Raw genomic sequence first — 288,358 nt, forward strand, 5'->3', positions numbered from 1 at the left:
GAAGGGAGGGAGGAGGAGGCAGCCTTCCCACTCTCTTCCTTCCCGGGGATGATGCCCATCATCCCCGGGAAGGGAGGAAACCAGAGGAGGCAGCCCCCCAGTCCCTTCCTTCCCAGGGATGATGCCCATCATCCCTGGGAAGGGAGGGAGGAGGAGGCAGCCTTCCCACTCTCTTCCTTCCCGGGGATGATGCCCATCATCCCCGGGAAGGGAGGAAACCAGAGGAGGCAGCCCCCCAGTCCCTTCCTTCCCGGGGATGATGCCCATCATCCCCAGGAAAGAAGGAAGGGAGGAGGAGGAGGCAGCCCTCCCAGTCCTTTCTTTCCAGGGGTCCCTGTCACCTGTGGGAAAGGAGGGAGGAGGAGGGAGCCCCGTCCCCAACCCCTTCTCCTCATGGGGGCGATTCGAATCGTTGAACCCTCCGGTGTGGTAATACAATGTGCTCTCACTCCGCTTTGCTTGAGTCCGCATCACGTGACTTGCTTGGAATAGAACTGACTTCACTTGCCCCTCACTTCAGAAGGACAACAGAAAGGCAGCCAGGTATGGTAAAACACCACATTTTAACCTTAATTCACATTGCTAGACAGGAGTGACTCTGTATCTGGTGTGAAAAAACATCACACTTTGCATTACTAGAACAGGAGTGACTGTGGATCTCAGCTGCAAACCCCACCACGTGTGATAAGGAAACTCCAATGACCGTTTTGTCTTAGGGTCACCATAAGTCACAAATGACTTGAAGGCACACACCACCAATGTCCAACACCATCTACAAAGCCACACTTGACCCACCTCTAGTATAAACCGAGGTACAAAAGTGTGCATGGTAGGTTGGTATGTATACTGTTTTTAGCATCCGGATAGCCTTAACATCTCTCTCTTTTTGTTTTTCTGCACCTGAAAAGCTTGTGTAGATGCAGAAGCACCAAGATACGCCAAAGAACGTATTCTAAATTCAGCAAGGGAAGAAGGAGGCTTCACCTGTTGAGCTTTTACTTGTCCCCATCATTTCCCAGAAAGAAAAGACAAGGCTTGCCTAGCACTTTCTCTCCCTCTCTAGTTCTTCTCTGAGGAGTAGGGCCTTCACTAAAAGCTCCAGTCTTTATCCTGATAGATAGATATGCACCTAAGTGTTGAGGAAAGGCTTGTGCCTTAAAGAGGAAGGAGATTGTGGGCAAGATCATTTATATTGATTAGATTTTGTGTTCCATATTGGGAGAGGCAGGATGAAGACCTCATATGGTGGGCCCTTGGTATTCGCTAGGGCTTGGTCCCAGGACCCTGGATGCTCATGTCCCATTAAATACAGTAGCTCCGCTCTGGGCCCACGACAAACTCCAACTCCCAGGATCCCATAAGCCTTGAGCCGGGGCAGTTAAAGCGGTGCCAAACCGAGTTGTTATTTCTCCAGTGCGGATGCAGCCTGCAAATAAGCTTGTTCCTGGTGCCTTGAGAGGGATTCATTCAGGTCCCTCCAGAGAGCTTTAGGGCCTAACTGCCAAGGAGGACAAAGCACCCCAAAATGTAGGCCAAGCAAGAAAAAAATGTAGGGCACAAAAGCCGAAAAATGCTCCTATAAATGTGAACCCACGCTTCTCAGTCATGCTCCCAACATGGAGGACATTCTGGAATTCCTCCTGAATGGAAATGTAGGACAAATCCGGGGAAAGGAGGATGTCTGTCAACTTGTCCCAAACTAAAACAAACAAAAAACCCTTAAAAACAGGGCGCCCAGCCATCCTCCTTTTCCAGGACAAGTCCTCCATTCCAACTTTCTGCAGCCCAGGAGGAATTCCAAAGGTCCTCCATTCTGAGTATGACTAAGCAGCATTGATTTATCTTTATGGAAGTGTTTTCATCTTTTTATTTCGGAATGTCCTCCATTTTTGAAGGTCCTACATTTTTCACGGTGCCTTGTCCTCCTTTGCATTGTGACGTCTGGCCGCCCATCCCGAGGGAGGGCGACCAGAGGTCCTCCTTTTCCCGGACACGCCCTCCATTCCAGTTTTTTGTCCAGAGGAAGTTCCCAAATGTCCTCCATTTTTTTGAGCAGGAATGACTGAGAGGCATGGACTTATCTTTTTAATGGGAGCGTTTTCTGCTTTTATTTTGGAGCGAACTACATTGTTTCCCCCTTAATTGTCTTCCATTTTGCGGTTATGCTGCTTAGAGAGGGAATCATAGCGCGGTAACTTTGTGGTGCGGACGGGCTCCTAAGAGGTGGCACCCTCAGCGTTGCCTAGCAACCGCTCCCCTCCCCTTCCCGCCCAACAGAGGCGCCAAACCCCGTCTGAGAGAAAGGGAGCGACGAGCGAGCAGCGATTGGTTGGGGCAGAGAGCCTTCTGACACCTGATTGGCTGGGGGCTCTCTCCCCTTTCCCCCTCCCCTCTCCTCAGCCACTCCGCCCTCCACATTCAAATCGCTGAGGCGGGGAAGGCCGAGGACGGTACGTGTCTCTCTTGAAGGGCTCTCATTATGAGGGCGGGACCAACCACCTGGTGAGGGCGGAGAAAGAGAGAGGGCGAGGCCACTCTGAGGAGAAAAAGGGAGCAATGCTTCAACCGAACGTTCTAAACCTGGTCTGGGGAAAGACTCCGCCCCTTTTCCTCCCTCAAGGGCCAATCAGGAACGAGGAGCGTGGCCACGCCCACTCCTCAAGCTAAGGCGCGCGGGGAGTAAACTTTAGAGGTGGCGCGAGCCAGGTGAGTGAGTCAGGTCTCCCAGGCGATCATTATCATTATTATTATTGATGTTGTTGGTTTATATCCCGCCTTTCTCCCAATACAGGGGCTCCGCAGCGGGAAGGACGTGGCCCTACCCCGCCCCTCAAAGGTTTGTTGTTGGGTTGCTGCTGCTGCTGCCTCCATTTTGTGACACTCCCCTTCCCTTCCCTTCCCTTCCCTCCTCCAGCAGCAGAGCCCTCCTTTGACTCTCTCTCTCTCTCTCTCTCTCTGTCAAAGCTTGGATTTGAGGTATTGCTTGTCAGCGTTTGAAATGTCTGTGTCCTTTGCAGCCTCTCAGGCGCTGTGAGACGCAGGGGTCAGTTTGGCCCAAGCAGACTTAATGCCTGTACAAACACAGGGGTAGTTCATTGTAAGGCAAGTTCCAAAGTCCCTATTGTAGTAACGCCTTCATTAGATTAACCCAACAGGCAAAGAATGCTCACTTGTTGTAGTAAGAAGTACCCCTAAAGTGGATGGACTTCGCAAACTACGTTGGCCATGATGATCAGATACACTGTTCTCTGCTTGGAGCACATAGTTTCTCTACTGCTGAGGAGTGGTTTCCTTCTACGCACACAAACACAGTCATTCAGGGAACGTGAAGTAATGCTGTGTTCCCCTCCAATGAGACCAATCCGGCAGTTACAGTGGCCTCTTGGTACCCGCTGGGTTTGGTGTCCTGGGCCCTCCGTGGATACCACCGTCGGTGGATGCTTAACTCCCATTATATCCAGTGGCATAGTTCAATGGTGTTCCTTATATAAAACGGCAAAATCAAGGTTTCTTTTTGGAACCTATATGTTTTAAAAACATTTTCAAGCCATGCATGCTGACTGTACTTTTTCTTTGTTATTGACAGCTTAGCTGAAGGTATCACAGCCCAACTAGTTAAGTAAAACTGGACTTCATTTCCTAAGGCAGAAAGTACACAGAGCCTGTGCCTTTGCTCCACAATGCTTCTTCCCCTGCTCCTTGCTCTTAAGAGTTCTTCTTGCCAGCTGCACCAACAAACATAAAGCTACTCAGTGGCTTCCTTTAGTGTGTCTTCCAAGGACAGAATTATCACCTTTGCGCTCGATTGCTGGGAGGGTGATATCCAGGATGACGTGGTCCTCCCATCCTCAAAACTCTGAGGTTGTCTGCGCTTTTTGTTTCAACCTGCCCCTGCTGCTCCTTGCAAGCAGGTAATACTAGTTTGGCCACACACTCTCAGCCTCAGAGGAAGGCAAGTGCAAGTCCTCTCTGAAGAAATGACAAGAAAATCCAGTGATAGGGTCACCATTAATCAGAAACTACTTGAAGTTACACGACAACAACATTTAAGCCACACCAATTTGTCACTCTTCACTGTGACACTACATCAGAATAAGGGGCAGGCAAATGTTTAACAGAAACCTTCCTGCTACTAGCTTGGACCAAAGTCTCATGATGTCTTTTCTAGACATTGTCTTGCTTGTCCCTTTGATTACTGTTGGTAATGCTGCTCTTGCAATTTTGCTATCACAGTTTGATTGGGAATGAAATGAAACAGGCTTAAATGAGACTAATACTCAGCTAGATTCACTCTTTACAAGGTCAGCCCTTGCAGATTGCATTAGTGTCCTTGAATGAAGAGTACATGATTTCTGCAGTAGAAATTCAATAGTACTTAAGAATGGGAAAACCAGAGCCAGCAACTAAGCAATGATATGCCTGAGGAAAAACTTGGGAAGCAAACATAATTGTAATTTGAAAGAATTAAATGAAACAGAGTGCCATGTATGGGGAAATCATTCCATAGACTGGTTGAACCTAACCCTACTTACTGAGAAATCTTTGTAAACTTGATGGGATGCACCTCTGAGAAAACATGCTTGCCATTGTGCGGCACATTTGTCCACTAATAAATAAATACATAATTGGTTCCAGGGACTCGTCTAACCTTTGTCCCTCAGACAGATTCATTTCAGTACCTGTAGTAAAATTATGTCCTGATATTTATTTTGTTTTATTCTAATTTGTTCCCTTTGTTAAAGGCATTGATGGCAACTAAATTTACTTTGTATGTCTTTTTTTTTCTCAGAGTGCTAAAAGTATTTCCTGAACAACATATCCCTTGTATTATTTTGAAGCAAATATAAATAAAAGAAAAGCTATTTGGAACAAAATGAGTGCTGAAAACAAGGTAACTTGTTTGAGACTGTTGTTTTCCTTTTCAGTTTTTTTTACTGAAAGCATAGACCACAAATGTTTACATAGAAAGTCATAAACTTGGAAAGATACCCAAGGGCTGTATAATCCAATGTTGTGCCAGTGCAGAGATCCACAGTTAAAGCACTCCTGGGAGATGGCCATCCAATGTGGTGGAAGCTGATGCAGGCTTGGCAGTAGCCCTGTGTTTAAGATGTAGTTCTACTCTAAAGCAAAATGCTTGTGGCTTCCTTAAGTACTTATAAAATCTGATAGGAATTAAATGCATGCTTCTTCTGGCAACAGGTGCTGTGTTGCCAGAAGCATTATACTGATGTTTTATTCATTAAGAACAACAGCTTTGTTTCTATGCCTAACTGCTCTGGTTTTGAGTCACACTGTTTCGTTTTATTTGAACATAGGAAAATCAGTCTTTTGAAGCACATGAGCCCACAGTGAAAACGCCTCTGAAAGAGACGACTGCCTCCAATTCATTTTTGGCAGAGATCCAGCCCACCACTTCTGGCCATCTGACAACACCACCAAAGCCTAATGAAGTCTCTCCTAGAGATCCATGGACACCAACAGCTAACCTCAAAATGCTGATCAGCGCAGCCAGCCCTGAGATTCGAAATCGAGAGCAAGAAAAAAAATTGTCAGACAACAGAAGTGAAAGCTTTGAGGCAATTTGTTTGTTTATCTCATAAACGTTCTTGAGAAATTATACTTGAGCTTGAAAAGTAGCTAGGCAAGCAATGTCTTGGTTTATTTCATTCTTCTGTGTTAGACCTCAGATGTGGAGTGCTGCTTATTTTTAAAGCTTGTAGCTTACACACAGCAGATACAGCATGGCAGCTGTATTACTGGGGTGGAGGCTCAGCTGTCACAGACACAGTCATTTGGTGTTACTCATTCATTACAAATGCTGATGCTAAATCTGTCAAACAGTGATTTTTTTTCACATAAGAGCATTTTCTCTTGTCTTTCTGCAGGAACATTTATCAGGAGATGAATATGAAAAATCCCAACCAAGCCGTAAAGACAAAAGTCTAGGATTGCTGTGTCACAAATTTTTAGCTCGGTATCCTTGTTATCCTAACCTTTCTGAAAAGAATGAAATTTGCCTTGATGAAATAGCAGAAGAGCTTAGTAAGTTTGAGGCTGACGTCTTAAAAATATTTAATATTGGTACTCCTCAGTTCACACTATAGGTATTCATCAGTTAACAAAGTAGATGTGTCCCTTGGTGTTACTTCTTCAACAGAATAGTTGGTACCAGAAGCAGAAATAGTATGGAAAGAATGTAGTATGCAAAGGGATCTTGTAGTACCTTTGAGACTAACTGAAAGATAGAAGTTGGTAGTATGAACTTTTGTAGACTTGAGCCTTCTTCCTCAGAGACATGTGGTAGAATGGAAAGGCCAGGGACAGACCTATATAGCATTCTTTGTGTGGAAATGTCCATAGGAATACAAAACTTTGTGGATGTGGAGATGAGGTGACAAGTTCAGTTTTAACAATGGTCGTTGGGGACAAGGCATGAGGAAAGATGTTGCCCAAAGCCAAGGTGAATGGATAAACATGACTAACTATTGGGATGTAGAGTGGGAATGAAAAATAAGACATGAACCAAGAGAGCACCCATGAGGGAGGTGTGTGTGTGTGTGTGGGGGGGGTTTAGCTAGTGTTATAATGTGTGTACTGTGCTAAGAAACCATTGTCGCTGTTCAATCTACTGTTGTACTGCAGTTTGTTGATATATTCCAATTCAACTGCTTCTCTCTGGAAAGAATAGGATATGTTCTTATACCACAAAAAAAGAACAGGTCAAGATGTTTCAGCAAACATTTTATTGAGAACTAAATAATATGTGCAAGTAAAATGAAACTACTAGGTCAGGAAAGTTTTGCACAGGTAAAAGAAACATTTTGAATCTTCTAGGGACCACCTGGAGACTTCTAATGCATCCAGAGATGACTTTTTCTTTCACCAACTCCCGCTATTGTGATTTCCATTTTAGTGCCCAAACTTAAGAGACCTGTGCATTTTTTAACATGCTAGGAGTAGCTGGCAAGGCAAGTTTATCTACTTCCCTCTTTTCTCTCTGTTTTGCTGTTAATGCATGTTAATTAAGGGACTCAGGAGGCAGCCACCATTTATCTTGCCTCTTGTAAGGAGGCTAACACAGCTACAGTAGGATTAACTAGGCTGGAGTATGTTCCTACTCTTTTCCCGATCAAGCATTATTTGGCTCCCCTTTACCATCTTCCTATTGTTGGTGCTGTTAAAAACAAGCAAACAGTAAACTTCCACATACATAGAGGACAAGGAGGAAAGGGGGGGGGGCAGGATGGGCAGGAAAACACTGTGCGTTGTTAACTGCTGTATACCTGTATTAGAAATTTTGTTGTAAGAGAGATTGCTGTACCAATAGATACTGTTCAGGCCAAAATGGTGAAATGCAAATACAGAAATTGAGCAGCATACCCAATGGTTACATGATAAAGTTGTGCATTCAAAGTGGTTAGCATGCATAATTGATTCTCAGCCTTTGGACTTCCTGATATGGTGGACTTCACCATCCACAGTCCCCAGTCAGGTTGGCCAGTAGGATGTTGATGTACAAAACATCTGGAATACTAAGGCTGAGAACCACCTGTGTGTATCATCTCAGAAATTCTTAGGATTAGTTTCATAAAATGAGACAGTATAAGACAATGCTGTCTTTGCAAATGAGGTGCTGTGGTTGCTGAGTGGTAGCTTGTGTGAAACTAGAATTCAAGGTAGAGGGGAGCTTAAAAACTGGTTTATATTCTAGTTTTTTAGAAGTGAATAAGTTTCAATTTGCTCTGCTTTTTTCCAAAAGATAAACCAAATGGTATTCCAATTGCCCATTTGTGGCCTATATTAACACAGAGATTGTCATAAATTGTACAAGTGCCCTCTGTTTCACATTCGTGTCCCACAATATTGTCATTGGATTAACCTCTGAACAAAGGCTTGATCATCTTACATAGGATAGAAGAGTAAAAGGAAACAAGGTTCCACATTTTATTGATGGTCCAAAAACTTTATTATCTTAAAAAGCCCAATGCATTTCAGCCTTGTCATCAATTGGCCTTCTTTAGGGGCTATTAGCAGAAATTTCTGGAGTTGTAGTCTGCACTGTCAACAGTAGACACTCTGAGTATTAGAAGGAAGGCCTTCCTTCTAATACTCAGTGTCCACCAGAAATTTCTGGTTATAGCCCCTGAAGAAGCCCAATTGGTGACAAGGCCGAAGCGCATTGGGCTTTTTAAGATACTGGTAATAAAGTTTTTGGACCATAAAGAGTACATAGGATCTCATTTCCTTTTACTCTTCTACTGTGAATACATACTATCCAGTTTTTTGTTCTGTTCTATCTGATACAGGATGGCAAAAGATTGGGCCATCAGATATTGTAGGTTTCCAATTCCCATCAGACCCAGCAAGCATGGTCAGTGGTGAGCAACAAGGTGTAGAGAAGGCTGCAGATTCCTCACTCCCACTTAGAGTTTTGCAAATAAAACAGGCATGTCACATTACACATGTTTGCATCCACCAGGAATTTGGTTATAGACAACCTAGTAAACATTTAGTAAATGTTTCTGAAGGTTGCAAGCAGATAAATGATATTGTCATCACAAGTTCTCATTTGTAGCATCCCCATATTCTGATATAGAAGCTTAACCAATGGTGCATTAGCAGCATATTTGATATTTTAGGATTAAAAAGGTATTAACTGGATTTGAATAGTTTACTTGTATTGCTGAAATATTTTGATTAGAATCAGATGAAGAATTGGAAGGGAGTGCAAGGGCCATCAAGTTCAACACCCACCCCTGCCATGCATAAATACACAACTAAAGCACTCCTAAAATATTCCGATCCAACCTCTGTTTAAAGTCCTCCAAAAAGGAGATTCTTGAAAAGTAGGTTTAAAATTATGTTGATAGATACACTTTATTCCTTTCTTACAGACGTTGAACGTAGACGTATTTATGACATAATGAACGTCCTGGAAAGTCTGCACATGGTGAGTCGACTTGCCAAAAACAAGTATTCTTGGCACGGTTATCATAATCTTAAAAAAACATTGCAGATTTTGAAAAAAGTGGCTGAGGAGAACAAATATACACAACAAATTGAGTTGATTAAGAAAAGAGAATTTGAACAAGAGTCTGAGGAAGATGGCCAGAAGATTGAGTTGGTGGCAAAGCAAGTTAGGCCAAATGATCATACAGACATATGCTTTGTGGAACTTCCTGGGATGGAATTTCGAGCAGGTAAATACTTTGCTCTCTATCTAGAACTGACATACTAGTATATGTATACCTCCTGTAGTTTCAGTTTGTTTTCTTCCAGTTGTTCAAAATGTGGGCTACAAAATTTAGCCTAGGGCCTGAACAGACAGACCAAAATAAAGCTGCTTCAGGTCACTTTGGAGGTTTGCTGTTTAAATAACACACATATCTTAAGAGTCCAAAAGCTGCGCCAAAGCTGTGTTTCAGTCCTTGGGACTGGAATGTGGCTTTGACATGGCTTCCAGCCTCTTAGGACTCATACATCATTTAAACAGCATACCTCCAAAGTGACCTGAAGCAGCTTTATTTTGGCCTCTCTGTTCGGGCCCCTAGTTACTTTTTAAATAATCCATCAGTTTCAGTACCTGTATTGATAAAATCTGCAGATAGTGGGTACCATTACTCCAAGGAGTTTCCTCTTTTCCTTATAGTGCTAGTAAAATCCTTTTTAAAGATCATATGTGATGTGATTTATGTACCTCATTCTAAAAACAAAAGTACACACATTTATGTTTACTTAATGTAAATGTAATTAATGGATTGATCCTGGGATTGCCATAGGTTGACAGGTGACGTAAAGGAGTGTGTGCATGCATTCAAAGAGTATATGCTGTTAATCAGTTCAAATCAAACCACACTGAAGTGATTCAGGCTTGCATAGCAGTAGTCTTTAGTGGTCTGCACCTAAGGTGAAAAAAAGAACAATGCCTTAATTCAGAATTGCTAGCTAGCTTCTACATTTGCTCATCATTATCTCTCTTTGCACAGCTTCAGTAAACAGTCGTAAAGACAAGTCTTTAAGAGTGATGAGTCAGAAATTTGTGATGCTGTTTCTGGTATCATCTCCCCAAGTTGTGAGCCTTGACATTGCTGCTAAAATGTTGATTGGTGAAGATCAAATGGAATATTTAGATAAAAGCAAATTTAAAAGTAAGTGACCAAAATAGCTATTTGTGTGTCTGCTGAAAAGAAAGAAGGCTCCTGTTCAGTGTAATGGAGCTGGTTCTGTACATTAGGTCTTTATTTGGGTAAGGAGAGCTGTATTTTATCTATGAAGGCATGTTCAGCAAGTATCATTGTTACAGCAGAAAGAGTGGCACTCTAATCAAAATAATGACAGCGGATAATGTTTGTAGAGCCCTGTACAATTTGAATCCAGACTATCTGAAATGTCCTATCTCCCACTATGAGCCTACCCAAGTTTTATTTATTTATTTATTTAGAGTATTTTATACCCTACTCTTCAGCCACAAAGGCTCAGAGCATCTTACAAATTGTTACTTTGACAGTCCCTGCTGTCCAGCAGATACAGTTCTTCTCTCCCTCTAAGGCCAGGACAGTTACAAATGGGATGGGGGGGAACTTTCATCAGCTGTTGGGCCTAAGCATGATAGAGCTGTGCCTAGCCCTTCTCTCCCACCAAGATCACAATAGAGGAGGGCATTTCATCTGACTCTGGACCTATTTTTAAGATCTACAAGTGTAAGCTTTCTCAGTCCCACCACTAACACAGGTATGCCTGGTGAGGACTCAGAAGCTGCTTCTGTTTGCTCCAAGACTATGAACTCTCTTCCCATAGGAAGTTCATTTGATCTACTCATTTTTCGTTGACAAGCAAAACCATTTCATTTAGATAACCTTTTGTTGTTTGTATGAAAAAGTTCTTTTCAATGGAGTGTGCTCTCTTTTATCTTAAGTTTTAAACATTTTTAAAATAGGTTTTAAAAGGAGTGTTTATTTTTAAAAAAATTGTATCATGCATTGTTTTAATGTTGTTTTAACCTGCATTTTATTCCACTTTGGAACACATATCAGGAGACAGGCAGGATATAAATTAAATAACAGCTCAATATTTCCATCCCCTGGCTTAACTGTGTGCAGCCGCTTCTTCCCCTCTGTTTTCTGTTCCCTACCATGCTGTCTTCTCAAACAGAAGAAATGATACCAAACTATTTCATCTTCCTCCATGCTACAGTGCTAGAATGGCTGGCCAGACTTCTGTAGCCTAGAGAGGAGAACTGTGGATTTTTTGGTAGATTCGCTTTAACTGCTCTGTTAGTCACAAAGAGCAGCTTCCAGTTATTGGAAGTCCTCCTTCACTTTCAGTACAGAAAGTGAACATGCCAATATTCTTCCCTTAGGAGTAGCAGTTCCAGTGTACTACAGGCAAATACTGAATACATTCTGTCCTCGTTTAATAAAACAAGAAAATGCATCTCATATGACTTTAAAACTACCTTTTGAAAGAAATTGGATCTAAATGACTAGCACCTGAATTGAGAATGATCTTCCAAAGTGGTATTCTTGAGAAGCATGTTCTACAGGCTAAAATGTACTGGTTGCCATGACCTCAGGAGGAAAATGAGACTCACATTCCTGAAAACTGGACAGAGGGTGTTATTCAGGGAAGTGTTGTTGTTGTCACCCAATCACAATTTCAGTCTCAGCAGTTCTCTGTATAATCCCTCCCTCCACGTAGTTTTAAGTGTCTTCTTCAAAACCCTGAAAACCAGGGTGGGGGATCACTTTAAATACTGAACATTTGATTTGGCTGAGGGACCAACAGTTATTAACATGCACACTAGATTTTTCATGTACTCTGAAGGATCCAGGAAACAAAATGTCTGCTGCCTTTGTGTTGTATGTCTGAAACAGCTTTTGGGAAGGAAAGACTGATTAAGGCAGTATGAGATTTCACAATATTTAACCTTGGTTTAATGATACTGCAGTACCAATTCACTTTCATAAGTCTCTTGATTTATTTCAGCTAAAATCCGAAGACTATATGATATTGCTAATGTCCTCAGTAGCCTTGAACTTATCCAGAAAGTTCATGTTACAGAAGAAAAGGGCCGCAAACCAGCATTCATATGGACAGGGCCAGATATTTTTTCAGATATTCAGGGTAAGTGAATTATTGTTTCTGCACTGTTAATCTTTCACAGAAAGTTGATGTTAGTTTTTATAGTGATGTGATAATTTTCTAATTTATTTATTAACAGTATTTCTGTGTTGCCCCATAATCAATGTTAAACAGTATAGTGATACAATTGCAGTATAAAACATGTCACAGCAAAGATTAAGCACTAAAATTAAATCTCTTAAAATTAAATGGACAGTTTTTGTTCCTGTTGTTGAGAAGAATTTAAAATGAGGATTAGGTGAATTTTGAGGAGGAATATTCCACAATACGTGCTATTCAAGCGAAGATCTTCTCTGTAGTATTCATCTATTGAATTTTGCCTCTGACACTGACCTCCAGATCTAGATAAAAACATACAGGTGAGAAAGACACTGGCTGCAAGATTTTATTGTTTTAAATGCTAATAGCAGTGCTTTGAATCGGGTCCAGAAATTGATTGTTCTGTAGCTATGTATTGGACTAACTGAGGATTCTAAATCATTTTCAAAGGCATGCCTGCATATAATGCATTACATAAATGGGAGGTTATCCAAACAAGGACAATTGCAACTAGGCTGTCTCTGTACAGATAGACTGATATACAAGAAAAGCTGATGAAGAGATCCCATAGAGCTGAAGGTCCCTGGCAACAGGTTGCTCAAGCACCTAGCCAAGGTATTATTTATTGGCCTATTTCTCTGGGGCTGTTTTAGGTTTGTTTAACAGTAGCTGAGTCACTGTCACCTTCATAGAATCATAGAATTGGAAGAGACCACAAAGGCCATCCAGTCCAACCCCCTGCCATGCAGGAAATCTTAAATCAAAGCATCCACGACAGATGGCCAACCAGCCTCTGTTTAAAGACTTCCAGGGAAGGAGACTTCACTACACTTCGAGGAAGTGTGTTCCAGTGTCGAACAGCCCTTTCTGTCAGGAAGAACCTCTTTTCCTGCAGTTTGTATCCATTGTTCTGGGTCCTGTTCTCTGGAGCAGCAGAAAACAAGCTTGTTCCGTCCTCAATATGACATCCCTTCAAGTATTTAAACAGGGCTATCAAATCACCTCTTAACCTTCTCTTCTCCAGACTAAACATCCCCAGCTCCCTAAGGCGTTCCTCATAGGGCATGGTTTCAAGACCCTTCACCATTTAGTTGCCCTCCTTTTCTCAATGTCCTTTTTGAATTGTGGTGCCCAGAACAGGACACAGTATTCCAACTGCTGTTATTCCCATCCTCAGAGAAGCATTAACAATCTTGAGCCAACTAGACATTGCCTCAATAAACATTATCAACCATGACAGGCAAGAGTTAAGCATGCAGGTAGTCAGCCAGACTTGTCCAAGTATTGTGTCTGCAGCCTCAGTTTCAGCAGTTGAAAGTCATCCATACAAATTAGACCAGAAGTGCTTTGGAAAAATCAGTTGATTTTGCTGTATTAATTGGGATCCAGATCATTGGAGGGTTGACCATTTGTGTCCATGAAAGTGCTGTAGATAAATCACAGCATGCCATGAAATGTGTTGTTAAATTTCTTCCCAGGTAAAATTAGAAAAAGCCACACATAGCTTACAACCTTTCATGTGGATCATAGTGAATTAGTATATTGGTAGTGGAAAAGAAATCCTCATTTGTATGCTTAGTAATGAGCTTAATTCATGTTCAGTCAGATGTATTATCATTCTTCCTCTGCTTGTGTTCTACCTGTATTCTGGCTTGTTTCATTGTTCTCACCTGTTCAGTGAAATACAGCATTTAGGCATGATTGTGTAAATTACCCAAGTCATCTCTGTGTCCCATAGAGCAGCTTGCCTCCATCAAGATTTCCCAGTATATCAGCTAGAGCCTTCCCTGGAGGCCTTCAACACAACAGAGGATAGGTGTGAGATGACTTTCTCCTTAAGTGGTTTACCAATCCTGCCTAACACCATCCCTCAGTCTGTCATAACCAAGAAAGGGATTAATAGCCTACTTAAAGTGTACACATTAAAATATGTTACAACTTCAATATGATTAATTTATAGATGCAGAGCCTGTACTCACACCTGCTATGATTGCTTCATCTCATCCTGTGAAAGATGAATCTTCCAGAGATAATTGTTCCAAGGAGCTCTTCCCTACTAGAAATAAGCAAGGCTTCACAAGGCATCCATCTTTAATAAAAACGACAAAGACAACACAAAGTGATTGGAGGAAGATTCGTTCTGCTCCAAGCAGCCCCATTAAGAAAAATACAAGTATGAAGATATTAAAATATAAACTCGACTTGGTAGTGTTCTGGAGATGATAGGGGAATGTTTCATGAGCTATGAGTCATGCAGCTAAGCTATATAAACAGTGTATTTTCAATAAAACCTTTAATGTTTATATTTTCTCCCAAAGGTCAAATTGTGCCAACTTTTCCAAGCAAGATGGCGCAACTTGCAGCAATATGCAAACAACAGTTAGATGAACAGTCACGGTATGTTTGTAAACAAAATTTATATTGCAACATCTGTTGAAACTGAAAATTCACAAATAGCTGTTTATGCCAGGAGTAAAGATCAGGTTATCAATTCCTTGTTATATTGTCATAGTTACAAAAGGCAGCATGTGGACTTGTATGAAAGTGTTAGGTACAAGAGCATTTTGTAATGTTCTGCCTTATTTCTGTCTAAATTAGCAAAGCCAGGTCCATTATGTTTTGATTTGTTTGAAACAGATGAATTTCAGATTGAAGTATTCTAACACAATGAATTTCTTTCCTTAGAGATTTCAGAAAGATGAAGATGAAAGTGGAACACTCTACTTTACAAGGCCCTCTGGGTGCTCCTGACAATCCCAAACCATTCCTATTGCCTTCTCAGGCTGGGATATTTCCACTGATCCCCAGTTCAGTATCACCAACTGTACTAACTCCTGTCAGTTCCACTGTGTCATATGCAGTATATTTGCAGCCTTCCCAAACACAGATAGTGACTGCATACAATCCAGGTTTATCAGTACAGCCTGTTCCCTGTACTAATGTGATAGGAATGAAATCTTCTGTGGAAGCCAGTTCACAATTAATCCCTGGTAAAAAGTTTATTGAAGACAGTGACAGTAACTTAGCAGCAGGTGATGCCAGTGCTGAAGACCAAAACACTGGGTTGGCCAAGGAGCAAGAATGCAGAAAAAATGACTTGATGTCTGGAAAATGTTCCAAGAGAGGTAAATCAGTGCCAAAGGACAGCTCAATTAAAAAATGTAAGAATGAAGAGCTAGAGCTTCAGGATGGGCTTAAGGTAAGGTGTATTAAAGTGTCCACACTTTTCACATATGTTGTACACTCCTGATATGTTTATCTTTCTCCTAAATGGATACAAATAACTCAGAATTGGTGGGTATCATTAGACTAGCAATTCTTAAATGATCTACTGTGGCAAACAAGGAGGCCAGTGAACTAGATTTACCAGTGCCAGCAGCACTCTTAACCCTTTTTCTACTGCAGTAACAGTGTTAGCAATAACAGTAGACTCTTTACCACTTTATTTTTCACAAATGAAATTCCTGGGATCGCCATAAATGAGCAGGTGATTTAAATGCACACACACTAACCACAAGGATAAAAAGCCTCCCCTAAGGCTTCGTTACTATTAATAAGAGTTTTAATCTGAAATGTGCTCCATTTTTGTTCCCCTATTTTTCCCCCATCACCACTGCTGGAATGTATTCCATAGCAACATCTTTGAAATTGAATTTGGCCCTTGGGCTGAAAGAGCTTCCCCACTCTTTTTATTTTGCAAGGGTAAGTGAGGTATGACCTACCAGTTGTTGGATTGTAGCCAGCATAGCCAATGGTGAGCCATGCTAGAAAGTGTAGTCTAATATCAGAAGGGGTGTAGTTTGTGTATTTTTCTTTGTAGCATTGTGGGAACTGAAAATAGTGGACCAAAGTGGTATAAAAAATAAAGTTTGAACAAAAAATGTTGCGCACTCCAAAAGTTCCCCTTATTAACATGGCGACAAATTGCTTAATAGCCTATTGTCTTCCTGTTTGCTGGGATGGCAGTCCACACCTTCCCCTGGAAAATAACCCAGATTCTGATTTTGACAGTGTTCATCTCATCATTTCTCAATGTCTCCCAAGTCCAGCCATTGATGAGGCAGCCTGATGTGGCTGAAGATGAATTACTCTACTAGCCTTAATTCTTTCCCATCAGCCTTTGGTGGAAGCGGTAGTTCTGCTTTTTGTCTGCAGCAGGGGTATTCGGTCACTTCTCAGATAGAAGCTGTCTATCCTCAGAAGAAGCTAGGTGTTACATTATAAAGTTGTGCTTGCTCTTGTCTTGCCGCCTTCTGGTCTTCAGGCACAGCAACAGCATTGATACCCTGGCCTAAATATAATCATAGAATTGGAAGACACCACAAAGGCCATCCAACTCAACACCCTACCATGCAGGAATACACAAAGAACTCCCATCCAGCCTCTGTTTAAAAATCTCCAAAGGAGGAGACTCCACTCTTTTCCAAGGGAGTATGTTCCACTGTTAAACAGCTTTTACTTTCAGGAAGTTTGCCCTATTGTTGAGGTGGAATCTCTTTTAATGTAGTTTGAATCTATTGCTCCATGCCCTAGTCTGGAACAGCAGAAACCAAACTTGTTCCATCTTCAGTATGACTTCCCTACAAATATTTAAACATGGCTATCATGTCACCTTCAACCTTGAGTTCTCCTGGATAAACATACCCAGCTCCTGTAAGCTACTTCTTGTAGGGCAGGTCTTTTCGCCATTTTGGTCACCTTCCTCTGGACATGCTCCAGCTTGTCAACATTCTTTTTGAATTGTGGTACCCAGAAATGTGCACAGTATTCCAGGTGAGGCCTGACCAAAGTAATAGTGTGGCAATATTATTTCCCTTGATCTAGACACTATAAATGCAGCCTACACACTTATAGATGCAGCCTAGGATCATACTGGCTTTTTTAGCTGCTGCATTACTCTGCTGACTCACTCTTGTGGTCTACTAAGACTCCTAGAACCCTTTTGCATGTTCTGTTGTCAAGCTAGGTGCCACCCATCCTATATCTGTGCATCTCATTTTTTCTGTCTAAGTATACTTTGTTGCATATCTCCCTGATAAAATTCATTTTGTTAGTTCTGGCACGGCTGTCAAATTTGTTAGTCGTTTTGAATTCTGATCCTGTCTCAGAGGTATTACCTTCCTCTCCTAATTTGGTGTTGTCTGAAGATTTGATAAGCATGCCCTCTACTCTATCAAGTCATTGGCCTGAAATAAATGGGCCAAAAGAAGCGGCTTCTGGCCATCTTGGGGGTATGGCATTTAGATGACGCATGCCCCCCAAAGCAGCTGGAAGCTGCTCTGACACCGCCAAAAGGAGTTGGATTAAACCAGCTCCTGGCCAATGTGGCTTGGGACCTGTGCCGGCATCCCGCTTTGGGAGTGGACTGTGTTTTCGCTGCAATCCCTGTCCAATTGCGGCCAGAGGCTGCTCCTTCCTGGCCATTTGTTTTACCCCATAGATAAAGATGCTGAATAGCACTGGGCTCAGGGCAGGATCCTGTGACGTCCTGCTAGTCACTTCTTTCCAGGATGAAGAGAAGCCCTTTGAGTTTGGGCAGAAAACCAATTACAAATCCACATGACAATTACATTGTCTAGCCCACATTTTACTACCCTTTTTTCCTGCAAGGATATCATGTGGGGCCTTATCACAGGTCTTACTGAAAGGTCACCCATAATATATTTGCAAAAAATAGGGTTGCCTCTTTTGTGTGGGTTGGTCTTCCATGCTCTTTCGTCCTTGAAAAGTGAATCCTTGTGGATGTAGAAATTATATAGCTCAGAGGATTTCAAACTGCCCTAGATGCCACAGGACAATTGAGTCCCTCTTTTAGCACAGTGGGCAAGTCCTTTTGGTTTCTGGTTAATCAGTCAATTGCAGATTTGCCCATTTTAGGGCTGGGCTTGCTAGCTGAAGCAGCTGTGCCTTGATTCTATGATACTGATAGTTGCATTTTTAAAAAAATGTTGTTGGGTTTGGAAAAACTATTCACCGTTGATGGTGAGGACTGTATCCATCAGCCCCAGTAATTTAGATGGAAGATGTTCATCAGGGACCAGAAAAGAATAACAATGGAGCATGGTCCTCAACTGAAAGGACTGCAAAGACCTAAGAGAGAAGAGTTCCTATATAAATTGAGAATCTATACCCTGAACAAGATGCTGCACTATACATATGTTACTAGTCCCAAGAAAAATTTCTGAAAAGTATAAAATACTATAGCAGAGAATGAGGATACTGAGTGGAAGAAAGGAAACAGTTAAAATGGAGAAAGTGGTGGGATCAGGGCAGGGAAATTATTCAAAATATTGTCTATCCATGAAGCTTTACATTTAGGATTATTTCTGATATTTGGTGTTGAAAAGGTGCATAAATAAAGTATTAAACCTCCGTCTTTGACATATCCGGTTGAAGATACTGGTTGACAAGATGTGGGGCAGAAGGAAAGCCCTGGTTGTTTCTGTGTATAAAAAGTTCCTGGCTGCTGATTTTTGCTCATAGTGTACTGTGTTCTGCATATTCACAGAATAGATTAGAATCACTTGGGGAATTACAGGTCATAGGTTGACTATTAAAGAGAAAGACAGCCAGTCATCTCCCCTCACTCCACTCTGACCCCTGGAAAAATGAAATTATCAGGATTGATAAAGGGATAAAGATTTTGTCTCTATCCTTAGAGTTTCTTTCAGTGCTTCTTTTGTGGTAGTTTTACAAGTCATTCTGGCAGAACTTTGCTAATACAAAATAAAAGTGAGAAATCTAAAAGTCCAAAATGAATGTTAGGATGAAAAGTCCAGGAATTTTATTCTTTTAAATTGCTTTGAACTTTAAGTTTTCAAGAGTTTTGCAGAATTAAAGCAAAAGTATGCAATAGGACAATGTTACTCAAAGTGGCGCTCTCTGGACTCGAGCCCATACGCAAGCAGGTGACTGCTGGTCTGCAGCATGTTTCCAGGAAAGAAACAGTTGTTGCATCCAGTGGGCACAAATAGAATGCCAGTCCTTGGTGCACTGGGTGGGAAAAAACCCTGCCAGTCTACCACATCAGATAGCTTGATAAGCACTGCAATATAGGATAATTCAGGTACTTATTAATTTGCTTATTGATGGCATCCTAATTCTTCTTTGATAGCACTGGACACTTCATTTGGATTCTTTGTTATGGAGCATATTCAACTTTGGTTGTTTGCAATAAAAGTATTAAGGATGGTGGCTTGAGCTGTGTTCGGAGACATTCTCATCAGTGTAAGGAGAAATTTTAGATAATAGTTCAATATTTAGGAAAGAGCATGGGGATATACATGCAGAGGACTGTATGTTTGAAATGCCCCTTGGATTAACATGTCCTTGCATAATGAGGATCAAGCATGTTAAGGGGAGAAGGCACTTACATATCTTCCTTCATACCCCTAGAATAAAAGTACAGAGTTTTTCTACATAGAGGCTGAATCCATGTTGCTGAAATAATCAAGTTAGACACAGTTTTAACTGCCATAGCTCAAGGCTATGGAATTCTGGGAATTGTAGGTATTGATTGTACAGTAGTTAATTTAGCCAGGAGCGCTTAAGGGTAGCAGGTACATAAGATACATCTGCACTGTTGAAATAATCTGATTTGACACAACTTTAACTGCCATGGGTCAAGGCTATGAAATTCTGGGAATTGTAGGTATCTGTGTCTTTAAATAAGTAGCAAACTACAGTTCCCACAATTCTATAGCATTCAGCCATGGCAGTTAAAGTGGTGTCAAATCAGATTATTTCAGCATTGCAGATGTATCTTATGTACCTGCTATCCTATTGTGTAAGAGCTCCTGGCTGAATTTTCTGTATTGGTATAGCAACATCGAGAGCCAGCATGGTGTAGTGGCTTGAGCATTGGACTAGGACTCTGGAGATCAGGGTTTGATTCCCTGTTTGGCCTTGGAAACCCACTGGGTGATCTTGGGCAAGACACACAGCCCCACAAACCCTGTGATAGGTTCACCTTAGGATTGCCATAAGTTGTAAACAACTTCAAGGCATACAACAGCTGTGGCAACCTTGTTCCTTGTTGGGTAGTAGTTCTGTGCTGTGGTCAAGAGTATAGAACATGGTGTTAGGTATATTATCGTGAGGTTTCCCATTTTAACATTATCTTCAACCTCAAAAAATTAACTGGCATAACTGTCTATGTGATTGGAAAGCATAAAAGCACAGATGCATCACTCATTACCCTTAATAACTGAATATTCACCCTCCAAAAAGTTGTTTTAAATTTTCGTGGTCTACCATCTTTTATTATTTAATGTGGCTATATAAAATAAATAATAAAATACAGAAACAGGTCATATTTTGAGTATGGGGAATATTTACATCAACAGCAATTCAGAGTTTATTTAATGCAACACATCAGTAAGTATACCAAAGCCAGGCATTGGTTATAAACTGTGCACTGTATTAGCTTTCTGTAAATACCTGGCATGACATTCTCATTTGAGTCTTGCTCTCTTCCTAGCATTGATGATGTAAAACACGTGATTAGTTAATGAAGCATGGAAAGGCGGAAATTTTATATAAGAATAAACCACCTATGAAAAAGATGGCCCTTTTGATGAAAATACTTGTAGCATGGGAGGTCTGTTACTGATATTCCAGTGGAATGAGTGGATGTTGACCTTTTCGCCCTTCCCTAAAGCTTTAAAGTAAGGAGAAGAGTGGTATAATGTTTATTTCTCCCATACACACCTACCCAGAAGATAGTTACAGCTTGAAAATTTGGGAAATAGCACAGGAAGAGTCAAATTCAGCTTCCCATAGTGCTTAGTATGTTACCTTACCTTGTTGATTGCTGTTCATTTATATATATATATAAAGAGAGAGAGTGAATGAGTTAAAGAGAGCCCCGTCAAGAATCTCTCATAACACATGTGGCCTTGTTCAGTGGGAAGAGTGATAAGCAGAAACGATGCCTGGGCTACATCTGTTATTTTGTCAGCACTCATTATTACTGTGGACTTAAATGGCATGTTCTTCCTTTGTTTTAGACTCAGCTTCCTTCAGGTTATCGTATACCTCTTCCCCAGTTTACAAAGCTTCTCAGTGAAACTACTTTTTCTAACAACGAGAAGACTGAGCCATGTGTAGGACAGAAAATCTACAGTTCTCCCATTGCTGGTGCGTATTTATTGATCATATCACTAGAGTGTTCTGGGGTTAGTAGATGTCTACCATTTTCTGCCATGATAGGACTTCAGGCAGGAAAGCTAGGTTTGCCCATAATATATTGTGCCAGTGTTCAAGGCTTTCATGTGTCAGAGCATTACTTCTTGCTATATGTGCCTTCACCCAGCTTTTGCAGTGGTGCCTTGCCCAGCATCAGTCATTAACTGATCCTGCAGGTTTGGAAGAGCTGTCTAGTAATTTCAGTTACTCACTTAATTAAAAGCATTCACCACATTTCTGTTCCCTCAGTACAGTCGCCCCTCCTAACTCACGGATCTCAGATCCGTGTCCTTGAATACCCGCGGAGGGGCAACCTCTGCTATTTCCTGGGCCACGCACACGGGGGCATGGTTCATTCAAGCCTATGAGGCATAAATATGAGCAAGTCTCCATTTTTGGGGTGGGGGGGCAGAATGAATCTCTGTGAATACGGAGGAACAACAGTACTATTTTCAGATTTATTACTACAACTTTCGTTCTCTCTCAGGAAGTCTACTTTGAATGCTGGGTATTCACTGTGATTCACAACAACAGTAAGCCATTTTGCTGGTAGAGGAGAACATATGTTGGGCAGCTCTGGTCAGTACTGACTTTCTTGAAGTCAGTTGCTCATTGATACTTAACCACCACTATGTTCTATGTAAACATCTGATGTTTGGTGGGACTCATATGAGCATCCTCTTGCTCATGTCTACAAGATGCTGTGATCTGCCCCATGACATAGAAGTACTGCCATTTTTTATAGTTGGTTCTTCCTCTTCTTTGTCTTAGATGGTATTCCAGTGACATCTGACTCTAGAACAGGTCATTTTCCTACTCTTCATTTAACACCTCTAAACCTGATGACACCATCTTCGGTAGTCGCTGTACCCGTGGTGAATGATCCTGCTATTGCTTCAAGCCATGCTAGTCCTGTCCAAACCCCTAGCTCTTCATGTCTGAACTTTATGCTGCAACATGTAGGACTAATACCAGCCAGTGTCCAGGTTTCTGGAAATCATGTCTTTGGATCTGCCCTGGTTAGTCAGCAAGCTGAATGTGTTACTCCTGTTCCCGAAAGTGTCAGCATGAAACAAGTGAAAGCATTACATAATGTCTTACCAAAGTATAGCAGTGGATTAAATGGAAAATCAATTCCAACAACGCCTTTAAAGCCGGTAAGAGAGAAAAAAAATGTGAAGCATTAATGTATATAATTGCCAGATGAGTGCTCATTGGTATTTGAGCTGCTATGCACAATCAGCAACTGGAGACAAATTTGTTGATGGATTGCACTACTTAACACTGTAGGTTGAGGAAATAAATGTAGAAATGTTCTCTGTATAAACTCATATTGCACAGGCAAGAATGGTTTCTTTACTGGTGGGGAATGTTCAAGTGAATATAAGCCATTTATAAGCAGTTTTGAATGCCTTGCCAGGAGAAAGGTGAGATATTAAAAATTCAGCAATCATTCATGATTATACCTGATAAAAGCCATACGAAACATGAAACTATAAGCATGAGAGAGTCAGCAAGAGGCCCATAGGATATATTGAAGATTTGTATTGTCAAATATCACTTTTGTACTCTGCAGTAGAAACTTAGGGAAGATGGATATATCACATGGTCCTTGCATTGACTATATCTTGATTAAAAGGGAGCAGAAAATTCTTGTTGACTCTATATCTTTTATAACATCAAGTTTGACAGGAGTTCTAGGAGTCATCAGAAAAATAAAAATAAATGAAATAAGGCTACAAATGTAGATAACGAAGTAAGTACTGGAAACAACAATAAAACAATTCAGCATGCGACATTTCTGTCATATCCAGTTGCCTAGAATAGTACAGGTTTAAAGCAAATATCTAATTATATTTGAAGAAATAGCCCATCTGTTAAAAGGTCAGTATTCATGATGTAGGAGGGTGTTTGAAAAATCACTGATAATCCTGTACAGAACAGATCAGGAACCTTGGATTTATAGGTATAATCTGGCCCACAGAGGCTCTCTGCAGGCTTGACTCACTGGAACCAAGTAAGGAGAGGAGCTCCGATTTATCATCGGACTGTATACGTTCATTTGGAATAAACTGGTGTCAAAGCTTGCTTAAAGCCTGGATTGAAGGGACTATCTTTGACATAGAATTTTACAGATATAAAGAAGTGCCCACCAATCCCATAGGTATGTGGAGTGGCTTTAAGTATTAAACTTCAGTTTGTCCACCTTCACCCCTAATAAAACTACTTTCAGAGACTTGTTCAAGCTTTCCATCTTCTCCCTGTGATTTGTAGATGAAAAAGAGATAGATCAATCTTTCAGTATATTCATGTGTGGATCAACACGGGCTTGACAGATGGGCAGAAAGGGGTGGCAAGATGCCGCCCCTTTCTGCCGCGGCCTGCACATGGCAGAAAAAGAAGCCCTAAAAAGAGGCTTCTTTGCACCGCAGAAGGGGCACCATTGGCACGCTTGCACACTATGATGATGCCCCTCATGCGCCACGCTTTTTGGGCGCTGCGTATGGCAATTGTCATCATGGCATGCCCTGTGTAAATGATGTCGCGCCAAGATGACGCTTGCGGTGCACGATAGGGTTTGGGAACATGTGAACACTCTGCCCTACCACAGCCCTAGTTCAGGCCCAGGTTGGTACAAAGTGCCAGTCTGTTTAGCCCCATAGATTAATAGTACAACTATAGGTGCATCCTTCTTACTGATACTAAAACATTTTAGTTATTTAGTCTGATCATTTGAAACAAATTTGGCTTTCCCTTCCATCCAGACCACTGTTTCTCCAGCACCAAGGGATTCTCAGAAAGTCAGCGGAAGTGTCTCACCATGTGAATCAACCTTAATTCCTGGCCTTTGTTCAACCTCTTGTGAATCAATTGAAATTTCCCAAGAAGAATTAGTAATTCCACAAAGTAAACTTGATATATCAACAGAAGATGATAATGTTTGATTTGGAGGAGAAAATATTGTTGGAACTTTCTCTCAGCAGATGAATTGTAACTTTTTATTTATACTTTATAGGTGTATTTCAGAAATGGTCTTTGATCATAGGTGTGCCTTCTCCATGCTGGAGTCCTTTTGACTTAAAATTATCCTGCTTTCCTCTTACAAACAAATCAAGGATGTACATTTGTCTCCTTGAGAGGAAACAAAACCACTTACAGAAAAAAAGCCGTTCAGAACATTGCTGACATTGGTTGTGTGGGATATGAAAGCTGTTGTATGCTAAATACACAAACTTAAAAACACCATGTAACATGCTATATTTTTAAAAAAACAACTTGAAGGACTAATTCAGTTCAAATAATATTTTAATTCTCTGTTTTAATTACTGTTATGAAGTTGGAAATCTTAATCATGTCTATTTAAATGTAAAGTTTATTTTTAAAATTTTGTCAAATTAAAATTTGAATTTAACTTTCCTAACTTTCATATTTGTGGTTATTTCTTTACATTGAAGTGCATTGCTTACAAGAACATCTGCAGGGAAAGCATGTTAAAGAACATGCCACATGCTACACTGCATCATAGAAGTTATGGATAAGAATGAATTTGCCACATAGTGTATTTGCTGGAGGGGAAAACATTAGAATCATAGAAATAAAAGAGATCCCAAGAGCCATCCACTCCAGCCCTCTACTGCACAACAATACACAAAGTACTCCATACAGATGACCATGCAGCCTCTGTTTAAAAATTTCCAAAGAAGGAGAGTCCACCACACTCCAAGGCAGTGTGTTGCATTGTCAAGTAGCTCTTACTGTCAGGAAGTTCTTCCTAATGTTGAGGTGGAATCTCTTATCCTGTAACTTGAATACGTTGCTCCTCGTCCTGGTCTCTGGAGCAGGGAAAACAAACTTACTCCATCATCAGTATAACATTCCTTCAAATATTTAAACATGGCTATCCTGTCATCACTTAGCCTTCTCCTCTCCAAGCTAAACAATACCCAGCTTACTAAGGGACAAAATAGACAGCCAATTTGGGGTGGGTTGGAGCCACCCCTTTTAGGATGGATTAGGGCTGTGGCAAACAGATCCCATGACTCCAATCCAGCTAGGTTCCACCCCAAATAGCAGAAAAGATCCGCTCCTATTTAGGGCAGAAAAAAGCCACCTCTTTGCTTCTGGAGCTGGCTTTTCACCAGCTGCAGGGTGAGTGGTGTCTAAACGCCACACCTCCAAACTGGATAGACGTGTAATTGCTTTTGTCTGGTTTGGGGTGTGTGGCACGTCCAAATATTACGCCCCCAGGGGCGTAATACACAACCATTTTTTCCCCCTAAGTCACTCCTCATAGGGCATGATTTCCAACATTCTTTTTGAATTGCGCCCAGAACTGGATACTTTATTTCAGCTGAGGTCTGGCCATAGCATAATAGAGTGGTACTGTTATTTCCCTCAGTCTAAACACTATATTTCTATTGATGCAACCTAGAATTGCATTGGCCTTTTAAGCTGCTGCATTATACTGTTGACTCATGTTCAACTTGTGGTCTAAGAGAACTAGATCCCTTTGATATGTCCTGTTAAGACAAGTATCTCCCATCCTTTATCTGTGTATTTCATTTTTACTGCCTAAGTGTAGTACCTTGCATTTCTCCCTGTTGAAATTCATTTTGTTAGTTTTGGCCCAGATTTCTAATCTATTGAGCTCATTTTGAAATTTGATTCTCCTTTTGGGTATTAACAAGCCCTCCTTATTTAGTGCCATCTGCAAATTTGCTAAGTGTGCCTTAATTTCTATCATCCAAGTCATTGATAAAGATGTTAAATAGCACTGGGCCCAGGGTAGAACCTTGTGTCCCCTCGCTAGTCATCATATTTTGCTAGCCTTTTGGCATTAGGGTATCATGGGAGAACTTGTCAAAAGTTTCATTGAAATCAAGATACACTATATCCACAGCATTTTTTCATTTACCAAGCTTGTGACTATCAAAAAAAAGTAAGATTAGTCTGACATGACTTGTTTTTGATAAATGCATGCTGATAACTAGTAACTGCTACATTCCTTTCTAAATGCTTTCAAATTGTTTGTTTAATTATTTGCTCTAATATCTTTCTTGGTATTGATGTCGGGCTGACTGGACAGTAATTATTTGGGAATTCTCCGCCCCCCCCCCCCCCCCAATCTGCTGGGACCTCTCCTTTTTTCCAGAAATTCTGAGAGATCATTAACAGTGGATCTGAGATTTCTTCTGCCAGTTCTTTCAATACCATTGAATGTACTGTAGTTCATCTGGCCCTGGAGACTTGAAGTTGTTTAGAATAGTCAGGTATCCCTGTACTACCTCTTTATCTATTCTGTGCTGCATTTCTCCATTTTCCCTAAGTTGAGCACTTTTCTCCTTTTCAGAGCCAACTGTGGCAAAGAAGGTGTTGAGTAGTTCTGCCTTTTCTCTGTTCCCTGTTAGCATTTTGCCATCCTCTCCACGCAGCAGCCCTACCATTTCCTTGTTCTTCCTTTTGCTATGGACATTTTAAAAAGTGGTCTTTTTATTGTTTTTAACCTCTAGCAAGCCTGAACTCCTTTTGTGTTTTAGCTTTCCTGACCTCCCTACACAAGCTGGCTATTTGTTTGAATTCTTTGGTGATTTCCCTTTTGACTTTTAGCTCAGTTGCAAGTTCTTCCATCCTGGTTTCTGGTGACATCTCCCATTTTTCCTCCTCATTGGAACTATTTGAAATTGTCACTTTTAAGAAAAAGCTCCCATCCTGCATGACCCTCCTTCTCTATTAGTATTCTTGAGCATGGACTTGCCACCAGTATTTCCCTAAATTTACTGAAATTAGAAAGGAATTACTAGAATAAAAACTGTTCTGCCAAGGTTCAAAAGCATCTTCATGTGCATGACAGTTTCCAGATGCCATTTGAATGGAGTTAAGTGGTAGCCCTTACGGGTCCCTATATTTTCTTGAAAATCATTTTCAAAGACTCACTTGTTGCGAGTCACAACAGAAAAATAATAAATGTGTGTAGGCGACTGGTTTACCAGTTCTTACATTATTGCCCAGACACATTTCATACCAGGATTTTTCATACTGTTAGAAAACACAACCAAATCTCAGTTTCTTGTCAAAATGTGTACATTTACAGCGCTATAGAAATAATAATAATAATAATAATAATAATAGAGTTTGATTTTATTCTTAAAGTGACTTCCATCTATCCTTATTTGTGGCCACTCTTTATGCAAAAGTAATCATCTACCCTTTGAGCCTTTGGGTACCCTATTAACAATTAGAGTGTCAAGCTTTAAGTATCCAGTTCCATTGTTTTGTTCTCTGAAAGTACTTAATTTTTTTTAACCCTCCAAGTCTACATACTTTGAATTCCTGGAAATTGTCTTTAAGACCTTTTTAAATGGAGAATGACCTTGTCCAACTACAAGAAAGTGTTTAGGAAAAAATATGGTACTTTCTGCTTGGTGCCCTTGTTTTGAAACAGAGCTTTTGGAAAGCTACTGCTGTGTTCCTCTAATTTCTTATAGCCTGTCTGATTCCTGTTCAGACATCTCTGTAATTTCTTACCTATTTATACTTCCAGTATGTTTAATAATGTGTGAGTTGGGCTTTCTGTTTTTCCCTGCCTGCCTTAAACACAATTATTACCTGATTCACTTGCCTGATTTGATCTCAAGTCTGACTTCATATTTTGATACTCTGCTTCCAGATATTTGAAAGGTGTTGGTAGTCTGCACATTCAGATAATTAAAATCAGGGGTCGGCAACCTGTGGCCCGCCAAGGCCTAGGGACCGGCCCCAGCCTGGCCCTGCCACAGATTGCCACCGGGGCCTCAGGCCTTCGGCGCAGGCACACGGGGCCTGAGGCCTTCGGCGCAGGCATGCGGGGCCTCCGGCACAGGCGCAGGCGCGTGGGGCCTTTGTGCGCGGGGCAAGCGGCAGGCAAGGGGGGCAAGGAGGAGCAAGTGGGGGCAAGGAGGAGCAAGCGGGAGCAAAGAGGGCAAGGAGGAGCAAGGGGGGGCAAGGGGAGCACTTGTCTATAGAAGCCTCAGAAACATGCATTTATATTAACATTTTTTTTAAAAATCAACAGATTTTTTGTGTGTCCTCCAGTTGTTTATTAAAAAAGTGTCCTCCAGTTTAAATTTTTGTCCTACATTTGTCCTGGTTTATTTATTTATTTAATTTTTTAAAAGAATTATTTAATTATTATTTTTTTTGGCTTCGGCCCCCCAATTTGTCTGACGGACAGCAACCCGGCCCCCGGGTCAAAAAGGTTGCCTACCCCTGATTAAAATCATGGCATCTTGTATTTCTAGCCACTCTCCCACGCAAATACTATGATTCACTCAATAGAAAGAAACCTATATTTCTGGTTAGTACTATATTACATATAACACTATTCATGTGTACAAACAGGTGTGTGTGCTTGCCCCCTTTTATTATGGACAGACATCCTGATCTGAAAGATGTTTCAGATCTTTCTATATTATGCCTTCATGCCAGTCTGCTCTAATTTATTTATTTATTTTATATCCCACCTTTCTCCCAATATAGTATCCAAAGCAGCTTGCAATATAAATTAAAACAGCTTAACAATATGTGGTACAAAAGTTTAAAAGCATGAAATAATCCAGTTGAACATTAATTTAAAACAAGACACATGTTACATAACTACAAATGGGTAAAAATATAAAAATGTCTCCATCTAGCTCTTTTGATGTTTATAACCACCATTCTCCCAGAAAAGTAGCCCCAATCCATACTGGGAGCATCTGGATAAGGTTCCTTTTACTCCCAAAATAAAAGCCCAGTTAAGTATGTGCATTTAAGTACATGACTAATGTCACACCTAGTTCAGCTTTTGGATTGGGATGAGTAGAGCCTGTGGAGTATGGTAATGAATGAATTAGTACAGTATGATTCTATTTTTTTTAAACAAATCACAATACTATTGCATTAAGGTGGCAGTATTCAATACTACTCGTCTAGTGAAACCCTAAATTAGCATTTCAATCCATAATCCTAGGAAACAGAATTGAAACTTAGCATGCATTTGCATTTTTTATAGTACCCAGCTATTATCTTGTTTTGAACAAAAAGGGTAGTATGGTTTGGAGACATGACATGTTTTTCTCAACCCAGAACCCTTCTCTAGAAATGCCTACCATATATTTTCCTGCATATAATTTTTATCCCCATAGTGTGTTCATCCATGTCCTGTGGAAAGTAAAAACTGGAAATATGATGAAGACAGGCTTCTCTCTCTTTAGGCAGCTAACATTGGGGAACATTTTCAGAAGGCATTCGTTTTTGTATATCCCAAGGGCAATGGATGTTTTTAAGTTAGAGGGCCAAATTCAATTTCAGAGAAGGTCAAAGCAGGAGGGGAGGCAATGGTTGGCTTTGAAGGAAAGGTGAAGAATTAATTACTAACACTGTACTGAGTGACTGAATGACTATAGAATTGATTCCTTGCATCAGTGAAGCCATCAGTCTTCCTGGCTGGTCAGAGGAAAAGTTAAGACAAGGCTCACTCCATCAGTCTGCATGGTTCAAGCTGCTATTTGTTTGTTTCTCTTCCCAAACTGCCTGGAGTTACTTGGTCACCATGTAACAAATACTGTTGTTAATAACAGAATTTTCCACTTCCTTCTTGGAAAAATTATTTTTAAAAAAACACATCTCCCCAAATGTCCAGCCAGTATCGCTATTAAGAGATTCTGTGAGTTACAAATCCCACAAAGTAACTTTTCTATGTTCTTCTTTCCAAATGCTTTCCTCCTCTTTTCTGTCTCCTAGGTTGTACATCATTTGTAGTTAAAGACTCTAGTTTGCAGCTTGCTTGGGATTTCCCCGTACATATTCATATTACTACACATCTCAGTTTTCTAACGTGTCCTTTGCATGGATGGCTACAAACAGAACTGAGTCACAAATATATGATTATATGAAGTTATGATAGGCATTAACACTATGTCAATAGCAATATGTTTGACAGCCTTTAGATGCCTTATTCCAGTCTCAAAGGAATGGTTTCCCAGTTTATGCAAAAGCAAACAAACACTGAACATCCACTGTCCTTTATGCAGCTCGCTAATCAATTAATTATAAACATGTTTCCTTACAAGTTCTTTAACTGAAACTCTTCTAATCTGGCAGCTGTGTTGGACTACATCTCCTATCTTCTGCAACTAGTATGTCAGTATGATGGAAGTTGTAGTTCACAACATCTGTAAGGCATTATTTGGGGATAGGTGCTTTATTTTGTCCTGCAACTACTGGCTTCCATTTTGTTTTGAGTCTCTCTCTCTCTCTCTCTCTCTCTCTCTCTCTATATATATATATATATATATATATATATATATATATATATATATATATCAATCATATTTCCCAACGTTGCTTCTTTTTTAACTTTTCAAGATTAAAAAAAAATCACATTCTTTTGTCTGAGCCAAGAACTGACCCAGCAGCAAGAAGATTGATGAATGCAAACTCTAAGGCTGACCAACGGACTGGATGGCTACTGTGCTTAATTTTTATCTTTGGAACTGCAGTTCTCAGCTCATATTCTTTCAGTGACATAATTTATATGGGCTCTGATGTTAATAGGTGGTAGTCTATCATGGCTAGAGACTCCCTGTGTTATGGTTTCTGATATACTTGCATTATGTGTCCATAACTGTCTTCAGGTCCACTTTTAAACAATCAATCATAATTGACCTCTAACCCAATATGTGCCCTGTGACATACTGATTTATTTAATTTCTTTACAGCTAAGCAACTGCATTTGGGAAGGGCATCTGGGTGTAATCTGAGGGCCCTGCATTGTTCTACAACTTGCTCATGTTCAATCCAAGGTTTTGTCACAGGTTATTTTAAGCCACCTGATAGCAATGGCATTGCTCACGTACTCTTTCCCCCCTGCCCCAGTACACACACACACATATTAATACATATACGCTCGCTCTCTGTTCTTCCCTCGACCTTTCTTAGTCAATGCTGGCAACTACTTGGAAGTATTTAAAGACTGCTGATGCTGGCTTCAGCTCTACAGGAAGATACAGGAGACAAGAGGCAAGGTCATACATACAAGTACTTCTGGTAGGTATTGATGTGTTTGCATGTTTGAGGATGAGCACACTAGAGTTCTTCACAAAGAGAAGATGTCTTTCTATAACTCACTGAATTTGCAGCTGTATGATGAGTAGGTCAAAAAGGTCATTCTGTATGTTAAGTTTCTGGAACCAGGTTACTTTACAAGAAGTTCCCTGAAAGGCTGGTTGTTAATTATGTTTTGTTAGTTAGAAACTTCCAAATGAGTGTGATTTCTTTATATTTCCCTTCTTTTTAACATAAAAATATTGGCAGCTGTTTTAGCATCACTTAAAGTGTAATGAGAGTGGAAACTCTGTTAAGAAGTGATGCTTGGTCTCCAAAACGTTGAATAATTTTTAAAACAATTCTGCAATTAAGTGTACTTGTTATATAGTGTTAACCCTTCATGCTAAATAAAATACTTACTGTTCCAGATACAGCTTCTAGGACTAAGATTACCACGCAGCTAGTAGCAGAATTTGGAAGCACTAATGGTTTATAGTTTTTTGTGGGGGGGGGGGGGGGGGTTGGGCTATGTGGCCGTGTTCTGGAAAAATTTATTCCTGACATTTCGCCTGCATCTATGGGTGGTATCTTCAGAGGTTGGTGACATGGACATGAGGGATATATATATTGTGTGACCCTTGTTTGGGAGAAAGTGACCAAGGATCACACAGTCTATATACCCCATTCACCTCCATGCCACCAACCTCTGAAGATGCCCGCCACAGATGCAGGCGAAATGTCAGGAATAAATTCTTCCAGAACACAGCCACATGGCCCAAAGCCCCCACAAAAGCCTATGGATGGCGGCCATGAAAGCCTTCAACTTCACACTGATGATTTACACAGGCAGATTTTTAGTTTTCAGCATCAAATGGTGTTAATTTTGAATTTAACAGAATTTGGTTACATGATAAAACAGACTTCTTAATGCATGAAACATTTCATTATTTTCTTACATTATCTGTAACAGTACAAGATGCTTAACCAAGTTTCATAAGAAACAACAATTACATGAAAAATAGCTTGGAAGTTCTTTGTTTTTTAAAATCACATTAAATGTGGAAATAGGGTTCTATTTGAATGAAATGGATTCATGTCATTTGAGCAAAATTGCTACTAGAATATTTGTTTTAGATTTAGACATACATAACTGCAATTTCGTAAACTGTGTTCAACATTTGTGTGATAGATCAAAGGCCTGTTCTATTGCAATTATTTTTATCACATCTAGAACACCTAATTTGTACAGTTTAGCCACAATTCAAGGAAGTTTTGCCTTCTTGGAGTGCACATGCAACACAATTTTAGCCATGTTTACTTGAAAGTAAATCTCGGCGTGTTCAATGGGCTTATCTTCTATGTCTAAGATCCTTTCACTTGTATATTACATAATTAGAAGTAGAAGTTCATGAAATACAGTTCAAGATCCAAAATGAGAGTGTGGAGGATGCTAACAAATAGAGCTACTTTGGAATCTGATTGAAGGAGCAATGGGATCATAATCATGGAAAGTACTGTTTTCAGAGGGGGTTGTCACTGTTTTTTATTTGCTTTGTAAGTCAGATGTCTTAAACACCCTGCTAAATTGTGAGATTTAAAAAAAAACATTTTTATGTTCATGATCAGAACTTTTGGGAAGTCATCAAATTCTCACTGGTATTCAGTTCTGTTGTTGTTGCTGTGTGCATTCAAATCATTTCTAACTTATGGCAACTATGTAGCAAACCTATCAGAAGCCTTTCTTGGCAAGATTTGTTCAGAAGGGTTTGCATTTGCCTTCATCTGAGGCTGGGAGAGTGTGACTTGCCCAAGGTCACCCAGTGGGTTTCCATGGTCAAGTGGGGAGTCTCCAGAGTCACAGTCCAAAACTCAATTACACTTAACAAAATTAAAACATTTATTCACTAGAATTATGTGCTTGAAGTCATCTATGTCAGTAAAAGTATTTCCCAAATGTATCTTTGCTTAATATCCTTATGCAGAAGGCAGTGGGCTGTACTTTACTGTGCATTTCAGTCAATATCACACAACTAACTAAGGCTTAGTAAAAACTGTGGAAGCTGATCCTGCATTGGCCCAAACTGAATTCATTTTTCTGTTAGAAAATTAGGAGCTTATGGTTAACTTATTAATGCTCTTTTGAAAGTACAGCATAATCAAAGTGAAAATATCCAATAAAAAGCATTAGATTGCCCACAGCTAATAGATATACCCTAACTATGTGCTTCAGACAGGTCAAGTAAGAAACGCAGTGCGGATAAAAATGGATAGTGTGAAGAAACATGTCAAAGATCTGAATTCCTTCCTGTGCTTTCACCCATTCACAGAGGTGGCTGAAATTTTTTGCCTTACTACAGCAGCCACCAACAGTTCTTCAGTGATGGTGACAGCATGGAAAGAGTGTGGAAATATCATTACAAATAATACCAGAAGCACAGCTTCCTTTCAGAGCTCTAACAGTAGGAGTGCCTATAATGGGAGGACTTATAATGGTAAGGGGGTTGATTAAATTAGACAATCTGCAGCTAGCATTATTTTGTTTCAGTGTCTGCCCTAGTCTTTTCAAAATGTCTGCAGTTATAAAAGTTTGTACTTGAAGCATCAAGGACTGATTAAAAAAGGTGTCCTGTGGCAAGTTAGAAGGGATCATAGCTATACATGCAGTCTGAAGGCGTAGTTCTCCATCTTTAATCCTTCACATAATCAGTTAATGGGATTACAAGATAACAAGAAAAGTGATCTGATTGAGACCTTGCAGAGGATTTGTAGTCAAGATTTTATTTATATAGAGTTAGCCTCAACAAACTGTAGTCCTCCAGATCTGCTTGAACAGCAGCTCTCACTCAGACCTAAGAAGCATTACTGTTTGGGCTACAAATCCTAGAATCCCCAGTCCAGTCCAAAAAAAAATTAACTCCCAAGCTTTGCTTCTATAATTCCTGCTGATAATAAAAAGGAGACAAAGCTCCACATGCTACTAAATGATCGACTGTTTGTTCTTTTTAAAAGCCCTATGCTTTTTGGCCTGTATAAAAACAGGACTTCTTTACGGGCATTTGACAGAAATCAGTGGAGTTGTCAACACCACTCTCCATTAAACTTTAGCTCCATGGAGATGACACTCTAAAATTCAACCAGGGAAAACAAAGCAAAATGGGAATGGGTATGAGATTAAAAGAGAAGAGCAATTGATGGTCTTGAGCTTCGTTACTAGTTTACTGTACAAAAAGAGCCACTTTTCTAATTCAATATATTGCAGGGCTGCAAACTTATCTTGTTCTGCATCAACCAGTATGTGTGGTTAGCAAGGAAAGTCTAACTAACTATACTCAAAAGAGAGAAATATCACAAGTGTCTTTTTTGTGTTATACCAAGCAGTTGTTACATCTAGCACTGATGACATAAATGTAACACAGAGCTATCTTTAGTGGACAAAAAATCTATAATGAGAAAGAGACTAGCTGGCCAAGGAAGAGAATGAAGTTCTGAGCCAAGAGTTCAGAACAACCAGATAGATCACAATGTGCTATGGTCAAGGTTGCAGTTGATCTTCCCAGAAAATATGACTCAGAGCTATCAAAGAAAGCATCATGACCAAAGCTGTTGCCTGAATTCTCTCTGTGTGTATCTACAACACACTCAGTTAAGAAAGCAGGGGCCTCAGAGCTGAGATCCCCTGAGGTGTGTGCCACCTGCCAACCCATGTCATATTGCCCGTCTGTATATTTCTCCCTGAACAGCCAGTAGAAATCACTGAACAGGAAACAAACATAGAATCAAAGAGTTGGAAGGGGCCTCATGAGCCATCGAATCCAACCCTTTTCTCAGTGCAGGCTCTCCAGCTAAAGCGTTTCCACTAGGCAGCTGTCTGGCCTTCTTGAAGACGTCCAGAAGAGGAGGCTCCACCACCTTTCTAGGCAATTAGTTCCATTCTTCCATTGGTTCCAATGTTTTATATTTGTCTTTAATATTGTTAATAGTTTGATCTTAACACTGATACTTTATATATTTTAACAATGTTCTATTTGTTTTAATTTGTAAGCCAATTTGAGTCCTGGTGTTGCAGAAAAGGTGGGGTACAAATAAAGTTAAAAACAATAACAATAATTGTAATAGAACAATCCTGCTTTTAGGCCTGTGGGAACATGTCAACATATGAAAATGCATACAACAATAATAATAATGTGAAGTCAAAGCCTTTCACAACCAGCATCCACAGTTTTTTGTGGGTTTGGGGGACTATGAGGCTGTGTTCTAGAAGAGTATATTCCTGATGTTTCGCCAGCAGCTGTGGCTGGCATCTTCAGAGAATGCAGGCATGGAAGATGCCAGCCACAGCTGCTGGTGAAACATCAGGAATAAACTCTTCTAGAACATGGCTTCATAGTCCAAAAAACCCACAAAACCAAAAGTTTTTTCGTAACCCGAAAAAACTTTCTTAACCCGAAACAGTTTTTTTAAATTAATTTTTTTCGTATCCTGAAAATTTCGTAACCTGGGTAATTCGTATCCCGAGGTACCACTGTATAATATTATTTCTTACCCACCTTTTCCTATGGATCGAGTTGGGGAACAGCAACAGATTAACAAATACAGTACACAATGTCAGTTAAAAACACATATCAGTCTAAAAGAATAAGTAAGACATATATAAATATATATATATACACACACACACACACAAAAAAAATCCACATTTAAAAACTTATTTAAATGTGAAGTCGAAGGCTTTCATGGTTGGCATCTGTAGTTTTTTGTGGGTTTTTCAGGCTATGTGGCCATGTTCTAGAAGAGTTTATTCCCGATTTTTTGTCAGCATCTCTGGCTGGCATCTTCAGAGAATGCTGACCTGGAAGAGAGTGGGTATATATATACTGTGTGATCCTGGACAAGGAGGAGTGATTCCCATGTTAATCTGTGTATTGTTCTGTTGATGGCTGGGCCATCAATGCAAAAGAGCATTCTCTGAAGGTTTTCAGCTCTCTTCCCCAGCAATGACAAGTAACAGAGAAGTGACAGAGAACTTCCATGCAGTTCTCATTCATCACCCAGCACCACTGCTGAGGTCAGAATGAGGAGTCCAGAATGAGGTGTCCAGCCATGTTATCCATGTTGCCTCATTCTGACCTCAGAGTGATTTGCGTCTGCAATGGTCTCACTGGGCAACAAAAGCTGCCATTGTTGCTGGAAACCCACCACATGGTGAGTTATTTAAATGCAGATTAGGAGGAAGAAGTCCTGAACTGGGTATGGGCATCATGAAAACAGTCCAGATGGATTCAAGGTTTTGGCCCTGTGTTGTGTTAGCGGGGGGAACTTGCCCATATAGACAAGGCCTAAGACTTAGGAGAAACATTTTAGTCTTTGGAATGGAAAGAAAACCTGCACTGAAACTGGTAAACCACCAAATGATGGTTTAATGCAGAAATGGAGTATTGCCACTTGGGGAACATCAGAGGGCCAGATTTAGCCCCCAGGGACAGATTCCTGACTGCTGAGTTTTAGGCCTCATTCCCACTGGGCATATAAAGCGATGAATATTGTTGTGATTCCAGTTTGAATCTTTTTTCTGAGTTGCATTTGAATCTGGTCCATCGTTCCCATTACGAAAGGGTGCAAACGGAGTTGGGTTTTTTTGACCCATGTTCTCGTTCCCATTGAAATTTTCTGTTATAATTTGAAGCTGACTTTTTTGCTCCCCGTTCCTATTGCCCTTCCGGAACCTCTTTTTTTTAAGCAGCTGTCAATATATTTTTTTAAGCAGCTGCCTAGGCAATTGAAAGCTTAATTTTAAAAAAAATAAATTTGTCTACATATGCGATCACCTTACCCTGCTTCCCACTCCACCGAGGGAAAGGCTATGCAAATTGGGGAAAATGGAGCTGGCAATGCAGGAAAGAGAACAAAGCTGGTGACTTCCCCCAAGCCACCCCTTGAGCACTGCTCCTCCCAGCCCCAAGTTACCAAATCGGACACCCTTGCTGTTCCCATTCATTTGCCCCAGATTGGACATGGGAGGTGCAAGAAAACCCTCCAGAAAAGTGCAGTCAAATTAACCCGGGTTTGACCCCCCCCCCCCGATTCAGATTTTCCCTGGAAAAATTGATTACATGGGGATCAGATCCAAATTCCAATGGGAACGAAATCAGTGAATGTGCACTCAAATGGGAACGATGCTCCCATAATCCGAGTCTTGATCCGCTTTATACGCCAGTGGGAATGGGGCATTAGAGTGACAGGTTAGAGTTTTTTCCCCCCAGAGAAATGTGAATGTACTTCTCAAGATCAAAGTAGGTATAACATGTGCAACAAATTTACACTAGTACTCTGAAAAATATACAGTGGATCCTTGTTATACGCTGGGGGTTGGTTCCAAGATCCCCCGTGGATAACAAAATCCATGGATGTTCAAGTCCCATTAAATATAATGATATAGCAAAATGGTCTCCCTTTAAAAAAATAGAAAATCATGGTTTGATATTTTAAATTTATACTTTTTTTGAACATTTTCAAACCTTGGATGCTTGAATCCATGTATAAAAAATCTGTGTATAAGAAGGACCAACTGTACTTTGGAGATCTAGTGCTGAGAACAGAAACAAGTAACAGTGATAGAGTGATTTTACCTTTTGGACCACTTTGAAACCATGTTTTACTATCTTTGTTTTATTTGCTTGCTAAGAAACTAGACAAAATCAAATGTTTTTTGTTGTTAACTACCTTCAGGTTGACTTCAACTCTTGGAGTCATAAAGTGTATAAAACAACTGTCTGTTTTTGAGCTTTTGAATGCCACAGAGAAATCCATCCTTTCACCTCACTGCAACAAAGTTGGGCGCTTTTCAAAGGAGGGAACTCATTTATCAATCTGTAGGTGACTGGAGGATGAGTCCTTGCAATGGATTTTCAGATACTATAAGCCAATCCTACTATGGCTTTTTTGGTGCGTGTTTTATGAAGGAATTCTGCAGCTTGTCTTGATAACCAACAACCAGCTCAGAGGTGTGTGGCCTGTGGTGAAGAGTTTTCTTTTTAATTTCCTTCCCTGAGCAACACTGCAAAGCTTTCTGTGATAAAATAGCATCTGCTCTAGGGAATCAAACAAGACTGAGTGGAGTTACGCTTTGAAAGATGAAGCAGCAAAGGATACAGCCAAATCCTGTCTGCTGGTTTTCCTTTCCTCTGAAAGAACTGAGAGCTTTCCCATGCAGTGTCAGTGGTGCATTGGTACTAACAATTTACCATATATTTTTATTTACTGCTAGGTGTACCCCATTCTGATCAGACTTGCTTTACCAGGGTCTTTTGCATCCCATGGGCTGGAATCACTGCCATGATTCCAGCCCATGGGATCCTGGGATTTGCAGTTTAGAATTTTTAGTCAGAGCTCCTGTAGTACCTCCCCAAACTAAAAACCCTAGGATTCCACAGGAGGGAACTGTGGCTGTTAAAGTGGAGTTATAACACTATAAAGATGTAGGAGCTTATTGCTTTGGCCAATAAGCTGGCTTACCTCTCCCAGCTTCAGTTCTGGATCCAGGATGCCACCAGATGTTATCATAACTAAATTGCCACTGATACATGTGGGATACCACTGCCTGGATGCATCCCAGATTGAAGCCTTGCTCAGCCCACACTTTTTCAAAGTCGGGGAGCTTCCAACATTAAAAATTGGCTGGCTGAGCAGGGTTTCAACCTGGGATGCATCCAGACCGTGGCAAAATAAATTACCTAGCCCCCAAAAGCCACCCAACAACCCTCTGGGGTGTGTGGGAACAATTCTGCCAAGTTTTTTTCACCCACCTGAGTCATTTTAGGCTCAGGAGATAATGGTTTTAAAAACAAGAGGACTTTGGTAATCAGGACCCCCAAAACAAGGCAAAATTGCACTCCCATACTGCTTAGAGAGCATTTGGGGATTTGTTTTTCAAAAATATTCAAAAATGCGCATTTCAGAACCCTATGGGCAACAAAACTAATAGTGGGAATGTAATTTCTCCACCCCCGTTATAAACAGAGGGAAGGGACTTTGAAAGGGGATGGTGATAATTTCTTTTATGCCAGCTGTTGCTGTAGATTGGGGGTAATGTATATTCCATCCAAACGCTGGATTGCAGCTCCCATTAGACTTAACTGGCAAAACCAATTATGATACATGCTGGAAGTTGTAGTCCAGCAACATTTGAAGGGCCATGAGTTGCTCACATCATCTGTAGACCATCCTAGTCAAAAACCACTACAGTAGGGTTGGGCAAACATCAGGCTAGTCTGATCTTTGGTTTTGTGTTCACTAAAATCTGATGAGTCAGATGCAATAAACACATGGACTCAGGGGAAGGGTGCCTCTGAGCTTTTTCAGAGCTAAGGAATTTGATGGTGTTGGAACCAGAATTGAACTGGGGTCATAGTCCTTTCACACAAAGGCCCATTTCCAGTTACCCCATTTCATTTTTCTTTTCATTTTGTTCTTGCTATTATTAAACAGCTGAGCAGGAGAAATCCTTGCTAATATAATGCACAGAGATGGACTAGTGGATCCCAATCTATTTCTCTGCTTTCTTCTGTTACAGCAGCACGACAGTGATGTAGATCCTGAGATCTCCAGATTCTCTGTCCATGTCTGTGCAACTGGCTACATTGGAAGTCCGCTATATTCAATGTTGCACAGAAAGAGGGCCAGCAAAACATCCCATTTAAAAAAATCTATTGTTAGAGCAAACCAAGTGACAAGCTTCTGATTCTGGCTTATTTGTTTTGCAATTTCAAGGTGGCAGCTTGAGACCAGAGAAACCATCAAGAATGCCAAACTGGGGAGGCGGTGCCAAATGTGGTGCCTGTGACAAGACTGTCTACCATGCTGAGGAAATCCAGTGTAATGGCAGGAGTTTTCATAAAACATGTTTCCACTGCAGTAAGTAGATCAAACTTTTTCTACATGCCAAACACTCTGTTTATTGTTGTTCTTATCTTGACCTGTACATGCACTAACAATGTGTATCGTTCCTCATTTCTACATTAAAACAACAGGAGAGGTAAACAGCAATCAATATATTCAAAAGCCAGGCTCATTCTCAAGTACTTACTAAACACAGGTAAATATCTGTTTTTTCATAATGTCCACAAGGCCCATTTTTATAGTGCTGTGTGGATTTTTTTTCAGAAAGAAAGCTTTTTTTTCTGTGAGGAAAGCTTTTGCAAAATCATAGATATTGCAGAGTTGGAGGAGACATCAGATGTCATCCAGTCCAACCCTTGCCCTTGTATGAAATCCACTGCTACAGTAATCCTGATAGGCAGTCATCCAATCTCTGCCTAAAGATATCTAACAAAGAGGACACACCTCTTCCCATTGACATTTGTTCCACTGGAGAGCTTATACTTATAATAAGAATCCAGTGAAAAGACCAGCTTTCTTTGAATTGAGAGACATAGCAATGTTAGTTAGTCTGGAATATCAGTATGCTAATGGATCTTGTACACCTTTGGGATTAACTGCTCAGCCTAGTCTCAATAAGATCCCTTGGTATATTTTCTTTGGATATATTTACCCAATATACCCAATATATTTACCAAATATATTTACCCAACACATGAAGTGGGGGAAGTGAACTAGGCCTACCCTTTGGACTCTAGTTTCTTTAACCTCCTACTCATGACTCCTCTCTGCATGAGTTCAGAAGCTGGATTTTCCCAGGGTTCCACTTCCCAGATAACAGAGGCTCTATGCTTCAAACTTATCACCTTCCACATAAGAGGTTCCCCTACTTCCTATGTTTTGTTTACACCTGGATAGAGCTACCAAAACAGAAATCAGGAGGAGAAAAAGAAGAGGGAGGAGAAACAAGAAAGAAGAAGGGGAAGAACCACCATCACTACCACCAAGAGCACCACTGAATATGAAATGCTCCTGTTTTAGGGTGATAACCAGTCAACCAACTAGCCACACTGTTTGGGGAATTCCTTTTGTAGGGGATCACAACTCCCTGTTGTAATGGCCATGTTGACTGGGGAATTGTGAGAGTTGCAGTAAAAAAACAAAAACCTTTCCTAAATTCTAAGACCATGCTGTCTTCCAAGCATTCTTTTTGTTGCTGTTGTTACTAATAGTGCAATAAGGAGACTGAATAATATGCAAGTACAGATTACTTCTCATGAGACCAAACAGTTTAAAGAATAAGAATAGATTTTTCTTTAACACAGTGTGGAACTGAGCAGAGCACAGCTGTTGCAAATCAAGCAAGCATGAGAATCAAATAACATGAAGAATGGGGCTGCATTTGGTAAAAGAATAGCTTAGCAAAACAGAGAAAGATTGACAGCTAGGAGACAACACCTTTGTTTTCTTACTGATCTTCCTGGATAGATAGGACACATTCTCTAATGTTTGCCCCTAGATCTACTTTCCAGTAATTTAAACTGACACCTGCTGTGGATAGGGCAAGGAATAATGGTTTTAAGGTACAGGAGAGCTGCTTTACAATTACAGTATACATTAGAAAAGATTTCCTGGACCCTGATCAGTAATTATTTTTCTTCCTTCCCTCACTTGGAATCGCAGCCTTGACAGTGAAGGGTGATGGGTTTCCCACACATTAAGTGGACTGCTGCAATTTAATTTCTCTCCACCCTCTTTTCTGCTTTGTTGAGAGCTCAGCTGGGGGGCCAGTCAGCTGCTTCCACCCCCTCACCCACAAGGTTAGACTTAGTTTAAGGGACTGCCATTACTACAAGACTGAAGAAATTGCTTCTGGAGGTAAAGATCTCTTTCTTCCTAAAAGTCTAAAAAAAAAGGAAAACGAAAGATGTTTTCAGTCAGCGTTGGACTACCAGGTAATGTAACAAGTTATTTTCCTTGGTAACAAGGACATATTAAAGCTAATTCAAAAGTAAAGTAACCAGCAAGAACAAAATCACTTTAACGTTTTCTAGTTACTTCAAAAAGTCCACTTTGAAGGACATTTTTAGAGCCCTTCTGACAATAATTTATCATGATGTATGTCATTCTCATAAAAATTCCTAGCCCCTCCACCTCTATTATTCTTTTACAGTAATGGATAAAACTATGGCTTAGCTTTTTAACACCGCTACTGGTTGTTGTTAACTGTCTTGGAGTCAGCTTTGACTCATGGCAACCCCATGAATGAGATGTCCCCATGACACCTTATCCTCAGTCTTGCAGGCTCAGGGCCATGGCTTCCTTGATTGAGTCTATCCATCTGGCATGCGATCTTCTCTTTCTACTGCATTTGACATTTCCTAACATAGTTGCCTCTTTCAGTGATTCATTTTTCTTCATGATGTGGCCAAAGCACAACCGCTTCAGTTTGACCGTCTTGTCTGGCTTGATCTGTTCTAGGACCCATTTGCTTGTCTTTTTCGTTGTCCACCAAAAAGAAGAGTCCACTACTCTTCTCCAGCACCACATTCCAAATGAGTTGATTTTTTTTCTAACAGTTTTCTTCACTGTCCAATGATTAATGGTTAAAATGATTTTACTATAATGAATAACTATAACAAATTACTTCTGTAGTTTCCCAAGCTCTGTAAACAGCACAAGGTACTTCTCTTTTTTGTATAAGAAAAGAATGTTAATAATAATGAAATAATCCAGCTAATATTTATTGGTTTAAAAGAACATTAAAGGCAACTGCTTCTATTGCACACAGCTGTGATTGAGTGTGAAGCAGAGGCATGTGGCTTACTGTCTGCCTCCTACCTCTTCCCTATTGACTTTAAATTAAAATTCATCTGCAATGAACATGTGGCATGGCTACAGTGCCATAAGTCGGAAAAGACTTGAAGGCACACAACAACAACAACAAACTGCTTGATGACAGCTGAGGCACTTCTGCCAGCAGACTGCCAGCTCGCTGCAACTATTTCCACAATAGCACTTCAAGGGCTTTTGCTCCATCTGTTGCAGTCATCAGATACTCTATCCCAAAGGGGCCAGAAATAGAATCATTTTATCTGGTGCTGCAGTTTCCATCATCCCTTAACACCCTCAGCAAACACAATTATCATTTCTTCACAAATGAGAATCCAGAAATAGGAAGACTGGCTTTACAAATTTACAGGAGTGTGCCTGAATTGTCCTAATTTTAGGAAAACAATTAAGCGTGTTGTCCTTTCTCCTAATCAAATATATTTGCCATAATTTTAAAGACATCTAGAATCTGCAGCTGATGAAAAACAAACAAACAAACAAATAAAAAAAGCTTCGTTTATATACTGCCTCATACTGAACTAACAGTGTCTAAGCGGTTTACAACTGAATGTAATATTTCCTATGGCATTTGTTAATATTACATGTGATATCTTCCTATTTCCCAATCCCATTCAAAAATGATGGAATGCAATGATGGAATGGTCTGACACCGAGAAAAGGTTTATATCCTTATAATGGTGTAATGAAGAGTTCTTTTAAGTTTTTTATGTATATAAAAATTTTAATAAAAAAAATAAAAAATAAGAATGGCAAAACATTTAAAATCAGATTGGCAGCAAAATGAGAAATATTTGCAATAGCACTTATGAATTTTATATCAGATATTTGTCTTCCCTTCCCCCATTCATCACAACTGCAGAAAAATAAAATTTGCTGTTCTACAGTTGTACAAAAAATGTTGTATTGTTCTAGTTGAGAGCCAGCGTGGTGTAGTGGTTTGAGTGTAGGATTACAACTCTGGAGATCAGGATTTGATTCCTGATGAGTTGTTGGGTGACTTTGAGTGAGTCACACAGTCTCAGCCCCCTAGAAAACCATGATAGGTCTGCCTAGGCAGCAGGAGTGATGCACTGGGGGTTGATGGTGTACCTGTAATATTTAATAGTGATAGAGTTCAAAGATATAGCCATGTAAAGTGGAGGTGTACATGTTGTAATACACACGGGCCTCGTGTCTCCTTCCTTTTCAGTGGCTTGCCGAAAAGCTCTGGACAGTACAACAGTAGCAGCTCATGAATCGGAAATCTATTGCAAAACCTGCTATGGGAGAAAATATGGTCCCAAAGGGGTTGGCTTTGGACAAGGTGCCGGCTGCCTCAGCACAGACACCGGAGAGCATCTGGGGCTGGATCTGCAACAGTGAGTTAAACTTTTGGTTACATATTCAGTGGTAGTCATGTTGCCTATGTAGCAAAATGCAAGAATATCCAAATCCCCCAAAGAATGATATCTTTATTGGCCAACCAAAATGCAGAAAATGCTTCATGCAAGTGTTCGAAGCTTAAAATCTTCTGTGGATTTTAAACCTTTGGTTGTTTGCTGATGCCAGCCTCCATTGCCTCAAGTCACTACATTCAGTTTCCATAACAACACGCCAAGGTGGTGCTAGCAGAGAATTTCCTGAGCACTTTTCTTCAATAGATCTAATCATTTTTTGAAAAAAAGAAAATCATCTTATTTTAATGACGCTCAGTCCCTGCAGAGCATTACTTTAAAATTATTTCATATTCCAGTGGGCAATTATGCTAGAGAAAGAAGCCTTGCTTTACATGCCATTGCAGACTTTAATATTCACAGCAGTTGTAACTCAGTAAGTGTAGTATAATCAAAGAGATGTGTTCTTAGTACCAATAATTGTACTGCATTGTACTGTGATTCTATTAATGCAGGAGCAGTCACAATGCAATCCACTCTTTGAGAGTTTCTACTCCTCCCTTTTCTCCAGTGGGAGAGGGAACATTTGCTTTGCAGCATGAAGGTTAGCAGTTACTACTTCATCTGTACAATTCTGGGTTCATATAAATGCCAAAATAGAGAATAAGAGAGAGTAAGAATTATAAGAGCCTTACAATACTAGTAGTGGTGGTATCTGGTTAACTTCAAAGACCTCCTCACCAATGCAGAATTAAAAAAATAATTCCAGAGTGATGGCTTATAGAAAACTTGCTTAGAAATCAGCAGGATTTAATTCTGAGAATATCATCTCATGTATACAGTATATGATGGATACAGGAGGTTCCCCTGAACACACAGAGCTGCCATATGGATTAGTTTTTTTTACAGAGAAATAGAAGTGCACGCCTGCATATTCTTTTGTGCACCTCCTTCCACTAAAAGAATAGGAATGTTAAACACATACGAGTTCAACAGGTTTGCGTCAAGGAGTTTGAGGATTCTTCCACTCATAAGGCTTCTGGAATTACCAACTAATCTTTTGAAAATGGCAAATAGCGCTACAGAGAAATGTCTTCAGTTAACATTATTTTAAAAAACTCTGGAGCATAGAACAACATCTAACCATAAACAAGCATAATTAAAAAAACAAGTGAAATGGGCTGTGGGCTGTCCAAATCTTCAAGATGACCGAGACCCCAAGTGTTCTTCCTCTTAGCTTCTCCCTGAAACTGAAAACATTACTGTCTTTTCCTCCCCTGAGATCTGAAATTAGGGAGGCCTTCTGGATGCAGTACAACACAATTCAAAGATATTGTGCAGCAGTCTTTTCCCTGCATTAATGGGTTTGTTGCAGCAAAAACAACCACAGAAGTAGTGGTGGAAAAAATATGGGATTACAAATGAATGAGAATATCTGGAGGGCACATACACAGTTATAGCAGTTTGATATCACTTTAACTTTCTTTCTTCTATTGTCAGGAATCCTGAGATTGATAAAGTATTTAAAAGCTCTGTTAGAGAGCTCTAGTGCAGTTCCCTTGAACTATGACACTAAAATTATCCAGCACAAAATTCTAAATACCGCCTCAAGTTCAAATCCCAAAGTTCTGTAGGACTGAGTCCTGGCTATTGAGATGGTATCAAATTGTAAATATCTTCCTGGACCCACATAAAATTCCACAGGGAAATGGTACCACAAAAGTCTACAATGAAAGCAACCTAAGTAGAAGGTCCTTAACAAGGCCAGTTGGCGCGATGAGTTCACTGTATTTGGTTCCAAAGCTAGCATATCAATTGGCAGAACTAGGGCCCTTGCTGTCTGTTGGTGGAACTTGAACAGGGGATTTGAGCTTGAGACAGATCTGTGTCTCTGGTCTAACATGTAGGTAGTAGCTAAACCTGTTCTGTCAACCACGACCACAAGAAGGGTTCATTCTTCCTGCCAGATGCCTTGCCTAGTGTTGTTTATTCCTTCCTCTTCCACTCTTTAATTCTAATCATGGACTGAAATTTTATCTGACATCCCTATGCATTGACTATTTTATATCACACAAAACTCTATTCATTCCAACCAAACTTCAAAACGAATTGTTTTCTGTGTCTGAAAAGGACTTTGAGATCTGAACCCACACAGTTTGTAGGTAGAGTCATAGGCTCATTTCTCCAGGTCTTAGCCAGTGTTTGTGTCTCCGAAGCAACCTTTTGAAGGGGAATAAAATTAAATTAGTTGGTTAAATTCAATTGTAGACAAATACAGTAGACACATTCAATGGGGACATGGTTAGTCAATGTATAAATAAATTCAATTGTTTTGATGGATAAAGGCTAGTAATTGCATTTAGCTCAGTGTCTCCAAGGTATTTTCATTTGTTTCTTTCTGCAGGTCATAGCTTTGTATTATATAAAACTGTTCAAATGTACCTAATCCTCAGTGAGTCTGAATTATCATTTATTAGTCCTACCAAGACATACCTTATAAACTAAATCCAGGTACAGGATGCATGTTTGCTTATGTAGCCAAAAATATCAATATGCACCCACACACTAAAGTTCTCAGCAGGCTTCAGGGAACCCCAAGGTTTGCATTGCATAGATACAAAACCATGCCAGGAAATTCTGATGAAAGAAAGCGGCAGTGGGTAGGTGCAGTGGTGGCCTGATGAGGATTACCCACCTGAGCATTCCCTAGCCACAGAGTGCTGGCTGACTGTTTGGAAAGCTAGGAAGAGCAAGCAAGAGATGAAATCGAACGGCTCAAACTCTAAACCAAGGCCTGTTACAAACGGGCATAAAAGTACGGACTGGGTCCGTACTAGGGTTAGGAAGGGGCGTCAAGAAGTGACACCCCTAACCCTAGTATGGACCGAGTGCGAGTCTGTACAAAATGGCGGCTCCCTATGCACACGGGCGCTGCCATGACGTCACGACCGCGCTGCCTTTAAATGGGGCGGCGCAGTTGTGATGTAGTGGGGCCGCGCGAGGGCGCCTAGGGCGCCCTTTCTGCGGCCCCGGAAGGAGCTCCGTTTCGGAGCTCCTTCCAGCTTTGCGTCGCTGGGCGCAGCCTTTACATGGCTGCGCCAGTGACGCAGAGGAGAAAGGGGCCAAGTGGCCCCTTTCTCCTCCTCCCCGCCGCCGCCGGGTGTCCTTGGGGTTTGAAGCCCCAAGGACACCCCTTTCCAGGCCGCGGGGAAGCAGTCTTTTGCAGCTTCCCCGCAGCCTGGAAAGTGGCAGATCAGGGCCTCGGAGGCTGCCATTGTGGCAGCTGAGGCCCCAATCCGGCGGGGAAAGGGCCAGTTACAGGCCGCCCCAAATGGGCGGTCTGTAACGCACCCAAGATTGCTTATGCTGCAACATTTTGTTGCCAATTCCAGTTGTATTTCACACAAAAGCTATGGGCCTAGAAAAGGTATTTATCTCTCGTCATGTGCTTCAGGGACAGTCGTGCCAGGAAATTCTGACTACTAGCTCATGTCTATGAGGTATGTCAGTTTTGGAATTCATGAGAGATTCCAAGCTGCCTCTGGAAAGCTTTAGAACATTATCTGAAAAAAGTGGATTTAAAATAAATTCAAAAAGATTTCCAGGTATAAGAACAGTGCATTGTTCCCAGTGGTGCTGCTGTCTGACCTTGACAAAGATTAGCCTTTATGAAGGGTACTGTGAATGACTGAGAAATCTTTTCAATGAATGGAGGAAGAATGATGAAACAAGATGCTGATTTTTTTTTTTATTGAATGCATATTACATTTACAGCTGCTACAAGAAGGAAGGAAAGGAGCCCTTTTTCATTGTGATAACCAGCAGCCTCAGGTCTTCACTGTTCAATGTATACAAATGTTATTCTCTATCTATTGCCAATTTGTTAATTACTTAATAGCCTGTCTTTCCTCCACAGAACTCAAGGCAGTCTATATTACTCTTCTTCTCTCACTTTTCTTTTACAACAATCTGTTTGATAGGCAATCTGAAGGGGATCAGTGGTCCTTATTGCTTATTCCAACATTCAGAGGAAATTGGCTAGAAGCAATCTGTTGAAAGAATACAACCAATGCCAGATATTTCAGTAACTCTATGAGCTAAACCTTGCTGAACACCTTTCAGGATTCTATCACATTATAGTGTTATTATTCCACTGTAACTGCCATAGCATCCTCATATGGAATCCTGAGGTTTGTAGTATAGGCAGGGTCATTTAGAAACCTCATCTAGACAGCTCTAGTGCCTCACCAGACTACAAACCCCAAAATCCCACAGGATGCAGCCATAGTAGTTAGTGGGTTAGTAGAACGTAACAGTGTAGTGTGATGAAGCCCTCAATAGAAAGTATTTGCATTCTTCTATCAAAACAGATGTTTATTTCATTTTGCATGCCTTGACAGACATGCACATTGCAACACTGATTAGGTTAGATACTGTTTAACTTACCTGATCTGGAATTGACATTTTCATATATGCCAAATCTTCTTGCCATCAGCTCGCCAAAACCAGCTCGTCCTTCCACCCCTACCAACCCTTCCAAGTTTGCCAAAAAGTTTGGTGATGTCGAGAAATGCCCTCGTTGTGGGAAGTCAGTGTATGCAGCAGAGAAGATAATGGGAGGAGGAAAGGTAAGAACCAGCCACGTACTGCATTATAGCAGAAAGCCAGCTGCTCGAACAAACAGCTTAGTCCTCCATCTTGTATCATAAAGGAACTGGTAGTGAGATACAAGAATGTTAGCTGCTTCATGTTCTGAAATTATGGAAACAGTCATGGCAGCATTAAAACTCCAGTTCTATTATACACTTACTTGGGAAGTGTGCCTTGATTAACTTAATGGGACACATTCTTGAATAGATGTTCTTAGGATTATGTGGTAAAGCAGGGCCAGCCAAAGCCACTATGCTGCCTGAGATGAAGAATGAGCTTGAGGCCTTTCCATGTACCCAGTCCAGCTGCATTAGCAGCTAAATCTTCAGCATTCAACACTGGTGATGGGGAAGTGTTCTCTGATATGATTGAGGCATCAGGCTAGTTGGAAAGATTTGGGACAAATTCATTGAGAAAGAGGAACAACTGTGGAGTCCTAGAGAAGCAAGGTAGTATGCCTGCCCCCTCACCAAGCACCTGCTGGCTAAAATAGTCTCACACGAGTGGGTTCCAGAGACAATAAAACTGAGCCCTAGACCCACTGAAACCACCTTCATAGTGGAAATGGAAAATGCAAATGTGCAGCTATACTGAAAATTTCCTTAACACCCTTTTGCTTTTCATTTCAGCCTTGGCACAAGACATGCTTCCGATGTGCTATCTGCGGAAAGAGTCTAGAATCTACAAATGTTACAGACAAAGATGGAGAGATCTATTGTAAAGGCAAGTGTAGTAAAGTACCTAAACTATATGCCAAACAATCATTACTAAGATGCAATCTATAAAGAGTTGTGCTAGATCTTTGTTTGGGGGAGGGAGGGTTTTATTTTTAAAAGCATGTGAATGTAATAGAACTCAATAGCATTAAACAGCTAGCAAGATTTGTTAGCCCTTGCAGAGGGATAGTACAATCCAGTGAAAATTAGCATGTAGATGTGAATTGGAACTATTATTTTCCTGCAGATACCTTGCTTTTCATGGGGACCTAAATAAGGACTACTTTGTTATATAATCTAAAAACAGACACAGGAAAGCAAGAAGAAAAAAAAGAATAGAAGATGGAGTTATATTAGTTATATGTACTTTGGCTTAGATATGATAGGGTACTGGTTATTCCGAAGTCTTCCTAATGAGATCTAAGGAATGACTTAAAGCAGGGCTGGAAAACCTTTGACCAATGTTTTGGGACTTCCACTCAGTAGTGGACTAGTGGTAAGAGGCTGTATGAATTCAAAGTATCTGGAGAGCCAAAAGTAGCCAACTCTGATTTGAAGTAGGGGAAATGTTTTGTGTTGAGTATCTTGTATCACTATAATACATTTCTTTCTTTTGCAGTGTGCTATGCAAAGAATTTTGGTCCTAAAGGAATTGGCTTTGGTGGCCTCACCCAAGTTGAAAGGGTGGAGTAAGAAACACTCCACTTAGACCTGTCCAAATAATAATTACATGGCTAATGATATGGTATTAAGAAAACTTTGTTATCTCACCAAAGAAGTTTGCTACTTTCTTACACTGTAGTATATTTTGTTGTAGGAAGACATTTTGACAAGTATTGTATTTATTACTGAACAAAAAGGCAGTATTCTTAGAACTGAACTTTGCACAAAATTATTTCAGAACTGCTACCTATTTCTGATAGTAGCTCTGCTTACTCTGTCACAGAGATACAAGTACTATTTTTACATCAATGTTAATTGAGCAGGACCTGATTCCTATTGTGCGTTCTGTACAACTATCAGCCAAATGGCATTTTGATGGTGTATTGCTACTACATCATGGAATAAAAGTATTTGACTTTATCATAGTACATTAAAAGAACAGAAATTTAAAATATTTCTCCTACCATTACCAAGCCTATGTTTCAAATATTGCCTTTACCTTTGTAATTTTTTTTACTCTGATCCACTCAAAACCCTGTCATCTTTGCTTGAAAGGGAGATTATTCCATCACCATTTGGTGATACAGGAGCAGATCTCAAAATGGCTACTTTTTTGGATTCAGCACAGCCAGTGTCTGAGGGAATTTTAGTCCAAAAACTAACTCTCCCAATTTTTGCACAGTAATACCAATGGACATAAATGCATGTGTACATTTGCAATCTGTTTTAAAATAAATTTTAAAAAATCTGTAAAGGTGGAGAAAATGTATTTACAACTGAACATTTCTTAAATTCTGACTTTAACAGAGGCAGATTAACATGTTTCTACATAAATAGTTCTGAAATCATTACTGTTTAAAGATCACATGGGAGCATAATTCTTCCCTATCCTTTTTTGTTCTCACATTATGAAATGAGACGAAGAGATGTTGACTCTCAACCCACATCAGGAGACACAGCTATGAGGTGTAGCTGCAATATTTAATCCAACTTTTTCTCTGCAGCAATCCTAGTGGAAAAAGCTGCAGACGAGCACCTTACTATTTCTCTATAGCTTGATCCACAATACAGATCTGCAGGGACTGCTGGGGCTCCACCAGATGATGTCTTTTCTTTGTGTCCAGCTGTAGGAAAATAGCTGGGCGCTTGTCTGCTATTTCCTCTGCTCTCCATCAATCAGGCAAATGGCCAGGTTCAAGAAGCTGTAACTGAGTGGGGTTAGGGGACATGTTGATTGTTGCATGGTCAGTAATTAATTCTGACCTCAACAACAACAACAAAAAACAGTTGTGATAGTGCCATTATGATTCACCAACAGGTTGCCAGATGGGTCAAGCACTGTAAAGTCAAAGACTTTCACTGCCAGCATCTATAGTTTTTGTGGGTTTTTCGGGCTATGTGGACGTGTTCTGCAAGAGTTTACTCCTGATGTTTTGCCAGCAGTACATATACCCCTCACTTCCATGCCAGCATTCTCTGAAGATGCCAGCCACAGATGCTGGTAAAATTTCAGGAATAAACTCTTCCAGAACACGGTTGCATAGCCTGAAAAACCCACAAAAAACTATAGGCCGAGCATTGTTTAGTGAGCTTTATTACAAAGTGACAACTTAAACACTACACAATGCTGGCTCATTTCTTTCCTTCTAAAAAGTGTGGTCCTTTCTACTACAGAATGTGAGCTTGTCTTGTAACTGAACGAGAACCTTTTGCACCAAAACAACAAAAAGCTAGACCAACAACCTTGAGCTAATTTTCCATTCAGTCCCCTTATTATTCGCAAGATATGCACTATTTACTAATTTAGTCCTGCTTTTCGTCAATGCTGACCAGAACCTCGCATCAAGGAAATATAGAGTAAATGTTTTGCATGTGGAACTGTGCAAATTTCTTTGATGCAATCCTCCAACCTACCTTTTTAGTCCCATAGTCCCTCCCCCAGCAGCCATTTGTCAGGGCAGCACAAGAGATCTGAAGTGATGTGTGAAGCTACCTCTTTGAGATGCTGATCCCTCGTACACCCAACACAAAAATGGCTGTGTCAGTGGGTTGGGGCCTACAATACTGATCTTGGAAGCTATGCAGGGTCAGCCCTGTGCAGTACTTGAATGGGACACTGCCAAGAAATACTGTAGGCTGTATTTCAGAGGAACACAATGGCAAACCACCTCTGATCAATCTTTGCCTAAGAAAACTGTTTAAAAGTCATAGGGGTGCCATGAAAAGGAGAGTTAGGGAGAAGTTTTTGATCACTGCAGTCAGTCAAGAATTCCAACCTGCACAATGACCAAAACAATTCTTACGATAATGTAAATTGGACTTATTTGTTGTTGTGTGCCTTCAAGTTGTTTCTGACTTATGATGACCCAGAAGAGTTAACATAACTGTGATTGCAGGCTGGAATGTATCTTGAAAATGTTACAAGCATTTTGGGAACTGTATTCAGTCTTCTATCAACTGTTTCTAAATACATTACCATAATTTAAGTATCACCATCACTGTATTTAAGATCATAACTACTTATTATTCGATATATAAATATGATAGTCCTTGAACATTTCAAAAGCCTGCAATACACTTATAAATACAAAACAGATCTAATTTAATAAATGTGATCATAAATATAATAAATCTGAGCAGCCTTTATACACAGATTTACAATACAGAGAGATAAATCACTAAAGCTTACAAACTTTCATATACTAAAATACTTTGACATTTCAAAACATATTTTATTTTCCTTAATCGTTAAGACTAAACTTCAATGGGCAGACATGTATGAATAATGCATAGGATTTCCAGGTTGCTTTATTTTTTTAAAAAAGATACCTTTCACTTTTAAAAATTGTATTTCACAGTTGTATTTCCTTCCAAATTAAACAATCTGAAAATGTCACATAAACCAGTTATCTTTGCATTATGTATTTTAATACAGTTTATACATGTAAACATTACATTCTTCCCAAAATAGAAACAAGAAAGATACAGCAAAGGAAATTACAAAATTTGTCATATATTGTACAGTATACAATTTTACAACTTTCTATAACTATCCAGTATATCCCCAAGATCTCATGCAAGTTTTCCTCACACTGAATGAGTGTTCTGATCTTTCAGTGAATGAAATCTTACAGAGTATTGCTTACTCCAGTCAGTAACATTAGGCTTGAACATTCCAAAGCATCTGCACTGAAAGAAGTCTGCTATGTTCTGGAGACATCCATGGCTAGAAAGAGGGGGGGGGGGGAGAGAGACACACAGTAAGAATGGGAGGGTCCTGTTTCATTTATTTAAAACAGAGGGGGATATGTTAGGTTTATTGCCCACCCCCGGGGAAATATATTAGGGGGCCTCTTATATAACTTACAGGTGCAATACACTTAAGTGAAGGACCTGTTTGTGAGAACAATTTTGGTCAGCCCTAGCCAGCATAGCCGATGATGAGGAATGCTGGGAGCCACATGCCAAATACATCTGGAAGGCCACAACTGCCCTCTCCTGATCTAGATAAATTGCAGGGTCTTTTCTCTAGGACACTGAAGACATTTATTGCAAATCAAAATGGTGAAAAGAAAGCAGTACAACATGGTTGTTCCTTTCATACTTTTTAAAGACATAATTTTGTTAGTCTGGAAAATCAGTATGCAATGGGATCTTGTAGCACCTTTGAGACTAACTGAAAGAAAGAAGCTGGTAGCACAAGCTTTCATAGACCTGAGCCTACTCCCCTGTGCATCTGAGGAAGTAGGCTCAAGTCTACTATCAGTGTCTTTCTTTCAGGCAGTATTAAAGATCCTACAAGATCCCTTTCATAGCTTGAGAGTGAGGCCTAGGTAGAACTGACAATCTCGTAACCATTCAGAAGAGGTATCTGACACCTTGCAAAAGCTTTTGTGATCAAAACAGCTCTCGTTCCCATCTCTTGAAACTTGAAAGTTCCAAAGATGCTGTACAACTATTTTACAAGCAAGGACAGCTAAGGAATTATAAGTAGATATTGTACTATATAACAAGTTGCTTAGATACATTGCTCACTAACAATTAAACATGAAAGTCATGCCTAGATTTTTGCATAAGAAGGCTGTGTGGATAATCAAGTAATCACCAGAAATTAAACCATTTACTTGTTTTTTTGTTATCTGCTGTTATGTTGGCTTTGACATATGGTGACCCCATGAATACATACAGTGACTAGGCTTTTAGTGGTATTCCTTACTACCAAGGATAATTTGGATAACAGTGTTCAACTGCAGCCAAATTACATCTGGGTCCTTCCCTCTCTGTTCTACCCATTAACCCCAACCCCACTCTAATACAGTGGACTCCCCAAACCTCCAGGGCAGAATTTGAGGGCATACAAGGGTGCTACTTTGCCGGTCAAAAACTTTTCACACATTACATCCTAACTTTTACAATAATGGCCCGAATCCAGTATTTCCAAGATCATGCAGTAGCAGCGAGAGATGGCTGCTGCTGCTGAGCAACCTGTTTCTCTAATGCCCGCCAACCTTCCTTTGTGGACAATGCACCAAAAGCCTCTCCCAGTCCTATCTACTTCAGTATAGCTACACTGATGGAGTGCATCAAAACTGTGGTCTATGTATCTTGAAAGAGGTGTGTGGTGCGTCCATCTTGCTAATGAACACTTATGTCTGTGGTGATCTCCTGTCATTAGTCCCAGCTTCTTCCAACCTAGCAGTTTGAAAGCATGCAAAGGCAAGTAGATAAATAGGTACCACTTATCAGTAGGAAGGTAACAGTGTTTGGTGCAGTCATGCTGGCCACATGACTGCCAGAGCAGTCCTAGGACAATGCTGGTTCTTCAGCTTAGAAACGGAGATGAGCACCACCCCCTACAGTCAGTTACAACTAGACATTCATGTCAAGGGACTACCTTTACCTTTTTTTTTTAAAAAAAGGTAGCCTCTCCCTTCCTCACAAGCACCGTAAGATGAACCTGTAGTCAGAATCCTGAACTCTTTACAATTTACATATAACCAGAAAACATCCAGTATAAGAATTTGTTAAAACAGATTTTAAATAGTATGGCAAATTTATCACCTTTATTATTCAATAAGAAAAGCTGAAACTACCACCACCACAAGGATTATACCATATTACATTATTGTTAACATTATATATTACCTGATCAGCAGTTCTGTAATTTTGCAAAAAGAATGGATGTCTCTAAATATTACTTACTTATATGGAGTTTTCCTGAGTGAAACAGGATGCTTTGAATGCTTATTCTGCCTCCAGAGAGTAATCCTCTCATGTGAAGTCAATCCAAGAAATGTAATCTTAAAAGAAAAGGATAAAAAAGGAAAACAGAAACTCAAAATCAATGCAATATCAAGAGAAATAAAGAATCACCTAATGTGTCAGGGGGTATCCACAATGCAATAAATATTTCCATGCATTTTAATCAAGCCATACAAACTGTTTTTCAGTTAAATGAGAATTGGAAGAGAGGCAATACTAATAATTAAAGTTGTTGCTGTTTGCCTTAAAATTGTTTCCATCTATAATGACTCTGAGGTGACCATATAACAGCGCTTTCTTAGTAAGATTTATTTAGAGGGGGTTTGTCTTTGCCTCTCCCTAACACTGAGGGAGTGTGACCTGCCCAATGTCATCCACTAGTTTTGCATGGCTGAATGGGGATCTGAACCCTGTTCTCCAGAGCCCTAATCCAACACGCAAACTACTACATCATGCTGGCTCCTAATTAAACTTTATAGAAGTTTAAACATTTATTCACTAGAATTATGTTCTTGAAGGCATCTGTGTCAGAAGAGGGCAATAACATTGTATTTATGTATTTATTTTATTTTTAGAGATATACATAAAATAAATAAATATTGCAGACATCTTGCTAAAAGTCATCATCAAATGTCTGGGTTTTCCAGCTTTTTCTTCACTATCTTCCCAATGTGAATGCTGGTTAAAAAAAATCTAGCTAGACAAAATGAGAAAACAGGTCTGGGCAGGCTTTAAAAGACTTTATAAGAAGGAGCTTTTTGTCAAAATTTTGTTAATGGAGGTACGGTATGTCTGTACTAAGTGCAGCATACCAAGTTAAGAATTTTATCAATCCTAATTCGATTCTTTGAGCAAATTTTTTTGTTTCATAAATACACACAAAGAAATGGATAAGCTGATTTTAAAAACGAAGCTCTTTGATACAGGGCAGGGTATAAGCATGTTAAAAATAAATTAACAATATAATAAATACATGGTTTTATGGTTATTTTATAACTTGAGCAAACAGTCTACCACAAGACCATATCAGCCATTTTGTTTCACTGCTTCTCATTGACTGGAACAAAAACCTACCTCAATGAAAAGCATCATTAGATTTCTTAGCTTTTTTTTGCCCCAGGCTATTTCTGGCTTCCCAAAAGATTAACAATGCACTTCCTGGATCAGTGTCTGTTGGAAAATGTTTACCCCAAAATGTTATACTGGCTTGGACAACTTTAGCTTTGGGGTGCTTGTAGTCCAGTTTCCCAACTCTTGCTTAAGCAGGATGGATATGAAAAAAGAGCTGAAATTATATTAAATCCACATAAAAAACACTGCTAAAACACTGTACAATGGACTGAATCCAGCACTGAGTAAACAAACTCAGTTTCCACAATGGCACTTAACTTTGATCTCCGTCCTGCTATTATCTTCACCCAAATCTCCTCTGGATGGTCCCCCAACCCTGAAGAGGAGGGGGAACACAGAGAGCTGCAATGGGAAGGGAAAATCCATTTCCCACCAGAATTTTCCATTCCACTGGGGGGCAGCCAGCAACATATACAACCTAGCATTTACTTCTTGGCTAAAAGCAAACAAGCAAATACCTATTTTGTGAAGCCAAACTACTATCTTCTTTAACACAAACATAAAGAAGATAGTTTAACTGCAGAGGTCTCAGAGGATTAGTTTAACACAGAGTATTGATGTATAGCTTAGCTATGAAAAAAAAATCAGTTCCATATTAATTACTCCACTGGGCTGCAGATATTATTATTAATAACATATTTTTAGAAACTGACACCAGGACCATTTCTTCTCTTCTGTTCCACTGTTAGAACATAATGTTGTCAATACTAAACATTTACTACACATGAAAATTAAACAAGTAACTCAGTGTGCCAATTCATTTGCAGTAGGTTGTGGCAATATAAAGTTACACATCTCCTAAGGAAGTAATTTTATTCATTGTATTCAAGGTAAGAAAATACCAGTGCTGGGAATTTCTGGCAGGCCTTCCTCTTTGTCCTTACATAAGAGGCAGAAGAGTGGATCCATGGGACAACTACAGTGCTACCTCGGGTTACGAATTTAATTCTTTCCGCGGCGCCGTTCGTAACCCGATACATTTCGCAACCCGAAAAGGCGCTGGAAAGCCGCTAGCCGCGGCTTCCGATTTGAATTTCGCGCCGAAATTAATTTCGTAACCCGAAAAATCCTTCGTAACCCGGAACAGTTTTTTCCAATGTAACTTTTTCGTATCCCGGAAATTTCGTAACGCGGTGAATTCGTATCCCGGGGTACCACTGTACTTTGCACAGACACATTATGGCAAGGGTCAACATAGCCACTAAAGAATGGAATGGAGTATTATCCATCGCTGTCTGACTGAGGCACTCAAGCGGGGGAAATCCAAATGGCAACATTATGGTGTAGGGTGACTGGTCTGCAGTTTACTGAATATTCTTCTTTTGCCTTTTTTTTTTTTTTTGAAGAGGGAGAAAATGTTTGCCCTTCTTCAGTTCTCTGGTGATTCAGAAAGTACATCAAGAAGTTCCTTCAGTACTCTGGGATGCAGTTTGTCTTGTCCTGGAGATTTGAACTCATTTAGGTTAGCTAGGTGATTCCTGACTAACTACTTATTGATCTTGATTTGCAATCTAGATCCTGTGCCAACATCTCTGTTGTCACATTTCTCTTTTTGGAGAAACAGCACAATAGGCACTGAGCAGTTCTGCCTTTTCTTTGCAATCTGTTAGCATTTTGCCATATTATTGAACAGTGACCCCACTGTCTCTTTGATCATGTTGCTGCCTTTAAAAAAAAAAAACACTTTTTGTTGTTCCTTGTTTTCCTAGTTAGTCTCAGCTCACTCTTAAGCTTCAGCTTTCTTTATACTATTCTTGAAAGCTTGGGCTACACATCTGTACTCTTCATTGGTGATTCATCCTTCCTTCAGTTCTTTCTTTTCACTTCCTCCTTTGGTTTGCTGTGAAGCCACATTTGCTTTTTCAGATGTTTTCCATGTTTCTTCTTCCACAGGATTGTATGTGATTGTTCTTTTTTGCAGCTCCTTCTTCAAGAACTCCCATCCTCACTGGGAGTATTTTTTTCTTTTAGCCTGTCTAGCCATGGGATTCCACAAAGTATTTCCCTGAATTTGTTAACGTCTGCTTTTCTCAAATTCAAGGTCTTTGAATATATTTTTCTTTTCCCTCTCCCACAAGTATGAATTCCAACATTACATGGTCACTTCCCCCATTACATGGTCACTTCCCCCTGAAGTATCAAGTACTTTGAATCCAGGTTAGGATCAAGTCCAGGATTACTTGTTATTTCCTCTACCTTTTGAATTAAGAAATTACAGTCGGCCCTTCTTATACACGGATTTTTTATACACGGATTCAAGCATACACGGTTTGAAAATGTTCCAAAAAAGTATAAATTTACCTTGATTTTCCATTTTTGATAAGGGACACCATTTTGCTATGTCATTATATTTAATGGGACTTGAGCATACACGGATTTTGTTGTACACGGGGGATCTTGGAACCAAACCCCAGCGTATAACAAGGGTCCACTGTATTTGCAAAGTGCACCTGGAATTTGTTGGACACCCTATCCTTAGCAGAGTTAGTCTCCCAGAAGATGTCAGAGTAACTGAAGTCCCCCATAACTAGCAGTTTGAGATTTCTGTGATTTGCTTCTGAAAAGCACCATCCACCACTTCTTGGATTGGTTGTCTGTAGTCAACTCCTAGTATAATGTTGCTTTTATTTATTTATTTCTCCATTTATTTTGACTGAAATTCTCTCAACTGGTTCACACTCATCACCCACATGGATTTATTTACAGATAAATTTGTCTTTGACATATAATGTACTCCCTCTCCTCTTCTGCCACATTTATTCTTTTTGAATAGGTTATGCCTTCAAATGTAATATTCCAATCATGGAAGTCATCTCGCAAGTCTCCCTTACACCTATAAAGTCATAGTTACCTTCCTGAACAAGGACTTCAAGCTCATCTTGTTTATCAGTTCCCAGTAAACAGTTTGGGTAGACATACCGTATTTTCCGGCGTATAAGACGACCGGGCATATAAGACGACCCCCAACTTTTAAAATGAAAATATAGAGTTTAGCATATACTCACCATATAAGGCTACCCTCCTCCTGAGTAGCACGGCAGCCGGATGTGCACGCGCGCGCCAGCTTCAAGAAGCCTCCGGAGGCCCTTTAGAAGCTGGCGCTCGCACTCTCGGGGCTGCCGGCTTCCTGGGCCTCCGGAGGCCTGAGAAGCTGGCGGCCCCAGAGTGCACGCGCCAGCTTCTAAGGGGCCTTGAAGACCCCTTAGAAACCGGCACGAGGCTGCCAGCTTCCCAGGCCTCTGGAAGCCTAAGAAGCCGGCAGCCCCAGAGCATGAGTGCCCGGCTGCGGGGCTCAACCGTCTTATACGCCGGAAAATACGGTACCAATCATTCCCAACTAAAACAGACCTATCAAGTCAATAGGATTTACACAAGTGTTGATTGCCCATTCAATGCTTGATTCAATTAGTGGTCTCCACTTGAAATTCAGGCCATGGGTGGCTTATATGTTAACACATACATGTCAAGCCCATATTCATATCCTATGTATTTCTTTCCCCTGATTTCCTTCCTCTTCCCCCCTCATTCCTTGAACTAATGGCTGGTATCCTTTTCAATATTTATGAGAATGACAATCCCATAACTTTTGAGATTCATGTTTACAACTGTTAATGACTGTACATGACCCTTAAAACCTATCTCTTAATGCAGGCAATGTTATATCCAAAGGGTTTTTCTGAGGTGCTGCAGATCAGGGCATTGAGAAATAACTGCAGTGCTCTCCTGCTTGTGGGGTGTGTTGAGAGAAGCAGTTGAGGCAGGATCCTGTATGGGTCACTCCAGCTGTCTGTTCTTAGTGCAGACTGAGAGAGTGCTGCAGTCATCATCCCCCAGCTCCTGGATCTCCAGCAGCTCAGAAACAATTTGGTTGGAGCTGTGGCATCACTAGAGTTGGTGTCATCCGGTGAAGTAACTCATGTTGTTACTCCCCCAACTTCTTCCCATACCACACCATACAGAATCCTTAGCAATGTTTTTTGTACTAAAGTTATGCTGAAATTGTAATTCTCATATGTCACTGAATGTAATGGTAATAACTGTGACATAAACAACTAGCAAAATTAAAATTATACCTTTCAATTACAATATCATACACACAGCCTAAATGTATATTCATGTACATAGTTAAAGTGAACATTTGGTTAGATGCGATGTTATTCAAGAACATTTTAAAATAATTAACAATTTTTTTTTTTTTTTTTAAAAACTAGGGCCTCTCCTTTCTCCTCGCACTGAGCCCCCCCTCCCACATACACACACTATCTCTTCAGCATTTTAAAGGGATGCAGCCAAACTCCAAAGCCATTTCGGTCAAAAGATAGATGTTTGGGAAGCAGTGGTGTTACACCCCCCCGGGTGTCACCTTATGTGTCCCATACTCCCCACACCCTCCGTGACACTCTTGTATTGGGGCACTGGTTGGCTTAAAAGATAGCATTGGGGGGTGGGGGTAGCATTGGCAGAAGTACCTATGCCACTGTTGTAATTACTTCAGCTAATGCAAAATATTGGGCAATTATTTTTAAAATCATGTAATTTTTTAAAATGTCAATTATGTACAACACTAATATAGGCTGCTGAGGAAAAATAACAAAAGTACAATGCTTCTAAAGATTAAATAAAATCAAGCAATACCTGATAAAGCTGAAGGGCCAGCAGCAATGTAGCCCATGAAGTGTGAAAACATATGAGGATAAAAATGTATAACACCCATGGAGAACAAGACACAATCTGTGTGAAAGATGTCCATGCTCCATCTTGCTGGTACGTTGTTGTGCAGTGTTCTGACCAATCTAAGAGAAGAAATTTTAATATGAATTTTAATAATGAATTACTTAAAAAACTGAATGTGGCGGACTACCCAGAAGACCCAGTTTGTACATTTTTTCAACCTAGTGTCTACATATTTAACTACCAACAATGACAGCTTAACTTCCAGATAAAAGTAAGCTGCAGTTTCTTTATTATGTCCAGGGTCAAAAAACTCTCTGCAGCAAAACTTTCTGAAATGAGAACAAATTATTCTAAGATATTGTTCTATATGTACAGGCTTTCCTAATAAAAAGGAATCATCCTTTGTTCTCCAGCCTGTTCTCTAACTTTGTGCATGCACACATATGTGGCAGCAACTTTGTAATCTGTTAAAAGAAATAAACACATGAAGTACTTCCAGATAAGTTTTACTGTGCAATCACTCCCGGCAGAATTTCAAAGGGGTCTAGACATCATCACCTTCTATTTATAAAGGCCATATTTCTTCACTCCTTCCATTTTTTTATTACCAAAAAACAAAAACAAAAAACAAAAACCCAACAACAATCAATTAAGGTAGGAATGATAGAGTAGTTGCACAGTGCCTTTTGGCTGGTAGAAGTAGGAGGTATTTTTCCAGAAGCACTCAGGTTTATTTTTCCTGAATACAACCCTTCACATCCCAGGCCATGACTCAAGCGCATTAGTATTTTAGCCAGACTATAACACAGTAAAAACCTCTGAATGAAGTAATACACATACAGTATAAGGGATCAGGACACAGCAATTTCTAGCAAAATAAACAGTGAAATAAGAACAAAGAATACATACACAGAATTGTTCCATATAAACCCCAAATATTCACAATTGTCATGAAGAGGAGAAACAGGAGGAAATAAGAATGATTGCCAACACCTAGAACATAAAATATGATGAATATCTATTTGTATCACAGTCATAAGACAATATTCCCTTCCCAGCAGCTACCTCCATCCCTAAATTATGGAAAAGTTTTTATAAGAAATTCAATATATGAAATGTTGAGTACAATTTACATCTTTCAAGCTCACCAAAGCAGCATTAATAGGCAGATATGCAGTATGTCAGCACACTGTGTAGATCAGACTAGTGTAGTGATTTGAGCACTGGACTACAACTCTGAAGATCAGGGTTTGATTCCTCACTCAGCCATGGAAACCCCCTGAATGACCTTGGGCAACTCACAAACACTCATCCCCAGAAAATCCCATGACAGGCTCACCCTAGGGCTGCAATAAGCTGGAAACTACTTGAAGGCACATAACAACACTGTGCAGTGCAAAATTATTTGTTTTCTGTGAAAAAAGTCCCACTGTGTCCAGTGAAGCTTACTTAAATAACTGTGTACAGAACCGCAGTTTAATACTACCATTAGAATTCACAATGAAACCAGAATTAACATAAATATGTTTAAGTATTTCAAGCTGAGATCATTAAACAATATCTAAGTTGTACAAATGCCATCTAAAACTACTGTGTTCTTATACTGCAGAATGTGCGGCTGAACGGCTTCCAGTTCCCTGTGCAGCTTGTCAACATCCTTTCATATAACACTCAACTACCAAGCATTCTCTGCATGTTCCATTAAGGGCTCTCGTTTCAAGTCTTCAGAAACTTGCCTGGCATCAGCAGAGAAATCCTAGTTTTGTTAAGATCAACTCACCTATACACTGTCCAGTCCAAATGCAATGCTGGTCATATCTAGCTACACATGAGTTGCAAGCATGGCAATGCATGGATCTCAAAGGTTTTTTGACCTGGTGAAGAACAGAAGAGGCAACAATTAATTCATAATCCATACAATGTATTTACACATGCCATGCTTACTGTTAAACAACAGGCTCTTACAACAAATTGAATACACCTTTTGAATACTGTGTCCAAGATGTTGAGAAACTGGAGCATGTCCAGAGAAGGGCAACCAAAATGGTGAAGGATCTGGAAACCATGCCCTATGAGGAGAGACTTAGAGAGCTAGGTATGTTTAGCCCAGAGAAGAGAAGATTAAGAGGTGATATGACAGCTTTATTTAAGTATTTGAAGGGAGGTCATATTGAGGATCGAGCAAGCTTGCTCAGAGTAGGACCTGGAACAATAAATGCAAGCTACAGAAAAAGAGATTCCACCTCAACATTAGGAGGAACTTCCTGACAGTAAGAGCTCTTTGACAGTGGAACACACTCCCTTGGAGAGTGGTGGAGTCTTTTTCTTTGGAGATCTTTAAATAGAATCTGGGTGGCCAACTGTTGGGAGTGCATTGTTTGTGAATTCCTGCATGGCAGGGAGTTGGACCAGAGCCCTGGTGGTGCAGTGGTTAAATGCCTGCACTGCAGTCACTCACTCAAAACCATAAGGTTGCGAGTTCAATACCAGCAAAAGGGCTCAAGCTTGACTCAGGCTTGCATCCTTCCAAGGTCACTAAAGTGAGTACCCAGATTGTTAGGGGCAATTAGCTTACAATTGTGAACTGCTTAGACACTATTAGTTCAATATGAAGCAGTATATAAATGAAGCTGGGGGGTTTTTTGGGACTGGATGGCCCTTGTGGTCTCTTCCAACTCTATGATTCTATGAATACAAAAAGCACAGAGCAGCCCCAATATGATCAAAATTTTGGTCGTCAGAGTCTTGGACTTAAAAAACAAAAACAAACCCTGCGAATTCATGCAAAAAACATCCATGGGTAAACAGAGAAGGATCATATTTCACAGAATACTGTTTTCAAGATTGAGAAAGTAAGCAGTCTCGCACTTCTCTGGGCCCAAGCCCAAATGATTTTGAATTATTTCTCACCTGCTTCTCCTTAAGGATTGAAGTGGAGAACAACAACAGATTAAAGACACATGTGGAACAACAGATTAAACCACTTCCACAGCTTGGTTTACAGAGACATCATACAGGGCCTTCTCAGTGACTGTCCCTAGGGAGGTTAGAATGGTCTCTCCTTGCTGTCCTTTGACTGGCAGGCAAAGATGTTTTCATTCCTGTTTTTTACAGAAAGGCCTTCAACGAGGCTGTGATACTGTTTTAATTGTACTGTTTTTTAAAACTAGTTTTTATTATTTCTAATTATATCATAGAAGCATAGAGTTGTAAGAGGCGTTAAGGGCCACCAAGTGCAACCCCCTACTCAGTGCAGGATTGCCAACTAGAGCATCCCCAGCAGGTTTCTGTCTAGCCTCTCTTTGTTTTTAATATTGTTAAAGGTTAAGTATCCTTTATCCAGAAATCCTAAATACTCCAAAAAAATTTGCATGGGTGGCTGAGATAGTGACACTTTCATTTTCTGTTGGTTCAATGTACATAATTCTGTCTAATGCACAAAATTATTAAAAATCTGTATAAAATTACCTTCAGGCTGTGCTCGTAAGATGTACATGAGACATAAATAAATTTTGTGTTTAGACCTGGGTCTCATTTCCAATATATCTCATTATGTATATGCAAGTATTACAAAATCCGAAAAAATCAAAAATCCGAAACACTTTGGTCCCAAGCTTTTCAGATAAAAGATACCAACCTGTAATGGTTTCATTCCATTTAATGTTAATATTTTGTGTATTTTAACAATATTGTATTTGTTTTAATTTGTAAGCCCCCTGAATCCTGGTTTTGGAGAAAAGGAGGGTAAAAATAAAGTTAAAAACATCAATAATAATTGTAGCAAAATAATCCTGCTGTCAGTCCTGTTTGAACATGTCAGCATATGGAAATACAAACAATGTCATGAAGGAAAGCTATATACATATGTGTGTGTGTGTGTGCGCGCACAAAATTTCAGTACATACAAAACTAAGCAATTTCCTATATATAACTAAGCAATTTAAAATAAAACCAACAAGATCAGAAGACCTGACTTACAAGACAAGATGTGCAAAAGGTTCTGAAATCCAAGGAGCCAGTTTCTGCAAGGTTAATGATATTCTGAAAGACAGGTGCAGATTTATAATTATTTTTATTTCTTAGACCTTGAAGAGGGCCATTTTTAATAACTATAAATTCTTAGCACTGTCATTATGACATACATTATACACATTTACATCTTTCTGCAAGACAACATTGGGTAAGACTGGCTATCCACAATATTCCAATCTGAGGCATTTTCTTAGTTTTCTTGATTACTGTACGAATGTACAAAAGTCACAGGCACAAGACACTAGCTGCAGAGTGGCCTTGGAGAATTTGGGTAGACATGATCTGAAACCTATTCTCAAGCTATCTTTCAAAACCCATCTTCTCTATCTCTGCTTCATCTTACATTTCTTTTGTTTCAGTTTACATTGTGGTATGTAATAACTTTTACCATATCTTTCTGTCTTATACTTTTTTTATATTAAAATCTACAAGTAGAGGTGTTTTTTTAAAAAAATATTTTATGGATTATGCCCAGTGGAAAGACTGGGAAGCTCCCTTGGCCCAATTACACAATAGCATAAGATATTAAATACTAGGGCAACATAAATGGCCACCTAAACCTAAACCTCAGCAGTATGGATCACTAGTGCAATTAGCACGCCATGATGATAGCGGAGGTTCAAAGCTATCCTAACAGAAAACTGCTCATCTCATCCCATCGATACCATGTGAGCTCATGTGGGAAATACAGCATTCAACTCCTCCTTTTAGGATATGTGAAGATTTTATGACTTTTTGTGAGTCTTTTAAAAATTGATTAATTAGGACCAAAGAAGGTTTTTTTGACCAATCCATCCTTGGATTCTTTTAAGCTCAAAATGATCAACCACCTAAAGGTCAGCAGCCCTTGTTTCACTAACAAACCAAGTTCAGTATTAGCAAAAAAGAAATACCATATATACTCATGTATAGGCTGACCTCGTGTATAAGTCGAGGGTAGGTTTTGGGGCCAAAATTCTGAATTTTTATATGACCCATGGATAAAGGGTAAAACGTAAGGGCATGTAATCATAGATGTAAAGGATGTCCTGCTCCCTCCTCCTGCATCTTCCCAGCCCAGCTGCCCCCTCTGGAGGCAACTGAGCTGGGAAGAGGCTTGGGGAGCAAATGTTCCCTCCTCCTGCATCTTTCCAGCCCAGCTGCCCCCTCTGGAGGTAACTGGGCTGGGAGGAGGCTTGGGGAGGGAGCATTCGCTCTTCTTGCATCTTCCCAGCCCAGCTGCCCCCTCTGGAAGCAGCTGGGTTGGGAAGAGGCTTGAGGAGCGAACGATCACATTCCATTGTCTTATTACTGTATACTCTGGTTTCTCTTCAGATCATATAAATCTTTTGCCTTTTTACTGTATTGATTCATGTATAAGTCTACTCAGGTTTTGGGGTCAATTTTATAGTATAATTTTACTTATACACGAGTATATACGGTACTGCCATGTATTCCCAGCAACCTATAGGAGTTTTTATGTTCAGTGCTCCAGACAGCACTCTTGTAGACACTTTGTAGTACTAGTTGGAGATAATGGTGGGCTGAGATTTCAGAAGCAAATACAATACCTTTTCCTGTTTCTTCTCTTCTGAAACCTCTCTGTATAGGGATTGTCCACATAGACCGAAATGCCTATCTGGCACTGTCCAGTCTTGTGTCATCCAGTTCAGATTATGCAGGCCAAAGTCCCAGGGCCAGGATTAGCCCCAATCCTGATAGACTGGACATAGATCTGGTGGATTTGGCCCAATCCCAGTTACCCCATGTCAGTTGGATCTCTGGTTAGCTACTGAGTTACCAGATAGCAACATGGATGCAGCCAGGCACCTTGTTTCAGCAGACATGGCAACTGGGAGCTTCTCAGTACCAGTGCTATAAGGTAAGGAGTGCGTGCTGTAAGTGGGTCCCGGGTCGACATGGGGCTGGGTGTATAAACACCCTATGCCGACTCAGGGATCAACCTGGGTGCCCACTGGGACAACAATAGCATGGGCTTAGTCCTATCTGGCCAGTCTGCTTAGCCCCATAATTGTGTGTGTGTCTGTGTGTGTGTATGTATGTTAGCCCCTCACTTTTTAAAATTTAGAAACATACTTCTTGATTTTCAATAGTACTAAACCATGATCTCTTGCCTCTGAGTACCACCATTAATTCCCAAATTCATATACAGGGAATTACCATATTTGATATTAGGCTAATATCTATACAGTGGTACCCCGGGATACGAATTGACCGCGTTACGAAATTTCCGGGGTACGAAAAAGTTAGATTTAGAAAAACTGTTCCGGGTAACGAAAGATTTTTCGGGTTACGAAAATCTTTTCGGCGCGTTTCGGCGCGAAATTCAAAGCGCGGCTAGCGGCTAGCGGCTTTCCAGCGGCTTTCCAGCGCCTTTTCGGGTTGCGAAATGTATCGGGTTACGAACGGCGCCGCGGAACGAATTAAATTCGTAACCCGAGGCAGCACTGTACTTTCAAGCTGAGCCTCCCAAATTCCCTTTAAATTATTCTTTAAAATAATAAGAACCCCCCCCCCCCCCCAAATCCCTTCATACCCTCTAAGGGCCTTGAGGGACCATTTTGCCACACACACCCCTGCACTGGCTGTTTTAGACCCACAGAGATTACTTGTTTCAAAACGAGCAGAAACCAGAGTAATCATCTCTTGTGACATGAGTTCCCCAGATCTTTTTTTTAATTGGAGGAGTGAAATTCAACCATTTGAGGTGCAGTGGTGGACACCAAGGGATGTTGGCCACCCCCAATACTATGACGGTAATGATAAAGATGTTTGAATGCAAGCATACAAAACTCTATGCATATATTCCCAATTACACTGGGAATAACATGTTTACAACCATATATATACAAGGACCTCTTTCATATCCTTCCAGCTGAATGTAGGGAGGATAGAGGCATGATGCTAGCACATTAATAATCAAGCAACTGGAAATTATCCTCTATATGATGATGATCATAGAACTTTTGCTGAATGTAACAGACAGAAGTAAGTCACTGCTTCCATGAAGTACTGGCAGTTTGTCTTGTCAACCATTCATTCTTGCTACTTTTTCAGGTTTCTCTTACTAACGAGGTTTTAAACTATGAGAAAGAATTATGATAAACTACTGGCTGTTCAACGCCTGAATAGTACTGTTAGTCCCTAGATGTACTGATACGGTGGGATTCATGTGCTGACTCACCAATAATTGATTCAATGCTCTGTTTAAGATTCCCAAGACAATTCAGGCCTTAAATAGCCAACCTGATTAGGATAACAAGGAAATAGTGGCAGATATTCTTTCTGAACCCAAATACCTTTTTAATCTCCTCTTCTGTACATTTAATGTATCCAGGATCCACTCTGACAGTTTTGTAGAAATAATAGAGAAGACCCACTATACCAAAGAAGAAGGGAAGCTGAGAAACTGTAGTTGAAAAATGTGACCTCTGGTTAAGGAATATGTTTTTTTTTTAAATCAATCATATATTGTTGCCCCCCTCAAAAATGAAGAAGAAGAAGAAGAAGAAGAAGAAGAAGAAGAAAGGAAACAAAAATGCTTTTCATACCACATTTCAAAGTTAAATATAATTAAAGACGTAAGCTAAAAGGCTATGAACTGTGAACAATACTTTACCTCAAAAATGCCTATTAGATTTTATGTGATTTTCTATAAATTTAGACCTGTCATCCACCAATTAATCAGGAACACCAAAATTTTCTTCCCATCAAAATACAAGCTGTATAAATAATTATACAATACTGAACAAAAGCCAAGATATATCTGCTACATGAGGATTTTGAAAACCTACCTAGAAACACCATTATACATCACTATACATCAAAACCAACTAAAGACTTTACAATTTTTCATGCAGATATATTGTGCTCTTCGTCTTCTTTAGCACAATATCTTTCAGGTATTAAGTCAACTGAAACTAAAGTGTTGCATGATGAACTGACTGATAGCACAGCTGGGAAACTGACTGTTGGATGGGGCTATGATATAGCTAGCCAGCAACTCTTAGCTCACTGAAAATCACTTCATCTTTAGGAAAAATATGTATGTTTAGATCAATGGCACTGTTAGGATACTTGCAAGGTACCATAGTAAGTTTACATATAATGGCCGACCTAAAACAAACCTTCCTCACCCCCTGTATCCCAAATCCCCTTCTCTACCTGATATATACCAATGACATATTTCCCAGCTGGAGTCATGGAAAGAAAACACTTGAATTGTTCCACAAGTATGTGAACACTTTCATCCTATCATCAATCTGAGGCCAGAACAATCCACGCTTTACTTCACTTTATTAGCACCACGCCTGCAGCATATCTGCAGTTCTAGCAGGAATGATTCCATTCATGGTTCCAGGAAGTCTTTGAGAAGAAACCTTGAAGCACTATTTGGGCCTTGACAAAAGATACATTTTTAAAATTTCTAATCCTTCTGAAATACTGAGCAAATTCTGCTATTATATCGCTAAAGGGCTCAGAATAACGACTGGCAGTCAATCCTGAATCTAGGCACATTATAGCACGTTCTAGCTCAAAGTGGATAAGGAATGCTTATTAAACCATGCATTCACTCAGCCCAGGGAACTGTAGGCTGTTAAGATCATTTTCCCCATTACCATTTCCTCCCAAATTAATCGGTCAGCACCATTCCATAATGGACTGATTTTCAACCACACACTTGGATGTTAATTTTTATTATTATATTTATACCCTGCCTTCTTCCTGATTTGGGACTCAAGGCAGCTTACAACAGTTAAAATCACCCCAAATGTACACATTTAAGTCCTGATAAATTTTGTTACATAACTGGATTTCGTAAGATTGCAGTCTAAACTACTCATCTATCTCTCTTCTGGTTTCTTCAGAATGCATTCCTATATATGGGGCTCAACAGACCACCTGAAAACGGCGCACTGAGGGCTCCTGTTTTAACTCTGGAGGGACGCCGCAGCAGCCAAATTGTGTAGCGTCCCTCCGGAATAAAAGAACCTGCGAAAAGCAAGTTCTTTTTGTGGCACATTCCGCATGCCATGACTGCACCTGTCACGCATCCATGATGTAAGCACGGTGCCCGGCACTGTCACGCTTGTGTTGTGCACACACTCCCTGTATGGACGGTACTGCATAAAGATGACATTGTCCATACATGCTAGGGTTCCGGAGCACGCTCCGGAACCCTAGAATTGGCCCCAGGCTGCCACAAACCAGCAGTCTGTACCGGGCCTATATTGGGAAATAATATCCTATGAAACAGCAGAGTTTTAAAGTCAGTGTTAAAATATAATTACAGAAGAAGTCAATTGCTGTTAGTTACAATGCCTAAAAGTAATTCTTTATTTCCCCATTTCTTTAAAATAACCGAGTTTGTTGTTTCTAAAACAAAGTTACCAAAAACACTGCTGAATAAAGCAGTGCAAAGACAGCAAAAGGGGTGAAGCTATCTCTCATTAAGATGCAATAGTAAGGTGGTTATATCTTTGTTATTTTTTAAAAAATTAATCACTTGTAACTCATTACTGTAACTAGTTTGTTCCAAGCTCTGGAAGAAAGTGAGAAAAACAAATAAGTAAATGTGTATCTGAATGGACTGTTATAATCCACCCACCTCTCCCTTTTTTTCCTACACAAAATAACAGACAATTTCAGGATTCTAACAGCTTTTATTAGACCTTTCTGGAGTTGTGGTTTCCCCCCCCCCCAAAAAAAACAAACAAACAAACACACATCATCTTTTCCAATATGTGGAACTATGTATAATATGTGGAACTATGTACATGTTTATAAATGTACATAGTTCCACATATCCATGGGTTCTCCGTAATATATAGAAATTACTACTTTATTTTGCGGTGACTGTGCTACTTTTCTGAAGTGATGGCACTCAGGTCAGTTAAAGATATTTGCAATTAGAATGAATAGTGTCTAAAGGATAATAGAAGATTTGTATGAAGGATAGCATAAACTTTATTTTTAAAAGGTGTACTAATTTACATGTTAGGGAGCCTATATGGTCAATATTTTAGAAAGGTGAGAAAATCCAAAATGTTAAGTGAGTGTGTTATTCAACAAAGACCTTTGTTACTCAAGTTCATCCAGAGCAAAATCAAATACAATACACAAACAAACAATAATAGAAGTCTCACACTACTTGCCCAAGAAACACTGGCAGTAGATCTAAAACTCTGGGAAATCAGATTACCTTATGTATATCAATTATGTCCTTTCTTCTGTGCCTACTTTTGGCTTTTAACAGCCACTAATACCAATAGGTTTAAACTGACAACTGAAATAAAATACAAGGAACTCTCTAAATACAGAGCCTAAGAACAAGATCTATTTCCATACAGTTTTTCCATTCATACATGGAAACTGCGCTGAAATTTTAATATGAATAAAGCATGCCAAGATTTATGGCTTAGCAATGCCAGAAAGGCAGAGTTATAATAGCATTTACAAAATATTTGTGAAATGATGCCTCAAAGCCATAATACCAAAGCAGCAGCACTAGCAGCACCGTAACTATAAATATCTTCCTTGGAAACCAAACAAACGTTTTTTTAACATCCTTAGCTGGAATAAGATGAAGCAATTCGTAGGAATTAATCCAGATAATTGTATTAATGTGATCTCATTAGAAAGCACATTAAAAGAAAGCACAATTTCACAAATTAAGTCATTAACACTGAAATACTATTTGTATTAGAACAGATTAAAGCTAGTTTAAAAGATTTTTTTAAATTATGCATCTCCTCTTGTTGTTTTCATTTTAAAGAAAATGGATTTTATAGTTTTATAAATGCATGTAAACTCTCTGGGTAGAATCAAGGCAGAACAGAAGACAGCAAATTTAGTATCTGCATGCCAGATTCATGCTGTTTATGCCACACAGCCATGTAAATGAATCATTTTGTGCTCACTACAGAGGCCATGAGAGCATACTGCCATACTAGGATAAACAGCCACGTGTAGATCTCACTTTGAAAAGAAATTAGATATACAGGCTTTGCTAAGACATGGTCAATTTTTTGCATAGACAGCATAGTGCATTGACACACATCCAGGTGACTGTCCCACTTTTTCACTTATTTCAAATGATGTCTTACTCAGCCCAGTATAAATGAATTACCAACATGTATTGACAGGGAGAGAATTGGTATATCCTCCAGGATATATGGATTATAACTGAAATGACATTTAGAAGCTATCTTTCCCCCCCCCCCCCTCTTTTTTCTTGACTGTCTAAAATGTTATAGCTGACAGAGGTGAACGACTCTGATAATTTGGTGGGCTAGGCTTTTTAAGGTCAAGATCTCCATGCACCATCTCTGTGTTTTTACATTTAAGTCCTCTGTGCTTCAATCAGGGATTGACACAAAAGACAGAAATCTGTGTGATTTGTAGCAGCAAGAATTTCTAATTTCCAGTTGTTTAACATAAGCTAACATTACTCCCACTTTAAATTATACTGCTGACATTAAGAAAGATGGATATAACCAGCAGTTACCTTTATGTAATATTCTGGCACAAATTCTTTAGTTAACAATTTTTAATTCTATATGCCTACAAGAATGCTGGAATTCTAATAGGTATATCGATTTGGAATTAAAAAATGGAAACTGAGGAATCTGTGTCAGAATACTACATAAAGGTAACTGCTGGTTATATCCCTCTTTCTAGAATCTTGGAATTCTAGTAGACATAATTTCTAAAGAAAAAGGATATTAGGCAGAAAATAGATGAAACAGGTCCACGATATCCAGAAGATAGAACCAAGCAAAAATGCTACAGGGAAATATTTTAGTTTGTTAAATCCTATGAATATCCTGAAAAGAAAATTTCAAAAATATTTCAAATAAGTATGTGACATGCAAACATCCAAATTAATACTTTAAAGCAGATAGCCTTCTCAATTGATCAATGTGAGTCTCATTTTGGGAGAAAGGCAGTTTACAAATACATATATATATATATATATATATATATATGCATTTTAAATCAAAATATATTTCTGGCAGTTCAGGTACTGGGTAATATGACAATTGAAAGTAAGCTTGGTTTAGCTGTCTGTAACAACCCCATGTTCTTTGTGGTTGTTATGAGCCTTCAAATCATTTCTGACTTATCATATCCTAAGGTGAACCTCTCATAGGGGTTTCTTGTCAGGATTTGTTCAAAGGGGTTGGTCTATGCCTTCCTCTGACACTGCAAGAGTATGACTTCTCGAAGTCATCTAGTGGGCTTCCATGGCTGATCAAGGATTCAAACCCTGGACTTTAGGGTTGTAGTTTAACTCTCAAATCACTATAGCATGCTGGCTGTCCACTATGTAATAGTTCTTTAGGATCATATATAACACAAAATGGTCACTCATTCTAAGATCAAAGGAGAAAACATCATTATTTTCTTGCAAACAAGCTCAAGACATGTGTAGGAATCTTTAGTCTCAGTCACATCATAAGAGGAAGCCCATGGCTTCCTATTGTATCTCAACTGGGCCTTATTGAGTCTCATAAAACCACTAAGACTTAAACTTCATAGCCAATTTAAATATTGTTTAAATTATCTGACATAATATTATTTTCTTATGTGGAGGTAAAGGTAAAGGTATTCCTCTTTGACAAGGTTGTCAAGTCGTGTCTGACTGTAGGCAGCAGTGCTCATCTCCATTACTAAGCTAAAGAGCTAAGTTGACAACATGACTGCACAGACCGCTGTTACACGAGGTCTGTGGACTGCAAAACAGTTGCTAGGCGGGGGCAGCATATAACCTATGAGCTACACTTTTCCTGCCTCAGAGCTAAACAATAGATCTTCATTTTAATCAAGTATTTTTACTTAGAGCTTAAGCAATCTTATGTGGAAGGCACTTCCAAAAATGTATGAAAACCATATGATTATCATGTGTGACAACTCTATCCCATGCAACTTACCAATGGAAAACCTAGGAAGTCACAGCCAATAGCCCCTTTCCATTGCATGTACACATTCTGATGTGTGAATTACTGTGTGGTGAGATTGCCACATATGATATGGGAGTTTCCTATACTGTCTAATATGGAGAATTTCTACGTAATAAAATAATCATATTTGAAACAAATAATTTTCCCTATATTCTTCTAAGTGTAATCACACCACACAGTAATTCACACATCAGAAACAAATAAGGAGGTTTAAATCTTACACAGGAAAGAAGAGAGCTTGCACATAACCCTGAGGATAACCATCATTCATCACCAGCCAATTAAGCCAGGTGGAGCAACTGTAGAAACACCAGGGAAAAGTCTCTGGAATTTCTGTGGGTTGCAGTTCAGCTAAAAATGCTTTTCAGAAATTCAAACTAGAGACTTCTGGTCCAGGTCCATCCCCAAAACAAAACATCTGTTTATGAAAACATCCAGGAGTAAAACAATTCATTTTTGGGAGCGAGGTTTGCATACTGCAAAACTGTTTCCAGGAGGGGGGACCATATAACCCATGAGTTACACTTTTCCTGCCTCAGAGCTAAACCATAGATCATCATTTTGATCAAGTATTTTTTACTTAGAGCTTAAGCATTCTCCTTGTGTTGGAAGGAATAAACACTGTCAAAAAAACACACATTTTAAGCTCTAGATACACTTACCTTGCAAAGACGGACAGAATAATGGATAGGAAGATTAGCAAGCTTCCTTTCAAGAGCCAAGAATCTGAATTTAGATCCACTACATATCCTATGGCCCATATCAACACCAATGATGAGACAATCAGAAATAAGAACTACAACAAAATGAGATAGAACATCCTGCATTACAAAAGGTTACAGCCAGAAAATGAGAAAAATCTCAAACAAGCCAGAAAGCTGCATTTTAAGAAAGCAGGGTTGAGGGATTAGATTTCACATATCATTGACATATCAGTCCTGAATAAACCATGATAGTTAGCCTGAAAGCAGAGTCTGGAGCCTTTCCTTCCAGATATGTTCTTTCACTCTAGCTCTGTCTTTTCCTATTTGTTAAGGAGTAATTTCTAGAAGTTCCTATCATGCTCCTACTACTAGGAGGCAACACAGAATTTAACTTTTACAAATCTATGCAGAATATACTGGTTCTAGAGAATCCAACAGCTCAAGAGATGCAGTTCTTTTAAAAAATAAACAGATCTACCGTCAAACATTGGCTGACTTGTTTAAATAAGTTTGTGAAATTCTGCCACCTCAGTTATTGCTTTGAGCTTCTAATCTTTACAGTTTTCAGGTTCAGACTCTCTGAGGGTTCTTGCAGCACTCTGGGTTAGAATGGTACTTTTTATGATGGCCAACTGAAATGGACACAGTTCAGTGTGAAGAGCTCCAAGAAGCCAGTCTTTCAGCAGAGCTGACGGAATGGCTCTTTTCCAAATCTGTTACCAGTGCAGCCTGGAATGTCCCTTATCAAGTGCTGGTGCAATGGAAAAAACATACCTAAATGAGTTTTGGCTTTTGTTAAAGCTACTGGAACCTTCTCAAGGTCTGATCCTGGCAACATTTTGCCTTGAGGATCTGCTGACTGTCCAGTGTGTTCCTTCTAGCAGCATATAAATCCTATGAGATTTCTATTCCATTTGCACTTTCCTCTTGGTTTTCTCAACCCTGTGCTTCTTACCATCCTTTTTTCAATACTGGACCTGCCAACAAATTCCATTAAGACCTGGTTCTGTTCCACAGCCATCTTATTGAACCTGCCATCCTTAGTTCAAATACATTTTTAAAAGTGCATTGCTACATGCCAAAAACTCACTCAGTATCAGATACCTCATTTTTTTCCAGACTTCTCAGAAACCTTGATGTCCTTCTCGCTCTTGTTTTTTCTTCTTCCGAAAGCAAGTGAATTATTAGGCGATTTTTATTTTGATGTGCAAGATCAAGTGGTCTGTGTCCCTTTAAAAAATGCACATTTTAATAAAAATGTGGAAAAGATCAAAATATTATGTGGCTATTTCTTTATAAAGTCCAACTAACTACCTGTTCCTAAGACTTTACTAAAGATGGAATTATTCTAATGGTATTTCACAAAACACAAGTCTTTGTTGCAAGCTGATAAGCTTGTAAAATGTTTAAGACTTGGGGGCATGAAGGAGATGAACAGATATATTATCTTTATGCAGACGAATCCAATTATGACAAACAGCACTAATTATAAATGGATTTGAATAACTGCATCCTCTGAGTGCTGTACAGTCATATCTCCAGTTGTACTTTAAATTATGCCATACTGCAGTCCCAAGGGATGAACTGGAAGATTCAAATAGGAGGATGACTGAAGTATTTTTAAATATACAACAGAAGCAGTAAAAGCAGAGCTAATGCTTGTTCATAGGCACTTTTAAGTACACACATATGTATTTTAATACAAGCTGTATGACATTATACCTTAATAAATTATTAATATCACAATCCTAGACATATTCAGCTGTCCTATTAAATCACAAAATGAACCATTCACATGATGACACAATAAAAAGGACACCCTCTCAAAGACCAAGTCTCCCACTTTTTCTAATAATCAGCAGCCCCCCTTTCCAACCTATATATATAGTCCCTATTCCTTTCAGAAAATCTTCCCCTTACTGACTTTCCCTCAGATAATGCTATGTTTTCATCTTACTCCATCTTTTAAAGAGAAAGCCACCAAGATGAAAAGCAACATTTCCTAAAGCAACAATAACATTAATAATTAGCCAAAGAGATGCATCCAATGGTTTGATCATGCTTAGCGGAATTACTGGCTTCTTTCTTTCAAACAGCAGAATACCATACCATATCATAACTTCTGAAACAAAAGTAGTGTGCCATGCAGTATAGTCCATGCTGCTGTTCAGGAAATAAAAGCTCTTTAAAAACCAGCCAATGTTTATTCAATATTTTCAGCCCTAAGTTTTACAGCCCTATAAGGTAGGGACCATTATTCCCACATTACAGACAGACACAGGGATGGCATGGGGGGGGGGGGGGTAGAGAAGCTACCTGAAGACATTTGTAAGGATTCAGAGTCCTCCTGTTTTGCACTCTTAGCACTATGCATTAATACTAAAATGATTTTATTTTTTCTTTCTGTCTTTATAATACTGAAATGTTTATATAGGTAAGTAATCTGGGTACAAACATATTCAATTTCTAAGCATTGTACACAGAACAAAATTGTCTATTGTGTAGGGAAACAGAGAAGCAGCATCTAGTGATGTTATCTTGAAATGGAAATCAAGGTGCTTTCATTATAGCAAGAAACAGCAACAGTCCAAAAACAGTCCAGTAATATTAACAACCAAGGAGGATCTTAAGTGACAAAACCAAAATCATACCTTGAGATTTTTGATGTCCAAACTGGACCCAGCTTCTAGTAATACATCTACAGCACTAACATTTCCTGATGTAATTGCCCAATGCAACGCAGTGTTCTTCTCTATGTTGTCTACAGCTTTGATAGAAGGATTAAACTTTAATAGAAATCGAGTAGGTTCCAGCCTTGATGAAAATAAAGATGTGCAACATGCTAGTAAAGAAAAGACACCTCAACTTTTTAAAAAATCACAGTAAATAAAATAGTGTATTAAAAGTAATTCTGGCATGCCCAGGAAAAACCTCCACAGAAGTAACCATTTACACTGTTAGAGAAAATGAATAAATAAAAGGTTTGTCAAGGATCTTGAAAATACCACAGAATTCTTTTCTGCATCACCTCAGAATACATAAATAAAAAAAAACAGCAGTAGAATATTTGAGGCCAAAACACACAGAACAGGGAAATACATAATTCCATCTGCAAACATTTCTATTATTAGTTAACTGGCAGTACTCTGGGATGAGGACAGTGAACTTATTTAAGCACAAGCCTTAAAAGCTACTGCTATAAGGACAGTTCTTTCATATTCCTACCTTCATTTACATTTAAGAATATAGGAATATCTTAGTTCACATGAGGTTGCTTGTTCATGTAGTTGATTACTGTCTGACTAGCAGCAGTTCCCAGGATCTTAAGCAAAGGTGTTTGCTTAAGGTGTTTTGTTTTGTTTTTTAACATCATCTGCTACCTGACTTCTTTTGACTAGGAAACAAGAGACTGAGCCAGGACATAGGTGCTTTAAGAATAGGGTTTTATCAAAAAATCAGCACCGCTGCATTTAGAATTTTAGAGGGTGTGAGACCATGCCATCTTCCACTTCTAATGTTCCTACTTCCTCACTTTTTTCATTCAACAAAAATTAATCAACAACAACAACAAAAAAGAACAGAATAACTTAACATTATTTGATTGCTAGAATTGGAAGCCCTTGGACTTCAAATACCCTCCATAAAGTATAGAGGATTATCAAAGTGATGGAATGCAGCCAAAGCTATGATACTTTTGATATGGTTTAACCCTATGGCTACTGTTGTTGGTGTATGTGTTCAAGTCGTTTCTAACATACAGCAATCCTAAGGTGAATCTTTCATGGGGTTTCTTGGCAAGATTTGTTCAAAGGAGATTTGTCATTCCCTTCCCCTGAGGCTGAGAGCATGTGACTTGCCCAGTGGATTTCATGGCTAAGCTGGGAATTTAACCCTGGTCCCCAGTCATAGCCCAATGCTTAAACCACTACACCACACTGGCTCTCCTATGGCTACAGGAGGAACAAAAGACCCATCAAACAATTCAGTAAAGTGAGCATGCACTGGAATCCTTCAAGGAATGAAAGCAGCCCACACATACAAGATATCTGTGTGTCTGAGCATCTAGATATACCAAGATGACTGCATTACTTGCAGAAGAAAAACAACATGTTGCAAGTCTTTGTGGAAGATTAATTATATGGAGTCATCCTAATAACCAGAGTACTAAATTAATATTAAATTAACCTGCACTGAAATCACTGGATGTGGTCAATACAATGCAGCAGCATAGTTTATTAAGAATAAGAATATTAAGTGCAAAAATTAGAATATATATGTAACAAAATATAAATGGGAATAATATTTTCCTCTGATTAAACTACCAAACATTTTAAATAGGGTAATTTTTGTGACCTAAATCCAATTGTTAGTCCCAAACAGAGTACAATAAATCAGTTTACCTAAATTCTACTGATTCAATAGATCTAATCTAATGGTGACCAATAACTGGGTTATAACCATGGCTTTTTAATTTTAAAAAACTGTTCTTCTGAAGTACGAAACCAACAATTTAGACAAGACAGAATTTTTGTGAATAAGTTCTATTATATAAACATCTTAATACAACAGTTCTTTTGGCTACTGATCTGTTTCCAGGCACAATTCAAAATTCAAGGTGCTGAGTACGGCCTATAAACCCCTACACATCTTAGATCCCAGTTATCTTTCATACGAGCCTGCACTTCTTGAGATCTTCAGCCAGGCCCTTTTCTATGACCTACCACTCTCAAAGCTACATCTGTAGGGAACAACGGACAGGGTAAAGAAAGTGGTAGTCATAGCTACTGTATATTGATTTTGTAAACCCTACATTTTCCAGGCTTTATCATATTTTACATTATAAAATACTGCCCATGAGCTGTTAACAATCAACTGTGAACAACTGCTTTGGTAACAAATATGTCACTTCTAATTTCTCCCTGCAAGATTAGTCAGCAACTTTAAAAAAAAAAAAAAAACCACAGTTCTACACAGACATATTATGGTGTCACTGAAATCAATAGGCTTTTCTTCTAAGTGAATATTACAAGACTTAACAGCATATTAATTACAGACATTACTCACCCAATTACTTTGTGGGCTGACAGCATAAGAGGTGTTTGCCCATTGTGATCAGTTGTGTCCACATTCTAAAACATGAAAACCTATTAGCATTTATGAAATGAAGGCTGTGTGTTTCAAATTAATTTATGGCTTAATAATATTAAACATTTATAGCTGAGCAACATATTTATTATATTCAAAGTAAGCCTTGCCTTGCTTACTCTATATGGATGCTATGCATCAACCAACTGGTAGTGCTAGAACCAGCTGGTAATACTATTATCAAGGAGTTTCCAAAGAAGTAGCCATGTTAGTCTCTTGCAGCATAAAAGGGAGGAAGGGGAGAAAGAAAGAAAGAAAGAAAGAAAGAAAGAAAGAAAGAAAGAAAGAAATGTGGCAACACTTTTAAGACTAACTCTTTTTTATTTTTGCATGAGCTTTCAGGGATATAAACCCACTTTTTTGGATGCCATACCAAGTAGTATCATAATAATAATAATAGGATTTATTTATATGCCGTCCAATCACGGTATCATCAGAGTTAACCCTCAAAATAGGCATATCTGTATATCTGAACAACTTATGTTTAACTGCCATTTTTGTACTGTTTTAAGTGTTACTGTATTATGTTGGGCCCATTAAGAAATATAAAATGTCTACTTTGTGAAAGCAAAACATATCTAAGCATTTTAATAGACAATGACAGCTAGTATTAGCAGGAACACTTTCCTATGTTTCCCCCATCCCCGTAAGATATCAGTTTGTTCAGCCAAGAGAAATCTGACTGAAGGAGATGTTATCAGTGGTAAAAATGGGAAAGAACTGCTACATATGTAACTGCCTTTTGCAATCCAATACCTTTCCAATGAGGTGGACTGTAAAACCACTCATGATGGAAACTCTAGTAGTCAAACCTTCTGGGAGCATACTGAGTTGGAAAAGGCTGGTATAGAATCTCATAAGAACAGGTGTTTTTTTCAAACTGTGTATAGTAGTAAAAATATACTAACATAATTCAAAAATAAAAATTCCAAGCTGTAACATATTAGGGATTGTTATGCAGGTCAGGAATCTGAGAAACGGTAACATATGAACAGTTAATCAATTTAAGTTGGAATACCAATACAGTTTGCAGTTCAGTTTCTAAAGGGAATTTGAAGAGTAAGGCAACTCATGCAAAACCTTGCTGTGATTGCTTGTACTAGTGAAACTATGAAATAAGATGTACATAACAGTACAGTAGCAGGATGTAAAGGCAAACTACAAATCATGTCACGTATGAGCATCCACATCAGGTAAGTTATGATTAGAACGTTTAATTAAAAGAAAACATAAAAAAACATACCTGACCCTTTGCTATGAGGTAGGCTATGATGGGCATATGCTGAAAAAGGACTGCTAAATGCAGGCTACTGTATCCTTCACCATCAATGAGAGTAGGATCTGCTCCAAATTTTAACAGTAGTATGACCATAGATAAATGTCCTTGTCTGAAAAGACAAAGACTTTATTTTTAGAACACCACATATGTAGAAAATATAAAATTATGTTAGTAAAAGGAGAGAAAAACATTTATGTAAATTAACTGTCTAGAATGGGGTGGTCAATCACAGAAGGGTAGCAGACTGCCTTAGCCTCCCAGGAGACCATGGAAGGCTGCACTTCCCTACCACATCTGTTCCTGCAGAAAAAAATCAATGTTTACCCTAGGTGACAAGTGGGAATTATTGCCATGTTTTGGGGGCTTCCTGGGCCATTTTCTGACCAAGAGTTGCTTTTTTAACCACAAGTAGAAGGAAGCAAGTAAAAATCACTTCCTGACCACTTAAATTGCTCCAGAGTAGATTCCACGCATGGTGGAAATGCCCTCCCTGAAGGCATGTGGGGGTATCTGGGGACAAAAAAATCTTTAACTTTTTTTTGCAAAACAATTGTAAACAGTATTTTTGACCCCTGAAATTACTAGGTGGCCTTCAAACACGTGTAAATACCTTCCATATCCCTTAGAGGGCACTAGGGGTCATTTTGGTTCAATTTTACAAAATTTTCCAAAAAAAAAAAAAAAAAAGGTTTTGGACCCCTGGGGACAACAAAAATAGCCATGAGGCCACATTTTGCACACCCCAGGTCTTCAAGACCATTAAAACGGATTAGCCTTCATCTAGCCTACCAGCGTCCTCAGGTCTCAGTCTAGGTTGTACATACTTGACTGAGATGTAACAGAGAAATAGAGCTGAGTATCATCTGTATATTGATGACACACAGCCGCAAACTCTCTGATGACCACCCCAAACTGTTTCATATTAAAAGCACTGGGAACATAATTGTGCCCTGTATAATAATCCTGTAGTATTTTGGTAGTTAAGGAAAGAAGAGAAGCAAAAGAAAAGAGAGATAGAAACAAACCAGAACCATGAATGCAATTGTACAGTGACTAATACTGTATGAATTTAAAAGGCTTGCAAATGATTGCTGACTCTGGACCATCTATAATGTTATAAAATAGAGCAGATACCCCATTCCAACAACAGTACTCCATAAACTAAAAGTGAAACAAGCTTTGTCATGTAGATCAGCTGAAGCAGTTCTAGACCAGAGAACTATGGACAGAAAAGCCCTTATCCAGTAACTGACATGAGCATGAGCCCCAAGCAAAACCAGTAAGGCACCAGTGCTGAAACAGCTATTACTGGGCAACCTAAGAGTTCAAACATCCATGTTTTCCCCACACTACAGGGTGTTATCACAAGGTAGCAATTTATAGTGGAGAAGCAGCAGGCAGACAAGAAGAGTGATTAACCCTTTTCCTGAAAACCATTTCCTCCCTGCAATTCTTCCATTCTCTCCAGCTAGGGTCTCAGTCACAAAAGCATACAGTTCTGGTCTGAGACAACCTAATGAACACCAGGCAACAAAGAAATGGGGGGAAGAAGTTGGCTTGGGAACTGGTACTAGGTGCTTTAAAGTATTTCACAACACTGATTACCCTCTGAATCCTGTGAGCTTCTATCGGTTCTGTTGTATTTTATCTGACATATTTCTCCAGCCCCACATACTCTGTGAAAATGCAAGTATGTCATGCAATCTTACTTGTGGCCACAGATCTCCTGATTTGGTCCACACTCTCATTTTTCTAGAATTTCAGTAAACATGCAGTCTATGTAAAATATGCACATTTTTAGCAAACAATTTTTCACAAAATCAGAATAAAGTTCCACTTATTTCATCACACAACCACACAATGACCCCTTCACAGATAAACAGTAGTAAACATGATTTGCTCTTGATAATTCTATACATACCTAACAGCCCAATGAAGTGGAGTTGAATTTAAATCTCCTCCTAGTTGATCCACCACTGCACCTTTGGAAATAAAGAACCTGCAGAACAAAAGCAAATTAATTTTATAAATAAATGCGAACACTAGTAAGTTTTTAATAAGGTACAGAAAATATATATATCTTGTTACTGAAAATTAACATTTTTCTGTAATAGGTCTAACAACTACACATGATCTTAAATTTTGGAAGTCACAGTAACAAATGTTAATAGAAATAGAATGAAGTTTCATTGTCAGAAAATATGCACAGGATGGGCTTCAGTATTTCTGAAGCTAAGCAATGCCTACAGTCAGATCAGGCTGGAAATCATGTGGCTCTCCAGATGTTGTTGAACTGAAAATTCCAGCATCCCTCACCACTGGCATTGCTGGTTACAGCTGATGAGATGTGCAGTCCATCATGTTTTGGTCTCATAATTTCCAACCTATATTAGCTTTAAAATTATAAAATCAGTACTCAGCCAGAAATGACAAATGGTATACCTACTTCATTGTGTTACATGAAGATGTTCTGAGAAATAAACTTACTAACAAGGGCTTACTTTGTAAGATCCAGACGATTATTGATTGCTGCCCAATGAAGAAGAGTTACATTTTCTCTGTCTGGCTGTCTTACATCATACCCTGCTTCTACCAACTCCTGACATCGTTCCAAAATGCCGTATCTGAAATATAAAAAGTCAGATTTGAACATCAAGAAAGAAAACCTGGAAGATAACATATCTTTGTTTTGAATAATGTTTATGCCTATATCTGACAGTGAAAACTGCTTTCGAACTTCTTAAGAGCTGATTATAGAAAAATTGAATATTAATATTCCATAAGATACTTCTTAATATTAAGAGGTAACGGCAAATAATTAATGACTGGACAATGATTAGCATTAGTATTAGTACTGTGGAATCATCAGTATGCTGACAAAAATTAGTGTGAAGAAGAAAAACATTAAAGATTAATAAGAAAAGCATGGAATGACATGAGATCAGAATACTTATGTGTTTTCTTATATACACAAATGTGTAACTCTGAAATCTCTTTTCAAATGTCAGCATTACAAGACATCTCCATTTTTTACTCTCCCTGCTCTTTGTTTACTGTGAGGTGCATTTCTATGTATTTAACCATATTTCAATCTCATTCTGGTCTGGCCCAAGCCACACCCATGTGTGAACAAAAACAAGTTCTTGATTAAATTCTTATGTAACTTTAAATACACAACCTTTTAATTAATGTTTTTATCAGCTGTATTATTATTATTATTATTATTATTATTATTATAGTTTATTTTTATAGCACTGTAAACGTACCCAGCGCTGTACATACAAATGATCAAATCGATAAAAATAAAACCTGCCAATGGCATACAATCTAAAAATACGTATAAAACAATAGATAATAATATAAAATAGAATTAGTTAAAATAAGCAAGCAACAATTAAAAACATCAACATCAACTATCCAATCAGAATGTATGATAGATGTTACTGTGGCAGGGTACTTTTGTTCACTGTTATGGCTTAGCATGACTTATGGCTTCATATCATAGCCCCAAATATCTTGGCAGATGCAGTAACACTGCCTATACAGTATCATGGAATTATACATTTTGCTTCCTTATTTAAAACACAGGGCAAATTTTAAAGGGAATACAGCAAGTTACACAGGATTATCTTTAGATAGTGAATATCATTTCAAACAGCCTAAACTTCTACAAAGTTATCACACCTGCAGGTTATAATGAAAAGTCTATACCAGATAATACATTTGTTACTACACAAAATATGCTAACAGAGAAATTTTATTATTTTAAATACTGTTAATATCATTATTAATAGTAGTATTAAGTACTGGTCTTACTTTCAGGCAAAAACAATTTCTCAAATGTTAAATGTTTGTGAAACTGCATTATATGTCTGGGATGGGGATTCTGACTGGGATTTAGTTGGTGGGATTGCTTGAGATGCTGGAAAGGGAATTCCCCCTTCTTCTTGCAGCCTCCCCCCATGCACATACAAAACCTGCTCTGGGGAGTTGGGAAAGCATCTAGAGCAGTGATTCTCAACCTTCCTAATGCCACGACCCTTTAATACAGTTCCTCATGTTGTGGTGACCCCCAACCATACAATTATTTTCATTGCTACATGCAAATATGTGTTTTCAGATGGTGTTAGGCGACCCCTGTGAAAGGGTCATTCGACCCCCAAGGGGGTCCCGACCCACAGGTTGGGAACCACTGATCTAGAGCATGTTTTCAGGTGACAAGGTGGAAACAACCAGAAGAAAACCCAGTCAAGAAGGATGGACAAGTCATCCTTCAGGGCTATGATGGCCAGCACCACAAAATTACATCCATTGGTACAGCTACCTGGATTTTATGGTGGACTTTTCAAGAGTCACATTATGAAACAGACCACAGCCGTCACAAAGCAGTTACACATCTGATGCAGGATATTGGTCCTACATATTCCAATGCATTCCTATATAAAATGTCCCACTTGAAATCCAATATATATATATATATATATATATATATAAAAATAATATTTAACTATTGTGCAAAATAATTATTACTTTAAGGCAAAGAGCTACATCATTCAAGAGACTTACTGGGTTGCTTTGACAATATCGAAACTACTGTAGTCCTCCACCAAAGGAAGCACATCTTTCTCTTTAAGTACATCTTTGTCATCATGCATATTAGGCCAGCTGTGCCCATGGTGGCGAAGGGGACCATGGCTGTGATTTTTACACTGTTAATTAAGTTAGCATATGTCAGAATGAAAACTTTATCCAAAAATGCTACACATTTACAAGCAATTTGAAAGATTTATATTCATACTAAAATAACAATTCAAAACTTCACCTAAACAACAGATTCAAAAAAACAAACAAACAAACAAACAAAAAAAAACAGAGCATGCAATAGTTTGACCAAGGAACAGCGATAATAGTACGTGTGGCCGTTTAGCATCAGACTCCAAAATTTCCAACTCCTGAAATCTTTCCTTCTTGTCTGCCAGTCCATTAATGTCTGCACAATTTTTGACCTGCTACATAAAACTTTTAATTCATTACACCAGTGTATCTTATTAAAGTGTAGGAAAGTGAAATATGGTGAACTTTTCTTTTTTAAAAGAATGTGTTCTTATCAGACTAAAACTAAACTTCAAAATAGAAACTTGACTAATACCTGCACCACAATCCAGGAACTGTCTCCCACCAAGGCTATAATCCTATATTAATTTAGCCTGGGATTAAAGCCCATTGAGCATTAGTAGTATAATTCTGAGTAAACATGCATAGGATAGCACTGTTAAGTGTGGTGGCAGTAAATGGGGAATGTAAGGCAAAGAAAATACCCAGGACCATGCTCCTTAATATCACATGTTCCAACAATCCAGTCATGCTACTCATGTTTTTTTAAAGGAAGGGTAAAGTTCCAGAGCTGAGTCCAAGTTAACAAAAACTATTGTTGGTATATAAAAAAAACTTGTCCACTGATTTAGAGCAATTAGAGCCTGCCAGTCACTGGTATTCTCATAAAGAATTCTGGACTAGATAGATCTTGGCAGACGTAGAACTAGACAGATCTGTTCAGAAGCAATTCACTTTGCAATGATATGTGAGTGAGGTTACACTAGTTCTCCCTGGTGTATACTGCTGCAATCAGAGTTGAACAGGGTGTTTAGGAGATCCAAATTTCAATCTCCACCGAACTTGGTAAATGAATTTGGACCAGACACTCTTGGCTCAGCCTAGCTACCTCATAGCGCTGCTGTTGCAAGGATAAAACAGAGAAAAGAAGAACAATGTATGTTATCTGCAGCTTGTTGGGAGAAATGGCAGAATATAAATATAGCTAATAACAAATTAATGAAATAAAACCCAATTCTCTGATTCAGCCTCAATGTTTGCTGGAAGCAGCCACCCAGGCAAAAGCAGCCAAGCAACCTGGAATCTCAGTCACACATGATTCCAGACTGCAGAAATGCTTTTGGATGTGCAGCTCCTGTGTGCAAAGGTTTCCTCTCTATAGACAGTCAAGCTGTACGAACAAGTGTCACGCGATGGGGCAGAGCAAGTCAGAGTGGCCTCAGTCAGTAATCCAACTTGTTAAATGTTTCTTCTGAATAAGAATAAAGGGCACTAGTGTTATACAGCAATACACTTCTGCATGATCAATACATGCTCAGGCTTATTTAATAGAGATAATAATATTTTTATCATCCACAGATTCTGAGTATAGGCTACTGTTTTCATAGAATCCTAGAGTTGGAAGAAGCACCAATGATCATCTAGTCCAACCCCTTTGCCATGCAGGAACTCACAATCAAAGCACCCCTGACAGACAGCCATCCAACTTCTGTTTTAAAACCTCCAAGGAAGGAGACTCCACCACTCTCCAAGGGAGTGTCGAACAGCTCTTACTGTTAGGAAGTTCCTCCTAATGTTAATATTAAGGTGGAATCTCTGTTCCTATAACTTGAGGCCATTGTACCAGGTCCTATTCTCTGGAGCAGCAGAAAACAAGCTTGCTCCATCGTGACACCCTTTCAAATACTTAAACAGAGCTATCATATCACCCTCCCAGCCATCTCTTCTCCAGGCTAAACATACCCTGCTCCCTAAGTCTCTCTTCATAAGGCATGGTTTCATTTCTACATTTACTATATTAATGAGCCATGGGAAGGAACTTTAGTCTAATTTTAACAAGAGCATCTTGGATCACAAGAGGCCAATAAGTCTTACTTGAAAATATGTTTCCATGAGTAGCAGCTCCCTTATTCAGATGCACATAATGGTGGGATCTCTTAAAAATACTGGAGTGCTGACTGCTACTTTAAAAAAGAAAAAAATCAGTCCCATTCCTGAATGAAGGAGGATGAGGAAATAGTGCCTTGTTCCTTCCCAATACCTATAGTTGTCGTTGCTGTTGTTGCTGTGTGCCTTCAATTCATTTCTGACTTATGGTGTCCCCTAAGACAAACCTATCATGGATTTTCTTGGCAAGGCTTCTTCAGGGGAGGTTTGCCATTGCCTTCCCCTGAAGCTGAGAGTGTGTGACTTGCCCCAGTGGGTTTCACTCTCCAGAGTCCTAGGTCCAAGACACACTGGTGAAATAATCTTAGTGCTTAGTGGCTTAGTGCTAGGGAATCCTGGGATTTGTAGTTTGTTGTGGCATCAGAACTCTCTGACAGAGAAATGTCTCACAAAACTACAGTTCCTAGGGTTCCCTAGCATTGAGCCAGGGCAGTTAAAGCAGTCTCAAACTGGGTTATTTCATTGGTATGTTTTGGATCTTAGTCCTACATTCAAACCACTGCACCTCACTGCCTCATGTCCAGATCCTCCTTTTTAAAAACGCTTGTGAGTGAGGATACCCGACCCTCTCAGAGAGTTATCCAAGGGCAGCAGTGCTGGATGTAGAGCAAAGTACAACACCCAAAATCCACAGAACAGTAATACCTTTATTCGACCAAGCAAAATGCACAATTTTCCCTCTTTTAGTATGCTTTTTTAAACACCTTTGCCTGGAAGTTTGAGCTCAATTATGACTCTAGAGACCAGGGTTCGAATCTGGCTCAGCCATGGCAACCCACTGGGTGATCCTGGGCAAAGTCACACTCTCTCAGCCTCAGAGGAGGGCCATGGCAAAAACCCCTCTCTGAAGAAATCTTGCCAAGAAAACCCCATGACCTGGTCTCCATAAATTGGGAACGACTTGAAGGCACTCAACAACAACAACCGATGAAGAAGCCAGTGGAGCTTCCAATACGTTATCATTGCTATATTTAGATATTTTGTTATATATATATATATATATATATATATATAGGGGGAGAGGAGGGAATTATTTGCATTGTATTGTATTCAGAGTTGTATTGTATTTTATGTGTATATTGGTTTGTATTATTGTATTACTGTATTGTATTTTACTGTACCTTATGGATTTGCTTTTGTAGTTTTGTAACCCGCCTTGATCTTTTGGAAAGGCGGTATATAAATAAAATCTATTATTATTATTATTATTATTATTATTGATGTTAATATTGCGTCCCTGTATTTTGTGCATTTTGCTTGGCCGAACGAAGGCGTTCCTGTGGGTGTTGCTGTCCTACTCCCGAGAAATCCTCGTCCCGCCTCTAGGCCTCATCCCCGACCCTCGCGTAGCCGCCGCCCCGGGCACCTCGCCACCCAGCCGGGCTCTGCTCACCTCGCGGGCGGCGCCCTCCATAGCGGCCCAGGCGCCCCTCTCGCCTCCAACAGACACGCTTCCTGCTCGGGCTTCCTGGTTACAGGCGCCGGCGGAAGGAGGAGGAGGAGGAGCCCGAGGAGGAGGAGGAGGAGAGGAGCCCTGGCCTGGCTGACCCGGCCCCTGGCGGCCTGGAGGCAGCCTGCAAGCACCAGGCCCCTTGGCGTTGTTGTTGTTGTTGGGGGCCTCCAACTTATGGCAGCCCTAAGGCAAACCTATCCTGAGGTTTCCTTGGCAAGAATCGTTCAGAGGAGTTTTGCCATGGCCTTCCCCTGAGGAGGCTGAGAGAGTGTGCCTTGGCCAAGGTCCCCCAGTGGGTTTCCATGGCTGAGCTGGGAATCCAACCCTGGCCTCCAGAGTCCTAGCTCAAGCCTCAAACCACTAGGCCACCCTGCCTCTCAATATCTATAGTGCTCTGATACAAATGTCACAGTGAATGAATCAGATAATGCCTGCTACTTTCTCAGAGGGAAAGAAGCAGCTATATCTGTTGTTGTCGTTGTTGTTGTTGATGATGATGTTGTGTGCCTTCAAGTCCTTTCCAACTTATGGTGACTCTAAGACATGGTTTACTACCAAAAAAAATGGAGGACATGACCAACTAAAAGCTAAAAACACTCCCTATAAATGTAAATCCATGTTTCTTAGGCTCAAAATGGAGGGCATTTTGGACTTCTTCCTGGACAGAAGGTTGGAATGTCCTGGAAAAGGAGGACGCCTACTCAGTCATCATCCTGCTCCCTGGTTGCATCTACAGTGTAGAAATAATATCCAGGGGTAGTGTCTTGGCCAGATAACAAAGTTCAATGACAACCCAAATCCAGTGATATGTTTTCTGGGGCCAACCAAAATGCACTAAATACATGTTGCAAGCTTTTGAAGCTCCATGTTTTCTTCATCAGGCAAAGGTGTTAAAACCATACAGGAAGGAGAAAGTGTTTGTTATGATGTTAGTCCCGAGCCTGCATTTTGTCAAGATGTGGCTGTTCTCAGTTCAGGTAGTGCAGAGGTAAATGAATGTAGGCAGGCCTACAGGCCCATCTTCCTTCTGGGTTTGTTGTTGCTGTGTGCCTTCAGGTTGTTTCCAACTTATGGTGATGCATATAATGGGGTTTTCTTGGCAATACATATTTCTTCAGAGGAGGTTTGCCATTGCCTTCCCCTGAGGAGGCTGAGAGGGTGTGACTTGGTTGGCCAAGGTCCCTCAGTGGGTTTTGTGGCTGAGCTGGGAATTGAACCCTGGTCTCGAGTTGAATGACTCTTGGCTGCAAAAGCCACCAAATAACCAAGGGAACTAACTGAGTTTCGGCTTTGTGTTCATAGGAACGTAACAGAAATTAACAAATTTTGTGACCCTCTTAACCAATTGCTGTGTCTGTTTTTATTTATTTTGCATTTTATTTTGATGCATATCTTGGCCATCCTTTTGAATTACCACTTTTCCATTAAGTTATTGCAACTACTCTCAATAATTTACACCACTGTCAATAATTTACACTCTTCAATTAAGTTATTGCAACTACTCGCAGTCTATAGGAGGCTCTGATAAATCTGGGGAGAAACTTGCCACCTATTGTCACAGTGGATAAAATGTCGTAAGAACTTCTCCTCAACCAGCATTAAAATGAAATTTCAGTCCTAAGCAAACATCTGCAGAAATGGGAACTTAATATTTACAGGAATGTCTGCAGATTTAAGATCAACATAGCAATGCATCCACTATACTTTGTGACAGGATGGTGTTTTAGTTGTGTAGCCACACAGAACTCATGAAAAGATTCCAGTACAGTTCACATACCAATTTATATGAATGCACAGCATGACAATGAGCTTTATCCTCTATTGTAGTGGTGCACGCACAGCACTAGATGCATACACACTTGATTCTGCCCACAGGTCATGCAATCCATTTTTAATATGATGGCTAATTGTCAGAGGGTATAAGATTTTATTCGTTCAAATAACAAAGCAAGCCAACACCATGTTTTTCCATAATGTGTGGTGTTTTTGTCACGAGCCCTTGCAGCACTTCAGCCATTAAACAGAACTGCACTGGGTGTGTATTTCACTTTTATTTTTACATACGATGTGTTCAAAATTAGTTAATTCCTTTCAGAGCTGTGAATTTTTCTTACAATAATCCAACTCTTGCTGTTTTAAGTGGCCTTCAAAATGATGCCATATGTACACTCGATTTGGTATGCTGCCGATTTTTATACACCAAGTTTTTAAAATGAGATTGTGGCTAAGCGATTAGTATATGTCTGGGTAAATTTAAAATGTAGGAAGCTGTTATTAGATGAAACCAAAAGTCCAGCATTCTGAATCAGTTGCCTCTGGGTAACCCACAAGCAAGACATATAGTATTACCTCTCTCTCTCTCTCTCTCACACACACACACAAGTTCCCAGCAACTAATATACAGTGGCATAATGTTCATCCATGCCCTGTATCACTTATACAGATGTCTGTGGCTTACTCATGCTTTACATAAAAATAATATATACTACACCCAATACTAGTTGTGGAGGCCCTTTGTCATATCTTTGCAATGAGAAGCAAATATTTATTGAAGATCACACCCTACTTCCCTATGCATATTGTAAGCATTATGTTTATATGCCACCACACCTTGCATCAGCTGACCCTGAGGGGAGGTCCATTTTCTAAAAACAAATCCCAGTATAAGACACAATTCGCAAATATTTTTATTTGCAGCAGCATGATAAAACAAGTATGCAGGCATTATTTAATTCTGTGTGCTTCACTATATCACTGTCCAGATCTGTTTATGTTTATGTGCCTTCAAGTCACCTGTCAACTTACGCAACCTCAAGAATTTCATAGGGTTTTGTTATGCAAGAAATAGCCAGAGGTGGCTTTTCCAGTTCAATCCTTGGAATATAGCCTACTACAGCACCTGACATTCATTTGAAGTCACCCATCCAAGTACTAACCAGGGCAGACCCTGCTTAGCTTCCAAGACCAAACAGGATCTAGTTGCTTTTAGGGTAGTCAGGCCCACCCCTAGTTAATACAAATAGGAAGGAAGCAAGAGTATTGTAGGTGGATTCTCAACTTACCCTTTTAGGACTCAAAGCCATTTCCTCTGTGTTTCAAAGCTGTTGTTCTAAATGAACTGAATTTATTTACCCTGCCTTCCAGATTCCTCCCTTGCCAAGCATCACAAAATGTCCAAATACCCCTAAATGACTTTAAGGGAATCTCCTAAGCCAACAATATTTTGACTTTTTTTCCTTTGGGGAAGAATCGCACATGAAACCATTCCTGCAGGGGAGTAATTAGACAATCTTTGGCCAGAAACAGAGGCATATAAATACATTTTGAAACAAGCATTTAGAGAGTTTCTATGGCTGGCAGTGGATCTGGATCTAATAATGGGATCCTTTTATTTAGATAACAGATCATAAAATACTTACCAGGGACAATCAGAATGACAAGCTAGACCAGCAAAAGAAATTCTGGTAGCTTACCCTTGCGAACAGTTGCAGAATTGGTATGAGACTTGACACAACACTGATTTTGCATGTCTATTGCGTTTTCAGAAATGGTGCCCTCTGGAACGGATGTAGGATGTGACTGGAACGCCCGGCGGCAGCGGCGGTAAACTCCAGTTCTTAGCCCCATCCTGTTCCATGTGTGCCCATGCACACCCCCGTTTTAGAACACAACGGGCCCACATTTCAGGGCCCATGCAACAAACTTCTATGTTTAGGACTGGGGTACGTGAATTCTAGCATGAACTTAACTCTATTTATGAAATGTAAGGGAGTGCAGAATGCAGAACATTTTCCCACAGTGTTCAATTGACCTATATGAGTACAATCATTTGATTTTTCAAGCAGTCTTGGGCCATATAACACACTGCTGTGATGCCATGTCAATTTGTTAAAGTCTTTTACCATTACCAGAACTTTTAGTGTCATGTTTTGCTGCTGACACTGACTTAGACCTACAAATGAGATGTTTTACAACATTGCTACCTAAACAGTTGTAAACAATGTCCTTAGCTTCAGCCTGGCATGTACAAGTTCTTTATTACAAAAAAAATGGTATTTGAGGAACCAGAAATTGTGTTGCTAAAAGTTTTTTTCTTGAAAAGAAATAGAAAAAATTGAGGTTACAGCTATTCAAAACAAATATTCCATCTTATATAAACATGTGCTTTCTGGCCCTGCGTGTTTGGGAATACTCTTTATTTCTGTCCCCCAAATCATGTAGATATTGGATATTTTTATATCTTGCAATACAGTCAGATTTTCCATAGGCTCATAAAATACTCCAGATTAGGGAACTCAGTGGAAGGCTGTTATTCCTTATTCTATGTACCACAGGTTGGGAACCATTGCTGTAAGGGGGAAATCCCATAAGATAACAAAGCAACTGTAGTAAAATATTGGGGTGAAATCAATTTTTTTTTAAAAAAAAGTTTTATTTTTTACAAAATAACACTACAATTAACACTGTATGAATGTTAACAAATTGACAGTCCCTTGACTAGTATTTTACCCTTCCCACAGCCTGATCTTTGATTTCAGTGTTGTGAAAAACCAATTCCAGTACTACTGCTTTCAAAGTGAATACAAAGTGTCAAAGGCAGGACGTGAATAAGCTTGACTTTTATTTATTGGTAGGAGAAAATTACTTCTCTCAGCTTTAGAATAAAAAAACCTTATTGGTCAGCATGGACAGTACTTGGTATTTACAATGCCTATGTAAAGGTAACTTGCAACTTTTTTTGTCCATCAATTTTCATTGTGCAGTAAAAATCCTGTTGTTTTCCTCCACAAAACAAACAAACAAACAAAAACCTTTACTCCCACATCGCAATTCTGTAGATAGCTGAAGATTCATCCATTGAGACTGCATGCTTAAAAATAATTGTTTGGTCACATCAGCATGTTAAAAAACAAACTAGAAGTTGTTAAACCATCATATCCCCATGAGGATCTGAGGTTTTTGCTGAAAGCTCCTCACTTCTAATCATGGTAAAGAGGCACAAGACCCATTTTTGTGAGTCACAGAAACTGTGAAAAAGTTGTTTTTCTTACTTAAAACAAAGGCATATGAGTGTGGATGTGTGTGTATACAAATGTACTTTAGGAAATATCTCAAATAATTAGTAAGGACAATATTTCAATACTGCTAGAAAATAGAAAGAAATTATCATTTGTCATCCTAAACCCTGTTTGGTTCATAAGTGATGTTCACCATGAACAACAACAGAGGAATTGGTACATACTATTTACCTACTCAGTTATCATGGAATGAAAGACAATTCCCATATTATCAAGTATGCATTTGGATGTAGAGGTTAATGAAAGCTCCAGATTCTCTAATCCAGATAAAGTAAACCTATCTGAGGGTCAGATTATTACATGGTAATTTAAGTGCACTTGCTTTGTTTATTGTTCAGAATTCATATTCACTCAGAACAATATAATTTGGAAACAAATCCACTAGGAATCACTTATGCACAAATTATAATGGGGAGAAAAGATACAGAAGATTTAACAGGTATCTCTGGATCCCTTTCATTTCCCTATAGACTGTAGCTATAGTGAAACAACATTTTGGACTTACAGTAATTATAATCAAGATTTCCTTATTTTTTTTTAATTTGAAAGATATTGGGGGGAAATCATGGTAATGAAAATTTTTAAAAAACAAAATCACCCCCAAAACGTTGAAATAACATTTAAATTTTAGTGGCACAATGGTTTTAACAGACCCGTGGCTCCTATCCCATTTGATACATCCAAAAATACTGCTCATGCTACTGTTTTAGACCCTAAGAAAACCTGGTCCATAGAAAATAATTTTTTCATATATGGACTCTAAATGTATACTTTATGCACACACATTAAAATTTTTAAAATAATCCTGGAAGCAACCGGTATGGTACTGTATCAGTATACCTCTTCCAGTCCTTTCCATATTTGCTGGAACATCGGTGTTCATCCCTGATGCAGCGATGGACCAGAAGAATGGTCATGTAAATGATGTAGAAATAAGGCAGGATGTGCTCATGACCACAGGACAGGCAGTATGCGAGGGAGCCCATTAAGTCTCCTGTATAGTTAAAATGGCGGGCCACCCCCCAGAATCCTGAAGTCAACAGTTTACTGTAGTGTTTGCTTCCATCAGCTGACATGTAGGAACACTCAATGTACTGGGGCTTCTTGCCCCAGATTTTACAGTTGCCATCAGTGCGACGAAAGAGATCTTTCTGATGATTTGTCATTCTGAAGATGTAGTAGCCCACCAGACCCAGAAGCAGAATGCCAACTGCATTGCCTGTGGCAAGCTGAACAGGGTGGTACACCAAGTACAATCCCTGAGGAAAGAAGCAAGTGAAAAGACTCTGTAAGTAAGATTTCTTAACCAACATCTTTCCTTTTGAACACTCTAGACCTCAGACTGGATTAGTCCTCTGTCTGGTGGGGGAATAACTGTAATTTAATATTACTACAGTGGGACCACTGGGGTTCAGCTCCAGGCCCCCCGAGGATACCAAAATCTGTAGATGCTCATGTCCCACTATATACAACAGCAACAAAAATTGTGTACCTTGTATAAAATGGCAAAATCGAGGTTTGCTTTTTGGAATTTGTAAAAAGATGCATTTTCAAGCCATGGATTATTGGATCCCTAGATGCAGAATCCACAGATATGGAAGGACAACTGTACTTACTATTAATAAATAATAAACTAGAGCTGTGAATAGAGATGGCTGATAATTTCATTTCAATGTTTTAAAAAAATAATTTACCAAAACCGGCAAATGTCTTGACATTAACCATGTCAAGAACTTAAGGGTTTTTTTTAAAAAAATAATAATAATAGATAAATAAAATTTTTATTTCTATCCCGCTTTTTGCCAGGCAATCAAAGCGGCGTACAACAGGTTAAAATACATCCATATTATAAAAAACATTTAATATGGGAGAAACCTAAAGTAACAGATATGTCCAATCTGCCCTAGGACCTTGAATGCTTAACTCTTAAAAATCTGCATTTGAATTTCTGTGAATTCAAACATGATTTCCTAATTTAGAGTTCGTATGCCTTTCTTCTAAGAAGCTCCTTGTATTAAACATTTACATAGAAGGAAGGCAGAATATGCTCTTCTCCATGATGAGTATAGCTACACGTATTGAATTTGGCAGATGCGGGTGACATAAAATTTAATTTTAATTCACATTTGAAGAATTTAGTATAATTTGCAAGGTGCATATTTGAGATTAAAAGAAACTGAGGTTTAAAAATTTCCACTGCAAGAGAAAGCAAACCAGACAATTTCTCCATCTCTGTGCTCAAACATTTAAGTCACTGATGTATTTTCAAAATCACATGCACTGAAAGACAGTATCATGTAAATGTCTGGGTGTAAGTAGGATTGGGTTGATCCAGATCAAATTCCCAGTTACTTATGAAGTTCATATGGGTATCTTGGGCTAATCACTGTCAGTGTAGCCTATTATACAGGGTTTTTCTGAGGATAAAACTGGAGATGGGAGAAAAGAATTTTCTGTTATCAAACTTTAGGAGGAACGTGATTAATTATATGTTAGTATTGTTCATCTGAACTGGAATTTTACATGTAGCATTAATGTCTAAAATACTCCACAGAATGAACAAGGATTTTATTATAGACCCATGCTGACATTCTATGACCATTGCTTCCAAGTATTAATTACTGAGTATAATTATGAACCTCACACATAAATTACCTGCAAAGTATAGAGATAAGGAAGCCAAACACAATCTCCCCATCCGAGGTACCATCCAAAATGATCATGGCAGATGTCGATGGTTTTCAAGTACCAGGCTTCATTCCAGAAGAAGTCCAAAACATACACAGCCTAAAAATAATAGTGACAGAGAGCAGTATGTACAACCTAACTAATGCCAATCTTCTCACGAATAAGATTCATCTGCACAGACTACAATGTTAACTTTTCCTCTTCAAATTGTTTCTTTTGAAAATGAACAAAACTATATTCCAAGACATTATACTTGTACTTCCTGATAAGTTACAAGCAATGTTCTCATTTTAAAATTGTTTATTAGAAGTCTCTTTGATTCTGTATAGGGACATTCCAAACATATGACCGATCCATATAAAATATACAATAAACAGAATGGGGAACCTTTGACCTTCCAGATTTTATGTCTTAAAACTCCACACAACAGAGTAAATGGGACAGGATCAGTAGGGCTGATATTCAAAACATCTGCAGCACCAAAGGTTATTTGCCCCCAGGGTAAAAATACAGACAAATGTGATACACACACCCACACACACCTTGAGCAGAAAAGACTACATCTATACAATTGCCAATTTTGCAAGTTGCAGTCATAGGCATATAGCACAACTTCTGTCTAATACTCAAATCATTCTCTTTGCCTGTTATTTGCTGCCCAGTTGGATTAACTTATGGCAACCTCATGACTGTGAAATCACCAAGAGCCCTGCTCAAGTCTTGCAAGCTCAGGGCCACGACTTCCTTGACTTGCAATGCAGTCTGCCTCTTTTCCTGCTGCTTTCCAGTTTATCAACCATTATCTTATTTTCCAGTGAGCCATATTGTGTCATATGTCCAAAGTACAACAACCTCGTCCTACTTCCACTTTAAATAAGGTGTTTACAAAGAAAGCCTATTCTCAGTATTCCACTACCATCATGTTCTAGCACAGGAGTGTACAAAGTGTTTTTGGGACCCACATGCCTTCCAAGAACAAAACAAACAAACACCAAAAAACAACCACGTCCGAAAATGCTAGAGAGTATTTTTGCCACATTTTCATGAGGCCTTTTTTAAAAACAGAAAGTAACCTGAGATCACTTTCCAGTTTTTAAAAAAGTCCTAGAAAGGGGCCTATAAACTTATGTATATTCCCTAAATGAGCCCTCAATCAGTTGTAGGGGGCATTTTTGTCATATTCTCAGGCCCCTTTCTAGGCTTTTTAAAAATTGGAAGTGATTTCCGGTCACTTTCTGTTTTCAGAAAAGGCCTCAAGGAAATGTTTTTGGTAGTGCTGAGATATGCTTCTCCAAGGCAACAGCATGATCCCCCAGATCTCAACAGTTTTAATTCTCATTGAGCAAAGGCTCAGACCAGACAGGCAGTGAAACTGTGGGGAAAGAACTGCAACACACACATGCTTTGAAATCCATGACCACAAAAAAACAAAAATAAATCATGATTCATTTATTTATGCTGGCAATGGGCTACAGCTAAACACAAGTGTACATTCTGTTTTAGTTACACAGCTTCATAATGCATTAATGTTAAGCCTACATTTTAAAGGATGTGCTTACCTGTAGGACATTGACAAGTATCATAGAATTAGTTACTTGTCCATATAGTTCCTGCTGTTTTGCTGCATAGGAGAGGTTAATAAGAGTCCATGCTACAATGCCTGGGCGACCATTGAAAAACAGTTTGAAATCAAACCACTCTCCTATACGAGGATTAAATTCAATCCCCATCATGAAGTCGTAGAAGAAGTTACCAGTGAATTTACTAAAACAGTATAGAAAAAAAAAGATAAATATAAAATCAGATCTGGAACCAAATAAAATGGAAGAAATTTTCAGTCCCAAATGCCCATAAATACAGGCTAATCTGACTCAAACATAACTGTAAACTAAAATATCACATGAGCTTTTCACAGGTGATAAGTAAAAGTAGGGACCTAGCTACTGGATTAACTAGCTATCCGAATTAATCAGGCTAGACATAAAAAGTAACAATAATTGGCTTTTTAGACTGAGAAAATGCAGTATTTGTTGAATGTGCTAAAATACCATATTTAAAGTGAAATAAGCAACACCAACATACCAATCTTTTGAATTAGAGGGGAAGTAGTAAGCTTTTATCATTACAAAAATAGATACAGCATAGCCCAGGATATTTGCACACCACAAGAGTGGAATCCAGTTGTCAAAAATGATGGTGGGTGAGAACCAGTGAAAGTGATAGGCATTTGCAAACCATAGTGTATGAGTGATAAGCCAGGCTTGTAGTCCATTGATTTCATATTTGAGCACTGTGCCTGAAAAGGAAAGAGGGTTACATGATTTAATACAATGATAATAACAAATCAAAAAGAGATGGCATATAAAGCATGGTGTCCTGCAGGTTTGCTTATACTTGTGAGCTTTGCCATTCTTGGCTTTTTTCAGTCAGTGTGATCCCACTGTTTATCCCTTCTTCTATCCAATCTAGGGATTTATTTTGGGGTTTTTTTCTTTTTTGTTAAAAATGCTTTCAATGTATCAAGAAGACTGTTTTTCTCAATGTGCCACTCGTGTGAATGCAGTATTGCAGTGTGAGCAACCTTGTGGGCAAATTCCTGTGTTAATTTTTCACTGGTACTGTTATTTTTTTAAATGCAGCTTCAGCAATAGATGCTGTACTATATGGGACCTTTATGGGTCTAAGTCCCTTTTCCCAAGGGGACAAAAAGAGAGAGGCAGGAGATGGATGGAAGCAGCAAGAGATGAATGTGAGTGAGCACAAATACACATAGTGAAGCTCAGCAGCAAGTTTTACAAAATTAAGGCAAAAACCTTGTGGATTTAAGGGAGTTACAAGTATCACTGCATAGCTGTTTTGAAGAAAAGCTCCAAGGCCACAACAGCACATAACACTTGTCTTCTCCACTTCTTAATCAAATCTATTCATAGTATTAATGCTGCAACCCAGTATCTTACGCCCTGTTACCCACAGAAATCAATGGGGATTGCTTCGGTATTGACATGTATAGGATCACAGTGTTGGAAGTTTTAAATTCTGAAAAACTGATTTTATATTAACAAATTGAGATTTACTTGTAATGTATGTCTTTAGCCAAGTTCTAACTTAAAAACAACTTTGTATTTTATAACAGAAATAGAACAAAAACACTTTTTTAAAAAACAGTAAATTTAAGCCTGTGCGAGTGCAAGATTTCTAATTTGGCTGTAACAACAGAGGGCTCAACTAGATATGATGGATGTTTTTCAAGCACTTTTTTATTTTTGCAAAAAACTGAAAGCACCTGATGTAATTTGTTCAGGAAAGTAACAGTGACAGGAATTTTAAATATCAATTTGTTTTCTGAAGCAAAGAAACATAGAAGCAGCTTTTTAATTCATGAGGGAAAACAAAAATCAGAGTCTGCAATCTACTGTCAGTGTAACTGCAGACATGACAACCACAAGGTTTGACTAGATATGAGGACATTTTGTTTCTTCCCTCATTACCTTATTTTTTAATCTTTTTAAAAATGTGTTTTAAGAAAGGGTACAAGCAACTCTGATTTTGTTGAATTTGTATGGATCAAAATCCAAGGGATTTCTATGGGGTGATACAGTATCTCTCAGATGGGGCTCCTTATGTTGCAATGAGGATAAGAGACCTTTATGAAGCCAAATCTAAGCAGATGAGACTGAAGGGAAAAATGAAGCATCATAGTATTGTCCACATTTCAACAGTCTCTTTGGATGGCTGCTGCACAGGGTGTTTTTCTGACACAGAGACGGTTATGTTATTATATGTATATCCCATCTTCCTCCCTATAAGCCATCAATTCAAGCCATCATATACTGCCCCACTCCTTATCAACTCAAGTCATCATATCCTCCCCACTTTATCATCAGAACTACCTGTGAGGTAGTTCAGGCTAAGAGACAGAGAGAATCATTGCCTCAAAGCAACCGGTGAGTGTCATGGTTCAATGGGGAAAAGAACCTGCATCTCCCAAGTTCAAGTCCAGCACTTCAACCATCACACTGGCTGCAACCCATCTGGCAAAATGTCTGGCAGAAAGATAATCTTATTGAGTTTATAAATGTGGGGCAGAACACATGGTCCTAAGAGAAGACCCCAAGGGAACTTGCTTGCTCCTTGGTCTTTATTTCTTAGTAATGCTAGAAAGGCTTATAACATAAAAGTAGCCAAGACATGACCTTACCAGCTGGCGTCACAGCACCTTCTTGCCTCCCTCCCCGATAGAAAGGCAGAAACTTGTGGCAAAAATCAGGAAGCATAAATAAAACCACCTGTAACAAAGTGAATTAATGAATATCAAACATCATTACAGACAAGTCAGACTCTTCATCATAAACCAAATCAAATAGTTATGAAACATGGGCAACTTGTGGGTTGAGACTGCAATGATCTAATTTTCATGAGGTTTTATTCTAGTTTCATGTTGTTTCTTTCTAATTTCAGACATATCTTTGGATGTAATGTGCACTAGAGTTATTTCCTAGGGGAAAAACAAATTTACTTATTGGTTCCGAAACTGCACAGAAATGTTGAAGTTGTTAGTCTAAATACCAATTCTGCTTATAATCAGTACATGAATGTGCTTCCCTCTAGGTAAAAAAATTTACAGAAATCACAGAACTTGCTGGGGAAATATCAACACTACATTACAGATTCTGTTAAAAGCCATACTACAGGTTGAATCTTTCTTTTCCAGAATTACTAAATTTGAAGTATTCGAAAAATACAAAACTTTTTTCACAGCTGACTGAGATAGTGGAACTTTTGCTTTCTGATAATTCAATACATACAGACTTAGTTCAATGCACAAAATTATTTTAAAAATATCGTATAAAAGTACATTCAGGCTAGGTTTATAAGATACATATGAAACATAAATGAATTTTGTGTTCAGGCTTGGATCCACAATCCACAAAATTTCTGAAAATCCAAATCACCTCTGCTCTCAGAGTCAGATAAGGGAGGCTCAACCTATATAGTCATGGTTTTTGTCCCATCAAGTAACATACCATGAGATTTGGTGATCAAGGGCATGGATCTGTACAACATAAAAGACAGGTGGATAAACCCTTTAAATCATAGTATCTATTCATGAATAAAAGGTTAAAGTTAGCTAGTGATCTGCAGTTAGATTTATTTCAAATTAGTACACAAGGAACAAGGTTTGCAAAAAATCTATCTAAATACTTAATTACGGTCTTTGGAATGAATCTAGGGAAGGTGAGAGGGAAAGGGGTAGGAAATAACATAGGCTTAAAATTGACATTAAGATGGCTGGGGACAAGAAACCAGGGATGTTAGCATCTCATAGGAATGGTTTTTGGAGTCTAAATTGAAGGCTTGATGACTGTTATGTCATATTAAAAACAGCAAACAATGATCAGTCATGAACCACCAATATTGTCAGGTTTCTTAACTGTACGCTTTGACTGTAGCTAAAAGTTACATTATTCATACATTCTGTTAGATTTCGATAAAGAAGTCTGAAGATAGTCAAACCTCAAAGAAACCCTCCCTTGATCCCCTGCAGATGTGTAATTATAGACCGGTCTCACTATTACCATTCTTGGGCAAGGTGATCGAGAGGACAGTCGCCTTTCAATGCCAAGCTGTCTTGGATGAAACCGATTATCTAGACCCATTTCAAACTGGCTTTAGGGCGGGATACGGAGTTGAGACTGCCATGGTCACCTTAGTTGGTTATCTTCGTCTGGGCAAGGACAGGGGAAGTGTGACCCTGCTGGTGCTCTTGGACATCTCAGCAGCCTTCGATACCATTGACCATGGTATCCTTCTGGAACGCCTGAGAGAGTTGGGTATTGGGGGCACTGTGCTTCAGTGGTTCCGTTCCTACCTCTCGGGAAGATTCCAGATGGTGAGGCTGGGGGACAGCTGCTCTCGTAAAAGAGAGTTGACATCTGGCGTTCCCCAAGGCGCCATTCTGTCCCCCATGCTATTTAACACTTACATGAAGCCGCTGGGACAGATCATCCGGAGACATGGAGCACGGTGTTATCAGTATGCTGATGACACCCAGATCTATCTCTCCATGTCTCCAACTGGTACAGTGACTAAGGATGGTGTCTCTCCTTTGGATGCCTGCCTGGAGTCAGTAATGGGATGGATGAGGGAAAACAAACTCAAGTTGAATCCGGAGAAAACAGAGGTACTCGTGATAGGTACCCCAGGCCCAGGCAGGGAAATTTGTCATCCAGTCCTGGATGGGGTCACACTTCCCCTAAAGGACAAAGTCTGCAGTTTGGGAGTACTCCTGGATCCATCTCTGCAGTTATCATCTCAAGTGGATGTGATGGCCAGGAGGGCTTGGTACCAGCTTTGGCTGATATGCCAACTGCGTCCCTGCCTGGACCGAAAGGGCCTTGAAACCATAGTACATGCACTGGTAACCTCTTGTTTGGACTTCTGTAATGCGCTCTACATGAGGCTACCTTTGTATCAGGTTCAGAAGCTTCAGTTAGTCCAAAACGCTGCAGCCAGACTGGTTGCTGGAACTTCCAGGTCAGACCACATAACACCAGTATTAAGATCTTTACACTGGCTGCCTATTAGCTTCCGGGTTCAATACAAAGTGTTGGTTATTACCTATAAAGCCCTACATGGCTTGGGCTCGAGTTACTTGAGGGAGCGCCTCTCCCAATATAGTCCGCCCCGCACTCTCAGAACATCAGGAAAGAATTTATTAGTACATCCTAAGGTGAGACTAGCAGCAACTCACCAGAGAGCATTTTCATCAGCTGCACCAATGCACTGGAATAAACTTCCAGAAGCGCTTCGCATGATCCACACACTGGATGCCGTTAAAAAGGCTTTAAAGCCACCTCTTCCGGTTAGCATTTCCTTCAGACTCCTCATAGAGTCTGTCTCCCCTGATACGAGTGGCTAATTACAATTGATAGATTCCTTGCTTGTTTATTGTTTGCTTGTTTTATTGATGTTGGATTTTAATGGTTTTTATTGATATATGCATTGAGATGATGTTTTTATGATGTGAATGTTTTAAATGATGCTTTGATCGTCTCGGAAGAGCGGTATATAAATAAAGCATATTATTATTATATTATTAAGATACACACCTGGAAAATCACCCAAGTAGTATAGAGGGCTGCAGCTTGCCAAGTCAATGCTGGTGTTTTATTCCAGATATTCAAGAGATGGGCTTTGCCCATGAACAAGTCAATGACTGGCTGAGTCAGAGAACAAGTGTATTGATCACATGCCATTATAAAATAATACACAATGAAGGGGGCAAAAAGCAGTAGGAAAATGACACTCGCTAGGGAAAACCAGTCAACTTTCCTGAAAGAAAGAAACAGGAATTAGCACACAGAACTAATATTGCATAGCCATGGTAAGGGAGAACAGCAAGAAAAAAAATCAGAACTAGGAGGGGATTTTGTTGAACAGGGAGGTGGGCTGGACTAGGCCACAAACATAGTACTTTCCCCACGCACAATATTATACCAATTGTTGTGAACAAAGATTAGAAAAGCACCAGTATAAACCACAACAGAATATTCCACACATCACTCGAAGGACATAATAAATATTCTCTATAGGCAAGTACAGTAGACATAATATATAGTGTTGGATAACAAAAACCCAGAATGGAAGGGAAAAAGCTGCCAAAGAACTGTTAACCAAACAATCTTATACCAGCACTTCAAAAAAAAAAAAAAAGCTATATAGTGTTAGATTCTACAGGTACATTTCAGTTAACAAAGATGTGTTCATGCATGTTACTGGGTTAACAGAATATTTGGCGCAGTGGTTAAATGCCTGTACTGCAGCCATTCACTCAAAACCACAAGGTTGCGAGTTCAAGACCAGCAAAAGGGCCCAAGCTTGACTCAGGCTTGCATCCTTCCGAGGTCGCTAAAATGAGTACCCAGACTGTTGGGGGCAAATTAGCTTACTTGCTAATTAGCTTACTTGCTGTTCACCGCTATGATCTTTGGAATAGCGGTATATAAATAAAAAAAATAGGGTTAGGACCACTACAGAGAAATGAAGAGATGTTTAACATCTTTCAGCAACCTTTTTCTTCAAATGAATAAACTTCACAGTGAAATGAAATAGCCAGATCTGGGAAGCCTTGCATAAGTAAATAAAATAATTTTGAACCTTCTAGACACCACTTGAATGCTTCTTCCAAAATGCAACCAGGGATGATTTTTCACCAGCCTCCACTTATGATTTGCATTTTTGGTAGTCAGACTTAGAGGTCTATGTTTTTGACACACACCAATGGCAGCTAGTGAGGCGGGCTTATCTGCTTTCCCCTATTCACAGTATTTTGCTGTTCACACACACTTAGTAAGGGATTCTGGAGGCCGCTGCTGTTCACCTTGCCTCCTGTAGATAGGCTCACACAGCCCCAGTAGGATTGGCTACACCAGAATCCCATCCCCAGCTCAAGATTTATTGAATCACTTCCTACAAACATGCTGCTGCAACCCAGCATAGAAAGTATGTGTTTCTTCTGTCTTCCTTTACTATCTTCCCAATATTGATGTTTCTAAAAAAATTCCAGCTAGACAGAGGACAAGGATGGAAAGTGGGCTGGACAGGCATAAAAATACTTTTTTTAAAAAGAGCTTTTTGGTCAGAGGCTTTGTAGATTCAGGCCTTATTTTTAGGAAATGATTTAATGAAAGAAAGCCAGTACAGTCATCTGTTTCAGTTAAATGCCTTAATCATAAGGACAACATCAATACATAAGCCAGCAACATTGTTGAGGAAGAGCAATGGCAGAAAATATTTAGTGTGTAACATAATGTTCTCCGATTCCTTGTTTTTGTCCAGAGCATACCAGTTAGAGACAATAATCCTCTATAGGATTACAAAATAAGGAGTCAAGATAATTTCCACTAGTGCAATTGCAACACTAGTTTTGTGTCAACAGTTGTATAAAAGGTTCTGCAACTGATTTTGAACAACTAGTTGGGCAATCACATTGCACATCCACTTGTATAATAAAGACATTATCTCTGGAAGTGAGCAAATTCTAGTGTATAAGGCCTTATATCAACAGAATGACATTATGAAATATATAAATATGTTTCCTTGTTTAGTACTCAAACAGTCTTTCTATACATATAAAATAACACCTCTAAAGAAATAAGAAGGGATGTCTCTCTTTCTCTCTGTATATAAACATGCTATATAGGTAGGGTTGCCATATCCCGCCTGTGGGCGGGACTTTCCCGGTTTTGGGCGGGTCCACATGGTCCTGCCCCAGGTTGCCCCTGCCCCCGGGATTTCCCCCGCCCCCGGGCTTTGTTGCAAAGTCTGCAACAGCGGGGGCGGGGGAAAGAGAGAGGTCTCTGTAGGCCTCTCTCCTCTGGCGGGGGGGGGGGCTTCCCTCCCCTCTTTGGCTCCTTTCCCTGCCTGGGCTCCGCCGCTGAGAACGGAGCCTGGGCAGGGAAAGAATCCTCCCCTCAGCGAGGATTCTTTTCCCGCCTTGGCTCTGCCAGCAGGGACGGAGCCCAGGCGGGGAAAGAAAGCCTCCCTGAGGGGAGGATTCCTTCCCCTGCCTGGCCCCCTCCCCTCCTGACAGGCAGGGCCAAGGAGCTTCGCTTCAGCGAGGCTCCTTCGCCTTGCCTGTTCCCCTCCGCACTTATATTAACATTTTTTAAAAAATCACCCATTTTTTTCACGTGTCCTCCATTTTTTTTAAAAGTGTCCTACATTTTAAAATTTTGTCCTACATTTATCCCAGTTTGGAGGTCTTGACTTATGGCAACCCTATATATAGGTTTTCTCTTGACTGACAGAATGTATCCCCTTCTAGCAGATATTGCTGAATTAGCAATTGACTCATACAGACATTTGGGAGCACTCACTGCTAGAGTCACTGCTAGAGGAATCTAAGGGTTAATACTGCACAAGCCACAATTATGCTTAGTAAGTTGCTGTAACCTTCAAATGTGTGCATTTCTATGGGGGCAAAAACTTATGCAAGAGCTCAAGAGAGCAGAGACACAGTTTTACTTGCTAGAGATCTTTGCCTGAGCTTATTTTATTAGATCTGGTTGGTGTATTTGCACGAAAATATATTCCATGTTCGGCTTATAATTTTCTGTTCTTACCTTCTGCATAATGTTTTATATCACAAAGTCTTTTTACAAGTAAAGGAGTTTTACAACTCTGCTTGATAAGTTATTCTTGATACTTATAAAACTCTGTGTGTGTGTGTGTGTGTTCTTTGCCTTCCGATCTTTGTTGACTTACAGCAACTCTAAACCCTATCACAGGGTTTTCTTGGCAAGTTTCTTCAGAGGGGGTTTACCAGTGCCATCCCATGAGGCTGAGAGACTGTGACTTGGCTAAGGTCACCCAAAAGGTTTTCATGGTTAAGTGGGGATTTGAACTCTGCCCTCCAGAGTCATAGTACAATTTTCAAAGCCTGTCTTCAGGCTAGGTTACAGCCAGAGATACTTTTGGTCACCTTGATGGGAACTAGACAGGAAGAGTGGGCCCCTTTTGGTTCTATTTCACCTCAAAGTGGCTTCTGATACCACCTACTATGGTATGCTTTTGGCTGCCTCTTGAGGATGGGACTTGGGGGTCACTGTTCTACAGTGGCCCTGGTGCTCTTGGGAGGACTGACATCAGGAGATGGTGCTGAGGAATTTCTGCCTGACATCCTGGCCTTGGGCCTGTAGAGTCCCTCAGAGCTCAGTTTTGTCCTGCATTCTATTTAATATCAATATGAAATCAAGGGGTGAGGTTATCCACAGTTTTAGGGTTCAGCATCACCAATATGCTGATGGCACCTAACTCTTACCTTCCATCTAATTCTAAGGAAGATGTTACAGGAAATACATAACTCCTCTGTTGAAACAGCTTCACAGTTCACTTCCAGACACAATTCAGACTGCTAGTTATGACCTATAAAACCCCAAACAACTTGGATCTGGATTATCTGAAAAAACATATCTCTCTACAGAAGCCTGCTTGAGTCTTAAGATCCTAGGGAGGGTTTTTCATGGTCTCATCTTTGTCATGGCCCATCTGGTGAGGACAAGTGAGAGGACCTTCTTGGTAGCTGCTCCCAGGCCCTAGAATTCCCTCCCAGAGAAGACTAGGATGGCCTCATCTCTGCTCTCCTTTCATCAGCAGTAAAGACCTTTATATTTAAACAGGCATTTTCCAATTAATTAGTTGTGCAGAAGGGTTTTCTAATGGGGGACGCTGAACTATTGTCTTTATTGTTATGTTTTAAAAATGATGTTATGTTGTCATTTAATTGTTTAATTAATTAAATGGTTTAATTAGTTAAAATATTGTTTTAAATTTAATTATAGATGGTTTAATATGTTAGCTAACGTAATTGTGTTTTAATATTTTTATCACCAGGCTTTTAGCTGTACCTTGTTTTAACTTTGTTGTCAGCTGCCTGAAGTCCCATGTTTTGGGGAAAAGTGGGCTATATGTTTAAAGATGTTAAAATAAAATAAATTATCACACTCTGGAGTATATTATAGCTCAGCAATGTGTGCACACTTGACGCAAGTGTGATTAATTAGGACATCCTCATAGGTTTATTTCATAAAGTAGTTCTCAAATAGTGGGACAAAACCCTCAGGGGTGTGTGAGAGTTCTTCAGGGAGGGGCATGAGACTTGGAGGCTCTGATTCCTCCTCCCCCCAAACTTTTATATACAAAATTTCCACATGCTTTGAATTAAAAATTGAATTTACTTAAATAAAACTGTTCTCATTTGAACAATGTTATTTCCTTATAAAATGTTAAAATATGAATATACATGGATATATAAATGGAAATACACTCATTAAATAAATAAAATATTTTTATTCACATACTATGTTGATTGGGATGTATGTGATGTCTGCATGTAGATATAAAGGGGGGTCCCAAGGGTAAATAGTTTGAGCACTACTGCTTTAATAAATCTAGTTTAGGCCCCAAAATTCCTTTCTCCACCATAGTAAAGCATGCAAACCTTCCTGAACATACAATGGACATTCTATGGAGTAGACAGAATCCAACTGCCCAAGGCTGTTTTTGCAGCTGCAGATTGCTCTTTTTCTGACACTAACAGGTTGCCTCCAGGAATGACAATTTACCTTTTAAATACGTCACTGGGCCTCCCTGCATTGTTTAACATAAAAGATACTCATCTTTGAAAACCAGAAAAGGACTTGCAGCCTTTCCTATTAGAGGTTTAGAGTAACTAAAATGGTGAAAGGTCTGGAAACCATGCCCTAAGAGGAACGACTTAGGGAGCTGGGGATGTTTAGCCTGGAGAAGAGGTGATATGATAGCCCTGTTCAAATATTTGAAGGGATGTCATATTGAGGAGGGAGCAAGCTTGTTTTCTGCTGCTCCAGAGACTAGGACCCGGAGCAATGGATGCAAACTGCAGGAAAAAAGATTCCACCTCAACATTAGATGGAACTTCCTGACAGTAAGGGCTGTTCGACAGTGGAACAAACTCCCCCGAAGTGTTGTGGAGTCTCCTTCCTTGGAGGTCTTCAAGCAGAGGCTGGATGGCCATCTGTCAGGGATGCTTTGATTGTGATTGCCTGCATGGCAGGGGGTTGGACTGGATGGCCCTTGTGGTCTCTTCCAACTCTACGATTCTATGATTCTAGGTTCTTTCTTTCTTTCTTTTAGCCATCTTTGTGAAGGGACCCAGGAGTGAAACTCAAAACAACCATAAAGGAAATACAGTTGGCCCTTGGAACTCATGGGGGATCCGTTTCAGACCCCCCCCCCCCGAGTTCCAAAACTTGTGCATATTCAAGCCTCATAGGCTTGAATGGGGCATGTGCATGCGGGGGGGGGGGGGCACCATGGGTGTGTGCCCCATTGATGTTAATAGCACATGTCCGCAGACTTGTAGGAGTGACTGTAGTATCCCATTTGCCACCTCTCTTTCCTCTTGTGACACATAATACAAGCTCTTAATAACCTATCTTCTAGGTACCCGAGCTAACAACAACTGAACCAGCAGTGCTTGCTAGCTCCCATGGCAGAATCCCTATCATCCCACAATCATTCCAGCTATTGGATCACAGCAATGGGGATGCTTCCTGGGGAATTCTTTATCAGTGAGCATGTCAGTCTGTTAGCTTTATGGATATTTCAGTGTAGGCTAAGTAGAAATCTATTTTGACTGTCCTATGGTACTGATCCCTTCTTCAGACTATTAATGGCACATCTCTACCACTGGACTCGGGAGCTGACTGGCTCTGCACAAACCTAAAGAAAACTCAAGTCTGTCATGGTGCAACTGGACTGCTTGGTCAAACTGTCTACTTGGGTTTTAAGAAATATAATGAGGAAACAAACTGGACCTCTCAGCAATGTCTCAAAGAGATTTGCAGATGACTCTCCTCTTGATATGAATTTGCAGCTTCTGAGATTTCTTGCTGCTCAGAGTAGAGCAGAGAGAGAGAGACTGCAGCAGACACAAAGAACAGGTAGAAAAGCATACAATGGTTGGGCAAGGCCGATGCCACCAATCTTCAAAAGTCTGTTCTAAAATGTAGAATGAAAGGTTAGGCCTACTATCCACATAGTCGGGCTTTGTGGCATTTGAGCAGAAAAAACAACATTTTTTAAAGCTACCACATGGAAGTATTCTCTTACCAGGCTCTACCCCATTGTCCTTGAGAGCTTCCAGTTCCATTCATGACACTTTTAGCTCTTCCTCCTTCCGAAAATTGTGTTTCCTTATGGGTTGCCATTGGAACCTGTAAGCAAAAGACAACAGACACACACAAAGTTAAAGCAAGAGGCTACAAAACAAGAACTTCTCCCAGAAATGTTGTGACTTATATTAATGTAAATAGATATGTATTTACTTTTTTTTTAAAAAAAAGTTTCTCTCTCTCCAATAATCAAAGGGGGAAAATCTGATTAATTGATACACCACCTTCTAACCATGGAAGAAATTCTTCTTTGACCATGGAAGGAAATCTGCCTTCCTCTGGCTTCCCTCTGTCACTATAGGCTTTCATTTTCATAAAAGCTAGAAACTAGCATTAGACATTGCACCTAGTAATAAGCCTACCATAGTGAAGTACAAAGTAACTTGTTGAAATGGGAGGTAACTTCTAGGCAAGCAATGAAAGGATGCAGGCCAGGAAGACATGGAGATCACAGGACTATGTAGTCTAGCCCTCTCCCTGTAGCTGGAATGTTTACATCACTGGGGAACCTTTGATCTTTTGTAGATTGTAAGTTTGATCATAGAGGGCTCCAAGGTTGACTCAGCCTTCCATCCTTTCGTAGGTCAATAAAATGAGTACCCAGCTTGTTGGGGGCAATTGACTTACACATTGTAAACTGCTTAGGGAGTGCTAGTTCACTGATAAGTGGTATAGAAATGTACAGTGGACCCTTGTTATATGCTGGGGTTTGGTTCCAAGATCCCCCATGGATAACAAAATCTGTGGATGCTCAAGTCCCATTAAATATGACATAGCAAAATGGTGTCCCTTATAAAAAATGGAAAATCAAGGTTTGATATTTGAAATTTATACTTTTTTGGAACATTTTCAAACTATGGATGCTCGAATCCATGTATAAAAAATCTGTGTACAAGAAGAGCTGACTGCACTTGCTACCTTCCAGATGTTTTGGACCTAAACTTGGAAATGGCTCTGCCAGACTAGCTGATGAGAAAGGACATTGGGAACAGTATTTCAAAATATCTTGAGCAACAAGGATTCTCCACTCCTTGCATATGGAATGCATCCAACTGAGGGAAGAGCTCTTCCACATGATAAGGGAACCAGATTGGAGCAGACTCCTGCCTAATATTAAGAACTCTCTGTATCCATTAACATCTAGGGTGCACCATTTCCCAACAAAGGCAAATCTGAGAAGCATTCCTGTCAGTGGATGTAACCAGGGCAAAACTATGGCCCGGTACATTCCGTCCAAAACGGGCAGTCTGCTGGCACCCTGGTTTGCTCCGCGAGGAAGCCGCAGCGGACAAACCATGCGGCTTCCTCACAGAGCAAACAGAACCCACAAAAAGTGGGTTCTTTTTGCGGCGCCATAATGATGCTGCAGTGCACCAATGGCACACTCGCAATGTCATTGTGGTGCTGTGACATGCGGACGCTAGGTGTCTGTCATGTCAAAATGCCGGTGCCCTGTACAGGGCGCCACCATTTTGACATACGGAAGATATACTAGCGTTGCGGGGCGTCTGTAAGCAATGCCCCAAGGCAACCCTAGCACGTCATCAAGAAGTGCCATGAGGCCTGTCTGTACCGGGTCTATATATGCTAATGTATTTGTTCCATCTGTGTTGTGTACATGCAAGCTACTCTTGTGACAACCTAGGGCTTCAAAGGAATACAGGATGGCCTAGGTCACCATAAGGAGGAATTATCCATATCCATGAACAATAATTATCCATATGATGCAGGTTATCATAACTAAGAAATGGAAGGACACACCATGTGAACCATGTGCTTATCTTCCTAATCCTACCTCTGTGAAATATGATCTTTGGTTGTGTGCAAACCACCAACACAACTGGCTAAATTTGCAGCCAGCCTTTTAGTCATGCACAAAATACGGAAAAACTGATATGTCATGGGAAAGGGGGTATGACCATCGGAGGAATCCCAAAGAACAAGACTGGGACCCTAGGAAGGGGATGATTTGACTCCAGAGCCTCAGGTTCCCCATCTCTGGGCTAAGGAATGGAATAAGTCTGAAAACAGACTGCAAAATACCAACAGGGTGATACTAACTGTGGTAGTCTGTATCAGTGCTCCTCAAAGTGGTGGTCCTGGACCGGTGCCATTCTTTGAGCCATTGGCTGCCATTTCTTGCCAAACTTCCAGGAAAGATAGGTGTTTATCACACCAAAGCACTTCTGTAGCAGAGCCACTTCGAATCCAAGGCAATTCATGTGATGAACTATCACACATGAAGAATGAAACTGTGGTAATTACAGGGTCAAAGTGGAGCGAGTGCACATTGAATTACCACACCAGTACATACCATGCGGATTCAACGATTTGAACTGGGACCCTTGCTCATGCTCAGTGGGGGTCTGAACACATTGTGACCCTTTGCACTTCGGGGGTTAAGAAGGGGGCCACTTCCTGGTTTGCAGCATGGCATCATGGGAAATGTGGGACCTTGGAGTTTTTTTGGGGAGTGTACCAGGACGGAAGCAAAGTTGCATTCCACACCAGACCAATTCGGAGTGAAATTGAAGTGAGCTTAGAAGCAATTCTTGTGAATTCGCTTGTTAGTGAATTCACAAAAATGAGGAGTCACTCTGGCTTGACTGTGGATCCACCTCGGAATGACCCCCCCATAGAAAGCAATCAGGTGTGATAATATATCACGTTATAACGTGAATTCGCATGGCTTGACCAGGAGTGACTCCGGATCTGAGCTGCAAAACCCCTTGTGTGATAAGGGCCATAGAAACAATTGTACCTAATGGGCATAAAAATAGTGCAGGTTCCTTGCATTGACAGAATTTTCTTTTGGTGAGGTTTGTTTTTGTGCTGAGTTGCTCTGCTCTGTAAAAATGTTGTCCACAGTAACAAAATAAAATAAAATAAAAATCCTGAAAAGGGAGAGAGGATTTACATATCTTCCTTTCTTCTGCCTCTTTTGACCTGAGATAAACAGAATTACACTCAAAGCAGGTTTAGACACTATAAACCTAGATGTACAGAAAGGAATTTGCTTGTGGCTGCTAATTTTTAACTTGTTTTTCCCCCCTCCCCAATATTTAAAAGAGAGCAATTTTTGCAATATAAAACACTGCTTTTGTTTTTGATGATAATGGCATGATGGAAGAGAAAGAGATGGAAATGTTTCTATTGTCTTATTGAGAAAATCTCCCTATGGGAGGAAGAGACAGCAAGTACTAACCTACCTCCTACAGACAAGAGATTAAACCTATGTAGAGAGCAAGCATGGTTTAGTAGTCTGAGCACTGGACTAGGACCGGAGACCAGGGTTCAAATCCCCATTCAGTCATGAAAACCCACTGGGTGAAACTTTCTCAACCTCAGAGAATGCAAAACAAACTACTCTCTGAATAAAGCTTGCCAAGAAAACCCTGTGATCTTAAGATCACCATAAACTGGAATCAACTTGAAAGCACACAACAATATAAAGGCACCAGATCCTGTGTGGTCTTGGGAGCTAAGCAGGTTCAGCTTGTGTTAGAATCTGGATGGGAGACTGACAACAAAAACCAGGTGCTGTAGGCTATATTTTCAAATGTCTCTCCAGATATCAGCCCAGATAAATGTGATGGTCAAGAGTCCCTGATGTTAGTTTCGGCTGGTATGCCAACTGTGCCCCTACCCAGAATTGGAGGACCTAAAGATGGTAGTGCATGTGCTGGTAACCTCAAGGCTGGACTTCTGCAATGCACTATACATGGGGCTACCTTTGTACCAAATCCAAAAACTCCAACTGATTTAGAATATGGCAAGCAGACTGATTATGGGTACATCCAGGAGTGATCATATCACAGCCACCTTAACATAATTCCACTGGCTGCCAACTATTTCTGGGAAAAGTACAAGTGGACAGGACTAGACTGGCAACCGTCTCCCAAAGGACTTTTTCATCTGCTGTCCCCAGACTGTGGAATGACCTGATGGAGGAGAGAGGACAGCTGAAAATACTGTCTGCTTAAAGATATATCTCTTCCAACAGGCTTACCTAGTCAATTTAAATCATGACTTTTTAATTGCATATGTACTCTCTTATGAGTGTATTTTAATAGTTTTATGAGCACTGCATTTTAGCTGCAGGGCTATGTATTTTTAATTGGGTTTTGTATTTTAATATGCTGTACCCTACCTTAAGCCTTGAGAGGTGGGAAATAAATAATTATTATTTCAGAGGAAGAAACTAACAAAACCACATCTAAGTATTCTTTGCCTAAGTAAATCCTATGAAATTCATGCGTCACCATAAGTCGACCAGTGACTTGAAAACATGTACATACAAAGATCCCTTCACTCCCCCCATGCTTTTATGTAAATGGAAGAAAAGGACAATTATTCTCACTGCTTCCCTACAGTAGCTATTGAAAAAAGAGGTTAGGGGAGAAAAAAACAGAATGAAACTTCACACATTTAAAGAAATTGTCCCATTAGGTAGATCTGGAGGTTATATTTAACTAGTTGCATGTTGACTGGCTATCTCCTTTCCCCAACAAGGCTTGACAAGTTTATTTGTTGATTAACAACACGTAGCATCAGATGCTGGAAATAATTTGTTAAATTTATTAAACTAGTTACACTTACATGCTCTAACGTGTCTCCCACATCCCCCAGACGATTAACTAATACCACTTACCACTCCTTGTGATGCAAGGAATAAAAGGTTTTGCATCTTTGCAGCTGGTGATCTCAAGATCCAGTCAATGCCCCATACCGACTGCCAAAATAAAGTTGCAGTCTCAGACTGGATTGTTTCTGCGGCATTGACCCCTTACAGACAGGCCAAAATAAAGCTGCTTTGGGTCACTTTGGAGGTATGCTGTTTAAATGATGCATGCGTCCTAAGCTGTTCCAGTCCGAAGGACTTTAGCATGGCTTTGGCATGGCTTCCAGACTCTTAGGACGCATGCATCATTTAAACAGCATACCTCCAAAGTGACCCAAAGCAGCTTTATTTTGGCCTGTCTGTATGGGGTCAATGCTGGCTTGATGTATGGAGGTGGGGTAGGGAAAAAGTCTGGAGACATTGATCCAAAACACACTGCAGAAACAATCTAGTCTGAGACTGCTTTAACTGCCCTGGCTCAATGCTAGGGAACTCTGGGAACAGTAGTTTTGTGACACATTTAGCCTTCTCTGTCAGAGTTTGAGTGCCACAATAAACTACAATTCCCAGGATTCCCTAGCACTGAGCCAGGGCAGTTAAAGCGGTCTCAAACTGGATTATTTCTGCAGTGTGTTTTGTATCTCAGTGGATTTTTTTTAATTCAGGGATAATTGCAATTCTCCCATTGAAAAAGACAATTTGCACACACAGCCCAAGGTCAGTATCATGCTACACTGTTATGGCACTATTCCTCCACTTTTTGCTATGGCTGCTCCCTGTGGAATAAATAGGTTTGTAGTTTAGTGAGACCTAAGAGCTCTCTGGCTGTAAATTCTAAATGCCTCTCCCCAAACTGCAAATCCACAGGACGCAACCATAGTAATTAATGTGGAATAATAGTGCTGTAACAGTATAGTGTGATATTGTCCCAGATTGCATTCATCTTTCTCCAACATGCTTGATAAAAGTTTTGATACTGTCCCATGGACAACAGCAGGGGTGAGTAACAGTGGTGTGTCTCATTCTCCCTGCCACCTACCTGACGCATCATTTCCAGCTTCCATTTCAGCTGACTTTTGGCTAATTGTTTTTTGGGGTTGGGGGGGTTGGGTTGGGAAGACTTTAGATAATTTTAGGGTGAAAACACTGCAATTTGTTGTTTTTAATAGAAATATTTGTTTTTAATTTTTTAAAAATATATCCAACAGGTTTTAAAGTGTATTTTGTCCTTTCAAACAGATGTAAGCCGCCCACAGTCCTGTGCGAGAGGAAAGCAAGATGCAAATAAAATTTAGTAAACTGCCCCCAGATCACTCCAATTAAAAAAAAATAACAGAGTTAATGAGGGCATTTCTGGGGCAGTTCTGCAGCTGTACTCAGGGGTCCCCATTGGCCCCATAGGCTCCATTTTGCCCATCCCCAAACTATAGGAAAATGATCATCAGGATCTGAGTGAAGCAGGATTTTCAGGATGCATGCCTCCTCACACCTGAAAAGCTTACTAAGTAAGCTTAGAAACTTACTTTTGCAGAATTATAGAGACTCTGTTTAGGCTTCATAACTGAGTTGAGCTGAATGATGCTTTGGTATGAGGAAGGTGTGAATGTGTGATAAAAGTAGGCTTGGAGGATGGATGCAACTTGGTGTGACACCTCTACCTCTTTATAGGCTCAATCCCTGCACCTGAAGACACCTACTGCAGTGAGAAAACCACAAAACACATTGATAGCCATTGCAGAACAGAATCCAGAGAAACAGTCTCTGGTCTTGCTAAGCTCACTATGAAATAGTCTTTGGTATTTTAAGCAAATCTGACAGAAGCAGCAGCACCTGTTCTTCACTGATGTTTTTTTCTTAGGAAAGGTAAAGTCAGAGCCAAAATTACTCTTAGAAGATTAAGATCAGACACAAGTGTCTACTTTGTATATAATTACACAAGAGGAGAAACTGCCCAGCCCAGAAAGTTGGCCAGTTTACAAAACATAACTAATTATTACACAAGAAAGAAGCTGTGGAACATCTGATTACTAATAAGAAACATTAAACACATACATATAAATCACACAAAGGTTCTGAATGCTCAGAGCACCCAAAGCTTTCCTATTTATTATTTCAATATTAATCCAGTGAGCTCAACCAGGGACATTTTTTGCTCATGGCTCACTACTTCTCATCACAACTCTGCTTCAGCACTATTTATATCTCAGCTCCATCCAACCTCTCACACTAAAGTTACTCTAGACTTTAACTTTGTTTTACTACATTTGTATTCCATCTTTCCTCCAAAGAATTCAAGGCAGCACAGTTCCCCCGTTTAAATTTTATCTTCACAACAGCCCAGCAAAGTGGGTGAGAGGCTGAGACAGTGTTGTTGGAGGGGCACATTTTTAATGACCCCACACAATTTGAAAAATGTACAGTCGGCCCTTCTTATACATGCATTTTTTATACATGGATTCAAGCATACACGGTTTGAAAATGTTCAAACAAAAGGATAAATTTCAAATATCAAACCTTGATTTTCCATTTTTTATAAGGGACACCATTTTGCTATGTCATTATATTTAATGGGACTTGAGCATACACGGATTTTGTTATCCACGGGGGATCTTGGAACCAAACCACAGCACATAACAAGGGTCCACTGTATATTGTAAGCCACACATTTGAAAAAGCCTCTCTCTTGGCTCAAGTTTGCCACCTACAAGAAATAATGTCTAATTAGTGTGCATGTTATTAAGCTACTGAATTTAGTTCTCCTCAGCATTCCTATTTGCTCCATGGTAAAAAACCCAAATCATTTGTCTAAGCAATCATGAAGGCAAGAACTTAGGCCTGAGTTCCAAGTAGCTGGTTAGCCAGATAGAAAAATCTGTCTTTCTTCCTTTCCTTCCATCACCTAACCCGTTCTACTGGAAATATCAGTAAATCAGCCTGTGGCATTCTGCATGCAAAGATGTGCTCTACCACTGCAACTGTTCTGCTAAAATTCTCCATCCATCAAAGTGTGGCTGTTGTGGACGTGAGAGTATTATAGTGTAAAGTAATGTTGCAAATGAGCTCACAGAACTTAGTCAGTCCATTTTTAAAAAAAACTATCCTGTATTTCTGTGTCCGCTGGGATTCCAAGTGATTAAGTGGAATTATTATTATTATTATTATTATTATTATTAAATGCACTCCCCTCTTTCATGACCTGCATAAAACAGGCTATTTTCTTGCAAGCCATATAATTCAGGGGCAAGAGGCCTTTAGACATGCAAAAACTGCTTTTCCCTTAAAATCCCATGATCTACTAACCAGACAGACAATGAGAATTAAAGAATCCTGGTACTAATTTTGAATACCAGAACCAAATGCAAGTAATTTTGAGACTGCTATTATTAGGTGTTGTTGTTGTGTGCTTTCAAATGCCGGCTCTGTATGTATATATAGACAGACATAGATATTTGTTATTGTTGTTGTATGCCATCATGTTGTTTCCAACTTATGGTGACCCTAAGACGAACCTATCACAGGGTTTTCTTAGCATGTTTCTTCAGAGTGGGTTTGCCATTGCTATCCTCTGAGGCTGAGAGAGTGAGACTTGCCCAGGGTCACCCAGTGGATTGCAAATGGCCCAGCAGGGATTTGAACCCTTGCGTCCAGAGTTATAGTCCAGCTCTTAAACCACTAAAATGTTTAAAAATCTTTGTTGATCAGCCTTCAGTCCACCCTGTTATAATTCACACCTCTAAGTGGTATTTCTAGTTAAACAGCTCACACCTCTAGTTAAGTAACAGTTCTCTTTACGTGCAGATTTTGTGAGTCAGGTATGATTTATAGCTTCCATGTTCTCATTTTTGTAATTTTTTTTCCTACACAGAAACTGATGGTTTGTTATGTCAGAAGACTGTACCAGACCTGTAAAAGTAAGAAATATATGTTTTTTTGCATGGGGGAGGGAACGTCTTCAACATTCTCATTATCGCTCTCAGCCTTGTTCTTGCAATTGCACAGCTGTCACAGCAATTCATCGGTTGATTTAAAGATCAACAACGAAGATAAGGGAACATAGATCAGGTCCACAGAATGGACAGGAAAGTTGACAAGTTACCACAGAGGCATGCTACCTTGGAATCATACCCTCCAACATTTCATAGATGGAAACTGGGATATACGTGACCAAGGAACATCAATGTGTGGTCAAGCTGTCAAACGCTGTTAATGAGGAAGAGAAAAACACACAAGCTAGGAGATGCTGCAGCTGCTTGCTTTGGCCTGAATCTACAGGGAAGGACAGGATTCTGCTCCCTCCTGTTTTCTCCCCGCACTGAATTAATTGAATGCAAGGCACTTTAAACTCACTTTGCAACAACTGAAGTAAGCTGAGGACAAAGGACAAAAATCCAGGGAGAGATACAGATATTTTTGAAGCAGCTGAAAACATGGGATGACAGAGGATTATTATGTTATTATATGATATTGTATTGGTTTAATGGAAGCTGCTTTGATCATTCGGAGGAGCAGGATATAAATAAATTTATTATTATTATTATTATTATTATTATTATTATTATTTAGGACTGTTTGAGGGTTTGTGGAATTTGGTGGAATTTACTTCCAGTTAAATATGCATTCACTTGTAAAGTTATCTAATAATCTACCCCATGTTCTTAGAATCTCAGTTCCCCGATTCGGTGTAGCTGAAGTGTTGGGTCATCAGCACTCCAGCAATTAGGGGACACTGTCTTTCAAAAAGAATATGATACAATAAAAAAAAAGATGCACAAACAAGCCAACTTTTGTGGGTTTCTCGTAGGAATCTTGCTGGACACTGCAGCAACAGAAAGCATTTAACTGACTGAGCTTTCGGTGTGATCCATCATCACCTTCTTATGTTCCCATGCTGAAAGTGCATCAACCATTGCAGAAAGAAAATAACAACGCAATACAACTGTACCCATTGGGCAGTATTATAGTGTGTTCTACACATATAAAATATGTTCTCTCTTTAACTGTGTGTTCACAAGCATTCAAGAGGTGACTGCAAACCTGCCCAGAGTGTAAAGAGTAAGAAAAAAAAGCACCTGCTGTGTAAACCTATGTATTACTGCTTTATTATACAAACTGTCATTATTCATCCATGCTGTGGAACATGTTTGAAGTAAACCCCTTTTGTTCACAAATGAGTTCTGTCTTTGAAGAAGGCAATACACAGTACCATTCGCAGAGTAAAAAAGAAGATATAGTCAGGCTAGGCATTATCAATATTCGGTGTACAAAAACTGCCCATTGATCTGCCACCTGACTTGGAACAGAAAAAAGGAAACTGAGAAAGTCTGTTATAAAGGTGACAGGACATGGTTTCGGATCAACCACCACTGCATAACTACTGTACAAGGAACCAACTGGCAGTCTGGGAATTTAATCTATGGCTCCCGGGTGGTGGTGCCATCTAGCCTTAACTTTTGATCCTAAGGATATCTGTTTATTGTGTTTAAAGAGCTGTCTTCCACATGAGCAGAGTATTGACAATCCTCCCTCTCTAGTCTCAACAGCAAGAGGGATTAGGTAACTATCTCTGATTATTAGGCATCTCAGACAAATATTCCAAGACAAAGGCAAAAGGCTATGCTTTAAGAACCTGGAAGATTGCCCCTGCCCAACAGGTACAATACAATAGAATTGTTGTTCAAACATCTTCTCCCTGGGAACCTCTGTTTGAGGGCTGGGAGTCACAACTTGCATCATTACTCATTAATATGCCCAGGGCTGATGGGAGCTGTAGTTCAATAATATTTGGAGACATGCACATTCCCTGGCCCCAGCTGTTTTATCAATCTGCTGGCTTTTCAGTCCTTCAGTTAGGATGAAAATATGGCCCAGATTTAAAAGCAATTGTGGATTAGGCACATACTCTCATCAGGGACAAAGTGTGGGTTGGGCAGGAGATATGGGCTTGTGTTTAGATAGCTATCTTTCAAAGCTTGGGCTTGTAGATATTGTTGGATCACAACTCCCATCATCCCTCACCATTGATCATCCTGGCCAGGGTCTGATATGAGCTGCAGTCCAACCATGTCAAGAGGGAGGGACTCGACTTACCCCCCCCCCCCTTTTTAAATTATTTTTTAGTTAATGCCAAGAATTTTTCCTTGTTGCTCTGTACCTTCAAGTCATTTCCAACTTATGACAACCCTAAAGCAAACCTATCATGGGGTTTTCTTGCATGTTTTTTCAAAGGGGGGTTGCCATTGCCATCCTCTGAGGCTGAGAGAGTGTGATTTGCCCAAGGTCACCCTTGGGCAAGTCAGACTGAGTCAGGATTTGAACCCTGGTCTCCAGAGTCATAGTCCAATGCTCAAACCACTATAGTTTATTTCACCCTTCCACCAAAGAGCTCAAGACAGCATATATACACACATCTTTCCTTAAACTTCAGAGATATGTTAGGATTCAGGGTCACACAGGACCCTTTAACACTACAAAGTTGTAACACTTGGGTTCCATTTTAACTGCCATGCCTTCATTATTCTGTGGAGTCTTGGGATTTGCAGTGTGGGAAGAAGAAACTAGAGTTCTCTGGTTAAGAATTTTGAATACCGCAGATCCAAAAGACAGGAGGTTGCCACAGCAATTGAAGTGGAATCATAGTGCTATAAAAGTGTAGTGTGAAAGCCCCCTGCACTGAACTATGTGGCCTTCCTGGTCTTATCTTGCAGTTGTAAACAGCTTAGACACTGTTAGTTCAGTATGAAGTGGTATATAAATGAAGCTGTTTGTTTTGTTTATCTAGTCTGGGTGACAGTTGCTCTTCTAAAAGAGAGATAAAATTTGGCGTCCCTCAGGGCACCATATTGTCTCCCATGCTGTTTAACATTCACATGAAGCCACTGGACGAAATCATCCGGAGACATGGGGCAGGGTGTTATCAGTACGCTGATGACACCTAAGTATATTTCTCTATGTCTCAGACTGATGCAGTGATTAAGGATGGCATCTCTCATCTGAATGCCTCTCTTGGGGCGGTAATGGACTGGATGAGGGAAAACTGACTCAAGTTGAATCCAGGTAAGACGGAGGTACTCATTATAGGAAACCCAAGCCCAGGTATGGAATTATGTCAGCCAGTTCTGGATGGGGTCACACTTCCCCTGAAAGACTCTGTCCGCAGCTTGGGGGTGCTCCTCGACTCGTCGATCACCTGACAGCTCACGTGGATGCGACAGTCAGGAGCACTTGTTATCAGCTTCGGCTGATACGCCAGCTGCGCCCCTTCCTGGAACCAGGAGACCTTGAAAGAGTAGTACATGCACTGGACACCTCTCGATTTGACTTCTGTAATGCACTCTACATGGGGCTACCCTCGTGCCAAGTTCAGAAACTTCAACTTGTACAAAATATGGCAGCCAGGTTAATTACAGGTTCTCGTCGTAATGATCACATAACACCGGTTTTGAAATCCCTTCACTGGCTGCCAATTAGTTTCCGGGCAAAGTGTTGGTGATTACCTTTAAAGCCCTACATGGCTTGGGTCCAGAATACTTAAGGGATTGCCTTCTTCCGTACTGTCCGTCCCGCACTCTAAGGTCCTCGGGGAAGAATCTACTTCAGCCAATAAAATCTAGGCTAACTTCTGTCACCCAGAGGGCCTTTTCCATCGCAGCTCCGAAGACATGGAATGACCTGCCAAAGGTGATCCGTGACATTTCTACTCTTACAGCCTTTAAGAAGGCTCTTAAGATGGATCTCTTCCAGCAGGCCTTCCCTACCTACTTCCTCTCCCCGTTTAGGTCATTCTGTCCACCAATTCTTCTCTTAAATTAATGAGAAGAATTAAATTAAAATTAATAAAAATTATATTTTTGCCTCAAGAAGAAGAGCCCTCCCTCTGTCCCAACTGTCATCATCAGACCTGGGAGGGAGTGAAAAAGACAGGCTCAATTCCATCAGGCCTAACTGTGATTTTCTGTAATTCATGTCGCTCTCTTTTATTTTATTTTATTTTATTTTATTTTTTGTATTTTATTTTATTGTATTCTCCATATTTTTATTGATGGGTGGGCTATAAATAAATTATTATTATTATTATTATTATTATTATTATCCAGTATTCTGTCCTCACACTAACTGATGAAAACTCAGGAAGACACAACTGCACACAGTTCACAGCTTAGGTGCAAACTTGGCACGGATGTTCTCTTTCAAAACCCACATGAAACTGCTTTTGGTCATTGAGCTAAACGTCTTGTTCCTTGTTCCGCTCGTGTGATTGTTCAAAGGCTGATCTATGCAGTTCTGCGTTTTAATATCATGTCCGCTTTCACCTCAGCATCAAACAATTGCACAACAGGCAGGAACTCATATCTGCTTCATCTGCAGCCCATCAGACTCTGAACCCTTTGAGCTCTCTCTGTTCAAAAGGAACCACAAGGTTGTAGACACATCCGCCTCACTTTCGTTTGTTCTGCTTTCACAAAACTCCTTTGGATTAAAAAAACACAACCAACTTGTATTTTTAGCCTTTTTACCATTAAGGGCATCGGTTTTAAAAGCAAGTGGCATTTTAAATGCAAGGGCAAACAAATGAAAATGAAAAGGGAGCCAGCCTGAGACCAAAATTTGAGATCCCTTTGCAAACTGTTGTTATCCAGACTAACACAGCTGTGTCTCTGAATGTTAACACTAAAATTGTTTGCCATAACAGAAACCCAAAACCAGTTTGCAAAGGGATCTTGCAGCCCCTTGGGGTGAAAGAAAGAAGCTGGGAGCATGAGCTTTTGCAGCATCTGAGGAAGTGGGCTCCAGCCTATGATGAAAGCTCAGGCTATTATCAGCTTCTCTCTTTCAAAGGTGCTGCAAGATCCTTCCCAGCTCAGCCATGTAAATTGCCTGGTCAAGTCACACTCTCTCAGCCCCGGGGCAAGAACCCCTCTGAACAAACCTTGCCAGGAAAACCCCATCATAGGTGATCTTGGGGTTGCCATAAGTGGGAAAGACCTGAAAACACACAACAACAACAACAACAACAACAACAACAAAACATCCTCTGACATACTAATTTCCATGCCTTTCTTTCAAAGGTGCTACAAGAAGATCCCTTCACACACTGGTTTTCCAGCCTTTTCTTTCTAAAGTGCTACATTCACAGTGGTTCCCCCCCCCCCAAACTGTGCCCTTTAAAAGACTGTGGACTTCATCTCCCAGAAGCCTCAGCCACCTTGGCCAATAGCCTGGGATTCTGGGAGCTGGAGTCCAAAATCCCCTTAAAGAGCACAGTTTGGGGACCACTGTCCAAGGGCATGGTTTGCAGATCCTTCACCATTTTGAAAGCAGAGCAGAGTAGCACTGTTACTTCCCTTGATTCTAGATTCCATGCCAGTGGTCCCCAAACTGTGCCCTTAAGGGATTTTGGACTTCAGCTCCCAGAATCCCAGGCTATTGGCCAACATGGCTGAGGCTTCTGGGAGATGAAGTCCACAATCCCTTAAAGGGCACAGTTTGGGGGAACCAATACTGATTTTGTAGCCCATCAAGGCTGGACCTTAGAAATCCACACACACACACACACATATAAATCTTATATAAGCCCCATTTCGAAAACGAGCCTTGCCCCCCAAAAAGGAGGATGAAAACACTTTGCAACTGACAATAAACCATATGGAACCTGTCGTCCTCTAGCTGCAACTCCCAAAGGCATTGTGAGAAACAGGAGCCAAAAGCTGCAGCGCAGACTGAGGCTGCGTCCGCACTGAAGAGACAATCCGGTTTGACACCGCTTTAAATGCCAGGGCTCAATAGTGGGGCCACAACAAACTACGACTCCGAGAATTCCCTACTATTGAGCCATGGCCTTTAAAGCGGTGTCAAACCGGATTATCTCTGCAGTGCCAGATGCAGCCCCGGTTTGCTATACACCCCGCCTTACCTGCGCTGTTATCTTTCTGCAAAGTGCGGACGAGGAGCCCTTATCAGTCCGCGACAGGCTCTTCTGCGCTCAATTCTTCTCTCTCTGTGTCTTTCTCCTCTTTGCCACGCCCCCCTATTTGCATATTTGAGCCACCGCCCAATCACCTGCCGGCTCCCTCCGGCATCATCCCCGGCTTCACCGCTGGATTGGCGCAGCTGCCTCAAGCCACGCGCTGAGCCCATTCCGTCGCCATGGCAACCGGCCGCCCGATGAATATTTTAGGCGCTGCTGTCACTCACAAACAATGGCCAGATGCGGAGGAGGAGAGCCGCGCGCGGGGAGGGCGGCGCCACGTGGCCCCTGCTGGAAACACCTGCTCACACTGGAGGGCCTTTGGGACGCCTCCCGGACAGGAGGCGGGATGGAGGGCGGGTCCGGGAAAAGGAGGACGAGACCCCAAGCTTCTTGGTTCCTGCTCACATTGGAGGACCTTTGGGAATTCCTCCTGGAGAGAAGGCTGCAAGGGAGGAAACCCAGCGGGCTTCCATGGCCGAGCCGGGATTTGAACCCTGGTTCGTATCCAGAGTGGTAGACCAGCACTGAACCACTACACCTTAACACTACTATGTCAGATTGTTCACAAAGGCTAATTTGGAAACAAACCTTACTCCATGCAGTGGGGGTTTGACTTCTCTGAGGCTGAGAGAGTGTGACTGACCCAAAGTCACCCAGAGGGTTTCCATGGCTAAGCCAGGATTCAAACCCTCCTCTTCTGAGTCCCAGTCCAAGGCTCAAACCACTACTACAGATCCCATTGGATGGAGCAACAGCGCTTCAAGTGGCATCAAACTGCACTAATTCTACAGTGTAGATGTACCTTGAGTCTGTGTAGGTTGATGCTGAGACCCATTGCAACTTCATACTACTACTACTACTATTAATAATAATAACAATAATGTAATTCACTTATGGCCTCTTAGCAGAAAATGCCAACCAGGTTTCCGCTGCTTTGTTGGTGGAGTGAGGAGATGGCAGACTGCTGGGCGACAGAAGTGTCTGGTTCCCTGGTGCCATCCCATCCCACCCCATTGTACTCCTCCAGGACTTTGGCAAAAACCCCTAAAATACACCACTTTGCATCCCATCCTCTTTGAAGGTACATCTCTTTTTGCTAAGTATTCGCTTTGCCTGGAGGGGAGCCTGCTTTGGTTGAGCAACCAGTTGTTCTATGTGACTCATTTCTCAGTGCAGGGGGAATGAATTTCCAGGCCTAGGGCAACACACCGGAGAGTCAGCTTGGCTAGTGGTTCGAGTGCTGGACCAGGGTTCGATTCCCGCCAGTTCAGTCATGGAAACCCACTGGGTGGCCTTGGGCAAGAAGTCACGCTCTCTCGGCCTCCTCAAGGGAAAGCAATGGCAAACCACCATCATCCAGAGATGGGGAAGGTGAAGCCATCCCGCCTGGAGGGAGTGAAATGGCAGGCCCAGCACCATCGGACCTATCCTTAAGATATAGAGCCTTCCCTCCAGCCCATCTGCCTTGGTCCAGGCCTCAGAGGGAAAGATGAACTCCAGGACCTGATCCCCTTCCCCACAACCATTCCCTTCTCCTTTTATGTTTTGTCTTCTTAGATTGTAAGCCTGAGGGCAGGGAACTGTCTAATCAAAAGATTGTATGTACAGTGCTGTGTAAATTTACAGCGCTATATAAATAAAGCTTAATAATAATAATAATAATAATAATAATAAACCTCCTCTGAACAAACCTTGCCAAGAAAACCCCATGATAAATTCACCTTAGGGTCACCATAAATCGCGAAGGACTTGAAGGCACACAACAGCAGGCTAATAGTGCCAGGTTTTGTTAGGACTGAGATAGCGCAGTGTAAGTGTAACCTTTGCTTTATTTACAGAGAGATAAAATGTGCACAAATGTAAATAATAATAATAATAATATGTTTTATTTATAGACCGCTATTCCGCAATGATCATAGCGGTGTACAGTAAAAATCTTAATGCAATACAAATACAAGGTGACAAAGGAGGGAGAAGTCTCGTCCTTCAGGCAGTCCCTGATGTTGCTGGGTCTGCCTGATGGCTCCCTCTGAGGCCGAGATGACAGTTGAGGAGGGAGGGGCCTCTTCCTTCAGGCAGTCCCTGATGTTGCTGGGTCCGCCTGATCGCTCCCTCTGAGGCCGAGATGACAGTTGAGGAGGGAGGGGCCTCTTCCTTCAGGCAGTCCAAGATGTTGCTGGGTCTGCCTGATGACTCCCTCTGAGGCCGAGATGACAGTTGAGGAGGGAGGGGCCTCTTCCTTCAGACAGTCCCTGATGTTGCTGGGTCTGCCTGATGGCTCCCTCTGAGGCCGAGATGACAGTTGAGGAGGGAGGGGCCTCTTCCTTCAGACAGTCCCTGATGTTGCTGGGTCCGCCTGATCGCTCCCTCTGAGGCCGAGATGACAGTTGAGGAGGGAGGGGCCTCTTCCTTCAGGCAGTCCAAGATGTTGCTGGGTCTGCCTGATGGCTCCCTCTGAGGCCGAGATGACAGTTGAGGAGGGAGGGGCCTCTTCCTTCAGGCAGTCTTTGATGTTGCTGGGTCTGCCTGATGGCTCCCTCTGAGGCCGAGATGACAGTTGAGGAGGGAGGGGCCTCTTCCTTCAGGCAGTCCAAGATGTTGCTGGTCTGCCTGATGGCTCCCTCTGAGGCCGAGATGACAGTTGAGGAGGGAGGGGCCTCTTCCTTCAGGCAGTCTTTGATGTTGCTGGGTCTGCCTGATGGCTCCCTCTGAGGCCGAGATGACAGTTGAGGAGGGAGGGGCCTCTTCCTTCAGGCAGTCTTTGATGTTGCTGGGTCTGCCTGATGGCTCCCTCTGAGGCCGAGATGACAGTTGAGGAGGGAGGGGCCTCTTCCTTCAGGCAGTCCAAGATGTTGCTGGTCTGCCTGATGGCTCCCTCTGAGGCCGAGATGACAGTTGAGGAGGGAGGGGCCTCTTCCTTCAGGCAGTCTTTGATGTTGCTGGGTCTGCCTGATGGCTCCCTCTGAGGCCGAGATGACAGTTGAGGAGGGAGGGGCCTCTTCCTTCAGGCAGTCCAAGATGTTGCTGGGTCTGCCTGCTGGCTCCCTCTGAGGCCGAGATGACAGTTGAGGAGGGAGGGGCCTCTTCCTTCAGGCAGTCCAAGATGTTGCTGGTCTGCCTGCTGGCTCCCTCTGAGGCCGAGATGACAGTTGAGGAGGGAGGGGCCTCTTCCTTCAGGCAGTCCAAGATGTTGCTGGGTCTGCCTGATGGCTCCCTCTGAGGCCGAGATGACAGTTGAGGAGGGAGGGGCCTCTTCCTTCAGGCAGTCCAAGATGTTGCTGGGTCTGCCTGCTGGCTCCCTCTGAGGCCGAGATGACAGTTGAGGAGGGAGGGGCCTCTTCCTTCAGGCAGTCCAAGATGTTGCTGGGTCTGCCTGATGACTCCCTCTGAGGCCGAGATGACAGTTGAGGAGGGAGGGGCCTCTTCCTTCAGACAGTCCCTGATGTTGCTGGGTCTGCCTGATCGCTCCCTCTGAGGCTTGTTGTTGTTGTGTGTTTTCAGGTCTTTCCCACTTATGGCAACCCCAAGATCACCTATGATGGGGTTTTCCTGGCAAGGTTTGTTCAGAGGGGTTCTTGCCCCGGGGCTGAGAGAGTGTGACTTGACCAGGCAATTTACATGGCTGAGCTGGGAAGGATCTTGCAGCACCTTTGAAAGAAAGAAGCTGATAATAGCCTGAGCTTTCATCATAGGCTGGAGCCCACTTCCTCAGATGCTGCAAAAGCTCATGCTCCCAGCTTCTTTCTTTCACCCCAAGGGGCTGCAAGATCCCTTTGCAAACTGGTTTTGGGTTTCTGTTATGGCAAACAATTTTAGTGTTAACTAAAGACTCAGCAGCCCCAAAGTCTGGACTTGCAGTCGACGCATAAATTTCCTTTCTGCACAGTTCAGTAGCAAAAACTGGTTAATCTCTCCCAATCTGCCAAGCATTCATCTCAGAGTAAATAATGATTGTCCATTTAGGAAACATCCACAACAAATAAAGAACATTATATTTGTTTGTTTGCTTGACTTCTATTCATCTTTATCTTCAGAAAAAGTACTTGTTAGTGTAGATGCCCAGCATGTGTTCTTGGGAGATAGTCTGTTCTCTAAGAGTGGCCGGCGGGAATCGAAGCTGAAGATATTTTGCCACACTTCAAAGATGGACACAGAGTCTGTAAACCCAAATACCATAGAGGAAGCCCCCTTTGATATAATGGGACTTGCATCTGAGCAAACATGCACAGAATTGCATTGCGAATCTGCAGGAAAGTTGATGCCATCTATCTGCAGGGCTTCACAACTCTAGAACCCAGGCATATAATCCCAGCTCACAGGTTCTCCAAAGGCAAAGCCCCTGGAGTTGTACCATAAGAGTTTTATTCTCTTGGGTGAGAGAGCACATATACATTGATAAAGCAGACTGGAAACACTTCTACTGCTAATCCTGCATCAGATCCCTGGAAAAGAATGTCCAGACCTGCTCCCTGCATTTTATAGCCCTATCACACTACACTGCGATAGTGCTGCCTTCTACTATGGCTGCAAAGGCTATGGAATCCTGGGATTTGCAGTTTTGTAAGAGGCATTTAGAGTTCTCACCCAGAGAGCTCTTGGGGCACACTAAACTACAAATCCCAGAATTCCACAGGATAGTGCAATGGCAGTTAAAGTTGGATATAGTGCAATAACAGTGTACAGTACTGTGATAAAAGGCATTTAGGTCCAAAATACACTGCAGAAATAATCCAGTTTGAGACTGCTTCAACTGCCCTGGCTCAGTGCTAAGGAATCCTGGCAACTGTAGTTTATTGGGGCACCAGAGCTCTCAGAAAGAGAAGGCTAAATGTCTCAAAAACTACAGTTCCCAGAATTCCCTAGCAATAAAAGTTAAAGTGGTCTCTGCAGTGTGTTTTGGCCCTTAGTATTTCAGGTCTCTCTAATAAACAGATAGCCTACTTGCTGAAATTCAAAATACCAGTTTAGCACTGTTTTCTGTCCCACTGCAGTAGCTGGAGAGTACGCTATGCCCAAGTTTGGAAAGGTATTCCAAAAATTGACATGCAAGATTCCTTGTTATCTGAAGAAAACACATTATTTTCTTAAACCTATGGCTACACATAATAATTCCAAACAAATACAGAAAAGAAGAGTCTCATCCACAGACACAAAAACTGAAAAGACCATCACAAATGCATGAACAAATAGCAAAATAATGATAGATGTTATGGAATGTAGTTGCAAAATAGAATGAAAGTATGCCAATAATATATGATTATGAATACAAATGCAAAAGTACAGACCTGAATGGAATACCACAATTTACAACAAAAGTAAACAAAAAGGTAAAATAATTCCACAAACTGCAACAAGAAAGTCAACATAGAGGGAACACTACCTAAAAATATAATGAGAAAAAATAATTCAGTGCAGAATAAACGTAATTTGTAACAGTTTCTAGAAATACAAGCTATAACCTGTTTTTTCTTATAACAAACATTCTCAAATTGTTGGCAAATTAGATTGTGAGTATACATTCTCTAATGTAGCATTCTTTCATTGCTAGCAACAAACACTTAACTTCTTATGAAAAAAAAAATCATCAAGACAACCAGTCCTGTGAAGTGTGTAGTAGTTTGTTTGTGGGTCTTCCTCAGTAGGATTGCCACAACATTTAGTTTGTCAGTTTAAATGGTGCATAAGTTTTCCAGAAAGATAATAAACTCTGGTGTGGTGCAGACTGAGTCTCCAAAATTGTCTACATGGGTGGCTGAGATAGTGACACCTTTACCTTCCGATGGTTCAATATATACAAGCTTTGTTTCATGCACAAAATTATTAAACATATTGTGTATAAAACTACCTGTATAAGATGTATATGAAATGTAAAAGAATTTGATGTTTAAACGCGTGTCCCGTGCCCAAGATGTCTCATGTATATGCAAATATTCCAAAATAAATAAATACAAAAAACCTCCAAAATTTGAAATACTTCCAAGCATTTTGGATAAGGGAAATTCACCCTGTATTGTTCTCAAAAGGCAATTCTGGAATACATCCATGTCACAGTTAGGGATGGAGAGCGGTTCTGTACTAAGCATAATCTGGACTGCAGCAATGGATTCTGGTTGTAGCAGATGCCCTCTAAAACTGGACAAAGCAACCCAGTCTTGTGGGTTTGGGCTTTTTCTACAGGCTGGTACAGTGCAATCCAGTCTATCTCAACATTATTTTAGTATTTTAGCATTTTACAGCATTGTGTGTTATCGTTCGTTTTTGATTGTATAAATTCTGATGTTCTGCCCTTTGATAAATCATCATCATCATCATCATCATTTACTTATATCCTGCCTTTCTCCCAATATAGGGACTCATGATGGCACATTGCAAATGGGTGAATATAAAATTTAATTTAAAAAAAGTTGAAGCAACTAAGCATTAAAATCCTAAATGTGTTAAAAACTCCAAGCAGCCTTAAAAGCTGAATTAGGCAGCACTGAAAGGAAAACAATGAAAGAGTTTAAAAATCTCAAACAACCATGCATTCAAATCTGTAATGTGTCCAAAAAAAATATCTATAAGCAGCCTTAACATCTGAATTTGACAGCATTTCAAGTCCTTCGTTCACAAGGTTTTCTTGGACAAGTTATGTTCAGAGAGGGGTTTGCCATGGCCATCCTCTGAGGCTGAGAGAGTGTGACTTGCCCAAGAGGCCACCCAGGGGTTTTCCATTCACTCTTCAGAAGCATCAGGACTGTGACAATCCCAAAGAAAAGATACCTTCCCCATCCATATCATCTTAACTAAGTACAGAAACAACAGAATGCAGGCATCTTCCTAACATTTCCAGTTTTTCCCCTCTTTGGTTTGTAACATCGTGCCTGATGAAGAAGCCAGTGGAGCTTCGAAAGCTTGCAACAAGGATGTTGTGCATTTCGGTTGGTCAATAAAAGCATCACTGTTTGGTGGGGTTTTGTTGGAATCCCAAAGAAAGCCAGAGAGGGCGCACCCTCCTCTGCTCTCCTTCTGCACCAGTCTACAGCACTTTTGGTGCCATCTCTGTGGCAATAACCCTTTCAATGCTTTGCTATGGGGAGGGGCAGGTGGTGGGGAAATCAGCTTTGCAACATTTTTGCACCGTTTCTTAGCAGTTGGTTGCAGATGGGAAGTGCTTCCTGACCTTGCAATGCTGCAGACTTTAACCCCAGTGCCTGGGGTCCAGTTTATTAGGAAACTCTGACAGCAAAGCAAAAACCAGAGTCCGTCCTTCCTTCCTTCCTTCCTTCCTTCCTTCCTTCTCCTGGTGGTGGGCTTGCAAGAGAAGCCAAGGAAGCACCATGGGCAGGACAGTGACTGTAGCCACCTGCTCCTTGAATCAGTGGGCTCTGGATTTCGAGGGCAACTTGGAAAGGATTTTGACAAGTAAGCCAGAGAGAGAGGGTGCTTTAAAAAGGAAGGATCCCCCCCAGGGGTGGATGGGTGGCTTTTCCCTTTACCGCCCTGGGCTGATCACTCAGCAAAATAATCAAGAGCTTTGGGAAGTTGCTCTTTTGGGGGGGCTCCTTATTTTGGGAGGACAGGCATGGCTCAATTAACAAGGAAGACTGTAAGAAAGCAGTGCCTTTTTGCAAAGTCTTTACCCTTGCTGGGGTTGGGGATATATATATATATATCTCCATATCCCTCCTCCCAGTGTTTTCCAAATTTTGCTCCTCCAGGTGTTTTGAACTTTGATTCCCAGAAGCCTTAGCCAGTTTGGCCAACAATTGGGAACCCTGAGAGCTGAAGTCCAAAACTTCTGGAGGACCAAAGTTTTCAACCATTGGGTGTACGTACCTTCAGGAAACTCCATGGATTTCATGTTTTCTTGTTTGTTGTGAGCTGTCCTTTAGGGTCCCCACCTTGAAGCACTTTTGCAAACACTAGTTTTATCCTAAGACTATTAGTACTTTGATCCTGTGCATGTATAATGTAGTTAGGTGAGAATCCAGAGTCAGGCTCCTTGCTACTACAGGCATCTGTGATTATTCTTTTGCAGGAGGTTTCGCAAAATCTTTGTCCTTCCCTATGCTGGTTCACTTATACTGTGGTTTTTGCCCACAATATTGCACTGTGTGAGAGTGGTTGTTTTTAAATATATAACACCAACACACTTTAAATAGCTTATAGTTAACCTGCCCAACAGTCTCAAAGTAGCACTGAACAGAATTTGAAAGTCCCAGGCAGCCTTTTCATTCTGTGTAATTTATCTGTGTGATCATAACTGTTCACAGAGTTTGTGGCATAGATGTAGTATAAATCAGTCAAGCAGGGGTGGGCAACATGCTAAGAAGGGTTAGCCCTGGCTAGTACTTAGATGGGAGACTGCTAAATAATACCTGGTACTGTAGGCTATATTCAGAGGAAGGAGCTGGTAAAACCATCTTTGAATATTCCTTGCCTAAGCAAATGCTAGAAAATTAATGGAGTCACCATAGGTTGATGTTGTCTTGAAGACACATATATACATGCATAAGAAACAAATATGTTTTGCTGTATAACCTATGAATTTCTATAGCAGGACTGGGAAATGAGTGGCCCTCTTGATATTGTTGGAGTGTCTCCCATGAGTCCCAGCTAACTTACCGGTAACTGGTATTTATTTATTTATACTTCGCTCTTTAACCACATAGGCTCTCAGAGCAGTTTACAGATTCCTAATTTAACAGTAGCGTGGGATGCAAAGAGTTCAATCCAACAGTACCTGGAAAGCCACATGTTCTCTCTATCTTTGGTCTGCTTTCAGGAAGTTGTACAGCCACTGATATTCTTTAATCATATTTTCACCAACTTAACTGTGTAGGGCCACCCAGGGACGTAGCCGGGGGGGATCTTGGGGTCCGGACCCCCCCCTTCCATTAGAAAAATGAATGGTATGTGCTGCTGCGCCGCTGCACCCAAGCCCCATTATAATGGTGGCACTTAGTCTGGACCCCCCTTTCCTAAAATCCTGGCTATGTCCCTGGGCCACCTTTATTTTCCCTAGATACCGTTTGGTCCATACATGGTATTCAGCAAATAAAAAAAAAAAAAGTGTTAGCACCTAAATGTATGATACTTCTCTTTCCTAGATATAATGTGTGACTCTGTCACTCGCTAGAGTATGCAGTAAGTGGAAACATGGAGATGGTAGTGGTTTTACTTCCTCGCTGTAAGCCCATCTAATGGTTTATTCAATATGAGTTATTTAAATAGGAAAGAAGCAAAAAACCTAGGACATTCAAGGAGGGAACTGCAAGAAAAAATAGAAGAGAACTCCAGTGACCAACAAAAACATAAAAGCATCATTCACTACAGCAATCCCTCACTGCAGGCATGTGATAAAGTCACACATTATTTTCTTATTATTGATCTCCCAGAGTCCTAGTCTAGCATAAAACCACTACACACGACTGGCTCTTAGAGACCCCCTGTTTCTCAGGAAGTCACAACCAGAGGTTAATTCCATTTTCAAGTTTGGGGCAAAAAAAAAAACAACAACAGGAAGAAAACATGATGCAGCCCATTGTAGGAGCAAAAATTGGCCCTTGCTCACTGCTGCATGGCTGGATTTGTCAGAAACTCAGTGATGTAATAGAGGTGGTCTGATGAGCTGAGATTAAGGAAATCTGTGACTGAATCTCTTCTCTTTTTCAATTAGAGATGGGAAACATTATCTCAGATCTATGTGTGTTGTTTGGTTAAACCTACATGTTTGCAGCAGGTCACCAGGATTTAAGTAAATTCTCACCCTGTTCATGTGCTTATTTAGATAGAATCACAGCAGCATAGAATTATAGAGTTGGAAGAGACCACAAGGGCCATCCAGTCCAACCCCCTGCCATGCAGGAAATCCAAATCAAAGCATCCCCGACAGATGGCTATCCAGCCTCTGTTTAAAGACCTCTAAGGAAAGAGACTCCACTCCACTCCACTGTCAAACAGCTTAACAGATGATGTTAAGTGAATGACAATACAGGTTGAGTCTCCCTTATCCAAAATGCTTGGAACCAGAAGTGTTTTGGATTTTTTGGGAGGTTTTTTTTAATACCTGTATTTGCACACACACACACACTGAGATATCTTAGAGATGGGACCGAAGTCTAAATACACAGTTCATTTATGTTTCATATATACCTTATACACATAACCTGAAGATAATTTTATACAATATTTTTAATAATTTTGTACATGAAACAAAGCTTGTGTACATCAGAAAGCAAAGGTGCCACTATCTCAGCCATCCATGAACAAAGTTTTGGTTTTTGGAGTATGTTGAATTTTGGAATTTCAGATAAGACTTGAAATTGAACGTATTTGTGTGAATTTAAACTCATCTGATTTATTCTGATTTTGCTCATTATGTGGAAGAAAAAGGAACTATGTAATACTGGGCTTCAGTAGTTAAAACTTTTATTCTGCCTGCCTGCTTTCTGGTTTCTGAGATTTCAGAATGCAACACCAACTGAATTTCAGATTTATTCAGGTAGCATTAATTATACTTTAAATTTTGGATCTTTTTCTTGACAGCAGATGGTAGAGGTTGAATGCCTGTACTTCAATTTACAGGTATTGAAATTGCTAAAAGTAAGAAAGCAAGATACCGAGTTGGACCAGAACTTGAAATTTGGTGAGAACCTAACGAAAATTTTGCATATACTTTGTATTTTTCTGAAATGTGCAATTATATGATAGTTTTTGGTAGGAAAAATAGATGATTAATGTATAATGAACACGCTTACCATTTCAAAATATTTTTACCCACTTAATGTACAGTTCTGTTGTCACTGATTGATTTTTGACCCTTGAGGATCAAAATGGATAACAGCAATATCATAAATGCTGGACATATATGTAAAAATAATTGCAACTTAAATACTTCCATAAATATTGTTACAATATTGATTTTTGTATATAATTAACAAGTTTAAATAAAATATTCATTTTGCATCCGTTGTGGAAGTTATTCAGAAATGAGGCTGGGCAAATTGAGCAGGGGAAATGAGATCCATAGCAGCAGACAAGTCACCAAAGTCCCTTTTAAAAATGTAATTTCTGTCAAGGAGTATTTGGTTTTCCACAACCTCAGATTGGTAGTCGGAACTGTTAATGTTCAGAATCCCTAATCATGATACAATCTACAGAGCAGACTGTACATAGAACTTTGACCTGTAGATAAGGTGCTTGGAACATTGTTCTTAAGAGATGAATTGTCCCCAAACAGAGTGTTGCTACGTACTTCTCTCCTCCCTTTCTTCGAAGTCATGTTCCAATTTGTTTTTTTCCCTTGTGAGAAGTCAGGGGAGGTAGACTGGGAGAGAATATTAAATGTTTTGTCATGCTGTGCAGTTTCAAATATAGACAGCAGCACAATTAAATGGGATGCACTGTACTTCTGTATCTGCCACACAGTTATTTGTTTGGTTTCATTGCTGATTGTCTTACAGTGAAGTAATTTAATTGTAGGTAATGCAAACTTACTGGTTTAAGCAAGCTTTTGGTAACTTGGTACCCTCCAGAGGTTGTGGATTAAATTTCCCATCAAATCCAGCCAGCATAAACGGTCAAGCGTGTGTGTGTGTGTGTGTGGGGAGTACTGTAATAAAAAACCCACTAGGATCATAGATTAGAGAAAGCTGATGTAACTGGTTGTTTCTCAGAGGCCCGGTTTCGAAAGAGGGAGATTGTTTCCATGGAGAAAGGTATTTATATCTTTTGGGTATACAGTGTCTACTAATAAATGTACATAAGACAATTTTCCATGTACAACCCCTTCATGAATCTGCCATTAATCAGGATTTCCTTTCTGCTTGTACATATGTAAGATACGATTGTTGTTGTCACTGTTGTGTGCTTTCCAGTTGTTTTAACCTACACTGACCCTAAGGTGACCCTATCACAAGATTTTCTTGGCAAGCTTTGTTCCGCAGGGGGTTGCCTTTGCCATCCTCTAAGACTGAGAGAGTGTAACTTATCCAGGGTCACCCAGTGGGTGTCCATGGCTCAGCAGGAATTCAGACCCTCATCTCCAGTGTCATAGTTCAATGCTGAAACCACTACACCATGCTGGCACTTGATCAGTATGTACCGTATATACTCATGTACAAGTTGACTACTTGTATAAGTCGATGGAAGGGTTCAGGGTCAAAATCATGGATTTTGATATGACTCGAAGATAAGGAGAGTAAAACTTAGGGGGCTGTAATGAACACTGGAAATGGGGAAATACCACTTCCATCCCTCTTTCTCCTTCTCTGGAGCTCTCCTGACCACCTAAAACTGATTCCCCGATGCTGGAGGAGAGGTTTTAATATCGGATTGAAAAGGGAAGCAAGTAATGTTCAATGGGGAGTTTTTTCCCTGGGAAGAGAAGCCTTACAGATCGAACTGGGGAGAGAAGCAAGTGGTGTTAATTGAGGATTTTCTTCCCTGGGAAGAGAAGGCTTGCAGATCGGAATGGGGAGAGAAGCAAGTGGAGTTAAATGGGGAGGTTTTTTTCAAAGGAAGAGAAGCCTTGCAGATTGGACTAGGAACCTCTTTCACACACACACACACGCACACACAAACACGGGCATCAGGCTTGCTTGTTTTAGGACCTGTACTAGTATATTGACCCATATATAAGTCAACCCAGGATTTTAGGGTCAATTTTGGGGCATGAATTTCTTGGCTTATAGTCGAGTAAATATGGTATATCTAAGATGTTTAGATTTTTTTCCTTGTGAAAGCAACTCAGAGTTTCCTTTTTTATCTAATTTCATTTTCTCATGTTACATTTTCTTTGCAGTGGCTATGGCTGTTCAGATCATTACTATGAGTCAGATACACTCTTGCATTCATTTCAAGTCCTGGCGAAGCTTTTGGAATCTCCTGTTACTCAGGACATAATATGTGATGTTGGAATGTAAGTATCATGTCATTACAATGAACATTGTGCTGCTGAGGGGGAAAGGAAAGAAATATACCAAAATAGTAACACGAGGTTCTGTCTGGCTTTGAGACTGGACAAATAATGAAGATGGCTTGTAGTATTGGACTTAACTATGTTAAGCCATGTCACAATAGGATCATTAAAGACCAACACCAATGGAAAACCTTCCTCGTCTATACTAGAACAGAGATGCCTGAAAATAGCAGTGTTTGTAGTTGTGTGAAGGGTAGTCAGAAATGGATTTGCTTCTGTTCCTCTCTTTTGAATAAGTCCGTAGCCTGCAACAAGGAATCCTAACACTGGTATCATTGGCTTTTCTTATTTTGGCAGGCCTGTTATGCATCGAAATGTTCGCTACAATTGTAGAGTGATCTTTCTAAACAAGTACGTTCACACCTGTTTATCAAATTATAGTACCTATTAATTCCCAATTCCCAACCAGTGTAACACACTTATGCCAGTGTAAGGCACTTTTTGAAGTGCTTGCAGGGGAGAGAAGAGAATGGGATCTCTGTTGCTACAGAAACCTGCCCTGCCAGCTTCCAAGCAACTTGAGGCTTGTCAGGGCACTTTTTCTCTTGATAGAAATGACTTCCAGTGTTGACTACCTCTTTCCCAGTGGCACTTGGGGCCATTTTACCCTTACCATTGTGCTACTAACTACACTGGCTTGGTTATATTGGCCAGGATGGATTCTGGGCAGATGTAATAACATTTAAAAAGTATTTCCCAAAGTTCTTGTTTTCATTTGGTCAATTTTTGTTTGGTTTTCTGGAATTATTATTCAAGGAAAATTCTTCTGATACGTCCAAAGATGGCACTGGCAAATACAGGAAACTATCGGGAAATGCGATGGTTTACTCCTTGGAACCGATCACGGTATGCTAGATAAATATTATTATTCTTATGATATTTATATTCTGTCATTTTTCCCTCATGGAACTTTATACAAGATGTCTTGCCAGTCTCCCTCTGAGTCATTGACCAGCCTGAGTCCATCTTAGCATGAGCTAAGATGATCCTGAGTCCTGAGATGATCTTAGTGAATTCTTTTTTCACTATGACAGAAGGTAATATTCTCTTGTTTAATTGCATCAGCCAGACTTTACAGCTATTCTAAACTTCAGACTTTTCCCAATGATATTCATATTAAACAATTTGATTGTCTCTTAGGCCCTGTGTCACACCGGCAGTTAGGGCTGGCTTAGGGGCGGAGTCTGGGCGTAGCTTCTACACGACACATGCCCCGGCTCTGCCCCCAGGGCGGTGTGACACTACAAACTGCACAGTGTGTGGTGTCACAGTGCTCCTCTGGTGCTGCATCTGCATGACACAGCGCCAAAGGAGCACCATAAAGTCGCAGTGCTGCAGCTATTGCATCCATTCCAGGGCACAAAAAGGAGCTGCTTTTTGCGGCTTGTTTTTGTACCCTGGAAAGGCCAGATTCTGGCTGCAGTGTGCAGTTGCTGTGGTCAAGAACTGGCTGTAAAAGGGGCGGCTGGAAGCTGCCCCTTTGGGGCTGTATGTATTGTACAGTCCCTTAATTGCTCCTGCAAACCTGAATTAAAAGATCCTTCAGGGGTTCTTTTTTGTAGCTTCTCTTGGTACATTTTGTAGCCTTGTGGAACTTTACATCCATGTATTGTTTATCTTCTTACAGTACAAAGGTTGAGATATTTTATGTAAGATTGCTACAACACAATGACCTCCAAATATTTTGGATTACAACACTCATGAAGGTCTACTAGAATGGCTAGGGATGAGGGGAGCAAAATCCAAAAACTGGAGAACATTAGGTAGAATAAAGCTGCTTTATGCTATGCCCAGCTCATGGCCCACCAGCCATGTATGGGAGTCCACAAAAACATTTTCTTCCTCTTTGCTTGGGATAGCAAAATGGTTTGTGTGAAGATTAGTGACTTGGGAGAGTAGAATGAGCAGGCTGTCCTCTTAGGGACAGTACAAACCGTGCTTCAGTTAGATTTTTTTTAAAAAAATAGTTATATTTTATAAAAGCTCCAAAAATAAGATATTGCAGAGGATGTTTGTGCTGAAGATATGTAGTAGTGTATGATCATTAAACAAAACATGCTTATGTACTTATTTGTGGTAAAATTTGGTTCCCTTTTCCCCCAGCCATGTGGAAGAATATTTTCTTCCCAGAATGATACAGGAGATAACACATCAGGTAAGGTCCTTTATTCTTTGATATTAGCATGGTTCACATTTTACAGGTTATGGGTAAGTGGCTTAGATGAAGTGCTAGGTGATGTTATATTTGATTTCCTTTTATTATTTTTTGCGATGAATTCAAAAGTAGAGCTAGCAAGCCAATAGAAAATTGAAATATTAGTATTGGGACTAGACCTGATGAAATTAATCAAGAACTTATTATTTCACCATAAATTGGATTCTCTTATCAGATGGCACATAGTCTATTCTATAAGAAATGCAAAACAAGTCATTGGACAGAAGCGATAAGTATAAGATAGCAGAATATTGATACTGGGAAAGGTAACTCTCACATATAAAGCATTTGTTTGCCAGATGTTATTCCATAGGTATTATAATTATAGAACAATTCAAGTCTCTCAGGAGATAATCCAGTCAGTGTGAAACCATCAAATGGCTATGCCGATCAAGATGGAGGAACCTCGTTTCTGTTGTGGGTTGCTCTGCCCAACACTCTTTATAGTGGTATGATGATGGTGGGCAAGACTAGGTGTAGACACCACCTTTTCTCTTTCCATTTCTTCTTTTTTTCTTCCTCCTCCTTGCCTGCTGGGTTGCCTTGGAAAGTAAAATATTGGGAAATTTTGAGGCTTTGCAAAAGTTCTATTTTTTTTTTCAAATGTAAAGGTAAACTCCCTCTAAAGAAACTGGTCAAGGAAACACTGTGATAGGTTCACCTTACAGTTGCCATAAGTTGGAAACTACAGTATTTGAAGGCACACAACACCACACACACATTTGTTCAGTTGATTACACTGTGGCATTATGAAGCAGATTGTATAGGATGCATTTCTCTTATCACACTTTAAATCAGATATCTGTATTTCTTTTGATCAGTGGTAATGCTTGATTTCTCTTTTTCTCCCATGCCCTCAATGGTCCATACTCTCTTTTCTTGTCTTAGGAAAGTGTCCCATTTGGTGATGCTGTACTAGCAACTTTAGATACCTGCATAGGGACTGAAATCTGTGAAGAACTGTGGATACCAACCAGGTATAAATATGTGGAGAAAGCATCCTGGAACTATTAAAATAAATCAAGTTCTTGACACACTGTGCTTCATGCCATTTAAGGCAAGTTGCATAGCTTTTTTGGCCTTGAGGTCTGGGGAACCAGGACTACATATACAATAATCTCTCCTTTACTACACTCTTCAATAGGGAGAGTTAAGGCACTTTAAACCGCCTCTTCTTGCTCAGTGAAACCTAACCTGTAGGAGGTGGAGGCTGTAGATTGCACCATAGATTGTCTTCATAGAAGTTGCTGCTGTTTTTTTTTTAAATTGTCCATCCCATCTCACACTGGGAATATGTGTGTGGAGGCAATTTTAAGGTTTCTAAAGGGGTGAAGGGGTGTGGCATTCTAGAGAGTATGTCTGGATAACTGATAAAAAGACAGTATTTTCGGAGTGCTTTAACTGTATATTCCTGCCTGGCAGGGGGCTTAGACTTGATGCCCCTTGCAGGCCCTTCCATCTGTATGACTGATGAACATACAGTTCTTTTTTTAAACATTCACCATTGAGATTTCGGTGTCCAAAGGAATCTTTGTAAGGCAGTGATTGTTAATTTATATGTTACATGTTTAAAACAATCTTAGGTTCAAGAACAAATCTAGAGTTGTAGTCCCTGGGTATTACAGGGTGGTCTTGCATCTTCAGTGACAAAAAAAGTGTTACGTTGCACATAAGAACCTTTACTATCTCCTGCTTTTCCCCCTTCCTTTCCCCCCTTTTATATCTTTTAATGTATTGTTAAAATCTATAATAAATACAATTTGGCGAAAATAAATAAAGATTGTTACATCAGTTGCAGAAGAATTCAGCTTGGGTTGGATCCTGATTGTCTCTTTTGGAAATTTGTGGAATGGATTAAGATCAAATAGAGCTTCCTACTGGAGGAGATAGCAGAAAGTGATTTTCACTTATTTCCCTTTCCCCCTTGTAGCTTATCCTGCTTCTTTCCATGCAGATTTGGGGGTTCTCCCAGCCCTTCAAGAATTTGGAGTGGGGTGACTGTTGGGGAATCAGAGAAAATCACTTCCTTGCCTCTGCTTCTTCCAGTGAGAGTGTGCTATGAGTGGAGCTCCTTTCATAAGAACAGTAGGTCAAGCCTGTTTCTTCCAAAATAGCACTCTGATTTGGAATGAAATAGCATTAGCAGCTAGTTCAACAATATGTTGTTGGGTTAAGGCTGCCTGATATTGTGTCCTTCAGTGTTTATCACAAGCAATCTGCCTGATTTAGTGCATCTATTCTATATCACAGCTAAAAGCTCTAAAGTAATTGGTGTGTATATGTTCAATTTTGCAGTCCTCACATTGAGATGGGAATTGATGGAGTGGAGATCTTCACAAATTCCTCCGCGAGTCATCATGTATTAGGAAAAGCACATACTCGAGTGGAATTAGTAAATTCTGCAACAGCAAAGGTAGATAAATGTTCCTGTGATCCTCTCCCCTTCCCCCATTACACTAAGGAAAAAGAAAAAGTGTGTGGTATGTTATGTTTTTATTCTATCAATAGAATTTACAAGAATTGTTGACACTTCGGTTTTCTTAACTTCATGTGTCTTCAGAACAGTTCCTTATTTTGTTGTTTTGAACATTTGTGAAAGCAGTCTTTTAGTCTTCTTTGTAAACAGAGTTCTTATTTAAGATTCTGTGAAAGCTAAGATCACGACTGTTAGAGTTCTCTTAATATTGCCTTATTTCTGGTCTGTGCATAAGTTCAAATCAAATCTGGCTACGTATTGTGTTTCTTCTCTATTTGAGTTGGTATTTTCTTTGAACTGAGGAAATCTAAGCAGATAAAACTACAGTGGTTATGTAAAATTGCTGCCTTAATTATGGATCTGAAATATGACACTGAAAGGTAATATTATATGAATTAATTCACCTGAATTTCACAATACAGTTCACCTGTAACCCTGAGCCTGTCTGAATGGGTCAAATGAACTGATCTCCCTTGATTGCATCCTCTCAGCAGAGAGTCTGAATGATGCAGGGCCTAATCCCCAGTTCTGTGTGAACAGTTCAGATGATGTATGGCCAGTTCAGCACCAGAGCCACAGGGTATAACACCCTTAGAATGAATTTAAATAACTCATTATTTGCTCCAGATCATCCCAGAAGATCCAGAGGCCTCAACTGCAACACTGCATGGCTGTTCACATGTATGTCCTGCTGTGCCACCTGGCACAGCCATCACCATGACAATTCACTCACTCTGACATTAGAACAAGGTACACAGATGGATGGTGGGCATTTTGTTCTAACCTCAGAGTGAGTAATTCATCTCAACTATGCCAGGTGGCACAGCAGGACATACATGTGACCAGCTGCCTGGCATTGCAGTGGAGGGCCCCAAGTAATGGCGGGGGGGGGGGACCAGGGCAGCTTCAGGGCCAGGATACTTTTGGCTGCTCCAGAGTATTCTGGTCCATTCAGACACCGCCTGAGAAGAAATGGGAATGGGAGCAAGTATCTCCTTTGCTTTTGTAGACATAAAATAAATTTTGAATGTTTACTTTTAAGCTTGCAAGAGCTGGTGTCTTAGGGGAATCTTCCTACTAGTTTTCTTGCATTTATACCAATAATTCAATATTAAAGGAATGTAAGCATGCATAAATGTTCCTTAAATGAGCAGATGTTCCTCTTCATGCACTGCAGGGTATTCCCTTTCTCCCTTCAGAGACCCCTTCCTTACTGTAAAGCTCCTGAAGCTACCTTGCACAGCAATTGCAGTACTTTGCAGCAAGCAGACAAGATAAGAGAAGCTTTTGGCTACATCCACATAGTCAGATGCACAATCATTTGGCAGTGCTGAGATTTGCCAGGATCCCATAGGGGTCTCAATACTGCTTAATCTTTGTGCCTTGGCTATGGGGGCATAACTGGATGTGTCTCTGATCCTGTCTGCCTGCTGCAAAACATGGTAAGGCTGTGTGGAGCTGCTTTAGGGGCTTTACAGTAAGTCAGGAGTTGGGTATATGGCACAGTGTAACTACACTGAGGTGATGTTGGATTAAGATCTATCTGCGTAAAGCTAATTGCTTCAGTGATGGGCAAAAGTATATTGGGTGCACCTACCCATTAGATCTAGGCAATATAACCAAATAATGTTGAAGTTGCAACAACATCTGGATGGTTATACTTTGCCTACTCTTGTTCCTCATAGGAGCTCTTACAATAAAGTTACAAAATATTTGCTGTGCAGTTTAAAAGGTTTGTATTATTGTTGACATTTGTTTACTGTAGTCTGTCTGTCCATTTTAGTAAGGTGCAATGGCTTATTTGCTTAATTTTATTTAAGTTTTTTTATTGCTCCCTCTATTGTGAGATCTCAGAGCAGCATATATAGTAATTAAAACAGTATGAACAGTATAAAATAATCTATATAAAACAACAGAATTATTTGAATGGGACAAAAATTTAAATAAATCATCAGGTTAATAACATCAGAAAATGTCAAAACAGTTAATACATACCATGCACATATAGACTTTGAGAAGAAATAAGATTAGGCCACAAAGGTTTTACTAAATGATTGTGGTTCTTTTCAGAATGGTGGCATATATCTCCTAGCTAATCAGAAGGGCTGTGATGGTGATCGCCTCTATTATGATGGCTGTGCCATGATCGCTATGAATGGAAGCACTGTTGCTCAAGGCATTCAGTTTTCTCTGGATGATGTGGTAATACTGGCTAATGAAAATATCTATAATTGGCATGAGGAGATGTCCCCACAAAGTAGTGAACATATTAATTACTCAGAGTCCATATTATGCTCTGTAAAACAAAATGTTTTAGGACAGAGAAAGAGACAAATAAAAACTTATCTTAGGCATAAGTGATGGATCCATACTTACCTCTTGTGGGAAGCAATCTGTCCTCATGGGGCTACCGCTGTAAGGCTCTATTCCTGACCCAGAACTGTCTGCCAGCCAAAAATCATATCAGAGGGCCAGATGGAATTTGGGAAAACAGTAAATGTATGCAAGTTTTTGAAACTCACTGCTATGCTAGAGTATTGGGATGTAGTAGGAACATCTGTAATTTTGCTATCCACCCGATTGCTTCCATATTAGTAATATGCTAGAAATTACTGTGCCTCTACTGTAAATAGGTGTGTAGTGAAACATGATTTTGAGAATCCAGAATCTTTCAACCCACAGTTTTTCTTTCACTTTCAGGAAGTCTTGGTTGCCACTCTAGACCTGGAAGATGTCAGAAGTTATAGGGCAGAAATATCTTCTCGAAACCTAGAGGTGAGGGTTTCCTCCATGTGATTTCATCATCCCATGAGAAAGAGTTGGACAAGGCTTGTTAAGTAAGAGGATTTTCATATAGTGACATAAAACTGGAGCATGTAGACAGATACGGTATTGCAGAATCTGTAAAAACTGAGCCTATTTCTGTGTATAAATGCAGCACTCCCTTTGTTTTCTTAATTTTCTTTTCTTTTAAAAATTCTCAGGCCAGCAAAGTGACTCCCTACAGTAGAATAAAAATACACTTTGCCCTTTCATGTTCTGATGACATATGTACACCTACAAGTGAGCCATTCCAGTGGAAATATCATAGTCTTGCAGAAGAAATCAGGTAAGCCAAAAGAGAGAAATGGAGTACTCTGTCTTGTCCTGTCTTAAGCTGTTGGGGCACAAATCTTTGTTGACACTGTGGCAGACACTGTGTGCAGCATCATCATGAGTCAAACAGAACAGAAATTTAACAGATCTATTCTGTTTTGCCTGTGTGTTTGTTTCCAAGGCTAATATTTTCCTAATGCTGATATTTTCATAAATTTCTTCCCAAGGCCTTGTTTAGTGTTCTGAACAGATTTGGAATACTTTCTGAGTTATGGAATGACATTTTCTTCTGAATGATTTATTGCTGTTCAGTGACGGATTCAAATATGAAATGGAAAGATTAGAATACTTCTCATAACTTCCCCTCCTCCACACTCAACACTGCACACTCCATCTATCAGTTCTTTTCTTTTTTTTTATGAACTACTGTATCCTACTCTTCTCAGGTCGTGAATAGTATTAACAATGTTGTAAGAAGTAAGATGTGCAGGTGATTCATTATTATTATTATTATTATTATTAACCTTTATTTATGAAGCACTGCAAATTTACACAGCGCTGTACATACAATCTTTTTAGTTAGACGGTTCCCTGCCCTCGGGCTTACAATCTAAAAAGACATGACACAGAAGGAGAAGAGAGTGGTGGAGGGAAAGGGGATGAGGTCCAGCAGTTCCTCTCTACCTCCAAGGCCTGGACCAAGGCAGATGGACTGGAGGGAGGGCTTGGCTTCATAATGGATGGTTAATAATTTTCCAGGGAAAATACATACTCTCAAGTAGGATAATGCATATACAGTACATAGCAATACAGGAAATGGTTTGATAAACAGGCACCAAAAGAACATCAAATAGTAAGCGACAATTATGCAATGCCTGGGAAGGCTTCTCTGAACAGGATGGTCTTCAACTCCGTTTTGAAGCTGGTTAAAGAAGTGATGGCTCTTGCTTGCGGGGGAAGAAGGTTCCAGGAGTGAGGGGCAGCAAGTGAAAAGGGGCGAATCCGGGATGGGGCAGAGGAAACCCTGGGCTGGGACAGCAGACCTTGACTACCAGAACGGAGGGCCCGAGTGGGAAGGTGAGGAGAAAGAAGGTCTGATAAGTAAGGAGGGGCCAGTCCATGGAGGGCTTTAAATGTCAACAGCAGGAGCTTGTACTGAATACGGAAAGGGAGGGGGAGCCAGTGAAGGGATGCCAACACAGGAGAGATGTGGTCAGAGCAGTGGGTGGATGTGATAATGCGTGCAGCTGAATGCTGGACAGAAATTAAAGGACGGAGGTGAGAAAGAGGAAGCCCAGCCAGGAGGACATTACAGTAATCAAGTCATGAGATCACTAGGGCATGGACCAGGATCTTGGCAGTAGAGGCGGAGAGATATGGTTGGATTTTGGCATTACTGAATATGCTAAGTGAAATTTATTTACCTGAATTTCTTCTTCGTGGTCTCTGCGAATCATACAAATGGGTTTTCACTGCGCCTGCGCAGTGCTGTTCGGATACTTCTAGAATCACTGGGCAAAGTACACTTTGCAACATATAGAAACTTTTTGGCGGTAACCCCGCCCCCCTCCTATAAAGCCCCAGTTCCCGCTCTTTTCCCCAGTTCCATTTTCTGAGGCAGCTCCAGGGCCAGAATACTCTGGCAGTAGTCCTGAACACTGGGAGTAGTCTGATTAATGTAGTTGAGCCCTAAGAACAGAGAGAAGCAGGTTTCAGTTCACATTTGGCCATGAAGCTTAGTGGATGAATGACCTTTTGTAGCTCCACATGTCTGAGCCTAGTCTATCTCACAGGGCTGTTGTGAGGAGGACAGTCTTTTGAACTCCTTAACCAAAGATGATATGTCTTTGATCTCCTTAATGGTGGGTAAAATGAAAGAAAAATGTGAAATCACAACCTAAAAGTCTCTTCTTCTGGCTCTGACATTAGAATACAAATAATATGCAATCCTGGCTCTGTTGTGGCAGGTGAAACTTGTAAAAAGAGGTGGGGGTGAGGAGGATTACTTGTTCCCCCTCCTTCACTTTCTAGTTCCTGTTTGCATTTATTTTGAAAGGGCACATCTCTCGTTTGTGCACAAAATGGTCTCTTCTTAACTAATGCAATGTGCATATATATCAGAAGAAACTATGCCCAAAAGTCACCTTATGACTTCATACCCAAAAGTCACCTTGAGCTGTAATTTTCTGTAGGAAGCAATGCATTTAATTATAGTGCAAGTTAATAAATAATAATAATAATAATAATAATAATAATAATAATAACAACTTTATTTTTACCCCACCTGTCTGTCAAAAGACAAGCTGTAGACCTAGGGTCCATTTAACTGCACATATGTTGCAGTTTGACACAGTTTTAATTGCCATGGCTCAGTGCTGTGGAGTCCTGGCATTTCTAGTTTTGTGAGCTATTCAACATTCTCTGAGAGCTCTGGTGCCACAACAAACTACAAATTCCAGGATTCTACAAGATGGTGCCATGGCAGATAAAGTGGTATCAAACTGCATTATTTCTGCAGGATATACGTTCCTGAAAGTAAGCCCCATTGAATTTAGCAGGCCTTTTTTCTGAGTAAATAAAAATAGATTTATGCTTCAGATTGTGTATGTGTTTACACCATACAAATGGAGATGTTAATAGTGTTACTTTTTAAAAAATGCAGGAGAGATAATTGAGAAAACATGTCTTGCATGTTCACTTTAAAATGTGCTATTTTACTTTCAGCCTTGGTCCTGCATGTTGGCTTTGGGACTATTTGAGGCGGAGCAAACAGGTAAATATATCCATTTTCTCATTCTGCAAGGTTTTAAGCACAACATTTTTTAGCAGAATCTGTATGCTAGTGTGGTGTAGTGGTTTGAGTGTTGGACTAGGACACTGGCAGACCAGGGTTTGAATCCCTACTTGCCCTGGAAACCCACTAGATGATCTTGGGCAAGTCACTCTCTCAGCCTTAGAGGAATGCAAGGGCAAACACCCATCTGATTTTGCCAAGAAAATCCTGTGATAGGTTCACCTTAGAAGCGCCATAAATCAGAAATGGCTTGAAGGATGCAGTAATAAATACATTTTTGAGAAAATATGATCATACCATTAACATAAGAGATGTGGTCACTTAGTGGTTAAGATGCCAGTTCTGATGATCAGAAGGTTGGACGGTTGGCAGTTTGAGGCCCAAGGTGCTGTGAGCTCCTGCCACTACTCCAAGTTTCTGCCAGCCTAGACGTTGCAAATGCAAGTAGATAATAGGTACCACTTCAGTGGAAAGATAACACCATTTGGTGTAGTCATGTTGGCCACATGACCACCAGAGCAGTCCTTGGACAATGCTGGCTCCTCGGCTTGTAATAGAGATAAGCACCACCCCCTACAGTCAGTTATATCTAGACAGTCATGTCAAGGGACTACCTTTATTTTTACCTTTACCATTAAAATAAAGCTTGCAGTTTATTCCTGCTTCCTTTTAAAATATATAACTAAGCTGGTGCTTATGGAGGGAAGGAGTTGGGTTGTTTTGTCTTTTAAAAACATTTTCAATTACAGTACAATTGGCCCTCGGTATCCATGGGGATCCATTCTGGACCCCCCCCCACCCCCGAAACTAAAATCTGTAGATGCTCAAGTTCCATTGTCCCCAATGGCAGCAATGCAGTTCTGAAAAGGGCAAATCCCAGTTAACCAAGGAGAGCTGAAGAGTGGGCCTTATAGTCTCACATCCACACCCACCATGCATGATTAGATTTAGTTCAAATTTTCCAAAGCTCTTTGTCTGGAATAACTTGACTGTGAAGGGGCTTCACAGTCAAGTTAAATGGCCCATGGACCATTTGCAGCTGTAAGTAAATAACTTCAGATTTAGAATTTTCTTTTGCATTGTGGGCTTTTAAAAAAAGAGTTGAAGATGTACTGTCTGAGGAGTCAATGCATGTATGCCAAAAACATTTTGTTCTTTCTTTTGTTGCAATCTCTTAAGGGAGGATTTCTCTTGCCACTGAGTGGTGGGGTGGATAGTTCAGCCACAGCCTGTATTGTGTACTCGATGTGTCGCCAGGTTTGTTATGCTGTTGAGAATGGAAGTAAGTGCACCTTAAGACTGTAGATGTACCAAAAATTGATATAGCACGATGTGGGCAAATTCTGATGGACCAGGCAGGCAGCCCTGGCTACAAAGACAGGAAAAAATAGAATTGTCCCCTGCAGCTAAAAAGATCAGAAGTCCTTTTACACTTTTTTTGGATATTGTGGGTGTGTCCCATTTCTGATTCAAAACTGCTGTTCCATGAATGGGCAAAATCAGCTTTTTCATTTGAAAATGTTTTTGCCTGGGGTGGGTTTAGGAGCTACAAAAAAAGGGCATAGGGATGGGTACACATGGCCCACAAGTTGTGCTTTATCCACCTCTTCTATAGATAATTTTTTTCTTTTTATATACACACACACACACACACACACAAAATATATTAACAAATCTTACAATATGGCATTATATACTATAGCAGTTCTAATACAGCAATCGTAGTGAATTCCTATATATTGTAGTGCATAATATAAAAGAGAACAAAAAAACAAAAAAGAGATAAAAGCATTTGACTTCCCATCCTTCAAATCAAAGACAGTATTTAGAAATCTTTCCCTGTGTAGTTTAATCATTATTTCAACTTCTGACAAAATAACTGTAAAAAGAAGGTATTTACACCTACAACCAATTTCTTCCCTTCTTTTTTTCTTTATATAAACTATAAAAGATTCCCAGTCTTTCAGGATTTTTTTTAATTGACTTCTCTCTGTTCAGTGTAGAAAACCTACCCATTTTTGTCATTTGGAAAACTTTTTTAGTATCCATTCTTCTTTTGTTGTTAGCATAGTGTTTTTCCAATTTCTGGCTTATAGCTGTCTTGCTGCTAATATCATATAACGTAGTGCCTTAAAATGTATATCTTTAGACCTTTCCTCATTGAGTCCCAACCCAGAGTTCTGGCTTTAACTGTAATCTCATTTTCAGAATACCGTGTTTTGCCTTATAGATAATTGGTTTTCAAGCTTTCAGAGGACTTCCCCCCCCCCCCCCCACCCATTTCTAGCTTAACTTTTGAACATATAGTTTATATTGAGTCAGACCATCAGTCCATGTTGCTCAGTGTTCTTAATACTAAAGTTCTTGCTAGAAAGTTGCTCAAGATTAGGACATTTTATTAGCAAAGCATACACTCTACCACAGAACTGTGGTTTTTCACTTAAAATAATTCTCTGAGCATCCAACCCCAAACCCTAAAGTTCACATCATTAATCTTCTGCAGCTTTACATTATAGGGGAATAAGCCCTTTTTCAGGCGCATTAGTCCTTCATTTGTGATCTTCTCACTGAGGCACTCTTGAGAAGCTTTGCAGGAACCCACTGTTCTTTGCAAATCAGTTGCAAAATATGGCCTTGCTCTTAGAATATGCCCTTAGCTAGAGATCACATCTGCATTACTGAGATACTGATCTCTCCAAGGCTATACACAGTATCACTCCCAAGCGTCCTCTCAGGCCTGCTTCCAAAAAACAGCCCTGGTATACGGAAGATCTCAGGGAAAGGAAGCGGGTTCTGTGACAACTAGAGCGCGACTGGCGAAGACACCAGCACTTAGCCGACAAGGCACTCCACTCTTTTGAAGGCCTATGGAGTGGCAATAAGTGCAGCAAAACATTTGTTTTATGCTACACGTATTGCGTCCGCGGAGTTGCGTCCGGCAGGGCTGTTCAGGGTAGTGAGGGAGTTAACACATTTGCCCCCCTGCCTGAACCCTATTCTAGAACCATCTAAAGCCTGCTGTGACAAATTTAACAACGTCTTCGCGGATAAAACCTCTCGGATAAGGGCTGATCTCGACGCCAGTATTTCTTCAGAATCTATAAGAGAGGTAACCAGAGCTTCCGTGGACCCTGTTATACTGGATCACTTTGAGTTTGTTAGTACCGAGGAAGTGGACAAGATTCTTCGAAGAGTTAGGAAGACGACATGCTCTCTCGATCCCTGTCCCTCATGGTTGGCAGCTCGGGGGGGGGGGGATGCGGTGCGCATTATGCTGCACCGCATAATTAATACATCTCTAAGTGAGGGACAGTTTCCATTGAAATTGAAATTAGCAGTAGTGAAACCCCTGCTCAAAACAACCTCCTTAGACCCCCTGATTCATAATAACTATCGGCCAGTATCGCTGCTGCCTTTCTTAGGGAAGGTGATCGAGAGAGCAGTCGCTTTCCAGCTTCAATCAATCTTGGATGAAACGGATTTTCTAGACCCATTTCAAACCGGCTTCCGGGCGGGCTATGGAGTTGAGACTGCCATGGTCACCCTGGTCGATGATCTCCGTCTGGGCATGGACAGGGGTAGCTTGTCCCTGTTAGTGCTCTTGGACATCTCAGCGGCTTTCGATACCATTGACCATGGTATCCTTCTGGAACGCCTGAGGGAGTTAGGTATCGGGGGTACTGCGCTCCAGTGGTTCCGTTCCTACCTCTCGGGCAGATTCCAGATGGTGCAGCTGGGGGACGTCTGCTCCAATAAGAGGGAACTGACATCTGGTGTCCCTCAAGGAGCTATTCTGTCTCCCATACTATTTAACATTTACATGAAACCGCTGGGAGAGATCATCCGGAGACACGGTGTGCGGTGTTATCAGTATGCTGATGACACCCAAATTTGTTTCTCTGTGTCTCCAACTGATGTAGTGACTAGAGATGGCATCTCTCCTCTAAATGCCTGCTTGGAGTCGGTAATGGGCTGGATGAGGGAAAACAAACTCAGTTTGAATCCAGAGAAAACGGAAGTACTGGTGATAGGTTCCCCGGGTCCAGGCGGTGAGATTTGCCTGTCCTGAACGGGGTCACGCTCCCCTCGAAGGACTCGGTTTGCAGCTTGGGAGTGCTCCTAGACTCGTCGCTCCAGCTGTCATCTCAGGTGGATGCAGCAGTCAGGAGCGCTTGTTATCAGCTTCGGCTGATACGCCAGCTGCGACCCTACCTGAACCGGAGGAACCTTGAAATTGTAGTACATGCTCTGGTAACCTCTCGATTGGATTTCTGCAATGCGCTCTACATGGGGCAACCCTTGTATCAAACCCGGAAGCTACAGTTAGTGCAAAATATGGCAGCGAGACTGGTCGTTGGGTGTTCCAGATCAGATCACATTACACCAATCCTGAAAGATCTTCATTGGCTGCCTATGCGCTTCCGGGCTCAATACAAGGTGTTGGTTATAACCTATAAAGCCCTAAATGGCTTGGGCCCAGGGTACTTGGAGGACCGCCTCTCCCCATATAATCTGCCCCGCCCACTCAGGTCAGCAGGGAAGAATCTGCTAGAGCTCCCAATTGCATGTTATGCAAGGACCTCGCAACGGGCCTTTTCCATCTTGGCTCCAAGATTATGGAGTAATCTTCCAGATGAACTCCGCTCCACCACATCTTTAGAGATCTTTAAGAAGAACCTTAAGACCTTCTTCTTTTCTCAAGCCTTTCCCCCATGAGATGTTCCTTTAGGTTTCACCCCCTCGGTTTGACGACCTTGTGATGTTTATGGATTCCCCCACTCAGCTGAACCTGTTGTTTTTACTGTTATTGTGACTGTTTTTAGATACTGTTTGAATTGTTTTTATCTTGATGTATTTTTACTTAAACTTGTACACCGCTTTGATCAAAATTGGAAAAGCGGGATATAAATAAACTATTATTATATTATTATATTATTATTATTAGGTCAGGGAGCTAGATTTTAAGTCTCTGAAGTGAGGCTGAGACTGTTATTTGTGTTTAATAAAACTCATGCCAAGTGTTCAGAGATATTTTTGAGCTTCAAGTCACGAAAAGCTATGTTTTTTCAAGTGTCCAATTTGTAAAACATTCTATTTCTAGGCATTATTGTGATCTATTAGTTCTGGGACAATTACAATTTTAGTTTATAGAAATTGTTTCTGGTGGATGCTTTCTGGGCACTGTTTCACTGAAAGTGCTGATACATATTTTTAGCCAAAGGAGGTACAGGAGATATCCAATAGCTTATGAGGATATAATGGTCCCAAGTGAGTGAAACCTAGTTATAAAAGTAATTGAAACCAATGGTACAAGTTCATTCTGCCTTAAACATGGGTGACTTTAGCTCAGGGGCAATGTACTTAAAGAAGATAACAGTCTCACTTTATTACTGTGTGATATGACTGAGAAGAGCATATAGGCAGATAGTACAATTGATGGCATAGAAAAGGGATGCAATCCAGTTAATGATAACGTTGTAATTACCATTTATTTCTGTGATCGAGTTTGAACTACATGTGAGAATTATTGCAGTGAAATTCAAAAGGTTAGAAATGCTTAACTTTCTCTGGGTCATACCCCAAATTGTTTCAAAGCTGCACTCTTAAATATGCTTAATTAAGTGTAAATCCCATGGAACACAGTAGAAAATATTTCAAAGTAAAAATATATATGATTGCATTGGTTGTGTGTTAGAACAAAAAACAAATCTTGTTTTGCAATAGTAATAATGTTTGCCCAAATGTTCTTTCTCACATGCTTATTATGATTACATTTTCTTTTGTTAAAATCTTGTTTAATGCATATATTTAAGTTAAATCAAATTATGCAACCTATTTCATACTGCTGAGAAGTGATTTGTATATTAAACTTCATGAAAAGAAAGAAGTGCACTTGCTATTATCTTTAATTGAATATTCATTTGTTTAATTTTAGTTGTAAGTTTAAAGTACGCTTTACATGAGTAAACTGGAGTATATTCACATTCTCATTTAGCACTGCACTGTATTTAGTAAACTGAGACAGTGGAAATTAATTCTGTCAACTCTGAAAGATAAGACAATTTTTAAAAAGATTCATTCAGTTTGCTTTCCCCTTTGTTTCTTTCCTTTTCACTGTTTTCAGATCAGAATGTGTTAGATGATGTACGTAAGATAGTAAATGATGAGACTTACATACCAAAGGAGTCACAGGAATTATGTGGGCGTGTTCTGACAACTTGCTACATGGCTAGTGAGAACTCTTCTCAAGAAACATACAACAGAGCAAAATCTTTGGCAGTAGAGATTGGCAGGTATTTGTTGTTGTGTGCCTTTATGCCATTTATGACTTACGGAAACCCTAAGGGTTTTCTGGGGCTGATAGTGTGTGATTCACCCAAAGTCACCCAGCAGGTTTCCATGGAGAAGTGGGGAATTGAATTTCCAGAGTCTCAAGTCCTGTAATCAAATCATTACACCACACAGGTGTGCATGCTTGCATAAACCAAATGGTATGATAAAAAGATATGGGACTGGTCATTCAGACAAAAATATTGATGCCAACCTCTTTTGCTGGATTAGGAAGATCCAGTCAAGTCTTTTGGTTGCAGAACCTGAACAATAAATTTCACTATGTTTTGCCTGATGCATAAACATGTAGTTCCCTAAATGTTTTAAATTGCATTCCTAGTAGGTTTTGTAATTAAAGTTTCTTTCAAATGTAGGATTATATTTTTTTAAATCAGATATGTAGTATCTTTTGGCTCCACTTTCATAAACCCAGCACCCTGGAAGCCCTGCCCCACACCAGGTGACACTCTGGCCGGAAGTGCCACTGCTGTCCCCTACGACATGTTTCTTTTATCATCCTCTTCCATTTTTCTCCTTTCAGGTGCCAAATACTGCTGTTCCCACGGGAGATGTTCTGACAGACTTTCCCTTGTGGCAGTCCTTCAACCAAACATATCCACCTTCTCATGCCATTGCTGCAGAATTTGGGGCTTGTAGCATGTGAACAAAGCATGTTTGTGTGGCAGCAGAGAATAAGATACTTTAAAAGCTTTCCTTTCCTGTGGTGCACAGCCACTGAGAAATTGCCTTTCACCAATGCTTGTGTGCTGGCAAGTGGCCTTCAGTTCTTCCAGAAAGTCTATTTCATTAACAAAGGTTTACCTGAACCCCTGTGCCTCTGCTAGATATTCTTTTAATAGTACTGGGTGTTTCTGTCCCATGGTAACTAGCCCATTAAATGAGAACAAAGGCTTCTCAATTTCTCCATCGTACACAATCTTAATAGTTTATCACATGGGAGAAATCCCGTCCAAAAATGGGATTTAAAACGTAGAAAAAACATGCAAAAGCAGGTTGATTTTCATACACGCCATTGTTAAATATGTGTTAACCTGAATGGAAAGTAAACAAAAGCTGCTCCTTTTTACTTTTGGGATTTTCCAAAAGTAAAAAAGAGTGGCTTTTGCCTACTTTCCCTCCACTTTCCGTTCAGTTAAGCATTAGTTTAACAATGACGTTGTGTGAAAATCAACCTGCTTTTGAAAGTTTTTTACAATTTAAACCCCCATTTTTTTGCACAGGATTTGCCCCGTCTGATAAACTCCTTATTTGAGGGGTCTTGAAAGGAGTTCCCTTATTTGATCAGACCAAAGGCCATTTAATCCAGAAGAGGAAAACCACTGGGTTCAGCCTCATCTCGCCCTAATGTTCAATAGGAAGAAATGCTTCGTGTTATTATCTCTGGTGAGAGATAATACCAGAGAGATGGAGCAGGGAATCCTGGCTCTGTCACTTATGCCTTCCCAGTCTTGGGGCAGGGGAGCTCCCAATTGAAACATACAGTTTAGTTGAGTCCATATACCATCTACACTGACTGAGGATGGCGTGTGTTAGGTAAAGCTACTTGGCCAAGCTAACCAGAGAGTTATTGGCCACCCCCCACCCCCCCCCCCCCCAATAGTGGTTCTTTACCTCATAACAGATCAAATGTCAATCGTGCCCTTGGAAACTAGCAGATGAGGTTTGGTTGATATCATCTTCCCTTTGAACTATTGTTCAGCCTTAGCCAGGATGACCAATGATCAGGGATGATGATCTTGACCTACTGCCCCCAAACTGGAATGACCTGGCAAAAGAGAGATGACAGGTGAAAATGCTGACGGCATTTAAAACGACATTAAAGACACATTTCTTTCAGCAGGCCTACCTAATGAATTTTAAAACATGACTTTTTAATTTGTATATTTTAAAAAAATGTACTCACATGAGTATACTTGAATGGTATTAGAGCACTGTATTTTAATTGTTAGTTTTATGTGTTTTCTTTTTAATCGTGTATTGTATTTTAATATGCTCTACCCTGCCTTGAGCCTTCAGGAGAGGCAGATCAAATATAAATTTATTATTATTATTATTATTATTATTATTATTATTGACAGTACCAAGTTGATGAAAGTTGGACTACAGCATTTGGCAATTAGAGAGGTATTGCTTTAAAACATGGCTTTAGTATATTCTTTTGGAAATGCTATCTTGTGTGATCAGCAGGCACTATTCCTGCTCTTTCCACAAAAGAGCTAAGGTAGCTCTGTGTGAATCTTGTAATTCTGAATCCTGTTGCTGAACTAGAACACAGTACCTTATTTACAACTTCCATCAGCACAGTAAAAATGGCTGAGAGAAGTGTGCCTTGAAACCATTTGGCTGGCTAGTTGACAAATTGCTTCTGACACTTAGTCAAATGAGTCAACACATGGAATTCTGAGGATCATTTGGGATCCCTAAGAATCTTTAATTTTGGGGGGATTCTTAACAACCTTTAAAAAGAAAAAGGACAGGAGGCAGGCACTGAACGTTTTTTTGTAAACCTGGCGAGGATAGAGAGCTCTATGCACCTGAGGAAGTAGACCAAGTCTATTAGATCTTATGCAACATCTTTTGCATAGTTAATCTCAAAAGTGCTACAAGATCCCTTTGCAATGGATGTTGTGTTCCACTTAGTAATTTCTTCAGCTAAACTGCAAAATGAGAAATTTTGAATCCTGTGATATATTAACAAACGGTTCACAGGAGGTAAGTATTCCACTTCTTCCTTCTCTCCAGCCATTATCTGTCCTCTAAAAAGGCTTCTTTTGGTGGGTCACAGGACCCCCTGAACAGCAGTGGGCAGGATAGGGCATCTGTGGGGAGGAGTGTCCTTCCATGAACTTCCTTGTGTTAATATATCATAGAATCCAGGCATTTATAACTTGTGAGACCATCGAATTGTTTAGTGCAAACCTACAGATGGGTTTCATTTTCCTTCTTTTTCTAGCTACCATATAAACATAAACATAGATGGAGCAGTGAAGGCTGTTTGGGGGATCTTCAGCACAGTTACGGGACGGCTGCCCCGATACCAAGTTGATGGAGGAAGTGCCAGGGAAAATCTGGCCCTGCAAAATGTGCAGGTACTTTTGTTGTTTTTGTCTTAACTTTCCTTAACCCCATCTTTATCAGGGGGAAGTGTGGTGTAAATATATTCCCTAAGGCTTTGGTGAGCCTTAAGAATATGGAAGAGATGAAGTATGCCAGTGACAGTTGCAGACTTGCAAAATGATATCAAATAATTTCTTTTGTTTCAGTTTTAGTTCATACACTCTTGAGCAAGATCTGCTGTCCACTTTCTGGGGAGGGGGTGTTTCCTCTTTTCTGTTTGGTAGAATACATTAGAGTGGGAGACATGCAGCTCTCCAAATGCCCTTGGATTTCACATCCTAGCAGTACCATCCACCATAGTTAGTGGGGAGGTGTGCTGAGAGTTGTAGTCTGGTAGGAGTTGAAGGGATGCATGATTTTCACCCCTGCAATAAATAGTGTATCCCAAAGAAATCTGCCTTCTTTCCTCACAGTTGCTGACTTGCAAACAAATCTCAATTGTTTCATTTACATTAGGTGTTTGGAACCTTTGGCTCTCCAGCCATTTCAGCCTACAGCTCCTATCTGTCCCAGCCAATATGCCTAATGGTAAAGGACTGTGAGAGATGTAATCTAAAGCATTTGGAGGATTGCAAGTTGCCCACCCCATACGTAGGGCCTCATGCCTAGTGCTGATACAGATCTATAGATTAACCATGACCAGTCCTTTGAGAAATCCTGCTTTATTAAAGGCTGGTTTCTAAATTTAACTTCTAGGCCAGAATAAGAATGGTGCTCGCCTACTTGTTTGCACAGCTGTCCTTATGGACTCGTGGAATGCCCAGTGGACTGTTAGTGCTTGGAACAGCTAATGTGGATGAAAGGTGTGTGCTAGTTAAAAATTGCTAGATATTTGGATTGAAACTCTACATGGACATATGCACATTCTTGAGATGCTGACAGAAACAAAAAATCTGAAGGACTTTCAAACATGAAACAGTGCAGCGGTATGGGAACTCAATAATCCAGTTTTTGTAGGTATTCATGTAGTTGTTACTTCTGTTTAGAGCTTTAGAAAGCCTTCGGGATTTGGATTTGGATTTCAGCAGTCAACATGTGTATTTTGCCATATTGTTGTTAAGAGTTAATTCTTGTTCTGTTGGTTTATTTTACTGCTTCGGTTGGTATGTTTACCACCATTTACATCTGATTAAACAGTTATAAATAGTATTACATACAGGATGAAGCACTGAACTGCTAAATCAGATGAATGAGGTTGACCGAGAATGGTAAAAGCTGGGAGGGAGCTTACATACCTATTACTCTGTACTCCGTGTATCTGACTAAACAAAATGTTGACAAATGAACTTAACAAATGGACTAGATAAATGAACACAGAAGTTATCTTTACCAGCAATTAGTCACCATGATGGTTCGAAAACACAAACTCTACTTACTGAGGGCTTATAGCAATTGGTAGGTAGTTCATTCCATAAATTCTGAGGTTCCTTGCATTTTTCTGTGATTAACTGATTGTAGATTCTCCTTGCCTGGAAATCTCAAAGACATGAAAGAGCTGGATACCACATGTAAAGATAATCGCCATATGATAATTATAAAACAGGATTCTAGGATTGTTTGGAGACTGCTTTATATGTTTTTAAAGAGTATTTTAATGTGTTTTTAAAATGTTTTAATGTTTGTATTGTTTCGCCTCAAGAGCCCTTGTCGGAAACAGTACAGAAATGCTAAATAAATAAATGTTCAGTACTTTATAAACTTTACTACTGTTCACTACTGGAAGAGTTTATAAGTCTTTCTGTCTCAGACTATGGCCTGTTACAGACTGCCAAAATAAAGCTGCTTCAGGTCTCTTTGGAGGAATGCTATTTAAATGATGCATGGGTCCTAAGAGTCTGGAGGTTGCACCAAAGCCACACTCCATTCCTAAGCACTGGAGTGCAGCTTTGGTGCAGCTTCCAGATTCTTAGGATGCATGCATCATTTAAACAGCATACCTCCAAAGCGACCCGAAGCAGCTTTATTTTGTCAGTCTGTAACAGGCCTATGTATAAAGATTCTCTGACAATTAGCATCTCCCTGTCACAGATCTTCTTTGAAAACCTTAATGCTGAACAGCTTAGTCATGTTAAAGCGATGGGAACTGAAATCCACATGAATATATGGAAATCGTCATGTTGATCTTTTTTTTTTGTAGACTTGATTTTCTTATGACAATCTTTTACCTTTCTCTGCTCCTCCTCCCCACAAGTCAGTGCTAAGTTTAATTAAAAAAACAACATTCTACCCTTTAGCCTTCGGGGATATTTCACAAAGTATGACTGTTCCAGTGGTGACATCAATCCTATTGGGGGAATTAGCAAGGCTGACTTGAAAAGCTTCATCCAATATTGCACTGAGAGTTTTCACCTAATGTCACTTAAAGGGTAAGACATGAAGTGATGTAACTATTAAAGTGGGTTAGAATCTTTGTATGTGTACTCAGAGGTGATTTTGCCAGTTCCTTCCTCTGAAATATATCCTACAGCCCCTAGTCTTTGTTGATACTCTCCCATCCCAGTACTAACTATGTCTGAGCCTGCTTAGCTTCTAAGATCAGATGGGACCTGGTGTCTTTAGGGTATTTAGTCATATTAATAATAGCCTCCTCTGAATTGACTGTTTTGAAAAAACATAGGAAAAAGGTATGCAGATGCCTCCCTCAGCATTTGTACAGCCTGGCTACTCATATTTTGATTATGAACAGATCAAATATAAATCAGTGATAATCAAAATTCATTCTTACATGTTTTCTTTAAAAATCGTGGCATTCTGTGCAGTTTTAGGCCAGATAGTACATTAGTACAATGGGCTTTTGGTATCTATTGGGGTTTGGTTCCAGGACCCCCCTGTAGATACCAAAATCTGTGGATGCTAAAGTTCCTTTATATACATCGGCATAGTAAAATGGTGTCCCTTATATAAAATGGCAAAATCAGGGTTAGTTTTTTGGTGAATATTTTCAAACCATGGTTGGTTGAATCCATGGATGCAAAATCCATAGATAGGGAGAGCTGACTGTAAATTTACAATATGTATCACTCATATTCTTCCATTAAGAAGAATCGTATTCTTCTCTTAGCAATTGTCCTGGGGGGAAGTGGAATATATTGAACTAGGATGGCAGTAAGTGGGAAGCACTTGTTGTTGTTTTAACACAAACTAAATTACTAATCTCAACTGATTGGATTTTTCCCCTTCTACAGCATTATATCTGCACCACCAACAGCAGAGTTGGAGCCCCTGAAGAAAGGGCATGTTGCTCAAACAGATGAGGTAAACAACAGCAACTACAACGTTCCCTTGTAGTCCTATTTTGTAGCTGTTACATATTTGTGTCGTGTTTTATTCCTACACCAAGATAAACCTGCATTTGTTTTGTCAAGAAAAGCCAAGTAGATTATTACATGACACTGTTAAAACATTGCTATTTCACTTTAAGTGTGCTGGCTGCCACCTGTTGCCTTCTGGGACTTGTAGTTTGAGAAGGGGCATTTAGAATATAAAATGTCAGGAAAGGAGATTAGAGACCTAAATAATCCATGTTTAAAACTACCATTGAGATTTGGCACAAATGGAAACACATTATTTCTCCAAACTTGTCACCTTTATGTCCTTTCTTATATCGTTCAAAAAAATTTCACCCAGATAAATTCTTGCAGTATAAAGGTTGGGAAGAAAGAGGAATTTATCAAATCAAAGGTCTTTTTAAAAGTGGTAAACCCAGGTCAGTTGAAGACCTAGTATCTACTTTGGATCTACTATCAATTTCATGGTTTCAAATCAATCAAATTAAAATATTCTCTTCTAGTTTCATTCAGAAAGGGGAAATGTTGAGAACTATGACTCCCTTTGAAATGTTATGTAATGACCCTTCTGGGAATATTAAAGGTTTGGTTTCCCATATATACCAATATATCTTGATAGAATCATATCAGGATATTAATGCTATAAAAATAACCTGGGAAAGTGAACTAAATATATTAATATCTGAAACTGAATGGTCAGCCATCTGGTCATCTCCTTTGCTGAAATGAAGATCAGCCTTGACTAGAGAGAATTTTTTAAAGCTTGTCCACAAACGGTACATGACCCCTATCAGACTATCACAAATGATAAAAGTCTGTGTCACCTCTACGTTGGAGAGGATGCCCAGTCTTAGGGACATATGTGGATCGATTGTCCTAGGATTAATCAAATTGCTTTAATTACATATCAAAAATCAACTTTTGTCCAGCTCTTTTGCTACTTTCCATTTACACAAAGAACAATAGGTTTTTACAACATAGACATTTGATTTCCTTTCTTTTGGCAGCAGCTCAACTCGAAGTTGCTAATTCTTGGAAAACAGGTCTTGTGTCTCTAGATAATTGGTGAAGAAGAGTTTGGGACCAATGGTTAATGGAGAAGTTATCAGATAAAATGAAATACAACTCATATCAACAAAACCAAGAATCTTTTTATAAAAAAATGGCTTCCCTTTATTGATTTTGTTAACACAAACTTTATAACTGTCCACCCTCCAACCTGCCAGTGGTCACTATGGTCTGATTTATTTCAAACAATCAAAACTGTATAAGACTTTATATAAGGGATGAGCTTGAAAACTTTGAAAGCTTTGAAATATGGTTTTACAATTGTTTTATAATTCCAAAATTTTGTACAGATTTAACTCTTTTTTCTTTTTTAATTGTATTTTGCTTTGTATAATCTCATTAAAGTTTTTTTAAAAAAGAATGTTCAGCCAGAGAGCTCTTAGGCCTCACTGAACTACAAACCCCAAAATGCAACAGAAGGCAGTCAGAGCAGTTAAAGTGGAATAGCAACATTTTAAGTGCGTAGTGCAATAATGGTGGAAATTTTGTGATTTAGCAAATCAGTTGCAGACTTCATGCCTTCCCCCATTTTTTTTCTGTTTCAAACTTGTAAGGTGGGTGGGCACCTTGTGTTCATTGGGACTTATTGGAGTTGCTCTCCAGAACCTTGTAGGAAGTCACACTTTGCCCATACATGCCTTAAGGCTCCAATATTAGAATCTGCAGTAGACTTATGCTGGCACAGGAAGTGTCTGTGTGACATAATGACATTCCTGCCCAGAGAAGGCTTTGCACATATTTGATGTAGCCTGTAGCCATGGTTCTTGGACTTTGGTCCTCCAGGTGTTTTGGGCTTCAAGTCCCATAAGTTTCAGTCAGCTTGGCTAATTTTCAGGGATGCTGGAGTTGAAGTCCAGAAATACCCAGGGCACCCAAATATGAAAACCACTGGCTTACAGTGTTGCAGAAGCTTCTGGACACCTCAGAGCCCAGCTTCCAGTACATTCACCAACACAAGCATAATCCATCTCTCCTTAACAGTTCTCCAGTGGGAACCATGATGGGTTCCTTCCCACCTCAATACAATTTTTTGGAATGTGTTCGGAATACATTTATTTTATATTGGAATTTATTTATTTGACATATTTATGAATTCTAAGTCTGTTTACTGCAGCAGACCTCCAGTTAAAAATGTTCTGTTTTGTTTTTGGGTCACAATGAAATAAAAATAAGAGGCAGAGCAGTTACCACGATAAAATCAGAGTGTGGCTTTTAAAACCATTAAAAGCTTTGTTTGTTTGTTTGTTTGTTTGTTTGTTTGTTTGTTTAACTGGGAGGAAAGTGTGTGCTGTACACATGATGGAATCTTCAGATATAGTGTCCCAATTTAATCCTTTGTTTTATTACATATATAGGGAGGGCTTCTATTTGAACTCACAGACAGCATTAGAACAGGTGCTGTTGGACTAAATGGACCATAATTGTAAGAGGCTGCCTTATGAATTCATGTCCTAATTCAGTTTGTTTTTGGGATATTTTTCTTGATCTCTCTCTCTCTCTCTGCCTGTATTTCTCTCTTTCTATGCATATGTTTGATTTCAGGCCGATATGGGGATGACATACGCTGAGCTTTCCGTCTATGGCAAACTAAGGAAGATAGCAAAGGCTGGGCCTTACACCATGTTTTGTAAGCTGATCACAATATGGAAAGAGATTTGTTCTCCAAGAGAGGTAACAAAAACAAGTCTCCCAAACACATACCCAAGGTCCTAAGTTGGGACATATGGTGGAGGCTGAAACAAAGAAACTTTAGGAGCAAGAGAAGGGTGATGTGGAAAGAGACCTCACAACAGAACAGGGCAGATCACTGTTTTCCTCTCTGGGCATCATATATAAAGGAAGAAGGAGATAATATTTAGAGGACAGCCTTAGATTGGGGAGCTGGCATTGCACTGGGAGAGAACTTGACCACTGTTTTGGATGAGGCCTATTTTAGATGCATATATCCTGAAAAAGTTCTTTTGTCAAGATACTTGGCATGGTCTGAGAAATTATTTGACTTGTTGTACTTGGACTAAGAAGATAAAAGATTGACAATAAATTCAGCCTAGATGTAGTGGCTTAATTTGGGCATCATGCTGAAGCTTCATTAAGGAATCTTCATGTTGATTTGACTGTGGTTATTTCCTCAGTTATGAAAGCACATTTTTGCTGTAAGCAGGACCACCTTTTAACATGCTTTGTCCTTTACACAAATACTCCCTTGTCATGCTGTAAATTATACTTTTGATGACAGTCACTTTAATTTAAACTCTTTCTTTGCGAATGTAGTCCTGTAAAACCGAACACAGCTGAAGTACCATATATACTAGACTATAAGTCAACCTCACGTATAAATTGAGGGCGGGTTTGGGGGCCAGAACTGCAGATATTGATATGTCCTATGGATAAGTTGAGGGTAAAACCTAGGGGCATATATCAAAGGATGTAAAGGATGAAGCAACAGAAAACAATGCCAAAATATACACAAAATTCCAGCAAGCATAACTGTTTATGCTCAAACGAAAGGCTGGATGAAGGAGAGAGTTGGGGGGGGGGAGTCAGTGCTTCCAGGATGGATTACACTCTTACCTTTCACCAGGGGATTTGTAAAATTAATATTTAGAACTCCTTTATCAATGAAAATTTTCACTAAGATTTTAATAACTTCAGGTTTTCTGACTCTGAAATACTGTTTTGTACACTAGGTGGCATCAAAGGTTAAGCATTTCTTCCAAATGTATTCTGTCAATCGACACAAAATGACAACTCTTACCCCATCCTACCATGCTGCAAACTACAGTCCTGATGACAACCGGTTTGATCTGAGACCTTTTCTTTATAATTCTACCTGGTCCTGGCAGTTCAGGTGTATTGATGAACAGGTAGGTATGATCCTGTTGTCCTGTGTTCAGTGCCACAGGTATCACATTAATGTGTCAATATATTTGTATACACACAAAGAAAGTGTGGTAAATCTGCCAAAGAAGTATACTCTCTGGTAGGCAGACAGTAACAAATGTTGAAAAAATAAATGGGTCCTAGAGCAAACCCAGCCTGAACTCTCCGTAGAAGTCAAAATAACCGAATTCAGGCTATTTACTTTGGACATGTGAAAAGACATGAGTCATTAGAACATATAATGCTTAGTATGCTGGAAGTTTTCAGAAAAGAGGAAGATTGCCTTACACATATATAGACTCAGTCAGGCAAATCACAGCCTGGGTATTGACGTTTGTCATAATGTGTATTATGTGTATGATGTCTATCTTTGTGTAGACATTAGAGGAATTACCCTCTGAACCAATTGTTCCAAGAAAATACTGTGATAGGTTCACATTAGGATTACCCTAAACTGGAAATGACTTAAATGCACACAATAACAAATTAAAAGTAAATTATTATTATTATTATTATTATTATTATTATTATTATTATTATTTCAGGTAATCTATGGCCCTGAGCTTGCATGATCTTCATAGGGTTGTCAATAATAGGGTGTGTTTGAGGTCTCTGGTGTTGCCATAAGTCAAAGTCAACTTGACTTATTAACGGCAACAACAATGCTTCCAAGATAAAGTTTTTTTGTTCTTTGTATTTCTGGATGACAAAACAGGGTACTCATGACAAAACAAAAAATTGTCCCTTTTGAATAGGATATAACCCATGTCCTAGCCCAGGTTTTGTGTGGGTACAGAACATCTGAGTTACGATACACCTCCTGTTAGCCATGGCAGCATGAATGGATGTGTGTAGCCTCTATTTTTGTCTGTTCTAAGTGGACAAAGCAGTACCTACAAAAGCCTCTCTTCCTTCCTGAACACACCTTAATGAACCCTGTGCTATGCTACTTATGTCTAATCCTCCTGCAGTACATTTTTTCACAGTTGAACAAATGTGAGCTTACCTTAGCCAAAATATCATTTGAACATTTTTACATTTTGAGCCTCAAGGAGGGTTGAGGTTATTTTCTTACCCAAAGGGAAGGTTCATTAGGCCATAGCTGAAGTCCTGCTTTGCATCAGCATTTAGCCTTGAGGTTTGGGGCATTTTAGATCTGGATATAGTTCTCTTATAAGACTGAGATTGAAGGCATGGAAAAGATCAAGCAGCCATAATCATTATGACTTGCTTGTGGTCTTCAGTCATAGCCGTAACATTATTTTAATATATTTTCTTTTGCTGGACAGAGGAATGTTAACACCTCTGCTTTTTCCGTGCCAAAGATTTTACACCTTGGTTGCCTTTAATATGATGTTTATGCATGCAATAAAATACTAATTCCCACCTCCCTGAAATGCCAGACATGGTGTAATAGTATCTGACTTCCTGGAAATTCAAGATAAAAGATGCCATGTGGTCCCTACCCTTCTTTTAAAGAAAGAAAAAAGTCTTGTATTGTTTTTCCATCATTTTTTCCACAGCTTAGTCCTGACCCAGTCTCCATTAAATAAAGAGTAAAAATTCTTACCAGCTTCAATGTGAGCTCGTTTTGATATTATTTAGGGGTCATATTTTTAAAATCTTTCTGTGCCTATAATAATTTATGGGTATGATTAATCGGGGCTTAAGTATCTAATTACCCAGCATATTGATGCAGTCATTAGCCTTTGCCAGATGCCTACACAGCATTGGCAATACTTTCACTCTTGTATAAAGTTTGGACTGCCTAAAGTATTATGTGGACAGCCTCATGTTTTAGTTTTAGCAGTGTGAATGACAAGAGAGATGACAATTATTACAGCAGGCCCAAGGTCTTTTTTGGTCCAACATTTTCTTCACCCACTGGCTCTCAGTCTTTGGCCTTCTAAAAATTTTGGATTTCACTTTGCAGATTCTTTGCTTACTTATACCAATTAAAGAAAAAACAAGGATAGGTCAGGAGGAAACAAGGTAGTAGTACTGTTACCTTTATACATAATTTGCCTGAAGAAAAGATAAGTGCCATACCATGCCACTTTTAGTGGAGTTGCTTCACCTCTTTTGAGAGATCTTAGCCATTTTTAGTGTGGAACAGAAAATGGAAATTAGACTGATGCATGGGATACAATAATCAGTTTATTGAGAACTAGTCTTAGCTCAAGGGTGGGCAAAGGGTGATCCTGTGGCCCTGTATAGCACCAAGGCTGTTTTTTTCAGTCCTGAACTACTATAGACATCTGGGGGCCAATATGAAAAAAGGATGACTTGCATCTCCTGAAACCTTTGGGACCACTTTACCTTTTTAAATAGGTTTTGCACAAGAACAAAACCTGAAGTACAATTTGTGCACAGTTCTGCTTCTGTTTCTTTTTTTCTTTTCTTTTCATTTTTATTTACTTATTTGCATTTTTGGCAGCCAGTACAGCCCCTGGAAGATCCCATGGGTGGAAAATTGGCCCCTGGGCCCACTGTAATATTCCAGCCCCATTTTAGTATTAGAAATATAAATATTTATGAGTATATGAGCTAGAGTGAGATTGAAATAATGGTGCACCAATTTCTGCAAGTATCTTTTACATTCTGGCAAATTGGTGTTTTTTTCCATTGACTGTGTGGATGATAGCACTGATACTGCTAAATCCCAATATTACAAACAGTGGCTTAACCTCTCATAATATTGACATGAAAAAATACCAGGTTTACAATGGAGGAAATTGCATTAACTTACTGTTAATAACAAAACCTGATTCTAACATAAAAGTCACAGCTAATCTGATGTGAAGTTTGACCCCAGGGCTTGATTTCTTCTATCCAGAGATAAAAGAGATTTTGTGTATGTTCAAAAACACTTTCTTTTTCATTATTGAATATCTGATGAAGAATATATTAGTTATAATTGAAATTAGAGGTACAGCTTTTTAAAGCTGGTGGTAGTACCCAGCATTGCTCAGCAGAATCATTAGCCATCATTAATTATCAATTGGTTTTAACTGGTTTGGAGGAAGAATACTTTTTTTAAAATTTATTTCATCTAAAATCTTTCAAATGATGTGCTGCAGTACTCTGTGTGATTGCAAAAAATAATTGGGGGTTTCCTCAGGGCCACCCAAAATGAATGTATTATACATGATATGGCCTATATTTTAAGTCAAACCATTCTAAACTTACCTTCCAAATTTGGTGTGTCTTGGTAACAGACAGATGTTAGCATTTTGTTAGTGTTATACATATGTATAATTCATGAAATGTATGTGGGTGGAATTGTGTGCCATAGCACAACAGTTGTATTCTGCTGACAGCCAAGGAAACAGTTCTGCATATAGCAACATTGCACAACAGCACCCAGTCATTTATATTTGTCGCTTAGTGTTGATATTCTGTATAGAGGCTGAATAGTGTTGGTGCAAGGTATCTCCACATGTAGATACAGTTGGCTCTTCATATTCACTGACTTTATCCACAGAATTAAACATCCATCGCTTGAATTATATTCATATTCCAAAAAGCAATTGATGCTGCCATTTTATATAAGGGACACTATTAAGCCTTTGTATTTAATGGGACTTGAGCATCCACAGATTTTGGCATCCATGGTAAGTCCTGGAACCAACCCTCAGTAGATACCAAGGGCACATTGTATTTATACTACTCTGAGGAGATGTTGTATTGCTAATAAACCTAATTTTATTTATACAGTATAGATAATTGAGTTAGTTCTGATGAAATACCAAACCACAGTATCCAGTAATCACATGCTTCCTGTTGTTATGCATCCATCTGTTGTATTTTTATCTTTTTTCACCATCTCAATCAATAGGGAGAGTTGGTTAACAAATAATAATAATAATAATAATAATATAACAATACCTATCTCCTTCTAGTTCAGCAGAAAGCCATGGTACTATTTTGCATCTAAATTAACCAAATAAGGATAAATCATAGCTTCCCTGAATGCCACACTTTTATCAGAACCTTGAAACCCCCATAGCCTACCTGTTTCTGATGTAATGGCAAACTGTGGTTTGTGGCTCCACTTGAATGTACAAGAGAAGGAGAAGAGGAGAGGTTGCCCAAGCACACACTATGTGTGCCTTTAATATCAATCCACATTTGGTATTCCATCTGAACTATCTTGGTGATAAATTCTGACACATTAATGTATGGGAAATTATCTTTTGTTTTCTGTTAAGAAGTAGGCATCACATGAACACCCAAATTGTATGAGTTCTCTCCACACTTTTTCTTAGGGCATAATTGCATAGGATTTGGACATGTGTATTATGAAATATCTGACAGTTCCCTCACCCCAACCACCTCCTTCCAGATGAAGCATCTTTGGGAATGTGAAATTTTGAAGCGAGACATGATGGGTTGGATAGGTTAAATACTACCACTATGTTCAAAATATCATATACTTAAAGCTGCTTTTGATTATTAAAAATAGCCACGAGGGGAGCTGGTAAATCATACTGTGTGTAATCCATCATTAGGGTGTTATGGGCTTTGTCCCAACTTTTCATCTTAGTCAGAGAGTAAATGGTTGCTTAAACTTATTTTTTACAGGTTTCTAAACTAGAGCCGAAGGAACTCAAGCTTGAAGATGTGGCTTGATTCACTTGTTTTGCTTTTGTGGATGGGTGGGAAGGCCTCCAGCAACCCAGATATTATGAAGATTAAAAGAGCCCAGGAGGTGGTCTAAACTGGTGTCTTAAATCAATATGTTTTTGTTGCTCTTTACCCAGAAAAGAAAAAGTTTGAAAATTAATATTTGAAGAAGTAATAACATGCTAGTTCAAAACATCATTGAAGAAATACAGTGTGTCTTAAAAAATATTTTCTCTTTCTGAAATAACCCAGTGTTCTTGTGAGAATATGGAAACAATAATCCTATGAACTGTAAAGCTTCTCTAAAATCAGTAATTTCCAAACAATAAGAGCCAACAAATGAATGAATTAATTAGATTTCATACCTTTTGCACATCTCATTTGGGTGATAAGCTTACCTACCTGTCCCAAAACTTTGGTTATTTTGAAATCTTAAGTTACAAATTAGCCATTGAACAGCCCAGTCTGTATAGGCATACGTATAATTGGAAGTAAATACCATTGAGGTCACTGGGGCATACTCTCAGCTAAATGTTAACAGAATTACAACCCAAAGTCAAAATTGAATTTGTAAGTTCCAGTTAAAACAGATCCATTAAATCACTGGAACATATACAGGTGTTAAGTTACAAATTTCCATTGATTGAGTGGATGTGCTCTAACAACAGGATTTAGGCCTGTTTTTAAGAGATTTATTGCACTGATCCATCTGGTGACAACTTCTAGTGCACAAACAGCAACTCTTGTCTGAGGTTTTGGACTAGAACCAGTGGATGGAAATTGCTAGGAAGCAGGTTTTGGCTGAACATTTGATGAAACTTCCTAAAAATAAGAATTGATCCAACACTGAAACAGTCTGGCATTGGAAGACATGGGCTTATTCAATGAAGGTATTTAAACAGAGGCTGGACAGCCATCTCACATGTAAGAACATACAAAGGTGCTTTATATGGAAACAGAAAATTGGTCTTTTTGTTTCAGTATTGTTGACTCTGGCAGGCAGCAGCTTTCCAGACCCACCTAAAGGTTCTGGGGATTGACTTTCTCAACCTGTGGACTTTCAGCATTTAAAATACATGTTGTGCCACTGAGATATGACCGCTCAAATACTGTATTGATATCCACCATTCTAGATCCTGTAGTGAGCAGGAGACTGGACTAGCTGATCATCAAGGTATGTTTGATTTTGTGACTCAGTTAACAAGCATGTTGAAAGTGAAACAGTTCACAAATATTTTATTAGACAGAATGTTGCTGAAATGGTCATATTTCATTACTTCACACAGCCCTCCACCCTTCTCCCAAAACTGAGACTGGATATATTTCACAAGAAGATTTAAAAGAAGCCATAATGTATATGAATGAACACACAGTACATTATAATACTGAAACACAATTAAATATATTATTATCTTAAAACAAAACATTAAAAACAATGTAAAACACACCAGTAAAAAAGTATAATATTCCCTGTTGAAACTCCTTCCTTAGCTGCCATTCAGTGGTCAAAAACCTTCCAGAATAAATATAAATAGGCAAATACATATATTAAAAATATGTAACATAAGATGAACACTAAAACTAGTGGCTATACCAGTCTCGGACTCCTACACTGAAGCAGGTGTAAGAACACTATAAAATGTTTTTCTATGCCATTCCCTCATCAGTTCAATTGTATATGTGCTGGGACATAAAGATTGTGGGAAACTAACTATGGTAGCCCTAGGATAGCTGTCCTGTCTACTTTGGCTGCAAAAGTTAGATAAAGAATGGTTTTGAGGGACAAATCCCAGTGGCTTGCTTTTAATGCTGATGTGATGGTGGTGTGGGAGTCAGGAACCCAGAAGCCAACTAGAAGATGGAACAAAAGTTTTCATACATTTGTCAGTTTTGAAATACCAAAGTGGGTTTGGTGGTAGAATCTCTAACCAGTGCAGTAGATGGGCATTTGCACTTCAAGTCAACAAATGTGAATCTTATTTAAGCACCCTTTTAGCATTACTCTGACTCCTAGGGGTCACTCAGACATGGATGCATGTGACAGAGATGGAGAGACTGACACTTCCAACAATCAAGGATCTTCAAAACCAATTCTTGCGAATCCAGGTTCCCAGAGATTTCATACTATGACCCCAGTTCCCTTGAGAGGTCACCATCCCAAGAGCTACTCACTAGCTCCCTAGTAGAGGCAATATGTGATGCAAGATCATAGAGAAGGCAACTCATTGCTAGGTTCCAGGCCAATGCTGTGTCCCATCACTTTTTGTTAGTATGAGCCCAGAAGCAAACGGCTTTGGAGGGAAGGATGGTTCTGTTGGTAGCCCTGGTATTGATGGGGATAAGTGGAATTTGGTAGGGGCAGTTGTTGTGTGAACACCATCTGGCAAAATGATCTGCTCAAAAAGCTTGTAGATTGAGGGAAATCAATGCACTGTGATTGGACCCATCCCATTAAATTCTAGACTTTCCAAGATAATTTTGAGTTCATGGGCAGCAGACTGTCTTGAGAAGAATCCCAGAAGGGAAAGTGTATTACCCATCTGGCAGCATGATGATTCTCCTTGCTCAAGCCCTATCCATGAGGAAGCCAGATTTAGGGCCCTGGGGATTTGCCAGGAAAAGCATCAGCAAGGGCAGCTATGAGGTTGCTGGGGTCCAAGGAGTACTGATGCAACATTATCCTCCTCTATTTCTTTGCTATTCAGCATACCTTAATAGCTAATTTCATGGATGCTTCTTTGGTCTCACTATTAAGGCAAGATGATGAATGGGAAATAGAATGGTAAAGAAATTCTCCTGGTATTATGATTCTTAATGAGGTGGAGCCTAAGGGAGAGTCAAGGCGTCAAGAGGTGTAAAATGCTTTCTTGTATAGATTGTGTTTTCATCTTGTGAACTGATGTTCTTTCAGGACTGATCCCACCAGGAAGGTGGTAGGATACAATGTAAGAACAATGGTATCGGTCATTATGAGACTTTCTAAAGTAACATTGGCCTGATACAGACAGCCAAAATAAAGCTGCTTCGAGTCACTTTGGAGGTATGGTGTTTCAATGATGCATCCGTCCTAAGAGTCTGGAAGCTGCACCAATGCTGCACTCCAGTCCTTAGAACTGGAGTGTGGCTTTGGTGCGGCTTCTGGAATCTTAGGACGCATGTATCATTGAATCACCATACCTCCAAAGTGACTCGAAGCAGCTTTATTTTGGCTGTCTGTATAGGGCCATAATTGTCCCCCTGCATACCACAAATATAATACAGTTGGCCTTCATTATCTGCAAGGGATCTGTTCTGAACCCCCTCATGGATACCAACATTCGTGGGTACTCAAATCCCATTATCCCCAATGGCATGAGGCCATGTGCATGTGCTGCCATTGGGGACAACACCGGCTTGATGTCTACAGATGTCAAATCCATGGATACCGAGGTTCCATTGTACATGACTTGCTAGCTCCAGCAGTTCTCAACCTTTGGATCACGAACCCTTTGGAGGTTGAACAACCCTTTCACAGGGGTCGCCTAAGACCATCGGAAAACTATTTCCAGTAGTCTTATGAACCAAGACGCCACAATTTTATGGTTGGCCGCCACCACAACATGAGGAACTGTATTAAAGGGTCACGACATTAGGAAGGTTGAGAACCACTGATCTATATCATGACCATTGGCCATGGTGGCAGAAACTGATCAGAGCCACAATTCAGTAACAACTGGAGGCCACCATTTCCTCATTGTTTTCCAACAAGTTAAGTTCATAAACAGTTGAAATTGATATTCTGAATTACCTTCCTGCTGCATTTGCATAAAAAGACACTAGACAAAGCAGCAATTAAGATTCCTGTAATCTTTAGAAATAAAGACAAGCATGAGAATTAACTCCAAATGAAATTAGAGAAACATGAAAAGTATAATCTATACATTTTTCTTCCCTTGCTTAGCAAACTAGAAGAAGATCAGTAGGTGGAACAGAAGATTTAAATGTATGGAAGTGCTTAGCCCTGAATTGATCCTAGCAACTTGTATGGCAGCTATGAAGAATGTGCAATATGCTTTTCCTTCATCCCAATTTGCAATTTATTCCTATGCCCTTGGATAAAAGAGTAGGGATTCCATGGCAAATAACATATTAGTGATGGTATTTTGTTGAGAAAGGGTGAAGATCATCATGTAAGCTCAAACATTGTCACAGCATGGATACTTCATTAGGGCCTTCTCCAGTTCCCCCCTCCCATGGGGACAGGATTGAATTGACAAATGAAAAGATGATAAATCCGTTCATCACCCTGTTCTCACCAAGGTTCATAGACTGCCTGTTTGTTCTGTTCCCATTTTTTCTCCTTCAAACCCAGGGCAGCACGCAAGACTACTTGTGTCTCGTGGCCACTTCTTTCCCGTGAATATAGGGAATTTCTGTACCACTTCTTCACTATTTCAAACTCCTCCAGAGATGGAGGTGGGGAGAATATCCATCAGTTTCCTGCACCAGTCACCAGCCAGAACAAGAGCAGCAACCTTCTCTTCCTTTGAAGGCCTGCTGTGCTGAAGGCAAAGTTCCCGTGTCTTACAAAACGTGTTAGTGGATTGATTCCAGAAAGGTAAGACATAGACCCACTGAATTCCAGCCCCTTAATGTTAGCTGAAGGAACAAAGGCCCTATCTTCTTGCTGTTTTACCTGGGTGCAATTGCCTGCTCGTGTCTGGTGAGTTTCCAGTAAAGGAGGGAAAACAGCTTGTAACCAATGGGAATAAATATGATGGGTCTCCCACATCAAACAACTTGAGAAGCACTTCCCTAAGAGATTTGGACTTGTTCGGTTTTTAATAATCTGCCAGGATTTAAAATTCTCATACTTCACAGCAGTGCTATCAAAAATAGAAGTAGAAAAGAATGGCACCCCCACAGAGTATGTTATGCATGTATCAATGATAAAACAAAAAAAGCCCTGTCCAGCCATGAAGAATAATACCACAATTAGACAACATATTTAGTTGTTATGAGGAGCAACACAAATACAGGCACCACAAGAGTACAAAATCATTTTTTAACAAAAGCAACCAGAATGATTTTAGCAATTGGAGCAAATGCACTGTGAGGTAAGGTTATATGATTTGGGGGTATTTAGTTTAGGAAAAAGACAAATTAAGGGAGATATGATAGTGTGTGCATATGCACCTGGGTGTCTTCAATTGCCTGTCAACTTATGGCAACACCATGAATTTTATAGGGTTTTCTTAGGCAAGAAATACTCAGAGGTGGTTTTGCAAGTGTCTTCCTCTGAAATATAGCCTACTGCACCTGGTATTTGTTTGTGTCTCACATCCAAGTACTAACCAAAGCTGACCCTGCTTACATTTGAAGATCAGATGGGATCTGGTGATAAAGGTGTATACAATTGTGGAGAAACTAGGGAGAAGCTTTTCTCCTCCTTTTACAATACAATGGCCTGTTACAGACAGGCCAAAATAAAGCTGCTTCGAGTCACTTTGGAGGTATGGTATTTCAATGATGCATGAGTCCTAAGAGTCCAAAAGCCGCACCAAAGCTGCACTCCAGTCCTTACGACTGGAGCATGGCTTTGGTGTGGCTTTTGGACTCTTAGGACGCATGCATCATTGAAATACCATACCTCCAAAGTGACTCGAAGCAGCTTTATTTTGGCCTGTCTGCAACAGGCCTAAAAACCTGAGTTCACCCATTGCAGCTAGATGGTGGGAGAGTCATAGGTTAAAGGAAGTACTTCTTCATAGGACACATAACTAAACTGTACAACTAATAGCCATAAGATGCAATTATGGCTGCTAAAATGGATGGCTTGGAATTGTGTAGATTCATGGAGATTACTAGTCAGTATGGGGGGAAATAGATATAATGTCTCTGAGGTCCTATATCCATAGCTGATGTCAACTGTGATGTCATGATCATGATAGGCCAATGGCAAGATTTCATTTTCCTTTTTGCTGTGCTTATATTAAAGTACATTTTCTTGAAAACTAATACACTCGTCCCTCCACATTTGCAGCTTTGACTTTTGCAGATTTGATTATTCACTGGTTTTATTAATATGTTCTCTCCAGGAATATCTAGGACCTCTAGCACAACTCTATGGTCAACTTTAACGAAGTCGAACTGAAGGATCTAGAGATTCCTGGAGAGAACACTCCACTAGGCATTTGTAGCTCCTCCAGTGCAATTCTATGGTTAATGTCTAGCAGATGTTGACCACAAAATTGCATTGGAGGATCTAGAGATTCCTAAAGAGGTGTTCCCTCAAGTAAAAACATAGTGTTTTTGTTATTTGTGGTTTTTCCACATTCATGGGGGTCTTGTGCCCCAGCTAATGTGGAGGGATGAGTGTAGTTAAAATATTGTTTGTTTTCTGTCTCTAAGTTTGTAGCTGAATAATTTTGTTAATGTTTTAAACTATATTTTATGTGATTTAATTATACGTTTGTGTACCAGCTTCCTATCTAGAAGAATGAAAGTTGATTTTGAAATATTAATGCATAATAAAGTATGGGTCTGATACAGAAATCTTACATGTTTCAAAGAAACCCATTGGACATGGTGTAGCATATAGATTCAAGTTGTACAAACATCTTGAGAAACTGTTGTAAAAACATTTGGTTACTAATATACTCAAAAGTAAGTTCTGTTGAGTTCACTGGGGCTTACTCCCAAGTAAGTGTGCATTGGATTGAAGTCTAAATTACATGGATTTATTGCAGCACTCTGGCTTGATGGTGGCAACTTTTAGAACATGAGTAGTAGCTGTGTCTGAGGTTTTGGATGAAAACATGAAATATTCAATACTTGGAAGTCATTGGATTATATGGAAATAATTAATATGACCAACATCAGTCCTAGCAACTCAGGCTTTAGTTCGGGAAAATATTTGCTCCTCTAATGAACAGTCTGCATATGATTTTTCTCTTTTAACTTGTTGAACTGAAATCATAAATTTTTACAACCATTGGCACATGTCGATGTGAAAAATGATTTTTTTTATTTTACTGTGCAATAAATTTACATTTTAATGAATCTAATTGGCTCTGTTTTTATTTTTCATATTTTTGTTATTTACTTAGGTTTAACTACTCTGGTCTGGTGGCTTGGACAGCAAATTGAGACCCTGATTAAGCATGGTAGTGAAGTGTGCTTTAAACTTTAAACATGGAAATAATCCTGTTGACGTCAGAATGGCCTAAACAGGGACTTATGGGGTCTGTTCTTGGCATTTGCAGTTACATGCTATGTGATATCTAATAATTCAGTTATTTAAACTCTGAGGTTTTAAATTGCCTTGCATTATATTTTTTTGCAGTGTTACCTTTAGTGATTGCCATCTGCCTCCATGTTATGTTAGCACAGGGATTCAGTGGACTACAACATTTTTGTTTATCTTTGATGAATTTTTAATAGAATTTAGGCACAAATATATGAGGTGCTGCTTTATAGTGAGCAATGTGGCGGCTCAATTTGGCCCCCAGTGCATTTTCTTTTGGCCACCAGCAAAGCACCTGATCCCAATCTCTCTCTCTCTCTTGCACACACACTGTCTTTTATCTGCTCCCTCACTTCTTTGCTTATAGATAAGAGTCAACAGCTTAGACTTAAGAGAGGGACTATATTTCATACTACTGAAATCATCACATAAGAACTACAATATGGTGCATCAGATAATATTCTCATCTTCCCCAGCCTTAAGGTCACCTAAAGTTGGGGTAGGGAAAGAAGCAATTTGAAGGCACACAACAGTAACAACAATTCCTAGCATGAACAGAAACATTGGCTGAATTCTTTTTTACATACTTCAGTGGCTCACTATTCTTTATTTGTGTATTGGCTTGTACAGGGGACTGAACAGCTGAGGTATAGCATAAGAGGAAGGTTAGTCTGTTGCAGTAAAAGTAAGAAGAGCCAAATAGTTTTTAAAAGTGTGTGTTTACAAATGTTATGTTGGCTCATCCTCCTGGGAAAAAGCTTTTTTGGCATTTGGCTCATCCAGAGCAATTTTATGGTCAATGTCTGGCAGATGTTGACCACAGAGTTGCACTGGAGGACCTAGAGAGAGGTAAAAACATAGTGTATGTGTACAGTAGTGTATATGTACAGTATAGTATTATGGACCATAAAACTTATAAATAAAGAAACAACAACAAAAAGAATAAAAAAACAGGGACTGCAGGGGAAGGCAACTGCCTGTCATTTACCAAAAACCTGCAGCAGGTAAGGGGCAGTGGATTTGGGTGGAATTCAGACCCAGAATAATCTAGGGGCAGCCCAGAGTATTCTGGCAAATGTAGATGAGGCATAGTTGTTATTGCCCCTAAAACCCACAGTAATAGCCAATGAGATGTCCCAGGTGAACTGAGTTCTGTGGCCCTGGTGAGCAGAGTGCTGCAGGAGGATTTCACCAGCCTCTTTTCACTCACAAGCAGTGACTGACTGGCTTTTAAGATAGGTTTCAAGGGCAGGCTCAGGACATGGATTGTTGCTACAATGCTTTAGTTTTGCGTTTGATGCAGGATCTCAGCCAAAGATGTTAATCTTAGAATTGTTGCGTAAAAGTAACATTTACTCATTATTTCAGAAATGTTACTTTTGGAAGGGCCGGGTCATTTTTATGGGAGTTTGTGACCTGCTAATAATACATTACTCATAGGAAACAATGACTAACAATAAGTTAAGACTGAGATGGCAGAAATTTAATGTGTTGTATTAATCATTAATATATTTATTAATAATATCATTTGTTAAAGAAATCTTGCACATTTGTTGCCTACAAAAGTACTCAATTCATCAGTCACAGAGGCAGGCAGTCATATATGAGAGATCTCTCACACATTCTAGTTCTGTCTTCCAGAGTGTCTGCTTTCAACTCTTCATACTCTTCCTCCCAAGATGCCCCCCAGACAGTTTTTTTTAACCTTTTAAGACCCCACAATCCAGCTTTCAATGTAAATCCCAACTCCTTCCTCCTCTTGAGACAATGGAGTCAAAACATAATTTTTTGCACCATAGGAGTAGCAAGTGCTCTCAGTAAAGACTCTAACAGAAGGGGGGAAATCAATTGGCATCCAAGGATTTCTTGGAAGCATTGATAAAGAAGAGATTTACTACTGCCTTCCTCTTAAACTAAAGAGATTATCAGATAGGGGATGAAACATCCTTGTCCTGTCCTTTCCCTGTTTTCATAGTGTGATCACAAGAAGATTTTCCTACAGTGTCACGCTTATCCAGATGTTATCCCATCCGGAAAGTGTGACTGACCACTATTGCACATAAGACTTTCAACGAAGTTGTGCAGATCCCATCATTGTCCCATCATTGAAGTGGCGTTGCCCAGCATTTTCCATTAACGGGGGTTCACATTAATGCAATGACGCTTCAATGAGGGGACAATTGCGTTGCGATCTGAAAGCCTATCATGGGATTGCAGACAAACATGGGATAAGGATGGGAAAGCAATCCTGTCCTTATTCTGTCCCATGTGATAATCTCAGAGAGCATGATTTACTGATTGGGTAACCTTGGGCAAGTCACACGCCCCTGGCCTAAGAGGAAGGAAATGGAAAGCTTCTGAACAAATCTTGCCAAGAAAAACCACAGTAGGGTTCCCTTAGGATTGCTATAGGCCATAAACAAAGGCACAAACAACAGCAACTCTTTTCCAGAGTGTCCCTTTGAAGTAATAATTCCAAGTTCTGCAAAAGAGCATAATCACTTTTGGTGTCTCATTATGGGAAATATAGGTGGGATACAGACTGCCCAAAAGGGCGGTCTGCCGCCACCCTAGTTTGCTGCGCGAGGGAGCTGCAGTGGACAAACTGCACGGTTCTCTCGCGCAGCAAAAAGAAGCCACAAAAAGCGGCTTCTTTTTCCGGCACCGTTGTGACATCGCAAGGCACCAATGGCGCACTTGTGGCGTCATAAAGGCGCCGAGATGTGTGGACGCTAAGCATCCGTCACGTCAAAATGGTGGTGCCTGTATGTACAGGGTGCCGCCATTTTGACACCCTCATCACGGGCAAGGGGCGTCTGAAAGCGCCGCCCCTCGCATGTGATGGGGGCGCCTCATAGCACCCGTTTAAATAGGGCCATAGTATGGGCAAACCTCACTCAACAATGACTCTGACAATGAAGGTTTCTGCAAAGTCTATTTGTGCCCTCAGCCTGCTTCTCCTCATACTCTGTCTAGCTAGAAGTTTTTCTTTTAGCAGCATCAGTATTAAGAGGATGAAGAAGGGTAAATCTGCATTAAACAATGCAAAAAGCCTCAAGCTGTGAAAGAATGGGTTTTGGTCTATCAAATCTTAATGAAGTTATGAGTGCCTGCCTACAACAAGCAATATAAATAGCAGCTGCCTCCAGAATCTCTTACTGACCATGTGTAAACAACAGAACAGAAAGAAAGGAGAAAATGGGGCCATCAAAATGAGAATCATAACAAAAGTGGAGACTTGTTAAAGAAAGAAAAAAAAATATGTATGCAGGTTGGAAGAAACTTTCAATTGGTCTCCAGGAAGTTCAAAATGTTTTTGTTTACTCATGCAAAGCTTACTTGGTTGTTTCATTTCATGTGTGCAAATTATTAGTTTTGAATAACAGACATGTGGAACATGTTCAAGTGCTCTCTTTTTTTGTAGAAATTATCCCTATTCCTCCCATGTTGTTCCTGCCTCTGATATCAAATATTTTGTTAGAGATATAATGCCCAGGAACACATCTACTTTGTTAATATACAGTATCTGTATGTTCAGTGTGGTTGAAAAGTCCTCATATAGCATGGGAAGGTATATGGTGAGTGCTTTATAATTCTTATATCTTGAAGAGTACGAAAAGCATCAAGATTTTCGAGGGCTAGAGTAATGGATGGTGGAGAAATTCTCAGCAGTTTAAAGTGGATTTTAAATTTTGCAGCTATCACAATCACTTGAGAATAGTTTTACAAAGCAGGTGTGGTTGCAGAGGTCTGATGACACAAAATGACTAATAACAACATGAAATGAAATGAAATGATCCTATACATACTTGTTCAGACCTAAGTTCCATTGTGTCTGAAGGGATGTATTTCCACAGATGATAGGGTTGCTGCAGCCTAAGTGAAGGTTGCTTCAAATCACTCTTCTTGTGGTTCTATGCCTTCAAGTCATTTCTGACTTCTGGCAACCTTATGGTGAATCTATAGGATTTAGAAATGACAACATAGGAAGATTACTTTTGGCACAACATTGGAAATCAGCTGTGGTACCTATGATTGATGAATGGCTACTGAAACTGCATGATATGATGGAAATGGACTGACTGACAAGAATTATTCATGGGAAAGATGAGAGAAAGATTGAAAAAGAATGGAGACCGTAAAAACGTTTTGTGGTAAACACTGGGAAAAGACAGGAAATAGTACGGATGTAAACTCAGATGTATAAAACCCATTTAACAATGATAAGGATAGGGAGAAGTAAATTATTAATGAGAAATAAATACTGGAGTTATCGGGGAAAAAACATTAATAATATAAGGTGACAATTAACAGCGCGGTAATAACCACACAAGATGAGTGTTATACTTTGGAAGTGTGTATATATATATATATATATATATATATATATATATTGTGTTTGTAATCATGATAGAGGAAATAACTGAATGTTGACAACCATGAAAAGATTGTGAGTTGTTTATATGTATCAGTATATCAATATATAATAAAATTAAAAAAAAAGAAATGACAATTAAAGCTGTGTCAATTTGCATTACTTCTGCAATGTAGATGCATCCTGTGGCTTGCAGACGTGCAAGTACTTACTGGTATACCCTGATATGACTTAAATGGTTTAAGATACAGCTGTTCTAGTGTAAAGTCTGGAAGCTTTTAAGCAGAATGAGTCACTAGCCAGGACATTTATGTAATTATCCATCTTTAAAGGCTCAAATGCAACATTACAACACAAGAACATTATTTTTACCCTAATGACAGCAAGGCTAGAAATTGCCAAAAACTAGAAGTCATTAAGATCCTGGTTTAACAGAGTATGGGCCATTGCATGCCTTGAAAATCTGAAATACCACCTGAAAATATGTGTAAATGAAAACAACTGTGACACATTTGTGAGAACATGGTATGGACTTATTAAACGCGCTGGTGCAGATATATCTCCTGTGAAATATTGGAAGACTCTCTTTTGACAGTGTCATGCAGAAGACTCCCATGAACCTCACCTTCTTATGGATGGAAAGGACTGAATAAGCTTACAAAGCAAAAAACAGAAAGAAAAACAGTCATCACATTATGATGTTTCTGAGGGTGCATTTACACTATAGAAGTAATGCAGTTTGACACCTCTTTAGCAGCCACGGCTTCATCCTACAGACTCCTAGGATTTGTAGTTTTGTGAGGTACCAGCACTTTTTGGCAGAGAAGGGTAAAGACCTTGTAAAACTACAAATCCTGGGATTTCATAAAATGGAGTTACAGGACTTAAAGTGGTGCCAAACTGCATTATTTCTACATGTAATTTAGGATGCACCCTAAGTTACACATATGTGTGACTTCTCACAATACTGTTATTCTCTCATGATGCTGTTTATAGATGTGAATTAAAAACAATAAAAATGTGTGTCTGTGTGTGTGTGTGTAGGTAGGTAGGTGGGTGGGTGCATAAATAATTTTCTGTATCATCATGAGAAAGGGTGTTTCTAAATATGGCTATTGCTGTGCAACCAATGTTCCTTATTCATGTAATTTTACAGAGGGCCCGAGGTCATTGTTTTACAATTGTAATCATCTCGTGTTTTCCAACTATTTCTTCTGTCTCTCCCCACAGCTCTGAAAAAGTCATGCAAGGACTTTTGATTAATAATGCTAACATGAGTGTGTCTGGGTGTACCCTGAAGGTTGTAAAGAATGTTGGATATTATGTAAAAGTTTGGTAGTGGATAAAATTTGATATTCATATAATAAGCTCAGCAGCAGTAGTGTGTACCCCAACAGTATATACCTTAGCTTCCACAATATACCACTTTCCCATGCCTGCATCCTGTGGAATTCTGGGTTTTGCAGTTTAGGTATTAGGGCTCTCTGGCTGAAAATTTTAAATGTCTCTCCCGAAACTCCCAGTTCCAGGATTCCATAAGATAGAGCCATGACAGTTGAAGAGGAATCATAGTGCTAAGGGATCCTAAACCTGAGGGAATGAACATGAAAACCTACTTTGTATATTGCAGAATATATTGACCACAATGTTCATTTTGCTCCTCCAACAATAGTCTCTATGTGACTCATTTACATGAACTGCAGAATCTTGTGCTTGTATGCATTGCACTTCTCTTTCTCACATCCATACAACTAGTTGTTGTTGTTGTTAGCTGCTTTCACAATACTATGAATCAGACGTTTCCAAACCCCCCTATCCTCTACCTCCCTGCAGGTCTTGTAACACACTAGTTACTAACACACTAGTTAATAACTAACTAGGTAGTAACACACTAGTTACTACCTCCCTTTATTGTTCTTTTAGGAGCTGCTGCAACTATATACCCATCCAAAATGCAATGGTAGAAGTTAGGTGTCCATTAGTTTACTCACTGTGTGACTTTCAAGATAACGAAAGAACATCAAGTCCCCTTGCTATCAATTTTTCAAGGTCAGATAAATTGCTTACTACTGCTTTTGTACTAGAGATCAGTTTATTATTTTTAATCTCATAAAGTATACAGGGAAGCTCTCAACTCTTTCAGATGAAGCAATGGCCAACTGTTTACAAAGTAGTGTATCTTCAGCCAACAAACTTATCTCAAGAGGCTAAGCCAATCATAATACACACAAATCCATTAGTGTTTTAGATCTTTGTCATGTCTGTTGCAAGAATGTGACCTGGTTGTTCCTCAAGAAAAAGCACATTCCCACTATTAAAATGCACTGACTTTTCACAAATCATACAATCCCTGCTCCTATCAGCCAGCAAGCAGGTGTGGAAATCATACTGTTTCTTCCGCCCCCAACTAATTCCCTCCTATTATTCTCAAATAAGAAAGAAGAGTCTTGGATTTCATCCACACTGCACAATTACAGCAGTTTGATATCACGTTGGTTGTTATAGCTATGGAACCATAGGATTTGTAGTTGCTGATCTGTTTGGAAGGTACCAAGGTAGGGGACTGAAGATTAGGTTAGTTTAATCCTGTAGTCCAGACACCCAGAGTACCTTCGCGAATTGTACTATGAGGGAATGAACCTACAGTCTCTGATAGAGAATTCCAAATTCTTCAGCATACTGCAAATCCCATGATTCCATACAGGTAGGGTTGCCATAAGTCAGGACCTCCAAACCGGGACAAATGTAGGACAACATTTTCAAATGTAGGACACTTTTTTTTTAATGGAGGACACACGAAAAAATTTGATGATTTTTTTTAAATGTTAATATAAATGCATGTTTCTTAGGCATGATCAAAATGGAGGAGGACAAGCCTAGACTGAGGACACAGGCTCCTCTGAGGGGCTTGTGTGCTCGGCCCAGGCCTGTCCCCCAAGGCCACTCTCCTCTTCCCGGACCTCCCCTTTCCTCCAAAGGGCTCTTTGGAGCTCTTTGAAGGGAAGGGAAGGGAGGCAGGAAAGGAGAGGAGAGACCTGGGCACTAGCCCGGTCCTGCTCTTCCCAGACCTCCCCTTTCCTCCAAAGGGCTCTTTTTGGAGCCCTTTGAAGGGAAGGGAAGGGAAGGGAAGGGAGCAGGGAAGGCGAGGACTCGGCGGCTGCGGAGGACAGCCCCAGGCCTCTCCTCAGCGGCTTCATTTTCCTCAGGCCAAAGGGAGCCTGCAGAAAACGCAGCCGCCGAGGAGAAGCCTGACCCAAGCAGGGAAGGTAAGTAGGGAACTAGGGAGGGAAGGAGGGAGGGAGGAGGCAAGGCAAAGGACTTTTGTCCCCAATTCGACGTCCCATGCTTCTTCACTGAGACTCTACTGTACACAGAAAGTGCACTTTGGGGGGGGGACCTTTGAAAATGGGCACCCACCACCTCCTCCTCCTGTTTCCCCCTCCTCCTCCTCCTCCTCCTCCTCCTTGCCATGCACTAAGAAAGGGCGCTTTCCCTTCCCCCTGGCTTTCCCAGAGTCTCACTCCTCCTCCTCCAAGGGTCCACCTCCTCCTTGAGGCTGGCCAATGGCCGAGTGGGGCTGGAAACAGCTCCGCCCCAGCTGCTTTGCCATTGGCCAGCTAGCCTCAAGGGGACGAGTGTTCCCTTTAGGCGCGATGGCTGCCGGCCAGGGCCCAAACCCGGGATTTAGAGTGAACCGGACCGTGACCGTGCCAGTACCCCCAAAACCGTTACAATCACGGGTGCAGCTGGGTTATGGCATCCCTACATACAGGGCCATTACCGGGGGGACGGGACACTCACACTATATCATTGAATACTAAAATTAGATAGGAAGAAAATAAACTCATTTGAGATGTAGTGTGAAAGAAGAGTTCTGTGGATATTGTGGACTCCTAAAGACAAATGAATAGGTCCTAGACAAGTAAATCAGGCCTGAACTCTCCCTAAAGTCAAAGATGACTAAACTGAGGCTGCCATACCATGACCGTACCATTAGAAGGACTCGCTGGAAAAGACAATAATCGTAGATAAAGTGGAAGGCAATAGGAAAGAGGAACACCACATACCAGATAGATAGATTCAATCAGGTAAGCCACAGGCCTGAGTCTGTGAGATTTCCCCCCCCCCCCCTGAGTCTGCAAGACCTGAGGAAAGGTGGTTGAGGATGGGGTAACTTTGAGGTCTCTCATTCATAGGGTTGTCATAGGTCAAAGTCAATTTGAAGGCAGTTAACAATAACAAGGGTTGCCAAAGGCTGGAATTGACTTGAAGGCACATAATAAAAACTAGAAGTCAAACATCACGTTTCACAAGTTTGCAAGCTATTTTGGTAGAACTTTTATGTTCATGCTGAAACTATTGACTTAGAACTGCGTTCCTTAGGCTGTATAAGCAACTTCTAATTATTCTGAGTTTCAAATTAGATTGCTGCGTTGCTTTGTGGTCTACTGTTTAAGAAATATCCCATGCCCTTATAGTGTTTTCTAAACTGAGTTCTGTGCCGCACCTGAATTTAAACACTTAAACACTCCCCACAAACTTCATAAATGAACATGAAGTTACAGGATGGGAAAAAATATTTTTCATTGAGATTTACCTTACATTGGAAACATTGTTCATTAAAATATTGAACACTCTGTAGTTGTTGTCGTTCACTGTATTCTCCAAGTACCAACAAGTTCCAGGGTCAGCATGACAAAGTGGTGTCTTAGTAATATTTATTTACAAATGTAAAAGGGATCGTAGTGGAAGCAAGTGGACCCTCCAGCAACAGACATCACTGTCAATAATCCTACACTTGATGCATAAATAGAGCCAGTGCACCTGACACGTCACTTTCGGCCAGCTTTCAGAAAACTCTGACTCTTATGATCCCACCCAGATTTAAACTGTTTCAAGCTATTTCTCATCTCCTTCCTAAGTCCAACACCAGGAGGATTTCACTTTCCAAAGTCTCTTTATATTTTGAAAGTGGACAAAGATCCAAACCCACACCCACTGATTAAACAGTCATCAGAAGATGAGTAAGAAAAGACTGGAGACCCACTCAACTACCCTCCCTGGCATCTGTAATTGTATTATGGCTTTTTGGAGCAGGAATTATTTATTGCCTAATATGACTTGTAGTTGAACTGTTCCTTACTAATGTCTAATTATAGCCTTATTTCATAATGAAGGAAGAAAACTCCTTAATCAACTCCCAAAGCACAACCTAAGGCAAGCAGTAAGACTTTTCCTCCTCCTAATGATTTTGTAAGTGATCATGGGAACAATGATTTCAAGTGTATAAATGAATAGCAAAAATATAATTATAGCTTGCGTTGAAATCACTTTGCATAAAATTGCTAATAGGAATTTGGCTGCGTGTGAAAAAGCCATTTGAAATGGTTATAATGGAAAACTTGGAGGCTTCTCATCATACACACCCTCCATGTGTACAGCCCAATTTTACTGATATCTACTCATAAGAAAGTTCTACTGAGTTTACTTCCAGGAAAGCAAATACAGGATTGCTACATGGTTCAGTCAAATGTAGTTATTCAAAACTTTCTTGAAGGCATAATTAATTATTTCTAGCAGCAAAATGTGGTTTACAACCTTTCCCCTCCCTATTAATGTTCCCCATACATCTGCAAAGTGAATTAATTGTTATTCCTATTTTATAGACTGAAAAAAGAAGCAAGAAATTGATTACACTTTTGAAACCAAGGGCTTCATATCATTTTTAAAACAAAGCTATATATTTTTCATAATACCAAAGTTTGCTAACATTTATTTATGTAATTTTTATGTTTGTATATTACATAACGTTACATACATTAAAAGCTGCACTGACCAGGGAACCTGCATTCTTGACAGACCTCGGTTACCAAAGCCGCTGACAAAGAAGCTACTATTTAGAAAGTCTTTTTTTGCCTGCCCTGCCCCCTTTTTCCTTCTTGTCCTCTGTCTAGCCTAAAGTTTATTTAGCAGAATCAGCATTGGGAGATGATGAAGGAGAGCTGGAGAAACACAGACCTTTGTATCAGATTGCAGCAGCATGTCTGCTGTAAACAATGCAATAAAGCTTGAACTGGGAAAGAATGGGGTTCTCCTGTAGCTGATCCTACTGCAGCGGTGTGTGCCTCCCTACAATAGACGAAGTAAACAGCAGCAAAGTCCAGAAGCCCTTATTGATAATGTGTCAACAGCAAAACAGAAAGAAAAGGGGGAAAGTAGATATTCCTACCTCCCAATTCACCCAGGTCATGTTAAGAAGCATAGATCTGTAAGCTTGCCCACCTAAATAGAAATCATAGGATAAGTGTAGCCTGGTGGGTGGAAAAAATCATCCTTGAAAAAAGTGTTCATGTGGTTTCTTGAAGGATCAAAATGTTTCTATTTACTTATGCGTGACTTACCTGACCTAATTCAGGTAAGAACAGAATTATTGTTCAGGAAGTTACTATTAATGGCTGATTCAGTTTAGGGCTACTGTGGCATTTTTGTTAAATACATTTTTAAACTGTGAGCTGATTTAGTGACAGTATTTTTAAAAATGATGCTTCATAATTCTACCTCATCACTTTTGAAATGCTTCGTTTTGATACACAGTAGATTTATACTTCCACAGGGCAGCAGGCCCTTTTCAACTATGATTCCACTAACTGCCATGGCAACCTCCTATGTAATCCTGGGATCTGCAATTTAGGAAAGGGTATTTAGAACTTTAAATACAGAGAAATAGAGGACAACAATAAAAAGGGAAGAATAAGAACCTTTTCCACAAGATCCGGGAAATCAAAGGAAAGTTCAAACCGAGGACTGGGATGCTCTATGACAATAAAAATAACATAATTCAAGCCCAGAAAGGAATAAAAAGATGTTGGGATGCAAAACACACAATAATTATATAACAAATATGACAAAATGAAGGACACGTGGAACAAAGAGCCATATGAAGATGAATCCCAAATTCTAGAAAGAGTTGTGGAAGCTGCAATAAGAGAAATGGCAAGAAACAAATAACAAATCACCAGAAACAATGATAGTCCAATCAAACTGCTGCAGTCCACATTGACAGAGTTAGCTATAGTACTAACTAAAGCGCGGTACAGACTGCTGAAAAACAGTGGCCTGCCGGCGCCTGTTTTTCCGCTGGAGGGAAGCTGCAGCTGCCAAACTGTGCGCCTTCCCTCAGCAGAAAAAGGACCCATGAAAAGCAGGTTCTTTTTACGCCTCAAGGGCAGCATAACAAGTGTACCACTGGCGCACTCGTTACGTAAGCGCCATGTGGCACTGTGCGGATGCTGCGCTGCACTTACGTAACAATGGCAGCGCCCATGTATACAGGGCGCCACCATTATTACATCCTCATCACGTGCTAGGGTTGTGGGGCGTGTGGCAACCCTAGCATGTGACAAAGGCGCCACTGAGGGCCTGTTTGTACCGGGCCTAACATATGTCAACAGCTATAGAAAACAAAATGATGGCCAACAGATAAGAAACGACCAATATACATCTCCATCCACAAAAAGGAGACACTGCAGCAACTATAGGACCATAGCACTTTCCCATGCAAACAAAATTATGCCCACAATTCTGCATCATAGACTCCAACTATACATAGAGAGAGAAACTGCAGAGGTTCAAAGAGGGTTCAGGGCTAATGGGGCGCACCAGGGAATTCCAAAAGAAAATCAGCATGTGTTTTACAGACGATAGCAATGCTTTTGACTGCATAGGTCATGAAAGGCTATGGAACGCCCTTAAAGACATGGGATTGCCAAGGCATCTGATTGTCCTGATGAGGAATCTATACTCAGGACAAGAGGCTACTGTTAGAACAAAGGGCTTAGACAAGGCTTCATCTTAACCTGCTGCCGTTCAACTTATATGCAGAACATATTGCAAGGAAAGCAGGCTTGGACACAGAAAGAGGAGTGAAAATAGGAGGAAGGAATATCAACAGTCTAAGACAGGGGTAGGCAACCTTTTTGAGCCGGGGGCCGGGTTGCTGTCCCTCAGACAAATGGGGGGCCAAAGCCAAAAAATAAATAATTAAATAATTTTTTTAAAAAAATTACATATATGAATAAACCAGGACAAATGTAGGACAAAATTTTCAAATGGAAGACGTTTTTTTTAAAAAAATGAAGGACACGCGAAAAAATTTGCTGATTTTTTAAAAAGTGTTAATATAAATGCATGTTTCTGAGGCTTCTATTGACAATTGCCCCCCAAAGGCCCCGGCGGCAATCGGCGGCAGGACCGGGCTGGGGCCAGTCCCAAGGCCTTGCCGGGCCGCATCCGGCCCGCGGGCCGCAGGTTGCCTACCCCTGGTCTAAGATATGCAGACAACACCATACTACTAGCAGGGAACCTCAAAGACCAGGAACAACTACTAAGAAAGATCAAGGAAGAAAGTGAAAAGGCAGGCTTACTGTTGAACATAAAGAAAACAAAAATAATGACAACTGAGAATCCAGACAAATTCAACCTAGGTCCAAATCACATTGTAGAAATAATCCAGTTTGAGACTGCTTTTACTGCCCTGACTCAATGCTAGGGGATCCTGGGAATTGTAGTTTGTTGTGGCACCAGAGCTCTCTGACAGAGAAGGCTAAAATACAATTCCCAGTTTTGCAGTGTGTTTTGGACCTAAGACAATGAAGAAATAGAAGCACAGTCGCCCCTCCTTTCTTGCAGACTTGAGATCTGTATTATCCTCAGTGGGGTGTCCCCCTGCTGTGCCCACCGCGTGCTTACAGGGGCACACCCCATTCAAGACTATGGGGCTTGAATACATGCGAGTCTCCGTTTTCATGGGGGGGGGGGTCGGGTCTGGAACAGATCCCCTGCAAAAACGGAGGGTTGACTGCAGTAAAGGAGTTCTCATTCCTGGGATCAAACGCTGATAGGAATGGGGACTGCACCCAGGAAATCAGAAGATTAATTTTTTTAAAATTTTTATTGTTAAAATATATAAAATATACACAATTACATCAACATTCAGAGAAAGAAAACAAGAAAGAAAAAAGAAAAAAAGGCAATAAATAAGCAAATACATATATACATATCAGCACGTACAAACTTACGCCAAGACATACCATTCATATATTTCTACTTATGAAGTATAATACCATTCACTATATTATTCCAAATAAAGAGCAACCTTCAATCCAACTTCTCCCGCTCTTCTTTCTGCTAAGTATTCTAACTCTTCTCTCTCTTTATCCCTCTAACCTCTTCTCTCTCATTCCCTCTTCCTATCCTATCCTTTCTATCTACTCAGATCTACCTACACACACCTTCCTCACCTACAGTTACCTTCTAACTTCTTCCTTATCATCTCCTTCTTGCTCTTCATTAGTTTCACACATACAACACTTTCACTCTTCATTCTTACCAATCTCTCTATTTTGACTTCCTCCTACCTTTACTAAGTTGTTACAGGATATATGACTTTCTGACATTAACATTAACACAAGTGGATCCACTTTTCCTTAGCTATCAAGGTTTTATCTCCCCTTACATTATATATATATCACCTAGCGAGCCTAAACACTAGTAGATTTTAAAGACATCACCGCTATTTCACCCCATTGCCTCTCTAAAAATTGGATCACCCTTTCCCATTCGTCCCTAACATATTCAGTTCCGTTATCTCTTAAAGTTTGAGTTAAATTATCCATCATAATAGCTTCATATATTTTTGTAATCCAGTCTTCTAACCTTGGACCCTTGTCATTTTTCCATTTTTGGGCGAAGCATATTCTAGCAGTAGCAGTCAGGTAATAAAGAATTTTCTTATCAGTTCCCTTTATCTGATCATCAAACATGCCCAACAAATAAATCTCTGGTTGCAATTGTACTTTCCCCCCCAAAATACTGTATTCACAATTTGGCTATTTATCATTTTCCAAAATTTTTTGGCTTCTTTACATGTCCACCAGCAATGGTAAAAAGTTCCGATATCTTTCTTGCATTTCCAACACAAATTATTTTTGACCTTATAAATTTTTGCAATTTTTACTGGTGTTATATACCAGTGAAAAAATAATTTATAAAAATTCTCTCTCAGACTTTGAGAAACTGTAAGTTCATGATTATTTTTCCATGCTCTTTCCCATTGCAACATTTCAATTGGATGACCTATCTCCCTTGCCCACTTGATCATATCCTCTTTCACCACTTCTTGTTCCATTTCATAAGATAGCAGCATTTTATAAATCTTTCCAATTAATTTCTCCTGGTCTTCCAATAATAATTTCCCTAATTCCGAATTGCCTTGAGATCTTACTACCTTTTGTTCTTTCATGTCTTGTTTATATCTCATAACAATCTGATTATATGTAAACCAATTAATTTGCCAACCTTCCTCGTTGAGTTTCTCTTGGGATTTTAAACACAATTTACCTTCATCACTATACAGTAAGTCTCTATATCTGTACCATTTAGAATTCATGATCATTTCTTTTCTGTAGAAAGCTTCCTGGGGGGAAACCCAACCTTCAATAGACTCTATTATTCTTCGTTTGTACTTGTTCCAAATTCTGATTAGTGGTTTCCTGATACAATGTACATTAAAGGCTCTATTAACTTTGTCTTTTCCATATATTAAATAGGCATGCCAACCATAGGTATTTCCCTCGCTTTCTAATTCTAGTAAATTTGTGTTTTCTAGGGTCATCCAGTCTTTGAGCCACATTAGTCCACAAGCTTCAAAGTATAATTTAAGATTTGGTAGATCTAAACCTCCTCTGAAATCAGAAGATTATGAATGGGGAGGGCGGCTATAAAAGAATTAGAAAACCATTGTATTCCCTATTACTATGTGTGGATGTGAGAGCTGGACAGTTAAGAAACAAGGGAGTTTATCAGACAAAGGAAATTGGAAGTATAATCCAATGGCAATCCGAACGCAATCATGGGGTTTAATGTTATTGTGTGATAGACTACCACATGCAATTTCGGGCAATGGGAAGTCAGTCCGAACGCAATCCTGGGGTTTCACGTTATTGCGTGAGAGGTGATCACATGCAATTTTGGGCAATGGCAAGCTATTTTCAGGCAATGGGAAGCCAGTTCGAATGCAATTTGAATTCACGTAAATTCACTGGCCCCACTTTCTTTTCATTCGAAATTAAGAGAAATTCCTCCTGTGTGATAAATGGGAAGAAAATAAACTCACTGGAGATTTGGTGCAGGAGAAGAGTGCCGAGGATTCTGTGGATAGCTAAAAGGAGAAACAAATGGGTCCTGGAGCAGATCAAGCCAGAAATTTTCTTGGAAGCCAAGATGACAAAATCGAGGTGGTTGTACTTTGGACCCATCATGAGAAGGCAGGACTCACTGGAAAAACCATAATGCTAGGAAAGGTGGAGGGAAGCAGAAGGCCACATGCTAGATGGATTGACTCTGTTAAGGAGGTCACAAGTATGGGTTTGCAGGACATAAGGAGGGCAGAGGACAGGGGGTTGTGGAGATGTCTCACCCACAGGGCCACCATGGGTCCAGATCGACTCAAGGGTGGCTAACAACAAAAATTTAGAAGTCTCATCCAGAAAGATCTAGCACTTGTTATTGTTGTTGTTGCCCTTGGGTTGTTTCCAGCTGACAGTGATCTTAAGGGGAACTGTCCAGTTCCCACTTTTTAGTAAGATGTGTTTGCCATTACAATCCTTTGAGGCCGAGTGTGACTTGTTGCGCAGTGTGTCACCCAGAGGGTTTCCATGCCCAAGTCGGGATTTGAACGTGACTCCCAGGATCCTGGCCCAACATTCAACGCTCCCGTTGGGCTCTCTAGTACTCCACCAAACTACAGGCCTCAGGCTTCTATGGGATGTGGCCATGCAACTAAAGCGGAACGGGAGTCCTGTAACTGTGCAGCGTGAAAGGGCCCAGAGTCAGATTGCTGCCAGAAGCTCCAGCAAAGTAGTATTTGGCTACTGCAATTCCACTTTCTTAAATTTAAGACTAAGCTTCTCTGCATCCAGTTAGGTTTCCTAGGGCTGCGTCCACACTGCAGAAATAATCCAGATTGACACCACTTTAACTGCCATGCCTCAATGCTAGGGAATTATGCGAATTGGTGTTTTGTGAGGGCTATAACTTTCTATTTCAGAGAGCTCTGGTGCCACAACGAGCTACTATTCCCAGGATTCCATGGCATGGAGCCAGGGCAGTTAAAGTGGTCTCAAACTGAGTTATTTCTGCAGTGTGGATGCAACCTTAGGGGGAAAATAATGTTGGAGGTGGAAATGACAGTGGTGCCTTTAAGAGGCTGTGGACTTCAGCTCCCAGAAGCCTCAGCCACATTAGCCAATAGCCTGGAATTCTGGGAGCTGAAGTCCAAAATCCCTTTAAAGCCAGGGCACAGTTTGGGGACCATTGGTATAACGAGCACAAAGAGCCCTGTTAGTCACAACGTTGCTGCTGCTGCTGCTGCTGCTGCTGCTGCTGCTAATGCAGCCCAAGGACAGGAAGCAGCCCGAGCCCAGCCCAGAGGCAGCAGGCAGCTCCTCCCCGGCGGACAGGCGGAGCTCGGCCTCTCCCTCCGGCTCTGCTCCAGGAGGAAGAGCCCATGGAGGACCAGGAGAGGCAGCCTTTGCTTCAGCCGCCGCAGGGAGCCTCCGCGCCCTCCTCCCCCCGCAGGGCCCGCAACGGTGAGCCCCCGGGGAGGGAAGGGAGAAGCGTCCTCCTTTTCCCGGACCCGTCCTCCATTTCAGCCTCCTCCTCCTCCTCCTCCCTCCCAGGGGGCATTGCAAAACGTCCTCCCTTTTGGAGCAGGAGCATGGGCTTATATTTCTAGGCAGGGTGGCTCCATCTGGCCAAGCCCTGGGTTGCCTGGCTTTGGGAGGTCACTCGGTGGCCTTCTCCCAAAAGAGGATCCAGAGGGGCTTAGCAGAGAAGAGAATGTCAAAGACTGAGCTTCAAAACACACTGCAGAAACAACCCAGTCTGAGGCCCCTTTAGCTGCCCTGGCTCAGTGCTAGGCAATCCTAGGAACTGTATTTGGTTGTGGTCCAGAGCTCAACGACAGAGAAGGCTGAAGGTCTCACAAAGTACAGTTTCCCAGAATTCCCAGGGAAGTTAAAGTGGTCCCAAACTGAGTTCTTTCTGCAGTGTGTTTTGGACCTAAGACTGCAAATGCTAGGATTCAATAGGTTGGAGCTACAGCTCTTAAAGTGGACTCAAACTACATTATTTCTGCAGTGTAGACGCAGCCCATACAGAATTGTCCCCCTGCAGTGACTTTGGCTTGGTGCCAATGAGACTCTGCTGGTTGAATAGGCCAGGAAGTATCCCCTTTTCATTGCTCAAGCAATCCCTCGCAGCTCACTGAAATATTTCCCACTGAGGCTGGGGGAAAACAACAACGAGGAGATTAAATTGGAAAGCTATCTTTATGAACTACAAGTCCCAAGATGCCTGAGATTTCTGAGGCTTTGTAGTCCAAAGTGTAACTTTGCAAAGCTCTGACATAAAACATGCCCTGGTGGCTTTCAGAATTGAGCTTCTAGTGGTTGGGGACTTCATAAAAGTTTGGAGGTAATAAAATGAAAGGCTGTGCTGCAGTTACTGTAGTGGACTTTGTATGCCACATCTCAAGCTGAGAGATGTCTGTCTGTTCCCATTGCAGAGCTGAGGACAGGCTCTCCACTTATCTCCTCTGTTTCTTTCTCGATTGTTTTTCTTAACTGCTTTATGTTTGTTTGTCTGTCATACTCTAAACATGACAATGATGGCATCAGTACACAGACATTCGTGACATCATTGCAAGGTAAAAGAATATCTGTATGCCAGCTCCGTCATTTCCTAGTGGGATAATGTTTTCCATCACATGTGAAGACCACAGGCTACTTTAGGGGACGGAGCTGGCTTGCACACCTCTGTCCTCAAAGAGGAACCACTGTGGAATTTAGGAGGGAAATGGCTGGGGAATTAAAAGGATTGTGGGCTGCCTACCCCCCTCCTGAAATCTGCTGCCTGAGGTGATTGGCATGCCCTGCCTTGATTGCTCATAGTTAGGCTACCAGGCCTAGTCCTTCCTTAGGCAGAACAGTCGCACCAATGGTTTTGGGGACTTGCGTGGACAGTTAAAGACTAGGCCTTGCACCTGCACAGCAGAAATAATGCCGTTCGATACTGCTTTAATGGCCATGGCTCAATGCTGTGGAATTCCGGATTTGTAGTTTTGTGGGACATTTTTCCTCCTCCCTCAGGGAGCTCTGGTACCACAATAAACCACAGATCCTAAAATTCCACACAATGGAGTCATGGCAGTTAAAGCAGCATCAAACTGCATTATTTCTGCAGTGCAGGTGCAGCCTGAGCATGCTCAGTGGCCACAGAATGTAGGTTGCTAGGATGAGTGCTACCCCTGCAACACTTTTCTTTTGTGTTGCAGCTTGCAGGGGATTCTTTTGGCATGAAGTCATTGCTAGGCCTGCTGGGCTGTGAGCATACCTCAAAGTTGTATGTCCCATCTGAAAAAAACTTTCTTTATATTTGAATGTGGGTGCATACGGTTGGTTATTGAATGGTGAGGCAAAGTCTCTCTGCACATTCCCAAAGGAACTCTCTTTTTTCTATTAATTCACTTGCTTATGGGTTGAATTTTGTTTGATCTCTTGGTCTAATTGTATTTAGTTTGCTTCACTTTTCAATTAAATATAAAAGTGCAAGGCAAGAATAAAAACACATGCTATAAACCAGGAAGAAAGAAAAACATGGGTGTAAGTGTCTTGCAAATCTATCTGCAAAGAGGGTTGCAGGAATGGAAGAGATCTGCTGAAAGGGTGCAGGTTTTCTTTAAAGCTTAGGGGATAATACTGAAAAACAATGAAACTACCAGCCTAATAGTAAGTAAAACTGTCTGATGGTTTTCAGTAAAATGCAGCCAAACTGGTTGTGATAAAAATAACTCCCTCAGTAAAAGAGTAGCCAAGCTAAAGAGGTTTTAAAGTTAAGTACAGCCTCCTTGAGGTCACCTCAGAACAAATTGGTACGTTCACACAAAGTCTGTTATGTGCTGCCAAATGTAATGAATTAATTATTTTTATTTACTGCCTTGAGTCCCACTTTGGGGGAAATATTATTATTATTATTATCATTATTATTATTAACCTTTATTTATAAACAGTATAAATGAAAATATTGATGTTGATGATCCCATCTTTCTTCCAATCAGCTCAATGCAGCATACATGGTCCTCTTTCTCCCCACTTATACTTACAAACTTTGAGGCAGGCCAGATTGAGAGAATGACCAGGCCTAGCTTGCTCTGTTAGTTCTCTGGCTCAGTGGTGGCTTGAACCTGGATCTCTTAAATCCTAGTCTGCATGAAGTACATTGTTGTAGCCGGTTGAGAGATCATGCAAAGAGTGATTCCATATGTCATGTACTGTTAGAAAGCGATCCTGATCCATATCCATAACTTATGATTACATTATGTTTTAGTTCAGTACTACCCAGAGTGGTGGTCTGTGGACTGGTGTGGGTTTCTGGCAAATGTCTATGAAAGCAAGAAACAGTTGTAGTCAATGGGCACAAATATGGTGCCAACCCCTGGCTGTTGTTGTTGTGTGCCTTCAACTCGTTTCCAACTTTTGGTGACCCTAAGGCAAACCTATCATGGTTTTTTCTGGGGCCAAGAGTGTGTGACTTGCCCTGGGCCAGTGGCTTTCCATGGCTGAGTGAGCATTCAAACCCTTATCTCCAGAGTCTAGTCCAACACTCAAATTATTACACTGTGCTGGCTCTGCCAGTCTCTGTCACATTTGAGAAAAAACCCAACTGGTCTCCCATAGCAGATAGCTTAAGCTTTTAGTGGGATTTTGGTACACTGGGACCAGTCACTATAAGTTCAGTATGTAAAACTCATTCAGGCTTGGGTGTGCTTTTCATAAACCATTTGAACTCTGTAAAACATTGTATGCTGGAATAAATCTAAGGTTAGTAACTGCCAGCATTTTCATCTAAGCTTTTCATGTAGATGATTCATTCTGAGAGTTTTTGATTGTTGGGATCAGTCTTTCAGTGCTATATCTTGAGATGTCACTCTGTAGAAATCTCTACTACACACCCAAATCCACCCATAGGACTTTTTATTCACTAATGTACCATTTGGAAATCATTTCCATATATGTTTCTAGGAACATTGATGCTGGGGTGGAATCAAATGTCATGTTTTTATAGTGGCATGGGGCTGCTTTTGAAGTGCCTGACTGCATTTAGTTGAAACATACCTGCAGGTTTTGTAGCAGAAGGTAGCTTGCGTGAGGCCAGTTAGCTGATGCCAATTAAGTATAACTCAGCTCCAGCCCACACAAGTCCTTAAAGCTTATTTTGTACTTAAAATGTTTCCTTGTAAAATATTAACTAGGCGTATGAGATATGCTGTTTTAAAAAATCAGACTGCCGAAAAACAGCAAAGTGGCAGATGGATGGCTGAGTCAGCTTTTGCTTAGCTGGTATGCACACCTGTCACTTCAAACACAGAAATGGAAGCTGAGTTGAATGGCACTGGGAAACGTTGACCAAGAGTGAAGTTTTATGTGACAGAGAGCAAAAGAGATGCAGTGAGAGTAGAGGTGGGGAACATTTAGGCCGGCTAATATTTTGGCCTATAGCTCTCATCTGCTCAATCCCACTAAGGACTGTTTCTTCACATCCTTAGTTGGATATTATTGTTTGAGATGTGCCTGTTATAAGTCTAAGTATTTTGAGTCTCTGTCTTGTGGGTCTAAGCAAATGCAATTGTATAGGAGGGCTTGACTATAAACAATAGATTTGATGGGTGGAAATCGAAGGCATGTGAGTATGTGTAGCAATCAGTGGGTTTCTGAAACAACTTAGAAGTTCATTGTACAATTGCACAATGATGTCAAGAAAGTGATTTTGTTCTGTAGGTTGTTCCAGACTCAGGTTGCTGGTAGGATGGAAGCTGTTGGAATCCTCATGGGATTTCTCAAGTGATTACTTTCCATATGGTCAAATAATAAAGTGCAGCAGATGCTCTGTATGCAAAAGTATATACTATGTCAAGTCAAGCCATGATATCAAGATATGGTAATTAGAGGAGAGATTTCTAAGTACATGTTCTGAGAAAGCATTGTTCCAGTCAACCATGAAGATGGTTGGATACTATGGTGCCACTGGGAGGGGTTCTGGGAGGTGCAAGTGTTCCCCCACTAGATTTTGAGTAATGTCATATTGTGACTTATTTGGCTGGAATCCTTTTGGTAGATTTTCACATGTGCAATTGGGAGTTACATTATAAACACCTTTCTGAATGTTGTGCAAGGAAGTGTCCAGTACATTCTTGGCAGCTGGATAGTGCCCAGGTGCAGCTCCATCACTCAAACAAATGGCCATAGATTTGCCAAGAGGGTATGCCTGGAGAACAGCTTTGTCCTCCCATACTTCTAGCACAAGTATGCTGACAGAGATTTATGCTCTGCCAATGTAAAATAGGATCTTGATGGCCTTTGTAAAAAGCTATGGACCATTGCCAACAAGCAATGACATATATCACATTGGAAGATGAGAAAGTATATGAAAGTGTATGATAATGCTGAGGATGACATTATCATGGGACCAAGTAATATCATCCATAATAAAGGAGAAACAAGCCAATTTTTGTTCAAAAGAATACTGGATGTGTCCTCACCCTGTTGTTGGAGACAAATAGGCCAGTTTCTGTGCAAAAGCATATTAGATGAGTCAAGTGATAAAGCAAGCTCTCTGGTAGTAGACTAGTTTATTTTGGATACTGTGTGGTGGATGTCATATTCTGTGCTATGCAATAGCAATGAATGATGCTGCTGCAATGGCTTTAGCTAGTATATCAATAGTAGTTTCTCCTAATCTTGATTTTCAGTATAAATATCATTGACAGGTCTGTGATCAAAGTTGGCATGTGACATCAATATGATACTTTGTTGTTATGTGCCTTCAAGTTGACTCTGACTTATGATGACCTTATCCTAGGGTTTTCTTGGTAAGATTTAATTCTGAGGAAGTTTGTCATTGCTTTCCTCTAAGCCTGAGAGAGTTGCCAAAGTCACACACTAGGTTTTCCATGGTTGAGTGGGGATTTGAACCCTGGTCTCCTAGAGTCCTAATCCAATATTCAGACCACTAAACCATACAGGCTCTCATTCAACGAAACACTTTTATATCAACATAATCATGCTTTCATTTTGTCCCACACTTCATTTTTTGCTGTTCAGCACCTAGTCATTACAGATAACTAACACATACATTTTTATTTCAAGGCTCACTTGAGATTGTACAGTTTGTTTTATGATGTTATACTTAACTTGGATGATCTAACACAGGATAATGCTAAACATAGTATTGCTTGACAACTGGACTGGGCACTTTAGCTGATGGTTGGCCAAAATCTATAGCCAGAATCCAGTAGGATTGCTCAGCTGATGAAATGGCTTCTCAATGGAACTATGAGGGGGAATTGCGACTCCCCCATGCTCTCAGAATTTGAGGCAGAGGTCTGAGAAACCCTGCAGTGCAGATTTCCAGGTGCCATGAAGGGCTTCAGCAGGGAGAAGAAAAGGGAAAGGTCGTGTGCTAGCAGGGGGCTGCTAACATGACATTGGGTTGAGACCTGTGTCAGCTAAGACAATTTACCATCTTCATAAAGCATGATATGGGGGAAAAACTGTGAAAAATGTATTCATATATAGTCGTCTTAAAAACGTGTTTTTTAGTCTCTTCTCGCCTAAAGTGCTCATTGGCTTTTCCACATTGTGGGTTTTATGGTTAAATTATATGACACAAATAAATAAATTTGACTAAAAGTTGTTGCAACATAGTGTTAATACACTTTTTGGACTAAACCAGTGTCTTTTGTCAGTAATGATTGAATGAAGGTGAACAAACAGAGGCATTTACATGGTCTGGGTCCATAGTACTTGAAAAGCCATATATCTCCTGTGAGCCTACTTGAGTTTTAAGATCTTGAAATCTTTCCATCCTCCCAGACATATTTGGTAAAGGAACAAGAAAGGGCCTTAACTCCTTTCCGTGGAAGGCTAGTCTGCTCTTGCCCTTGTTTTTCTGCGGTCAGTTTTAGACAGGCTTTTGGCCACTAACTGGGCTTTTTATAATGGAGGCATTATACCTGTATCTCTCCCACTTTCTTTTAGCTTATTTAATTGTTTGAGAACTGTTCTTCACATAGTTGCCAGCTTTTTAATTATCCCATGCTATAAGCTGCATTGGATCCAGTGCTGGGAGAAGGGCAGGATACAAAATAAATAAATGTATAAACAAACTAATAAATAGTCTTTAGTCTCTGTTAGGTACAGCATTTGCTACATGTTGATCAACAGGTTTTACATCCTAACTAATGTTTTGTGATATCTTTAGCTCATGTTAGTTTGTTTCTATCCCAAGTGTTCTTCTTTTTGCCATGCCCTCTTAGGCAAAACGTACTTTGGAATACTTTAAGATATCAGAGTTTTAAAAATGATTTCTAAAAACATTGTAGTAGTATTGATGGAAACACACAAATGACTATATAACTTTGAATCTTTCAGTTGCAGATGACCATGAGCTCTGCTTCAACCAAGCTGTAGTATTCATTGAAGATGCAATTCAGGTAAATTTGGGAAAAGATTTGCTTATTTAGCTCTGTTTCCTTTGGAGCAGAGCTTGGGAAGTTACTTTATGTAAGAAATTGTTACTTTTACTTGTTACAGTTTTTTAAAACAGTAATGCATTTAATCTTTTAAAAAGATAACTCACTAAGTTATTTGTTATATTGTTTTGTTACTTTTCATTACTTCTTCTGAGAGGGGCAGTGAGAACATTTCCTAATTTCTGTGGATGCCAGGCTGAGTAGACCCTGAAGCTCTGCCTGGGATCAAACTCACAACTCTGTGGCTGTGAGTAGCTGCAGGACAGGCATTTAACCACTCCACAACCCGGGTTCCCTTCGTACTTTTCAGTGTCAGGTAACTGAAGGCCAAAGCAAATGTTCTGTCCTCTTCTGCTTTAGGTAATTACAGGAGCTCTCTTTGGGCAGCAGAACGTAATGAAAAAAATTCTCATGGGCATCAGTAGAATTCTTGCCCCTCAAATCTATGTGGGTTGTGATGGAGCATTAATAATAATAATAATAATAATAATAATAATAATAATAATATTCCGCTTTTTCTCAAAGGAATCAAAGTGAATTACAGTAATAAAATAACATACAATTTAAGAAATACAATTAACTCCCCCCCAAACCCCATCCTTCCTCCCAATTATAAATTTTCAGAGGTACTGTACTGTACTAGTAAACAGAGACATTTGCATCACCTGTCAACATTTCTAATAAGGACCACTGTTCCTGTGCTCTTGTAATTAGCTGGAGTAAAGATGACTACTTACTGTAGGCGCTTGCTTTGTATTTTCAGAGTATGTGTTTTGGCATTGACTCTCTTAGTCAGTCAGTCAGTCAGTCAGTCAACCTTTATTAGGCATACAACAACAACAACAAACATTTACAACAAATAATTAATAACGATCCTGAAGTTTTATTGTAAATGTATGTTGCTGTTGTATGCCTAATAAAGGTTGACTGACTGATTGACTTTCTTAGTCATTGTAGATGTTGCTTTAAATGAGTCAGAAATGGCCTATTTAACTTTATGTGGCTTGGCTTCCACATTTGAAGAACAGAGCAAATGTGACACTTGAATTTATTTCCCTGTCTTTCATATCTCTAGTATCGTTCCATAAATCATCGCGTGGACTCTAACTCCTTATGGCTTTATCGATGGTATTATTCAGAAGTTTGTCAATGGTGAGCAATGGTGTGTGTGTTAACACTAGCATTACTATCTCTGTTGTCCATAGCCATACCCCTTTTGTAGTTCTGTAAACCTTTACTTGTTTTATCCCCTCTTTCCTTTTCGTATTTCTTTACACATTTTAGGACTCCCTATAAACCGATCTTCTACCAATCTCTGTGAGCCAATAATTGTGTTAGACAATGTTTTTTCCAAAGTAAATGATGGGCTATGTCTAGAGATATTTTCTGTCCTCTCTTACCAGCTGTTGAACACTCATGCTACAAAGGGAGCTCCAAGCATTTGGAGCCAATGTGTGTGTGTGTGTGTGTCTACTGGTGCAAAGTATGTTCTGTTACTAGAAATATCATTGGTGACCTCAGGTACAACAATATAAGATGAGCCTTTCTGGATTAAACTGGAGGCCTACTAAACAGCAAGAATGTGTCAGGGACAAACTAATTCCTCACATTTAAAAATAAATAAATATAGACACACCATTTCCTCTACTGTGGGGAAGATTTTGTGATAATAGGGTCCCTTTGGAATCGAATCATTGGTCAATGTGAATGAGAAGTGGGTTATTTTACAAGAAAATGCGATCAGGGCAAATGCAGTGTGAACCACACTCTGCTGTCAAATTGATCCATCGATTCGAATCGCAAACTGATTTATTTGTAACTGGGAATGAGGCCTCAGTCACTGTGAAATTGCTATTTCCAGGCAGTTGAGGACATAGCAACTTGTGTATTGCTATGGCTAGAAAAGACGATGGTGCTGGTAGCTATATTCATGGTCTCTTGGTTAATTACAAGATAAATAGATGTTCAAAGGGCACCCAGTATTACTTTTGATGTGGAGGCAAATCTTCTATGAACTGATGGTATGAACTTAAACACTCCTATTTCTTGTTGCAGCATACCAGTGTCATAAGTCTCTGAATGGTTTGGTTCTTGTTTTATATAGATTCTCTCTTCCAGCCATCAAAGAGGTTAGGATAAAGTTCTTCATCACTTTCCTTTGCTATTCCTTCTTGGGTCTGTACTGTCTATTGGACATTGTAATGATAGAAAGAGGCATAAAGTTATGGCTTGTGGTTTTTTATTTTGCTCAATTATTTTTTTATCAGTTTTGATGATTTCTGATGCTAAAGCAATGGACAGTTTGAATACATAATTCTTTTGAACCAACCTTTTCAGTTCCCTTCTTGTTTAATTGAAATACTTATGTTCTTTTGCATCCCAAAGGATTTTGATTGCCATCATTACGTTAATCCTTGCTCTTGCTTTCCTCGAAACCCCTTCTTCGCTTACTGCCACGTCTGATGTGCGACACCGCTCACGAGCCTGGGAGCCTCCTTGTGGCCTAACTGAGAGTATTGAACTGCTATGCTTCCTTGTTTTTATAGTGGATGTCTCTGTGAAGGTTAGTGAACCCTAGGGTGTATATTTAAAGCTACTTAGGTGTATGTATATTTGTTCATTAATATCTATGTAGCCCTTGTTTCCGCCAGTGAACCCAAGTTGGTAAGCATAATTCTTTCTCTTTAGTTTGTTTTCTCAATAACTGCAGGGTAGTATAAACTGTGAGAGAATTGCAGACTCCAGTTTCATGGCTCAGTGGGAACTTGAACCTGGATCTCCCAGGTCCCAGTACAGTATTCTAACCACCAAACCACATTGGCTCTGCTTAAACGAGCGATGAATAGATCACTGCAGCATCACAATTCATGGTTCATTATGGGCATCTCAGTAAGCATGGGCTGTTGAGCTGTTGCAGTAGCATAACTTGGATGCTAATATATTATCAAAAGCCACTTTTATCAGATGTGGCACACACCAGCATGCAAGACTTATTTCAGTAGGTTTTAGCATGAGATTATACTTTGCAGCAGGATAATAGAATAGAATGGTATCTCTTGCCTTCCATAGTTGTATTGATGTGCCTTCACAGCTATACATTTCTGTATGGTCCCTGTTACTGTGATTTTGAAAGAGTTCAAATGCCTGCAAATAGTTAACTTACTGGAACATGTTGAGGTAAATGGCCCTCTTTTTTAAGGTCAAAAAAGCTGAAACGACAGAGGGAGATTTCTATATCAGTCTTTTATACTAAATTATTATAAATCTGCTGTACGGGTGTAATTCTTAACTATTTCTGTCCAAAAATATTATTTTCTCCACAGAAAATACTGTTCTCTGTGCAAACACACACATACATACAGAAAGAGCTTCTGTGAATTTTGTGCAGAATAAGTCCCAAATTGCAAAGATTCCCATTAGTCCAGTATTGTCTTCACCAGAGTTTCCTCACATTTGGCAAATACATTTTCAAATATTTTTGAATATTCTTTTCACCCTTATTCTGTTCTTTCTCTGATACAGGAATGGGAATTATGTGTTCTTGCAGATATTGTTGAATTTCATCTCCCAGCATTCCCTGTTGAGACATGCAGGTCAACATGAATCCCACTCCTTTTCTAATGAATTTAAAGAGAAAAATGTAGTATGTTCTGTGATGCTTATTTTGTAGTTAAAGATTGGGCAGTAGTAAAGAACTGAATATTAAAGTACTGGGAGCACCTAATAATATTCTCTGCAATGATTCTGGCAGCTTTTAACCAGCTGTATACAGTTTTGAGCCTTTGTGGCTAATCACATGAGATTATCCCTCCTTGTATCCAGTGCTCAGAAAATTTTGCCTGTTAGATTCTGCACATGGGTGGTCCTAAAAAGTAATGTGTCCATGCCCTGCCCATATTTGTGTATGGATTCTGACTCAAGGCTCTGAGAAGGGAAAAAGGATTCCTCTGCAAATCTGCCACTTAAGGGACTCCTCAAATTTCCCATTGGTTATCTGGCTATTTTCAGAAAACACATATGAAAATGAGTCATAGAGGCATTTCCTAAAAAGCTCTTATTTATGTTACAGTGGCCTCACTGCTGTTCATGCTTGTATTGCCTCATCAGAGTTACCTCATAGGATGGGAAGAATTTCGAAAAACCAAGTGGTTGGTGGCATATATCGTGGTGCTCATAGCCTCACTTGCAGACTGGACTGTCTCTTTGAGCTCTTCCTGTGATGAGGTAAGGTGTGTGTGTGAGAGAGAGAATGTGTGTGAGCTCTGCTCTGGTGTCACAACAAATTACAATTCCCAGACTTCCATAGCATTGAGCCTTGGCAGTTGAAATTGTGTCAGATCTGATTATTTCTGCAGTGCAGATGCAGCCTAAGAGGCAGAGAGACAAACTGAAGCAGAGTTAAGGAATTGAGAAGTGTTTGGGAATAAATTGGAAGAACAAACAATTCATTTATTTATAGGAGCCCTGTTGGCACAGTGGTTAAGTGCCTGTACTGCAGCCACTCACTCAAAACCATAAGGTTGCGAGTTCAATACCAGCGAAAGAGCTCAAGCTTGACTCAGGCTTGCATCCTTCCGAGGTCGCTAAAATGAATACCCAGTTTGTTGAGGGCAAATTAACTTACAGTTGTAAACCGCTTAAACACTGTTAGTTTATGAAGCGGTCTATAAATGAAGCTGTTTTCTTTTTATTATTGAGTGTCTCACTTTTCTCTCATGTGGGACCCACAGTGGCTTACACATTGTTAAAACAATAAGCAGTAAAACAATTGACAGTGTTGTGTTTATTGTGTGGTGGTAGAAGGCTCTCCTATCCCTTATAACCTCCACTGAGATCACTATTTTCCTACCACAGTTGATATGGGTCTGCATAAACACTCTCATCTAAGAGCATCTGGAGTGTGTGCATGTCTAGGGATAATATGAAAACTTATTCTTTTGTCCAGTAGCTTCTGTTATTTTGAGGAATACTAAGTTAACTAAGAAGTCATCTTATGGTAACATTTCCCCTCATTTTCTCCCTAGGCTCTATGTTTTTCTCTTACCATATATTGTGGTCATCCTTTATAGAGATAGAAAGCCATGGTTTGAAGGAAGTTCATCTTGTGATTGTTTTTTCAGGACATGGCGAAGTCCTTCTGTTTACAAGGAAGCTTTGTCATGGGAGAATGGCAGGTGAAAATTAAGCCTGCAGAGGGCTCTTTCCAATTGTAATAAGCCCATTCTGTGGTTCAGGATGTCCTGAGCAGGAGCATGTGTCTTTGATAATAGTTGTTAATGACTTTTACTTCTTTCTGTTCATTTGTTCAATTTATTTTATTTAATTATCCATATATTTTTAATTGGCCTTTGCCACGTCATGTGGGAGATCAATTGTGGTGGAAAAACTTCCTTGTTCAGCTAACCTCCTGCATGTTTACTCCATTAGCAACATTCTAATTAAACAATGATTCCCTCTTCTCTAGACTGAGAGGACAATCCTGTGGTCCCTGGAGTGATAGGACTGAGAGGAAATCCTCCTTTGAAGTTGTAGATCAGGGTAGACAATATGCAGCCGACATGTGCTCCTGGATATTTGTGTTGCACCAAGGGCCTCCTGGGGTACTTTTTTAAAAAAAGGCCCAGATGCACTAGGAGGCATGGAAACATTTTTTGCCACTCCTCCACCCAAGCCATTTTCCAGTCACCACCTGTTCCTAAAAAAGACCTCTCCTAGCCCAGAAGAACAAAGATGGTCCAGGGGAGCCAAAATGCCTCCATACCTCCTACAGGCCATTTTGGGGCAAAAAGTACTATTTATTTATTTATTTTCTGGGGTCATGTAGTCTCCATAAGTCCAAAATGACTTGAGGGCACACAACAACAACATATGGTGATGGTACAGCCTTCTGAGGAGGGGTAATGCAGTTGGCCTCCTACATGACATCCAAGGGAGAGAATGCAAGTATTCTTCCACAGTTGCCCACCCCTGTTGTAGATAATGTTCTCACCCTGAAGTGGAAGATTTAATCTTGGAGTCTACCTCCTAAACTCTTCCAGCCACTGTGGAGGTTTATGTGGCTTCTCCCTTGCCAAGGTCAAAATTCTGAACCAGAATTCTAGGGGAAGGAAAGAAGAGAATGGTCTGGAAGTGTATGAGAGGAGGGAAAGGCTTTTCATCTGTAGCCCTTTCAGCCACCGACCATGTTCCCAATGTAGGGGAAAATTTCACTTAGACCTAGGAGTGGTCTAAATTAATTCTCTCTTGTTGCTGGAATTTTTAAAGATTGAAAAGTACCTTATGAAGTTGGAAGAAAGTAACACACACAGTGATCTCTGTTTTTTCTGCCTATCCAGTAAGAGCTGAGAAGGGCTTTGGACATGTTGCAGACTGCACTGTCATTTCAACTCTTTGACCATAGGATTGTTCTCTTGAAGTTGTATATGTCTACGTTGTGTTTGTTTGTGCAAAACTAAACTTTACTGTTTAATTGGACCAGTCTGTATGGACCTTTATTAAGAAGCAACTGATTATTTTGGTCAGGTGCTGGGTTTGTTTTTGTTTTGTCAATTCAAAATACTGTACTCTTTCTCATCTTAAATCTTAGAAGCTTAGAATACGACGAATCCTCCGACCCTTCTTCCTCCTTCAGAACTCTTCAATGATGAAAAAGACCCTGAAAAGCATCAAGAGGACATTGCCAGAGATTACAAGGTAAATCAGAATCTGTTTATTACCCACCAGCAGGGAGGTACCAAAGGAAAAAATACTGTGAAAATGTAGACATTATTTCTCTACTTTAAGGCTGCATCCACACTGCAGAATTAATACAGTTCAACACTGGTTTAACTGCTATGGTTCAATCTAATGGAATCCTGGGATTTATCATTTGTTATGGCCCCAGAGCTCTCTGAAAGAGAAGGCTAACTGTCTCACCAAATTACAAATCCCAGAATTCCATAGCGTTGAGCCATGGCAGTCAAAGCACTGTCAAACTGCTTTATTTCTGCAGTGCTGATGCAGCCCATGTTAACTATTTCAGAGGGAGAAACGGGGGAAATCCTGAATGACTGGCTGGGTTGGTTTCTGTGTTGCAAATGTTGAGGAATTCAAGGAGGTAGTTGGGATAACCTCCATCATAGCAGCTGAAAGCAAATTGTGATTTGTGAGTCACAGATTTGTGAGTCTGAGGAGAGAAGGAGAGATCTGTGGTCTGCTTTCAGTGAGATAAGTCAGATAGCTAGTATGGTGTAGTAGAGAGTTGGCATGGTGTAGTAGTTTGAATGTTGGACAAAAACTTCAGGAGACCAGGGTATGACTCCCACTGGGTGTCCTTGGGCATGTTTCACTGTCTCAGCCTCAGGGGAAGGCAGTGGTGAACCTGTTCTGAACAAATCTTGCCAAGAAAACCCTTGATAGGGTCATATCAGAATACCAGGTCTGTTGTGTGCCTTCAAGTCATTTCCATCTTATGGTGACCCTAAGGCAAACCTATCACAGTTTTTTAGCAAGATTTGTTCAGAGCAAGTTTGCCTTTGCCTTTCCCTGAGGCTGAGAGAATGTTACTTGCCCAAAGACACCCAGTGAGTTCCCATGGCTGAATAGGGATTCCAACCCTGTTCTCCAGAGTTGTAGACTAACATGCAAACCACTACACCATGCTGGCTATCAGTGTCACCTTAGGGTCACTATAAATCAGAAATGACTTGAAGGAAAACAACAACAAGAAGAAGTCTTACATGACCAGAAGAAGCTATATACTACTTTTGAGTCTCTCTCTTCTTAGTTAGGCATGAATTGATAAGAACACAAAAATATGCTTTACTCAGGCACTTACTTGAATTAAAAATAACTCTCCCCTCCCCTTTTTTTTTTTTTTTAAAAAAAAAGCTTATTGATCTGGTTTGTTTGAATTATGGTGTCTTTCCACCTGCTCTTGGCATGCATTTTAATGAATGGGCTAATGTTGGCATTTGTATTTTTATTCCTATTAGTGTTATGCTGCTATTAGCACTTCACCTGTTTCTGTTTACCATGTTTGGCATGCTGCTGTTTGCTCGAACAAAGGTAACTAACATAGATTATTACTGTCATGATTGATTATAACCCCCCCCCCCCAAAAAAAAAGCTGTTTCTCAGAAATATTGGAAAATTCTAGGGTTTTTTTCTCCCTGAATACAAATCTGTGTTCTCTTCCACCACCACTTTACACATTGTCTTTGCCTGGCTCAAGTAAGTAAACAAACCTTCAAAATATGTTATGTTTAGCAAAGTAGTAGCAAACTATGAAAGTATAGTTGGCCCTCCACAATTGCTGGGGTTTGGGGCATAGGACCCCCACAAAAAGTGGAAAAATGAAAATATCTCTAGTCCCCCCCTCTTTAACCCAGTCTGTATTTCTGTCTCTATGGGCTAAGGAATCTTAGCGAAGTCCTGCTCTTGCAGGGCATGCTAGACCTTGTAGACTTGGATGTGGCTGGAGAGAAGAAAAGCAGCTGTGGCAGAGTGACCAGTGCTGGGTGAATCCCAAGGGGTGGAAGGGGAAGCAGGGATACTTGTTGTCATTTTATGTATTTATCACTTACAAAACTTTTTAAAAGTTTTCTTTACATTTTTTAGTTTATGCACATTGTCTGTGATTTTCCACAGTAGGCTCTAAAATTCCACAAAACCTCCAGACTATTTCATTGTTAAGGACAAGCTCACGAATAATCAAATCTATGAAAGATAAATCCATGAAAGTCAAGGTTTGGCTTTATATTGCTTTTGCATGGATCCTGCCTGAGAGACAAAAAACAACTCCAAAGTAGTAAAATTAACAAAGAGGAGGACAGACTGCTTGCAAAACAGTCTCCTGAAGCTACATGTGTGCCCTGTAAAAAGATCTTTGATTGCATTTCCTTGTTTGTTTGTTGTTTGCCTCTCTTAATGATTTATTCATTAGTCACCTGTCTTTCTTTAAAACAAGTTTCATTTATATACCGCTTCATACCGCCTAAGCAGTGTCTAAGCGGTTTACAACTGTAAGCTAATTTCTTTAAGTAACTATACTAGAAGAAATTCAATTGATCTTACCATTGTGTCTTCTGGTATAGATTTTTTCCTCCACATAATTTTATTCTACCTGATAGATTACATTTTGTGTCTCTCTGTGTCATCATACACTCTGATTAGACAATAGTGTGATCCTGGGGGTTGTGTATGGTTCTTGAGTGGTTTTGTAGACTCTGTAATACTGCTATAGCACTACTAATGACTTGGGTCTTTGCAACTAGGATACACAACAGGACAAGGAGTGGCAAGGGTATTTCCATAGCTTGCCTGATTCACTGACTTCTTTGCTTGTACTGCTGACAACTGCAAATAATCCAGATGGTATGTATCGCCATCCAAGGATATTTCTTTCTTCTTTTCACATTCCTCTTCACAATTAAAAGAATACGGTATTAATATGAATTGGCTCAATTCTTAAGTTACGTGTGGTTACATGGGGTGGTGGTTTCACCTCTTTCTTTCCTGGAAGAATAGAGATAAATTGATTCACCACCAGTCATGTCTTACTATACCATTACAAAAGAATGCTCCTTGTCACTTTCCTTGTCACATGTGGCTTCTTTTGATTATTTAATTTCAAGTGGGTAAAACTAGGCCAATACACTTATGAACTATAGAGGCAATGCTACCTGTGAAGGACTCTTTATGTGCTTCACTGTTGTAAAGGCCCAGTACAATTCTCATTGCCTCTTATCATTCTCCAGACAATCTTGGTCCCTCAGAACCCTTTCAAGTGTGTAACACACAGAGAGGAAACTGTGGAGGGGGAGGATGCCATTTTTTACCCTGTACCACTCCCACTCTGCAAGGGCTACCTGTCATGACCAAAACTGATACATGTTATATCTGAACTGTTGTGCAGGACACTTCCATCTGGGTCTGACCATCACAACTATCTACACCTGATTTTGCACATTCAAAGGATTTCAGGATTTTGCAGGTGCATTTTTCAGACACAATATACTTAAACTTCCTCTTCTACCTTTTTCAGTGATGATTCCCGCCTATTCAAAAAATCGAGCATATTCCATTTTCTTTATATTCTTCACAGTAATAGGTAAGTTGGATTTCATCCCCTCCTCCTCCCTGAGGAAACAAGTACTACAAGATATTAAATGTAAAATTTCCATTTGTATATTTCTCTGTATATTTGCAAGTCACATTTTGAAGACTTAAAGCAAGCATTGTGTTTTTAATAAAATATACATAAAAATGGGGTAGTTTTTGAAGCTGAGACTGAAGAGTCCTGACAAACTCTAGTGCAGGGTTGGTGAAAGGGATGCTTCTCTGATGGATACTTCCAGTCATCTGTTCTGTCCTGCATTCTGCCCTTAATTTTTGCTGCCGCTATAAAGAGAGAAGAAAATAATCTTTAGTAATAAAAGAAAACATCTTCTGGTTTATACATCCACTTAAAATAAGTCAGGTTAAAATTTACAGTGCATTTACACATCATGATATTATTTAAACCAGTCTTTAAAAAATGAATATCAGGATACAGACTAAATTGAACTTAAGTGCCCTTAGTAGCATTATAAATCAAGTTAGTCAAAATTTAAGGCCTGTTAGTTTTAGCTGATAGTCAAGTTCAACTAACAGCATTTTTTCATTATTTTTTCTACAACTATGTTAGAACAGGCAGGGTTTAAAACATGATATTCACATTTGTGGTAAAATATGTTGTAGGAAACTGAAGCTTTAACAGCTTGCCTTGCAAACTGTTTTTGTTTTCACTCTCTCTTTTTACAGATTGATCTCTGTTCTATCTGTAGGGAAACAAACATATGATTGCTATTGTGAAAAAGGTAAAGAAATGTTATTTTTCTTACAGGAAACTTATTTCTGATGAACTTGCTTACAGCAATAATATACAATCAGTTTCGTGGATACCTTCTGGTGAGTGACATTAAATGTTGCCTAAATTTTATAATGGGTTAGATGAGGGTGAAGAAATGGAGGTTAAATCCAGACAAGATAGAGGTCCTGTTGATCAGTAGAAAGCCTGATTTACGATAGGAATAAATCTGTCCTAGAAGGAATTGCATCCCTACTCCTTGAAAGATACAGTTCCCCTTGATGTTGTGCTGTTCCTAGATCATAAGCTGATGGTGATGTTAAGGAGTATACAGTATTTGGTCAGCAGTGTTTATCAAACTGTGACTGTTCCTGAACCAGCATTGGTTATATCACATTTAAACTGTTGCAATCAGCTGTCTGTGAAGCTTTCCTTGAAAAGCCTTCAGAGGTTTCAGTGAGAGCAAAACCTGGCTGCTAAGGTGCCACAAGGGATCGTGATCACCTCACTCCAGTACTGAAATCGATGTACTTTTTGCTAGCTGTTTTCTGGGTTCACTTCAAGATGTAGGTTCTAGCCTTTCAAGCTCTAAACAGCCTAGGGCTTTGCTGTCTGATTGCTTGCTGTGGTTTCAGTAATCCCAGGTATTAAGACCAGTGGAATAGGCCATTCTGAAGATACCCTACTTGCAGAGGCCCACATGTCAGGCAATGGGCTTTGTCTTCCATTACTCCCAAACTCTGGAATGCAGTACCTTTGGACCTGTAACTGGCTTCCTACTCCCTTGGCATTTGGAAAGGGCTTCAAGGCTAGAACTATAAAAAGTTACTTGTTTGAAGCACAGCTCTCTGAACCCTGCACAAAATATATCATGCAAGTTTTCAAAGCTCCACTGGCTTCTTAATTAGACAAACATTTTAAAAATCATACAAGAGAAGAAAAGTGACAACGGGCTAGGAGCAGAAGGGTGTGAAAGAGTGGCTCAAGTCTGCTCCTACCGCAAGTGGGTCGGGACTGCACCAACCACACAGACTGCTCTGAAAGTGGGCTGCAGCTGCAGGAACCAACCTGCACCGCCAGGAGCCTGATTATCCCAGCTACTTTTTGCTCACATCCAAAGAACCAGAGCACAGCTTCAGTGAGGCTTTGGGCTTTGTTGGAGGCATGCGTCATTTGAAAGCCATGCCTCTAAAGTGGCCAGAAGCCACTTCTTTTTGCCTGTTTGTTCCAGGCCAATGTTAGCATCACAGATCTACATTTTATCTCAGAAGTTACTTCTATTGTCAGTTAAGATGTTCTGGAGGGATCTCAGTGCAAGCAGAGGCCATTCCCCTTATAAATTATCATTCCTTATAAGTAGTCCTTGGATTTTATATTGTGATCTGGCAAACTGTTCTGGAATGTTTTTGGTGATTGATTTACTGACTGCATGCCTTTTCTTTCTTTCCTTCTTCCTTCCTTTAGAAATCAGTTCAATCCTCACTTTTCCGGAGACGCTTAGGAATCCGGGCTGCATTTGAAGTTATGAGCTCTCTGAAAGAGACATCGATGAATAAGAATATGTAAATTCAAAGCACTTTAAATAGCAAATGTTGTTTCACAGTTTTTTGGGTCATGCTCTTGTGGTGGATGTAAGAGGAGCAGAAACCTAGTTATTTCCTACTCATATTTTTTGCTTTTTCTTACATAGCTATCGTGTCCAGTCTGAGGCCATAATTCAAGTACTCCTGAAAGTAAAAATGGATTCTTACTGTAAGGAAGCCATAATTGTGGTAAGAATCTTAAAAAAAACACAACAACAACCCTAGATACTGCCTTTAGCTCACAATGAAAATATATGGACTGGCACATGAAATCTGTATGTTAAGTATATGTTTCTGTTGCACATGCAGAAACTGGAGTCATATCCTCCAGGAGGACTGTCAGCTTCTCAGTTCCAGACACTTTTTGATGAACTTGACACCCACAAAGTTAAAGAGGTATGAAGCATCATTCTTGTAGTCTTGATAATGTGCAATTAGTAGACTAGTAATCCTGCTGGAGGGATTGACTTTACTTCCTGCTCTGTTTGGAGAAATGGCTGCCAGAGTTGTTTCAGCACTATGATACAGAGTGTACCGTGAGTGTGCTATACACAGGAACAAGTCTAAAGCTTGCACACCACCTTCCTGTCTGCATACATAGAATATACAATCCAAACTGGACTGCGTTCATTACTGTAGACTCCCATCTTCCCTCCTTCCTTCTTTCCTGTCCATTGAATGATCACGTGGTGAGTTTTCCTGAGAAAACTTACAGATAAGGAGATGGGTTTAAGTTAAACTTTGTATGCCAGGCCAGGACATTCTGTTGCACCAGTGCCTGGGTGAGTGTAATATAATTGGGCAGTGAAATGAGAATATCTAAAGAGGATTTGTGTGCACCAAAAATGTGTAGAAAAAAAAAGATATGTGTCAAATGGGCCCTAGGTCAAGTCTAGGCAATCTGGTGCTCTCCAAATGTTTGGGGCTGCAACTCCCATAAGCCTCTTCTAGAATAGCATGTTATCAAGGACCATGAGAGCTGTAATCAAAGACACCCATGATGCTTACTACTGATCTAGATGATATGGAAACTTTACAGAATATTTTCTCCTACTACTTTTAGCTGTTTTAAGACTATAAATGATCCATAGCATTGTTTATCAGGTCCTATTTTTCATACTTTGAAAAGAATCAACTATGAAACGGTGGTTCTTGATAATGTTGATGGCCTATGAGAATGGCACACTGCAGAAATAATCCAGCTCTAGACTGCTTTAACTGCCCTGGCTTAATACTAGAGAATTGTGGGACCTGTAATTTTGTCAGATATTTAGCCTTCTCTGTCAAAGAGCTCTGGTGCCACAATAAGCTACAATTCCCAGGATTTCCTAGCACTGAGTCAAGGCAGTTAAAGTGGTCTCAAACTGGATTATTTCTGCAGTGTGTTTTGGACCAGTATTACATGGGGTGGGGTGTTATCAGTACGCTGATGACACCCAAATTTATTTCTCTATGTCTTGGGCTGCTTCAGTGACTAAGGAGGGCATCTCCCCCCTGAATGACTGCCTGAAGTCGGTAATGGATTGGATGAGGGAAAATAGACTTAAGCTGAATCCAAATAAAACAGAGGTACTCGTGATAGGTAACCCCAATCCGGGCATGGAGATAAGTTTGCGAGTTCTAGATGGGGTTACACTTCCCCTGAAAGATTGCGTCCGCAGCTTGGGGGTGCTCCTGGATTCGTCGCTTCAACTATCTTCTCAGATTGATGCAACAGCCAGGAGTGCCTGTTATCAGCTTTGGCTGATACGCCAGTTGCGCCCCTACCTGGAGCAGCGGGACCTAGAAACGGTCGTACATGCTCTGGTAACCTCTCGCCTTGATTTCTGCAATGCGCTCTACATGGGGCAACCTTTTGCCATGTCTGGAAGCTCCAATTGATTCAAAACATGGCAGCCAGGCTGGTCGCTGGAAAATCCAAGTTTGACCATATTACATCTATTTTAAAATCACTGCATTGGCTGCCTATTAGCTTCCGGGCACAGTACAAGGTGTTGGTTATCACCTATAAAGCCCTCCATGGCCTGGGTCCAGTCTACTTGAAGGAACGCCTCCTCCCATATAATTCTTCCCGCACACTCCGATCCTCTGGGAAAAAACCTTTTACAACCTAGAAAGACCAGACTGGCAGTGACCTCCCGGAGGTCCTTCTCTGTTACCGCTCCAAAAACCTGGAACGACCTGCCGGTAGAGATTTGCCAATTATCCTCACTCGAGGCTTTTAAAAAGGCGACAAAAACCTTTCTCTTCTGGCAGGCCTTCCCCGATTGATAATGTCCAGAAGCAATTGAATCCCCTTTTTATTATTTTTCTTACTTGTGATTTGTTTTTAACTTTGATGTATTGTATGTATTTTTAAAACTTTTTTTTTTACTGTTTAATTTTATAGTTGGGAGGGAGGGTTGGGATGGGGTTTTGTGGGGCTTGTTGTTTTTACTGTTGTACATTGTATTTTCTCTGTTGTTACCTGCCTCGATCCTCAATCGGAAGAGGCGGGATATAAATAAATATTTATTATCATATATTATTATTATTATTTTATTATTATTAATCTCTCCTACCGATTCTCATACCTCTTTTTCCTTTTCTTTTTATCCTCTTCTCCATCTCACTTTCTCACCCTTCCTCTTACTTTTACACATACTCAAACTTTCTATCACTTCCCCCAACCTTCTTCCACTTATTTGACCTTCTATTCTCTCTTCTCTTCACTACTTCTACTTGTCCCATAATACTCTACCCATACATACTTAAACTTCCTCCCTTGTCTTCTCTAGGATTATGTGTATTGAAGTCAAACACACCCTGAAGGCACCAAGTTGAGGAAGGCTGGAATATTCCCTCAGAATAATAATACTACACTTGTCCCTCCATATTTGCTAGGATTAGGGGCAAAAGATCTCCATAAATATGGAAAAACGGCAAATATCAAAAATACCATGTTTTTACCTGAGAAAACACCTCTCTAGGAATCTCTAGGTCCTCCAGTGCAACTCTGTGGGCAACATCTGCCAGACATTGACCACAGAATTGCGCTGGAGGAGCTACAAAAGCCTAGTAGATTATTCTCTCTAGGAATCTCTAGGCCTTTGAGTGCAACTTTTAGTTAAAGTTGATCATAGAGTTGCACCGGAGGACCTAGATATTCCTAGAGAGAACATATTAATAAAATTTGTGAATAATCAAATCCACATATGGAGGGATGAGTGTATACATTTATTTTCCAAAACAGTAAGAAACAGCAATCTTATTCAGACATTATGAGAATGTATGTGCTGACCCCATCTGACCTCCTTGGGTTGACAGGACAATTTTGAACAGAAGCAGTAACTACATTTGGATTTTTAGTTTACTGTAACTGAGCCCAGCATCCAGTCCTTGTTCCCATTTCTTGTTCAAGTCAGGAAGGTCTGCAAGATACCATACATACTCATGCATACTTTGATCTCATGGGTTGATTTATTTGACTAAAATTTCTAAACTTAAACATGAGTATATTTTTGGAGAAAAGAAGGTTAAGGGGTAATGTGATAGCCCTGTTTAAATATTTGAAAGGAATTTTATATTGAGGAGGGAGCAAGCTTGTTTTCTGCTGCTTCAGAGAACAGGACCCGGAAAAATAGATGTAAGCTATAGGATAAGGGATTCCACCTCAACATTAGGAGGAACTTCCTGACAGTAAGGGCTGTTTGACAGTGGAAAAGACTCCCTCATAGTGTAGTGGAGCCTCCTTCCCTGGAGGTCTTTAAACAGAGGCTTGATGGCCATCTGTCGGGGAGGCTTTGATTGAGAGTTCCTGCATGGCAGGGGGTTGGACTGAATGGCCCTTATGATTCTATGATTCTAAGAATATTAAGAATTCTTAGCCAGTTAATTCTTCTAGTGCCTTCTCAAATGACAAACTCGTTTGAAAAAGTATGAAAAAGTCTTTAGACTTTTAATGTCTTTGTGACGCATTTTTAAAAAATCAGTAAATGACTGTGCCTCTGAGCTCCACTTTTCTGTCTCTTTACATTTCTCTTCATTGTCTGTGAAGAGTGTCTATATGCTTATGCAGAAGTGTAAGATTGCCATAAAGGACCTTAGTGATGCTTACGTGAAGTTAACACATTTGTGTAAACTTTGGAGACATAGTGCTCTAAATCCATTTTCCAGCTAGAGCAAACCTTTTGAATTATGTAACTTATACAAATATTGATAAAATAAGTACATACATAAGTGTCAAATAAAGTCCCCATTGATTCAATGGGTCTACTTCATTTATGACTAAAAATTAGATTGGAACCATATTCTTGAATACTGCATAATACCTAGAGAACTTTGGTTAGTAGATAATTTAAAATAGAATAAATTAATAAGCATCTTGAAAAATTAGTCAAACTGATGGGCATGCATATTTGTTTTCCCTCGCAGCGCCCTCCCATGCCAGATTATCGGTCACCATTTCTACAGAGAATTCAGCTTATCTTTGGTCATCACTACTTTGGGTATTTAGGCAATGCTGTAGCTGTAGCAAACCTTTTGTCTCTGTGTGTAAGTATGCAAAGGTTTAATACATTTCTGACTTCAGAAACAAATAGCTAGTATTATAATCTCTTCTGTAAATTGGCCTAAATTGGTTCAACTTCTCTTGTGTAAGAACATAAGAGCCCAGCTGGATTTCAGGAAAGTCTTCATTCCACTGGTAGTGAACCAGACTATTTGTAGGATATTCTTTTTTGCCTCCCAGTTTTTCATACAATTGAAGTTTCAAAAAAACCTTTAAAGCTTAAATTGTGGCTGCAGAGCTCTGGAATTGCATGAAAAAAGTTGAAAAAAACAAAACAAGGCAAAACAAAACAAAACAAAAAACCACCCAAGGTATGCTGGGTAGTGGAGGGAGGGAGGAGACAACCTTGAGCAAAAGGGCAGGAAGAGAGCACGGTGTGGGCAGCAGCCCCAGTCATGGGAATGAGAGATGGCTGCCTAGAAAGCAGTATGTTCCCAGTTTATTCATACAAGTGTGACTGTAGTGAGAAGGGCTGGTGTAATAATGTCCTAAATAGCTGTTGTACAACGATGTCTTATAAAGATCTAATGAACTAATAAATGTTGATAGCCAGTGTGATATAGTTGTAGCACACTCAGGAGATCTTGGTCTAGGTTCTGACTGAACCATGAAACTCAGAGTAACCTTACGTAGACATTCTCAGTCTGACCTACTATGTAGGTTTGTTGTGAGGAGAAAAGTGAGGAGGAGGAAGTGAAAAGGCAGATTAAATAAAGAAATATGTTTGTTGTACCCTTCCCCCAAGAAACTCATATTAGGCTATAATTGGCCTAATAATCTAGTAAGGGTATGAATCTAGATCCTGGCACTCTTAGTCAGGGACTAGGGCTAGGCAGCTTGCCAGGCTAATTACTTCTCTCCATCTTCTCTCCAGCTTTGGAGATCCCTGCAGATATAGCTGTGAGCAAGTGGGAAAAACTTTGTTTTCTGCCTTGCTCTCTACAGAGCTAGGGATCAGTTTCTTGTTTTCTGCAGTGCTGGCACCACTGTCTTTCTAATAAATGATGCATTTTGATTTCTTTACACATCTGCCCAGTGATGTTATTGGAACATTATCTGTCACATAAAAGGCAGGTAGTTAACAGTACTTGACTGTTCTGTTGACCAGAGTGCAAAGCCCTAAATTAGGAATTCTTTGGCTCTGCAGATATTGGACTGCTATACCCATCAGCCATAGTGAATGGTGAAGGATCATGGTGAAGTAGCAGTCCAGTAACACGGGATGGGCAAGTGTTCTATACTCCTGCAGTAGTACCACATAGGTCAAATGAACAACTGCACCAGACATAGAGAGTAATTTTTTCCTGCCCACCCATCATGCAGGCTGCAGAGATGTGCCACATCCAAATTGGAAGCAGTATAATATCATACCCAGTTTTGTCCCAAACCTGAGATGGTCCCTCCCCCCACTGAGGGTCAATTGGCAATACCACCATCATTTTGTAACAGACTGTATTTTGGCATTTTGCAGCTGATTTGTCAGTTAAGTTCCCTCTTCCATGTTTGAAAATGGAGGAAGGAATCTGGGGCTGATCTGTAGACTTTGAGTGACTGCAGAGTAGGAGCTGGAGCCGCATATGCATTTCTCCTCTCCTGCCAAAGGTGGTACTTGGTTGGCTGATTAAACTTATTTATGGTCTAATTCAAAGACATGGCCGTGTTAGTTTGGAAAATCAGCATGCAGAGGGATCTTGTAATACCTTTGAGACTGACTGAAAGAAAGAAGCTGGAAGCATGAGCTTTCATAGAGTTGAGCCTACTTCCTCAAATGCATACTTACAGTCTGATGAGTAGAAAAATTATTGTGTATGATAGATTAAAAAATGGTTTTGACACATTTGTTATGTTGTATTTTAAAATTTCAGACCTATTGATTTGCTGTTTTACCCCACAGGTGGTCATGGTAATAGAAGCAGATAAGCCACCTGCTGAGAAGGATGACTTCTTTTTAGGGGTGAGGTCCTCTTGTCTTCACATGACATTTTTTGTATGGTGTCTTGCAAATCACAAGTCTTAACTGCATCTTCATTTTGAATTTTCAAGGTTATAAACTGTGTCTTCATCTTCTACTACCTCTTGGAAATGTTGCTGAAAATAATAGCACTGGGATTAAGAAGATACTTGTCATATCCAAGCAACATCTTTGATGGTCTTCTGACTGGCGTTCTGATGGTGAGTATTGTTGTACAGTTTCTACCCCTGTTTAACAAATAAACTGGAGACAATCTACTGGTTTGAGTATACAGGATAAGAAGACACGTAAAATGACCACTATTGTAGCAGGAGGACAGATCTAACACCTTAGTGTGTTTTTATATTAATGTCATGGGTGGATATTACATTGCTCTTAGATATAGATAAGTGTACATAAAAAAGAAAAAAGAAAGTTAAGATTAAGTTTGTTAAGGACAGTTAACCCTTTCCTCAAATATGACATTCATACTTGGATAGGACATTAGTTTCAACTTGTGTTCTTTGGTTAGGTCTCCTCTTTGTTTCCTTTTCCCTTCACTCTCTACATCCTCCCATCTGATTTGGGGAGTCTTCCAGCTTCTGGAAGGCTTTCAGGGGAGAGAGTGAATGCATGGGCCATTGGTAGCCATTCCACATTCAGGTGAGTATAGCCCGGCATGCCCTACAACTTGGAAAATTTAATCCATAAAAATGATTATAATTGCTATATTTTTGCCTTTCTTTCTTCTCAAAGGTTTTGGAGGTGTCGACATTTGCTGTGTATGGATTTCCTCATCCAGGCTGGTATGAATGTTTTGTAAACTATTGTGGCTACTCAGGAATTCATACCACTTATCGTTTTGCCATTTGCTGAAACATTGGGATGTGCTGAGCTAGGTTAAGAAATCACCAGCAAGGGAAGTGTCTTGTTTGCCTTTACAGCAGAGCTTGGAGATATTACTTTCTTGAACTACAATTCCAAGAATCTGCTAGCCAGCATGAGTAGTGGTCATATTGACTGGGGAATCCTAAGAAATGTCAACCACAAACTTAAGGTTTTCAAATACTAATTTAAATCATCTTAGGGTTGAATATCAAAAAAATTACATAAAACAGTGGTCAGGAACAAGTTGCCCTCCAGATGTTGCTGGACTGTTATTCCCAGCAGCCATAGCTAACATAGCCTGTGATAAAGGATGAAGGAAGTTGCTGTCCAACAACATTTGGAATGCATACATTCCCCATTCCTGACATAGATCTTTATTCCTTTTTGAAATATTGGTATACACCTCTCACATGATTAATGATTATGCCTTTAGTTGGCTAGAAGAATGGATGCAGTTCATCTTGCTGGTTTTCTCACTCAGTTTTTGCTACAAGACTCGTCTTTTTGTAGGAAACCCGAAATGTTAGGCTTGCTATCTCTGTGGGATATGGTCCGTCTAGCAAACATGCTGATTGTCTTCAGATTTTTGCGCATCATCCCCAATATAAAGGTACTACTGGCTTGCCATGTAGACTTTTATTTTAATTTGGTTTTCTTAATTTTTTCCCCATGCCTGTTATGAAGAGCACTAAATATTCTTTATCTTGTTTACAGTTTATGTCTTTAGTTGCCAGCACACTGCTGGATTTAGTGAAAAATATAAGAAGCTTTGCAGGGATCTTGGTGGTAAGTGAGAATGAAGAATAATTCATATTTTCTACAAAATACTTTCATCAAGTAATTTTGGCAATGGCAATAGTCCGTGTGAATCTTGGTAAAATTAGAATTTTGATTAGTCTCATGATTTTGCATCTGAACTTTTTAGTGTCTGTCTTTTCTTTCAACATTTCTTTTGCCTTTAATCATTATGTTTAACCAATAAATAAATAAATATATAGTTGTGTAACTTTCAGAACTGATGCCAGCGTTTACTTCTTTTCTTTATCCTACCTCATCCATTTTTCTTCGTATTGGAAGCTTGTGATTAGATACTGTTTTCCTTGTTGGTCATTTGATAGCCAGTCTGTGAGGCATTTAGGCTGAATATGCATTAAATAAATGAAAAAATCCCTTCTAGTGATATAATGCTTGAGGTGTAGGATTTGTTCTTTGGAGTATTAGAGGGTGGGAACTCTCCGGTTCAGAGAAGCTATGTATTTTCTCTTAGTCCCAAAGATTCCTTATTGGCTTCTTTTTGCTTAATGTCATTTTAAAAAATTTATCAGATGCCTTTTCCTATGGCATTGAAAGTATCTTATGGTTAGTAGGCATTCCTGACAGTGGGCCCGTACAGACAGGCCAAAATAAAGCTGCTTTGGGTCACTTTGAAGGTATGCTGTTTAAATGACAATGCATCTTTAGAGGCCAGAAGCTGTGCCAAAGCTGTGCTCCAGTCCTTAGGAGTAGAGCATGGCTTTGGCATGGCTTCTGGCCTCTTAGGAGACATGCATCGTTTAAATAGCATACTTCCAATGTGACCTGAAGCAGCTTTATTTTGGCCTGTCTGTATGGGCCCAGTGTTATAACGACCAGTTCTTTTGTACAACAACAGGACGCTATGTGAGTTAGAACTCTGCAGTAGAAAAGCTCTTCCAAAGGATGCTCAATCTTTTTCTTGCCTGGAGTGCCACAGGTCAATCTTTGTTTTCCTTTAAGCATTATTATGAAAATAAACACTTTCCAAGTTTATACAGTCTTTGTTAACGGCAGTTTTAGGTACAGTTCTAAAATTCCTTTGGCATATTGTGCTCGTGATTCTTGAATTTTATTGGTTCCATTATATTAAACTGTTAAAACAAAATCAGGTAATAAAGAAAGAATTTTGAGTCATCATGCAGTGTGAGGCTCCACTTAATGGTAGATTTAGGAACTGCAAGATGAAGATTGCCTAGAAAGTGATGGTCATCTTCAAAATAGTTTGGCAGATAATTCATAGGATTTTTCTGTTAAGGGAAACATAAGGCCCATCAAGACTTTCTCTCAACATTGTCATTTTACATCTGTCGGATATGCTTTGATTGGGATTTCCTGCATGGCACGGGGTTGGACTGGATGGCCCTTGTGGTCTCTTCCAACTCTGTCATTCTATGATTCTATGATTCTCTGCCAAAGAGTACTGGGGCCTCACAAAATTACAAATCCTAGGAGTTAAAGTGGTGTCAAACTGCGTTATTTTTTACAGTGTAGATACTCCCAATATGAGGAAAATGAAGAGAAGCTGGTGGTAAGGAAGAGAGTAAAGGGAGGAGGAGCAGCCAGTTCCAATTCTATGACTGCCTGGCCTGATAGAGGAAAGTTGTCTAAGCCAATACATTATTAGAAGGGTAATTTGGTATATTGCCTGTGCCTTAGCTTGTGAACCTTTCCCCAAAGTCATGTATATGTGTGGCAGATGGCTTGGCATAGCCACCTCCTCCTCCTGCATATGCAAGCGAGGAAATTGTCAGAGTACACAAGGAGTTTGTTCCAATATGATTCTTGCCTCAGAATATTTGGTCACAACCTCCAATTGAGAAGCCATTCAAATATTCTGGGAGGCAGTTGAAGCTGTCCTCTGTTCAACTACTGTCTCTTACCTCAGAATGCACATTAAGGGAAGATGGGAAACCTGAGACCCTCCAGGTGCTGTTGAACTAACTCTCAGTTCCACTTCCTGGGAAGTGGTGAGGCATGATAGGAGTTGAACAACATTGAGAGGGCTGTATGTTCCATGCTGCTGCAGTGTAGAGTCTGCTTTTAGGGCTGCTTTTAGGGCTGTGTTCCCACTATGATTTACTTTGAATTTCAGATCGGGTTAAATGTCCATCGTCCCCACATTCTGATCCGATAGAGTTCTGTGAAAGCAGAGTAAACGCAGAAAACCTGCTTTTATTTGAGAGTACTTTTTCAAGAGGTTCGTTTGAAAAGAACCGAATGACAAGTGTGCTCAGCAAGTGGGAATGACCTTCGGATCAGAATCACATTTCAGTGGAGGGGAGGGACTATGGCAGAGGGGTTGGCAGGGGGTGTCAGCCATCCTGTCTTCTGTTAGAAATCCACCATTTTTTTAGTGCTGCCCTTACCCATGTGTGTGGTGGCTTTTGAATTTTCCATCTTTACACTGATTGATTCCTTCTGAATCTGGCCATGATCATTTCTCCACTGTAAGAGGTTAAATCTATTTTTGCTTTTCTTTTGGAGGGGGATCTGGTGTGTGTGTGTGTGTGTTTTAAATAATTTTTTGAATCAGAAATGCGATTTCTCATCATCCCATAGAAGCACCAAAGTGAGCAAGGGTTTTCCCATAATGAGCACGGGCTTTCCTATCATGGCCATGCAGCTATGAGGCTAAAAAGTACAGAGCGCCCTTCCCTTATGCTGGGGATCCATTCTGGACCCCTCCCCCCTGTGTAAGGGAAATTCCACAGATCCTCAAGCCCCATTTAAGATAATGGGGCTCGTGCACGCGTCACGGCATGGCGCACATGCGCCATTGCCTTTTATGGTGAGTGGCTTTCAGCGTAAGCTGAAAGCTGCATAAAGCACGCCCGCGTATGATGTGGCAGCACTGTAAACAGAAATAAAGAAAATTGATGAGGGGAGCACCATAAAGTATCCTCATGTAGCTGAAATTATAGCTGGCGATGTTGCCAAAATCATGCTTGGGCATGTCACCAATGACATGGTGATGCAATCAGCTTGATTGGCACATTAAAAAGGGGGCACATTGCGATGCAAATACAAGTGTGGACAACAGTGCCCCCCCAAAAAAATCCAAAAGATCCTGTTTCATAGTGGGAATGATGCCATGGTGGAATCAAATCAACGATCTGAATCGAAACATCATTGTGAATCAGTTTAAATGGTAAATGGGAATGAGCCTGAGGAAGCTTTTGTTTTACTTCAGCAACGTTGTGCTTTGAGAGTTTGCTGCTTTGGCTGCTTCTGCAAAGGGATTAAAATGTGAAAGCTGACATTTTAGTGTCTGGCAAACATGGGCTTGAATTGTATAAAGAATACTGTTTTTGGCAGTAATCCTTGCACCATATTAAATTGGTAGTAGAAAGTAACTAATGCCAACTTGTTCTATTCCAGGTGGCTTTCTATACATTTGCAATAATTGGCATGGAGCTGTTTCAAGGCACCATTGCTCCCATGGGGAACATCAGGTAAGGCAGCTGTTAAAAATTGCTTGGCCATTTCCACATGCGCTTTCACTGTGGACTGGAGCTGCAAGTGACCTGTGTTTTGTATGCCACCTAGTATACGGTGCCTTCTAGAGATATCCAACCCTTGTCTCCCCCCTTTTTTGTGTGTTGTTAACAATGTAGAATTAAATGGATTTAATTGGGATTATTACTACTTGATGTGCACATGATGCTTCACACTGTGAAAGTGCAAGATATATATATTTTTTATTATGGCTCAAAAGTTAAGTAAACAAAATCAAACTGGCACTCATTGGTGAATACCTCTGCATGGCAATGTAGGAATTAGGGATGTAAATCCCTGACTATTTTGTGTTGCATGTAAGGTCAAAAAATATTTCCCCACAAAATTCTCCCTGTATTCAAATGTCCCAAAATGGGGAAATCTTTGGAGAAATATCTATAGAGAAGGAAAAAGCTGAAGAATAGGAAGAACAGGTGCCAGTCTCTCTCACAACAGTCCAAGGCCAGAGCATATCAAATGCTGGATTGTGTGTGTGTTTGTATTTTTAGCTGTCTCCATTGTGTCTTATGTGCCAAGTATTTCCTGTTCTCATCTTGTGATGGCTGCTGGCTTCCAATTGTGACATTTTCCTGGGTTTGGGGTACCTTTGTAATTTGTAACCTGAAGATCACACAAGAGACACAGCCATTGCAAGACCAGAAATGGCCTTATATAGGCCTGCTTCAGTTCTTCTTAGACAGTCTTGTGCTGGTTGGAAGGCAGTGATAGGAGTTATATGGGCTGCTATTAGAGTTTATTCAGAGGAAGCCTAACAGAAGCAGGTCTTGGTAGAGAGACATTCAGATAAGATACTTGTATGGCCCCATGAAAACCTCACCAGTCTGTTATTCTTCACAATGGGATTTTCCACCACTGTTGGGAAACAGATTTTTCAACTTTGAGAAGAATAATTTTAAAAAGTCTGTTCATCCATATAGTATATAAATTCAAACAGAATAGCTAAACCAGTAAGTTTAAAGTTTAAAAAGCATTTAACAATCAATCCAATGGAAACATCTGATCTACACTTTTTGGATGATTGACTCTGGTTGCACTGTGGAACAGAAAAAACACTTAGTATGGCATTCTCTTTTCTTCATGGCTGAGTTTTGACTCTGGGGATAGGTTGTAAATACTCTTGGCTTCAGATATTAAGCCCTTTGTAATACGTAGCAGTGTCAATGTCTCTACAGTTTAGAACTGTGCTTTTTACAACAACCATAAAAGAACCTGGTGAATGTTGGTTCTATCTTACAATAGTCTTTAAACTTTTAATCTTCTTGTTGCTTATTCTGTTTTCTAATTATATAGTAGGGAATATTTTTGGCTTTCAAATGTGCATTTTCATCCACTGTAAGGTATATCAAATAGTTCCTATGCCAGTTATCATATCCCATTGCATCATCTGGCCTGTGCAGTGTAATATCACACACTATGCTGAAATAATATTACACACATTCTTCTCTTTGTAGTGGGGTCAATATAACAACTGGAAACACAACCTTCCATTGTGGCACATATGAACAACTGGAGTACTGGCCAAACAACTTTGATGATTTTGCTGTGAGTGTGTTCATTTCAAGTGTTTGTAGTTGCATCACTGGTTTGACTTAGTTGTCTCTCTGTTCTCTAAAAATTACAAATCAAAATGATATTCACTATTGCTTTTTTTGCTTATATGCCAGGCAGCACTAGTGACTCTATGGGATGTGATGGTTGTCAACAACTGGCAGGTTTTCTTGGATGCATATTCCAGATATTCTTCTCCGTAAGTAATGGATTGTATTTTTAGGAAGTATTCAGGTATTTTGCTTGAGCAAGGAGTTCCCAAAATTTTGTCTGAATATTTTTCTAAACATATGCAGTTTTTTTTGCTTTGGTGCTGTCTTATCATTTAGTAATATCTGGTGTCAAAATTAAACAATATGAATATAAATTAAAAATGTACACCGATGATGTTGTAATATATTTGGCAAATCCATTAGAAGAGATCAGTACGTTACTGAATAAACTGAATGAATATGGACAGGTGGCAGGACTGAGAGTTAATGAGGAAAAAAATAAAATCTTAACTATCAACATTACTAAGAAAAAACAAAATAAACTAGAAGAAATAACAAACTTTAAAGTAGTAAAAAAGGTCAAGTATTTAGGGATTATAGTAACAGCTAAAAATTCAGAGCTTTATAAAAACAATTATGAAAAAATGTGGCATGGAATCAGAGAGGATATGTTGAGATGGAATAAGACAAAACTATCTCTTATGGGGAAGATAGCTTCAATTAAGATGAATGTCCTCCCTAAATTATTATTTTTATTTCAAACTATACCTGATTAATGATAAGCCTGAAAAAATTCTGGACTGAAAATATTGTTTCAACCAAATTAAAACAGATTAGAAAATCAAAAGAATACTGAAAAATAGATGAAGTAGATAAAGAAAATTGTGTTTTGTCATAAGAAGGTTAAAAAGTATTAATTTTGTAAATGGAAGCTATGATATATTATGAGTAACTATCTGGGTTATTATGTATATTGAAAAAATTGTATTTAATAATAATAATAATACTTTATTCTTATATACCGCTATTCCTTTTTCAAGATCATAGCGGTGTACATGTTAAAAAACAGTATAAAAACAGCAAAAACAGCGAAAACAAAAAAAGGAAGAAGGTTTAATTTCCAATTTCAAACAGATTGTAATATGTCAAATATTAAGGCTGCATCCACACTGGAGAAATAACCTGGTTTGGCACCGCTCTAACTGCCCTGGCTCAAGGCTATGGAATTCTGGGAGTTGGAGTTTGTTGTGGGGCCCGGAGCAGAGCCAAACTGGGTTATTTCTCCAGTGTGGATGCAGCCTAAGACAGTTACAGAACTATATACTCAATAGGGGAAAAAAGAAAGAAAAGAAAATATATTACTTTAGTGGAAAGATATAACCATTGATTTAGGTGTGGAAGTCTTTTTAGAGGTATTGTAGGATTATTTGTATGTTTATGTATCTTACTATGTTGAATTGTGAATAATATCTGTGTAATGTCTGTTATATATTGTTTTATCAATACAATAAAGTTACTTAAAAAAACAAAAGCACTTTTAGATGCTGCTTTGTAGTTCTTATTCAGGGAGTCCAAGCATGCTTAGAAGCTGACCTGAGTGGTCTGTTCACAATGGTGACTATAAATGTCAGAAGGAAGAATTTGTGAAGTCCTGTGTTTTAATGTTTCATGAATTTGAAACTTTAAATGTGGTTAGGGAGCCCTGGTGGTGCAGTGGTTAAATGCCTTTACTGCAAGCCACAAGGTTGTGAGTTCAATCCCAGGGCCTTCAAGGTCCACTCAGCCTTCTGTAGGTCACTAAAATTAGTACCCAGCTTGTTGGGAGCAATTAGCTTACACATTGTAAACTGCTTAGAGAGTGCTTAGTTCACTAATAAGCAGTATAGAAATGTAATTGCTATTCTTATTGCTATTAGTCTGTGTGTCAGTTCTCAGGTTACATTGACAGCACAAGTACCCACATGTTTAACCCACTCATTTAATGCATGTTACACGTTCACATGTCATAATGGGCACTATTCGATTTCTCCTCAATCCTCTTCCTCCCCCTCCTTGCTCTTTTTCAGATGGTCAAAATTATACTTTGTCACCTGGTGGCTGATTTCCTCTGTCATCTGGGTCAATCTGTTCATTGCCTTACTTCTGGAGGTAATGCTTGGCTTTCTGCTCAAAACCATGGGCTTCACGAATGCAAGATAATTCACACCCTGTTCTTCCCAAAGCCTGTGAACTTTGTGATGGCAAAATGAAACAGACTAGGAGAGATAGCTTTTGTAGACTGTTCTTAGAATCCTAAAAATCTTAACTTCCAGTTTAGAAAAGGCTCATTTCATTTACACTCATTTAACTCATTTAAACTTGCAGAGAGATGTCAGAGTCAAAGAAACTAATGGTTTTTGAGACCTGGATTTCAAGCACACACCAAAGAATTGGCACTGTTCATTTTCCAAATAAAGGAGTTGCTACAGTAGGAAGGAGACATCAGAAGGCTTACTGTTTGTATACAAGCTGTGCCTATGAGCTAGTGGGATGGGAAAACTGTAGCCCTGGAGCCATATTAAGACCTCCAAGACCTTCAGGTCTGTTTTATTGCACCTTCTCCTTTAAACAAGATGCAGGAGCCAGTGTGGTGTAGTGGTTTCAATGTTGGATGATTATGGTTTGATTCCCCACTTGGGCACAAAACCCCCACTGTGCTTAAGGCAAGTCACTCTCTCTCTGCCTCAGAGGATGGCAATGGCAATCCCCCTCTGAAGGAACTTGACAAAAAAAACCTATGATAGTTTTGCCTTACGGTTTCCATGAGTATAAAATGACTTGAAGGCACACAACAACAAAGAGCAAAGCACTATTTAACATTTTTTAAAACAAACAAACAAACCTCCATTTCTCAAAAGCAGAAGTTATTTGGGGCATATCTGCCATTATTGGTTGTCTGTGTGATCCTGAGAAGGTCAGAGACAGAAAATTGTTACTAGACTTTCATAGTTGCCCACCATTGATCCCAGTAGTGTTGTTGGTGAGCAGTGCTCGCACAGACTGGCCTTTTGTTGTGACTGTACATATGAAACTGAGGATGATGCATGGGAGCTGCAGGTGTGGCCACAGCACAGTTGCTTCCTGTTCAAGTAAATGAAGCAATCAGTACTTTGGTGGCTACTTCACAAATCAGTGGCAATTGCTCTTGTGAAACCCATTGTACTATCCTGTCCAGTTAGTCTGTGCTTTTGAGGTATTACAGTGCAGTCTAAAACATAGGTGAAGAACTGCAGTAGGCTAGACTGGAGGGGTTGGAATTTCCCCTTTCCTGTTAGCTTTCAGTGGGTTGGGTGTATTCAAATGCTGTTTACATATGCCGGTATGTGTACCCGTAACACCCACCATTGAGGTTCTCAATGAAGTACCAGCTGGGGGTCTTCCACCAAGTAATTTGTTTGGCCAGGAAATTGGTAGGAGGATCAAAGACATGAAGGGCCCACCCACTGTCTCCAGTTCATGTTTGGAGATAGTAGGGACTACCTTTAGGATAGTCTCCTGGTGTGGGGCAATGGGGCCTGAGGAGACACAGGCCAGGGGATGGAAGCTCCCTTCCTTGGAATAAAACCAGGCTTTTCAGTGCCAATATTGGTTGGCAGACTCTGGGAGCTGCAGTAATTTTTCCAAACTCTGGTGTTACTATGAATGTTCTTACTTGGGCTGCCTTATATTGTGGGCTTCACAACTAAGATCCTTTCACACTAGACAATTATAGTGCTATGATTCCACTTTATCTCCTTTGGATCTATCCTGTGGAATTCTGGGATTGAGAGTTTGGGGAGGGTTATTTGGAATGATCAACCAGAGAGCGATACTGCTTCACCAAATTACAAAGAATAGGACCCGTAGCAATGGATTTAAACTACAGGAAAAGAGATTCTACCTCAACATTAAAAGCACTTCCTGACAGTAAGAGTTGTTTGACAGTGGAATACACTCCCCTGGAGTGTGGTGGATTCTCTGCCTTAGGAGGTTTCTAAACAGAGGCTGGATGGCCAACTGTTGGGGGTGCTTTGATTGTGTATTCCTGCATGGCAGGGAGCTGGGTTGGATGACCCTTGTGGTCTCTTCCAACTCTATGCCTCTTAAATACCAGGTTTCTGTAGGATACAGCCATGGCAGTTAAAGGTGAACCAAAGTTCTATAATTCTGCATTTGGAAAGGGCCCCTGATTGTGATGGTTGTCTCTTAACTCAGTAGCCCTGAAGGCAGCTTGTGTGAGAAGAGAAAACAAGTCATGGAAGTTCCAGCCACAGTTTCCATTAAATCCAGTATACCCCACTTTTAGGATCTGTTGCTGGGAATACTACAGTTGGCCCTTCTTATACAAGGATTTTTTATACACGGATTCAAGCATACACAGTTTGAAAATGTTCCAAAAAAGTATAAATTTCAAATATCAAACCTTGATTTTCCATTTTTTATAAGGGACACCATTTTGCTATGTCATTATATTTAATGGGACTTGAGCATACATGGATTTTGTTATCCATGGGGGATCTTGGAACAAAAGCCCAGCGTATAACAAGGGTCCACTGTACATGTTACTTTCTTGGTAATAAAGCTGCCCATATGAGCTGGCTACTTGTAAGGTTAATGTTTTCATATGTCCAAGTAAATTTGGTAAGAAGACCAACTGAAGTAGCCCTAATTCCCCTTCTTTATCTTCAACTGCAGAATTTTATTCACAAATGGGACCGTCGGTGTCATCGCCCATCTCTCTCAGAAGTTGAATACCAGATGACAATGGAACTCATGTTCAGGTGAGCCTGGAGATGTGATAGTGAAGCCTGGAGATGTGATTTAAGGGCAGGTCATCTTTTTAATATAGGGTAAAAACTGAAGATTAGGTGTATGGTCACTGACAACAGAATTGCTCTGAGGGTTGCAATTTCTAAGCTGTAGAAATGGAACAATAATATTAAGTGATTGCTTCCTTAACTGTTAGATGCTTGAAGCAATCCATGTAAAACAGCATTTTATGGTATAGAAAGTACCAGAAGTTAGAATAACTAGTTCTAGCTTCATTGACTGAAATAGTGTGGGTAGCAGATCATTTTAAAATGTAGCATCACTCTACACCTTCTGCAAGAACGTCTAGGATAAACCCACAATATTTCCCAGAAGAATATAGTTTGAGCACAGCTAACAATACTTGTACAAGAACAGAGATTTAATAACTCAGAAGTTGTTTCAGGAACATGCTACCAATATTGGTATAAACACAAGTTGGAGAAGTTGCTGTTCTGGTTTATAATTCCCAGAAACACTCAAATACCACAGTGAGTGGTTTCTGGAAGATGCACTCCAAAGAAGTAATTTTCCCAAGCTTTGATACTGAAGCATCTTTTGTTTGGAGTTCTAATGGCTCTTGTTTTGTGATTGGTAGGGATGTTTTGGAAGAACCTACAGAAGAAGAACTGATGGCAAAACTTCACCAGCATCCACATATGCATCTATGCAGATGACACATGGGTGGAAACAGTAATTCATCCTAATTATACCTACCTACAGGGCTGTGAGTTTTGCTTTTTTGCCAAAAGCAAGATACTGGAAGACTTTGCTTTTGCTTTTGAATGCTATTGTAATACAATTAAGGATTGCCACCTGTTAATTACAACACGGGATGGGCAACTTTGGCAGGACTGGGGGCTAATTTTAAGCCCTGAAAACGCACAAAATTGAAGGTAAAAATGTAATTTTGAAGATGAAAATCTATTTACAATTTTTGTGGGGAGGCAATTGGGATAATTTGGGGATATTTTTTTAAAAAGCAAAATTGCCAATCCTGGAAACTTCTAGATGTGGCAAATTATTCTTTTTTTGCAAATATGTTTTTCTTAGTAGAGGCTGAAGGGACCTCAAGAGAGATGCAGGATAAGCCCACAAAAACTGCCTGGGAGCCAAATGCCATCTGTGGGCTCAACTTTCCCTACTTGATTTAAAACTTTTTTTAATGGCAGATTTCACTTCATTTTAAGTTGACTTTTATGGGACCCTGGAATTGTCACTAACAAAATCTGACAGGTAATGTGGCAGAGCAATTAAACCTTTTTAAAAAAAAAAAAGAAAGGGAAATGTTTCAGTTTTGTTGCACCTTACAGTGGAAATGAATGGAAGATGGATGACCACTCTACTGGGTTGCTGCTAGATTTAAAAACGAAACATCCTCCAATAGGATACATTTTTGCCAGTAGTTGTTGTGTGTGATGCCAGGGACAGTGCCTTAGTAATAGGAAAATGTTCTGGTAAGTGCTTGCTTTTTCCCCAAAAAGTAAGAAGAAATCATAATGCTGTAATTCATGATAGGAGTAAGAGACCATTATAGTGGCGTATGCTAAAATGAAGAAGAATATAATGCCAGTAATAAGATTGGTGAGAATATTCTTGCAGTCATGTAGTGCTTATGCCTAGACAATAAATGACACATTATTTTAAAGACAAAGGGCACAGGTTAGAATCCTGCCTGGGAGGGAGGGAAAGACAGAACTTTAGCTATAGTGCATATTACCAAAAAGTGAACCAGCACTGCCCATATGTACAACTTTTGGTAGAATGCAGTTGATGGTCCATAGACAGGTGTCAATCTGTGACTTATTGTTTGCCAGTCCTCAACAAGTCTCCAAGAAACAAATACAAAAATATGGCACAAAGATGGTACCAGTCTGCCATATCTTATAGCTTTGGAAGCAATGCATCGAAACAGACGTTACGCAGTATAGATTGCAGGCACAGGGCCTTGATTTGTGACCATGGTGGAGCAAAGATAAAGGCTCCCCCTTCCTACACTCTAGGATCCTCAGAACTTACTTTAGAGTAAAAGCAAAAAAGAAGGAAAACTGTTATATACAACTTTGAAGTAATATTTACTGGTAGTTTTGCTCTGTCAGTGCAGCTTCTCGAAGGTAAGTTGCTTGGCAGTTGCCAGGTGTAGGAAATGAGTGGCTTGCAGGTGTTATTGGACTACAGCTCTCAGCAGCCCTTGCCAGTCATGAAGACGTGAAGGGAGTTGCAGTCCAAGAGCATCTGAAGACCTGCAATTTGCTACCCCAATAAATACAAATATTCAAAAGTCCCTACCCATGCCTTATGGAAATGACTAACTTCTTGATTTGGTTTTGCTGTTCTTGTTTTTGTATTCTGTAGCATTTTTATATCTTTCAGCACAGTTTGGGAGGTAGCTATATGGAAGCTGGCTTTCATACATACATAACATTGGTGCGTTACAGACCGCTGAATTGCGGCGGTCTGCTGCCGGTGCCGCTTGCAGTGTTCGGGAGCCACAGCTTCTAAACCGCGGGACTCCCGGACGCTGCGAGGAAGGAGCGTGGAAATCGCGCTCCTTCCTGGGCCCCGGAAGTGGTGCCGCAAAGCGCAAGGCGCGCTTCGCGGCATCACTTCCGCTGCGACACGTCTGGACGCTAGGCGTCCAAGACGTCAAAATGGCGGCGGCCGTGTGGAACTCAATAAGGTGCAGCCAACGCCTGTTAAAGTGGAACTAAAACTAAATTGTGAAAGAGCCCTGAAATTGGTTTGGCTCCACTACATTTTCAGTACAGCAAATGGCATTGTTACCAAATGTTCCTTTTTTGGATTGTGTCCCCTAAATCCCCCATGCTTTGCACATGCTGTCTGGAGGATTCTAGAAGTTGTAGCTGAAAAAGTAAATATGGCAAATAGGAACAGGAAAGAGCACCTTGTTGCTGTTAGGAAATTTCCTCACCATCTGTTTCCCCTGAGCAAACATACTGCCCATATGAACCATTTACAGTTGCGTTCTCCCCCTGGTTTATTGACTACTGGGATTATTGGTCCTTTGTGTTTCAAGCATATGGTCATTGCCCTAAAATTACATTTGGAACCTTGAGGTTATTCAGAACTGTAACTTCCACTTGTGTCACATATAGGAAGGCTGGCTCTTAAAACCATGTTGAGATCATCTGAAGTTACCAGAGGTACAAAAGGCAACTTGAATCTCATGGGACAAGGGTGGGAAACATGAGGTCCATGGGCTGCAGGTGGCTTTCTAAGGCTATTTTTGTGTCCTGCACCCCTAAAAATGGCCAGTTGCATATTAGAAATCTCCAGGTGTGAACTGTCCCTCTGGGATGTGGGTGTAGGAATAAGGCTTGATTTAAGCTAGATGGGGCCTTTTTTAATACTGAACGCGAATAGGAAAAAGACTGGGATCCCAATAATCAAATAATACATATATTTGCAGCAATAATACATATATATGTATTGGTTATTTTGATACAAATTCTGTTATGTAAAAGCTGGTTGGGGTTTTGCTACACAGTGTATGCAAAACCTAGGATAGCAGTGATTACGAGAATGCCAGATATGTAACTATACTATGGAGAAAATGTGTGCCTCAAGCTGATGATCAGGATAGTGACATCATCCAACAAATAAATTCTATCATCCATTTCTGTAATTCTTTTAGTTAACAAAGATTATTGCATTACCCTGCTATTTTTTGAATCCCTAAGTCTTTCTTTGCTTTCTGTCCTTTTTCTGAACTACTTCTACAATGTTGTTAAGGAAATTCCTATGGCAGTAAAAGAGTTTCGACTAAGTGCAACCTTTTGGCCCTCAGTTTTGATTATTGGGATCCCAGTCTTTTTCTTTAGACACTCTTATATGCAGTCTTGATCTAAATGGAAATAGATGATACAGCTTAGGCCTCTGAGCTTAATAAGAAGAAATCCCTACCAGACACATGAGTGTTGTCACTGGCTGACAATTTAGAAGCCAAAAAGATATGGAGAAAAGGAATACTGATACAACAGAATGTCTTGGCATGTCCAGAGATCTTAGATAAGTTAGATTTTGGGTTACAACTCCCAGAACCCCCCAGCAAGCATGTGTACCGGCCAGGCTCTGCCCTTTCCTCTAAATTGTCTGCCAAACTATTTGTGTACCAGAAGAACGGAGTTAAACTATTTGGGAAAAGTAACCATGAGCAGTCTTCCATATCAATAGCCATTTTACTTGCTATAATCTTCATTCTCATTGACACCTGCACAGGATCGTACATTATCCCCATGTTTGTATTTACAAGAGGTATTTACATGCAGGTTGCATTTTGAGTTCAGTCACATGGCGGAGTCTTGGTCTGTATTACATCATAGTAAGAGGCTGTATTTTTAAATGTTTTTAATGTTCACCTTCACCCTCAGTTAAATGTGTAGATCATGGAGGTATACATCATGAAGAGTAGTTCCAACTCAAGCCTTCTCCTTGCATGCTAGTTTTATTTGCCTGGTTCTCCATGGTTACAATAAACATATAGAAATGTTGCCACCGTTTCTGTATATGCCTTCATCAGATTAATGGGAAATAGGCTACATGTTTTCTTACCTTAATTTTATTCTGTTTGCCTCTTGACTGTAAAATGTAAATTGTGAACCTGATACTTTACCTGAATCTTTTTCCATCTTTAAGTGAAATAAGCATTTTTGTTGTATTTATAATACCAATTGGGGCTCTACATATATTTCTTTCATGTGAGTTTTTTCTTTCTTTCAGTGTTGTAGTTTACCCTGTACAATGTGTTCAATTTACCAATGCAATATAAATTCCATATCCTTATAACTGTTTTAATAGCAAAACCACTAAAGTATATATTTTATAGCTTTTTATTGCATTTGTTCCATAAAAAGTACCATAAGATGTTATCAGTACAGGTCATTTGTACTTGTTAATACAGAAAAATATTTTTGAGACAGCCTGAGTCTTGTCCTTATTTTTATTTACTTATTTCATATCAGGACCATCTGAAAAGTTGAAATGTCCGTAGTTTTATAAAGATTTTGAATAACCAATCTAGTATGAAGGTCCAGTGTGGTCTAGTGGTTAGAGACTTGGACTGAATTGAGTGAGTTCCTGCTGAATCATGAAAACCCATTGAAAATGACCTACCGCACTGGATTGTTGTGAGGATACAGTGGTGAGAAAGTTAAAAACAATTATAGATCATAACCGTAACACCAATGCTAGAAATGTAGGGACTGAAATAAAATTTCACAAGGGGGGAAGAATGTATGTTTATGTGCCAAAGTCCTCATTTTATGCCTTCTAATTTGTGCCTAAATGAATGCTTTGTCTGCCCATGAATACTTTTGGTGTTTTGTGGGATAGGACAGTTATGTAAGGGTAATCCTTTGGTTAGAGGAGTGAGCATTGCTTCCCTTATCCTTTGGTCACAGGAGGCCTTTCAGTAATAATTTACCATGCCTTGATATCATTCAGATCAAATTATTCCTTTGAAGACTACCTCAGTCCTACAGCTGCTGAAAAATGTTGCAGCCAGTTTGCAAAATGGCTTGAGTGTTAGGCAATGTGCCTAGATAGTTCTGAGAAAATTATACTGGCTGCCAAGCTGTTTCTGGGCACCATTCAAAGTGCTGGATTTTTAAAAACCAGCTGTTCAAGTACCCTTGTCATACCTAAACAGCTGGACCAGTGTGTTTCAAGTTTCCCACAAAAAGGAGCATGATCACTAAGATCAAAAGTCCTGTACTCTCAAGCAAAATGGGTGGTATGCAAGGCAGGAAAAGCTTTTTCCATTAGGGCACCTCACTTGTCAATGTTCTCCCACCCTTTATTTGCTAGGATCCATCTGTGTGACCTTTTAAAAAAGGTTGAAAACATGTCCAAAATATTTGGAGAACCAAAAGTTGTGAACTACTAATTAAAGGAATAATATGTATCTCATGTATATTTACTTAGAAATAAATCTTTTCAAATTCAGTGGCACTTATTCTCAGGGAGGTCTGCATAGGAGTACAGCCTTAACACAGCTGATGTGTTTTTATACTTTGCCATTGTTAGATTATAATTGTTCTCAATTTACAATGATGTTATATTGTAAGATGTCTTGCAATCAGTACGATTTGAGAGATGCATTATAAGTGCTTGATATATTAGCAAATGACCGATGGAAAACAATGGGGGTTAGATGGAAGAAGTCCCCTTTCACTGAATTGCAGTTATTAATTGTACATTTCAAAGACAGAAATTAACCCATCTTGTAAAATGTACAATATGATGGCCATGTAGAATGGCAGCATTTGGATGTGTTATATGTTTAAAGCTTTAAATATCATATGTAAGAATGTGTGGTGTAGTTTCAGTGATTCAGTGAAGGAATTCTTTAAAAAAGCATTAATGTACATTCTGAGTGAAAGAGAAGTGGAGTATTTCTATTCCTATACATATTTTATTGATTGTGAACAAGCTGTTAATTGTGTATAGAGTTATTTTAATTTACTAAAAAAATAAGCCAGTTTTAAAAAAAATCGTTTTAGCTGTCAAAGATAGTTTAGTAAACAAGGTGTCAAAAGGGCAGATCCCTTATGCGAGGGGGTCCGGAACAGATCCCCCACATAAGGGAAGGGTGCGCTGTATACTTACTCTGCATTGTTTAAATTGCCTACATATTTCCAGGACAGATTTCTGAAGCTCAAGAACAAGACATTCCACACAAGCATTGCAAATATAATAGCAAAAGGTTTAAATATGACATAAAAACAAACAAGACAAATTGTCACTTTTACAGGGCAGCCATACTGGCATCTGTACATTTTTCAAAATGGCTCTACATGTCAAACTTTTGCAGTCCTTCTAATTTAACTTTCGTTACTTAAAAGCAGCATCAGTCTATTTGCCAACTGCTACCCCACATCTCAAATTCTAGGTTATCATGCCGGGCCAAACAATGGGATCAATAGGCCAAACACTTTCTGCACATCTGAAACAGGAAACATGAAGGAAAGGGGAGGCAAAATTATCACAGTCAAGAAAATCCACTAGGTACATTGAGATCCTAATAGGCACATCTGATTAGTGAATGTATAAAATCACCTTTCTGTCAGTCTGGAATCCCTATTCTGATCCTAAAACATACATGAGAACTTGGAGTGCAGGACTGGGTTCTGGCAGCTTAGATAGCATTTTCATCCAGCAGAGAAGTGTGATTTTGTTCCATGGAAGAATTGTGATGCAAATCTGTAACACTATAGTGTTGAACTGCCACGGCTTTGGGTCATGTCAGTATGGCGGTAGCTCTTGACAATAAATCTTATTGAGGTGAGCAGGAGAGCCAGTCTGACCTGTATTATTTTACTCAGTTACATCTCCTTTCTGCATTTTGGGTTGAACTGCTTCCAGCCCTAATGTGCTGCTGAGCTGTTGCCAGTGCACATTTTATTAAGCAATGGTCTTAGAAAGTAAAACCTGAGTCTTTAATGTGGCCTCTCTTACCTGTTTTAATACTGGTGAGAATAATCTTATATTTCACCAAAACTATGTGTATTTAGTTTCTGGCTTCCTGGATAATTGAGGGTTCCTATTAAAAAGCCTGGAACAATCCTTGCTATAGAAATAGGACTCTATATAGACCTCCTCTGTTTGGAATTAAAGGTGAAGGTGTTAAACCCAGACAATAAACCTCAGATCAAAGTAGCCAACAAGGGGGGGGGGGTCCAAGAAGAGCAGATTGTCCCATCACATCACAGAAGGTGCCACCTCTCTTCTGCTGTAATTGAATTTCATGAAAGAAGCAAAGCTATTCATTCCCAATGTAATTCAACCAGGCTCCTGGCTGGATTGACAAGAGAAGCACCTGCTCTGTTTGCTTTCAGGTTTGGGCAACAGACCCTGGTAGTCCAATGGGGGTTGGTTAATCTGCAGCCCCAGCTTGTGGGGGCTGTGGCAACACCTGTCGGCCAAGCAAGCCATTAAACTCACAAATGTCTTACTATTGGGCAGGATTTGGATTTTGTAGGGTTGCTGTAGCTATAACACACTTGCCCTTCCAAAAGCATGAGATGCAGGAGATCTAACAAACCAATAAGGGTCTCTTTGTTAATGGGGGTGGAGGCATCATCTAGCAAGATAATTTTCATGGGGTGGGGGGAAGCTTTGATCCCTATAAGAGAGGCTTTAGTGTAAAAATAGTTTTCATATGTTTTGACAAAAATAACCTCCAGTTAATGCATTTAAATTAGAAAGTTATGTTGTGAAGCTTCCCAAAAAGCACATTAGTTTAAAATGCAATATTTTCCTTAACAAAATAACTTTGTAAATGAAATACCAAATAACTAGGAAGTAAGTGCATGTTGTGCAAGTAATCTTACTCTAAAGATCTGAACTATTAACAAATGCTAATGAGCCATGATTTTTCTCCAAGTTTGTCCACTTGAAATTTCTTCAGATACAGGCATCCCTCAGTTACCAAAGCTTCTGACAAAGAAACTCCTTTTTACAAATTCTTTTTATGTCACCCAGCCTCCTTTTCTTCTTTGTCCTGTCTAGCTGGAAGAGTTTTAGCATCATCACCATTGAAATGATGGTGAAGGAGGGGTGGACAAAAACAGACCTATGGTATCAGATTCTAGTAGCATGTTTGCAGTAAATAATGCAATAAAGCTGCAGGCAGGAAAGAATTTGATTCTGCTTTAGTGGAGCCTATTGTAACCACATGCACCTGTCTACAGCTGTCAAGGTAAATGGCAGCTGCCTCCAGTGTGACTCTTTTTTAAAAGTGTTGATCTGTAGGTGTGGCCAGTGAAATGGAAATCAGAAGGAAAGTAGCTGCTGGTGAAAGAAAAACAAATCATGTCTGGATATATTTCAGAAGAATGCTTCAAGTAGTCTCTGGAAAGTTGAAAATATTTTTCTTTGTTTACACAAGGTTTACCTGACCTATTGTTTCATTTCACATTTACATATTGTTTGTTTTGAATAAACTTTTGCTAAAAGATGTTGAATGGCTCGTGTGTGTGTGTGTGATGTAGTAACCTATCCCTATTCTTTCCATGTTGTTTTTGCCTCCGGTACCAAATTTTCTGTTAAAAGAGTAATGCCTTGGCACACATCAAGTTTATTAATTGTGGTATACCTGTATGTTACTTTCAAAAGTCAAAGTCACTAAATGTCCTTTTCTTTGATGAAACATTGAATGGGTGTATGGTGTTAGCACATGTTTTTCAAAGTTGAGAATGAATTTTCACACACACCTGCAGATGTATTATAGGTGAGTCCTGCAGCATACAATGCGTACATACATTAAAAGGCTTCCTTGTACATGGATACATAGTATGTTTATGAAGTGTTAGTGTTGGATATTCTGCAGGATTGTACCATATAATTTTCTTTGAATGCCTTAAATGTAGTTCTAAATGCTCGTTTGCAATGTTAGAAATTTGAAGACTGCAGGAAAATTTCATTTGGGGGACAAAGTTTTGGGGGGTTGAGGCAGTGCCCTCATCTGCTCCCTTCATCATTACACCCCTTGCTTAACACTGCATGAAAAAAAGACATGTCCAAAGTATCTGCCAACTCAGTGGTATCATTCTGGATTTCAGGTATGATATGTGGACAATATTTCCCAGTACTTCCATTATTTGGTTCTTCTGAGCCAAAAGACTTTATCACACCAGATTCATAAGGCATCATAATTGTATTAGTCTTGGACATACAAACATATTGGGTTGAGGACAGTCACTATTGTTCAGCTCTTCCAAATTGTTATGGTGCTGTGTGAAGTCAAAGGCTTTCACGGCCGGCAGCCATCATTTTTTGTGGGTTTTTTGGGCTATGATGCTGTGTTCTAGAAGAATTTTTCCTGACCTTTCGCCAGCAGCTGTGGCTGGCATCTCTGAATGTCCAGAAAAATGTCAGGAATGAAATGTCAAGAAAAAAAAAACCTTTTCTAGAACATAGCCTCATAGCCCGAAAAACCCACTCTATCATGGTGCTGCTTTTGGTGAATTGTGCAATCATGGCAATCCATTAAGGAATAAATAAATAAAATAAAAGGAATTGAAAAAAACAAAAAAACAAAGAAAAATAGCCTGTTTGGGAATAGCAAGTGGGTGGTGGGAGAGGGGGAAGAAGCAAAATCATGCCTACTCAAATCATGGGACTACTTGCATATTGGAACTGCTTTGGAAGCAACTTATGCATGCATCAACAGTGGAAAAGCAGCACGATTGGGAGCCATTGATGGATTTTGCCCACCAATGAGAAGGAATGTTCCTGCAATGGGTGGACCACAGACCAACTACTGGGCAGACACAGTGTCGTGTGATAAGGTACAGTCACAGATACTACTTTCTGCTCTAATTCCACTTCTCAGGCATTTTGCAATCAAGTCCTAGTTCCAAGGCTCAAATGCTGTCATACAATCAGAGGTCTGTTAACTGTGAGGCAAAAGCTGTGGCAATTTGTCATTCATACTTGGGGATGTTTACGCAAATTTTATTTTCCTATCTTCATATGAGTTGTCTGGATTCCATGTTCAGACTGGGCCCAGAAAAATGATGTGGAGAACCTCTTACAAGAAAAACAGACCAAATCTTTTAAAAGTAGATAAAATGTGAGTATTTTCCCCTCCTCTGGTAAGCCTACCTCTAATTCAGTGGTTACTGCTGGAAGGTTTTTCTGCTTATCCCCCAGTGGGCTATGCTGGCTGGTGAAATGCGAAAAGGTAATTTATCCAACTTCTACCAATGCCCTTCATGATATCCCAAGCATTCATAATTAATACAATTGGCAGTTTTCCCCTTCAACACATCTTGAAATGAAACCCTACCTGCTAGACTTTTCCTGCTACAGCTAGTTAGGTTTGATTAATTAAATATAAAACAAACATTAGCTTTGCTGGAAGTAAAACTATTTTTCATTCGTCTTATTTTATATGTATCCTCAATAGATGCAGGGTTACAATTTCCACTGCAAGATATGGAATGGGTATTCTATATAAGTTGTATTCAGTGAAGCGTAGTGAAGTTACTTTTTTAGGACTATAATTCCTGTAATCCCTGAGCCATCATGCTTAGAGGGAAGTGGTTCTATAGAACAGTGCTTCTCAAACTTTGGTTTTTCATTGTTTTGTTGTTTCATAAACTCCCATACATCCCAGCTAGCATGGCCAATGGTCAGGAACCATCCATAATTCTGGACATTGAGACACTCTGGGTCCCATATTGGGACAAAAGTGGGAAATAAGTGGAATGAATGAATGAACGAACAAACAGAACATCTGAAGGCCCAGTGTTTAGGATGCACTGATATCAGCTAAACACGTACAGCTTTCTGAGACTCAGATTTTGTATTTAAAATGAAAATCAGGCATCCAGACAATAGTTCTGAAATTGGTTTACAAACCGACAAAGAAAATCCAGCAAATGCTTCGCTCAGCCAAGGTCCAGAGAGACCCACTCACAGCCGCAGGAGTTTACCCCATACCATGCAGCTGCGGACAAGTCTACATAGGGACCACCAAACGCAGTGTGCAAACAAGAATCAAGGAACATGAGAGACACTGCAGACTGGGCCAACCAGAAAAATCAGCAGTAGCAGAACATGCCACAAACCAAAAACCTGGACAATTTCAACCGGAAAGAAGAAACCCTTAAAGTGAACAAAATTTGGCTACCAGTCCTGAGGAATAGCAAAATAAGGACTCAGCAAATGCAAATGGAAACCATTCAGAGTCAGGGGCTTTCCCAGCAGATAATGATCACCAATTAGAAGACATTAATCCTCTTTTGCATTAGCCTCCCAGCCTGAGGCCGGTCAGCAGGACAGAACAATACACATGCAAACCACTCTTGCCTTCCCAGGCTCACACAGACTATATACACCCAACTTTTTCCAGGCAAAGCATTCTCTGAAGATGCCAGCCACAGATGCTGGCGAAACATCAGGAAGAAACTTTTCTGGAACATGGCCACATAGCCCGAAAAACCCACAAAAAATGATAGTTGTGAAATTGTTTGAAGGTATAGGCAATTATTTCCAATATCTCAGAAGCCATATATTCATGTTCTCTACCTTTTTTCTATTGATATCACACATAGAATTTCTTACTATGTTTCCATTGTAGGGCAAATATACTTATCTCATGAAAAAAATGAAGAATCCTAAAAGAGTAACAGCTTTAGATTGCAGTCCCATGGATCTCATGGGGCATCTCAGGGTTGGAGGATATTTGGATCTCCCTTTCTATGCACAGAAAGAAGCAGAGAAGCAGGTCCTCCCTTGGAGGTAGATATTGTGGAGATCCGAAAAACCAAACCAAAGCTCAATGGGCAGGTTGAGAAGTGCTCTGATTCTACAGGATCCTGTGCCCTCAAGATATCCCCAGAATGTAGAAAACTACACGAGCTCTGAAAATCACTGTTTCCATCCCACTGAAATGAATGGGTGGGAGGAATGCTTAATAATAATAATAATAATAATAATAATAATAATAATAATAATGCAACACTTGACAAATATTTTTCCACCTTTCCCATTCTGTCAGTGTAGGTTCAAAGGGATTTTGGAGAAGGTGTTTCCTCTGTATTGGGCTGCATCTCTTCCCACAGCACTCTCATTCTGCCATTTATTGCTAGGATTGCTTTGTTCCTTCACACACATTCTGGGGCAACAGAGCCTGCATTACCAGATGCCTGAAGTGCTATCTTCTGCTGTCACCACACTTTGAGGCAGCATATTCCACTGTCATATAGCTCTTACTATCAAGAAGCTCTTCCTACCTGCATTGTTTCAGTTTTATTATTGCCTCTCCCACAAAACCTGGGACACCAGTAACCATGATCTACATGACTTTAAAGTGGCTAATAAAGACAAAGACTGCATCTGCACTGCAGAAATAATCCAATTTGACATTGCTTTAACTGCCATGTCTTGATGCTATGGAATTCTTGGAACTGTGGTTCTGTGAGATATTTAGCCTTCTCTGTTGGAGAGCTCTCGTGTAATGACAAAATACAGAGCCTATCTGGGGATAAGGTTCAGCAAATTGGACTGAACACCTGGAATGGATTCACCAATCCACTGACATGAAAGCCACCTACCACTGGTGAGGTGATTGTCACAAATAGCAGGTGGACAGTGGCAACCAAGTGTTGCAGGAGAGAGCTATATGCCAAGGGACCTTCCCTTTGCTCCCCATTGTAGCCTGCAGGCTTGTGGCAGGGTGAAGAATGTTGTCCAAGCACCAGTACTGAAGAAAGGTGGTGTCTGTACCTGAAACGGGAGCAGGCAACATCTTATTGTTTGCCCCAGAGAGCAAAATGTTTTGGGACCACACAGGGACATATCAGGACCAATAGCTGGAGAAGTGCTGGTGTATGCCACAAACTAGCAACCACAGTGGGAGTGAGAGAGGATGTACTTTACATGAAAAAACATTTCTCAGGCTTCAGATGAATCTATTAAAAGCAAAGAAAAAGATGCTCTCATTGCTCATGTGTGCACATTGTCATTGTATAGTTTAGTCACCTAGTGGCACTGGACTTCGTTATACCTGAATATAGTTAGGAGTTTCCTGTTGCTTTTCCATTCTTGTTTTGTTCAACCTCTTGAACCATGTATCTGCTAAGCCTTCTTTGACATAGGTAGTATCTGGCACTGCTGTGTTAGACTTTTAAATGGCAAAGCTTTCATTCCTGGTATATCTTGTCCACTTTGTACTTTGCCGCATGCTGCTGCTGCTGCTGCTACTACTACTACTACTATTATTATTGCCACAATATTACTGTGCAAATACCATTATTGCAGTACACATTAAGAAAGAATACCATGTGTTTGTCTAAATCATGCTAGTTATCTCCAATCGTAAGACAGAGCAGGTGGTGCTTTCCTAGAATCTGAAGGTGCCATTGCAGTGAAAAGGTCACACATAGCTTGGCTGCTATCTCCTAAAGATATCATACCCACCAACATTTTACAGATTAAAACTGGGATGTGCATGGCCAAGGAACAGCAGCAGTTTGCTTTTGTCTGTGTCTACAGCAAAGGGCAAAATTATTACCTTGCTGAGTTGTGTGAAAATTACTTTTGCATTTTGAAGTGATCTTGCAGCAATTGAAGTAAGCTGAGGACAAAGGGAGAAAGTGGGAGGAGATAGAAACTGGGACTAAAAAAGAGAAAAGTTGAAAAAGCAGGACAAAAATTAAGTCAGCACCTGCCAAATCAGGGCAGTTGGAGGGTGTGGGACATGAAAAAGTAAGTTGGCTGTCTTTGGCCAAGATTACATGCAGTTCCGGTATGTGGTTGGCACAGCAAGATCCTCAATTACTATCTGGTTTTAATATATTTAAAACATTGTGCAAATCAAATTTTAATTGCAGTGCTTCCATGCAACAAAATAAACACTCTTGCAACCCAAGTATTTCTGCCTGCAGGATATACACCAGAAAGAACACTGAGAAATATTGGTGTAATTCATATAATTGTCTTTCTATCTTGCTGCCATCTGTACATGTACTGTCTGTACCTTTCTTTAGATGAAGACATTTCCATTATCCAAAGCTGTTACTGAACAGAATGAGGGTGTAGCCATGTTGATGAAAAACCAATTTTCTGTAGGTATGAGTTGGCACAGCTGCTTTGATCCACAACTTTCTATACTGAGCACACATTTTGTTTCTATGTAGATTGCTTTGGTGAAAGTTATTTTTCCAATGGCAGTTATCTCCACTGCTGGTTGGACCCATAACTATAAAGATGAGAAATACGTCTGACTTTTCTTTTGGACACCTTCTGTAGAACATGGATGGTTCCATCCTTAATGATATGAATCACTATACACTGAATACAGTTGTCCCTCCATTTCCATGGATTCTTTATCCATGGATTCAACCATCCAAAGCATGAAAATATTTTTTTAAAAAAATAATTCTCAAAAGCAAAACTTGGTTTTGCCATTTTATATCAGGGACACCATTTTACTATGTCATTGTTATTTAATGGGACTTGAGCAATCACAGATTTTGAAACCCACTGTGCAAAGTAGTGAGGACAAAAATCTGTTGAAACTAGTACCAAGGCTTCATGCCTTGTTTGTGGGAGAGCTGAAATGAAATGTCTGCAGTCTTCTCATAGCCTCTGTTTTAAGAGACTGTGACCACACAGACTTTAACATCATCAGACTTGGCCACCTTCCCTGCCCTCATTGCTTTTTGCAACCTTCTTACCTGGTGAAAATATCTGGAGATCTGAGACATTTTTGTGTTTTTTGTGATCTTGACTTTAGGCCAGTAAAGATGTCACCGCAGTACAATTTGCATGCTATTACTGCAGTTGCCCTTATCAGGGACAACCCTCCAAAGGTGGACCCTTCATTTTGGGTTTTTATTTTTCCCTGGAGGGGAGCAAGACATAGTTGTTCTATCAGGCATTTGGTCATCAAATTTGTGGGGCTTTAGTCCTATTGCTGACTCTGTGTGTGTGTGTGTGTGTGTGTGTGTGTGTTTATGATCTAAATTGTTTTGATTCTTGGGGAGAGGTGGTATAGAAATATCTTGATTTCACTAGATACCATAGCACTGTATTCCACTTTATTTGCCATAGCCACAGCATATGTGGACTCCTGAGGTTTGTAATTTTGGTGAACCACTAGATCTCTCTTCTAGAGAATTCTAAATACTCCTCCCTAAACTCTACATTTCAAGATTCCATAGAACTGAATCATGGCAGTTAAAGTGGAATCATAGTGCTATAATTGCATAGTGTGAATGTGCACCTGTGCTTTGCATTTGGGTGACACATTGGATTTCTAAGTCTAAATACCTTCCTTAAACTGCAAAAACCATGATGTTGCCATGACAGTTAAAGTAGAATCATAGCAGTATAACAGTATAGTGTGAAAGTTTTCTAAGGCATGGCTCATTGTAGCCAGAAGAAGTTAATACCACATCTTCCTGGGACACATGCAGCTTTGGTTTGGACTATTTCCCCACCAGGGCACTTTGACTGTGAGTGGAGGGGATGCATCTATGTATCTCTACTGTCACAGCTATTTTAGCTTTCAGAAGATCCAGTCCAATCCTAGAGCTGACTGTTCCAGCTCTAGGACACACACCCCATCCTATGGAAATAATGCATCTGTAAGACTTGGAGCTGTAACAATTTCCGCTGTTAAACACTTGTTTTTTGGATGCCTGCTGGTCATTTTCAGTTTACAGGAAGTCACTTGTAGTTCAACACAGCCTTGCCAGCTTCACCAAAATACCCAAGAGCGTGATTTTTGAAGAGGTTGGTATTGGGGAGAAAGTAGAATCTTTCTTCAGTGAAAAAGCAAAGAGGAGATCTCTGTGGCTGGCAACAGGGTGCACCAATGGGGCAGTTGGTGTTGCAGGCTGGGGAGTGGAAGACAATAATCAATGCTTAGATCGACTATAAAACATAACAACAGCTGTGCTGAGAAGGCTTGCCTTGGTTTAGCTGGCATTTATCTCTTTTGCAAAGTGAGGACATTGTAAAAGCGGTAAAAATTAACTGCCTGAGCACAATGCTGTTTTTGTGACTTTGGAATTCAGATAAAGCTCTGCTATTCTTGGCAGGCTGATGAAAAGAACAGGAGCATTTGCATACAGGTGAGGCAGGGGGGGGGGAATGGAGTGGAGTCCAGGTCATTGCCAGGTATGCAAAGTCCCTCCAGCTGCCAGTGCCCTCTTTTAAACCAACTGGAGAGATTGTGACCTGACCAGTGGCAGAAAAGAGGAGAAGCAGACAGCTTTTTCTTTTGTAAAGGGCAATACCGAGCAAGGTCATTGGATGGCAGCAAAGCATTTGACACTTGTTAGCATTATTCTGGAGCATCTCAGCAGAGTCCCACATGGTGATTTCCAGGGATTGTCAATCAGCAAACTGGAGACGGCAGACCTGAGACTACATCCAAGCTTTGCAACAAGTTGGCTCAAAACACCCTGGCATGCCTTTTGAACAGAAGGAGTTCTGAACTAGCCGTTCTCAGACATGATCATCCTGAGCCTCTGTTCAACAACTGACTCAGACTCTCCGTCCCTCCAGTGGAAAGCTGCCATCTTTCCCCCTCTCCTCTCTGCCAAGCAGGGTTTCGGTGCCTTTAACAGCTGCCGGGAATACCTTACCTGTTGGATTTCTGCCTGTCACACCCCAAACTCCTGCCAGATAAAACATTTGCAGTCCAAATCTGTTGTGTGGTTATGGTGACAACCCAAAATGTGGTAGCTATAATGATTCATCTTCCAGTCACACAGAAGGGGATAAAGATCAAAAGCAGAGATGAAGTTCAGTCATGCCCTCAGCCAGAGCTTGGAAAGTTACTTTTGGGGGCCATTCCAGAAATTTCAATCAGTGGCCATGCTGGCTGGAAGATTCTGACAACTGTAGTCCAGAAATGTAACTTTTTCAAGTTCTAGTTTTAACTTTGTATATATATATGTCTTAACAAACATACCACAAACGTTTTTAAGTACTGTACTTGTGTTCCTTTAAAAATGCTAAAACATTTTGATTGAAATCATGATGTCTTCAAATCTAGTATCATATATGAGCCAGTCTAATGTATTGTAAAAAAGAATTAACATATTCTGAATTATTTTTGAGTATCAGAACTGAATTCATAGTCTTTCCCCCTAGAAACCTTCAGCTTTTTTCATTTCACAAACATTTTTATCACAATTGCCTGATCTTAGAAATCCATTAAGTAATAAACAAATAAATAAAGGATATTGGGGGGGGGGGGGGGGAGAGAAAAAGAAAAAAACAGCTTGCTTGGGAATAGCAAGGGGGAGGAGGAAAGGAACAGAATCACACCTACTTACACTTCATGACTGACATATTGTAATTGGTTCAGGAGAAACTTATTGCACATGCATCAATAGTGGAAAAGCAGCATAACTGGGAAGCATTGATGGGTTTGCCCATCAATGAGAAGAAGAACTCCAGCAATGGATGGACCACAGACCAGCTACTGGACAGACACAGCATCATGTGATGTGGCATGGCCCCAGCTGCTACAATCCTGCTCTAATTCCACTTTTCAAGGTTCATGCGGTCAAAATTATAGGGCCACTTTAAAAGCCATGACTCCATTTTATAGTATCTTGGGATATGTAGCTTTCTGATTCTGAATTTTCTTCCAGAGAGCTCTAACACCATAGTTCAGGGGAGTGTGCTAGAGAATGCTATCTCTCTACACTAGAAATGCCACAGTTCTGTAGGTTGGAACCATAGCAGTTATGGTGGCATCAAACTTCTATAATTATTCAATTTGGATACACACTTGGAAGAAAAGCTGTAAAGACCACCATCAAGCCAGCCAGCCAGCCAGCCTAACAGATAGGGAAAGGGTTGTAGCTCAGTGACAGAGCACACACTTTGTATGCAAGAGGTCTCATGTTCAGTCCCTGATGTCTCCATGTATTGCCTGAAGCACTATAGTCCTACTTAAAGATGGGGAACACACAGGCCTACAGAGATTGTTGGTCAGCAAGTCCCATCATCCCTCATCATTGTTAAAGAAGGCTAGGGCTGATTACAGTTGTAGACCAACAACCTATGGAGGCCCACACATTTCTAGGACCAAACCCCTGGTGTAGACAGTAGTGAGCTAGATGGACCAATAGTTTGACATAGTGTGAGGCTGCTTTCTAGCCTCATATATAATAGATTTACATATGACTTTGCAAGCAGAGAGACAGACAAACCCTGCCCTGAGGAGCTTACAAATGAAGAAGAGCAAGATTAGACATGGGACAGTTTAGATAAGGTAGGATATGAGTATGATTCCATTTCTGGGTATGTTTAAGCCAAACAAGTATGTACGGATTCCTGATGACTATTGTAATTAAAATAAGTATTCAGCAAAAATGCCATGAACAATAAGAGATGGATTATACTTCACTGATGGTTGTCAACTTATGAAGCAACCTCTTCTCCTCCCAAACCCTTACCTGCTTGCTCAGAGAAAGCTACGAAAAACAAATTGGTTATTTCAGTTTTGGCACCTAGTGTCACTGGTTTGGGTCCTGGCAAAAGCAAGCTGGCGGAAATTTCCACAGCTCTGTCTGTGAAAGCTCTTCTTTCCAAGCTGCTCTTTAATTGAATCGGTTGTACGCGAACTTAGAGACAGCCTGGCGGTGTGCAAGGGAAAGATCCTTCCATGGCATAATAGCCTAAAATTGTACATGCTGTTTTAAAAAATAAAATAAAATTGGCCAGACTCTTCAGTAACCAACAATTGTGTTCTCATGCTCTTGATCTTTGATCCTTTGGAATGTTTCCCTTCTTTTTCTTTAATGAAATAACAAGCTGAAATATGATAGTGTCAGAGTACAGCTGATGTACAGTTGATGAACATTTCAGAGTCAGGAAAGGAGGAAAGGAGGGGAGAAAAAAAAGGAATGTGGCAGCACCTTTAAGACAAACTGGTTTTTAGTTTAGCATGTGCTTTTGTGGATATAAAACCCCTTCTTCATTTGCAGTACAGAATTGTATTAAGGCCTTGGATAGAAAGCATATCTATACAGTTGTGGGAGTGATACAGAATGTAATAGGATTCAGAAACATGCAACACATGTTCTGTGATCTAAATTTTCAAAGGGTTGAGTGAGGTGATAAAGGTCTTTCAGATCTTCACAACTCTCTGTTTGTGTTGATGTGTGAAAGTGATATGTGAAAGTCAGTTCCCCTGGGTTTAAAACTCTTTGGGAAAATTCCTTTTGTTATATCTGAAGTAGGGATGACTCTTGTATTAATACATGTAGTATGCCATTAAACTATTGTCTTTCTTCATATCTCTATTAATGAATATAACTGTACTGCTGTTTCTCTTTCTAGTCTTCTTTTGCAATTTCCTTGTTCAAGGACCACAACCTATAAAGCCCATACTGTATGTCTAGGAAAGCTGAAATGTTGTGCAATTGATTTTTGGATATAGCCATTTCTAATGTCAAATTTATGTCCCTTTTGTGTAGAGGCTGTCCTGTTTATCCAATGTAGAGAACAGAGGGCATGGCTGGCATACGATAACATATATCATCTTGAGGGAAAAGCAAGTAAATGCACCTCTAATGTTGTGGGTGATGTTATTGTCTCCTATAATATTGGCCCCAGAGTAGATGTGAGGACAGAGTTGGCACCTGAGTTTGTGGCAGGGTCTACTACTACTATTACTACTACTATTATTTAGCCTGTTGTAAGTGAGTACAGTGATCACCCTACATTTGCTGGGGTTAAGAATGCAGGACCTCTGTGAAAGTGGGGAAAAAAACCTATATATAAAAAACATTTTAAAAAAACTCCAGAGAGAACACCACTAATAATCTCTAGATCCTCCAGCACAACCTTGTAGCCAACATCTGGGAGAAGCTGAGCATAGAATTGCACTGGAGGACCTAGAGATTCTAACAGAGAACATATTAATTGAATTCAAAAATAATTAAATCCGCAAAAGTCAACGCCACAAATGTGGCCAATTGTAATCATTTAAGATTTGGAGGCTGTCTAAAGGCCAATAAGAGCTTGTGAGAGACCTATATTATTCTCCAGAATTGGCTGCAGTGGCATCACTAGAGTTGGTGGGGAGCATGGCGGAAGCTGCCCCCTTCTCTGTTTTGCATACCTGGCCAGACCCAGAAGGACCTGGACAGCTGGATAGACAGACAGGCAGGTAAGATGCATTCCCTTCCCTTCCTCTGCCTTCCTCTGCTTAGCTTCCAAGATCAGATAGGGTTTGGTGCCTTTAGGGTACAGTATTTAGAGATTGAACTACAAATCAGAAATTCCCTGTTTAGACTTCCCATTTGCCAACCATAATAATAATAATAATAATAATAATAATAATAGGATTTATTTATATGCTGCCCAATCACTGGGAATCTGGGCGGCTTACAACAGAGGGGATAATAGACAGTTCCCTGCCCTCAGGCTTACAATCTAAAAGACACGACACAAAAGGAGAAGGGAATGGTGGGGGGGAGGGGATCAGGTCCAGCTTTCTTCTCTCCCTCTGAGGCCTGGACCAAGGTAGATGGACTGGAGGGAGGGCTCTTCTTCTTCAGGCTAGCCCTGATGGAGCTGGGCCTGCCTGGTCATCTCCCTCGTAGGCCGGAGGATGGCAGTTATGGAGGGAGGACTAGGAGTCTCTTCTTCCTGGCTAGCCCTGATGGAGCTGGGCCTGCCTGGTGATCTCCCTCACAGGCCTGAAGATAGTTATGGAGGGAGGAGTCTCTTCTTCCAGGCTAGCCCTGATGGAGCTGGGCCTGCCTGGTCATCTCCCTTGCAGGCTGAAAGATAACCATTATAGTTATACACTATAGACAAACCACACTGTCTCAGTAGAGTCTTGTCCTCCCACCTACTTCAGAAATATGAGGAATAATAATATTGACTTCTCATACAATGTAGTTGCAAAGATAAGATCTAGATGTATGTGAGGCATGTTGAACATTTGAACATACTGTATAAAGTGTTATTATATATAATCCTTCCTGCACATTCAGATCCTCTGGGAAGAACTTACTACAGTCAAGAAAAACTAGACTGGTGGTGACTTCCCAGAGGACCTTCTCAGTTACTGCTCCAAAAATTTGTAATGACCTGCCAGAGGAGACTGCCAGATCACATCCCTCAATGCTTTTAAAAAGGCGATAAAAATGATCCTCTTCCCAGACTGACGTCTGCCCAGAACAGAATTATTTTCCCATTTGATCTGGCCTTCTAGGTATAGCCACTATTGTTAAACTATTTTTAGTTGTTCTGTAGTTATATGGATTTTATTGTTTAATTTTGTATTGAAGGGAGGGTGGGTCAAGGGGGGTCAAGGGGAATTGGTTGTTGTTGTTGTTTTGGTCAACATTTTTTGTATCTGTTTTAATTCCTGCTGTTGCCTGCCTTGATCCTCAAAAGGGAGAGGCAGGATATAAATAAATAAATTATTATTATTATTATTATTATTATTATTATTATTTTCAAGGGTTGCTTCTAATCACAGCCACACTTCACTGAACAAAGTGTCTGGTAAAGATGCTCCTTTTTACAAAGTCCTTTACACCTGGCCATTCCATATTCTCTGTTTAACTGGCAGTTGTATTTTTTTCCCTTCAAAATCGACACTGGAAAGATGGCGAAAGAGGGCTGGAATAACACAGACTTTTGGGTATCCAGTTACAGTAGTGTGCCTGCAGTAAACCATGCAATAAAGTTTGAAATGGGAAAGAATGGGATTCTACTTTGACTGGTCCTACTGATTACCTTACTACACTCTTACAGTGCTGCTATTCCACTTTTAGTTCTCTGGCTGTCTCCTGTTACATTCTGGGGTTTGTAGTCTAGAGAGGCCTAAAAGCTCTCTGACTCAAAATTCTAAATGTCCTTCCCTAATCTGCAAATCCCAGAATGCTACAGGAGGCAGATAGACAGTTAAAGTGGAATAGCAACACTATAAGAGTGTAGTGCGGTAATCATGTAGTGCCTGCCTACAACAGACAAGATAAACAGCAGCTGCCTCCAGGATCCCTTACTGAGTATGTGTGATGAGCAAAACTGAGAGAAGACGGGAAAATAGATAAGCCTACCTCACTCTCCCAGTATGTTGGGGGGAAATGCAAAGAACTATAATGAAAACAATAAAAAATATCAGAGACTTGTTAAAGAAAAAAGTGAGCCTTGGATACATTTTGGAATACTTTGAAGTGGTTTCTAGCAGGTTCAAAATGTTTCTGTTTACTTATTTAAGGCTTACCTAATCAGGTTGTTTAATTTCACATGCACATTTTGTTAGTTTTGAATAATAACTTTGCTGAATCAGGTTGAACTGCTCTTTTCTTTTCTTTTTTGTTGCATGGCAACCTAACTTTATTTTTTCCATGTCATTTTTGCCTCTGGTACCACATCTTCTGTTAAGGAAGTAATGTCTAGGAACACGTCTACTTCATTAACTGTGCTTTATCTGTACAAAGGCTGATAAAACTCCAGTAATCGTGATCTGCAAAATGATGTTCCAGCATACTCATTTAAAGTACTCCTATGTACCTCTCTCTCTCTCTCTCTCTCTCTGTGTGTGTGTGTGTGTGTGTGAGAGAGAGAGAAAGAATGAGAGAGATATATGCATGAATATGAGGAACCTGAAGTCACAGGTGGATGAACCCAACAGTAGTTCTGTGTAGAGTAGATTTATTCAAATTAATGGGACTTATTAATCACCACTAATGTAAGTCACACATATTTCAGTGGGTCTACTCTGAAAGGACTAGTACTGGATTTTCCTCAGACTTTTAGTTACAACTTTAAGTTTTCTGTAGAGTTACAAGTCGAAGTAAGGTTAAATTACTGATGTTATAGCCTTTCACAGTTTACCTAATCAACTCTTCATTCATTTGGAAACCTTGGGTAATTCAGGAACATGCTTGAGTTTCAAGATTCAGGACACACAAGAGCTCATTCTCTTGTTAAATGTCTTCCATCTAGTGTTCAGATAAAACATGAGAGTAGGAAACACTGGATTTATTCTGTAGGTTCAGGACAGGACATAAGCTTAGAATGACATATTTTTTTTCATCTAGCCAACAAAGTTGATTAACTTTAATAACATTGCCTCTTATGTTTCATTATAATCTTATTTTAAGGAAATGTTTGAACATTAAGCATTTTTCCCACAGCAGTGAAACAATGTGCCTTTCCTTGCCAAATATCACATTCGCAAATATCCTCTTCATTTCTGCAGCTTGGAGGTAATGTTTGGAAGTTTTCCATCATCCAGCTGCCAACTTACCATCATAGATTATTATCAAGAATCATTTGACTGAAGCATCTGATATATTGAAAGGCATGTTCCTGGCTCTCTTTGATTTTTGCTGTTGCCCAGATTTCAGTGCCAAATATTGTCTGGCACAACACATTGTAAGCTAGCATACATTGTTGCCTTTTTAAAGTTGTGTTTCTTGCATAGAGAAGACATATAATTATAAAAGGGGTACCTCTAAACAGAATGGACCCAAATGTCTACAGGGGTGTCTTTCCTTATATTGTGACTTTCTTTTCCAGGTCCCTTGAGTGCATTTTATATCAACAAGAGACAGAGACTTCTCAGCCGAAGCTCCCTAAGTATGGAATACCCTCCTAATTATACAATATTCTCTAGTGGAGGTTCACTATTTTTGTTTTCCAATCCATTTTAACTGGCATTTTTTCCCTAATTTATTATGAGTCTTTTGGTGCTTTTATTGTTGGTTTTTTTTAATATATATTTTAGTATTTTCATTACTTTTACATTGACTTAAAACCTATATATTATTCACAATTAGAGTTAATCTTTTGAATCAGTTGTTGAATAGTGAATCAACACATAGGTATATCCCATTGATTTAGTGAGTCAGCTCTAGTTGGGACTAATGATTGGCTTCAGTATGCAAAAAGATCTTGTAGCACCTTTGAGACTGAGAGAAAGAAGTAGGTAGCATAAGTTTTCAAAGAAGCATCAATGAAGTAGACAGAGGGTCTTTACAGACCGGCCTGAAAGGCCAGACTGGGGGCAGAGTTGGGGTGTAGTGTCCTGATGACGCATGCCTGATTCTGCCCCCTCAGGGTGCCCCCAGACACTGCACACTGCTCCAGATGACACGTGGCATCATAGTGTGCCTCTGGCACTGTGTCCACATGATGCAGTGCCGAGGGGTGCCATATAGCCGTGCCACTGCAGGTATGGCACGCTTTTGATGATGCAAAAAGGACCTCTTTTTTCTGGTTCCTTTTTGTGCCCTCAAAAGGATGGATTGGGGCCGCGGCGTGAGGTTACCCAATCTGGCACGAGCCCCTTAGTCTATGGAGTTTATCATACAGACTTTTAATCTGACTGCACCCTAAAAGGATGCAGCTGGGATGTGGGATGCAGGTGGGAATTATCGCATGTAGTTCACATTTAATTTTATTGGCTCAGTACAGCCCGGCTGTATCCTGGGTCCCAGGCATGCTTAGCAAGCCACTTTTCAAAGCCGGGAGCTTTCTGACTTTGAAAAGTGGTGCATGGAACTCTGGATGCAGCCAGGCTGCAATCAGACAGCCAAATTAAATGTGATTTATGAGCAATAATTCCTGCCTGCATCCCGCATCTTGGCTGCATCCCATTAGGGATCAGTTGGGTTAAAAATCCCTGCAATAAACTCCTATGAAAGCTTATGTTACCAATTTCTTTCTCTCACTTTTAAAGATGCTACAAGAATCTGTTGCATACTGATCCAGATTAACACAGATATGTTGCTGAACTCTACCAGTAGGATTCAGGCTATTGTTTTAACTGTATTTAAACATCACCCTGATATCCATAAGAATAAAGAAAAGTTTAGCATGCTTAACTAACTAACTCCCTAGCAGTAGACATATACTGTGGAGCCACAGATGGATAAATTTGGGGGTGCTTGTTTCCCCTTATATTATGGTCCCATACAGACAGGCCAAAATAAAGCTGCTTCGCTTCACTTTGGAGGTATGCTGTTCAAACGATGCATGAGTCATGATTTTGGACAATTCCATGGCGATTTACTCATGGTAAGCCTTCCTATGTGAAAGGTTGAATAGATTGTAGCCTAGAGTGTAGCCCTAAGAGTCCAGAAGCCATGCCAAAGCCATGCTCCAGTCTTAAGTGACCCGAGGCAGCTTTATTTTGGCCTGTCTGTATGGGACCTATGGCGGGATACAAACCGCCATATAGTACGTCTTCTATACGTACTAGGGTTAGGAAGGGCCGGTGCTTCCGCACCCCCCTAACCCTAGTACGTATAGAATACGTACAACATGGCGGCGCCCCTTCCACATGGGGGCCGCCATGTTTACGTACTGGACGCATAGCGTCCAGACGTGTCGCGGTGCCTATGACGTCGCGAATGCGCCAGCGGCGCCTCGCGACGTCATAAAGGCGCCGCAAAAAGAAGCTCCGAAATGGAGCTTCTTTTTTGCTCCGCGCGGGAGCCGCGCGGTTTGGCTGCTGCGGTTCCCTCGCGGAGCAAATGGCGCCGGCGGGAGACCGCCGCAAAGCGGCGGTCTGTATCCCGCCTATATCTTGTCAACAAGAAAATCCCATCTAAATATGACCAAAGTGTTTAATAAAGATAATATAGTAAAGATATTATATCAACTGGGTTTGGAGTATTAGTTTATTAATATAAATTTCTGCAGACTCCAATAGATGTCAGCGTATATCAAAAGCGCCTTTGTTGTGTTGCTGTTTCAAGTTGACTTCAACTTATGGTGACCCTATTATAGGATTTTCTTGCCAGTAATTATTTAGAAGAGTTTGCCACTGCCTTCCTCTGAGGCTGAGAGACTATGACTTGCCCAGTTATCCATGGGTTTTTGGGGCTGAGCAAAGATTTGGCCTCCCAGAGTTGTATATATATGCCATGTTCTCACTATACCATTTCCCCCCTCTGAGCAGAACCTGCCTTTGAATATCTCACGGATGAGCTCAATTTTCTGCTTCAGCTCTCCCTCTGTGGTTCTGCCAGACAAAACTTAATTACAATCATCATGTCTTCCTTATAGAAGGTGGTGTCCATACAATAAGCCTGTTGTATTCCTCCCGTGTTTTCCAGCTGCTTCTTTCTCTTTCTCTCACTCTCTCCCCCCGCCCCCATCCCCCCATCTTAGAAAATCCATTAAAGAGGGAAAAACAGGAATAGCAGCCCAATCAGTTTGTTGGCCTGGATAGGAAAAGGAACAAGTGAGGGCAGTGGGAGAATTTGCCACTGTGGAAAATGGATGATGTGTACAGCAAACCCCTCCTTTTCTATTGCTTGCTGTACATTTTGATTTCACTGCCGTTTCATGTTCTTTACAAAAAAATCTCCCAGATGATTATGGTTAGCTGAGGTACAATGAACAAATACATTGCCTGCCCATTTTCTAGGCAAGTTGTGAAGCTGATTAAAATGGGTAATGAAAATGGACTGGATAGGATTGTTTAGACCTGTTTTATTTTATTTTATTATTTTATTTTCATCCTGTATGTGGAATGTCACTTCAAATGGCTAGAAAGGTATTGGGAGGGCAGATACCTTGGGATAGGGCAAAGCAGTGACAGCTCAGATGTGGCCCTTACATGGCCCCACATCTTTAGCTTGATCAGCAAATCAGTTACATAATGATTTTTAACATGTGGATGTGTCGGTATTTTGACCATTAACCTAACATAAATCATGAACATTTGTATTTCTTCTCCCAATAATGACAAATTTAATAACATATTCTGGAAAATTTCATTCATGGATTCTCAAATATATAGTTTACATTTTATTAAAATGTAAAGCAATGTCAGAATCACAGTATTTGCAAGTGGTTGAAACAGGAGTCAGCAATAAATAGGGTGGTCAGATGCCATGGAGAACAGAGGTCATGCATGGTGTAGGGCTATACCATCTCTGTCTTATACAGAACTGTTAAATGTCCATGAATCCCATCCTTTTTGACATTAGGCCCACTTAAATATCAATTGCAAAGAACTAAAATAGTAAGCTGTTCACAGGGAGTGAAGTTCATATGGCATTAAAAGCAGTAACCAAGATTAATGCTGAGGTAACCAAACTGTTAGTAATGAGGTGGTTTCAGACCAGACCTTTGAAACATTCCTCAGCTCCTCTTTTTATGTAGGCAGATTCATATCCCTAAATTAGAATATAAATTGACCAAAGTTAGGAGCCCTTTACAGCATTATCTTGCTATTTTTATTTATTTTTTAATTAATGGAGGCAACGGGATGAGGGGGAGTTATCCATTTTCCCAGCCTCTTGTGCTATCACTGCTAAAAGTGAATATTGGAATAGTTGTGCAAAATGCCAGGAACTCTAGTTTAGACTTTTTTATAAAGGTATGGTATATTTAAGGCTGCATCCGCACTGCAGAAATAATGCAGTTTGACAACACTTTAATTGCCATGCATCACAGTTTTTGGGAAAAGGAAGGTATTTTGTTGCCTGACTATTTAAAGAAGGTCCAAACATTTAATGCAGAATACTACTCTAACTTAGGCCTGGTACAGACTGCTGGAAAGTGGCGGTCTGGGGTCGATTTTAGGGCTCAGGAATGAGGAGCGTCTGCATGCTCCCGAGCCCTTCCACACACCGCTGGTGCCATAAGATGGGTCAAATTAGGTCACCATAAGTCAGAAATTACTTGAAGGCACACAAAGCAAACACATTTTTAGATTTAGGTTTTAGAAAGAGTATGACTCTCCAACTCCTTCCTTCCTTCCTTCCTTCCTTCCTTCCTGTTCCACACTTGCAACAACCCACATTTACTAACAACAGTGCAACCCACACATGCCCTGTTCTTGTTAAGCATGTTAGTTAATAAAAATGGAAACATACTAGAAACATACATGATGCTTTTGCCATCATGCTCCCTTCTACACTTTCCATTAACCTGGCCTGCGATGCTTTTTTTTTTTTTTTGGGGGGGGGTATTTTATTTATTTAAACATTTCTAGAGTTCTGAGTGAAATTTGGAGGCTGTCTGAAGGCCAATAAGAGCTTGTGGGAGAGTTATAGAGTGAAATTTAAGTTAAAAGAAAGAAAGAAAGAAAGAAAGAAAGAAAGAAAGAAAGAAATCAAATTTGCCTGCATGTGAATAGCAAGGGCAAGGGGGACAGGTGGCGAGCAGGAGACACTAATACTATGTGACTGCTAATTTCTCAACTGCCCTGTCAGTGACATTTCAAAACTGAGAACTAGCACAGCTGTGGGCATATTAACAGATTTTCCTGTCAATGAAAAGGGACAATTTAGATTACTGATTTATGGCAGCCCTTACAGAAACCTATCACTTAGTTTTCTTGGCAAGATTTCTTCAGGAGTTTGCCACTGCCTACATCCGCAGCTGAGTGTGATTTTCCTGTAGTCACCCAGTGAGCCTCAATACCCAAATGGGTTCTTGAACCCTGGTCTCCCAGAGACCTAGTCCACCAGACAAACCACCACACCACAGCAATTCTCCACACGCTTTGTAATTGGGTAAATTAAATTAAACATGTGAATAAGGGAGTGCCTTAGATCTTCAACCTCCATTGTTGCTCCCCTCAGATGGTGAGTGATGGTCTAAAGAGGAGAGCCTCTTCTCTACACATGGAGGTTCTCCATTTGAGTGAGAACCCTTGAAAATCAGGATCATGTGGTCAGCTTCCATGCATAGAGAAGACTCTCCCTTTCAAAGGCGCGTTCCACACACGCCAAAAGTACGTGCTTGGCACGTACTAGAGTTAGGAAAGGGCATCCCTTCTAGACACCCTAACCCTAGTACGTGCCGAGCACGTACAAAATGGCGCTGCCCATTCTACATGGGCGCCGCCATTGTGACATCATCATCACCCCACCTCCAAATGGAGCGGCGTGGAAGTGATGTCCTGGAACTGTGTGAGGGCGCCTGGGGTGCCCTTTCCGCGGCGCTGGAAGGAGCTCCGTTTCGGAGCTCCTTCCAGCTTTGCGTTGCTGGGCTCAGTCTTTAGACGGTTGCGCCAGCAACGCAAAGCAGAAAGGAGCCAAGCGGCCCCCTTCTTTTTGTCTCCGCCATTGTCGGGTGTCCTTGGGGCATGAAGCCCCAAGGACACCCCTTTCCAGGCCATGGGGAAGCATCCTTTTGCCGCTTCCCCGCGGCCTGGAAAGCGGCAGATCGGGGCCTCTGAGGCTGCCACTGTGGCAGCTGAGGCCCCGATCTGGTGGGGAAAGGGGTGGGTACAGGCCGCTCCAAAGGGGCGGTCTGTAAACCGCCAAAGTGTCATCCTTCACATGTGGAGGGTGATGATGGAGGGAGAGGATAATGCACTCTCATCCTCATTTCTTTAAGTTCACTAATTATGTAATGCCAGTAATTCACCTGATGATGGTATCCCTTCCTAGGTCAGATCACTGTAGAAAAAATGGGCAACACCATCCATGAGCTGGATCTGGCCTTCCAAGAAATGTTATAATCTGAATGTTAATGAAGAATAGTAAAAAGTTTGCTTATCATTTACTTCACTGGTAAAAATATTTTTAAGGCCAGAGAAACAAATTCCACACTCAAATACTACATCTCTGTTTTTCTGTCTCATTTTGTGTGCAACAGTATTACAGAAAGGTGTACATATCTGCATATCTTAAGACTGGGTGCATGTGATAATTTACAAACAAGTCCTTACTGCAAGATGGCTTTCCTAATTCAATCAGGTGGATAAACCTAAACTACTAATGGAATGCCTCAGAAACTCCCTAAACTATCAATGGAATGCCTCAGAAACTCATATTTGTGAGTCTTGTGATGCATTTTGGAGAAAAAATGTGCACAAAACCTGGCATTTCCACCCCCCCTCCCCCCAAAAATGAATGCATGTGAAAAATAAACACAACATTAGTCAATACAACAGTGTACGGTAAAAAGCACAAATTGGAAAAAATATACACACAAATGTTTGTGCAGGAAGCAGTTTCACAACCCAAAGAACAAAAGAACAGCATTAGCAGGAAATGGATAAACTCAACCAGAACAAGATTGCCAGATTTTCATATCTCTACTACTAAGAGGCCAGTAAAATAACAAACAAGCAAACCCATTGAATAGAGAAGAACCTAGTCCTGTTCCCCAGCAGATGTTAGCCACTCCTGAACTGAAGCATTACCTGTCCTGGATAATACAGCTCCCAGCTGAGACTGCTCAGATGTATCATCAATGAACTACAACCTATTCTGGACAATGATGCTACTCTCTCAAGGGCTCTTGGTGGCAGACCTTAATTTGCCTACATACAATCTTCAAACCTCAAAAAGTTATTTACCTACAGAAGATCACACAACACAGATGTGGACCCAGATACCATAGGCCCAGATGCCAATGCTTCTCACACTTCTATTCAGGAAATGTTTTTACAGGACCTAATAACATCACCTACAATATTAGATGGACTTTTCCTTGTCCGAAAGGGGCGGTCTGTATCCTACCTAACTCAGCTATGTCTTTGGATAATACCAGTGAATTATATTTTCATTTGAGGGCTTCTCTCTTATGAAGAGTGACTGGGATGGGGAAAGTGGAATCCTGGAAAACCCTTTCTACCATTATCCTGGGCATTTACTAAGGCTTATAAAAGTTATCTTTTTGGATTTATGACTCCCAGAATGCACCAGCCACTGGAGTTTTAGTAAGCTGTAGTCCAAAAGGTAGCTTTGAGGCTGGACTTCTGCAATGCACGCTGTATTGGGCTACTCTTGTAGCAGTTCAGAAATTCCAACTGGTTCAGAATATGGCAGTTAGAGTGAATACAGGTACATCATCACATCCATGATCACATTACATCAGTCTTTAAATCACTCCACTGGCTGCCAGTTAGTTTCCAGGCAAGGTACAAAGTACTGGTCCTACATAGTTTGGGTCCAGGTTACCAACAGGATTGCCTTCTTCCATACTATCTTCCCTGTACTTGCAGGTCTGCTGGGAAATGCTTGCTCCAACTGGGCAGGACTAGACTAGCACTGGTTACCCAGAGGACCTTTTCATCTGCTGCTCCCAGACTGTGAAATGCCCTGCCGGAAGAGTTGGGACAGCTGAAAATGCTGACTACATTTAAAACAGCACTAAAGACATATCTCTTCCAGCAGGCCTACCCAGTCAATTTTAAAACATGACTTTTTAATTTGTAAATCATAAAGTATTTACTCATATGAGAGTACTCCAGCCCCACCAGCAGGATGTAACCCCTGACAGATTACCATCAAGGGAATGCAGCCCTCAAGGGAAGGGAACATAGGTTGCCCACCTATGTGATAATATGTGAATTAAAAAAAAGTATATTCATTTCCTTGCTTCAAGTGAATAGCTGGAGGTATCCTAGTAAGAAAAAGAGCTAATCTCCATAAGTTTTGAACCTTCAGAAGATCTCATCCAAAGATAATTTTTTGGCATTTGATATTTTCCCCAAAGCATCTGAATTACAAATGCTGTTATGCAAGTTAAAAACATGACTGCCTGCCTCATTTAACATGCTTGCTGGCTTTGGTTTGGGAGATTGCTTTGTTGGAGATATTCTCCAAGAGTACTAGCACATCTTAGTCTAGACCTGTTGCACCTTTTGCTTCTTGCTGTTTTTGGCCTTTTCCCTTGATGAGGATGAATCAGCTGAACTTGTGGTTGGCCGCAGTGTGGCTGGCATCTTTCAAATCAAATGGGTGGGGCGTGGAATTTGCTCTCCAGAACCACCCTCGGAGGTAATGGTAACCAATAGAACATGTACTTTGACTTTGTTTTGGTCAGATTCTTGCAGTTCTCATTTCCCTCCACTCTCTAGAAAGATATTAAAATGAAAATAGCATCCCGAGAACATGACGTCTGATAGGCTATCAGGAGCCTGACTGCTGTATAACAAATCCATGGGTTGTCAGCAAGACTGGTGAGCTGGTTGCCAAGAAGGTGAGATGCCAAATACCAGGTGAACATCTTTGCCAGCTTAGCACCTCCAAGCCATGTGACTGCCGCCTGGCAAACAGTTGCTTTTATGCGGCTTGCAGGAATGGAAAAACAAGCATGCTGCCTGCCTTAATGTATCTCCTCAAGCAAGATGATGATTTACATGGAGACTCTAAAATGCCGAGTTAGGCATTTTGCAGTTTGGCATTTGCTATGGATTTACAGCAGCTGTGCAAGGGGTTGGGCTGACACATCCCACTGCAGTTACTGCTCAGATGCCTGCTTTGCCTGAACATATAAGGCAGACTGATTACTCTCAGGGCCAAAGTGAGAACTTTACATGAGAAATCTGTGATTGGTCTTTTTTTTTTAAACTTTAATACTAATATGGAGATTGTGGATAAGTTCAGACCAGAAATATACAGCAAGGATAGATCATTTGGTCCTTCAAATATTTCGGACTATATCTTCCACAGTTCCTCACCATTGGATATGCTTCCTGGGGAGTTTTGGTGCTTAAGATCCAAGCAACCTGTTAAAATGAGGCATTCCATTTATCCCAGTGGTCTAGGGAGTGTAATCCGGGGTTGTAGCAGCCCCCCTTCCCTTGCAAAATGAGGGCATTGCCCTTCAAATAAGAATTCTGTACCCCATGAAATTTTCCTTCAATTCCCAACTTTCTAGCATTGTAGAGAGTGAGATGTTGATAAAAGGTTCACACCTACAACTCCTATATTTGCTGTATTTGTATTACTTTGATAACTTTGTCTGCCCCTTTTCTGTGCAATGCCTACATTGTATTTCTAAACACTCAACTGAAATTTTAAATTGCTGGAATGCTAGAACTTGGAGAGCCAGTGTGGTGTAGTAGTTTGAGCTTTGGACTACAATTCTGGAGCTCAGGGTTCAATTCCCCACTTGGTCATGGAAACCCACTGGGTGAGCTTAGGCAAGTCACACACTCTCAGCCCCAGAAAACCTTGTGATGGGGTCACCATAAGTAGGAAATGACTTGAAGGCACACAGTAACAACAGACATTGGAATTGTTAACTGCTGTCAAGTCAATTTTAGCCTATAACAATTCCATAAATGAAAGACCGCCAATTTACACTGTAACCAACAGCCCTGCTTAAGCCCTGTAAACTCAGGGCCATTGCTTCCTTGATTGTATCTATCCATCTTGTAATGTAGTCTTAGGGATTGAAAATGTTATGGGGCTGCAGAATCCTCAATGCCCTCAGTTTACCTTTGCCTCATACCAGTATACCTGTTATGATAATTAGAAGTGAACTGAAGATATTATTATGTGTAATTAATCCAAAAATCTATTTAAATCATAGCAGTTACAGGGAATCAGATCTCTCAGATGAAGACACAATATACTAGAAATCAGAAGAATAACTGCATATCAGAGAAAATACAATCTAATGATTAAAACAATGAAGATTAAACAATACAATACAAAATGAAGAGCATGAAAGTTAGCCTTTAAAAAACATATCTGCCTTTTATCTCCCACCAGACCTCCATCTGAAGCTTTTTATGTTCTTAGCTTCTTAGCAATTTGGTTTAAAAGTTCAAGAAGAGAGACTAAGGACTTTATTACACTGCCTCCATTGCCCAACTTACCTCTTCCAAATTTGAGCCAAATTCGGAAATTAGACTGATTTTATTGCACTGACTTTTCCCTCAAAATGGCTTTCCATTGTCTCCAGTGTTAAATTCAGCCCCCATAAGTTGCTACAGCAGCCATTTTCCCCCCCAATTCTGAAGCTTCTGATTTGGAAAAAATGGATGCCGAACTGACTTATGGGGCCTGAATTCAACACTGGAGGCAACAGGAAGCCATTTTGAGGGAAAAGTCCATGCGATAAAATCAGCCTAACGTCCAAATGTGGTTCAAATTTGAAAGAGGTAAGTCAGGCACTGGAGGCGGTGCAATAAAGTCCTAATAGTTACTTGTTTCAAGAAACAAGTTCCTGAAGACTGAGGTGAAGATCGAAGAAGATGGATACTGTAAAATTCCAATGGGAAAAATTAGTCCAGGGAAAATGGTGGAAAAAAGGAGGTGGTGGTGGGAATTAAGTGGTGAAGCTAGAACTTTACTAGGGACTTTATCATAAAGGGAAAATTGGAAGGTTAATCAAAGGTTAATCAGGGGCCATCCAAGGTATTTCACATAATTTCACTAAAGATTTTCAAATGACATCGCACGTGAACAGAACACAATCCAATCATGAGACATCCCAGGAATAGCTGAATTCGCAAAAATATCAAATTTATAAATCCTTTTCCACTGCGAATTTGCAGTCAATTCGCATTTGTGTTAGTATGAAATGCATCTCTAGTTCGGCCATGGGATTACTGTCAGCCATGGGATCCTGTCCTCCCTGCGCATGTGCAAACACACTAATTAGAAATCAAGAAGCTGATGGGCATGCACTCATGTGATGAATTCATTCTCATTCACACTGCTTTCTCTTTCAGATGGACACTGTGTTCATCTCTCTGTGTGATAAGCTACTATGGAATTTCTTGCATTTTTGGATTCCTCCCACTTTCTTCTACTTTTAGGATGGTGACACATTCCTCTGTGTGAAAAAGTCCTAGGCCCGATTCCCACTGGCTTATAAAGCGGATCAAGAATCGAATTAGGGGTGCATCATTCCCATTTGAGCGCGCGTTTGATTCTCATTGCGCCGATTTCATTCCCATTGGAATTCGGATCTGATCCCCATGTATTCGATTTTTCCTTGGAAAACCCAAATCAGTGGTGGATAAACCGGTTTTAAAAAGTGCACATTTTTGCGCCTCCTGAGTCTGATTCGGGGCAAATGAATGGGAACGACAAGGATGTCTGATTCGGGAACTTGGGGATGGGAGGAGCAGTGCTCAAAGGGCTGGCATGGGGGTGTCACCCGCTTGTTCTCTTTCCTGCATTACCGGCACCATTTTCTCCCATTCGCATAGTCTTTCCCCCGGTGGAGTGGGAAGCAGGGTAAAGCGATCGCTCTACATTGACCTCCAAATGCAGTAAAAACATTATACCCCCTGCAACCTCCCCCCTGCTCCACATTCATAGACCAACGTGTGAGGAGATCCATTGAACACCATCTTAAACTATTATTTTTCTTTTTTCTTTTTTTCTTTTTTTGCCTCTGCCTGAGTGCCTGAGCAGCAGATGGGCTTTGCAGTACATGCCTGCTTGATCGTCCCCCAAACAGCCCAGGGAGCAATGGGGGATGCAAAGGGATTTAGGGTGAATAGAGGCTCCTTCTGTCTTCCAGAGGGAGTCTGGGGAGACACAGAAGAGCCTGGGATGCAAAGGGATTTGGGGCGAATAGAGGCTCCTTCTTTCTTCCAGAGGGAGTCTGGGGAGACACAGAAGAGCCTGGGATGCAAAGGGATTTGGGGCGAATAGAGGCTCCTTCTTTCTTCCAGAGGGAGTCTGGGGAGACACAGAAGAGCCTGGGATGCAAAGGAGTTTAGGGCGAATAGAGGCTCCTTCGATCTTCCAGAGCATTGATTTGAGGGGAATAGAGGCTCCCTTTTCCCTTTCCCGGAGGGGAAAAGCGCCTAAGCAACTAATTGGCTGTGACGTCAAGTCACTTGATTGACAGTTGCTTTTTAAAAAAAGAGGTTCCGGAAGATCAATGGGAACGGGGAGCAAAATAACCCACTTCAAATTACCACGGGGAAAATACCAATGGGAACGAAAAAAGGGGTAAAAAAACCCGGTTTGTTTGCACCCATTTTTAATGGGAATGATGGGTCAGATTTGATTACAACTCGGAAAAAACATCTGAGTCAGAATCGCAGTGATATACGTCACATTATATGCCCAGTGGGAATGGCCCCCTACTAGAAGATAATAAAAGGAAAGGAAAGAAGCTGGGATGTACAAGAGAAGACTTAACAGAACATTTTCTCAGCACAAAAAGGCAAACTGATCTTAGTTTTAAAAACCTGTACTATAAATGGGCCAAAGCTTATAGGTTCCCTGAATGTATTGTGTAATGGCCAAGAACTTTAGTTATATGTATAGGACTGTGAATGACCTGTGAATCATTCAACAATTTCATGCATAATTCCACTGGTAAGAAATAAACGGATTTGCAGGTAAAGTCCAAGCTAGTGACTTGTGCATTAACATTCTGGCTTGTGAAGTTCAGAGTCCACTCAGATATTTTTAGGATTTCCATCCACAGTTGAAACTGCCAGTCAGATGACTACGATCCTCTTCAGTAGTTTCTACTTATGTCTTGAATGTAGTTCCAAAAATGATTTGACCTGATAAACCCTTCTTCTTCTTCTTGGTAGGTTGGGCTCCAACAATCTCTTCAAGTAAAAAGTTAGAGTGAGTTAACTTTAAAATGCTATATTATTATACAGCTGCCCCACATTTCTGAGCAATGAGAAACTTCAAGGGATGCAGTACCCAATTTTAGGGGAACAAGCTTCTAGCTGGATGATGCTGTTTCTCTGAGGTACTCTGACACATATATGGGCTGAATGTAAGCCAGTAGATATTCTTCGTAATATTAGCACATTCTTATTTTTCATCAGATTCTAGAGGAACCCATAAACATATAAAACTATAAACATTTCCTCTGTCAATAAATGAGCTTTCTTACTCTTTTTCTGTTCCACTTGCAGCAGTGACTTCTTAAAAATGGCAAGCCAAGTTATTTCCAAAGTGAGACAATGTGATGTTATGGTCTTCAGTGTTGGACTACAACTCTGGAGCTGTAACTCTATTCACAAAATGTGTATATGAGCGGAAGGGAGGGAAGCAGATTTAGTGAAGCATTTACAACACTATTCTAACTTATATGCTCAAAAATAAGTCCCATGAAGTTGAATGGAGCCTGGAAATTGGGTGTAGAATTGCAATATGTAATGTTCTATGTGTAGTCTGAGCCGATTACTTATGGGATATTACATACCATTGATTACTCCAAGAAATGCAAGTAAATCCGCGTTGGTGTACTGAATATTGAAGAACAGCTGCTCTGTCTGTGATCTTAAATATATTGTACCCCAGAGGAATCAAAAATGTATTCAGCAGAGTGTGAATAAAGAGACCAAGGCATTGGCTGGAGTGGAGACAGGCAACAGATTTTGCTGAGAATTGATGGCAGTTTAAAAGAATGATCACTGTTCCAAGTGTGCATCTCAGTTTCACAAGTGGTTGAACAGGTTTTGCAGGTTTTTGCATTTTTTTAACAAATTACATAACCTGTTAGACCAGAGGTGTCATTGGAACAGAAGAAACACATATATGTACAAGACAATGGTGTTCTGGGGGGAAAAAAGACTGTTTATCTCCAGCCTTAGATTGAGAGTCTTTAGGGTTGGTGTTGGATATGTCTCTGGCAAAATTTCTGCCACTCATCCTGAGCCTCTGACAGTGTTTGTGTGTATGTGAATGTGTCAAAACTTGGAAAAATTACTTTCTTGGATTGTAGTTCCCAGGATTCTTGAGCATGCTGGCTGAAAGATTCTAGAAGCTGTAGTCCCACAAAACCCTTAATGTTTCAGAGCTCCAAAATAGGGCATTAATATTTGAAGAACTGATACAGATTTTGGAAAGTGAGTTCTTTGCTTCCCTATAAGTCTTGCTCAGAGCATTTTACACTTCTGAGCTAGCGAAAAGGAGATGGGGGCAGGGAGCGGGAAGGGGTCTTGACAAAAGGCTAGCCAGGAAGCCAGTCGCAGCCACAGATCCTGCTGCCACCGAATACAACCTGCCTCTTGGCACCCAGATCTTGCAGCTGCCAGGCACTCTTCTTATGTGGTCACTGGTATTGGCTCTGAGGCAAGAGCAGACAGAGGAGGAGGGCGAAGGGGAACACATTCATCCCTGCCAAGAAGGAGTGGAGGCTGTGCCAAGTAACTATGTAACTAGGCACCTGTGCCAATTTGCTCAGTAATTGGATTGCTATTTGAAAAATTAACACGGTCTCTGGAACCTTTGCATTTAATGGAAAAAGTTTTGCAGTTGCAAATGGCAGAATGAGCAGAAAATGGGTAGGGGGGCTCCAAATCCACTTCTCGGGGAAGGGCTGAGGAGATGGATTGTTGTTGTTGTTGCTTAAAATAAGTCATTTGGTCACCTTCCAGAAAATTATAATGCTGCTTCTGAATCCACTCAGCTGTGCTGGCAGATGTGGGAGACAAAGGACAAAATACAGTATGTCAGAAAGCTGGGATGCTCTTGCTTACTTGAAGGAATAACCTGCTTCCATGCTGCAATCTTTCAGCAATGGAAACATGACATATTTAAAAAAGGAAAGAATTGGAAAGAAAAAAAAATCTCTCTAATGTATTTGGCATATTTGTCTCCCTGAAGGAGATGAAATGCAAATAGACATTAGATGCCAATTCCTGTTGAGTGAAGTGCATTATTCTGCCACAGAATTACATGCAATGCAGTTAAGTCTTCATTGGCTTAGACATGGAATCTGAAAGTGTCTCAGCCTGGACTGTGCCACCAGTTACTTTTCTGTCCAAGTGCAGTCTCTCTGGGCCAAGAAGTTTCAACAAGGCTGAAAGCTATTGAAGGCATCATTTCTCTCATATTTTCCCTCTTTCCTTGGTTGTTTCTGGCAAAGCAGCTTTAGCTGACAGTGGAATAAGATTTTGTTATACTGTATACACTCGACTATAAGTTGGCCTCATGTATAAGTCAAAGGCCGGTTTTGGGGGAAAATTATGGATTTTGATATGACCTGTAGATAATGTTGAGGGTAAAACTTAGGGGCATGTAACAAAGGATGTAAAGGATGATGCAAAGGAAAATGATGCCAAAGAACTTGTTTGTGCTCATCTTAAAGGATGGATGAGAGAGTAGAGGGGATCCATGCTTCTTTTTTGTGCTCCCAGGATGGACTCAGTTCTCACCTTTTACCACTCTATTCAGAGAAAGGGAATGGCTCCTTTATATATATGTATGTATGTATATGTATAGTACTTATATTGATCTGTGGATAAGTCAACCCAGGTTTTTTGGGTCAATCTTTTAACTAAAATTTCTAGATTTATACATGAGTATAAACAGTAGGCATTTTAATTATTGTACACCAAATAATGGATTCCTATGGATAAGTGAGACACTGACATATTTTATATGACATATGCATCTGAGGAAGTAGACTGAAGTCTACAAAAGTTCATGCTGCCAACTTTATTTCAATTAGTTTCAAAGATGCTACAAGATCTCTACATATTTTAACAAATTTGCTTGGGTGTTTATTTCCATGTTGTCTATTAGCACCAGTTTCCAAGGTGGTTTACATACTGAGGGATAAACATAACAATGCAAAATAAAAGTATAAAGATAACAAGACAATATCCAGCAGTTAAAATTGGTATCAAGATTAAATAGCAGCAGTAGCAGGTTGGGGTGAATAAAAGTGATTTTGCTAAAAAATATCTATTTATTGAGTGATTATAAAAAAATTCTAGGCTTCCCTTCACCCTTACAGATTTCTGAGTTATATACAATAGGAATAATAGACTATAACTCAACTCTAGATTATATAATAGTATAAATCCCAAGCAATCTCAAATTCACCTCCTGAAAAATTAGTATGGGTAAAGGATATTCATGTACAAGCAGATCAGAGGAACCATACAGAGGTCTGGAAGTGAAACTTAAAGAGTCCACACTACCTGACTTCAAATAGCAGTATGGTGTTGTGAAATCCAGGGATGTATAGTTCCTGTGTTCCTGAAATTGTACCACTGTCAGGATATCACAGCTTGAAAGAAAGGCTGGGAGAAGGAGAGGAAGAAGAAATTTCTGCCTCTAGATGGAGTATTCTGCACACAGGAATTTTTGGACATTTCAGGAGAACACAAGCAGCAATGTGTTGAGAAGCCTTGTTGAAGTTTCTTGATTGATGCCCCTGCTTTTAAAGGACTATTCCTTTTTTTCCTCTTTTTGGTCTGTTATGATTATTCATTTTATTTTGGGATTGGAGCTCTGGCCTTTATTTGTGGGAAACTGGATGTGAGAAAGGGGTCCATTTTATTTCAATTGTTTGCATGCCATAAAAATACTACTTCTTAACATGTTCACATGGCATGTTGTTGCCCTGGCAACAAGGGCAGAAATAAGGTAAAGATATTATCATTCCAGGGCCTTGCCTGTGTTACTGGCATTCAGTAGGAAAGAGTAATTTTTAGAAGATTTTGTTTTTTGTATTTTTTTCTGGAGGGCAAGAAAACTGGAAGCCATGTGGTGCCATCCAGGCAACTAAAAACCCTGCCCTTCATTACATTTGATTGAACATTGGGGAGTTTTAGCTTTCCCATGTTGTAAATCTTGTTTCCTTGTCCTACCATGGCTTCCACCTAACTCAAGATTCCATCTACAACTATCTGTGATACTCACTTTGGCACACTCTGAAACACCATGCAGGAGTGTCACAAGATTAAATTCTTACACTTGGCTTTCAGATGTTTATTATGGGGAATGAGAGCCAACATAGTGTAGTGCTTTGAGTATTGGGGCTTCTTCTGGAGACCAGGGTTTGCATCCCCATTCAACTGTGGAAACCCACTGGGGGGCTGTCTGTATCAGCCAAAAGGCCCGTGCTCCTTCTGGCCTTATGTTGTCCTGTTTGGATGGTGCAGGCCATTAGCTCCAGGCCAGGATTGGGTCTGGATCCAGCAGACTGGATGCCTAATCCCAGGGCAAATGGGCCTTAATGTGGGTTAAAATGATCTTCTGTTTGCCATGAAGTTTCTCCAAAATTCTGTGGCAAACCAGATGGCCCGTATACCCCTTACCTTACTCCTCCTATGTTGCTATTGAGAAGCCCCATCACTGTGTCTGACATGGAAACAGGATACTTGGCTTCTGGCAGGGAACTTCTCATTAGCAGCAAGAAAGGAGTGAGGTAAGGAGCACACAATGGTACTGGGTCCATGACATGGGGATGCGCCGGTATGTAAACATCCACTCACCCTGCACCAGCCCAGGGACCAATCTGGATTGGAACTTGGGCCAGGATAGCATGGATTTGGCCCATGCTATCCTGGACCATTTGCTCAGGGACTGGGTGACCTTGGGCAAGTCACACTCTCTCAGTCTTAGGCGTTTATCACACTGAAGTTATTGGAGCTAAGATCAGGGGTGACTGTGGGTCAAACGATGCAAATTGACGTTACAACGTGACTGTTTTATCATACCTGGTTGCCCTTCTGAATTGAGGGGGAATTGAATCCAAGACAAGTCACGTGATGTGGATTCAGGAAAGCAGAGTGAGTGCAAATTGTATTACCACACCGGTGCATACCATGCAGATTCAACGATTCGAACTGGGACCCTTGCGCATGCTCAGTGGGGATCTGGACGCATCCTGAACGTTTGCACTTCCAGGGTGAAGAAGTGAGCCTGGTTCCACTTTCACGTGATTGACAGCTTCACCTTTCTTCCTCCCTTCTATTTTCCCATCACTGGCAGCCAAATTCAAAGGAGTCCTCCCTGTCAAAGCCCCCATCCATTTCAGCCACATCGACATCTATCCTCTTGTCATTCTCCTCATCTATTTCATCTACATCTCTCCTTCCCTTTGTAACAGTTGCCTTCTCTTAGGTTGCATCCACACTGGGGAGATAATCTGGTTTAACTCCAACTTAATTGTCCTGGCTCAGTGCTATGGAATTCTGGGAACTGTAATGTCCTGAGACATTGAGCCTTCTCTGGCAGAGAGCTCTGGTGCCTCAGCAAACTAATAACTTAAATTATTATTTTTATTATTAATATTATTATGGGAGTTGGAGTTTGTTGTGGGGTCCTTTGCTTGAGGCTATGGAATTCAGGGAGTACCATCTCTCCCTCCAGCCTCCTGTTTCTTTTCCTTCAGATTTGCCATCTGGATTGAAATCTACCTTCTATCCCTTTCCAGTTTCATGTGAATGCTAGCCTCTGCATCTGCACTGAGGAAATAATCCGGGTTGACTTCACTTTAGCTGTCCTGGCTGAGTGCTATGGAATTCTGGGAACTGTAGTGTCCTGAGACATTGAGCCTTCTCTGCCAGAGAGCTCTGGTGCCTCAGAAAACTAATAACTTAAAATATTATTATTATTATTATTATTATTATTATTATTATTTAAAAAATTCATCATTATTAATATTATTATTATTTTAAAATAATAAATTATTATTATTATTTTAAAAATAAATTGTTATTATTATTATTATGGGAGTTGGAGTTTGTTGTGGGGTCCTTGGCTCAAGGCTATGGAATTCTGGGAGTTCCATCTCTCCCTACAGCCTCCTGTTTCTTTTCCTTTAGATCTGCCATCTGGATCTACCCTCCATCCCTAGCCTCACGTGAATGATAGGGAATGTCACCTATCTCTAAATGCCCTCTGCTTAATCCAAATGTATCACCCACCGGCAAAATTATTATTATTATTATTATTATTATTATTATTATTATTATTTTGCAGTGAAATAATGTTAATAATAATAATAATAATAACAATACATTTCTTTCACTGCAAAATAATCAGTGTAGAAACTGCAGTTCTACTTGGAAGTAAATCCTGCGTCCACCTTGGCCCCACTTTGGAGGATGTCCTGCCCCTCCACCCCCAAAGAGTCCTTTAGAAACTTTACTAACCCCCCCTCTCTCTCTTTGCCCCCTCTTTTCCCTTTCTCTCCCCCCCATCTCCCCCCTCCTCGCCAGCATGTCTCCTATCCACGTTAAAATGTGAATGCATTTATTCAGGGGGGAGCACTGGAAGCAAATGGGGCAAAATTGCAGCACGGCATCATGGGAAATTTGCAACCCAGGGGTTTTGCAGTGGTGTACCAGAGCACAAGCAAACTGGCATTCCACTCCAGACCAATACACAGTGAATTCGAAGTGAGCGTCAATGCGAATCCTGTCAACTCACTTATTTAGCGGACTCTCCAAAATGAGGAGCCAGTAAGGATTCAGTCCGGAAGCACCGCAGAAGCCCCACAGGAGGAGTTCCCATTGAAAGGAACCAGGTGTGAAAATACATTGTTATAACGTGAATTCGCATCACTCGATTCACAATCACCCTGGATCTGAGCTGGAAAAACCCCGTTTGATAAACCCCTTAGAGGAAGGCAAAGGCACACCCCCCTTAAACAAATCTTGTCAACACTGTGATAGGTTCTCCTTAGGGTCGCCATAAATTGAAAATGACTTGAAGGCACACAGCAACAGCAAGTATGGGGAATATGCTAATTTTCCATATTGGTAGGCTGCTTCAGAGTTGGTAGGGAAAAAATTCTTTTTTTGGATTGTAACTCTCAGAGTCACCCATCCTTGTACAAAAAGTTATTGTTATGGTACAAAAATCCTCGCCACCAGATTTTCCCAAGCGCTGCTCCAAATGCTTAAAAAGCTTCCACAGCTTTCTTTTCTGAGATAAAATGTTCAGACTTCCTTTTTAGATGTTTCATTGTGCTGGTGGTTCAAGATACCCTAATTATTGCACAAGAGGACACAACAAACAAACAAAACAAACAAACAAAAAAAGGCAGAGATTGCTGGTATTCAGCTTTCCGGCTCAGGTATAACAGCTAGTGCCATTCTGAATCCTCCAAAGCATCAGTGACATGTGCCACTACTATCATTTGAAGAATATCCCCCCCCGCCCACACTTTTTTTGTGGTACTATGCCTTATACCAACTCTGCATTCATCCTGAAAAAAAATAGTTGATGTTTTCTTTACGGTGTATCTTTTAATATAGGGGGAAAAGGTGCAGTCGGCCCTCCATATCCATGGATTCTTTATCCACAGATTCAAATATCTGTGGATTGAAAATATTCCCAAAAGATATGAATTCCAAAAAATGAACCTTGATTTTGCCATTTTATATAAGAGACACCACTGCACCATGCCCTTGTATTTAATGGGACTTGAGCATCCATGGATTTTGGTATCCACAGGAGAGGTGGTGGTCTGGAGCTACACCCCAGCAGATATCAAGGGCCCACTGTATATCTATGGGTGTGGTGGTGGTGATGGTGGGGGAAAGAGAGCTTCTTGTAATGGCCCATGGATGAATAGGACCAGAGGAGGTAAAAATGGTAAACATCTTAAGATGGGAGACTAAGCCTCAAAGCAATAATTTAAATCACTCTGTAGTTCAGCTGGATAGGTTAGTTAATTTTTAAAATCTACCTTCAGCAATGAAGGACTGCCTCTGTCAAGACCCTCTGACATGTACTTTTCAGCCCACTTAAAAGGGGTGGTGATGGGAAAATGTGCCTTAGACGGCTGCAATTTCCTAAGTGGTCTTTTTAAAAGGAGTTGACAGGCTTATTCATCTGGGGTGAGGGGTCTTGTTGGCATTGCTCTTCTCTATAAACCCAGGCTAGGAGCCATCCTGTAGTGAAGCGGTTTGAGTATTGGGCTGTTTTTTTTTTGTTTGTTTTTGTTTTATTTATATACCGCTATTCCAAAGATCATAGCAGTGAACAGCAACTAAGCTAATTAGCAAGTAAGCTAATTTGCCCCCAACAGTCTGGGTACTCATTTTAGCGACCTCGGAAGGATGCAAGCCTGAGTCGAGCTTGGGCCCTTTTGCTGGTCTTGAACTCGCAACCTTGTGGTTTTGAGTGAATGGCTGCAGTACAGGCATTTAACCACTGCGCCACCAGGGCTTCTGCACTTCTGGAGACCAGGGTTTGATTCCCAGCTTGGCCAGGAAACCCACTGGGTGACCTTGGACAAGTCACACTCTTTCAGCTTCAAAATATGGCAATGGCCATGAAAAGCCCCATTCAAGAAAAAGGTAGGACATTACAAAATCCAAGCTAAAAACACTCAAATAAAGATATTCATGCTTCTTAGTTTTGCTCAAAATAGAGTTCATTTTGGAATTCCTATGGGACAGAAGGCTGAAATGGAGGACATGTCCTGGAAAGGGAGGATGCCTGGTCACCCTGGATCATCCATCATCCCCTCCTTCCCTCCGATCCTATGGCTGTTTCTCTCCATCTTCCCTCCCTCCCTCCCTTTCCTTCCCTCTTTAGAACTTATGACTATGGAGTTTATCAGACGCAAGGTTTTGGACCCTCAATTCCGCCAAGGAAGTGAAATAAACGTTGCACAATGACCCTATAACGCGATGTTCTACCACATTGCTTGCTTTTCCATCATTCCCCCGTAACGTTATGTTAGCACTACAATTGCGCAAAAGTTGCAATTTGCGTGATGCGAAACCATGCATAGCGGAACTTTTTACCACACCAGCGCCTTCATTTTGTCTTGAACATTTCGCATCAACATATTTGCACATGCTCCTTGGAGGTTTTGGTGGCATCCTGACCTTTGTGCTTCCGGGGGGGAGAGGGGAAATAATAATAATAATAATAATAATAATAATAATATTTATTTGTATACCGCCCTCTGGCAAACCAATCCGGGCGGTTAACAACAGTAAAATATAAAATATGACAATTAAAAACCCTTTATCCCTCCCCCCCTTAAGACAGTATTAAATAGTATAACATATTAAAAACACAATATCAAACATAAAAACAGCAATTACAACTAAAAACCCTGATATCCCTCTGTTGATCCTCAACCATCACTAAGATGGGGCCATGGGAGGAATGAGGGAATCAGGGAACCTGGGAACCTGGGCCGGGATGGTTAATCTGGAAAGGCCTGCCGGAAGAGATCCGTCTTGACCGCTTTTTTAAAGCTGTCTAATGATGTTATCTGACGGATCTCATCTGGCAGGTCGTTCCAGAGTTTGGGGGCGACAGCAGAGAACGCCCTCTGGGAGGTCGCTGCAAGCCTAGATTTTAGAGGCTGCAGTAAGTTCCTCCCAGAGGACCGGAGAGCACGGGGAGGATTGTACGGGAGGAGGCGGTCCCTAAGATAGCTTGGACCCAAGCCATTTAGGGCTTTAAAGGTGATAACCAACACCTTGTACTGGGCCCGGAAGCTGATAGGCAGCCAGTGGAGGGACCTCAAAACAGGAGTAATGTGGTCCCTCCTAGATGTACCTGACACAAGCCTGGCTGCCATGTTTTGAACCAGCTGTAATTTCCGAGTCAAGCACAGGGGTAGCCCCATGTAGAGTGCATTACAGAAGTCAAGGCGTGAGGTTACCAGCGCGTGCACAACAGTCTCGAGATCCCTTACTTCCAGAAAAGGGCGCAGCTGGCGTATCAGCCGAAGCTGATAACAGGCACTCCTGACCGTCGCATTTACCTGATTTGTCATCAGGAGCGACGAGTCAAGGAGCACCCCCAGACTGCGAACACAGTCGCTGGAGGAGAGTGTGACCCCATCCAGGACTGGAGGTTGCAACCCAATTCTTGGTTTCGGGGCCGCTACCATGAGCACCTCCGTCTTGTCTGGATTCAGTTTCAATCTGTTTTTCCTCATCCAGCCCATTACCGCCTGAAGACATTCATTGAGAGAAGAGATGCCATCGGAATTCGAGGCTGACGAACGAGATACGGAGAAATAGATTTGGGTGTCATCAGCATACTGATAACACCCAGCACCATAACTCCGTATTATCTCACCCAGCGGCTTCATATAGATGTTAAATAACATCGGGGACAAAATAGCCCCTTGAGGAACCCCAAGGAAAGGGGAGAAGCCTCTTCCAGTTTCCTGTTTCATGCGGGGCAGAAGAATGGGGCTGGAATGGATGACCCCTAGGGGCCCCTTCAATTCCTAGCCTCCGTGGAGTTCATGTGTGGCAGAAGAATGGGGCTGGAATGGATGACCCTTTGGGACCCCTTAAATTTGCAGCCTCCTAGGTGTTCATGCAGGGCAGAGGAATGGGGCTGGAATGGATGACCCTTTGGGGCCCCTTGAATTTGCAGCCTCCTAGGTGTTCTTGCAGGGCAGAGGAATGGGGCTGGAATGGATGACCCTTTGGGGTCCCTTAAATTTGCAGCCTCCTAGGTGTTCTTGCAGGGCAGAGGAATGGGGCTGGAATGGATGACCCTTAGGGTCCCTTAAATTTGCAGCCTCCTAAGTGTACTTGCAGGGCAGAGGAATGGGGCTGGGATGGATGACCCTTTGGGGTCCCTTAAATTTGCAGCCTCCTAGGTGTTCATGCAGGGCAGAGGAATGGGGCTAGAATGGATGACCTTTTGGAGTCCCTTAAATTTGCAGCCTCTTAGGTGTTCATGCAGGGCAGAGGAATGGGGCTGGGATGGATGACCCTTTGGAGTCCCTTAAATTTGCAGCCTCCTAGGTGTTCATGCAGGACAGAGCAAGCCCCCCACCTCCTCCCCAGGGTTGTCCTGAAAAAGGAAGGTCGCCGGAAGGGAATGGGGTGAAAAAGCAGCCCAGCATCATGGGAACTTTGCAATCAGTAACTTTTGCGTTGCGTTGCGGCCTACCACACCAAACCATTTTGTAACACATTGGCAAGGATAATGGGAGACAAAGGTCTGACTTCCCTTTTTCCCTGTAATGCCCCAAAAGGGGAGGAATGACACTAAAACTACGGGAGCGTTGCACAATGGTCTCCCATAGAAATGAATGGCGTCTGGAAGAACATCGTGCTTTCATGTTATTGCGCAACGTTCGTGACACTAACATTGCGCGATAGGCAGGAAAAATCGCCAAAACCCCACATCTGATAAACTCCTATGTGACCCCCCATCTCCTTCTTTTGTCTTTCCTTTCTTTGAACCATGGTTGTGTGATTCTCCATCACCTTCCTTCCTTCTTTTGAACCCACGGCTTTGTGACCCTTCTCCTCTCTCTTTTCCCCCCTCCCTCCCTCCCTCCCTCCCTCCCTCCCTTCCTTCCCCCTGGCTGTCTCCCTCCCTCTGCTGCCAATCTCTCTCTGGGGGCCCTGCCTTCTTTCCTTGCAGCTTTCCCATTTCCCATCCTCTGGGTGAAGGGCATGACTGCTCCTTGGGGGTTGGACTGAGTGCGTAGGTGGCAGGCAGTGGGATCCTCAAACTGAGAAAGCCCCACTTCTTTCCCCTACCTCTTCCTCTGCTCCCACGCCTTGGCCCCAGCCTCACAGTTTGCACACAGATGCCAATTTTTGCTTTCCAAGGAGCAGCAGAGAAACAAATTCCAGAAAGGATTCCCTCTGTTTGGTTCATATTTTACCCATATAAATTCATGACGTGAGGGTCTTCCATTCCTCCTCTTGCCTTTCCCCTCCAAGAAGGAAAAACTGCTCTTTCCCTGGACCTTGGTCAGTGAGAGTGTTGCTGAGCCTTGGTTTGGGCCAGGGTTCAAGAGCAACTCTGCTGGCAGATGAAAAAAACTCACAGCAAGGCAAAACCCCAGGAACCTTTTGCAAACCCACTGATCAGTACCAGGGTGAACAGATGTCCTCACCACAAAGGAGGATGGCATCACACAATCAAGGGCATGCAAGAAAAGATGGAGGGCATTCCAAAAGAAAAGCTAAAATAAAAACCCAAGCCATTCATATAAATGTACATTCATGCTTCTTAGGACTTTATCACATGGGGAAAACAGGGGGGGTTAAACAGTGATTATCCCCTGAAAATTGCATGATCACGATTACGATTTTTGCACACATCGCAATTTCTCTGTGAATCATTTGTTGCTGGTTATTCCCTGGTTATTCTTGGAATAATGATGCTTTAATCTTGACATCGTGTGAAAATTTTAATGGCAATCGCTCAATTTTTACAGGATAATCACTGTTTAAACCCCCAATTTTCCCATATGATAAAGTCCTTAGTCCTACTCCAAATGGAAGCTATTCTGGAATTCTTCCTGGACAGAAGGTGGAAATGGAGGACCTGTCCTGGAAAGGGAGGACTTCTGGTCAATGTCATCAGCATGCTTCACTGTTCATATCTTTTTCCTAGTCACTTGAATTTGATGCTCACATTTCATTTTGGAGGCAGTACAATCTGCATTCTATTTTTTAAAAAAGTGTTTTACTCCACAGTGGTTAACTTTTTGGTCTAATGTGACTGCTGAGGTGAACCTGTGTGGTGTGTCATGGCTTGAGTGGTGGACTAAGTGCATCTGTGCAGTTGGACACCACTTTTAATCATGCAAAGGAGATCGACAGTTTATCCTGTGAATATCCCGGGAAAATCGCATAATTACATGAAACAATTTCACACAACATTGCACAAAACCCTCCATTAAAGTGGTCACAAAGAAGCATCAATGCACATCTTTTTACTTTCAGGATTTCAGTGACAACGAATTTTTGATATCACTTTATTTGCACAATTGCATGTGATAATCATTCATGCAATTACTTGCCATTTTCGCTTTATTTGCGGGATGCTTTCAATGTGCTTTAATCTCTCTTTAATGCTGAAATTAGTCCCAGTGTGATAAACTCCTTTAAGTGCTGTAGCTCAAGCCTACAGAATCTTGGGGTCTGTTATTTGGTGCCTCACTGAACGACAAATCCCAGGACTCTGTAGGATAGAAGCATGGTGGTTAAAGTGGTGTCAAACTGTATTAGTTTTTTATATGCTGTTTTTATATATTGTTTTATTGATTGTACTGATTATTATGTATTTTATATGAATTTTGTACGCTGCTTTGATCAAATTGGAAAAGCGGGATAGAAATAATAATAATAATAATAATAATAATAATTATTATTATTATTTCTACAGTGTAGATACATTCTAGGATTTCACAGTCAGCTGTGGAAACTTAAGTGATGGTGAACAAGTGACACTCTCTCAGCCTCAGGAGAAGTCAATGCAAACTCTCTCTGAACAAATATTGCCAAGAAAACCCTATGACAGGTTTGCCTTAGGGTCCCCTGAAAATGACTTGAAGGCACACAGCACTGCAGAGGAGAGAAGCACATTAAAAATTAAATGAGATTATGTGTTAACTTTTGATTTCCCATACACAAAGACCTCCCTGCAACAAAATGGAAGAAGAGTATCATTGTACACAGACTCTTACTACTTCGGAAACATTCATTATTCTGCCCCCCCCACCCCCGAAATGTTGGCAAAGGCAAAGTAATATCCTCACAGTAATTCACTAGAAGAAAACCCCAGTTTTCTACATCCACACTAACCAAGGCCACCACTGTTGTGCCACCATGGCTCAACCATGGGAGTCACAACTTTCAGTTGAAAACAGGGATCCCATAACTCCATGTAAGGTTTCATAGGGCTGTTTGAACCAGCAACACAATACATGCTGGCTGTGAGCAAACAAGTAAAGAATAAAACCCAAGTACTATTAATGGTGAATTAAATATGGTATGAAGTTTGAACTGGTATTCCTCATGTATGGAATCTACAAAATAATATACCTTACCAGAAGTTGGAAAAGGTCCTTATTTGGACTAAATCTCACAGAATCCCCCAGTCACCATGGATTCTGGGAGTTGGTCCAGAAAAGTAATTGTTCAAAGCTGTGCCTTATCCATTAAACTACAAAAATTGTATAGTTAATGATCATAGAAATGATTTATAGCAACATTTCTATGTTGGTATTCCAAATAGCAACATTACATATGTCATTAAACACATAACACATTAAAATCAGAAATCATAGGTAAGAACCATATTTATTTATATTTTTTATTTATTAAACATTTTCAAAACCAGCCTTCATATGCATGTATACTGTGACAGTATACAGATATTGTTAATACAATAATAAATATACAATTTAAAAAATCTGAATACTGTATGTCAAAGTACAGTAGATTTACATAGCAAAGCCAGACATAATCAAAACAGCATGGTGTAGTAGTTTGAACATTGGACTATGACTCTGGGGACCAGAGTTCAAATCTACTGCTCAGCCATAAAAACCCACTGGGTGACCTTGGGCGAGTCACACACTCTCAGCTCCAGAAAACCCTGTGATAGGTTTGTCTTAGGGTTGGAAATGACTTGAAGGCACACAACAACAACAGTTAAAGCAGGTCTGTATATTAAGAGACCCTTCCTCCCCTGTGCAATATCAGTACTGCAGTTCATCCAACATGCGTATGTGCTAAGCTCTAGCAACAGAAATGTTAGGGCTTAATATATATGCATATATAGGCACAGGTGCTTGCTTATTTGTCAGACTATTTACTGATAAGAGGAAGGGAATGGCAAAAGCACCTCTGTTTAATAAAACGCTGTGGAATTCATGGGTTCATGATAAGCTGACAGGCAACTTGAAAGCATGTACATACAGACAAATATAGTTCATTCATCAAAAGTCTGCCCCCCCCCCCGGGGGGGGGGTGACAAGCCAGTTTCACTATACAAAACAATAAGAATAACCAACTAAAATTAAAACAGGAGGGAAAAAAGTAGTATGAGATCTTGCAGAGATGATGAAGCATAACTTTACAGTGACAGAAATGCATTGCTAAAACGATGCCATGGGACACATTTGCCTATCAGGATGCTTGCACAATAATCCTGATAGCATAATTATGGGTGTGGCTACACTGGCTGCTTAATCCGGGGCCAGCCCAGAGTATTATGGCCCAGACTGACCCCAGACCAGCCATGCACATCTCTGCTCCCCTGCTGAGAATAAAAAGATTGCACAATGTCAGTTTACAGTTTACAGTTTGTAATCTCCCAACAGTATGCCAGCCACTACTAAAAACTGAGCAGAATTACATTTAAAATCAGTCACGCACCAGACCAAACAAGGTTTTCATTAAATTAAATAAGAAAGAAGATGATTTCAGCTATTTAGGAAAGGAGATCCAGAATTCGGGAGCTGCAAATGAGAAGGCCCAGTCCCATGGTCCCAACTGCACCTCTCTTGGTTGTGGGCCATGTAGCAGAATCTCAGAAACAGTTTTTAAACTACATAGAGGAGGTTGTTATTCTTCAGACAGACTGTCCAGCTGACCATTAAGTGCATTTAGGACTTGAATTGGCTTCAGAAACAATTTTGGACACAAGACAATTAGTGTCAGGTCAGCAGCAGTGTGATGCAGCAGCTAAAAAAGTGCATGCAATTTTAGGCTGCATCAATAGAAGTATAGTGTTTAGATCAAGGGAAATACAGGTGGCCCACCCGATACACAGGCTTGCCTTATGCCGACTTGAGGTCCAGTGGACCTCTCCTAGGTGGAGAAAATGGTGTGTGTGTGGGATCCCCCATGTATACAAAGGGTTCACTGTAATAGTGCCATTCTATTCTGCTTTGGTCAGGCCTCAATGGAATACTGTGTCCGGTTCTAGGCATCATAATTCAAAAAGGACTCTGAGAAGCTGGAGTGTCATGAAATAGTGAATGGTCTGGAAACCATGCCCTAAGAAGAAAGCTTGGTATGTTAAGCCTAGAAAAGAGAAGGTTAAGAGGTGAGATGATAGCCTGTTTGAATATTTGAAGGGATGTCATATTGAGGATGGAGCAAGCCAGTTTTCTGTTGCTCCAGAGAATAGGACCTGGAACAATGGATACAAGCTACAGGAAAAGAGATTCCACCTCAACATTAGGAGGAAATTCCTGACAGTAAAAGCTGGTCAGCAGCAGAACATGGTCCCTCAAAGTATGGTGGAGTGTAAATCTTTGGAGATTTTTTAAAACAGAAGTTGGATGGCCATCTGTCAAGGGTGCTTTGATTGTGAGTTTCTGCATTGCAGGGGGTTAGACTGGATAGCCCTTACTCTGTGGAGTTTATCAGATGAAGGAAATCCGGTGCAAAAACAGGATTTAAAAGCTGGAAAAAACCTGCAAAAGTGTATTGATTTTCACACATGCCATTGTTAAACTGGTTTAATCTGAACAGAAAGTAGTCAAAAGCCACTCCTTTTTACTTTCATAATTTTCCATCTAGTTTCCGTTCGGGTTAATACCACTAACAACAATGTCATGTGAAAATCAACCCGCTTTTACAGGTTTTTTTTCCTGATTTAAACCCCTGTTTCTGCATGGAATTTCCCCTGTGTGATAATGATCATCAGTGCATACGCAGAAAGCAATCTGGCCACTGCATTTTGTACATGGGACTCATTTTAACGGCAGTCTAATGTAAAGCATATTGCAGCAGTCTAAATGGGAAATGATTAAAATGCAGCCCATGGGCACATACAGCCCTTAGGAACCCCAAGTGCAGCTACTGCAGCTCCCCAGAAGCCCTCCCTCACAAACCTCAGATGCCCACATATTAAAAATTGTTTTAAAGGCCATTTTGGTGATTCTTCACCTAAAACTGGTCCAGAGTCTTCCAAACTGCCAGCAAATGTGCCAGTTTGCTTTTCCCACCCCCATAACACCTCCTAAAATTGGCGGTAAATCAGATAAAATGACAAACAGAAGTGATGTTACTTCTGGTTTACCAAAATGTGTTAGTCTGGCCTGCTTGGTGGGCCAGAAGAGAAAAATGTCACCCTTCCCTTCTGCAGTTGCCAACCCCTGGATTAAAGCATGGACCATCATGGCTAGATCCACTTTTACAGGAAGTGAGACCATGGTTTATGAGAAACAACTTAGGTATGTTTAGCCTGGAGAAGAGAAGGTTAAGAGGTGATAAGATAGTTCTGTTTAAGTATTTGAAAGGATGTCATATTGAGAACGGAGCAAGCTTGTTCTTTGCTGCTCCAGAGACTAGGATCCAGAGAAATGGGAAAAGAGATTTTATGTAAACATTAAGAGGAACTTTCTGACAGTAAGAGCTGTTAGGCAGTGGAACAAGTTTCTGGAGAGTGTGGTGGAATCTCCTTCTTTAAAACAGAAGTTGGAAGGGTGCTTTGGTTTTGAGTCCTGCATGGCAAGGGGTTAGACTGGATAGCTCTTGAGGTCTCTTTCTGCTCTATGATTCTAAGTGGCATTATTGGAAGACCAGCTGAAAATGAACAATGCACTGTTGGCCAGAACAACCAGCTGACTCTCCAAGAGCGAAAGATGGAGAACTATTTTAAAGTCGATGTGTCAGGGAGTTGAAAACGTTTGTACACCAGTCCTTGATTTGCTTATCTTTTGTACCTTTTATATCAATGCCCTTGTGTGTGTGTCTGTGTGTGCTTCTCTAGAACAAAATGCATAGTTCTATACTGTCTGGGTTTTCAAGTAGCATTTCGAGCTCTCAGCACCTTTCTCCTCTTTTCCAGTCCTCAAGGGACGAATGCAAAGGTGAGAGTGCTGCCTGGAAAAGTCTCTCTCTATATTCGTTATTTGTTAAGTCTTGGTGTTTTTTTTTAAAGTGAAATGATGTACTCTGTGCAAGTCTAATTGATGCTTAATATATCATGCTCAAAATTCATCATCAAGGACCACGTCTTATAACCGTAACCTTGTCTCATTACTATGGCTTACCCCCTCTGAGATCACAAAGGGATGTCCACAGCTCTCAGGTTTTGATGCTAAAATCTCAGGGCCTGGAGTAGTTCAGAGCTGGCAACCCTCTTTCCAAGCTGAGCATGGAAGTTCATTATTGTCTGCAGCTGATTATTGACAAAAGTCTGGTTAATCCTGATAATATGAAACATATTGGGGAGGAACACTGAACTGAGGAATGCGTGGGGAATTTATGAATGGATCCATGTGACCACTCCTCCTGCATAGCCTTTCAGCAGAAATTTTATTTCACACAGCTCACTTAAGAAAAAAGGAAGAAGGAACCATGCAAAGCTGGTTATCCCCACCCTCCCCTTTTCTGGCTGTTTCTTTAATTAAACCTCCCCTGCCCTCATTAGGTCATCTCCTAATTTTCTCCAAAGAATCCTTGTTTTGTATGGTGATGAAGCATGTTCATATTTATGCTGAGATTATGCTCTGATGATCACTTCCTTCCTTTTGCAAATTGTCTTTAGAAATCTTTTCAATGACTACATAAAAGAATAACCACATAGAATGTCTTTTGCCACAACACTTGCTCCTCTGTAGAAAATAAAACATCCTGTAGTCTGACTCCCCCGCCCCATGCTTGTTTTGGCCTCCTTACAATCCAAATACATCATCCTGCTGTAAACCAGTCTCTTCAGCCTCCTGGATCAATTAAAGGTGGTCCTATTGAGAGGCCATGGCTAAGACAAACCTTTCCTTATTACTTCTTTCAAAAGGGCATCTGTTATCACAAAAAGTTGTGAAAGCTGTCAGGGGGTGTCATTGCTTGTTTTTCTTTTTTCAAAAAAAGGCATTGTGTTTAGATTAGTAAGTATTTTAATTAGCTGCAACCAGAAAATTCCTTTTGTGTATAATGTGGATACAGTTACGTTTCATTTACTTGATTGATTTTGTATGTTCTCAAAGAGAATGTGTGTGTGTCAGAGAGAGCGAGAAGAGAGAGAGAGAGAGAGACTCATTCAGGTATGCATGCCATTTCACCCAAAATCAATACAACACACTTCCTGCTTTCTGAG

At 40.3% G+C, this 288,358-nt stretch overlaps 6 protein-coding genes across 8 annotated transcripts; 4 read left to right on the forward strand and 2 right to left on the reverse strand.

The window, feature by feature from the left end:
- Nucleotides 1–2,448: 2,448 nt before the first annotated feature.
- Nucleotides 2,449–24,717, forward strand: E2F8 (E2F transcription factor 8). 2 transcript variants are annotated; one of them, XM_089521371.1, is made up of 13 exons: nt 2,449–2,706; nt 4,790–4,891; nt 5,319–5,579; nt 5,889–6,045; nt 8,898–9,203; nt 9,990–10,151; nt 11,989–12,126; nt 14,144–14,356; nt 14,502–14,580; nt 14,869–15,382; nt 21,192–21,321; nt 22,141–22,526; nt 24,135–24,717. In XM_089521371.1, exons 2-13 carry the CDS (start codon nt 4,874–4,876, stop codon nt 24,312–24,314), a joined length of 2,544 nt encoding a protein of 847 aa, XP_089377497.1. In that variant the 5' UTR covers nt 2,449–2,706; nt 4,790–4,873; the 3' UTR covers nt 24,315–24,717. The 2 variants fall into 2 exon arrangements, with proteins under 2 accessions (XP_089377497.1, XP_089377498.1); XM_089521372.1 differs by lacking the exon at nt 9,990–10,151.
- Nucleotides 24,718–31,297: 6,580 nt separating this feature from the next.
- CSRP3 (cysteine and glycine rich protein 3) lies at nt 31,298–53,186 on the forward strand. The gene is made up of 6 exons (XM_089521374.1): nt 31,298–31,434; nt 40,201–40,344; nt 44,351–44,519; nt 49,030–49,162; nt 49,814–49,907; nt 50,520–53,186. Exons 2-6 carry the CDS (start codon nt 40,233–40,235, stop codon nt 50,591–50,593), a joined length of 582 nt encoding a protein of 193 aa, XP_089377500.1. The 5' UTR covers nt 31,298–31,434; nt 40,201–40,232; the 3' UTR covers nt 50,594–53,186.
- A 109-nt stretch (nt 53,187–53,295) lies between these two features.
- ZDHHC13 (zDHHC palmitoyltransferase 13) lies at nt 53,296–90,251 on the reverse strand. Its single transcript, XM_089521375.1, has 17 exons — nt 89,927–90,251; nt 86,320–86,462; nt 84,255–84,377; nt 83,675–83,752; nt 81,718–81,862; nt 80,394–80,458; nt 77,981–78,143; nt 76,434–76,559; nt 75,288–75,421; nt 73,388–73,488; nt 68,962–69,086; nt 65,609–65,671; nt 63,411–63,504; nt 62,540–62,623; nt 61,592–61,749; nt 55,766–55,863; nt 53,296–53,789 (listed from the first exon to the last, which is right to left on the reverse strand). The coding sequence occupies exons 1-17, from the start codon at nt 89,945–89,947 to the stop codon at nt 53,651–53,653; spliced, it is 1,860 nt and encodes a 619-aa protein (XP_089377501.1). The 5' UTR covers nt 89,948–90,251; the 3' UTR covers nt 53,296–53,650.
- A 4,339-nt stretch (nt 90,252–94,590) lies between these two features.
- Nucleotides 94,591–126,104, reverse strand: DHCR7 (7-dehydrocholesterol reductase). 2 transcript variants are annotated; one of them, XM_089521377.1, is made up of 8 exons: nt 125,999–126,104; nt 111,406–111,509; nt 104,862–105,084; nt 101,951–102,038; nt 99,835–100,048; nt 99,312–99,516; nt 97,720–97,851; nt 94,591–96,323 (listed from the first exon to the last, which is right to left on the reverse strand). In XM_089521377.1, exons 2-8 carry the CDS (start codon nt 111,501–111,503, stop codon nt 95,859–95,861), a joined length of 1,425 nt encoding a protein of 474 aa, XP_089377503.1. In that variant the 5' UTR covers nt 111,504–111,509; nt 125,999–126,104; the 3' UTR covers nt 94,591–95,858. The 2 variants fall into 2 exon arrangements, with proteins under 2 accessions (XP_089377503.1, XP_089377504.1); XM_089521378.1 differs by lacking the exon at nt 125,999–126,104 and adding an exon at nt 123,582–123,727.
- Nucleotides 126,105–133,172: 7,068 nt separating this feature from the next.
- NADSYN1 (NAD synthetase 1) lies at nt 133,173–171,544 on the forward strand. The gene is made up of 21 exons (XM_089521379.1): nt 133,173–133,459; nt 136,625–136,685; nt 138,843–138,959; nt 139,317–139,370; nt 139,776–139,865; nt 141,123–141,174; nt 142,123–142,211; nt 143,530–143,647; nt 145,781–145,912; nt 146,411–146,485; nt 146,695–146,819; nt 149,531–149,579; nt 150,780–150,882; nt 155,725–155,893; nt 158,905–159,040; nt 159,765–159,871; nt 161,303–161,434; nt 162,254–162,323; nt 164,966–165,094; nt 166,111–166,287; nt 170,888–171,544. Exons 1-21 carry the CDS (start codon nt 133,375–133,377, stop codon nt 170,933–170,935), a joined length of 2,118 nt encoding a protein of 705 aa, XP_089377505.1. The 5' UTR covers nt 133,173–133,374; the 3' UTR covers nt 170,936–171,544.
- Nucleotides 171,545–195,059: 23,515 nt separating this feature from the next.
- Nucleotides 195,060–237,477, forward strand: TPCN2 (two pore segment channel 2). The gene is made up of 25 exons (XM_089521380.1): nt 195,060–195,176; nt 202,077–202,138; nt 203,253–203,329; nt 204,563–204,740; nt 206,285–206,401; nt 208,764–208,870; nt 210,151–210,223; nt 211,432–211,531; nt 212,202–212,267; nt 213,042–213,106; nt 214,470–214,567; nt 214,696–214,777; nt 214,898–214,984; nt 219,002–219,121; nt 221,032–221,091; nt 221,181–221,309; nt 221,845–221,894; nt 222,487–222,586; nt 222,691–222,762; nt 226,150–226,223; nt 227,739–227,829; nt 227,952–228,034; nt 229,895–229,976; nt 232,542–232,627; nt 233,254–237,477. The coding sequence occupies exons 1-25, from the start codon at nt 195,095–195,097 to the stop codon at nt 233,330–233,332; spliced, it is 2,220 nt and encodes a 739-aa protein (XP_089377506.1). The 5' UTR covers nt 195,060–195,094; the 3' UTR covers nt 233,333–237,477.
- The last annotated feature ends 50,881 nt before the right edge of the window (nt 237,478–288,358 follow it).

This window comes from Sceloporus occidentalis, unplaced genomic scaffold, assembly GCF_023333645.1.
Source record: "Sceloporus occidentalis isolate IW3139 unplaced genomic scaffold, rSceOcc1.0.p SCAF_4, whole genome shotgun sequence".
Classification (NCBI taxonomy): domain Eukaryota; kingdom Metazoa; phylum Chordata; class Lepidosauria; order Squamata; family Phrynosomatidae; genus Sceloporus; species Sceloporus occidentalis.

Bases quoted from the DNA above. Each gene is read 5' to 3' on its own strand.
- E2F8 (XM_089521371.1), top strand. The intron at 6,046-8,897 runs GTAAGTTTGAGG...CCTTTCTTACAG, and splicing joins TGAAATAGCAGAAGAGCTTA to ACGTTGAACGTAGACGTATT. The intron at 14,357-14,501 runs GTATGAAGATAT...TTTCTCCCAAAG, and splicing joins CCCCATTAAGAAAAATACAA to GTCAAATTGTGCCAACTTTT.
- CSRP3 (XM_089521374.1), top strand. From the start codon at position 40,233: ATGCCAAACTGGGGAGGCGGTGCCAAATGTGGTGCCTGTGACAAGACT. The intron at 44,520-49,029 runs GTGAGTTAAACT...TCTTGCCATCAG, and splicing joins CTGGGGCTGGATCTGCAACA to CTCGCCAAAACCAGCTCGTC. The intron at 49,163-49,813 runs GTAAGAACCAGC...TTTTCATTTCAG, and splicing joins AGATAATGGGAGGAGGAAAG to CCTTGGCACAAGACATGCTT.
- ZDHHC13 (XM_089521375.1), bottom strand. From the start codon at position 89,947: ATGGAGGGCGCCGCCCGCGAG. The intron at 84,378-86,319 runs GTAAGTCTCTTG...TTTATATTTCAG, and splicing joins GATATTGTCAAAGCAACCCA to ATACGGCATTTTGGAACGAT. The intron at 83,753-84,254 runs GTAAGCCCTTGT...TTTGTTCTGCAG, and splicing joins AATCGTCTGGATCTTACAAA to GTTCTTTATTTCCAAAGGTG.
- DHCR7 (XM_089521377.1), bottom strand. From the start codon at position 111,503: ATGGCAACCCATAAGGAAACACAATTTTCGGAAGGAGGAAGAGCTAAA. The intron at 100,049-101,950 runs GTAAGGTCATGT...TTTCCTTTTCAG, and splicing joins AGGTGCTGTGACGCCAGCTG to GCACAGTGCTCAAATATGAA. The intron at 96,324-97,719 runs GTAATTTATGTG...TTCTTTCCTCAG, and splicing joins CTTATCTCTATACTTTGCAG to GGATTGTACTTGGTGTACCA.
- NADSYN1 (XM_089521379.1), top strand. From the start codon at position 133,375: ATGGGCAGGACAGTGACTGTAGCCACCTGCTCCTTGAATCAGTGGGCT. The intron at 139,371-139,775 runs GTACGTTCACAC...TTATTATTCAAG, and splicing joins AGAGTGATCTTTCTAAACAA to GAAAATTCTTCTGATACGTC. The intron at 155,894-158,904 runs GTATTTGTTGTT...TTCTTTTTCTAG, and splicing joins TTGGCAGTAGAGATTGGCAG to CTACCATATAAACATAAACA.
- TPCN2 (XM_089521380.1), top strand. From the start codon at position 195,095: ATGGAGGACCAGGAGAGGCAGCCTTTGCTTCAGCCGCCGCAGGGAGCC. The intron at 204,741-206,284 runs GTTAGTGAACCC...TTGCCTCATCAG, and splicing joins TAGTGGATGTCTCTGTGAAG to AGTTACCTCATAGGATGGGA. The intron at 221,895-222,486 runs GTATGAATGTTT...GTCTTTTTGTAG, and splicing joins GGATTTCCTCATCCAGGCTG to GAAACCCGAAATGTTAGGCT.